At 39.1% G+C, this 240913-nt stretch overlaps 5 protein-coding genes across 7 annotated transcripts; 2 read left to right on the forward strand and 3 right to left on the reverse strand.

Moving 5' to 3' along the window:
• Window positions 1-2981: 2981 nt before the first annotated feature.
• bicc1a (BicC family RNA binding protein 1a) lies at window positions 2982-86531 on the reverse strand. Its single transcript, XM_084735956.1, has 21 exons — window positions 85764-86531; window positions 58562-58608; window positions 47298-47367; window positions 40484-40563; window positions 38286-38444; window positions 35796-35849; window positions 29622-29804; window positions 25996-26247; window positions 24329-24460; window positions 20258-20465; window positions 16682-16843; window positions 16226-16413; window positions 15960-16101; window positions 13318-13471; window positions 12680-12839; window positions 12539-12578; window positions 11779-11933; window positions 11411-11573; window positions 10693-10856; window positions 9186-9285; window positions 2982-6174 (listed from the first exon to the last, which is right to left on the reverse strand). Exons 1-21 carry the CDS (start codon window positions 85954-85956, stop codon window positions 6047-6049), a joined length of 2934 nt encoding a protein of 977 aa, XP_084592082.1. The 5' UTR covers window positions 85957-86531; the 3' UTR covers window positions 2982-6046.
• Window positions 86532-91042: 4511 nt separating this feature from the next.
• LOC146315552 (ubiquitin-conjugating enzyme E2 D4-like) lies at window positions 91043-94787 on the reverse strand. The gene is made up of 7 exons (XM_084735344.1): window positions 94627-94787; window positions 94029-94092; window positions 93838-93869; window positions 92650-92727; window positions 92131-92236; window positions 91531-91624; window positions 91043-91439 (listed from the first exon to the last, which is right to left on the reverse strand). The coding sequence occupies exons 1-7, from the start codon at window positions 94648-94650 to the stop codon at window positions 91394-91396; spliced, it is 444 nt and encodes a 147-aa protein (XP_084591470.1). The 5' UTR covers window positions 94651-94787; the 3' UTR covers window positions 91043-91393.
• A 6252-nt stretch (window positions 94788-101039) lies between these two features.
• On the forward strand, window positions 101040-170543 carry rgs7a (regulator of G protein signaling 7a). 3 transcript variants are annotated; one of them, XM_084736130.1, is made up of 18 exons: window positions 101040-101259; window positions 102268-102386; window positions 140494-140590; window positions 145903-145953; window positions 157400-157506; window positions 159137-159188; window positions 161029-161093; window positions 161457-161533; window positions 162475-162556; window positions 163529-163603; window positions 163747-163845; window positions 164492-164553; window positions 165050-165160; window positions 165292-165417; window positions 167475-167661; window positions 167881-167970; window positions 168907-168943; window positions 170104-170543. In XM_084736130.1, the coding sequence occupies exons 2-17, from the start codon at window positions 102309-102311 to the stop codon at window positions 168925-168927; spliced, it is 1380 nt and encodes a 459-aa protein (XP_084592256.1). In that variant the 5' UTR covers window positions 101040-101259; window positions 102268-102308; the 3' UTR covers window positions 168928-168943; window positions 170104-170543. The 3 variants fall into 3 exon arrangements, with proteins under 3 accessions (XP_084592256.1, XP_084592254.1, XP_084592255.1); XM_084736128.1 differs by having other exon boundaries at window positions 170109-170543; XM_084736129.1 differs by lacking the exon at window positions 101040-101259 and adding an exon at window positions 101329-101446 and having other exon boundaries at window positions 170109-170543.
• Window positions 170544-170686: 143 nt separating this feature from the next.
• Window positions 170687-181721, forward strand: grem2a (gremlin 2, DAN family BMP antagonist a). The gene is made up of 2 exons (XM_084736131.1): window positions 170687-172263; window positions 180745-181721. Exon 2 carries the CDS (start codon window positions 180746-180748, stop codon window positions 181322-181324), a length of 579 nt encoding a protein of 192 aa, XP_084592257.1. The 5' UTR covers window positions 170687-172263; window position 180745; the 3' UTR covers window positions 181325-181721.
• Window positions 181722-183302: 1581 nt separating this feature from the next.
• fmn2a (formin 2a) lies at window positions 183303-237458 on the reverse strand. The gene is made up of 17 exons (XM_084736132.1): window positions 235225-237458; window positions 230386-230549; window positions 224302-224454; window positions 221073-221911; window positions 220389-220530; window positions 214234-214321; window positions 206519-206580; window positions 200152-200243; window positions 199926-200055; window positions 199654-199800; window positions 198315-198374; window positions 197531-197651; window positions 195357-195449; window positions 189281-189332; window positions 186830-186979; window positions 184361-184442; window positions 183303-183524 (listed from the first exon to the last, which is right to left on the reverse strand). Exons 1-17 carry the CDS (start codon window positions 237413-237415, stop codon window positions 183498-183500), a joined length of 4593 nt encoding a protein of 1530 aa, XP_084592258.1. The 5' UTR covers window positions 237416-237458; the 3' UTR covers window positions 183303-183497.
• Between the last annotated feature and the right edge of the window lie 3455 nt (window positions 237459-240913).

The raw sequence follows: 240913 nt of genomic DNA on the forward strand, positions 1-240913 counted from the left end.
CTGCAGTCTTCCCTCTCATGTTTGCTCCATCTGTCAGTCAAAGAAGATCCACATAGAACAGAATGAGGAACAACAAAAACTATATTTATTGACTAGAATAGTTTGTGCAGAATCTTCAGAATATTGACATTAACATGAATAAGAAATTCAAAAAAAGAAGAAAAGGAAATTCAGTATTTAATCAATCATCAGTGAATGTCAGTCCATTAATTTCCATCTTATATTATTTCAGAGTCAGTGGTGGACAGTAGTACATTTACATAAAATACTGTACTTACTTTGTACTTCACTTGAGTTCCATTTTATCCAACTTTATGCTTCCACACAAAATCCCAAAGGCAAATACTGTACTATTTAATCCACAAAGTTGAAAAAAGGCAGATCTATGGTTTTCACAGGACAGTGATGCTACAGACATTTGATGGTCTTATAGACCGTGATGCATTGCTGTAGATCAAACTTGCCAACAGTGGCCTATAAAGCAGTCAAAATGAGCTCAACCTTAAACATCTACAGCAGTGAACAGCAGTAACATTAAAGCAACAATATTAATCCAAAAACATCAGGCATAATAACACAGACAAGGGGACATTTTACTGCAACATGAATACTTTTACTTAAAGTATATTTATCTGATAATATTTCCATACTTTTACTTCAGTTAGATTTTGTGAATGCAGGACTTTTACTTGTAGATAAGTATTTTTACAGTGTGAAATTAGTACTTTTGCATTGGTAAATTATCTAAATGGGAGCAACATCATGTCCATATATTGTCTGGACAGACAGACAGACTGGTCTCCACAGCCTGCTGCACGACAGTGTGCACGCGCGAGCTACAGATTATAAACGCCGTTGCACGTTGGCGCTCATCAAACGTGATATTATAGTTTTATTTCATTCTTACTTCTGTCAGACACAAAGTCACAGAGCAGCCCTGGATGTGTCTGTCAGCAGGACACAGACAGACAGACAGACAGCAGCACGCTTAACATCAGACAGACAGAGGGAGGAGCATCAACTTAACGTTACTATGAATGAATGATATCAAACTTGGAGAGGAGGAAAGACAAGTTTACCTGATTACTGTTCACCCCATTCACTCTCGATATGTTATTTTCTTGTTAGTTCTGCTTCCTCCTCTGATCAAAGTTTGACTCGAGGAAGAGGCGGGGCTCTTGCGTGCCTCGCGGCGCCATACGCAACTTGCGTTGCGTGCGTACCGGGCCTGACCAGCTCTGCCCTTACTGAAATTAAATAGTGCCTTGAAATTAATTTATACTAGTCTTAATTTTACTTGCTTACACTGAGTTCCCAGTCACTTTTACACTAATTAATTATAGTTAATTATTATTATTACACTGTATATTTTTTTATTAAAAAATATGTAATATAAATGTAATATATAAAGTAATCAATATCAGAATTATTTTACTCTAATCCAACATCATTCAGGCACTGAGAGACGTGTTACACAGTCCTGCATGTTAAAAAAGGGTCAAATGTCTCTAGTCTCATGAGTACATTTATTTTGAAGCATGTACATTAAATCCCACAAATAAACCACCAGTAGGATAACTTTTTATTTAGTAATCTCTGAACATGCAATACTCTGTTGCTGAGTAACGACTGTCCATGGTTTACTAGACAGGTGAGTCATTTGAAGAGGCAACACTGCCCCCTTGAGGGTTTCAATAACACTGTCTCTGAAATGCACAGCACAGACTTGAGCAGGAAAACAATGCATTAAACTGAGTGTTTGTTCTTTACAGTCATTAGTCTCATTCTCTCATTTTGTTAAGCTGCTCATATCAAATATTAATATATATAATACTGAATAAAAAAAAATATAATCATGGCTTAATGTAAATAAGTGCACCACAGTGCAGAGTTTGTGGCCGTGACCTCACTCAAACATTATTTTCAAATGTGAACTCTTCACCCAACAATTCGTAATGGAGAAACTGGATTATATGACCTTGATTTTGCCTGAAAAAAAGTGCAAAAATGTCTGAGAATAATTTCCTTCAATGGTCTAGTCGCCTGGTTGACAGGACAGATGGGCAGTAATTTAAGAGCTCCAGACTTGAGACTGAGCTTAAAATGAATTGGTTCTCATGCATTACAGAATACATTGTCTCTGCCAGAGCCTCCATCAGTTCCACCAGATTCATCCTGTTGGATTAAGCAGATCCTGGCTATGTGGATTATGCCTCATGTAGGCATGCACGGCACAGGACTGGGTGGATTCTCAACCTGCAGAGTATAGATGTGTTTTTGATTCCAGCTTTCAAACAGAAAACAAAATAAAGTGAATACAGAGTATGACTAAACAATCACCTCATATTTATAGGTACTAACTTTGTCAGTGGTATTTTTTAGCATATATATATTTAAGAAGTACTGATCTCATAATAACACTCTAAAAATAATGTCTACAGCAATGGCTTCAGTGTATCTCTGCCTTTGTGCAGACATTTTAACACTTTTTGAGTGCTGCTTATCTGCTATCTGGTAGCAGCAAGTTTACAGCATCTTACAGATATTTGAAAAGCCTGGATTTCCTGCTTAGAGCTACTTTAATGTTCCATCCATTCTGAGACTATGGCTGTGTGCCAATACTATTTAGTGTGCCAATACATAGTGCATCAAATGCAGTATGCCAAAAATACCGTGATGTCCTCCTGCATCTGGTCCCACTTTGCAGTATGCTTTTTCTGGCTGCTCTTGCCCATAGCCCTCTGTGATGGATGTATGAAAAAGAGGGTCAGTTCTATGTGCAATGCTATGACAAAGTGATATGTCCCAATTGAATGCAGACTGCATGCAACAGTCCATACTTTGTAAAGGGAGCACAGCAGCTACTAAAAGAAAAAAAAAAAAACAATTTGGAAAACATGGTTAGTAGAATATACTGAAGGTGATGACAGACACTGGTGCTTTTTCAGTCTGTGTGATATGCAGAAATAAAACCAAAGAAATGGGCTTTGTTTGCATACATTTATTACCTTCATAATATCATTTGAATGTTTGAACAAACATTTTATTTGCCTGCTTGACAGTTTCTTCAAAAAGTCCTGTTTATATCTGTACTACAATACAATTAGAATAACAATAGCATCAACCGATGCCACAGTGAACAGAGCTTTGGCAACATGGCAATGTTTATAAATGAAATTCTTCTGTGGAACTTTGTGCAGGATTGTACCTTTCTCACACAAAAACAAATGGTTGTATAAGATGAAAAAGTCGTACAAAAGTTATGTATTACATAATTTCCTTAGTGGTTTACATTTATTATAAATGTACCATTCAGTTGCAGTACAAAGACTCCTTCAAACAAATCCCTTTGGGAACAACAATATGACTAATGCAACAAATCAAAGACATAATTGTGAAACTATTCTATCAAGGGCAAAGACTAGACATGCTGGCAGTAAACATTTTGACTTGATGAGTCCCTTCACTGATCCGTAATAAATCTGCAATAACATGCATCAATATTCTTTAAAACAACATTCACTTGATAAGACAAGAACCTCTTACTATCCTCCGAGCAAACAAATCCAAACAAGGTGAAGGATGAAAACAAATGTCTGCTAGGCAGGAACACGAGTCACAGCACTGGGAGAATCAGTGCTCAACAGTTTCAATGTAGTACCATGATGAGTGGGGGCAAAGCGGCCCCAGGTTTCCTCTCAGGATAAAGAATCCCTTTCTATATTAGCTTTCTCCCTCTTCATCTCTTCTCATAAGACTTCGAAGGAAAAAAAAAATTTACCTGGTTGGCATCGGCAACCATGTCAGAATATTATTTAGTATAGTGTTATTAAGTTGACAACCACATTGAGAATGGCTCAAATCAGATGCGAGGGAAAGTGGTTAAAAGTGAACATAATAAACAAGTCATCTTAAAGGGAATCATTTGGAATTGAAGAGAGGAGACAAATGGTCTTCTCTGTTTGAGATTATGTGAGGACCGCTGTTGTTAAATTTGTCGAAATAAATGTTCAGGCACTGGACAGTGATAATTTCTCAGAAGCGTCCTCTACATACCTTAAGATTTTATACACTACTCTCTCATTTAAACCAAGATAAGACATTCTTCAGTTGTAGCTTTTATACCTATTGAACTGCAAATATAAACACATTTTCCCAGAAAAAAAAAAAAAAAAAAAACTTTACATAGAGGCACTTAATTGCACTTGATACAAAAATGCTCGGGACCTTGGAAGATGGATCGGCTTGCGGGCTAAATCCTCAGATAAATCTTAAGAACATCACACAAGAAAAAACACTTGAGTTATCCAAAGTTAATGAACTGTCGGAAAAGGATGTTTTCCTTTTCCAAAACACATGACCGAACATAACACAGGAGCCCAGAAAAAATACAGGCTCTGAGGATAAACACTGCTGCTGCACGCTTAATCCTGTCACTTCATTAAACACTGCTTAACCAGGTTTTCTGGATATTAGATTGCACAAGTGATACTAGAAAATTCCAAATTTTTATTTGTTTTTATCTTAAATCTCGCAGTCCTTCTGATGACTTTGGTTCCTTATTTGTGTCTCTGGCAGAAATGCTCATGTGAAACCGACTTGGCTGTGAGTATAACTGGTTCTTTGTGTGATGCACCTCCTATCTGGAGCATACGGTCAGACCAAAATATTAGTGTTCTTAACGAAATATTTCCCTGCTGAAAAACTAGTTATGTACATTGGCACTTGTCGCTACAAAAGGCATGGCCTTGCTTTGTTATGAGGCCTTTCTTTGCTCTAAGTGGAACAGCCAGTGAATAGAAAGACAAAAAAGGCACAGAGTACTAGCATAGCAACTCATGGTCTGGATACATGGAGGAGTGCTTTTGTGAGCTTTTAGGCACACACAAGGGGCCACGGGGAGGCCAACACTGACAAATAACAGATGAGACAAAAAGACCATGTGCTATAAACAAACAGAGAAGGAAAACCACAGAAAGATGCCTGGTGACACAATCAGAGAGAGGCCTATAAAGCTGAGCCTCACTGCCTCACGTCTCTGCTGCTGTCTAAATGGCACTGCCATATTACGGCTCCACAGATTAAAGGGCAGAAAATAAAGTAAAAGACACGAATAATCTAATTACAAAATCATAGAAACTCATTCATGAATGTATAAAAAATACATATGTAAACTGATTACCGTTAAACATCCCACCCATTCCCCTAAAATGGTAATAAAACTAAAAAATAAAATCATAATGCATAATGAGTACAAAATATTTGATTTTTTTTGTTTTGTTTAGACGTACACAGACACGCAAACAGACTGTGGTTGGACACAAACACTGACCTCGGAGGAATGTCCACCAATCAAAACACTTAAGGCAGCCAAAGGTCAAAGGCCACAATGATACTTTCCTTTGGTATTTGTGTTTAAGTTGATGAAGTCACCACTTTGGCGTGCTGACATATTTTGCACTTCATTTGGCGGTGCCCTAATCTCACTGGTTAAGTGCTTTACATTTGGTTTGGTACAAAATGCATCTGTGCTTTTAGTCAATAAAAAATGCATAGTTATCATTATTTCAATCTAAGGAATTAGGCTCTCACAGGCAAAAGTCTAGTATTATTAAAGTGCATGTCACTGATACCACAGCATAATACAAATGCAGGTCGTATCAATGTGTAAAATGATTGTACTAATCATTCTGCCTGTTCCCTTGAACAAAAAGTGGACAGAAATACTGGACAGTACCCTTCTTCAGAACCATAACAACAACCTTCATATATAAATGCTCCACAGAGACTCAAAGGCTCTATGTGAACACTGGACCTCATGTATCTGAGACATCCCTTTTTTGTTGGCACTTCAGGTAAAACTATGGCTTTTTTTTTTTAATATATATGTATTTATACTATATGGCAACGACAACATTGTGAACAGTCTTACTTCAGCCGAAGCTGAAAGAGGGTAAACGACCACTGAAACCTGCCGCTGAGGCACATAAAAAGAAATTGGAGGCAGGTCTCCATCATGGACGGTTCTGGGACGGCCTGGAGGGGCCTACCATCGCCCGCTGATGCTGGCCATGTCTGCGTGAAACTGACGAGAGAGGCGGCCGCTCGCTCCCCCTTCCAGGAAGGAGGACCTGATGGGTGGCTCAAATAGCTTCCTCCGGTTTTTGTTTAGTTCTGTAAAACAAGGGTGCCACAAAACATCAGTAACACAAACATGGGTCTCATGCAAGAACCACTTGTATGAACAGAATAGTTTTTAAAGCTACTACAAGGAGTTTTTAAACTGTTTAGGAAACAATCTCAATTTATTACTGATGTCTCTATATAAGCTACATAAGTTAACAAGACCCTCCACAAAAAAACTTATTATTTCTGTATAGTTGTTCTTAATGGCTGCCACCAGGTCAGAGTCATCTTGAAACAGACAAAATGAGTCTGTGTTTTTAAATTTTTCCAGGCAGAGTTACAGTGGCTCCAATGTTAGCCAGTTAAAAAGAAGCAGAAGGAGGTTTATATTTAGATAATCTTATATTTGACATTATGCTTTCTGGTTATAATGGTGGAAAGAACTGCTTTTATCCACGATGGCCTCCAAAAGATGAAAGTTCCTTGTAGCAGCTTTAAGTGGTTTGCACAAGTGATTAAGCAAAACTTGTCACATTCACCGATTTTCTCATGTTTTGAAGAACATCTTTTGATCAAATAAAATGTTTTCTTTTTGTTGTTATTATTGTTTCTTTCCAACACAGATGAGCCTATCGCATAGTGCATGTAAGAACAGGAGAGAGGAAAGGAGAAATGTGACAGAGGTTCCAAAAGTGGTGAGACTTATGAAGAGTAATTTCTCATGAACTTGCACTCAAATGCATGTAGGTGGATCATTTGACAGTCATTTGGAGTTTGGCGTGTTTGCTTAATCTGACGTGGCACACTCCTATGAGCACACCATAGCCCAAGTATGAGAAAGTTAAGATAAGAATGAGAAAATGTTCTCACATGAGGCCTGTGGTTTTTAAAGTTAATGTTTTCCTAGTGTTGATTTGGGAGCTGTAAGTAAATCAAAGTAAAGAAATAAACACAACCCAAGGAGTATGTTAACATTTCTTTTTAGCCTCTGTTCGTCAACAGTGACAAGAAAATTGAATTCAAATCACTACAGAATTGCTCAGATCAACAAAAGCCCTCTTTGTGTCCATCTGGTTTTACACAGCAGTTTGGACAAAATGCTTTCATAAAAATGTCAGAAGCACACTCTGGAATCTCTGAGTTATTCATATGATAGCCGCGTTCTGTTGCTGCCAGCATAAACCTTCATTTGATTCCTGGAGACAGCCAGCTCGCTCTCGTGGCTCTTTTTACTGGCACACTGGCAGGAAGTTAAAACCTGGATTGCCTTGACTGGTGTTCTATCTCTTTATAATGAGTGGCAAAAATACAGGGAGACAGACAGAGGCGTGCATGTTCCTGTTTTGGAGCCCTCGAGTCCGTGTCAGCAAAGATGAAAGTTGACCCGTGCTTGGCTTAGGCGTCAGGCACCAAAACCGGTTCTGGTCTTGGATCCCTCGGCTTCCTTAATAATCAGAGCCCAGCCTCGCCATTTCCCCTTGCTGCTCTCACTGTGAACCCCAGCTCTGCTCTGACGTCTCTGGACCGTTACAGAAAATCCGTGGCAGGAAGCTCCCAGTCCCAACACGAGTATGAATAACAACTCTGGCTATTACAATGTCCAAAATATGACATCAGTAATGAAGTGTGACACCCACAACATTCACATTAGATCCAGTGCAACAACAGGACAGAGTCGACATCAGCATCAGGGAGGCAGCTGGAACAACTGGAGACACACCAGCACTCTCATCTAAGAAGAATGTGTCTTAATCCCATTTACCCCTGCTGCTGCAAATTACTGTAACATGTTTTTTTTGAATCTTTAAATTAGTTACAACAGCAATGTCTTCAACTTCTCTACCAGTCTGCCAATAATGCAGACCACCTATAGCTTTCAAATCCACTGGCTGGCAGTGGAGATGACCTTTGTCAGCTGGAGTGCACTTTCTGCCTCCTGCACAGCTGGGCTCCATTCAGGCTTGTTACAGCGGAAGACAGAATAGGAAACATTAATGAAACAGATCAGCCGGTTTGTGTGAATTGCCTTCAGCAGGAGTGAGCTGGCAGGACGAGCCATATGTGGATATCTCTGTACTGCATCTTCCCTTATGTCAGAGTTTCTGTTATCTGGTAATTACTGTTTTTTTTTAATCCAGTAAAATCTGCTTAAGTCTGACATATTTATCTCTCAATTCAGAGTGTCCGCTGAAAAGAGAGGCCATCGCTGTGATGACAGTGCTCTGTGGTTATGGAGGCTTGAATTTCAGTCACACGCCACTAATTACGTCACTGATTTTGGTGAAAAAAATGTTTTATGGTCTTCCCTTTGATATACCTCTGATGGATAGAAAGATTTACTTATTAGTAAAGTAAGTTGCTGCTAACTGTTGCTAACTGCTGCTAAATGCCTTAAGGTAGCTAGCTATGCTCAGAGCACCAGGTGGGTGTTGGTGTTTACACCACAAGAGCAGCTTTGGATCATGGGGAGAAAGATGATTTCAGGCCTGTGGGAAGGGGAAGCTGACAGGGAACGGCGTCAGTGTTGTGTCAAAACTGAAGCCAGACTCAGCCTCTGCTATGCACATCACGTCAGAGGTGAAGAGATCAAAGTGGACGTTTACAGAGGAAGTTAAAAAGGGAAAAAGAGAAATGACTGTACGAGAGGGCGCCGGGCAAGAGTCAGTGTCGGACTGGCTTTTAGTCGTTGGCGCGAGCTTCATGAAATAAAAGGCTATAAAACAGACGCCAGGCTGCGCTTCATGTGGTGGGCTTGTTAGTAGTATTGTCATCTCGCTAGTTTTTGATCTTAAGTAATGTAATCATAAATTCAGGTGCACAGCTCTCCATATTTACGATAGCAGTGTATGAGTGAACTGCACTAAGAAACTGTAGGTGCTGCCATATCATAATTAATACCAATCCTTCATAATGCTGCTTTAAGCACAATAATTCTGCCTCATGTTTATTTTCTTTGTCAGTTTTGGTTTAGTTTGGAACGCTGACCAGAGAAAGACAGGGGTGACAGCGGCAACATGGAAAACAAAAAGTAATGGAGACATGCTTTTCTTAGTTTGTACCCGAGATAGCGAGCAGCATTTTCCTGCGGGCTCCAAAGGTGGTGATGCCCAGTTCCTTCAGGTCCTGGTCTGTTAGAGTCAGGAATGTCTGGAGGTCAATCTGGAAGCAGCAACAAGTTCATTTAACATTACTATTACCACAGTTTGGCAACTTGCATGAAAAGAAAACAATAACAAGTGGCATCCTTAGTACAAGTTCTGCATTAAAATTGCCAGCCATGATTAAAAACACTTTAAAGAGTTTTTTTTTCCAACAAATATACTGTACACAACATCCTCTGACATGTTAGAAAAGCACAGAGGCAGCAAACAGTGGAAACCCTGCTTCTTTACATTTCATTTAGTTTGTTACTACTTTTATTTGTTGTTACATACACAATATGGAAATTTCATTTAAAGAGGCACCATGATGCAACTTACTACACTGAAGTACACCGTTCACTGAGGAAGAGTAAATATGCCTATAAAATGTACAAATAATAAATTCTGTGGATGTATTTTCCAGACATTTTTAATGCAACTTATAGCTTTAGTTTTATCCATGCTAGTCATAACGTTTTGAGCCAATCATCTTGTAAACATGCTCATTGAGAAAATACAAACATGGGGCTGTTTACCACATATAACATGAAAGAAGGAAAAAAAGTGTTGCACACTCTGGCTCCATAAGGGCCAAGACACCAAATCTAATTAAAAGAAAAATGCATATGGAGCCAGAGTGTGCAATACACTACCACCTACCCTCAAATCTACTTAAGTGAGCATCACCTCACTAAAGTCCCTTGTGTGTGCTGCTTTTCTTTAAATAACAGGTACAGTGTACCAGGATCATCATCCTAGTGTTGTGTGTTAACATGCTAACATTTGCTAAAAGCCAAAGTACAGCTGAGGTTGATGGCAATGCAATTAGTTTTGCAGGTATTTGGTCATAAACTTAAGTGATGACAATAACTAGTAGATGAAAAGTTAAGGTATTACCAAAGTAATTAGAATTTACCACAAAGGGGTCCTCAGAGTTACTGCAGGAAGGCCTCCAAATTATTGTTTGAATGAAGACCCGAAAACACTGCAATATCTGTAGTAGGGGGCTCCTGTTCTGACTATCTATCAGCTAAGGGGGTCCATGGCCTGAAAAAGGGTGCAGACCCTCTGCTTTAGGATGCTTGAATGCCTGAATCACAGTTCATGGCATTTCACTCCGAACAACAAATGTAAACTTCATGGTGGAACAATTAAGGAATGACCAAAGTCGATAGGATTCATTCATTCGCATCAGTCTGGGGACCCTGTATGACTGTACTAAATTTCTTGGAAATTTGTTCAGTAGTTGTTGAGTTTCAGTCTGGAGTGATGTGGTGAGCCAATGGACAGAAACTGTCATCCCTAGAGCCTCGCTGCTTGCATGGCAAAAAAGAGGAATTTTGCTACAATTATGGAAAATGTGAGAGCCTGTCTCCAGTAGTTAAAATCATAACAGCAGAAGAAGTTTGTTCACATTCTGCTCTACCTCTTGTTGCTGGAAGACGTCTGTGTACTTCCCCAAGCCCAGCTTGCTGAACAGCTCAGGCAGATCTGAGCCCTTCAAAGATGAGTTCAGGCTGCAGCCGTTGCTGCCGGTTACTGAAGAGATGCAGTCCATGTAGTTGCTGCTGCTGAGGTAATGCTCCGCAGCTGTCCATCGAAGGGTTTGGACAAAAATGAAAAAAAACAAAACAATAATATAGAAGTAAGCACAATAATTAATTCACATCTGAACTATCATATATGTTAAGTCATACAAAGAGCAATAATTAGCAAAAACTGACTTCACCATTTTTAATTAGTCAACAATTTAGACGTGTATGAAAGTCAGAAAACTTTAATGTGCAACAAATTTCACTTTGAGCAGGCGTTTTCTCTGTGTGTACTTCTACAAGTGTTCTCTTCACTGTCATCATTAACTGTGAGGTGGTTTTTTTTACACTTATTGAACACAAAATGAAATTAAAAATGCAACCTTTTCTCCTTAATCTATCAAGTCATTCTGTGAAATTATTCCACCGTCAGTGCCAAGAATATAATAACATTTGGTTGCTCTTTGCTGAGAAACATCTCTCTGAAAAGTGATTTTCCTGGTAAAGTTTTGCTGTCCTTGATGCTTTCATATTTTAACAAACGCAATGTTTAAAAATTCAGTGAATGTTTGTCCAAGTAGCACAGTTATTACAAAAATATGCTCAACTGACCAGATTTGTTCTGCTTTCTCTTCGGGCTGCTGACAGCAGAGGGAAACTCGGCGTGACTCGGCAGACCATTACCGGTGCCGTTCCTCTCTCGCCAGTTGTCAGAGTCACTGCCGTTCCCGACGCCTTCCCGGCTGCTGGATCGAGACAAGGACAGCGGGGAACCCTGAGAGAGAACACAAAGAAATACAAACAATGCAAACATTTCATGATGAGTTGTGGATGTCCGTTGAGCAGAAACATCTACCATCCATTGTGTATAGTGAGACAAATAAATCTTCCACAATATACACACAATGACAGTAAATGTTTAAGAGGGTGAACATATTTATCAGAGACAAGAACAGACACTGAGGCCTCGTGTGTCTGACCTCGTAGGTGGTACTCATGCTGGGCTTGTATGGAACATGATTGGCTCTCCGCAGCTCCTTGATGGTCTCAGCTGGCATTGACTTTGAGAAGCCCAGACCACTCCAAGTGTTAGTAGGGGTCCGCACCTCAGTCACCACGGGCTTCTTTAGCATAGCTGTGTGAATACAGACATGCAGTGAAGCACACAAAGATAATGACATAATATTTACTGAAACATTGATAACCACTTGTTGTCCATGTTCCTCTTAAGTTAAAGATGAATATGCTTTACTTTTTATGGCAACAGCATGGAAGATTTTACATGTGCAGTATTTTCTACACATTTCAGTATAATTCTTATTGTTGGTATCTTTGGAAACACATGTGAGACATCTGAAAAATCACATGTGCTTTTAAATGCATCACAGCTGTAATGTCTGAAAAAAAACACACGTGCATCCAAATGCAACACTTGTTAAATGTCAAAAAAACATGTCTGGGTTTTAAGTACTTTTGTGTTTGAATAAGTCTTGAATTTGTAATCATGCGTCCGCAAAGATTCAGCTGCAGTTTAAGAGTTGTGACTTTGGTGAAAATTATATCTATATATATGAAACTCTTTCAAAGATACTTTTTCAGGGGACATCTAACTGAACTTACTGGCAGTTGTGACCTTTAGATTATGTGGCAGTCTGTCCTCACACAAGACTAAATTATGGGCTGCATCCAGGCACTACTAATGACAGTGCAGTATTTGACCAAGCAAAAATGTCAACTTACCTTTCGTTGCCAACAGCTTTTTCTGTTCATAGTCAAACGCCTGAAAGCACAGCAGACAATTTTATTCTTTTATTATTTACTACACCAAAAACTGCGTGCTATTTTGTGTGTGTTTTGATATATGTGTGTGGGTGTGTATACCTGCATGTTGGCAAAAGAGGTCTGTGGTGCCAGTCTGATTCTCTCCCTCTCGTTCTGCTGTGCTGCCCTCTCAGCCGCCCGTTCGCTCCCCGGTGCCCTCTTGTCTGCCACAGGACTGTCTGACGAGCTGGACTCAGCATCCGAGAGAAGACAGTCAGAACTGTTGGGAGTACACAGTGATGCAGAACAGTGAGTGAAGACAACTGCACTGCATAAACTTTATCTCTTCATCTCCTCACATCATCACGGAGGCTGTTAATGTTCCCAGCTCATCAGGTTTGACTGCCTCCAAGTTTTTATTATTAAGAAACAGTTGGTTATTATAATAACCATGCTGTCCAGGGTGAGCATGTGTAACAGTCCATATGGCAGCCAATGATTAAATTCTTAAACCTCCTTATGGGACGAAATCTCTCTCACTTTATGTGTCATCATATAGTTTTGTCCAATTCTTAAAAATAAAATCTGTATGTTTGGGTTTGATTCAACTGAATGCAGCTGCATCCCAGTGTTTCATACTATCCATGTGTAAAGGAATGAATCTGCCAAATTGTAACAGCGTGAGCTGTAAAAGATCTCAGAAAGGGTGCTGAACATTAACAAAACAAGCTGTAAATGATCTCTGCATGCACACGTACTGTAGATGGGAGTTCTTGGTGCCCTGCAGGAGCTCCACAGCCTGTCGTTTCCCTGATGACGTCTTACATGAAGCCAGCATCTGTTTCAGCTCGCTCCCGTTGGCTGAGTGAGAGGGACTTCTGGGCATACCCACTTCCACAAATGTGTCAGAGCCTGAAGGAAACAAAGACAAACATATTTTTATTATCTTTTCCATGTCTTTCTAGTTACTTGGTCCAATGTTTAAACCATGTGACTGTACAGAAAACACACAACATTCTGACAATGTAGCTAAAATGCATCATGTTTCATCGCAGTTTTCAATTGCTGCCATGCACAGCTTGTCTGTCAGCGACTGGGTCACTCAGCGTACAGGAGAGTGTGTAAGTTCTGTGGGGTTGTACGAGGTACTTATTCTAGCCACTTAAAAAAGGTCCACTTAAAAAAATCTCAGTAAGTGTACACTATATTTATATTTTCACCACTTTTCTTTATCATCAGACAGCCTTTTCTGATGATAAATCGCTGATAATAAAGCAAAATATCGCTCTCTCAAAACCAACCAAACTCTAGAGTCCAAATCAATAATTTTTCTTCGGAAAACATGGGAGCTGTTGGTCTACCGCTGCCTTGATCTGTTAATTTGTTTGTGTTTTTGTGTGACTTAGGTGCTTTAAAAAGATAGATCAAATTCACCAAAGTTTCACAAAAACACAAACAAACTCATTTTGATTTTGCCAACGGAGTTTGGTTGGTTTTGAGAGAGCAATATTTGTTTGTGCTGAAAGTATTCTAAATATAACGTTTAAACTAATAATGCCGACCGGCATCTACCATAGATAATACTACACTCACCATCGATGAGTACCTCAAACTCCTTTTAAGTGTGACTAGTCTCAGTTGAATCCTGAATTAATTAAAATCACAGCAGCTGTAATTATATACCAGTTTTCCCCTGATACTCCACTGACAGCTTGACAGGAATCTGCTCTGTGTAACAGGATGTGTATAATGTGCATGCGTATAATCAAGAATATCTAGTAAAGCATAAAATAATATGATGTCAGTCAATCTAATGAAGCTTTCTCTGGAGTTTAATGTTTTAACAATCTCCCTGCCCTCCCTCCTTCACGTCGAGTCAGACTGGGCGAGCCAGTCCAAACACATTCTGGGACACAGGAGGAGGTAAGGAGGGAGAGGAAACCTTACTGGGATGCACCACATTGGGGGAGGACCGGCTCAAAAAACAGCCGGGAAAACCGAGACGCGTGAGAGTGAAAGTTTGAGGGGAAAACCGCAAGTGTAAGACACAGAGGAAATAAGGGCCTTTCTGAACCGCAAGGAGACCAGCAGTTAATCTGTCTCCGTTCCAAGACAATAAACGTAGTCAGAGGGAGTATGAAGTTAGGACGATAGTGCCGAGAAATAGGAATAAGTTGATTCGAGGCATTTTCCTCAAAGTGGGTTTAAGGGTTACATAAATCTCGAGAGGAAAAGCTTAAATAGGACATTTATGTTACGTCTGCAAAGCCGAGCCGCCAGCAGAGTCGAAAACGTTAACGGCTCAAAAATTCTGTGTATCCAAGGTTACAATCACACATAAATCATAAGAGTTTAAGTGTGTCTTTAAAAGAACTGACTCACAAGAGGGCAAGGATCCGGCTGTAAGGAGACTTTTACAATTCACTTAAGCCAGTTGAAAGCTCTATTTTAAAAAAACAACATTGACTCAAGATTCCTTAAAAATACATGACCTGGAGGAAATAGCTGAGAATAAAGGATTTATTCTTAAGAGTAGAAATTATTCTAAAGAGAGTTAAATATACTGCCGGTCACTAGGTTAGGTAGACAGGACAGATGATAGACATGTGAGTACTCTGCTCTCCTAATAAGTTGTAAATTTGAACAGGATAGGCTCAATATTTTGGAGGGAAGGTGATTAGCAGATAAGATAGGAAATGCTGGTTCTTGCTCAAGCCTCCGCATGCTTTAGGGCTGAATATAGTCTGAGCAAACTCAAAACAGATGCAGACAGGGTTGTATCAATACTATGCTGGATGTCTGCATACGCTGACATGTTTTACACGTGTTCTTCCGTATGTACAGCCTGCACAATCATAAATTTTCCGGCTGCATATATTCTTTTGCAACATGGGCAGATGACGCAATTTACATCATGCGAACCCTATGTCCCCTATGTGGCCGGACAAAGTAGAATTTGCTGTTCAAGTACAGACAATATCAAAACCCTCCTTTTATGAGAACGGACTGCCTGCTCTGTGGGTTCATGAGATTTTGTGAGTGAGCTCTAGGAAATATCTCTGTGAATATTATCCTCTGTTTCAAGAGCTGAAGTTGGATGGAGCTGTTTGTGGTAGTCTATTTGTCCCCTTCCTCCTCCACTGCGATTGGATGGTTGGGTAAAAAGTAGCAGCGACAAGCACAGCATTTTTACAACAGTAAGTTGAACATTTTTATTCTCTCATCAAACAGAAAGAAAATGACAAACGCTCAACACAATGCGGTCTCTTAGTGCCTGGTCTCATTGTGGGTGTTAGTTAGTGTAAATGTGCAGCCTTTCATTGGAAATAATTCAAAAAATATGCTGGCCTCAGACAAAAAAAAAGCTTTGGTGGACTTAAGAGTTACTTCAGAGGAATACCTTCATCTTGACTGGACTTGCTGGACAGCGGTTCTGATGGATTGTGTCCGCTGGCCTCCTGCACCGAGTCACACGGGGCTGGACTCAAGACAGTTTCTGCAAGTGATGCAGTTGCTATCCTCCCATACACTGAGCCAGGATGCTGTACACACACACACACACAGACACACGCAGAGCAAAATACAAACAATTTAATAGCTGTGGAATTTACTAAACAACAAAGTGAACTCAAAGCGATGCAGCCTACAGCATAAAAACGGTCCAACCTTAACATGTCCGTTGAGAGTGCAGGGGCCCTTGGTGCAGTCAGGAACCCCGTTGGGCTGTTTGTCTATGGGAGCGAGGCCAGGGGGAGGGGAGGGTGTACTCTGTGTATAACCCTGCACGCCCGACAGCAGGATGCTGCTCAGGGTAGCCTGGGTGGCCGGGTGCAGCATCAGCTGAGACGAGAAGCCTGAAAACATGAGCGGTGAAAAAAGTAGCTGTAAGAATTCTGAATTTTTAGTTCAGAAAGAATGTGTACAATGATACTTAAGAACTGCAACTTTCTGTCTGTCTGTATTTCCATAAATCCATTTATTCAAAAATTATGACAGAATTTTTTTTTTTTAATCCTGACAATATTACATTTAATTCAAGTGTTTTCAAGGATTTCCAGCACATGTAAGAATCTCGTACAGTAAATCGTACAGTAAAAAAAAGACACTTGTCAATATGCCAACCTTGGGTACTGGTGAGTGAACTGGGCCACAGGGAGGGGGAAGGTGTGGGGGTGCTGGGGCTCGGGGTCTGCAGGGGGCTCATGGAGGAGTTTAGACTGTTGAGAACCGCATTGGGGGCAGCAGAGTTGGTGAGGGAGTGGGGCGCCGTCGCACCCAGGAAACCTGAGCAGAACAGAGAGGAACGGAGAAAGAGCATTAGACGAACAGATCAGTGGTGGTCCTGTCAAAGCACAGAGCCATTTTTCAAGCTAATCACATGTTACACTGAAGCCTCAGAAAATAATCTTGGTCTTCGAGCTATTTAACTGGAATCCCATCAAACTGTCATCAAGCAGACAGCAAACGAGAGGAAGAATTTCTTAAATTTCGACAAGGTCATGGATGCAAAAAGCACATATCTACTGTGTCCTCATGCCCAATAAAACCATGTTATTGAGAGCACCAACAATGTGGTGCTTGGTGTCTTTACCCAAAGACAGTGTATGAAAACAGAAAGAAGCAGGTCTGTGGCTTTAACAAGGGGCTAGTTTGGCTCCAGGAATAAGGCCACGGATTCTTTTGGCAGACTGGCCTGTAATCTGAGGAAGACAAGCATGTAGCAATTACTAAAGGCCAGGATGTGGCCGTCCACAGCTTCACCCCCGGGCCCCTGGGTTTAAAAGACACAGCAAGAAACCATTTCTACTGTACTGGGACTTCATGGCACACTGTTTTCTTTTGTGACCAATTTTTAAAATTTAATTTTCCCATCTCATTTGGTTAGGACACAAGGACATAAAGTAAAGATTATTTGAAAAAAAAAAAAAAAAAAGAAATTCAGCACCTATATATATCAAAATATACATAAAGGGAAAACATCTACAATTCAACAAAAAATACATTTTGTGTTTAATATATTTTATATAAAATAAATAGATGAACAAGCATATTATGGATATTATTAAAATATTTCCACATTCCTTCTCTTTCAAACATGTGAAGTAAATATCCAAGAAATAAAATGCAGATTTTCCGTGGTTAGCATTTGATGATACAGATAAGACACACAAAACAAACTAACCTTGTAATAGCCTCCAGATAAACTGTGATGGATCTATTGCCAGCATGTGCTTACAGCCATGAGCTGCTTCCTCTCAGCTTATTCCACTATCTGCTTTTTCTACTGCCACTGAAGCATTACTCATGTCCTCATTTCCATGTTTTCAAAGTCTGATATCAAATGAAAGCAAAAAGCAGATAACTTGGGCTAAATATTTATCCCATTATACTACTCTTACTAGAATCAATTAAAAGTCAGCATTGGAAACAAAAAAAAGAAATCCCGACATCTGTTCCAAGCTGAACTCTGTGCCTTCATGTTGAGGTCAGCGCTGCAGAAAAACAAACTCCTACGCGATTCTAACCGTTCATCATCCTATGATTCATAAGCTCACGATTCATTCAAAGTGGCGCAACTAAATTTGTGTTGAGGTTATTTTCTGATGGTTCGCTGATCAAACGATTTCTACATCTTGGCATGAAATTCGGTTCTGCAGACGAACAGCTCCTACTGTAAGGTGTGTACAGAGATGATGGTGCCATGACTCACTGGCTGTGATTTATGTGGATGTTGAGTGGACATTTGTGTCGGATTTTAAAGTCACTCACACTCAGTGGTTCAGTTAACCGGGTGATTAACAGGCTTTGGGGAGATCTGGCTCAGATATAACTTCATTGTGTGTGACTGGTACAGATGTGAATGACAATGATGTATGAGGACATTAATTTCCCCGCAAAGACATTTAATCTCAAATGAATTCTGTGCGAGGCAAAAGAGGGTCGCTTCTTATCTTTTCTCCACAAATTTATCTTTTCATCTTTCATGGAAAAGTAAAAGAATAAAACTAGCACAAGTAGATCTTTGCTAAATATGAGAGCGCACACAGTGTAAATCACATTGACATTTTTGGGAAGAAGAAACTAATATGACTTTAACATGTTAGCAAGGAAAAAACTTGTGATGGATATATTTAAGTGTTATGGACTGTCATGATGTGTACATACATGCTGCCTGTTGTACACTTCACCTTTTATTTTTACACCAAAATTAGTGTGTATGCAAGTTTTTGCAACTGAACTTGCTACAAATAGGCAATTGACCTTTTTCCCATTGCCAGTAGATGAGTTTGCCTTTGTTTTTTCAGGATGTGTGTTGTAAGGCTGACACTCAACTCATGTATGTACAGGAGAGCAGAGGGAAAGACGTTTTTTAAAAGTCTCTGTGTGTTCAGTTCTTAGTACTTTTGTAGTTTTGAACTGAATCACTGTGATAGAGCAGTGTTAAGTTACTGCCAATGAAAATCCAACATTTTTAAATAACTTTTAAATAACAAAACAGGAGACTTTTATTGTGAAGAGTGCATAGGAAATATATTGTTTATCTAAAATTTTACAGATGCTTGAGTAAAGATGAGTGCGCATCAGATAAGTACACACCTTCCAGCAGGTGCAAACTCCACCATCCTGTACTGGCAGGTTGAGTTAAGCCAAGTCAGGCATCACGTGTATGAAAAGAGAGCAGAAGAGTCGCAGTAGTTGTCATCATAGGTGACTGGCATTCATTGCCTCACAGAAGAGGATTGAGAATAGCAGGCCAATCGGACCTGGAGCAGATAAATACCTGTGACTTCTGCACAGTCATTTGACCTGAGACTGAATGCTTACTCTATCCTTTCCATTAAAGACAAAAGATTCTATGTACCACAGTGCCCTACGATTTACAACTACAGTTCCCATACTCATCAGTGATTTGGAAATCTTCTGTAATCTCCGGACTCAGATCTCCAGCAGTCTTCAGCCTCATTCCACCAGGTGGCTTTCTTACCAGGTTCCAAGGGTTTGCACTAAGCTGGTGAAAAAAAAGCCTTCGCCTACTTGGAATAATCTGCAGAGTCTTGTCCCCTTGGAAAATTTTAAAGCCAAGTTAAAAGCCCATGAAACTGAGAAATGCAACTGTTTTATTTGATCTGGATTTAGTCTCCTCTTTGTATGTTTGAAGCTTGCATTTCCTGTCCTTCCCGGTGTGTTTTTTATTTCTATTTAAACAGTAACGGCTGTGCTTTCTTGGCCATAGATATTGTCAGCGTTGCTGCCAGCGGAGCTGCGTTTCTGCTGAATAAAGAAAAAAAACACTGTAATGTTCAAATTTTTCAATCAATTTCAATTTGTCGTTTTTATATTCAGGGGCTCATGATTTACTCGGAGTAGAGTAGAAAAAAAACACCCTTTTTTCCTGCTCCATTCCATGTAATTATCACTGTAGATCATACATCCTTTAATATAACATGAGTCACTGAAATTTGTGAAACTCTTATAGTATATCTTCCCCATTTACATGTATTTATTCAGCTGCCAGTCTTGACTGAACCAAAATGGTGGCGACTTTGACATATTGCAGCATTGAGAGGTCAATGTGGCATCAACATATTACATGTCTTGGCAAGGTCTTTCTGAAAAAAGATATTTAAATCTGTAGGGATTTCCTGGTTAAATAAAGGTTAAATAAAATAAAATACATAGGTTTGACAGTGTAATTACCCAGATTACTCAGCCCCAGGCCAGCTGAGGCCAGGATGTCCAGGCCAACGGGGCAGATGAGGGACGGAGATGGGCCATTCGTGGCAGGATTCAATGCCACAGAGGGCGAGGAGGAGGACGACACCCCGTTGCTCTCCAGACCCAAGAGGAATTTTCGAGCTTCGTACATGTTCACCGCGTTCCTCTCCACGCTCTTGACTATCACAGACTGAGAGATTGAGGGAGAAGGAAGAGATGATGAGAAACCAGAAAAGGCAAAACAGAAGAAGAAAATGAGCAAGAAGCAGAAAACGGAAAAGCAGGGGAGGAGCAAGGAATAGATAGGGTAGGGAATGTTGGCACCAGAGATAGGGAGTGAAAGGGAGGATGAGGGGGAGACAAACAAAGAGGGGAGGAAGGAAGAGGGAATTAAGGGTAGATTAGAAGGATAAACATTGAGGCAGTGTGGGAGAGAGAAGGAGACATGAGAGCAAAGTTTGAGTTTTGCATAACACATCATATTTTGCTTGATAGTGAAGATAAAGCGAAAAGAACATGAGGCAATACTAGTTACTCCATGACTATTATACTATGAGGCATTAAATCAGCAAGAATTATAAACAGGAAAGACTTTAAATCAGTGGCTTCGACATTTTCCACATCACCAGAAACCCTGCCCTTCATAAACATCAAATAAAAATGAACGTGAGCACAAATCATGTCCTGGCTCTGCGTTTTGTTGAGTTCAGCTTTTGAAAAATGGATTCCAATCACGATCACACACACTCTTTTATGGGTCTGCCAAAGTGCCGGGAACACAGAGGCTACGGCGGAGCGTTTGGACGGGCCTTTTGGATTACTGCTGTCACCTCGTTAAAATGTTTAAGTGAAGGGTTCTTAAGAGGATCTGGGCTGGGTCAGTGTTTACACTGGCACCTCCGCACCAGTCCCCACAAGCCTGTCTGGTTTGGGCATCGAGCCCTGGCTCAGGGTGGGATGTGGGCACCTCGAGGAGACAGTCAGGACTGGGCCAAGTGCTGGAATATGATTAGGAATACTATGTGTTGTAGAACAGCAGACCATGTGTGAAATCAGAGGCTGGCTTTGAATAAAACACAGGTGTGCAACTTACTGTAAGAGGCTGCAAATCACAATATGAACATGTTTCATTAATACAGACTCCACTTACCTACAATTTACTGTTTAATGTATAAACCCAATACCAAAAAAGTTGGGACATTGTGTAAAACGTAAATAAAAACAGAATGCAATGATTTGCAAATCTTTTTCAAACTATATTCAATTGAGTATGGTCCAAGATATTTAATGGTCAAAATTATAAACTTGAAAAAAAAGTGTTTTTTTTTAAAATACTCACTAATTCTGAATTAGATCACTGCAACATGTTCAAAAAAGTTGTGCAACACTGCACTGTGTTAAGAAACTGAGCACACTAATTATTCAATTTGTAGAAATTGAAATTTCTTCTCAGTCTTCCTTGATATAAGACTTCAGGTGCTCAGCAGTCCCAGGTTTCTGTTGTCGTATTTTGCATTTCATAGCACACCAAACATTTTCAGTGGGGGACAGGTCAGGACTGCAGGAAGGACAGTCCACTAGTCTAGTCTAGGTTTTTAATGTAGTGCTGCTTGAGGGACTGAAGGTCACAGACATTCAGTGTTGTTTGTGTCAATTGTGTCTTGTGTGCAGAGATTTCTCTGATTGTCTGAATCTTTTAATGATTTTATGGATTGTAAGATGGTGAAATCCTTACATTCCTTGCAGTTTTGTGTTGACAAATGTTCTTTCTATTGTGGACTGTTTGCCCACACAGTCTTTCACAAAGTGGTAAACATTACCCTATTAATGCTTTCCTTTCAATGATGCCCCTTTTATACCCAATAATGATACTGTCACCTGTTACAATTTAACCTGTGTGCCCGCAGAATGTGCCAAACAAGTGTTTCCACAACTTTCCAAGCCTTTTGTTGCCCCTACCCCAACTTTTTCAACATGTTGCAGACATAAAATTCATAATGAGTGAATACTTACAAAAACAAATAAAGTTTATCAATTTCAACATTAGATATTTTGTCTTTGTACAATATTCAATTGAGTAGAAGTTGAGAAGGATTAGCAAATGCCAAATAGTTGCTGGTTCCAGCTTCTCAAATGTACTGCATTCAACTGAATACAAGTTAAAAGGAATTTGCAAATCATTGCATTCTGTTTTTACATCCCACCTTTTTGAACTGGGGTTGTACTTGCACACATGCAAATCAGGCCAGTTGCTTTTTTTAGTTGGAATATCTGAGGCATAATAAAAATATTGAGTGTTCCCGTCTATCAGGTACAACATGCACGGCAGGCTGTGTGCAGAGGAGAGATCAGGCTGTGATTCCCTGCTGCGGCAGATGTCAATGTGCCAAAACTCTTCTCAGTGTTGGTATGGCATGATTCCCCTCGGTGTAAGGTTCCAGTTTCTCTTTTTATATTTCATGAGTAGTGATGAAATGTGACATGGCAATCTATAATTTATTTCAATGTCCTGCTGTGACATTTGACGGAGAGTAATTTTCAATTGGAACAGTGGCTTGTTTGTTTCTTGGTAGATTTTTTCCTTCAGTCTGACACAGCATTTGTACAAGTAAGACAGCAGTTATGTTTTTCTCAGGGTGAAAAGTTAGAGCATGTTTCCTTCCAAACTTTTGTTTTAGTGGAGGTTTAGGTCTATTGGCAGGGCTGATTCATTTCATTAATCTTGTTTATTCAATGTTTTAATACGGTCCCTTTAAAAAGACATTACTTTGCCCCAAAAAGGTGTTAGATCAGTGCATCAGAATCAGTTTTGTCTATACAAATAATTTTTAATGCCACTGAAAATGCTTAGTATGTATGATACTGTGTGCACACTTAATCTGATTAAGAAACCACCTTATAATTAGAGCCCCATTGTAACATATAACAAGACTAACTTGTTGATATAATGTGTTAGAATCCTAATTTGCTAACAGGCACTAAATACTGTATTGCAAAGCTCTATTTCCATAATTATCCAACAATCAGTAAGACGGCTCCAGCTTATTCAAAATGCAGCAGCCAGAGTCCTTACAGGAAAATTTGAACCGATTATTGAAGTACTGAAATCACTTCATTGGCTCCCAGAACAATACAGAATCAACTTCAAAATCCTGCTAAGAGCCTATAAAGCACTTAATGGTTTGGCTCCCCAATGCGGCTTCCCTGTGATTTGTTGACTGATTTAAACCCGATCAGGTCTCTCAGGTGTTCAGGCAGAAGCCTCCTAATGTTTCCCAGACTTAGATCCAAGTCTGGTGAGGTTGCCTGGAGTTACTGTGGTTCTGTTCTCTGAAAGAAGGCGTCTGCTGACTTGAGATCCATCACAACTGTTTACACATTCAAACGCAAAGGCTTATGGTTTATTACTCTGTGTCTGTTTGTGGGAGTGTGTATGTGTGTGTACTTGTATGGAAGTACTTGTGTCTGTTTGTTACGTGTGTGGCTATGGGATTGGGTGGATGTATTGATGTTTGGAGGTTTTTATTGCTGTGTGGTATGTTTGATGTGCCCTGGTTGAATGCTGTATTTTACTTGTGCCTGTATTCTTACATCTACGTTTCATATATTTTCTCATGTTAATGCCTATATGTTTTTATTTTGTCTTTCAATATAAAGCACATTATGTTTATGTGTAATGAATGTAATTGTAAAAAAAGAATATCCTTTGAGAATATCATTTGTTTTGCAGGAATATAGTCGTAAATCAAAGTACTGTAACATTTCTAGTGTGTGGTTTTGTGTGTATCTTCTTGTTGAGATTTGTGTATTTCAGAAGCCCATCTAGAAATGCAGATGGCAAACTATCTTGCGCTATGAATCTAGGTTGGATTGTCAATGTAATTACAATGCATCATAAGGAGAACACGAATATCTGTGCCAAATGTCATGGCAATCCATCAGGATCAAAGTGACGGACTGACTGGCTGATCCCTGGAGCCATACCACTAGCATGGCTTATAAAAATCCCCGAAAAACTTTCCACACTGTGTGGGTGTGAGCCTGGTGTCATACCTTGCTGGGCTGTTTTGGCTTTGGTTTGATGCTGATGAAGACATCCAGCTGCTCCATGAGTGCTGTGATACACTGAGGCTCCACCTCAATGTCCTCTTTAATGTCAAACATTAATACCAGAGGCAAGCAGCCCTGTGGAGCAAACACAAAATAAGAGTTTTCTTATGTCAGCTGCAGATGGATATCTATGAAAGTCTGGCTAGTACAATCTAACATATCTCTGCTCCTATATTACAGGTTATTTCTCAAAACAGTAGTAAATTTTCCTTTATACTATACCATTTGTAGACCTACATGTTAGCCATACCAATAAATACAAGATTCACTGCTGGATTTGTCCCACATAGAGCTTGGGAAATTCCGCCAAGAGCAATCTGTTTTGCATGATCACCACCACAAGCGCCACAGACATCTATATTTTGGGCCGAGTGCTGGACAGCGCTCCTATTGTGAGTGGGTGTAATTAGCAGCAGAGTATAGGGCCAGGCTGGCTCTGACAGGGCCTGAGATTGGAGCTGTAATCTACAGTCTGGCTGGAAGAGGCCAAATCACACAGTAGACTGAGAGCAGGACTCCTCTACCCCCTCCTGCACGTCCACTCTCAGCTTCTATGTTCAGTGCGACTCCCCCACTCCTCTTTATCCTCCTCTCCCATCCCCTGCTTTCTATGACCCCCCCATAAATCAATGTTTCTCACTTTCCCACTCAGACAGACAGTGAGAGGCTCCTTCTTGTGTGTCCAGACCAAGAGAAAGTCATGTTTAGTCACTGCAACATCTTTGGCATTTGCTAAATGTCTTTGGGGCCAAATGGGAGACCGCAGACAAAGAGAAGGCAGCTCTGGCAGAATTACTGCCCCACATTATGGATCTCCAAACACAAAGCCAAAGCTGTTTACGCCTGAGATGTCTCACATGCACCAGCTCAGCAGAAGCATTTAGCCAACAGTAATTAAACAGCCATCACTTTTACACATTTTTGAAACAAACATCTGATTATACTCTTCAGTAATTCAGATAAGGGTAGCCTCAGTGGTCACAGGCAACACAACAAGAATGACCACAGAGCATTTTTAACCAACAGAAATTTTAAATGTGAGGCGCTTCCTCCTGCTCCAAATACTAATGGTAATGTGCCGACCTCTGAATTACAGACAGGGCTGAAATTTAAATCCTCCAAAATCTACTGTGTCTTCAAGCCAAACCAGTACCATTAACACCAATACGGATAATCTGTACACAGACAGGACATTAGGGACTCAAGCCAAGCTGATGCAAATGTGTGTGTCCATCTCACATGCAGGTATGCAGCTATAAATCATGCAGGCTAACCTTGAGCCGGCTAGAGATTGTTGTATAACCGGACATTTCAGCAGCACAAGCAGAGCCAAGCAAACCTCTCCCAAGGCTATTCAAAAACCCCACAGGCAATCATGGTTTACTTCTTAAACCCTGTCTCTAAAGCCACGCATCATTCACACATACCATGATGATGTTAGTAAAACAATGACAGCCATTATAGCTACCACACAGCATGTAAAATCTGTATATGTAAGGAATATATCGCCAATGTCATCTCTCCACTACAAAAACAAAGCATAATAGTTTAAAGAGATTGTTTTCAACCACTGGATGCTAATATACAAAACAAACACATGAGGTACAAACCATGAGGTACTGCCGTGCCAGGCAGACTGATTCAATGGTGCCCTGAATGTAGACTGTGGACTTCTTCTGGGGGCTGTTGGGGTCGGGGAAGTGGATCTGGGCTCCCGTTCTCTGGGTGATGTGCTTGATGTTGCTGCCGTTGCGGCCCTTCATGAAGAGATGGTGCTGGGGTGCGATGTCCAGGTGGGTGGTCACTGAGATGGTGCTTGCCAAGCTTCCAGCCAGGTGCTCCAACAACAGAGCTGTACCCCTCTGAGGAAACAAAGAGGACATGGTATTATCAAAGTTCGTGTCTGAGGCTGATACCACCTAAAATTAGGAAAAAGGTAAAAATAGATTCCGCACACTAGATATTGCTCCAGTGAACATTTATTAACATACAAATGACATTTTGGGTACAATCCCTTTTTCAGCACCTGACATGTCGACGGTGGTATACTAATAAGTGTTCATGGAACTCCATTTTTCCTTTTTTTTGACATGTACTTCTGTAAAGCATTTATCATGTTCAGATGTGCTGGCTTTTGTAAACTAAACTAAACTCTAAAATTACTTGGGCACAGATCTTGCTCTGGAGGACAGAGATCCAATCTCAATGATGACAGCAAGAATGCATTAAAAATACCAGGTGTAAATGCAAAGGCAACGTCAGACAACTTATTATCCAGATACAGATCCCATTTTAACACTAGGTGTAAAAGGGGTGTCAGTATTTTATGACATTTTATTAACACTGCAGCCCTAGATTAAACATAATAATTAACTTTGGTCTTTGTTGTGATTTGATAACCGTTAATATAAAGAAGAATTTCTGCAGTAGCAAGTAAATATTTACTTTGGGGAAGTGGATTTTTAACCCACTCAAAATTGCTTCTAATAAATCTTCTGTCAATTCAATGACTAGACAAACTTTTCCACTTATCTCAGGAGTAATGCCAGCACTGATTTTGCATGAGCAGTGTGCAGTATAATAATTAATGAAATAACAAAATAAAAGTTGCGATCTAATTTTGGATGCAGGTTAACTGTAGAAGACATATGGGTAAAAATTAATATGATGGACAGTTTACTGACTTCTCACAAAAATCTCAAACAGGATAAACTGAATCCTATAAAGACATGATGAAGAGTTAATAAACATAGAACAAAGCTGAAACAATATTTCATTTAGTGCAAAAGCCAGACCACATTATAAACTAATTGGTAAATGAGGAGAGCAGTGGAGCCATGCTGCCCATTTCCAAGTGAAAAAACCAGCGTTTTCTATATAACCAGTGGAAACTATTGTGTTTTCCACTGTATCTGCTGGCCAGTTGAACGCTCTCATTCCTCGATGTCTCTGCTATGCCTCTGCAAGCCATCTCTTGGCCCAGTAAAGTAAGTAATTTCCAGTGTGCAATGGGAATTCACACACTGCGGCCAGCATAACACAACAATCCGCAGCGGTTTTGGCAATCCTCGGAGGTGTTCCAAGGGTCTCACACCACCACATAACATAGCACACATATTCACCCAATCCTCTAGCCTTTATCTGGCACGCTTCCCAATCCCGACTGACCCCTCAGACCTACCACACACTCAGGGGGCCGTGCTTCTGCATACATCCATAGGCACATAGTTACTGTACACAGAACACGGGAATGTGCAGAAATACACACTAGCATGAAATCTAAATTGAAGTGCATAAGCAAGCATGAATAAATACATGCACAGATGCATATATGTCAAATACAGTCAGCTGCAAACTGCAAAACAGCTCCATATTGTTAACAGAGGCTCTATAGTGGGAACAAGAGTTGGTAGAGAGATGATGAGAAAAGCAGAACTAGCCACATCTCAGATGCCAGTATAAGTGCATCTGTGTGTATACATATATATAATATCCTATATCTTTATGCATAAACAATCTGCTGACTTGGAAAAGCAGAAGAAACTCAATTTAAAATAAAAATATACCACAAGAGAGCCTTTTGGGTTACAGTGTCAGGGCAGTGTCTGTCTCTGACCCAGCAGCCATCCAGTTTAAGCAACCAAACATCTCTCAGCACTCTCTTGCCCCTGTGGTGCTCAGAGTAATGAGGCAGTTTATATGGGAGGTAAGTGAGGAACGCTGACATTGTTGGTGGGCTCTGACATGGTGTAGCCCTGGAAACCTTTTCCTGGTCTGTGGCTTACCATGTAGACGGGTGGAGGAGAGTGAAGGTATTAATGCAAATATTGTTACACCGAAATGACTGACAAGGAGTGCTGCACAGGTCAGGGTTCAGTTAGTTATTTAAGCATCTTTCATAGGAAACACACTGGCTGCTGGGAGGGTTGAACCTCTGACCTTCATGACTTGGTCTCCTCATAAGTTCACTCAAATTTTAAGGGAAAACCTAAACTTAATCAGCATTTATATTGTTCAAAATAAAGTTAACAATAATTATTCTGCCAAAGAGGTCATGTTTTTGGTCCAGTTTATTCATTCATTCGTCTGTCACCAGGATTACGGAAAAACTACCTGCCTAATTTTCATGAAACTTGGAAGGTTGTAGCATGACCCAAGGAAGAACGCATTAAATTCTGGAGCAGGTTCAAATCATGTGATGGATAGGCAAATTATTTTTCACTTTCATTACTGTTGTGAGATAGGTCACACAGAATTTGTTGTGCATGCATGCACCCATCATAACTGAGGATGAAACTGTATGAAAATTTCATATCAAGATTATGACTGTGTGACTAAAATTATCATGGTACTTTGAAATGCCATCATGTCCAATGCAATGTCCCACATTGCACGCTAAGCCCTTCAAAGCGCTGTAATCACACACTTTTATAATTAAAATTTTAAATGGTAATACTAATTTTATTATAGTTTATTGCAAACTGGTGATAGTTTCACTCCTAGTCATAATTAATGTGAATGGTGTGCTGCAACTAAACATATAGCAACACTTAACGGTCACCTCAAACATCACTATAGAAACAAATGCAGCAGGTACGTAAGAAAAAAGCAACGTCTAAATTATCCTTACTGTTCCAAGTGGTTGCACTTGTAGATTTGCGTATGATTGAGGACTGAACTACTGGCCTTGGTGGAGGTCTGCAATCTGAGTGCCCTTCCAGTTAATTAAAATTGTTTGTTGTAGCCCTCTTTATAACACGGACTTGGATGTCTCTCTGCTTCCAGCTTAAAGAGAGACTCATTTGAATTCATAAATCAAAGGGTGACTGTCAAAGTGGAGGAGGTCAGCCATTAATTGCAGAGTTGGTTTTTGATCCCAGACTCCTTCAGTCCGTACAGTGTCCTTGACACTTAACACCAAATTGCTCCTGATGGTTCGACAAGTGCCTTTCATGCTGGCTCTGCTGCCATCGGTGTGTGTGTGTGTATGTGTGCGTGGGTGACTAAGAGGCAAACTGTAAATCACTTTGGGTTAAAGTGCTATAAACACAGTGCATGACATGTAAACTGCATTTTATGGTGGTTTTCTCTTTGGAGACAACAAATGGAAAAAATGTTTGATTCAGTTTACACTTATTGTTTTGCACGACTCTACGTTTTGTTGTGCAAATCTTGTGTAAATCATTTCTATGCACCAATCACATTCAAACCGACAAATTAGGAGACCCTTGCTCACCTTGACAGCATTGGCGTTATTCTGTGAACCGCGAACCACGCCAGTAGCCCTGTAGAGGCGAGTTGGGGGCTTGAAAGAGACTGTGAGGTTGTAGGTCTGAGAGATGTGCTGCACGGTGGGGGAGCTGGGGTCAGACTGCATGATGGCAGGAAGCTCGAAGGACAGCACAAGAGGGAGCAGCTCCTGCAATATGGTGGGACAGAAGGAGAGAGAGGAGGGGAAAAAAAAACAGTGAAATGACAGTGAGAGAGTCATCATATCTCTATGAACATGTTGTCATTGACACATCATGATGGCTGCTGAGATACTGCAGTTATGTAAAGTCGGACAGCTTATCATTATGCTGCCACTGCTATGAGAAAACAGAGAAGTAAAACATGTCATACCAGATTTCTCAACACAATCATAACAGGCACAGTATAGCGGCTTGTATCACATTGTGCTCATTCAGGCTGATTAAGACCATTTGGACACCAAGTAAAAACACAGAAGTAACAGGGTGATTTATTTACATAGTGCAGACTTATGTGAACTGACGCACAGACATAACAATCCTTCCTTTAGCAGAAGGTGGCAAAACCAGGAACCTGCCAGTTCAAAGAAATCCCAAAGTTACTCAAAATGAAGTCAGCAGTGCCAGAAATAAGAGAGACACCCTTTGTTACATGGAGTATGCAGCCAGAGTTTACGCTAGCCTTTCGTCAACCACAGTATGACTGACCACATGATCAAACGTTAGACTGACTGCATGAATAGTTTTATCATGTTGAAAATATTATGTGGGTGCTGTGACTGTGAGTTTGCAGTAAACAACGGGAAGAAAAAAAAAACGCCTCTCACTGAAAAACTGTGCTTTGTGTTATCAAACTGTTGCATATCTATCTAAAATACAACCACACTTTTGATGATCTTGGCGAGTCTTGCTCTCTGCAGCTTGTTGTCTGGGTGAATCCATGCCCTGACCAGGCAAACCAGTTCCCAGTGACACGATGACGCACAATTTTAAAATCAATCTACTTTCGTAATCAATTTCACTGACGAATCGCCCCAGCCCCACTCATTACGGGTCCGATACATGGCCAAAATCACTGGATCGTATATAGGCAAAAAAGAGAGAGTACAATCCAATAAGATTTATTAGTATGAACTATCAGCTAAATGCTTCCCTCAACTTTGAACAAAATGCTGTAGAGAGAGAAGTGTCACAAGTAACACAGATGAAAGGTTTTTCAATCCCAAGGCTTGAATAGTGCTGATGATTCAAAACATTTAAATAAAGAGAAGCAGCACTACTGCATAACTGAGTCATGCTGTGGTTTTGTATTTCTTCCTTCATGTAGAATATTTGTTTCACAGTAAGTAATGTAAGGTTAAGCCTGTTATCCTGAAAATACACACTCTGGAGTTGAGGTTGAAGTGACTGCCTGACTTACTGCCTTCCAAACTTAACATATTGCTCAATTTAACTGAATAATTTATTACATTAAATATAAATATATTACATATTTCTTCATTAATGTATGTTTGTGAGTCACTGTTTATTTCAGCTTTGTGTGCAGCATGCAGCAAACTTCAATATCAAAGAGAAAATAATAACATGTAATTCACTTAGATTTTTTAAAAATGTGCCACTTTCATTTTAGATATTTTAAATGGCCTATCTGGCCTATTTCCTACCAACATTTTGGTCGTTTATATCTTCACATGCTGGTCGAGAACACATGACACCAGCAAGAAAATGACATATGTGTGCTACAGTGTTCTGTTGTGGTATTACTTGGGAGATTGATTTAAACATTATGGCTACACAGTTGTTCAAATGATGCTTTAAAAGTCCTGCAAAGCATCAGCGGTCTATGGTTCATTCGCATACATTAATTTCAAGTCACTGAATTCAACCGCAGGAGCAGCAACAGACATCAGCTCTCGTCATTTGTATCGTAGCAGTCAGTCAAACAAAACAGATTCAGACAGGAAGGCTTCGCTTTATGCATACACATACTTATGCATGCATGGGAGGCACACACCCATACAGAGACAAACTGGAGGGAATGTACATACACACACTCACAAAGAAGAGATCTCTCTCTCTCACACACACACACACAGTGTTATCCAAACAGTGACTCTTGGGCAGAGCGCCACTATGGTTTTGGCTGCCAGTGAAGGGCAAGCAGCATGAATTGCTCTGACCAAAGAAATGCAACCCTGATCAGTCCCATATGTGCTTCGCCTTACATTTATATCACGTTTCAGCACTCGCTCTCAGAGGGCTCGAGAAATTTAGGTCAGCACTGAGGGAAATGCAAGAGAGGACAAGCAGAGCAGCGGGAGTCAGGCGCTGAATGAAGAATAGACTGATTTTCATGGTGGAGCTGACCTCAGCTTTTTTTTTTCAAAGAGTCTACCTGGCAGATACGAGTTTCACATGTATTCAATTTGAAGGCGCTGTTAAAGAGCCTCAGTTCTCCTGACGCAAGGGTGAGAGATGAAGAAAAATGAAAATATCTTCGAGGTAAAGCAACTGGCCAGACCTTTCATCACCTGCCCGTCAGCTCCACCTATGAAAGTTCCTTGAAATCCCCCGAGAATCCATCACCTCAACAACCAACTTGTTAGAGACTCAAACAGATCTCCACCCAAGAAGGCCCCAGGAATACAGTAGACCTTAGAAGTCCACTGTGGCATGTCTGAATGTTAAAAGGGACGTTACGGTCATCGCTAACGCAGCTCAGGGAGAAGGCACGACCCGGCCACTTCTGGCTTCAGGAGCGATGGGGGGAGGATGTGGTCTAAAGGCCACCCAGGAACAAACACACAGCATACTGTATACTGTTGTACACTGGCAACCTCAACAAAAAACGTGGAATAAACCCTCCTTCCGCCTGCAATTTACAGTGTAATGCTTTAATATCAGCAGCACAATACTACCTTCAAAAAAAACCCCACTCATTCTCAAGATAGATTTAAAGGAAAAGTTTGTAGGATTTTTTTTTTATTAATTCCTCAGCGAGAGTTAGATCAGAAGATCTATGCCACTCTCATTTCTGTCCATTTAATATGAAATGAACCAGGAGACCGTTATCTTAGTTTAGGAGCAGTTTTACAGGTTAAAACAACATCTTGTCTTTTAAAGTCTCTCATGATGAAAACAGTGCAGATCACTGATTGGTCAGACTAGTGTAGTGTAGGGTACCTGTTTACACAAGTGAGTCAAGTCGAGTCGTACTATGCAGTGGTGCAGGAGCTTTCCACTAGAGCTGCAATGAATAATCGATTAACTGAATATTAATTGACTATTAAATTATTTTGGCATCTATTTTGATGATCGATCACTCTTTGAGTCATTTTCTTAATTAAAAAATGTCCAAATTCTCTGATTCAGCTCCTAAATGTGAATATTTTCTGTTCTTTGTTCTTTAGTCCTCTCTGAGGGTAAACTACTGACTTTGAAAAAATACAAAAACAAAATTAATATCATGATGATGTTACATTTGTTGGGGTCTGTGCCGAACAAACATGTTTTCCTACATCTGTAGAACAAGATTTGTGGGCTAAGACATCTCTTCAGCACTAAAGTACTTCACTATATTCCTATTCTGTCACACATCTTTCCTATATATATGAAAAAATAAAATAAATGTCTGTGTCTCTGATTTGGATACTGCACACATGCCTGCAGGTTAAGTGATGTAACACATAAATAAATTCTGAATTTAATCAGTCATCTGTATATATATACTGTATTGTGTCTGTACTATTAACAAACTACAAGTCTAATTTCATGTCAATAAATGTTCTTGAATCCTTGTTGTGCATGGAAGGACTGTCTTGTGAATATTGAGTGTTTTATGGGACAGCATACAAGGCATCTAGGTATAATGGAATAAGGTGAATATCAATGTCTGGTTCCATTGAAAGAAGCCAAGTTGACTAAGAGGGAAACCTGTCTTTTGATCCACCCTCGTCATCCGCTGACTGTGTGCTTTTTGGAGGCCAGAACAATCTTTGTGGTTCTCTACAGCTTACATTATGAACCCCTTTGTACAACGCTGCTACGGTTAGGTTTGATTCTTTTCTTTTTTTTTTCAGCTGTAGAAAAAAAACAGTAGATGAACTGGGTAGCGGCTTGCTCCTTATGAAAACAACCATTAAGCACGGAGAGGTATGGGAATGCATACATGCTGACATTTGCCAGTAGACACTGCACAAATATCCAGTATGACCTTCTCCATCCTCTCTCTTTCCATCACACACACTTCACTCACTCAGTCATTCTCACATGCACACACAACTTTGTTAGTTTTGAGGAGGAACGTGTTCACCGTAGAAAAGAAAGTTCAGGGATGTAACACTTCACACGAGCACAGAGATCCTCCGCCCACAGAGCTGAAGCTGGAGGTCGGGCTTCCAGTCAAGACTCAGACTGAAAATGTAGGAGAAGCTAGGAAATGGGCTGGAGATGGGTCTGCCAAAGGGGCTGAGGATCATGCTTGTATTTTACAATTGCTCCAGGGAAGTGGTCTGGGAATAGGTTAGGAATTGTGCTTGCGGCTTAGAGGAAGTCCTGAAACTGTGCCTGGAGTGCACAATTACCTACTGTAACCCTGGAGCTCTTCCACTGGTCAAACTAGGTAGGGAACTTGGCCGTCTTAGCGAGGATGTTTTGTTTATTGAGGAAGTAACTGTTAGGAGCCAATGAGTAAACTACAAAGTACTTCACGGAAGCTGGAGGGAGTTTGTTCAGCTGGCTAATGAGTGAGTATGGATGAAGTGGTCCTGACCAAAGGAGGAGCAGGAGATGGGTAGGGATGAGATTCGAGAACAGGAACCATTGAGAACTGGTTGCAAACTGTCCATCGGGATCGTACGCCTCCATGCTAATCAGCTCCTTACATCAATGCTGGCATATTTTTCAGTTGCACATTGCAAAAATTATACGAAACTCAAGCATCTATGCTGCTGGAAAAAAAAATGGGGGAGAGGAAGAAACAATCAAAAGAGTTGATTAGAGATGTATTGATCAACATTATTTCAGTTTCAATCCAATATCAGAATCTGGGCATCTCCGATACTACACCAATACCAGTGTTCTTATTTTCCTTGATATTTATTATTATTCTTATCGTCATCTTTGTGAGTAAAATTACATAAGGCTGAAAATGAAGATGACCCATGATTTCCCATGATGCATTTCTGAGAATTGAAGTTTGCCACTGTATTTTCCAAAATGCAAATGTTATTGCTCATTTCAAATAAAGATGGAAACACCAGCAATATGTCTTATGTTATAATAACAACACATGGAAAGGTTTGGAAGATTTTCTCTCAGACTGAGGAAACCTGAATAAAAATGAGTGCAGTACAAATATTCTCTATTCTCTCTCTTCTCCTTGGGCTACAGCCAGCTTGACTGAAATAAATCAGGAATCAATACGCAGAATCTGTAACAGCACTGGTATCAATAAAATCTTATCAATTCCCATCCCTAGAGAAAGGCACCCTGAGGCTGCAGTCGGAGCGAAATTTACTCACGCCGAGTGGCCAGAGGCAGGAGTGAACAGGAAATAGTGTGGGTAGGGTTGTAAACATAAACTGGAAGAGCTGGCGTGGCTCAACTGCAGTCCACAAATGTGTTAATTATCGTTTTTATCAAACGCTTTCCTGTAATTAATCTGTCACTGCCCTTGCACTCACTATAGCCAAGCAGCATCCCTCCTCTGCTGCTTGCATCATTTTGCCACGCAGTTATAAAACAAAATATGAACAAACAGTACTTCAACTTGAATGAGAGGTTGATCATATCTCCTGTCTAAAAGTGTCTGGATGACAGAGAGCCTCATGATTTCAAGGGTCAAAGTTCAATCTTACTGAACTCTGGCTGCCCTTTAATCCATAAAACTAATCCACACGCCTGTTCACAAGCTCAGCAGGGTCATCAGGGTCATGTGTGCAAAAACTGAGACAGAGGCAGCTATATACTTCGTAAAAATATGGTATGATGAGGCTTTGATTTTTTTTTCACTGTAAAAAGTGGTCAGTACTGAAAACAATTGCAGAACTGTAAGAAATCCAAGCAGACCACAGTCAAAACTACAAACTTGAAAATGTGCAGGGATTGAGTGTTTGGGTGGAGTATCCCTTTAAGACAAATGTGGGTGAGTTCAAACTTACCCTTATTTTTACTCGAGCTGCTTCCACCCCTCCTGGCTGCCCCGCAATGGACACCTGTTCACAATAAAAAAGTAACATGTAAATCAGCTAGCCAGTTCTGACCCAGTCCAAGACAAACAATGGCTCAGATCGTTGCATACAGTTGCACTTCATTTCAATGTTGAAAGCAAAATCTTGAACAAAACATAATGAAAACCGCAGAAGTTTAAAGGCCTCCCCCTAAACTGTAACCGAACCCCTTTTTGTGACATATTTCCAGTTAATGTTTTATATTCTTGAACCACATCATTACAGTTACCACGAGCCTAACATTGTGATTAAAAGAAATGGTCTCCACAATTAAAGTAATTGACCTTTTAGGACAACCACGAACATGAGGGGCCAGATTAAGTTCATTTCCATAGAAATGAAAAAGGTGATAAATGGTCTCATTAGATTTCCCCTTCTCTATTTCCCCTCTTTCATGGGCAACTGCTCACCACTGAGGAGCCAACCAAGGCCTGCTCTGGAGTGTTACCGATCCAGGATAAATAAAAACCTGTTTTTGGGTGCAGAATTCTTAAAAAAGAAACGATTAAGCAAACATAAAGCAGGTCAGTCTGCTACATTCCTGGCCCCTGATTCTTCCACACAAACAAGTACTGTGTTCTGTGCACACATAGCAATTATATCTTTCAAAATGAAAACCATTGTTAAGTCTAATGTTAGCAAACATCTGTCCAGCTGAAGTGTGCTCAAACCAGGAATTCAATCCTCCCAGCTCGAGTGAGACTGAAAGGTAAGGAGCCATTTCTTTGATTTCTACACGCTGATTTGCTAAATTTGCTTATCAACACCACTGCACTTGTTCAAATCCGAAAGGCTCTGCCGCAGTCAGTAAGCTTTTGAAATCAGAAAAAAAGGGCAGCTTAAGAAGTCTCAGGCCTAAAAGGAGTCTCTTGCCACTTATCAGCCTGTACTTGCATCATCAGAGTCAGACTGGAGGGGACTGAACAGTCTGTGAGATACAGTACAGACAAGTTATTAATGGCCTGCACACTGCAGACCTGCACAACGGCTGCACAATTATTGATTTTAGGGTCAAAAGATCTTTAATACACTTTCACATTTAAATAAACAGAGCAATACTGTCACTCCCATGTTGTCCCGCATTCCTATTCCTAATCCTGGTTCACAGCGCATCCGAGTTGATGGTGGACGAGGACGGGGATCCAGCTCCGCGTTCTGCTCCAGACATTTGATTTTTGCTTTGCCCGTTGGCTCGCTGTTGTATATTACTGTACTACTCTGGACTGCAGCAGCAACACCCAGGACATTTTGCACAGGCTGCAGCAGCAGGGTGGCTGGCTTGCTGATACTTTAAGGAGCACTTTATTTGTGTGCAGTAGGAGCGGGTAATACGGCCCTAAAATAATATCACAGTATTTCAGATTATTCTGCAATACCAATATTCTTGACGATATGACAAAATACTGAAAAATATTTTTGCTTTAGAACTCACAATAGCTGAGCTCTCCTCGTGGGATTTCTGTTTCTTTCTTGTTTCTTTTTGATTTTGTCTCTCCCCGCACTCGACCTGGTGCTTCTGCTTGAGGTGGTGACATCTATTTTTTTTTCTCCCCCTTTTGTTGTTACAGATCTCTTGCACTTCTTACATATCACTGCGGTTTATTGAACATTTGATCTTTCATAACCAAACCACATCCACACTACTGAAGTCACCCTCCTTTATTTGATGTAACTGCTCCACTGTAGAGCTGGGAGCAATTTTACTTTTGCTTTCAGCCATTCTTGTTTTCAAGTATTATCACAATATGAATTTCTTTTATCATAAGTGCGCAGCAGTGTTTTCTATAAGCGCAGGATGCATTTTAAATATCAATATCGCTGCAGATTATGTTCATTTAACTGTGGGACGCCAAAATTTGAATTATGCAGTCCTGACTTCGGGTATATCATACCATGCAAAATCCACAGAGATATGGTTGAAATGAAGGAGAAAGAGTACTGAACTCATCAGTACTTTGGTACACAGGTGCACTGCCAGGCACCCGGCAAAAAGAAGTATCTAATGCTTGGCAGTGTGCTCTTCTGAACTCCTCATACTACACTCTAATGATAATTACAGCAGGATCCTACTGCTCCTCCAGAGAGTCCAGACAAAACACACCGGCTTCCTCTGGGTCAGCCAATCAAAACAGCCACCTGGATCAACTCTCTGCAACCTGTTTAGAACCCTAAACCTAAAAACCAAACTACCATTGAAGAAAATAATGCGTAGGGAGGGGAGGGGGTGATGATAGCAAATACTCAAAGGGACAGAATGCAATACACTTATACTGAAAACATAATCATGGTGCAATGTTGTGGTTCAAGAGATTAAAGGAAAATATCTGATGAGACAAACTCTTTGATCAGCCAGCAGTAAACAGCTCGCTCCACCCAACTATGTCAGCATAAATCTGTGTTTACTCCGACTAACAAACAAACCTGGTTGCTTTTCTCTGCCTGGTTGTTCCTGTTGGAGTCTGGGAAATGGATGTGGCAGCCCGTCTCCTCCATCACCCTCTTGATGTTGTTGCCACCTTTGCCAATAACGTGGGAGTGCTCCGTGTGGGAAACGTCCATCTTCAGAGTTACCCTGTTACTCTAATGAGCAGAAAGGAGAGGGTTGAGCTGAAATGATTTATAACACATGCAACACACTCAGTGAGTGGAGTATGGTACTAAGAAACTGTATACGATGTTACATGTATAATTGAAAGGCACTTAAAGGGAAAATTCAGCACTTTTAACATGAATGTCCATCAGCATTAATGGTAAATGTAGTCAACTGAAGGAATAAATTCCTCAGTATGTCTTATATTGACCACGAGTGTTCCTGCTTGTGGAGCCATGCAGTAGTGCCTACAAGTCACACCCGTGTTGTCGAGTTAACGCCTCCCACAGAGATGAAGACATGAAATCCAGCTGAAGTAGCCTGTAGTTCATGCTTTTTTCCTTATTTTCATTTCTTTTTGGTATATTTTTCCTTCTCATTTCAAATTTAAATTTTCTTATTCAACGAATGGCTATGCCAGACAAAAATGAAAATTCAAGGGTATTGCTTAATTATCAATTCATACATTTTGTATCAGTTAAATTCTTAATGGTGATTTATCAATTAATCATTAGCATTAGCATTAGCATTAATCATGTTTCTTTTATCCAACCAACAATTCAAAACCCAAAAACTCTTCATCTGCTATCATAAATGACGAAAAAAAACCCCATCAAATCCTTACATTTAAGGAGCTGGAACCAGGAAGTGTTTGACAATTTTTGAAAAAATTGATTATCCATAGTTGAGGACCATTTTTTTTTTCTATCGACTAACTGTTGCAGCTCCAAATGAAATTCAGCCTTCTCTGTCAATATAACACGAACTGATGAATCAATTGCTTCAATTGACTACATTTACCATCAACATTTATGGGACATCCACATGAAGAGAGACAAATTTTCTATTTAGTAATAAAGATAGAGATGACCAAACAGGGGGGTTTAGCTCAGTTGGCAGAGTGTAAGCCCCATGTATGGAGGCTGTCAGTCCTCTGCAGCGGCCGCTGGTTCGACTCCCGGCCTGTGGCCCTTTGCTGCGTGTCATCCCCTCTCTCTTCACCCCCCTTTCCTGTCTGCTCTTCAGCTATCCTCTCAAATAAAAGCAAGAAAAGCCCCCCCCCCAAAAAAAGAGATGACCAAACACTGATTGCAAGTTGCACTGAGAGAAATACTGTAGCTGTAACCATCTTCCCCAAGTGACTGGGTGGTGGGTTATGAAGCAATCTAGTACAGTACAGTCGATAGTGTGCCTGAGGCATGACAGCGTACCCAATATCACCACAGACAGCTCATTAAACTCACTATGTAACATCATTACTGATCAAATCCAATTTGTCTGTTTTATGGCTGTGAAATTTTAAAGTGTATAAACAAACAAAAAAAGAATTGCACTCTCTGGTTCCCATCCCGCCCTTCTGATTACAAAAGCTCCGTCACTGAAAGACGAGTGCAGCATCTGTCCCCCTTTCCTTCATGTAAATAGTCAGAAGAAGAACTTCCCCAATTTCCCGTTTTAAACACTTTCACATGCTGCACTTATTTAGACATAGAAGAAAACGAGCAACAAAATATGTAGTACATACAAAAAGATAAAATTAATCAAATATTTCTGCTGAATCTGCCAAACTAAAACTGCCTTTTCGTGACAAAACCATATGAAATACTACAAACTGAGCCAATCATGTGTTGCTCCTCTGAGAGTGGCTGTTCAAAGTGCATGGATGATTGCCTGCCCCCAGGGGGTGCTACAGTGCAGTCGCCCAGGTACGTGATTTCTTGTGTTGCCATGGCAATGAAGCCTGCCTTGCGTACACACACACACACACACACACACACACACACACACACACACACACACACACACACACATTGCAATCCACGGCAAAGCTCGGGATGTGAGTATCTGGTGAGATTAGAGCCAAGTTGTACCACGCTGCTGAGCGCAATCTGTCACTTGGACAGCGGGAGAGCGGAGGTGAAACACATTCAGTCCAAGCGAACGCCAGGAAAAGGTGAGAAAGAGATAGAAAGAGACACACACATTCACATGAAGTCCATCCTCGCTGTGATAAAGATGTTTACTGTACCTTTGTGTCGAGGACTGACATAATCCTGTCTTTGGCTTCCCTCACGTTCTCCCTCTTCCCGCACACCTTGATGTGTGGATCTGCAAGGGAGGGAAAGAAAAGATAAACACATTAAAAAGTGGGAGATGAAGAGCATGTGTTTAATGTGTGTGCGAGTGAGTCAGCGCTGATAAAGAGCGGGACACAAGTTAAACCCATTTAATCAAACATGACACAGCAGTCTGCATTTGTCAACAAATTACAGCACGTCAGAAGAACAGCTCTGCAACAGTAATTGCTGCTTTGATATCTGCCGAGTCTCATTTAAGTCGGCAAGCAACCACACCGTGCAGGGAGGGGGGACGGGGAGGGGGGGGGGCGCAGCTCTGTCGAATTATATTCAGTCAATCCATCAGTCAGCAGAGCCCACAGAAACACCAAGAGCTGAGGAGAATTGTTCTGCTGCGATTTAGCCTCAATAGGAGACAGTGATGCTTATCACCTCATTTTCCTGAACCTCATCCTGTCAGTCAGCTGCGGCAAAAACACACAATAACTCATTTATTTTGCATCTTTCTTAAAGACTTTGTTGCACATGATTCAGTGTGTCTACGTGTGCTCTTTATCAGCTGTCACACAGAGAACAAATGCTGTCTCCTCAAGAAATGACTCCATACAAGCTTGAAACACAAACTGTGACATCCTATAATTTTTGTGGGCATACAGAAGACTGCGCAAGTAAAAGTTAAACCGTGCAACCATCCTGAAATCTACTTTCAAATGTTCCAGACTTTAAAACCATTGTCCTGAAGTTCCTTTTTTCATTCTTAAATTGTTGCAGATTAAGCACAATAGATGGTACACAATTACAAACATTTCATCACTGCAATTATTATTTAGACACTTTCATACACTGGACATTACATGGCATGTAAGAGAATAAAGGTATTGAAAATGACAAATATAGTGCAGCTCAGTTACCATGTGTAACTTTTCTGGCACAGATAATGACAAAGCAACCATGAATAACGCTGCCGATTAATATTTTTACAGTGTTTCATTTTCATGACAATTTATACACAAAACCAAATGTCACATACGTCGTTCTTCGCACCACAACATACGGGAAAAACAAATCTCTGTGAGCAGATATCTGCATATGATTACAGAATCTTTATGCATATGGGAATGCATGCGAAAGCTAAATCATCAGATTATAACCGATGGGTTCCAAGATTGAAAAAACAGACTGAGCTGCCCTACTTCTGCTAGCAGCTCAAACAAACAAAAACCATAAGAATCCATATTTTAACATATTTAACTAACATTACATTTCTGCATCATATGATTTAAACATATTATACAGATGTTTTGTGAGTCAAGTTATATTCCAGAGGTGTGTCCTATGTTTGAGATTGACTGGTTCTTGTATAAACAATATACCTACATGAATGACTGAATGAGTGAGCAGTGATTTATGCTTGATCTATGACTGCTGATATGTCACTTTACTGTGTTTTCATAAGTTTCCAGGTGAGAAAGTAACAATTTAGAACCCCAAAATGTGGTCAGTTTTTCAAATAATGAAAATTGCAGGTTTCTGTAATGTCCAAGAATTGTCCCAGACACCATATGTTTGTATTGCAGGTGTTATTTTTATTGTCCCTGGGACAATGGGACATTCTTAATTCTGAGTGCTGGTAAAAGGTCTTTATAGTTTGAGTAAACTGTGCTTCCAGAGAGCTCCTCAACCGCCAAATACTTCAGTTAAAATAACCAAACAGTGCATACCTAAACCATTCAAAGCTAACGCTTGTGTCTGTGCAGCGTTGTGTAAGCCTACATCTGGCTCTGCCGCATGCCGGACCCCTGGAGAACGCATATGTGAAAACACATGAACGCACACACACAAATTCAAAATGTCCACACACATGTACTACACAGCCATGGTCCATCGCCCCTGTGTTAACTGTACTGAGCAGCAGGAAGTCAACTAAACCCCTTCCAGGAATACCCCTCCCCATACACACACACACACACACACACACACACTTACAGCAGATTTACAGTATGGCCTTCAGACAGGGCTCGCTGAATTTACTGTTACAAAGTCGTTGGGACCTCAGCGAACAGATGCATGTTTAGACATTCAAAGAAAAATCCTAAACAGTGCAGAAATGACAACACCAGAGGCTTTCAATGTGGGAGGCGGGCCTCCCCAGGGGAGCTCCAGACAGTTTCAGCAGAGGCTCAGTGAATGAAGACGAAAAAACTACTCAACTAGCTATCAAAAGGATACCACACAGAATAGCCTAGTGTGTGTGTGTGATTTGGTGAAAGAGATTTACTGGTTTCTCACTTTCTCAGAATCCGAAACAGGGATGGCATGATTATCGCCTTCATGATAAAACATGATAAAATTCCTGACGTAACTATTACTGTCTCAAATTTTAAATATAGTTAAACTTGCTTAATTACCACACATGAAAAACTCACAGTAATTACTGTCCAGCATCAACCAAACTTAGCAACAGTCTCTCAGAAGCAGCTGCAACATGCAACGTTTAATGATAAAGCACATATGAGTTTTACATGTTTACATGAGGTATTGTCTTATTGGCTTAAAATGTGTAGTACTGCTAATTGTATTTGTGGTTTCCAATACAATAAATTTAGTGGAATAATTTCAGTGTGTATCAGCACTTTTTCAACATTTACAGCACATTTTAACAACACTGCAATGATACTGTGATGATTTTGGTCACTATGATCATGAAAATGCATGTTGTTTCATCTCTAGTCATAAACTAATAAATATACTAGAACTGCAACCATTATTTGCTTGATAAATTGGCTGCCAATTCTAAAATTAATAATCGATTATTTTGATAATCAGTTAATTAGTTTGAGTCATTTCATATAAAAAATTCTCTGATTTCAGCTTCTCAAAAGTGAATATTTTCTATTTCCTTTACTTTATTACAATAAACTGAATATCTCTGGGTTGTGGACATCTTGGACTTTGGAAAATGCTGAATGACATTTTTCACCATTTGACATATTATAGACCAAACAACTAACTGATTATAGGGCTGTATATTGGCAATATCTCGTAATACAGGGTTTCCAATTCAATATATTGCAATATATTGCGTCAAGGTCAAGTATTACTATTTTTTAATCAAATTTTAGGAAAACTATCATAATCTACAGAACACAGAGATAAAAAGTTTCATTTTTTATGCAATCAGAACATTTAAGATAGACAGTGACGCTGCCATTTAGCATTCAGGGGCTTAAACACAACACAAAATGAGCAAATGCCACAAATCTTTCAATATCACGATACAGTGTTTTTGAGAATCAATACAGTATCATAAAGCATAATATCACAACACTCAAATACATCAATATATTCTTACACCCCTCAATGATTACTGCAGAAAATAATTGCCATACTTCAGAAAGACCTTTTTTATACATTCAGTGTAATCTGAAATTATGTAAAACAGCAGTACTAGGTTATCTTGGCTCAACTGTTGAATATTTATGGATCAATTATTATAACTGTGACCGAGTAAACAAGCAAAACTAAGCAAGTAAACAAAGCTTTTTCCAAGCTTTGTTTGAAGGGAGGCTCACAGTCTCAGACCTAGAGAAAAGGTGGTCAGAACATTTTTTTGTGATGACAAGGGAAGTTCCTGATTTACAGAATGTTTTTGATGATGGAGAACTACGTCACAACATTGACTCACAAAAGCCAAACCAGGAGACTCTCCAGAGAACGCATGAGCTCAGTCATCCTTAGAGAGCAGCAGAACAGCAGAACATGGATTAGCTAGAATGAAGAATTGTTTTTTTTGATGTATCTGAAGGAGGTTCAGCTCTCTGTTTAATGGCCACTGAGAACTACGGGGACCATGGAGTGCCAGTAAACAAGCACTGATCTTGTGTCACAGAGGTCAGACAAGCTCAGCACAGACTACAAGAAGAGATGCTTGATCATATGGGAGAAGAACAACAGCTCTTTGAAGGCTTGAGGGTTGGAACTAAACACGAACCAAGCTGCAGTCAGAGACAGGAAAACAAAGCCAAGGAAAACAAAAGGAAAAAGAGCAGAAAGAGCGGTCAGAGACCCATCGCAGTCACAGCGCTGGTTCCAGGACATTTTCCCATCACACAGCTGTTACTGTGAACAATAGAAATCCCTCCACTTCCTCCTGTGGTACCCACTATGGCCATCAGAGGGAGTAGGGTTCTTCCAGTGTCAAACCTGCACTGCACATCTGGCAAACATTAGCCAGTCTAAACGAGTGTTGCAGTCGTGATGTAGAACACCCCCGCATTTCTGAAATGGAGTGTGCTGTGTGCTCTTTTTTTTTGATGATTGATTGTGGAATAAAAAATGAACACCTTAAGTCTTAATTTGGCACACTCAACACCCAGAAAAGCAAACAAAAAACAAGAGAAGACTTGCAGCTGCAAAACGTGATTTTACACAGTTCCACTTGACAGAGAAGAAACCTTTTGACCCAGAGCTCTGTACTGGCAAAGCTGGAGCATTTTTCCAGCTGAGGACTACACTCAAAAATACCACACAAATGAAGGGAATTAAGTCCTTTTGGCTCTGCATTTCTCATTCAAAACATCTGCGGAAATATTGAAGCAGACAATTGGCAAGTTAAAGCAGTATTAAAATATTTATCACGAAAAAACAAGACAAAAATCTTTAATCAGTTTTAGAAATACAAAACAAAGCGTCTCACAGTATTGAGGATTTTGTCACACATGCCTGAAGTTGCAGAGCTGTCTTGTGTGTGAGTGATACCGCCCCTCACTGTATTAAATCACTAACAGTGGGCTGATGATGGCTTGCCCCGGAGCCTAACAACTGGTCTTATCACACATATGCAGGTGGCTGGGATAGCTAGCTGCAGGTGATGAATGAAATAGAGGAACTGGCATTTTGATGGAGTGTGTCCCTGTATGGGAGGAGGTTACAAACATACAAATCCCCTCACATCTGCCGCTATCCTGCCGAGTGTAACCGATTCCAGACTGCACATGAAAGGCAACGCTGATACAAAATTCCAGGAAAACAAGACAAACTAGCGTTTAAATAGTTATTATTTTAGATCAAGATAACTCAAAATAATCTGCACCAACAAAACAACTATGTCATCAGCTTTTTTAAGGGCAGAGCGAGTGAGTTTTGTGATGGTCATCACCAATCAAAGAGTGATGAGGAATGAAGGGAATGCGGCCCATTGTCTCAAGTAACTGCATGATGGCTTCAGTGCGATTTTAGACCCCCTGCAATTAAAATCACATTTTTAACCGTAACAACATGTGGTGTTTTAATGCGTCACAAAACATATCAGGGGCAAAATAAGCAGTAAACACAATGTCTGAGCATTTTTTGGTTTGAAACTGCAGTGGGCAAGGTTCATTCAGGGACTTTATGAGCCATATGAGAACCATTTTAAGAAGGTATTTGAATTTATTTTGCAAAAACAGTATTGCATCTTTATTCCTTAGCAGAATTTAAACCTGCTGACTCTATAAAGGACCAGTGTGTAGGATTTAGTGGCATCAAGCAGTGAGCTGGACTAATTAATAAATCGAGAAAATAATCCACAGATTAATCAATGATGAAAATAATCATTAGTTGCAGCCCTACTAAAGATCACATTTTATTACCAAGTGTAAATGCATCTTCAATCATCTTTAGCATAATTTAAGCACGTTGACTATTTAAGTATAATATTTTCTTTTACCATATCTTCTATTAACATTTCTTTTTTTCTATTTAGCCATCTTTTATTCTATTTGGCCTTTTCTCTTCCCTTCACTCCCTCCCGTGAGCTCAGGTTCTCAGAACACACCGTCTGTTGCACATGTCTCTTCCCCACAAATGCATTTGCTCATAAGATAACAAACTAAGTGAGAATCCAACATTCTTCCCCTCTGCTCCTCTCAGTTTACGCAACACGGGGGAGAAATCGGACAGGCTACAAATCATGGGTCAGAATTTTAAAAAGACTCACTTCGTACACAGAACATCATTCCCAGGTGGTGTTGGAGGCAAATTTTGTGAATGAACTAATGGATGGCTGTGTGTGAACAGGCTGCCAGGACTTACACTTGATTAAGCATCCAGAGGGAGAAATGTTAAAGATTGTGATGTAACCCCATCAACTATTTTCTGTTACAGAGTGAGCGAGGAAGTTACATAATGTCATTGGATTCCACATCTGGCTTGAAGACGCACATGGGCAACTCCCCCGAGGACAACAAAGTGGGCACGGTGCACCTATGTCTCACCCCCACGCCCCTCAAACCCTGTCTCACCCCCTCCCGGAAGAGCTTTAAATAACCGTGATAATGTTTTATTGGTAACAGAGTGCTGGAGCAACTTGGCCAATAAATGCATGAGCTTCGATAGAAGCAACTCCCACGCCTCCGCCTCCACAGCAAAATCACAAATTCCTCAGTGCAGATGAAGTTGCTCGTTTGTGAAATTCTTCGCTCATGTCTGTCTGCTTCCATATTTCTCATTCAAATGACAAAGGCTCATAATGACTAACCTCTCTTAGGTTGAAGCCAACACGACTATGTTGTTGGAACATTCACACATTTAGTCCCTCTTCAGCCATGAAAACTGAGCATATGGACTTTGATGCATGGCAAGTTAAATATTTTCACAGATTCTGTAGGCTCGTCATTCACCAAACACTCAAGCTGCACAAAGTTAAAGCAATGGAAGCAGTGCTCAGACCCAATATAATAATAATCTGAATATGGGAATAAATAAACAGTGAAAAAAAAGACTAACCTTTTTTGGACTTGGCTCCGATTTTCAGTTTAGACGGCCAGGCTATCTGCGTTTGGGTCTCATCCATGATCTGAAACAGAGTAAAGGAGGGCTGACATCAGCTTATCACAGATACCAGTTTTGGCAGATACTGTGTGTGTTACCATGAAAAAAACAAACCAAACCAAATACAATCTTGATTCTTCAGTCTTGACAATCACGATTTTATAGTTTTGTAGGACCACACTCAGAATATTTTGTGTATAACGTAGTCAGTAGTATGCAGTGGAATTCAGTATTTTGCCCTTACTCTGAAAAACACAATTTCTACTGTTTACATGCATAAGGAAATTAATATTCCATTAATGTTCCCTTTTACCTGCAGTTGTACATACCATACCAATCATATCCAAGGCATACCAAAGAATATCAAAAAACCCATTGATACCCAAGTCTTTCATAAAGTTCAAAAGTAGGTGTGTTTCTTCTTCCAAACAAAAGAGCGGGATTTTCTTTTGTGTATGTATCTCTACTCCAGCCTTGCAAAACACTGAATAGTTGGTTTGTTTACAATGCACAGAGCTGACCATAAACAGGCAAGAGGACGTGTCTTGCCAAATGCCATAAAAACCCCAAATGAGATGCAAATTCTGAATTAGAGTCAGACAACATATGTGTTGGCTGATACTATGCACCTGATATTGGCCAATAACAGCTATATCGGTTTATATCGGTATCATGTAAACATACTCATTGTTACATCAGTTTTCAGCATGTGAGTTGGCAAAAGAATAACAAATTACCAACTAATATACTGTATATTGATCATATTTCATACTTTAAACCAGTAGAATCTAGTATCCATTGAGCTTTAGTTGGAATTATATAGGACCTTTGTGTCTTTCAGTGTATTTTCAGTGCCTTAATGTGGCTTTGGCTTCGCTTGAAGTGAGGACAACTCCCCACTGTTTCTCCTGCAATAACAAACACTCATTTTGCTGATTTTAGAGAACATATGAAACAAGGTGTTAGCGGCCAGCAGTTATGAAAACAAGCCATATGCGAAATAAAGGCAAAAAATATCCTCTTTATAGGTTATGGAGCCCAGAGAAGTGAAAGGAGCTGCGAGTCCAGTTTAAACATGTGTGGTGATACAGGCTTATATGATGTTTCCAGACACTGCTTCATTTCTGCTCAACACCAAAATCCTCCCACCCTGACACCACCAAAAGGATGAAGACAGAAAGAAAAAGAAAAGACACTGAGTACACTTGGCTTTGGTACACGTAAAAAATGCCAACAACAATCTAGGCGAGAGCCCTTTGACAAGTCTAGGCGTCGTAAATCAGGAGCATGTGTATTGTGGAAAAAAGCCAACTGCTGGCACCACCAAAAAAAAAAAAAAAGAGAGTAAGGACCTGGTCAAGATGCTGTCAGAGTTTCAGTCAGGGGAAATCTATTACCCAACCTCCTGCTCCTCTTTTCAGCCACGAGGAAGCTCTCACCTTGCTTGGCTCTCTGGCTACAAACCCACAAACAAACCCCTGGAGAACTGCCTGCCACGACGAGCGGTTGATGTTAGAGGAAAAAAAAACAAGGGGAAAAACTGTCAAACCTTCCAGAAATCGAGAAGCTGACATGCTCTCTCCTAATGGCCCTGTCCTCCATGTGCACTATCTTTGTTTTCACAAAGGTCCTGCAATCTTTTGTTTGTTTTAATACTTTCCCAGAAGATATGAATTTCTCAAAGTTTTGGCCACGTGATCAAGCATCCAAGGACCACTTCAAGGCATTACATGAGCAGCACTTAATGCTCCTCAGTGGTCCAGTGCATTAAGCAATAAGCCACGTATTCTCACTGAAATGGGAGAGAGGGAGCATTAAGAGCCATCGGTGGTCCCAATGAAGATTAGATGTTTGGCTTATTAGCACTGCTATGGCAAATCACGGCCTTCATTATTTTGCAAAACGTTTAATTTATATCTGATATTTTTCCTTGCCAAATAATAAGAACCACAGCCTGTATTCCTGCAGGGAACTGGTGCACAAATCAAAAGGGGAAGTGCTTAAATTCCTCCATATGCTCTTCTGGAAGTAGCGCAGTCTGTTTGGCATGCTCTGCAACAAATTCGGACAGCTTATCCACTGCCAGTCTCACAAACCTATAAAACAGAGGGACAGCTTTGAAAGTCCTGATGTGTGCTTTTCTTTACTCTGCAGCTATACACTCAAGAGTCCATGATGGTTGACTGGAAGTCCTTTCAAGCCTCACTGATTTTCTACAACATCCTATAATCACATATGAAAATGGAGAACCTGGACGAGCAACAGGGTGAGGTGCCTATGGTGCTATTCTGCCTCTAGTACACCAAGATGAGCCAAGTCATGAACTTCAGTAACCTTTATTAACAGGGTTTATGCAGATTTCAACAAGTTAAATTTAAGACTTAGAACTTAAGACTTAAGACTTAGATTTAAGAAATAGAAATTGACATTAAACACTTAATTTTAGGTGAGCCGAATTAAAGAGTAGACCCAAATGTTTTACAATATGTTTTCTGATATATTTATGGATCTGTGTTACGTTAGTTATTTTAAAAGTCGGTCTTAATTTACATGTTTTTTTTAAAGAATTCCTTATCATGATGCTCTTTCCTCTGTAATTAACTTTAGCATCGCTTATTATGCTAACACAGCAGGCACAGAAACTGTGATTTAATTACAAACACAACAGTGAACAAAAATATCTCACATCTGAGCAGCAACTTTTTGTCCGAGCTGAGGGCAGAAATTATATATTCATGGTGGATTTTTACTTGAGTTTTACTTGAGCTTCATTGTTGTTTGGTGTGCCCCGATAAATTCTGACTGGGCTTCACAATTTGCATTAGTGGTTATTGGTTCCATGTTAGGTTCATTTTTGCAGTTGTTACAATGTGATCAATAGAAAATTTTCCAAAAACAGACTTAAAAGCAAAACTGGAGTTAATGCAGCTTTATAAAAGTAACTTTAACTTCATAATCCAATCATATTTAAGATCTGTCAAAATTAATCTATTTATGATATTTAAGACAAAAATCTGATTATTAGATTTTAAACTTAAAACTATTTAAGACTTAAACACTTAAAGGGACAGCTCATCTAAAAATGAAAATTTAGTCAGTATCTACTCACTCATGTTGACTGTTTGAAAACTGGTCACCATTAACTTAAACTGGCATAAGGGTGAGCAGATTATGACTGAATTTTCATTGTTGGGTGAACTATCCCTTTAAGGACCTGTGGAAAACTTCTGTAAGGTCCATTCAATTTATCAAAGCAAAATAAGTTATTTTTAGTTTTTCTACACTGCAAATTCACAGGAGAAAATTAAGAACTCTTCATTTTCTGTTCTTTACCACAACAGAATTGTGCAAACTCATAAAACAGATTGTTGGACGCCAATAAAATCCTTGCAAAACACATTTGTACAACAAGAGTATTTATTGATGTTTTGTTACATTCTTCCCTCTTCCTCTTAAGCTCTTGGCCCGAGTTGCATATCTTTAGGCATTATTCATTATCTTCTAATGACACTCTTGCAGTCATTTCTCCTGCTTGTGGTCCTATCTTAACTCCCAGTTTATACTGAATGAATCACACCACCCAAAGGAATTTTAGAATCATTTTGTATAATGAAAATAAAGGAAAATTCCTTTCTGGTGATGCCACTCAACTATTTTTGTAAAGAATTCTTCTGTGGTATCATCAAAGTGACTACGCTGAAATCAGTTCCAGCTTCAGTATCCAGCGTGCTAATCATTCCCTATTAATGTCCACTTACTAGAAAGCTTCCCATCCGTCTTCTCTGCAATATTATCACAAGTGCTGCAATAACATGATCAGTCTGTTCACTCAGAATGGTTTTACACGCAATGAAAATCAGCCTGAAAAAAAAAAAAAAATCTGATGAGTTCTGTGTTACTGGGTTTTTCATAATAGCCTGAGGCACAGACGACTCTAATCTACAACATGACAACCCCCCTGCTGAGGTCTGGAATATGTGAGAAGGGACAATAAATCACAAATACCCGTTAGCTAAATGCAAAATGTTTCTCCATCCACTGGGGTCACGTGCTCACAACAACAGCTGGATGTATCACAACAACATTAAAGCACACTCAGTTCCCAGTGGTAAGAAATTCCTTCAACTTCTGCCTTGAACTTTCCCATTTTTGTCCACTTCAACAATGACAGATGAGTCTGGATTTTGTCAGGGAGACTTTCAACTTAAAACCACAAGTTAAAGAAATAACTCTGTCGCCACCACTCAGAGGTTGACGAAATTACAGTGGCAATGTGGCAGCAAATGACTGATTGTGACTTCCATTAAAAAAAAGTAACTAAAAGGTGCTAATTTACAACAAAAATGTCTTATTCAGTCCTTTGTGATCAACTACACAGAAGTAGTAGCAGTTATTTTTAAGACCACAGTGAATGAATTTAAGACTCATTTCACACCAACAAAAAAGAAAAAACAAAAACATTTTAAGGCTTAAAATTCAGATTATTGGATTTTAGTCTTTTGAAGTACCCCCTGAAACCCTGTTAATACAATGCAGTGAAGAAACCCCTAGTTAAGTACAGCTTATGATGAAAATGACAAAAGCAACATCATATCAGGAATAACTCCTATTATACTTTCCTAAAATTATCAAACTGTATGGCCTATGCCTCATCAACTTTTCCACTAAAGAGCCTTGTTCAGAGACCTGCTTCCTGTCCAGCATTGCTGTTCTTGGCAGCGTCCCGCAGATGGGACTGATTTCTGACGGACCACACACCATTTTAAAGGGTGGATGGCGTTTATTTTTATGAAGGGGCTAGCAAATACCTTTCAAATGGGTCAAGATATTTGCACAAATTATGTTACCTACACATTTAGGGCACCGCCCTTTTTTCCCTGCCACCCCACCCTCTGTGAGATGAATAAATACATAAATGACTACGGTGCTGATCAGTTTCGTGGCACAACCTTGACACAATGATTGGTTCTTAAGAGGTTTGCAGCTGGTGTGTGCAGACGTGTGCAGAGCTGTACGTGAAATCAAACAGGATATCATTAAGGCGACGTCCTGAGAGAGAGAGAGAGCACATGTGCTCGACACACGTGACCGTGTGTATGTGTCTGTACGTGTGTACGTATAAAAACAGCAGCAATCAACATGGCAGAGGCATGTTTCCTGGCCCGCGCTGCAATGGTGCAGCTGTTGATTCAGCTGGAATGTGTGTGTGTGTGTTTGGAGGGGGACACAGAGGGCTGTTGGGGGTGTAGAGAACAGAGTTAAGAGACTGACTGAGGGAACAGCATGGACTGAACTTTCCCCACGAGACTTGACAGTCATAACTGAGTTCATGTTAACAATCCAAGCGCTAACTCGCAGCTAAAGCCCCATTACACCTCGGGCTAATACTAACATGTGCATGGTTATAAAAGAGTAACACACGTTACAAGGAGGGCAATTTTGCAAAAACATTCTACTGTTGAAATGCATCAAGGCTACCAGGGCTACTAAACTAGTGGACCAAGTTCTCATTTAGTTGCAGAAAACTACATTCAGGAGGTGCACCTTGCCATTTGGCCTGGGGGACTGTTGAAACATTTGAGGGACCGTTGCAACATTTCTCTTCTAACACTGTAGTCATCGGCACGTCAGTTTTATTCCCTCAAGAATGCCTTAAGGGAACTTAGCACAAATGATCACTTGGACTCAAATTTTGGTCGTCAAACGCCAAGGTCACTGTAACTCTATGCGCATTCCACTTTTGACAATGTGATATCTCAAGAACACTCAGAGGAAATTTCTTGGTACAAACGTCCACTTGGACTCAAGGATGACTGCTTGAGGCCTGGTAGCTCAGTTGGTAGAGCATGTGGCCCATGTACTGAGGCTATGAGTCCTCTGCAGCCGCAGTGGGTTGACTTCCACCTGCAGCCCTTTACTGCATGTCATCCCTCGACTCCCTTTACACCTTCCTTGACCTCATTTCAGCTGGCCTATCAAATAAATGCATAAAAATCCCAAAAATGTATGTACAATATATGTACATTTAAAAAAAAAAAGGATGAATTGCTGTTTGGTGGTCATATGGTCAGTGGTCAATGGTGACCTCACCAAAAACATTTTTGAGCAGAACTCAAGGACATGATTACAAAGACGTTACATTCAAATAGTCTTTTTGGGTCGCCTGATTCGCACTCTTTTGAGGACACTCTTCTGGTTTGTTCCAATTCTGAACAACAAGATGTGAGTAGTTTTATTGTGTTGACAAAAATTAAGTTAAAGTGTTCAGCTGGTTGCTCCAGCACATTCAGAATCATTACTACTTTTGTTGTTAATATTTAACAGTCGGCTTGCTTCATGCCCCAAAAATATATATTGAAATAATGAAATTATACCATACCATTTTACCATAAACATATGACCATTAGTCAACTGATGGCTTGTACTAATGACAACCTGTCGACGAGGAAACTTGAGAGCAGCTCTCAAGACTATGCATCATTATAAACTAATTTAAGCTGTTTGACAAACACAAACATTTGTTTTTATGGCACTCATACTGACCCGGTTATTTCAACATTTCACAATTTTCTTGCCAACCAAATATTTCATCCTGACAGCCTTCAGTTTTTCCTATTTGCCCAGTGTCAGCGCAGCGAAACACAAGATGTTCAGTGCTATGAACCAAATAAAATGAATTTTGCCTGGCTGGAGATCTGAGTGCACTGGCACTTATATATCACGCCTGGCATTATTTACAGAGCCACAACTCCAAGGATGGAGAGATGGAAGGGGGATCACAGATGAACTCGCCAGAGGTTCAAAGGCATCTCTCAGCCCGAATCCACTCCAAGCTCTTCTGTGGTACAAACACAGTTATCGGCTCAACCAGCAGAGCTTCTCGGCTTTCTGCTTTCTCCCACTGCTCAACTTCTGCACAGCTCTCCAAACAGCTTTGTGCTCTGTGCCAATGATTTGACACTCCAACAGTTTACAGTCCAAAACTTCCACTGCACAAGAGCTTGCTGAACTGTTCACTGATACACATTTTTGTTAAACAATCAAGCACCTCATTTGCAGAAAAAATCCCTCATTATACTTGACTGATTACAATCACACACTGTTGGTTTAAAGGAGCATCATGCAAGTCCAGAGCATTCAAAAATGAGTATGGCAGTCAAAATGGCAATTTGGAGCCATAACACTAAGCTCAAACAGGTTGCCTGCAGGTTTCAGGGACAATTAACCTACATGAGAGCAAGATATTATAAGCTGTTCAGCTGTTTATAACTGTCAGTTGTCTGTCAATCTAAAACTAAACCTGTTACCCCCCCCCCAAAAAAACCCTGCTGCTCTGAAAATACACACTGTTTTGGAGCTCAGTGATTGCCTGCTAAACGGCATTAACGTATGGCTCAATTTAACTGTTATAAACATTTACTCCATTTAAAAGATTATTGATGATTTCTTACAACTCATAAACAGACACTAACTCATCTGTCAAACATTTGGCATTAATTTTAGTTTTAATAAGCGGGAAAGATGCAAACAAAAACAGATGTTCTGCAGAATTCTCAAGAATTTTAACTTAGCGTGTTTTCTTAATCTTTAATAGCATAATATAATAATTTTATGATTTAGTACAGTACAAATATGACATATTTCTCCTTTCTGAAAGTGCAAAGATGTCGTTAAAACAACAGGAGAAGGGAAGAGGAAAAACGAGGGACGAGCAGGAGGGAAAACGCAGGGCACAGACCAAAACAAAAGACAGAAATGAAAGAGGGACATGTAGCTGGCGGGATTCCCACATGTGAGCAGCGGGGACTCGCACACAGATAATTTCCCAGCTGTGGCACCCTCCTGTGGTCTGCCATCCTCCTTTTACTTTTCATTGACTACGCGAAGAGGGTGGACTGTTTCTGTTTGCTCTCCGTTACGAGATCTCGCTCTGGACTCAAAGGAAGTCCAGCAGACAGTGAGTAAGAGGGTTTGATCAACCACAGCAACCGAGCCCGGGGAGAAAATGCGGGGGCGGGCCGCTTTGTGTTGCTCTCGTCAACGACTGAGTCTCACTGCCGAGGCAACTACGACATCTCATTCCCAAAGCCTTCTAAGTAAAAGTGTGTGTGTCGAAAATGACCATATGCTGCCTTACGCGAGGGAGAGAGCTGTTATGCACGTACTTTATTAGTCTCTCTTAGTGAGTGTGCGTATGTGTGTGTGGTAGATGGGTGTGTTGGACGGGCAGGAAGCAGTCCAACTAAGAGTTTCCATTTTCATCAACTTCAAGGTATTTCACACACCTCATCCATTTTCTTTCAACAATACCGTTCCACAGTCGCACTCAGTGTTTATTTTCCTGACTTTAATTGGGCATGTACAGTGATCACGCTATCAGAGGGAAACTGTACAGAGTTATCCAAATGGAACGTCTACAATAAAAACACGACTCTCGCACTCCTACTTTACTGCTCTTCACCAGCCTGCCAACCAAAACAGCTGCACACTAATTTCTAATCGACAATTTAACCTCTGGTAACCACCGACTCTTTGAACAAGCTGCGACAATATTCAATCCAGAGACTTTAAACACCATGACTGGCAAAGTCAATACACCAACAGCCATACTTTGTCAGAATGGCTTTGCGGAGCGAGTAGACACCTACACTGGATATCCTAAACATTAGACTTATATCCAAACCAGAGGAGGTGGAGACAGGACTACAGTGTATCTTGAGTCCTTGTTAAAATTCCAAGAGGCGAATCTTAAGGCGCCTGGTTTGCATTACTTGGTTTTTGAAAAACTGCTTCAGGGACAGTCAAATTGCCTCTTTCTTTGACATTTAACTCAGCTTCCTAACCTCCAAAACCAAATATGGAAAACAGACAAAAAGAGGAATGCTAAAACAAACCGCTGTCCATCATTTATTTCATTACATCCCATTAACATACTATAGAGGGAGTTTAACATATTCAGGAAACTGGATTTTAAACAAGAATGAGTCCACTCGAGATGCTTAGACAGAACCACATAATTAACGAGATACCTTCATAATAACTGCTGTTAGAATTCAATTAGTGTTAACGGTTTACTTTGTCTTGAAAATGCGATTGTTTTCATTTTCAGTACCATGTGATCAGTGTCTGTTTGACTCCTTCTTGGGTTTCAAACTAAACAAACAGAGCAGATCAAGGTAATCTGTTTGCCAGTTCAGGATCACACTCACTGTCTCAACTAATGATTATGGCTGCTTTCCCTCATAACGATGCTTCACCAACAGAAATGAACTGTGTCAAACTGGCACTCAACTACAGTGCTGGAGGGAATGAGGAGAAATCATGTTTTCTCTATTCAGACTTTCTGGAAGGAGTTAGCAACAATCATCTCAAAAACACAACAATACCTACCTCCTAAAAATCTTGTTGGCAGCAAGTAGAAAGGCTTTTACAAAACGCTGGCTTCAGAAAAATTGTCCAGCTGCCTCTGACTCTTTATCAATATCGTTAAACATTTACACTTTAAAGAACAGATGACCTACTCCACATGACTCCAAAAGGAACGAGAGGGAGAAAACAGTGGGATCAATGGTATGTTCATTTAGCCAATGAGACAGATGTTTCACAACTGCTGTATGTTCAAAGGAGATATTTTCACATCCAACTATCTCAGATGTGTAGAGAAATGTCACTTCAGTCTTAGGACAAGATCACACCAACATTTTGTCACTCTGGACCTTTGAAAACTACTCTTGAGATGGATCCAAAACATTATAACATAAATAAACTGTGGTGCTGAGCAAGAGCATTACAATACATTTGGTCATTTTTATTTGATTTACTGCTCATCCATGACCTCATATTTGTTTGTTTTTTTGTTTCTTATTTACTTTTTGCTTGCTGTCCTTATAATGTGAAAATTATTCAGGAATATAAGGTAAAAAGCAGCGAAATTAACTGTCAGAATTAGGGTTGAACAATACAGCAAAACTTTATCACCAAATTTTTTTCACCTTTTCTGTAAAGTTAAGTTCCAGTTTCTTAAAGGTGAGGATTTGCTGGTTTCTTTGTCATTCATCATAATAAACGTCTTTGGGTTTTGGACTGTTGGTTGGACAAAAGAAGCAATTTAAAGACGCCATTTTGGGCTCTGGGAAGTTTGACATTTTGTAGACTAAACGTTTAATTGTGAAAACATTCAGCAGAATAATAGAATATCAAATATAATAATTGTTTGTTGCAGCCCTCATCCATAGATAAAGAATTTGAAAACCCATCAATAATTGTTAATGAAACTTTTTAAAAAATACACAAAAATAAACAAAAAATTCAATCTTGTTTGTATAAATCCTTGTGGCATGAAAGTTTACACATTTTTACAAAAACATAACACTAGAAATAGTTTTGTTTCTCTAAGGTGATTAGTTGTTCTTGGTACACTGATATATAGTTAGTTACATTGCTCGACAGTCTTTATAATTTGTTTTAATGAGGGACATTTCTATTATGTGGTTTAAGTATTTTATATTGTTCTCATTGCTCAGCCCTGGTCAGGATTAGCTGTAGAAATAAAAGGAAAGTCACAGCGGCATCACTAATGAATGTTCACAAATTATTTCACTGTTAGAGACATGGAGGCTTTAATAGAACAAAAACTAATCTTTGTCATTAAAACTTGTGCGAAAGATGATTAATTAATAGAAAGAACTACTTAAACTCTACAGTAAAACCAGACAGGGTCACACACTTGACTGATCAACAGCCACCAGTGAGCAAGTTGTGATGAAAAAAAAAACAAAAAAAAACACATTCAAGACTGTTTAAGATCACTGATGCGAATCCTTGTTTTATTGCACTTAATGAAGCTTCAGCACATTAAGTAATTAAATCAGTGACAAAGAAAAATCAATGAGGCAGAGTTGGCCGGAGCAGGCCTGCGTTCAACCTCCCTCTCACGTTGAACCAGAGAGATGATCTGGTGTATTATGGTATATTATGTAAGTGAGAAAGGCCCAGTGTTGTGTCAGCTGTGTTACAGGATCAGAGCCCTGGAGTGACTCAACGTCAGTGTTGTTCCCTTGTTTTTGTTTGTTTGGATTCGTAATTACGAGCGACTGGAGGAGCACCTGACATCTGCTCCCTTACCAAGAGAGGAGCGCCGACTCACTGGGCTTGAACACAACCCAAAGACAAAGCAAACACAATCCAAGTGCAGACAACACACACACACACACACTCACCTTCTGAAAGAAATCCTCCCCGCCGTTGACTCTCCCCTCAGAGGCAGCTAGAGTGAGACAGAGAAAAATAAATTCATAAAACCACACAGTGCCACTCAGTTTTATATACACAATGTAACCTTAACACAGCCAAATCACACACAGATTACCCAGTCTCCTCCAAATGTTACGGTATCTTCACTCAGGGCAGTGTTTATGGTGGATCTCCATTTCTTTGGATATTGTGTTTGGCATGGCTACTGATACTGCTCATTTGCAGGAATGGAATAAAATGTTCCAAGTCATTTTCTATAATCCTGGAGATTGGACACAGCTTCCGTGTAACAAATTGATGGATACAGTGAAAATATTTGGGCATTTTACAGTAGCCGTTAATGGAATATTTCATACCACACTTAGGTCAACTGGTGTCCACTTTCACACTTTTGAAAAAAGCCTTTCACAATTTTCAAATTCCTCTGTCAGCATACTGTAGACCAGAGATTCTCAAATAGGGGTTTGGGGACCTCCTGGGGTCCGTGTTCAAATTGAATACCTTTATAGTTTTTTTTTTTTTTTTGTAAATATACACTCATTCTGCATTTGATGCATGCAACACTTTTCAAAAAAAAAGTTGGGACAGGGGCAACAAATTACTGGGACAATTTTGGAATGGACAAAAAAAAAAACCCCACACCTGATTAAAACACTCCATAGGTAAAAAGGTGAACTGATCACAGGTGACAGTTTTCATGCTGTGGGTATTAAAGGTGCATCCTGGAAAGGCTCAGTGGTTCACAATCATGGGGGGGGGTGAGGTTCTCCACTTTGTGAAAACTTGCATGGGAATATAGTCCAACAGTTTAAGAACTATGCTGAAAGGCAAATTTGGGTTTTTGGAGCAACATATGCTGCCATCCAGACAATGTCTTTTTTTTTTTAGAGACGGCTCATTTCAGCAAGACAACACCAAGACACATTCTGCATGTGTTACAACGGCATGGCTTTGCAGTAAAAGAGTTTGCGTCCTAGAGTGGCCTGCCTGCAGTCCAGACTTGTCTCCCATTAAAAAAGTATTGTGCATTATGAAGTGCGAAATATGACAACACAGATCCTGGATAGGGTTTATAGTTAATTGTTTATATTCTAACCCTAACAATTAGGGTTTGGCCGATTCGTTGACGTAATCGTTTACGAAAATACGTCAATTTGCATATCGTGCGTCAACGTGTCACTGTGAACTGCTGTGCCCGGTCATGGCAAAGCTGCAAAGACTCACTGTGATAACTAAAGTGTGGTCATATTTTAGACAGAGATGCAACAGTTTGGCTCTCTTTAACTCCACAAACGGGATATGACTTATTACCACAGGACAGCTGCTCCACACAAGAGCTGGACCTGAAGCACCGAGTGACCCGTCCTTCCTGCAGCAGCAGAAGCAGCAGCATCATCATCTTGTTTACTTTCTGTCAGCACCCAAGCACGATATATGAGGGTTATCAACACATGGATCATGTTTCTGTTAGAAGAAGGCACTTACGATAGATTTTCTAGAAGTTTCTTCATCACCCTCAGTCTCTTCAAAAGTGGTGTCTGCACCGCTGCTGTTAACTTTACACCATGCGTCATCTAACTGTTTTATTTGGCCATTTTGTACTTTCTGTTCACTTTATCAGCCACGTATGAGTGAGAAATGGCTTTAAATGACATTACAGGTTACAGGTGATTTTTCTGCCACCTGAAATCAATTACAAAGTATTTCCTTTGGAGTCACATGCAGGTAAAATGATCAATGGCAGCGTATTTTTTCATCAGTTTGGGCCAGAGATGAAATAACATCATAATCAGTCTAAGTTTTACAACAAAAGACTGACTCAGTTCAGTAAAGGGTTTACAGGGATTAGTTATAAAATGCGTCATAACTCCTCCAGGCTTTTTCTGATCAGACATCTGACATAAAGTCTATTAAATAAGGTGGAAATTAAACTAACTTTAAAATATACCACTATTATTATTATTCTAATGTGTTTTATGTGTCTATTTTTCAGGATGACGATTGAATAACATATTGAAATATTAATGAGATCCTTTTGATATGTATTCAGGGTAAATTATTTTTTTTTATAATTGAATGATAAAAAATAATAGATAAGTCAATAAATTAATCCATAGTTTAGTCATTAAAATAAAATAATCATTAGGTGCAGCCATACTCGCAATATGTAGCTCACAATTACTGTATAAAATTTTTGCTCCATTAAGGATGGAAATTAGCTGTCTCCATTATATTCAAGTCCCTGGTCCCTGACATAGGCTATTATTGTTCTTTGTATGTTTTTTATTAGGCCTATTATTATCATATTTTTATTGTGCATTTAAAATAAGCAGAATCATTACTTTATGTATGCATTAACTGTGAAGCACACTCACTTGATATGCATTTGCTGGGTGTATTATGGGTATTCTGTGTTGACATGGTGCAAATAGTTTGATGCATGTCAGTATATATAAAAAAAACAGACTATGTCAAATTATTCCAAGGGACAAACATGACATCTTGTAAGAAGTTCCTGGCTGAGAAAAAAATTGAGAACCTCTGCTACAGACCTCCGTTCTGGAGGAGTATATTAAAGTATATTAAAGAGCTCCAAAATGAACAGCCCAAAATCACCTGTAAACAAAATAAGCACTTAGGAAAGCCCTGGAGTTTTTAAGAGATTTTCCAGGCAGGTGAAAATGCCAAGAAACTCCCCCAGCTGATACAGTAAAGCTGGATAGAAAGAGGCCAACCACCAAAGTAAGTCAAGCCTGTAGTCGCTCCAACACATCTGCAAGTCCTTCAAACTGTGGCAGCTCTGTTGATGCAAAATACATATCTGCTCTCCAAGGAGAATTCTCATGTTCCTCTGTCATTTGGGAATACCGGGAAGGTTTAATGATGCATTTCAGCCAGCGTTCTTGAGATGGATCTGTTGCTGTCTGTGTAAATCTGGGTCAGGAATAGCAGCACAGTCGATGTGGGTTATACAGTTCAGTCATAAATACTGGCCTCGGTGAACTGACAAGAACTATGTTATGATTAAAAGAAAACCAAAGTCCTGCTGTGTTTAATGACAAAGCTTTTATTTCAGAATGGTTGAATTATATCAAATTTAAAAGTGATTATGGAGTTTAAATTTCCGGATTGAGTGCATTAGTGCTGGTTGATCTTGTTTAGTCAATGCTGAAACGATTAGGCCTAGCTGACTAATCCATCAGTTGAATGACAGGAAACGAATCAGCAACTTTTTTTTGGTAATTCACTGACTGATCTGTTTCTGAAGCAAAAATGCTAAAAAATCTTAAGTTCCAGCTTCACAGTTATAAGACTGCTTTTGTCTTTGTTGTGGATGACAGTAAATTCAAATTGTATGTTTTGAACTGTGAGTAGAGCAAAACAAGCAATTTGAAGACGTCACTTTGAGTTTCAGATCAATGAAATATCAGAATGTATGGAAAATCACAAAGATTAATCAAGAACATAATTAGCAGATTAATCAATAACAACAGTCATTAGTTCATGTGTGCATCAACATGTGGTTAAAAGGAATATTTTTTTGAATTTAGCAAAATAGCAGTTGTTACAATTACAGTTTTTTATATGAATTGTGAACATATCAGACAGTAGCAGTTTATGGGAAAAGGGTGAAGAAGAGAGAGACACAAATCTCCTCATCAGTACTTGTTTTACTAAATGTTAATGTTTTGTCATCCAGACTGAAAATATTTCACTCTGTTAGCAGTGCTGCACATGAATATGCTTAAACAGCGAGTTCATTGAACATGCTCATGTTTTTGGTGAGCAGGGAACCCCGCAATAAATGAACGTGAGCGTTGTTATCCCTCTCACATCTTTAACTGATGTAAAAACTTCTCATCATGCAGATTTTAGGCTACACTGCAGACTGGAGTCTCTGTTACAGTAAGAAATGGACAGATCTGCTCTTCACCTTTATCTTGTTTCCCTCTTCACCTCCTTGCAGTTCTCATGCACAGCAGTCTGTTCCATTTGGAAATCAGAATTTCTGAGTTCCCACTTGAAAATTCCATCAGTTTGTTTTCTGCTGTAGTGCAAAACATTCTCAAATTGTTGTAAATAACTATAGATATAAGTTATAGTGGCCATTCAAATTACTAGTAAATATGTCAATATCCTGCACCACTTCATATGATGTCATTATATAGACTACAGTTTCCCTTAATTACGTATGTGAACTAGTTTATTTTAATCTCTGTGAACTAAACTTTGAGTTAGCTCTTGTGAAGTGTGAACTTGCACAACACTGGCTTTAACTGTAACACATACTGGGGTTATACATTACAGCTACAATGAAATTGTTGAGAACACAATGGGAAAACCTTCATCACAGCTAGCTAACATAGCTTTGTGAAGAACATCTTAAATCATATAAAATCTGTTCCCCCTAAAAATAGGCCGTCAGTGCACACAGTCTTATATTATGATCACCATATGAAAGCTGGGTGTGAAAGGCAGTTATGACTTCCCCCGTCAACACCACATTTAAAAGGCACAAACACAGTGAATGAAAACACAAAACAGTTTCATTTTCAACTAGAAACAACATAATGGCCTTTGGCAATGCAATAATGCCTACATCATGAGCATTTAACAAGTGTTTGTACTTGTGCAGCCTGCCCTGTAAACAAGTGCAGGCCACAGTTTATAAAGACAGAGAGTCTGGTCTGTCTTGGCTCAGCGGGTCAATGTCATATGAAATTTGTGTAAATCAAGCACTCACCACCTCATTACACTGATTGAACCGATGAATTCTGGCTACTTGTTGGCTTATCATTCAAAACAGAAGAATATTAAAAAAGGAATCTGAGAAGGACGTAGATTAGTCTACATTCATAGCTTAACAATTTGGGGTAACAAAAGTTTAACAGCATTTCAGAGTCCGTTTTCAAAAGCGATTACAGAAATGAAAGAAATATTCTAATAACAAACTATAGCCATTTCATCACTCTTATCCTCCATAATCTACCACATATCCTCAAAGTAAACAAGACAATGTCCAAGTCAATACTTCACCCATGAAACAGTCTGCCAATCCATTGAGCTACGAAACATCCAATTATGCCAGCATTTTAATCACGTGACCTGCTTTGGAAACACAGTCGTGAAAAGTCCAACTGTTGTGACTCTAACGGAAGAGTAACACACAGATGGAAAATGCCACAGATGGGGAAATAACAAAGTTGCCAAATCAATGTTGGACACCACTTTAGCTGCTACAAGAGCCTCAGATTTTTGTTTGAAGTTACAGTAATTTAATGAGTGGCTGATTCTCACAGTGATGCATTTGGTCTACAGCCAGACGCCGTGCGTAAATAGTGAGGACAATGCAAATGGCATGCAGCTAGCCGATCCTTTGTCAGTATCTGTGAAGTGCATAAGATAAATAATGAAAAAATGAACAATACATTAACTGACATTGAAAATTATTCTTAGTGTCATTCCTAACCATGTATCTAGCTTATGATAAAACAATACAATATGTGCTGCATTCACACAAAAGCAAATACATTTGGTTCATCTTGATGTTAGAAGTGTTAACATCCAATATTTAGTTCATTGACAGCATTCAGATTTTAAGTAGAATGATGGGAAACAGCTCTGACTGAAGTGCTCAGTTCTTAGGTGGCCTGAAGTTATCCAAGATTATGAAAGACTGTTACTGGTTACTGCAAGCGTTTCCTGTAAGAACTAAGACAAACATAAAAGGAGTGGAGCAACAGACTATTTTTTCCCACTTGTCTACTGAAATATGTGCAGTAGAGCAGGCCAGACGCTCTTATTCTCCTGTGGTGTCTATTCTTTTCTCGTCTAAACAAGTCTCTGTCTGTGGTAAATTAATGAGACCGATATAAAACAGGGTTCATGGTAACCCAATTAAAATGCCACTTACAAACATGTCATTTACATGAGGACAATAATACTGTCCCCAGTAATAAAACTGAACTGAATTCTTTTGATCTTATATGTTTCACTTGAACAATCATTGATTTGTAAACTAACTGGATGTGTAACCGAGGTCTATAATTATTCAGAGAAAACATTAGTTGAAAAGGAAGAAAAAACACTCTGTCATACGGTCTGCCTGATATATGGGGATGCTGTCAGGCAAAGTGACAGATCTGACTGTGTACCTACTGCATCTGTGACGCTCAGTGAGACAGCATGATGATGAGGCCTAGTAATCCTACAACAAACACCACCAACTGGGCCGGCATATGCAGGTAGCATCAGCATGATAACTACATTTTAATACTACTGAATTCAAACTCGTAATGGTATTTGGCTCGAAATTTGACAGCATCTGCCCATGAAAATGACATTATCCACATAAACACTAAATTGCAAAGAAATAGAAGCAATCTCCTCTTCTCTTCCATGCACATACAGAGATGCATTGCAGGATGGTTTTTGCACATTTCCTTTAAGATTTTAATATCAGCGTCTAATAAAGTGGAAATTTGCAAGAGAGACTCATACACACGCATATGTGTCAGTGGTCTGCAGTGTTTCCACGTCACCATTTAGCATCGGCTCAGCTCGCTTGAAACCTCAATGGAGGTGACACAAAATATTTTTCATTAGGGACAGTACTGTGATACCTGGTACTTTTGTCTGTTTAAGTCTAGTTGGATTGAGCTGTACCGTGCAGTGGAAATGCAGCACAATGATGCAAATGTACACAAGCTAGCAGTTGTTATTTTTTCTTTTTACACGTCTATATTATGTATTATTCTCATCAAATGTCAGCTGGGAGGCTCCAGCCACCCAGTGACCCTTCAAGGATAAGTGGTTGCAGACAATAAATGAATGAAGGAATGAATGAAGATGTATATTTTCCACCTAAACAAGTTACCCCCTCCAATACTATTTTGCAAGGGCCGTGTTGTTGCATTCTAGGCTCAGCTCTGCCAAAGACAAATTAGTGTTTTTAATTTCTATAACAATTTTTTCCCCTATTCCAGGATAATGGGTTCAGACAGCCCTTTAGGCAGCGCTGGCACAAAACTAAAATGAAGTGTGCAGCAGTATTAGATTTTCACTTTTAAGTCAAAACTTTGTCTCCTGAATCAAGTCAAAAGGCCTCATTTGACCTCACTGTTTGACTCTGACATCAAGTTTTGAAAATAAATACTTAAGAAAAGTTTGTTTTTTAACCTTGTAACAATCAAAAACAAACACAAACAGTGCAACAGCATTTTTGGCATGTGAGTCCAAGGAGCTGAAATGAATCCGATATGGAAACATGAGTGAAAACATGAGCCATGTGCTGAGAGCAAAACATCCTGTAGGCCCATGTGTGCCGTGTAAACCGGCCGTGGGAGAACCCAGAGCAGAGACAGGAGGGGTACGGCAGGGCATCATATGAGCTCTGGGACATATGGAGGCTGATAGTCTCATCCTACGCGCCACTTAGTCTAAATCTGGACTGTGTTATAGGTTGTGAAGTGGTGGTTCAGCTTTCCAAAAACACGAATGACAAAAGAACTGTCAATTTGCTGTTAGGCAACAGCTATTTGATGCATTTGCAGCTTCCTGGAGACCGTCTTTAGTGTCATTACACTAAGCACTAGCATGGTTCAAGACCTCTGAATAGGAGGTCAAGTGTTGTGTTCATTGATGGCCTTCTCCCTTGTTGGAAAAACAACTGAGCCAGTGAGAGCTTTCTAGGTAGTATTAAGAATGGGGAGGTCTCGTCTTGTGCCAGTGCCAGAAAAATGATGACAAGCATGAATGGGATCACTGCAGCAACACAATGGGCCTCATGCAAGAACATTTTCATACTCTTATCTTAAATTTCTGTTACCGTTTTTGCATGAAGAGCTTGTACAAACATGCTACAGCAGATTTTGCAGACACTCAAGATAACTGTGTAAATGATCCGCCTGTACGTATTTGAGTACATGAACATGAGACTTGTAAATTAGCATAAATAACACCCGAATCAAACCACATATGGCTATGCTTCTTGCCCCATATGTCAGGAAGTGTTCATTCATGAAGATGGCATCAAAGAAGTCCATCAGATTTACATCGTTCAAAATCCTATCCAACAGGATGATGTCAGCATAATTATGAAGTATAATTTATTTTTTGAACTCAAAATGTCTTCAAACTAAATATTGAGTAATTTGTGAAAAACTTTGATTTTGATGACAGCAGACAGCCTGCACATGACTCCTACAATGGGTCTGGGCCACTCGCAAAATGTGCTGGAATCTGAAAGAAAATTCAAAATGCAAGAAATCTGGTGAATGTGACAAGTTCTCCTAAATCACTCGTACACACCACGTAAGAATTCATTTATTTGTACAAGTGGCTCTTGTATGAGGCCCATTGTTTTACTTAATGTGATCGATGTGTGAACGATGTGATCATTGCGGTAAGATCAACTGCATAAACAGACTAATTGTTAAACTTGTGGAGTATGGCTGCATTTGTGAAAAAAGTGGTATAAAGTCTTTTGTGGCTCCAGAGGGAGCTGCACAAAGTCTGACAAACTGAGTTATGTCACTTGAGTCGGAGTCAGTTGGGGCTGTAGACTACAAGTTTGAAAAAAGAAGACAGACATGAGCATAGCAGATCTCTGTAGCCTGCTCCTCATCTGTGTTTGAGGCTAGTGGCTCAAGGCTACATTAGCCATTACTAGCATAACACATCTGAATCCCCAACTGAACTGTTAGGGGTCGAGTTGCATTATAAGTATTGGAGGTCCAAGGTTTTGACAAGAAATAAGGGTAGCTCTTTATAATAACCATCATAAAAAAAAAGCAAATTGATAGTTAAGTAAACATAAGTTAATAGTTATGTCCCTGTTAAATAAATAAATGACAATTATGTTTTCCAATTATTGTAGTATTTATTAGCCATTTACAAACATTACTATTGTTAGACAGACAGACAGTATCTCTGGTTCTGCTTTATTTAAACTTCCCATCATGATTCAGGCAGTGTTATAGGAGTGTAATGCTAAATCTGTAGGTGCTTCTAACAACCAATACCTGCTACACCAACTTCAGTGTAAACAAAATGATGTAAACAAGATAGATAAATCAGTTAGAGCAAAAACACCCTCCTTCCAAACAGAGAACTGCTATCGTGAACATAATGTGACTGAATTGGCGCCTTGGTTTCACCAAATGATTCAATCTGATTATTTGGTTTGAGAAAAGGGGCCATGATGGTGCTGAAGTTATTGTTGCATTCAAGGGCACACAGACTGCTGACTGGCAACTTTCTGAATGCAGGAAACCACAAAATTCAAATATGGTGGTTCACAAATGCACGTTCTTCACAACATTCATGTTTGCTTGTTCTTCTTGAGGAGGTGATTTGCCAACAACTTAAGATTAAAGAAGAAGATCTTTTACATTTGTCTTTGCCCATTTCCCAAAGAATTGACAGGCATTTTACCACAAAAATGCATAGCTCATGCCTCATCGCTTAGATAACCAAGAAACCTATTATTTTCTCTGCCATCTGAAAACCCAAATTTAAAATTACAGGCTTTCCTTAAGACAAAAATCGACTGAAGGGTTGGAGTTGAAGAGCACATCCCTAGTTTAGAGTATATTTTTCAGCATTTAGTAGCTCTGATTTATATCAAACAGTCTTGGTTTTATTTGTTTCTCAAGTGCTAGTGGTCTAACAGTGTTTTGTTGGCCCAGGTTATATGAGGACAATGCAGCGCTCCTCCCTTCAGTCCAGCAGACTGTAAAAGAATCACAGCTGAAAAACGACACAAGACCCCAAAGCACAGATCGCATGTCGCAATCAATTCAGTTCTCTGGTGTTTTTAGAAAACGTGAAGCAAATAATGTGGCACTAATTTAAAGCAGTTATATCTGCTGTCTATTAATTTGACAAAGTAAACACGGTGGTTAAAGTTAATCAGATCCACACCCTCTAATTCTCTCCATATAATTATTTAATGTATCTACTCACTGTCACTGCATGTAAAGAAGCGAGAGGAGCTGCAGCGAACGGCAAAGGGGACTCAACATGAGCAGATGGAACGAGGTCTGGTATCCATTATTTTGTGGAGAGACTAACTTTCTGGGAGATTCCACTGTTTTGACACTGAAGGAATGTAAACAGTGTTGATTTCTGCAGTTATGGCTTCAATCCACACACAACAATCAAGAAAACAATAGACAATAAGCTCTAATAAACCAGATCAAGACATTTTCACATGAATGTTTTATTAGCTAGTTTCAATCCGTCATGATTCAGGTTTAATGGAAGCTGTCGAGCCCCAATTCAACAAAAGTTAGAGATCCACAGATGCACAATCACTCATGATAACCAGAGGACAGATACGTCACAGCGTGGACATTAAGTTTATTTAAGTGATATCTGTCACTCATTAACCATCAAATAATAACCGGGGAGTTTATACACCTGGTTACCCCAGCATTTGTGCTGTGCCAGAATTATCAAGCAGAATCCCTCATGTCAAAGGATTTCTGTGAAGACTGGAGCTTTTTAGATTACAAAAAGCAAAGGGAGCCCCTAAAGGCACCAGCTAAATCTCTAAACTGCAGAGCTGCTTAAACAAAATCCTCCGCACTGGCAATAATCACAAGAGGGCTTAAGGTGAAACTTAGGACATTCACAGAAAAGTCTACGCAAGCATTAAAACCAGAAAAGGTTATACAACTTCCATTTCCCCTGGATAAGATTTCATAAGAAATGACAAATTTAATCTCGGACAGGTTTGACATCTCAGTCCAGCGCCCGCTCACGCGCCTTTACTAAAGTGAGATAGATTAATATTAAAGCCAGACCTACGGGCTCCTCTGGCCGAGACGACAGCAACCAGAATGAAAGAACTACATTTCCCATATTTTATGAAAAGAGCGGGTGAGCATGATGTTTTCACATCAGCTCTCAGGTGTCCCTCCCTCCAGAGTGCTCAGCAGCTCTCAGCTGATTCAACATGGAGCAAATGAGAGGGCCTCAGGGAGCCGTAAAAAAACACAGACACACACGCAATGCGACAAACCGATTGAGTAAGCACTCATGCCTGTGCTGTATTGTACAGATGGCAGACTAAATTCTCTGCAATCAACATGCAATGTCTTTTCATGTTTAGCTTCCAGAGTTTCTGCATAAAGACTGTCTTTAGAGAAAAAAGTGTGTCTATATTAATCTGGGATCTTATTTTGTTCACATTAACACCAGATGGCACAGTCAAAACTTTATCTAATATTGCATGCAGTAACAATGTCTAATATAATAGTGAGAAATTGAATTTGCACTGTAAACTAAACTATATTATTGTACAATGAAACATCAGTGATGGTGTTAACATCGACATTTCTCCATATATTTATTAAAATTAGCATTTCAGGGCTTGAAAATGGCTCAAAACAGTGCTGAGTAGAGCCGACTGTTTGGGACTGCTCTACCTCATGAAATTTACATTATACCTCTCTCCGGTCAGAGTTGTGTGGCCCACCTCTTCCAGCCCCCGCTTGAGTGAGAGTCTGTGAAATGGAACTCGTTTTCAAATACATGCTGATCGAGACTCATCATTCACATGAGTTTACGCTATTTTTTTTTTTTAACCCTCTACTTAGCATTTTTCAAGTTGGGTGCTTTTGACGGCTGCAGAAACTCCACTGGACTGCAACAGATTAGTGTTGTCAAAAATATTACATTTTCAATACATATCAATTCTGAATGTTTGATTGATGATTGATGATGATTTTCATACTATCAATACACCATACTTGCCAGTCTTTCTGATTTTCCAGGGAGACTCCAGATTTTCATTTTCGCAGCATGTGTAAGCCCTCTGACCACAGGTCTATGATTTCCACATGGACAACAATACAGCTACACCAAACAGACTCTCTGGAGTCGAGAATGCACTTTGTAAAATCTGCTACGTCACTTTTCTTTTAGGGACAGTGAAAAAAATAAATGAATGTAAGAAAACATTAATATCAGTTTATGATATTTATGCAAGTTCACACCAGAGGGCGACCTATTCTGTATTCTTTCACGATAATTAAAAGTAAAATTAAAATATTTAACATAAAAATGCTGTTGATGTGTATTTACTTTGTTTCCTGCATTTTATTGACATGACAAGAATGAAAATAACAAAGTCTCTGAAACTCAAACGTTTTAGTTTTGAATCCTCACTATATTTGAGGTCTCAAGGCTGGCAAGTATGCAGTACACCAGTACACTTCCTCACTCTCTCTTTTGTCAGACAGCAACAGAAGAAATGTTGTGAATGAGCTGTGAGGGGGAAGGGTGTGTTTGAGAGCAAGCTGATAGTCAGCATCACCTAAAAGCAATTAAGCAACGAAGGACTGTGTGAATACAGATCAATTGCTGCAAAAAAACAAAACAAAAACGCAATTGCTGTGATATTACACTGAAACCACGTTAACTGTGTGTTCACAGCAATAACGGGAAAGCTAGCTCAGTTATCCAGTTAGCTTAACTATTAGCAAGGCAAATGAAACAAGTCTTTACTGACATGACAGCAGTACAGTGAACACACTTAACATCAACTAGACAGTAGACATCATGAACAACTAAGAGAGGGTGCTACATTAACCTTACAGCTGTAACGCAATTTCTCACCCACTAGAAATGATTTTGGCCAATCTAATGATGACAAATCAAGGATCTCAATCACACTGCAACAATTCTGTAAATCCAGTGTCGCCTTAAAGACATTTGGCTCAAGTATTTGCTTGCAATAACCAGAGATATTAAAACAAAATAGTTACCTCGTGATTGACAAATTTATGCCCCACAGTATCATGAACCTTTATCACCCATCAGTATTTCTCACACACAGACAGAGTAATTTAAATCTAAAAAGGCTGTTTAAAAAGTAAGTAGGTTTAGACTATAAAAGGAGCATTCAGTACAATCAATAGCATTCAGTCAAGTTGTTCAGAGACGGAGGGGGGGCTGTTTTCATCAATCAAGCGTGAGCGCCTGACTTCAAAGACAGGATGCTTCTACAAGTGCATCACCTTGCAGCTGACAGGTAGTTGGCAGTAACAGGGCAGACATCTAAATGAAAATAGACAAAAGCGAACACTTTAGCTTCCCTCAGTGCTGCTTTGGCATATTTTACGCAAGCTGGCATCTAAACAAAAGACCCCAGTGCCTGAGAAAGACTTTAACTGCTTCTCCACGACAACAGCGGTATCTAATCACCAAGTAAGGATTGGGAAAGTATACATAAAGCAGAGCGGGCTGTCTGCTTTATGTGATGCTTCATTTCAACACTGCCAGAGAAGCATCCTGAGCTTTCAACATAAACTTCTTTATCTTTGCTAAAAGAAAACTAGGAGGTTATTTATATTTTGTGACAGACAAATACATCTCCTACAACTGATCATCCTTTTGGGATAAAAAATCTAAACCTAAGTTGTTTCTTAAGATCATCTTCATACTTGCTCTGGTCATTTGAAAAGCAGTCTGTGAATACAGATGTGGTGCCTTGAAGTTTGAGCAGCAGTGCACAATGTTTCATTTTGGCATAATATCTGGTTTAATCACACATATTTTACCTTCCATTTTCTATATAAACAAAAAAATTTAAAGGCTGGGCGATTGACAAAATCAAATATCACAATATTTTTGATCAAATATCTATTGATATAGCAACAATATTGTTGGGATAAGAGAGAGATTGATACATAATTCATAATAATTAATAATGCATTGATAAAATAATAATCCAAGTGGTTAAAGGCATATGATAGAAGAGCTAGAACTGTCTGGTTAGATCAGAAAATTATATCACTCTCGCTTTAATGCAGCTTTAAAACCAGAAAAACACTTATGCCATAAATAACAACACCCACAATCTAAGACAATATTTAGTGTCTAGAGATGCTCAATCACGGCTTTTTTTTTTTGTTTGTTTTTTTGGCCGCCAATCCCAATTTCCAATCATGTCTAAACCATCGGAGCGGATCAAAGCGTCCGATACTGTACTACCTTGCTAAGACAGGAAACAGGTGTGATCAGCTGGAGTGACATGACAGCTGTCTGGGAAAGATGGGGTGAGTCTTTATTAAGTCTCCAGCAAGACAGTCTTAAGATTTTTGTGCATTTTTTGTGCATTTTTTTTAATGGATGTTTAGCTATAAATTTGCTATTTTGTTATTATTTTGACTGAAACATTGACTTCAACAAGTTTGGATAGTGTGTTTTGGATTCATTCTACGTTGATGAGGTGATAACATAAGGCAACATGGGATGAGTAATTTATCTCTCTAGATTATACTTACCATTGTTAGTGGTGTGGTTCACCATTCCTACACTGAATTCAAATTGCGTTCCTTGTGATTCTGCATTAATGTTTTTAATCTTACCTCACTGATACCAATCTCACTGTAAACACTTTCAACTGCGCATTAATCTGAAGGGGATGAGATGATAATTAGTTCTGGCAGACTTCTTTAATAAAACTCTTGTGCTGTATTTCTGACAAAGCAACCGCTCAGCAAGTGTTTGCTGTAGTATTAGTATTAGCCACGGGTGTCATCAAATCAACCAGAACTGAAATCTGAAGGAAGAGAACTCGCTTTGAAAGCACTATCACTTTTCCAGCTTTGGTAAACGACGTTAATACCCACAAAATTGAACACCTGTCATCGCATTTCTCTGCTGAGCAGAAGTCACCCTCTGTACTCAAAAACGGCTCCTATCTCCTCTCAACTCCTGCAGGGTTGCCAAGCAACTGCGCTATCAAATAAATGCAGTAAGTGCCACATGTTGCTTTCCAGCAGACGGAGATGAGAGTCTGGTGGAGAAACTAAACTCGCTGACCCCGAGGTCACGAGGATGAAACATTCTACAAATAATTAGAAATAGCGGAAAACAGTTTATGTCGTAGAATGTCACTACGACTTAAGTGTACATCCATTATGACCTCACATTAACAGCTTTATTTACACACAGTGGGATCATCCAGTTCAAGAAACAAGACATCTAGCATCAAGCTGTTGTTGGTAACATGTTTGGGTTATCATCTCCTCTTTTATCTCCCCTTACGTGAACACTGCCAAGTGATTACACAACGCTGTACATTCCTGGTGCCTGGTATCTACTGTGTTAGATCCCCAACGGAGCATAGGGAGTCAGTCTCACTTAACAGGCTGAGAGTTGCACTGTAAACATTTCACTATACTATTGGGAAATAACTGACATTTCACATCCGCCAGCATTTCAACCAATCTGTGCACGACTTTAGTGAAATTATTTCCTTGATTACTGTACTTTATTATTCAATCTCTGAGTTGTATCTCCACTCATAGTTTATGCATAACAGAATAGCTCTAAGGAAATTAACATAATCCAGTTAAGGTATTTTATGAAATTCCTGTCCTTGGACTAACTGAAACAGTTGCGCCCCCTCCTTTTGTTCAAGTGGAGAATATTCTGGAAGCAGCCAGGACTCGATGAAAAAGGCACTCTTATAAAAATGCTTTCTCTCCAATCAAGGCAAGTGGAGAAAAGGCAGATTGTACTGGATATTGAATGAGGAGAGAGAACAACAAACCAAAACCCGAGGTTCTCCAAAGATAAACACTGAAAGCTCTTGGGGGGAGTGGTTAAGGGCTGGTTAGTGTGCATGCGTGTGTGTTTTTCTGCATTTGTGTGTGTGTGGTGAGTGCGCACGCGTGCAGGATAAGTCAGGGTTGCCCCCCCCAAGAAACATTTCTAAAATAGCAACCGCAAACCAGACAGAATGTAAATCTGCACTTTGAAAAGGGTTGAAGAAAAAGGGCTTTGAGGGACGTAGAAAAACAGGTATTCATTTCAGCCCATTTACAGTTCCAGGAGCAGAGAAATGGGTCACAGCACTCCAGCTCCACTCGGACTGTTGAAATAGGACTCCTGGTTTTATTTTCTTGAGTAATGAATTACAGGTTTTTCCACCGGCTGAAGCTCAATTATATTACAGCTCCTGAAAGCTTCATCATGCCCAGGATGAAGGAATTCAACGCGTAAGCAAAGTCGAATAGAACTGTTTAATTGTATCAGCATGTTTCAGTTGAAATCCGCAGGAAAGAGGAGAAAAGAGGAGAGAGAAAGAAGGTGGCAAGCGACAACTGAGAAAAATTCGGCAGTTAAATCAACTGAACCATTTCAGTCACAAAGGGGCTGTTTCTGATGTGTGTGCGCTTTACATCTTGCTTGGATTATGAATACAAGTGCCACAGGCAGAGAGATTTCTATCAGAGCACATGTCCGTGATATGTGTTGCCAATACTTTGGGCTGCTTGGTGCAGGTATAAGAAATTCTACTTAACATTTAGCGGAAAAAAATTGTTTATCAGTCAATATTTACTGACATAAAAGTATACATTTTATGTTATTTAAAACTCCACATATGGTGCTTTTTAACTTTTAACCTATTAACCTAATAGCTGCTTCTTAAAGGTCCAGTGTGTCAGATTTATGGGGCTCTATTGGCAGAATATGGCAGGAAAGGAATACAATATGTATAAACAGGTTTTCATTAGTGTATAATCAACCAACAATAAGAATTGTTGTGTTTTTGTTACCTTTATATCTGCAGAGGACACAGGTCGTCTTCCACGGCCACCATGTTGAACCACCATGTTTCTACAGTAGCCCAGAATGGACAAACCAAACACTAGCTCTGGAAACAGACTTTTGTATTTTTTGTGAAATTCGCAGCTAGGTGAAGTGCTGCCGGAGGAGACTGGAATGACGGTGTGAGGCCAGCTATTTTCTTTATTGATGACAAAAGATTTACTCACAGTCTCCAGGGACAGAGGCATAGAGAGAATGAGCTCTCATGTGGACTGAACATTTGGTCCTGTGGTCAGTTCTAGCTGACTAATGTATGTAAACTTGCAACTGTAGGAACAGTGGTTAGCCTACACAACCTGAAACGAGCCACAACTTGCATGCACATTAGTGATCTGCAGATGGGCTCTGAGTTCATCCATATGTATGCACAAATCATCCACCCACCACTGACTCAAACATATTACTTTGTCTGATGATCCCTGTAGGCTGTATTACCTTTTAATGACGTCGAGCAGCGTGAGCTTTCCAGGTGATTTGTCTTTATTGATGTCTGTGTGTTGTCCTTACAATTTATTTAATAGTTAGATGCACTGCTTTTAGTTCCGTTTTCATGCACACAGTAATGTCACTGCAGCAAATATTGTGGTAACTTTAAGTTGTAAAACTCAAAACTGTAGTTATAAACTCTCGGAAGTGGAACCTCTCCAGAGGAAACAGAATTAAATAATCAATGAAGCTGCGTTGCTGTTCCTCATGTAGATGTGCAAACAGTGTCTTACTGGTGAGATACACACTATTTCCCATGCACAAGCCATCTGCTATTAATGAGAATGGTAATTTTTATGAACCAGTCAACCTGTTTCACTGATTAAGTGCCCAAGGTTGTAACTGCGATTTGTGCATCACAAGTGCACATGTATGCATGCGTGCATCATAGACAGGAGGATGAGATGGGTTGGTTGCAGTCTGCAATGGAAAGATGCCACTAAATCTACACACTGGCCCTTTAAATGTTTAAACCATGGCGTTTTTTCCCTGTTTCATGCAAAGTTGACATCTTGGAGATAAATGGTTTCAATGGGACAGGAAGAAGCCATATGGCAATTCTTCTCAGTAAAAGATTCTACTCAATCTTTACTGTCTTGTTCTAGTGAGATAAAGAGGACTGGAAAGAATATGTGAAGGGTTATTAAGCATAAACTGCCAGAATAAGCATGGCTAGGATTTTAACTTTAGAATTCCTCGAGTTTAAAATGATGCACCTTTTTAATCCAACACTTCTTTCTCTACATCTCTGTCCTGCCCTTTAATGTAAGCCATGCAGCACCTCTCCTTCTCTACTGCTTTAATTCATTCATCATGGCAGTAGATAAACAGGAACATACAGTGTATATAATCAAGTCAACCTGAGCAATAGGTCATTCCTACACCCTAAAAGTGACAACTGGAGTCTTGCCATTTCACAGGTCAAAGTTCAAGCAGACTGAACTCTGTGTGAGGCCAACAAGGCAGAACCCATTCCCAACAGAAGCGATTGCATCTCTTCTTTTAAATAAATGGGAAGCTTTTTCTCTTGCTGTGACAGTCACAGTGGTAGCTACCCTTCTTGTGGCCTACAAAATAAGAACAGTTGCTGCTTTGGCAGATTCACAACCCGAGCACACTTTCTGAACAAAATCCTGTCAAAATCTGGTTTAAACATCACAAAATCTCCAATTGAGATGACAATCTCATCGGAGGGAATGAACTATTTTCACATGAGAGAAGGATTTTCCTCTCTAGTGCTGGCTCTCTCTATTGTTTTCCACTCTTCACCGCATTTTTTCCAAAGGGTGGTCTCTGTAAGGTTTCTCTCAAAGTTCCCAGCTTCTTCAACTTCACTTTCACTTCAGACTACTCAACGATAATGATATTACAGGACATGCAGTACTGTATGATACATGAAAGTCAGAATTATCTCTACACCGTACCTAATTATCAATTCTGAAGATTACAATGTGTCATCATATACAACTAATTTTGCAGCCCTACAATCATCTTTTTAGCCACAGAATGAAGTACTGCAAGACGCAAAAACACAACTGCTTGTGTTCGGAGTGTTTTTAGGTCAGAAGGTTAGGGTGAGGATTGTGTCGTAGTCTAAGGATAAAGACCAGGGAAAGTCCAGCGACTCCACCATGGATCTGATGGAAGCTGGAACAACAGAGCAGTGTTTGAATGCTCAAGAGGGAGCAATAGAGGGGGAAAACGAGAGTGAGAGAAAGAAGAGAAAGCCTGCAGCACATTCCCCACAAGACACTCACTTCCTGTCTGTGAGTCTTACTCAGCACCCGAGAGGAAGAGGAGGATGAGGCCCTCACACACACTTCCCTCATTATGTGGGTATAGAAGCCAGAGAATTCATTTTTATAAAAAATTAAAGAAACAATACTGAACAATATAATCACATTTTCACTAGAGATCCATTTTCCCTGTAGGAAGTTTTCACTGCTTTCCAAAATAATATTCTAATTTTGTATCCTACAAATTAAGATGTGTGTGACAAACATTTCAATACATATGTTCAGAACGAGCATCAGCATCCACAAAGGATATTAGGAGAGTTAGCTGTATCTATTGTATAATATACTGACATTATTGCTACATATTGAAAATATTTAGTTTTTAAATATAATATCCTAATTGCACTTGTGCCCTGTTGAAGACTCTGATGATAAATATAAAAATCTTTCATTTATTAATTATACTCAGAGTGCCTCAGATCTTTCCAGATTTTGTCATCCTTCACTTTGCACTTTCACCATCAGTAAGCTGGGCAGTCATTGTTTTATTTTCATCTGATTATTGGCCCTAACCTTGAAGAGTACCGATTCCTCTTTATTTTGTTTATGTTTTCAACACTTCTTATTTGACCATGCACTCCTACTTTTTCTTCATACCTGTGAAAACCTCTTTCTCATTGCCATATGCAACAGTTTTTCCATTGAGAGACAAAGCTACCCAATAATAGTCTGCGGTTTAGGAGCAGGAAAACAAATTAGTTCAATGAAGAAAATGATTCACTTAGCCTAATTGTAGGTTGTTGTTGCAGTTACTCAGCAAACATGTTGTTACGATCTGTGCACACACTGGCCCACCAGGAGGCTACACTCGGTCACAAACACCCCCAAATTCTCATAGTCTGAGCAGGGAACACTACAGCCAGAGCTTTTCAAATTGACCCATACACAGCAGAGTGAGTAACGTTGGTGATGCACGCTAAAAAAAAAACAAAAAAAAAACATGGAAAACCTTGTTGCACATGCAGACAATTTGGATAACTGGGGTGGAGAAAATGTTACCTCTTTCCCACACTTACCCATGGTCTCTTAACTCTATAATGGATGCAAAGAAAAGGCACAAATGTTCTCTTACACTGTTCCCTGTGCACATTCAACTATCTTTCATGCTTTCAAGCCTGTGTCAAGGTCTCCAGGCCATTAACTTGGGAGTTCTATTCCAGGGTGCCAACAGTACAACAGTTAAACCCAGATGGCTGTCAGGGTGAGATTTTGTTGTCACTTCACCCTCTATTTACTGATCTAAGCCCAGGAACCCGTGTCTCTGCCAGCGCCAGAGACAGTAAATTTGTAATTGCTGAGCAGTTAACAATTTCCATTTTCTCCTGATGCAAATGGTGCCAGAACAGGGGAGTAAAATACGGCCGATCCAAATAAAGGGCACTTTAAGTGTGTACGCTGGGATTTTGCTTCAGTGCAGAGACATGCTGGTGAGTCACTAACACGTACTTTAATGGGCACTGAGTGCTTCTGGGTCATTTTTATTCCCCAGAATTTATGCAACCCCTGACTGCATGACTCTTCACCAGTCTGAAGTCCCACTCTGACCTATTCTGTGTACCTTCTGAGTACAGCTGTGTTTATTATGAGGGAAAAAAAAATCTAATTTCTGTTTAAATGCTAATAATAATTGCTATTATGCTGCCAGACTTTAGATGCATTGAGGTAAATGCACTTACAGACACATCAGATTTATATATAAAAAAAGAAATAAAATAAAAAACAGTTAAGAATTAAAGGACCAGTGTGTAGGATTTAGTAGCATCTAACGGTGAATGTACAGACTGCAAACACTGCATCTCTCCCTCCCATTCCTAGCATTTAGAAATAATCTGGTGATATGATGTATATGCATCACGATACAGGGCTTAAGATTTAATATACTAACAAGGTCATATAGCACCATATATTTAAAGATTATTTTTTGGGTTTTAACCTTTAAATGACAGGAAAACTTTAGATAGACAGGAAACAGTAGAGAGGGAGGGAGGTAGACACGCAGCAAAAGGCCACAGGCTGGATTCAAATTCAATGCTGCTACTAAGGATCATGGCTCTGTACCAAATGAGCTACTGGGGCACTGATATACTGTTTTTTATTTATTTATTTTTTAATCTAGTTTTATGAAACACACCATATGCATAAAATCACCAAGCAATCAGAACAGTAAAGATAAATAACACTGCAATTTCATGGTCAGGGGCTTAAAAACAACACAAAATGAACCACTGCCATGAATCTTTGCATGTATCACAGAATCGCAATACAATATTTTTAAGAATAAATGCAGTATAACAAAATATAATGTTGCGATTCTCAAATGTAGAAACCTAAGTAGAAACCTGCAACATAGCAGACTCGGTGGAAAAGGGCCACAACCTCTGTAGATATTAACGGCTCTTTCTAAGGTAACAAGAACGCAACAATTCTTATTTTCAGGTGATTATACACCAATGAAAACTCGCTTATGAATATTATATTCCATTTATGACATATCCTGCCAATTAATCCCCATAAATTTTACACACGACCTTTAAATGAAATAAACATGCACATGCAAACTGTAACTTCATAACTATTTCAGACTACAGCTGCATCTAAAGTTTATTTTTAATCAATTAATCTATTCATTATATTTTTATTATTCAATTACGTAACATTTAATTTACCTAAAACACATAGCAAAAACTTGTCTCATTAATGTTTCAATATTTTATTCAATCATAATCCTGTAAAATAGACACATAAAGCACATTAGTATAATGATAGTAGAGGCATATTTTAAAGTTAGTCTAATTTCCACCTTATTTAAAAGACTCCATGTCAGATGCCTGATCAGAAAATACTGGACCTCAAATGAAAGGGAGCTGTGATGCATATTAATTTAATCACTAATCACTGTAAACCCTTCACTGAACTGAAAAATCAGTATTTTGACTTAAAACAAACTAGTTATCACGTGAAGTTAATTCATCACTGGAGTTGCATGCAGGTAAGATGATAGTGTATTTTTGAAGCAGTGTGGGCCAAAGGAAATACTTTTCGTCATTTTTCTGTCAACTGAAATGAAATAGATAGTCTGTAGTGTTATTTTTAGCCATTTCACACTCATATGTGGCTGATAAAGTGAACAGAAAGTACAAAACAGCCGAATAGCACCGTTAAGATGAGTCATGGTGTAAAGTTAAGAGCAGCGGTACAGACACTACTTTTAACACAGGGGTGATGAAGAAACTTCTAGAAAATCTATCTTAAGTGACTTTTACTAACTGAATCATGATCCACGTGTTGATAATCCTCATATATCGTGCTTGGGTGCTGACAGAAAGTAAACAAGACGATGCTGCAGCTGTAGGAAGAGGACAGGTCGCTCGGTGCTTCACTTCCAGCACTCGTGGAGCAGCTCTTGCATCTATGTCTAAAATACTCCCACATTTTAGATGATTGTGGCGAGGCTTGCTCTCTGCAGCTTGTTCTCTGGAAGAATCCTCTGACTGGGCACAGCAGGCCATACTGATGCATTGACACACGATCAGCGTACTTTATGTATTTATGAATTTTGTTATCTGTCATCTACTGTAAGTCCTTGCTTGTGATGTTTTAAAACTAATTTCCTTTGGTGATGTGTCAATGTCCTGAAACCTTTCTGAGGATTGTTATTTGGCTGCCAGGGGGAGAAAACAGGAGCAGAGAGATTTCACAGCAACGTCACAGCTCTGTCACTTGAAATCAATTAAACTATTAGCCAAGAGGTCCAAAGATAAAAGCAAGTCATCTGAAAACACAAGTGTCAGGCTCATTAACCCACATCACACCATAATCCCTCATCTTTACAATTAGCTAGCTTTTTATGTAAACACTTGTCACTACTGAGATGGAAAAGCAGAGGAAACTGATCCATGTATTTAGGTACTGATTGACCAATCACAGACCAGGTAAAATGTAACACCGCATTTGATCAATACAGCCTGGTTGGATACAAATGAAATTGAACTGCAGATTATATTTAATCCATACAAAAACAAACTTTATTTAATCCTGAACATCTTCATGGTCTTTTCTGATAATCCGTTTAAATGAGAGCTTCAATGATTAGTCCATTTCATTAATCAAATGGTTGCACAAGAGAAACTTCATCAGCAATTATTTTGATTATAAACTGTTCCTGAGTCATTTCTTGAGCAAAACTGGCAAATATTTTGTGCTTCCTGCTCCTGTTGAAGAAGGCTAACTCACAGACGTCACCAGTTTTGATTTTTCACTATTTTCCTGAAGCAGTTAATCAATTACCAATAAAATAATTGGAGGACTAATCTATTAATTAACCTGTTAATAAAATAATGGTCAGTTGCATCCTAATTTAAACTGTTCCTTTCCTTAGTAATGTTTATTTGATATATAATTCTTTGTGGAATTAATCAGTTTACAAATTTAGCGGCTCAGAGTTTGTCCATCAGTTTAAAAATAAATAAATAAATAAATAAAAAAACAAAAATAAACCTCAAATTAATGTGTAGTAGGGTTGCAACGGTATGAGATGTTCCTGGAACTATAACCATCTCAGAAAATTGTTTTCACAGTATTATACAATTATTAATATTATCAGTTACAATGACCCATGAAAGGAATGAAAACAGAAGGTTTTTTGGTTGGACGCTCTCTTATAATTTCACAAATTACATCCTGAGAGATATGAAACCATTTTTTAATGGAAGTATGTGTAAAAAGTCCTTTTTTAAATAAAGACTATGCTAGACAAAGTAGAATTTGATACTATAGATGAGCAAATATACTGTGTACCATGAAACCAGCATACTGCTGCAACCCTAACCCTGTTATCCATATATGCATGAAAGTGAATGAAAGTTTAGCCTTCCTGTACAAAACCAAGTGTAGCTCACAGCAGTTTACTTAAAAATTAGCCACTGACATAATAATTCCTAAAACAGGTGGTTGTGAACACGGTTTCCAAAGCAGAGTATTTTAAGAGTTTCCAGTTTATGACCAGTTTATGAAATTTATGTTCGTCTCTGAAATATAATCTATAGTCATAACAGCTTCGATATTTATCAATTCTCGACATATTACCTGGATCTCACAAGAAAGTTCAGCTGATGAGCTGTTATAGTCTGGGAAGTGATCACAGAATGATTTGACCCTGTGGCTCTTTGCCGAGGGTCCAGCACACTTAATTTTCCAGGAAGGGAAGCCAGAGATACCGTCACAGACAATAAAATGCTGAATAAAAATATACTGGAGTTCCCATAAAATTATTCATTATAGTCCAAACTCTGGCCTTCAGAACATGATGTACCGCGTCAAAGTCTACAGCTTATCCAATCAAAACACAGCCAGATGTTACAAAGCTCTGACCCAACTGGATGAGACTAAAAGAGCCTTTTATTAAGACTTAAATTAACACCTGTGGATACAGAGGAAAAGGGAGATGAGAGTCTAGAAACCAATCTAGACTGCAGCTTTCTGTAGTCATTAATGCATCATGTACAAAACCCAGCCATGTAATGGCTGTGTAACGTCTGCTAAGAGATAACCAAGCTCCTATGATGCAACCAGACATTCTGGATTCTTCCTGAAGGCCGGAGGTCAAAGGTTAAAGTGGTTGCACAGTCGAGCAGCCGTTTTTATTCTACAACCCAGCTGCAATGTCAACATGAGCAATGTCAGCCATGATGTCATGATGCAGCAATCGGGAAACAAGATGTTGGCAGAGACTCGAGACTAAACTTACAAACTGTAGAGTCCCAGTAGACTGGACAGATTATACAGAACACGTACAGACGCACAAACACACACATTTAGGTACAGTGCGAGACGTGGTGCCTGGTATGTCCGGGACACTCGGATTTAGGGCCGGCCTCTGGTTAAGTTGTTTTCCTGGAAGAGTTGGGGATGACATGGAGCTTTGAGGAATGTACCGAGCAGCGAGGCAGCAACCAGGATATTCTCGAGGGGAACTACGTGTGTGCGTGCATATGTCTGTATGTGTGTAGCACAGAGGATAAACTTCAAGTCCAGCTGCTCGCTGAGGAATACTCCAAATTTATAATAATAATCCTTTTTTAAACCAGGTAAAAGCCTCATCGAGATTAAAAACCTCTTCTTCAAGAGTGACCTGGCCAAGTTGTTACAGGCGTCAGCCATAGAAAGGTCTGCCTTCTCTCCAATATAATGAAAATACACAGCAATCAGCTTGTGGGGCTTAAAGCGCCAAAAAAATATACTTTAAAAACTCAACAACAGTCTCTCTTTCCAGAAATCATGATCCGTTTATTCAAGATAATCTAGAGATCTGGTTGTGAATAATTTCATGTAGGAATACCGAACTACACCCACCAAGTGTGTCAACGCCTAGGAGGAAGCATGAATCTACTCATGGACAACGGGGTCATGCTCATGGCAGCATGGGATGTAAACATTAATAGTGTCCTCCTTAGTCGAGCGCTGCTGAGCTACATAGCAAGAGCAGTGATGCAGCTGGTAAGTGTAGGTGGAAAGAAAATATTTCTTAAATGAGAGTGAGCAGGTCATGATTTCAGTTTGAGTTTTTCAAACATGTTTTGGTGCTTTTAGCACCACAAGCTGATAGTTCCATTATATTCAAGAGAAGACAGACATTTCTATGGCAGATATCACCGAAACTCGCCAACTCACACAAAAAAAAAATCTAAATGGATAAACAGCACAATAATTAGCACTGTCACAATACCAGAATCTTAAAGTTTGATATAATATTAGTATAAAAATAGATACTCTATACCCTTTTTTGGTAACAAAGAAAAGTAAATAAAGCCCTAGGCACACAGATTTGGATCCCCCCCTTTTTAAATTGACTTTACAGAGAAAGTCACTGAACACTATCTGGCTTTACTCTGCTGCAAGCCATATTTCAGACAGGAAAATAAAGCCTGAAATGACCTGAGGCCTTGAAAGTGCACTTAGATCTCTTCTGTGTCTTAAATAGCTTTTGATACTTTTGATAGTATCAAATGTTATGAGTGCATCGTTTTAAACATGCAGTATTGAAGTATCAATAATTGTGACAACCTATAGAGAAGAGGAAAAATATGCATTTTTGATTTGGGGGTAAACTGTGCCTTTCTTTTAATTACAGTGTGATTATGACTGATATTGTAATCCTGCTTGACTCCTGCTCAGTTCTGCCTTACAGTCCTAGAAATACTGATAAAGAATCCAGCCCACAAATCCAAAGGCTCTAATACTCAACATGCTTGTGTCTTGAAATTTGTGATAAACGACCTCAGCCTTGGAGTTTCCAGGGACCACTCAACAGAGACCGGCCTGCCATGTCTTTATGAGCCTGTCATCACTTGCTTAACTGTTCACTGTCACTTGCACATCATTAGAGGCGAAATCACACAGGAAATTAACAACAAAAACACACAGTGACACCAGACAAGCAGGAAAAGTCAACACGATGCTGCCTTTTTGACAATGGCAGTCATGAAAATGTCACTTTCTAATGAAAACTGTTGCAACTGTACTTGTATACAGCCTCTTTCTAAGAAAACTTATCAACTTTCAGTTCCCTTTTTGTTGAAGTGAGTCGAGGCTTTTGTGTTTCGGAGTGCAGACTATTTCACTGAGAAGAAAGAAAACTGCATGTTCAGGTCAATTTCAGTTTAGTCTAAAAACAAATGCACACCATGGGAGTTTGTGTAGCGACAGCTTGTGGTTACTGCACGTTACTACCTCCTTAAACACAGCAAGACATCATTGATGGTTACCGTCTCATGTCTTTGACCTCTCAACCTTTTGTTCAAACTTTAGTTTCAGGCATACATAAAAGCCTATATGACTGATAATTTATGACTTACAGTTGTCAAACCTTTACATTTCATTTGCTGTTCTTTGTAACGTGGTGGCACTAATTGAAAGCGCAAAGCTAATTGGTTCGACTTAATTGTCTTAATTGGTTGGTTCCGGATCACGAACAGGACACGCGCAGGGTTACTGACAATGCTGACAGCGCGTCCCTAAAAATTTAAAGCTAAATTTAAAGTTTGCCTCCACAAAGTAGTTATTATGCACTTAAAGGTGTTATTTTATGCCTCTAAAATAAACAGAGGGACGTCTGAGGGCTGCAACAGTGTGCAGCTTCTCGGAAACAACAATAGGCCACAATTACATGAGATGAAACGTGGGCAGGAGAGAAGTTGAAAAGGTGAAAATACTTCAATTTACTACTGCACTAACTTGAGTTATCTGTTTTTTTCTTTACCTAATAACATGATTTCCAACTTCTTACGGTCCACCCGAAACCGCTCCTCAGTCCACTCCGGGTCTGGCAGCGGATGGGGCCCGCTTAGATCCTCCTCTGAGCCCGGCAGAGGAGAGTCGGTGCTGCGCTCGCTGTTGGAGCCATGGTCCGACTGCTGCTGTAGGTATCCGCTTGTGTCGCACTGGGCAGCCATTGCGCTGCGCAGCAACTTCTCCAGTGGCCACCGCGTTCAAGTAATACTGGCTGCGGCCAGCGGGGAGGCGGGGTTGGACGGTCCGGCCACGCCCACATCCACTACGTCAACCTCCTCGCTGAGTTTTTATCCACCGTAAAGTTGAGCTGAAGCGCGCTGAACTTCTGTTAACTTTTAATTCCGTCACTTTTCTGTGTTGCGGGAGCTCATTGCAGCGCCATCGAGGCGTTCCTCTGAAGTTTCTTCAAGGCTCGTCGTTTTCCTCGTTTTCCTCCAGCAGGGAGACTTCTAAAAATAGGCAGGAGCACACTTACTCTGAGGCTGTCTGCCGAGTTAACGGGGCGCCGCACAGCACACTGCTGCAAACATACCAACCAACTCCTCAGAAAAGTTTCACGTGTCATCCTGCAAAAAAAAAAGAAAAAAAAAGAAAAAGAAAAAAAAAAAAGAAGCAAGACTCCTCCCAGAAACACTTTTTTGAGCATCTACCTCCCCCTGGCTTCTTGTGAAAATCTCCAAACCTGGGTATTTTTAAGAAATTCAAAGTTTTATCAGCAGGCTTTACTGTCTTGGACAATGTGTTATGTTCACAACTTTTCAGCACACATGGATGTAATTAGGACCAACAGTAAAATCAGTGACAACAATAAGAGTATAAGAGAACTGGACTGATAACCTTTGTTACAGTTTTAAGATAATGGTAATCTTTACAGTGAAGAAAACTTCCAAACAGTTAAACCTTTCACAATAAAATGCGCAGAATTTGCTTTTGTGGTAACAACCATTACCACAGGTATAATTGAGTTACGGTGACTGTTTTTAACTCGTTATGAAATCATCTCAGTTTGATAATCAAGCCTCTATATGACCTACATATGCAAACAAGACCATCAGCAAGAAGAGGCTGTTTCTTATTGGCTGCCGCTGGGTCAGATTCTCCTTGAAATTTTTGAAATGAGCCTGTGTTTACATTTTCCCTGGCAAAGTTACAGTGAGTAGTTTGTTAGGCAGTGAAAAAAGAAGGAAGAGATTTCTCCTTAGGTCATTTTATATTTGACATTATATTTTGTTATTATTAATATAGTGGGAACAAACCACTGCATCGACTGGGGCCTCCGAAATCAACACAATATGAAAGTTCCTTTTAGTAACTTTAAGTAAAAGTACTAATACCACACTATAAATATACTCCACTACAATGATCCACTATCCACTGTAATTTTCTGTTATTTTTCACATTGCGTGACAGTATGGATCCAGGCCTCACCATCAAAATAATGGACTAAAGGCCTGTCAAGTGGCATCCCTGTCACATAATAAAAAAAACACAGTCTACTTAGCTTTGAGAGCTTCATTCATTTTTGTTTTCTGAAATTATTTTCAAATATATCAAAGTCTAGCTGCAGAGCTTCTTTCCAGATATATTCAAAGACTAGACAGTAACACAGTAACTAGGAGAATAGAGAATAGCAACTGTAAAATACCACATCGTAAATCTATATTTGGAGAATCAGCTTGCGCCATTACGGACTGTCAACTCTGGAACACATTACCCGGTGAAATAAATTTGATTCCAGATATAAAAATAACTAAGATTAAGTGCCAGCTGAAAGCAGACCAGAACTGTAGGCTACCCATTTCTTTTGCTAATTCTGCAAAGAAATGCATGTATTGGTGTATGTGTTTTTGTGTACTGTGGAATATGTATTTTCCATATCTGTATATGATGCATGTAGCTATATAGTTTAATCACTCTGCAGCCCTGACATGCTGGTCACTTGCATGCACACTGTCACAACACACACACACCCAGTTCAGACAGTGTGCATGCATACATGAACATGGCTCCAAGCCAAGGATCTACAGTGAAGATTTAGCCTAAAAACATGGTGTAAATGACATCTTTAAAGCCACCTTGGCATGTTGGGGCTTTAGAAGACTTGGATTGCATTATACAAACATACTGTCTACTGGAGGTGTTTTATGTATTTATTTTTTTTGTTGTTTTTTGTGTTTGAAAATTGGTCATCATTCACTTGAGCTGTTTGGCTGATTCTGCAACACTGTTTTTCTGTGAAACTACAGCAGTGTTTTTTGGACTACCAAACTAAACCCCATCTTCAATCAGAATTAGAGTGAGTAGATAATGACTGAATTTTTATTTTTGGGTGAACTACCCCTTTAACCTGTTTACCTCTTCGAATGTTTCTGAGAGATTTTTTTTTAGTGTTCCACAACTATTCCAGTCTTTTGTTGCCCATTGAACAGCTCATCTTTGTACTATATCCAATTGAATTCAAGTCAAAAATGATTTGCAAATGATTACATTCTGTTTTTGTTTATGTCTTACACAATGTCCCGATTTTTTGGAGCTGGTTTTGTTCTTCATATACCTTTGGGTAGTTTAATGAGCAGCAATGCATCATATTCTATGAGATCATCATATGTTTGTAGTTTCACTGTGCTATGAGAACCAGTCAACTTTTCACGGTGTCAAAAACCAGGCCTGTCTGTTTCAGCTTTGTGACAATGCATTTTCCAGCTAATCCAAAAGGGTTGTTTAAATATTTATTGTTTATTTGGCTTAAAAGTAGGGAAATTTCTCAGCCCATAAAAGAACACATAATCCTTCAGTTTATTAGAAACATTCACATTCAAAATCACCAAATCTGGTGATACATGGTTTTCATTGGAAAGGAAGGTTATGGAAACTAAACAGAAAAGTAACTAGTAACTAAAGCTGTCAGAGAAATTTAGTGAGAGTAAATTACAGACTAAGAAGTACAATATTTGCCTCTGACATGTAGTGGAGGAGAAGTATAGAGTTGCATAAACCAGAAATATTACAGAAAATTATAGGGAGCCAAAGTTATTATGAGCTGAACATTATATTACATAGTCAATTTAATACCCCTGGATATGAAGAGAAAGTCACTATAAATGATTGAGCACAAAGGCAGGTTTGACTTGAGAATTTTTATGCCATTTTTTTTTCAGTCAGGCTGGCAGTTTATAATAACACCCCATGCAGCCAATTTATTGGTTTATAGAGGAAACACTACACATCCTGAGAATGGCTAAGGGGAAGCAATACAGGAAAGAGAAACCAAAACAAATGTGGTGCAAGCCTACATTAAGTACAGCAGATTAGAAAGTGGGCCACAATCCAGAGAACCAAGATGCTGGATATGTGCTGCTGAATACAGTAATACAGAACCAAGAGGTATGATAAAGGTCACTGAGCTCAGTAATGTATACAACAGACAGTTTGAAAAAGTCCCTATAGAAATAAAATTCAGGGGTTTTTCTCATGCTGTGGCAAGGAAATGATTAATGACAGTTTCAAGTGATATATGGCCTTGTTAAGTGCCATTTCCCATATGTTAAATCTACATTTTTATGGTTTTATTTTAACTTTTTGTTTAAATGTATAGTTTGAATTCTTGTGATTTGACCTCACAACAGACTCATGTTACAGTTTAACAGCCAGTGGCTATTTATGTCTTTTTAATGCACATGAGGAATGTCATCGGTTGCAGACTAACAACCACTCCCTACTTAAGATGACTTCTCATTGTCACAAACAATTTGCCTGATGAAGGTATAGTGCCAGAATGTTGCAAATGAAATGTTATATTGCTTGTTAGACAGTGTGCTTTTGCAATGTTTTGGACCAAAAAGCAAAGTCCATTTCTTGCTTTGGAGTGAAAACTTCCATCATCTTAGACTAAAGGTGGAGACTACCGTGATTTTAATTGTGAGGAAAAACTGCATTCAGTCATCATATTATTTAAAATGTTTCATTTTAAGTAGCAAGACTGATCATAAATGTTTTTCTTTTGGCGGGTTAGCAGAGTTGAAAGAGTGAGCATTTGTGTAAGAGTAGGCCTCATTAAAGCCAGTAGTCTGGTTAACTCATATCAACATAGCAGTGCAGAAATATTAAAGGGATAGTTTGGATTATTTGATGTGGGGGTGTATGATGTATTTACCAATTGTCAGTGATGTTAGTTAGCACTCCCCCAGTGTGAAGAAGCAGAGAGGAGTCTCTGCAAGGAAGCTAAGCGATGTACAGCTGTGGATGGAGTCAAAACTTATTTTAGCCACTTAACAAGATTGACCTACAAAAATCTACATCAGTTTAAGTTAAGTTTAGAATATTTTTACTGATTTACTTTGCCATCAGGCAACCTTTTCCAAATGGAAACAGCTATATAAGCCAAATAAGCCAAACCAACCAAACACCATGGGCAGAACCAGTCATTTTACCTCACCAGACCTTCATTTGTTTGTTTGTTAGTTTGTATTGTTGTGTGACTTTGATGAATCTGGACTAACCTTTTAAAACACCAAACTCACACAATAACACAAACACAGTTAAAGATGGAGGTAGTGGTAGACCCGTAGAATTACTGATTTTGCCCATGGACTTTGGGCAGAGAGCGATATTTGACTCATATAACTGCCGTTTCCCATCTAAAAAGGCAGTCTGATAGCAAAGTAAAGCAGTGAAAATATTGTAAACATTGCATTCACTTAAAATGACATTGATCTTTTTTTAGGTGGACCTTTATTAAGTGTGTAAACTACGTTTTGCTGCTGACCCTGTCTACAGCAGTACAGCTTACCCTCTGTGCTGTACCTGCTGCTTGTCCAAACTGACCAGCATCCACTGGATAATAGCTGGTGGTTAATAAGTACCTAATAAAACCACACATCAAATAATCCAAACTATCCCTTTAAAATCTGCACACTTGTGTAGTGTACAGCAACTGTGTTGCAATCAGCAGAAGTGATGATAATGGGTTGGTCTAATTTCAATGGACAGAACATCTCTGTTAATTTTCATTCAGCTGCAGGACACTATAATAGCCACTATCCACATGAATAACCATTTACTTAGTGGGCCTGAATTAAATGTAATACAAACATGAATATTAAGTTGTCCAGGAGAGAGACTGTCTTATGTAAAAGGCTTGGGCGGTGAAAAGTAAAGGCTACCACCTAGTGGCCATGTCAATTATGAAATAAGGGGCAAGCTCTGCTTTGTTGGTTATGAAGAAGCAAACATTTTATACCACAGCAAGACAGTTCAGACTTTCAGTTTACTTGTGTGTATTACCAAGAAACAGCTTACAGTTTACTTTCTGATAAATGTTTTAATGCAAAATGATGAAAAATAAATTCAGTATAGTCTTTTACAATCTATTAAAAGAAAAATACAATCAGGCCATCCCACCACAACTAAAAATAATAATAAAAATAAAGCCAGTTTAAAGTAAAAATAAAATAAACAGTAAAAACAGTTAAGTCAAGTAAAGTCCAAGTAGAGAAAGTGCCCCAAGAGAGAAAAAAACACCTCAAGTAGAACCAGTGTGGATGAACAGTTGAAACAGTACTGTCATATTTTGAGGTGCTCAGGAATGTGTAATTGTCTTCACATGGCATGTTTCTCGGTCCATTCCCTGGCTACTCTGTTGTACCTAAAGACAAAAGAGAATCACAACAGGTTTCAGAAGAATACTTGACTGACAAGTTTTTCCACATGCCAAATTCTTTAGCTTTTGTACTCACTTTTGCCGGTCTGTTTTGTAAAGCTTTGCAATATCCGGGACGAGAGGATCATCTGGATTTGGGTCACATAGCAAAGAGCATATGGATAGTAAAACTGACCAAAAAAAAACAAAAGAGAAAAACAAAAATTAGTATTCACACAGGTTTCAACTCTATCAAAAATGACTTTTCAACTTCTTAGCTCATTCTCCATACCAATTTAAATACAAATGGACAAGCTTTGATTTCATGCACCTTCATATCAAAATCCCATTAACTTAGGTCCTTGAAGAGTGTATTTTTAGCTTCTACTTTCATCTCAGATATGATATACCACATTTGCTGCTCCAATTATACAGTACAAACCCTGCAATTTCAAAGGGACAAAAGTACACAGGGTGCGGAGGTTCATTTTTGGATAATCAGCCTTGAAAATCCTGTTAGCCGTGTTCGCTGAGGCTGGAAGTCATTCATTTGGAAGAATCCAGATTTGGTGACAGCACAGTGGATTTGCTATGTTTGATACAATGCAACATACTCATCTTTGGCATTCCCTCCTTATGTTAAATTTACCCTTGAGTATATACTGCACTGTCCAAGCAAAACATAGATGTTAGTTACCTTTGGATATTGTGAGAGCAGGTGACCACTGTGTTCTCAGGATGTCAAGGCAGATGCTGCCGTTGCTGTTGATGTTAGGGTGATAGATTTTTGTTGTAAAGGCAATCTATGAAAAAAACAAAAGCAGTAATAAATACCAATTAAATTGATAGCCAACTATTTTGATAATCAATTAATTGCTTTGTGTATTTTCTTAAGAAAAAAATTCTTCTTCATCCTTTATGACAGTAAAATTAATAACTTTGGATTGTGGACATAACAAGACATTTGAGGATGTTGTTTTGGCCTTTGTCACCATTTTCAAACATTTTGTGAACCAAACAACTAAGCAATTAATCGTGGAAATTAAAGACAGATTAATTGATAATTAAATGAAAATAATTGTTAGTTGCAGCCATATATGTAGTTATTCATTATTGATTAATGTGCTCTATAAAATGTAGGAAAACAGTTAAACATGTCTGTTATAACAAGGTGATGTATTTCTGTGCTAATCAGTCTCTAAAATAAGAATCTTACCTTTGGTGGTTTAAAGGGATAGTCAGTGGGGAAATGAACAGTAAGGAAGAACAGTCCTCCATGATATGGGCTGTCAGCCTGAAATAAAGGGTTAAACGATTCTTAAATTGTGCATATTACTGTGTCCTTATGGGATAAAACTAGGTCATAACTAATACCAGATTTTTAGGGCCAATGTCAATATTAGGGAGTAAATTTTTACAGAATATAATCTACAAAATATAGAATATATACATAAACACATTTGTGCAAAGGTCCCTCAAAAGAAGCTAACACTTTTGACAAAGATATGTAAAAGAGGAAGGATATTTTGCAATTTAAAAATAAATATTATTGCCCAAACTATCAGGGCCCTGAAGCAATAAGTTTTGCCAGTATTTTTAATAATTATAAATAACTATAAAGCATTTTCCGATGGGAAACCAACTTTATATAAGCCAAATATTGATATCTCCAAACCAACCGCACTACATAGGTGAAATCAATAATTTTACTTTGTAGAACACAGAAGTTGCTGTCTACTATTGCCTCGATCTGTTAGTTCGTTTGTGTTTTTGTGTGACTTCAGTGAACCTGAACTGTCCTTTCAAAACGCTGAAGTCACACAACAACACAAAACAAAGTTAAAGATTAAGTTGGTGTAGATCAGCAACCACCATGATCTGCAAGTTGAAATTACTGAGATTCACTGATCTGGAGAGAGCAGTATTAGACTAATATAACAGCCGTTTCTCATATGAAATGAAAATATAAATATGAAAAACACATATAGAGCAAAATACATGTATATAATAAATCTGAAGTAAGAAAAAAGTTGTGATAGGCTAATATTAGGCATTTAATCATCCTTCATTCAGCCAATATATTGGTTGGGCTCTAGATAAAAGGCAGTGATAGAGCAACCATACATTTTGATTGTCATTAATTTTGTTTGTTTAAGATTTCCCTTATTTAAACTAAGACATTTTTGTTGTTGTTTTTGTTGTTGTTGTTGTCTCAGTAATGCCACAGGCTTCAGGAGAAACACTGGGATAGACTGTGCCAGTCAGTGCTGTCCATACAAAATAGAAAGGGCTCTAAAGTCAACATAAAACACCATTGTCTAGAGATCCAGAAGCAGCTTGGTTTAAAAAAAAAAAAGAAAGAAAAAACAAGAAAATCCAGGAAACTAATCCAGAAAAAGCTCACCGGTCCCGTGATGGTAGCTTGCCAGTGAAATACTAAAAGAAACAAAAATAAAGACACTATTAGTGAGAACATTATTTAGTCCCCAAACCACAACAATGAGGTTAGCAAAAATGACAGTGGCAGATTACAGGATTTAAAAAGTACGGAAATGACAGGTTTCTATACATGTCATGAGGTAATCTCTTACTTACAGTCGTCCCCTACAGGACCAGCTGAACATGAAGCTGGTGGGTCCTTCTTTAAGTCAGTTAACTCCTGCACAAATAAACAAACAACAATTGAAGCGATCGACAGTTTCACGAAACTAACTAAATCTACAGTCTAACAAGCTGTCATCTCAATTTACGGTTTAATAACGGTAATAACTTGTAAACTTACGTCAGCAAACGACTACCTCAGATTTCAGGAAATGAAAGTATATTGAAAAGTTGCCAGAAACACACCTTAAAGTGCTTTCACATTGCTCGATTGCTAGGCCAACTTTAGCTGCCAGCGAAGTTAGCACATTTAAGTTTAACAACAGATGCTTATGTAAAGATAAATGGCTTCTGTGTAATGTCATCGTCACTGACACGAACAACTGACTCGCTGGCAATAAAAGCCGTCTTGTCAATCAATTACCCAGCACTAACACGTTTATAAAACCTGATCAACCACGTTAGGTTAGCAAACAAATGCTATGCGATGACTGACGAGCTAACGTAACGTTAGAGCGACACTTCCGTGATCGTTTCATGCCTCTCTGTACATTAAATAAATTACGAAAAGACAATCACTCTCTCCTCTTACCTTCTGTATTCTTTTCATAGCCATGGCAGATCTTTCGGCCGGGGTTAGCGAAGCTACGGTGTTAACTTTGACAGCTGTCAGCTGCAACTACGCTCACTTTCTGCCGACTCGGTGTTATTTGTTTTGACAAACTGACTTTTGTTTCCGCGTTTTTGTTCGACGACGGAGAATAAGCCGATGCATTGTGGGGATTTGAGTTTTCACTCAAGCCACTTAAAGGAACCGTTCTCTGGACTGTATGGGCACTATGCATGCTGATAAAACCACTGAAAAAAAAGCAGAGGTGGAAAGAGTACTGAAAATCTGTGCACAAGAAGAAATAGGGGAGAGTGGGGCATCTTGTCAAAGTTTTTGCTTTCACTTAAATTTTTCGGTACAGGTACATCACGGTCACTCATTTTCTATATTAAATTAAATAATAAATTCTTGAGCACTAATACTTAGATTTTTTAAAATCTTTAATTACTTATTTTATTACTTCACAACAGTGAGTTGCACATGGAGCTGACAGATTATTTAGATAGCTCCCTCTGATGTTGGAAATAAAATCAATGTGACAATTTACTTGTGTGACAACTTTCCCCTCTCTGCCCTATTATTACATTACTGAATTATTAAAGGGGTTTATGTCTTTCCAAAATCTTCAGTCTAAATTACCCACAAGTCCTGCACTGTTTAGTGGTCATGGTCTCCTCTTCAGACCTGCTGCAGTATTGCTTTTTGCAGTATGTCATGGTTTTCATTGGCTTGTTTGCAACTGATAGTCTTATTGGCTACAAAAATGCAGATGAGTGGTTTAAATTGCAGAGTAGAAAATACTCATAAAAATAAAAGTACCCAAAAAATGTCTCAGTTACAGTAATTTAAGTAGCTGCATATGTTGTAGAGCTGCAATGATTAATTGCTTAATTTATTATTAATCAATTATTAAATTAATTACCAACTTGTATGATTATCAGTTAATCACTTTGAGTCATTTTTTTAATTATAAATGTTCAAATTCTCTGATTTCAGCTTCATAAATGTGAACATTTTCTGTTTTCTTACTCTACGACAATAAATAATTGAATATCTTTGTGCTTTGGACAAAACAAGACATTTGAGGATGCCATTTTCTGATATTTTACAGACCAAAACACTAATCTATAAATAATCGATTAACCAAGAAAATAATCGACAGATTAATCGATGATGAAAATAATCATTAGTTGCAGCCCTAATATATTACTTCCACCTCTGACTATTATACTCTGATAGTGCACCTTTAGGGCTACTTCAAATAGCTACAGGAGAATTTCATAGTCTCTCTTTTCCAAATGTGTTCAGTGTAAATGCCTGTCATGTAGTAAACTATCAGAACAAACAGTTTGCTAACATGTATTACATTTTTTTTCTGCAAAACTATTATATTTTCACTATTAAAGTGAGACATTAAGGTGTAGTGGAAAAATTATATGTTGAACTTTGTACTTAGTATGTATGTATGGCCTAGGCTAGCCTGGAATGAGGGAGGCATGTTCACAGGATTGTCTCTCATCCGATGATGGTTTGATAAGGAATAAACTGGTTTCACGCCCTTGACCACACAGCTGCTTTTCCTCTGTGGCACTGATGAGTTCTGTCCTCCCTCAACAGGTGGACAACTTTTGATAGCACTCAGTACACGTATGCACATCCTCAGCCTCCTTTGTCTCTTTGACCTATAAAATGATCTTGCATTCTTGACTCGTTATCAGCCTATTATCATACTCCGTGTATGACTGTACTCTGATCCTTTGCAAAGTATTATTAAAACACCATAAAGACAACTTTGGTCATGTCAGCTCTGTGTCTGTGTCAGTCTTTTTTTTCAGATTTTTCACCACAAAGGGTACATTCGAAAGCTTGAAGTGTGTGGTCTATAGCAATTATTTTCAACCTCAGAACCTTAGAGGACCATCTAGTAGGCTGCTGGGGGCAGTGGTACTGCCAAGTGTTTGTTTTTTCCATGGTGGGGAGGAGGTAAGTTACAAAGCCAATTATTTTTTTTAGTTATTTTTATATCTAAATGTTCTAAAAAAAAAAATCCCTATAAATAAAAACATGGAAAATTCAAATGCAGTGGATCAGTGATGTGGGAGACAACCCTCCGCCAGTGAAAGCACCCACATGTATGGTGAGAAATATGACCCTGAAATCATTAAACTTGGATTCAGTGTTGCCGAGCTGAAAGCACAGTGTGTTGACATCTTGTCACAGTCCAGGCCTTTTTTTTCTCATTTATTTGGGAAGGTTGTCTTCAGAAATGTTTAACTATCAGAAGTGGTCACAAAAGTTTAAGAACCCCTGTTAACCCTGGCCTGGCTGGATGTGGGCTGTCTATGGCCCTCTGTTCATTGCACATTCAGCATTAGAAACAGTTGCATTCTGTTAAATGATTTGCTGTGATGACACTGTTATGACTGATGTCCGACCTTTGAGGAACCTACGGTATTAAAATCAGACACATCTGACAATCATGTAAGCTTCACTAATTACTAATCACTAATTATTAATTAATTCACTAATCACTAATTAGATGATGATATCTTGGTGCTCTGGTGATTAGAGCCATACAAGTAAAAATATTTAATAACTTGCTTGATGTTGCTTTGAGAAAAAGGTTATTGATGGTGAATAATTGCTATAACTGTCCTTGTGTAGTGGAGCATTATGGGAGGTCAGGGTGAGGGATAATAAATGGATGGATGGCATCATCATTAGCACAAAATATTGGTAAATAAAAACAAGGTAATGCAGGTTATATGTTTTGTGGCTTTGCAAAACAGAGATTAAAATAAAATTTAAAAATATAATGAAATAGAAGCTGTACTGAAATAGAATCGAATAACACACATTATAGTATATTGGTTAAAAAGAAATAAAAGTAGTGCAATACAATAATAGTACAATAACATAGTAAGCAACAATAATAGAAGTAGTACAATAATAGTACAGAACAGTAATAAATGAATCTGAATTTAATAAGGGAAATAAAAATGCAACAGCAAAAATCACTCAAAGGCAGAGGATACTAAGGGAGTCTTTAATTTAGATTTGAAAGTGGTTAAAGTTGGGGTGCATTTTGGATAGCAGATTCATTCTGTGTGCAGCACAATAGTTTAATCCAACACAGTGTTTGGTTTTTACTTGAGGCACTTCTAGCTGACTGCTTCCTACAGATTTAAAGGGTCTGCTGGGTTTATATTTTTCAGAGATGTATTTTTGGCCATAAGTGATTTATAAACTAACGGCTGCATTTTAATATCTGTTCTGTAACTAACTAGGAGCAAGTGTGAAGAGGTGAGAATGGTTCTTGCACAAGCATCTTGAAAGTTACTGCAGGGATCCAGCAGTCTGTTGGGAAAAGCAAACAAAGGACCATTATGAAAGCATGAGCGAATTTCCCTTAATCTTCTATGGACTCACTGTAAAAAATCATTCAGGTCAGTGTCTGTCTGTGACTGAGCAGTTGTGGGTTTAACTCAATATCTTAAGCTTACTGAACATGTTTTCTGAAGTACAACTGAATTAAGTTTACTAGAAAAGTTTATTTGTATTGAAACATCACAAAATAACCTAAACTTGACTTTTCAAAGTCAGTCAACTTTAAATTTTAAGGCAGTCCAGACACAAACCAAAAAAAAAAAAAAAAAAAGTGTTTTGCATGTCATAATGATTGGTTAATATGCAAATGTCAACAACAGCCCCTGCCTTGCGTACAACCTGAATCAACTGAAGACTATTTCAGGCAGGGAGCTTTACTGTATTTTCCAGTTTATCTACTGTAGACGTCTTTTATGGTCAGTGGTATCAAAGGCTGCTTAAGTTTCCTGAAGCACAGCCCGACATTTTTGTTGAATCACTAATCAGATTAAAGTAATTTGGTCCTTTTTCAGTGAAGTCTTGTGCCAGAATAAAATATGTTGTAAATACAAAACTGATGTAAATATAAGATATTTCTCAGAGACATTAAGTGACATTGTAAAACTGCCTGACAGTAGTGGCCCTTTTGCAGCACATCCAGTTTTAAAAGTAGCTATAGCACACAAACAGATGTTTATCATAACAGATGATAAAGAAAGAAGGAAAATAATGAAAAGATTAGATTACATATGGACATCACAGTATCTACACAGTATCCCCCAAGGCTGCAACATCTAGTTCTGTTTGGTTTAGTAATCTATTATCTTTACAAAGTGGTTATAAGCCCGTGATAGTTATACATTATTATAAATCTTTTAGACAGAATATTTAAGGCCCATATTGCAGAGAGCTTTAGTCCTGAGAGAGCAAAGGCACAGGAAGACATAAAATAGATAAACACACCGACACATACAGTACATAGGGAGAAGGGGCACATCTGTCATCTTTCATGCCTGGATGGCTGCATACCTCAAAGCCACAGATTGCAGCAAATTAAGAGATTTTCAATTTATTTATATATATATTTATTTATTTATTTATGCAGCACCGGATGCACTGAATCAAAGAAACTCATAGCCAATTGATAACATTTTATTACATTTACAGTGTCTGACACAATTTCATAGATGTGAAATGGTGTCTTATCTTATGCAGCTGAAAAACAGATTTCCAGCTCCTCTGCATGCACATAACTATTTATTTTAATGAAATAAATGCTAACCTGGGATCTTGGGGATTAAAATTCTACTAAGGTCTTGTAAAAAAAAGTAATGCAGCTCTCTGAGCTTGATGTTTATTATGATGAATATTATTTTAGTTCAAACCTAAACCCTGTGAGGTTAGGAAAAGACACAAACTTGATGGTAAAACAGGGCACATGCAAACTATATGGTCATTCAGAAAATGCTAAAATGAAACTAAAATAAATTTAATGTATAGGTACTGCATTGAAAATTTCACTTGAGAGCCTCTAAGTGCTGCATTATCAGCAAGATGTACTGAAAGCGTAAATATAAAATAATCACTATTTAGGCTAAATTGCCTCAGTCAGAGTTGCATTATTATATAATTGGATAATAGCCTGCTGATGCATATACATGTAAGAAACACACAAGTGTTGTGACAGGCTGCAGTGGAGCTGGCTTCACCTATTCTATATATGTACTGTTGTGTAAGAAATTGTGGTGTGAATGCTGTATGTTGATGCTAAACTGCATTGCTGCCTTTAAAAGTAGAACAATACTGATAAGGTTTTTAAAAAGTGTGGCATTTAAACGTTGAATAAAACTCATATTGTATGAATGGTATTGAACATTTTAAAGTTTACAGAGAATTTATGAGTAGAGTTGAAAAGTTTTCCATTTTGAACATTCTGTCCATCCATTTGAATGGACAGTGTTCCTATGCCTATGAAAGGCATGAATCAGAAGATGAATGTAAAAGCTCACTGTTCTATGTTGAAAAATGTGGAAGGAGTAAAAATACCAAAAAATGCAATAGAAGGACAATAACTTTGTATGAAGAAGCACCTGAAGGAGTATGAAGAGGTTAGAAAAGTGGGAAATGATGGTCTGGCAGCTTGGTTGGCAGAGCATTCACCCCATATACTTAAACTGAGTCCTCAGCAGCTGCTGTGGGTTTGATTCCAGCATGCGGCCCTTTGCTGCATATCACCCCCCCTCTCCCCCCTCTTGTTTAGGGTCACCAAAATTGTAGGGTTGACTGGGCACTAAAATAATAGAATAATTATTGGTGTAACTTTCCTCAATTGATTAGGGAAGAATTGGCCCGATTCTGACTGACTGTCTCATCACATTCAACTTCAACAGCAGCACCGTCTGGGATGAGGTACATTAAAGGTCGTGTAAAGCAACAATAAATGTGTGTTCTGCATTTCTCACACTACAGAAACATATGGATGGGTGCTCCCTCTATAGCAGCTTTATGGACATGTAGACATGTTTGAGCCAACAGAGCCGGAGGAAGGTGACAGGGTGATTTGTTTTTTGTTCGGTGTCAGGTTGTTGGAACTGAAGTGAACTGAAATGAAATGCTGTGAAGATCTGGACTGAGAGAGTCACTGAAGTGTGTAACTGATTGTTATGGAGGTTGCGGGTTATTGTTATTTCTAACATAAAAATGTGATAAGAAGGGAAACTCCCTTTCTCTTTACAAATACTTTAAAAGACAGTGTGTCATCTTGTTTCAGAAAATATGTAAAATTCATATTTTGTCCCATCTTGACACTCTGATAAAGATTGCTATTGTTAAAATAAATACACGGCAAGTCTATTCTGTCTCAACTTGGAGTTCAGAACCAGCTTATCACCGTGCCGCATATAGCAGCACATTTTGAGCTGTGAAAAAAAAAAAAATAGTATGTCTCCAAAACGGGTTGTAATTTATTCTTCACATGCGATTGGTCATGGATCGATGCGCGTTCACGGCGCTCCGAGCGAGGTGGCGCGCCCGTGCTTGTGAGCATCGTTTGGGAGCAGAGGAGGAGAGGAGAGACAGAGACAGGGAGCTGTACCACACCAAGTGTCCGCCGAATGTCTGCCTCTTCACGCTGCCAATGAATAATCCTCGCATTCCTATGTCTGCCAGTTGACATACTGAACGCGAAGGACCAGGCTTCCACCTCTGATCGGATTCAGGAGTCCTACGGCGGGCTGCGCGTTTTTTCAGGTGAGCCCCCCCCCCCATCCTCCTCCTTTTTCTCCTCCTCCTCCTCCTCCTCCTCCTCCTCCGGTGACTGATGTCGTTGTGTTTGTCTGTGTATTTACGCGCTATTCGTGATTAAGAAGAGGGACGGCATCGGACGCGGGCGTTTTGCGGTAGCTGTCCAAGGTGCTGAAACGGACAGCGGCGTGCGGTGAGAAAAACACAGTGTGTAGTGGAGCTAGCGTCCGCATGTTACATGACTTCGCTGTTTGCATGCTATAGGCTATTTAGTGTTGCAGACTAAACCTCCCTAAGATGCCGTGTGGGTGTCGTAAGGGGAAGAAAGAATGATGAAGCTGTAACGTGCATGCGATCTCCGTTACATTTGCACAGTCTAGCATGCGCTGACTATGGCTGCTCTACCCGAATGGATGCATCTAAGCTGCATTGTAGAGTAGGCTACCTCCTCCAGGGACGGTGTGTTGTTTTACTGCATTTACCGTTGTCAGGGTCCGGGTCTTTCCTCTCACCTTATCTTGCCATATTTTGCAATTTTCGATGCAGACTGTGTCATGTAGGACGCGAGCATCGCTTGCTGAACCCTCTGATGTCAACAAACAGTAAAATGTTATCACTGTCTTAGGTATCGATTTTTTTGTGCACTGCATCTGAGAATAGAGTGATAGTAGTCCTACATGGTGCCAATCATTGCTTTTCGAGTTGAACTTTTGCCCCCCTGCACTGGGGATTCACGTCGTACCAGCAGCCAAATCTTTTACAAAAACACCCGCCTTACTTCAAAAAATGTCCTTGTCGAGACCTTGTGAAATGTGAGCACATGTAGCCGAACAGGAGCTCTGTTCACATCTGTTCACATCCGCTCACATGTGGAAATGTCAGATATGTTGAAACGTGATCCCCCGGCCACAAGTTATGTAAATTGCTCCCTTCTTGGAAAAAAGGTAAGGGCAAGTCACGTTCAGGCTCCATTGTTCTTGTGATGGACCAAAATATCCATTCTGTCCACAACAGGAGCACCTGACATTTCCTGTGGCAGATTTACTTACTGGATCATGGCACAGACCAACAGCGGTGGGCAGGGAACCAACGGGGTAGCGGATGAGTCCCCCAACATGATAGTGTACAGAAAGGTAAGGCAGCTGCTATTTTTAGTCTGCACGTGTGTGTGTGTGTTTCTGTGTGTGTGTGTGAGCGTGTGTAACTCTCTTGCATCAATTTACTTGACGATGAACTGCAATGGAAATTGCTAATACTAATGGCAAGACAGTGCTGGTGTGCCATGGTTGATTTAGGGGTTGTAATACTACATCAGCTTGATGAGAGCATGGAGAGAACATGACATTTTTTTTTCCCCTCACACAACATGCATGACATGCCAGTTATGCAGTGCATGCTTACACACACGTATTAACGCAAACAGCAGGGCTGCACGAGATGGTAATGAAAAATCATTTGTGATTATTTTTGACAGTTACTGCGATCACAATATGATTAACGGTTATTGGAAACAATCATTTTTGCATCACAAATTTAATTTTCACTGAAAACAAACTATTAAAACAACAATGATGTGACATTTATTGGCGTCTACCAAACAGACATGTTTTCGTCCATCTGGAGAGCAAGATTTGCAGGCCAGGGTATCTCTGCAGCACTACAGTGCTACATTATACTGCTGATTTGACACATTTTTCCTTATTAAAACAGTTGCAGCTTATTAGTATATTGTAGCTGACCATATCGTGATTTCAATTAAATTTCGATTAATAGTGCAGCCCTAACACAAGCATCATGGGACACATTTTCCCAGTTGAACCATCAGCTTTTATTGCTAACATGTTGGAGGATGGATTTTTAACTGACTGACATTAATGGAACTGAACGGAAGCCAAAGGCTTTGTAACCACTGTTCATTATACTGCTGGTGGTATATTTCTTCACGGTTAAATCTGTTTCTACAGTAGAGAGTTGAGAAAGGAAGAGGGGAGTGAAATGGCACACTGCTGAGACACCTTAATCCAGTCCTGCTCCAAACATCAAACAGATTAATGAAATAATAATCTGCAGGGAAGGTAGCATTTGTTTACTTTCAGGCTCGAGGTCCAATTTTAGTTTCTTATATCTACTTTAACACGTCTAGTGTGAAATGTAGATAAATGAGGGAATGTGCACCGCCTTTTGTGTTTTGTCCCTGCATGAAAACAGCCAAATTTAAGAAGAACATAAGCTGTTATAAAAATTGCTTTTGTTACTTTCTGTTCTCTGCTGGTGCTGCTCATAAAATTCAATCACTAATAATTATCCCAGGTATCATTTTTCCATAGTTAAAGGGAAAATTAACCCCTAAATCAAAAATACATATTTTTTCTCTCACCTGTAGTGCTATTTATCTATCTGGATCGTTGAGTTACCAGGGTTTGGAGATTCAGGCAGTAGAATAGTCTGCCTTCTTTCCAGTATAATCAGACTGAATGGCTCTCAGCTTGTGGTGCTCAATGTGCCAAAAATGTATTTGAAAAATTCAACACCAGTGTCTCTTTAGAACTTAGAAATTTAGAACTACTTTCCTTCTTGGTAGATTCTACTGGAAATGCTTTCTTTCTACAAGAAAGATGAATAAAACTGTTCACAACAAGGCCTGTGCATTATATTGAGTAACCAAATCATGGTTTTTGGAAGGAGACACTGGTGTTGAATTTTTCAAATGTTTTTTTTTTTTTTGGTGCTTTGAGCATCACAAGCCATCTAGTTCCACCATATTGGAGAGAAGGCAGACATCTCTGTGGCTGATATCTCCAAAACTAGGCAACTCACACCAGCACAATCTAGACTGATAGATAACACTACAGACCACAGGAAAATGTATGTATTTTTGATTTTGGGGTGAACTGTCCCTTTAAGTGTGGATGGATTCCAGCTCATGTTGTCCTGCAAACGTATTAAACAACTGCAGTTTCACACCAGAGCAACAACAGCTGTATATACATGAGTACAATATCGCCTTATGAGCAATGTAATGTTGTACTTCATTCTTAAATGCACCAATGAAGTGATCATTTTCTCATCTTACTTGTGGATGACTCAAGCGTTGAGTGAATTTCTTCATTTCATTCTCTTCACCCTTCAGCGAACGCTCCCATTCCCATCTGCGACAGCTTCTGCACACCAGGACGAGGATACGCTTAGCATGATATCATAGATTGACGGTATTTTATAGCACTCACAGCGTGTTAGGCAATATTACTGCCAGTGTGGGACAAGATTTGCTTGGAGTGTTGCTTTGCTTGTAGCAGAAAGGAGTGCTGTCTATATCCTAAGTCACAAAATTTTCAGAATCTTTCCAAAGCAAGACAACAGGATCATAAACAGGACTGTTAATAAAATAGGCCAAAACACTGAGAATAATGTAGATAGATGAATGTGATTGGTTTTGTCCTTCCTTGTAGGGTTTATTTGTGGAGTAAACCTCCTATTAAATTTCATTTAACAGTACCAAAATATGCTAAGACATGAAAATATCCATGTAAAACATCCTGTATAAGAGTATGAAATATTGACTTGTGGTCTTGTGAGGCTATTCAGTTACATGTGACGTTTCTTCCGTTCTCCTGCTATTGATCCATGAGTCCTGCCTCTTCAATGGTGCCATGAAGGATTTGTAGAACCAACTATGCAAAGAAGCAAAACATCATCAGCCTCTTTGTTTATTTTGCAGCTTTTCCCTTCAGAAAGAAGGATTAAAGGAGCAATATGTAACAACTGCACATCCCATATTACTACTGCAGCTCAAATAGCGAGTTGGACCTATAGGCAGTGTATCAAATAGGTTGAAATCCTATTTAATATACTGCCTACAAATCAGAATCAGAAAATCTTTATTGTCATTGTAACATGTACAATGAAATTAAAATGCCAAACCAGTCAGTGCATCATTCATAGTCGTATAAAACTATAACGGAGCATGAAAAATATCTAAAATAAATGTTGGAGCGATGTTTGTATGGTTGAAGAGAGTTGTTTTCCCAGCTCCCTTCTCCCCAGGCTCCTCAGAATTTGACAATAACAAGTGATGTTGAGTCCTGCACTATAAGTTGATGAGCTGTTTATAACTGTCAGTTGTCTGTGGATGTAATGCTAAGTCCGTTATCCCAAAAACAAAAATCCACTGCTGCGAAAATATACACTCTGGACTTTGAGTTCAGTTACAGCCTGCCTTAAGGCCTGTCAGCCTCCATCAACATATGTTCAATTTAAATGTTAACATCTCTTCCTACAAGATTATTACTGACCTGCCATAACTCAGAAACAGACACTAACTTTATTGGTGAACATTTGGCATTAATTTTGAACTCTAATTAGCGTGAAGCGGCAAACAGAAAAACAAAGAGGACAATTTGGCTGTAGCATTGTTGTCAGAGAGGCAGGTACTGTATCTCAACTTAGCATGTTTTCTTAATCTCCAATGACATATCATGGTAATTTTAGGATTTATTACAGAAAATATATTACAGATTTCTCCTTTAAATGTTGTGTTTTTTTTACTTCTTCAAAATTAGGAAGCAGGACAGATTTTGGATTTAAGGAGCTGTTTGTTCTCCAGTGTTTGGTCAGCTTAAATATCTTAGTCATGAAGCTTTCATACATCATCCAGTTCTTCACTTCTCAACACTTGACCACACATGGCCGCAGCTTGGCTCTGTACACTGACTGACCTAGATACACTGCAGAATGAAAGAACATGGTGAAGGCAGCAAGGATGAAATCGTGTTTCTGGAGTGGGTTTAACTTAAACTGCAATTTTGAAGAGTGCTGTCTGTAGACATGTGGATACAGCCCGGATGAACAGGTGCCCCAAATGCTTTTCAGATGGAGATGACTTGGCAGAGGTGTTGCAACCCACACTGACTGCGCCACACTAAGGCGAGGTGAATTCTCAAGTGGGAAACATGCTTTCATGTTCAGTGTTGCTGCTCAGACCGCTAGCACATCGATATCGTAAATACACAGTGGAAATGCTAATGCTCATATTTAGCAACCGTCTACGTCTACTTGATAGCTGACAATGTGCTAGTAGTGTATAGTAGTGGAAGGATTATGTAACACGAGCAGAGGGAGTTTTATGGTTGAGGACAGCAGAAAGTGGTTTGATAGTCTTTCCACTGGGAGCAGAACTATATCCTTTCACTCTCTCAGTCTTTCTTTTTCTCAGGCCTGTCCACCCCTCCACTCCTGTCATTAACGTCTAATGAAAATAGATGGCTGAGCTGAGGTGTTGACCTGCCTCCTGTGGAGATGTGCGCAGAGATGTCTGTTTGCCTTAAAGGGATAGTTCGGATTATTTGAAGTGGGGTTGTCTGAGGTACTTATCCATAGTCAGTGTATTATCTGCAGTAGATTGCCATCAGTTTGGAGAAGCAGCACGAGGAGTGCCAGTTTAGGAAGCTTAGCATTGTATCGCTCGGGACATTGTCAGCAGCAATTCGTGTATCAGTTTAAGTGTACGCTTTGCTGTCAAGCAGCCTTTTTTTGTTGGGAAACTGCTTTTTAATAAGCTAAATTTCTCGCTCAACCAGAGTCCATTGGCAAAATCAGTAATTCTACAACTCAGAACACAGGAGTTTCTGGTCTACGTCTATCACTGTCTCAATCTGTTAGCTTATATGATCACGTGACTTTGGTAAATCCAAACTAAATTTTCAAACTCAAGGTCACTCAGTAACACAAACAATAACAGTAAATGATTGCAGCAGCAATAGACCAGCAATGCCTGTGCTCTGTGAGGTGAAATGACTGATTATATCAATGGAATCTGGTTAAGGGAGCAATGTTTGGCTATTTTATATATGTACATATGTATATATGTATATATATTCAGTTTACATTTTTAACATCCCTTTTAATTTTTAAAAATTGTGTTACTTTGGTGTTAGTTTGGATTCACCAAAGTCACATATCACTTAAAGTGATATCGCCTTTTTTAGGTGGTTAATATCCGTGTTGCTGCTGACCCTGTCCACATCAATACATTGCTTAGCTTCCTGCACTGATACTTCTGCTCCTTCTCCAAACTGGAGACGTGCCGACAGCCGTCTACTGTAGGTAATACACTGACTGTGAATAAGTAGCTCATACAACCCCACAAAAATCTGAACTATCCCTTTAAGGATGCACACAGGCACTTTGCTTGAATGCATGTCTAGATGTATTGAAAATGTAGATACGCAAATACACACACAGCATTCTAACAGTTACATGTGCAGAAACACACACACACACACACACGCACACACACACACACACACACAGACAGCTGCTGTTGTGATGAACTGATTTATTGAAGACAGTTGCTGGTGACCCCGAAAATCTAATCACTCACTATATGAATCCAAGGAAGATGCTAATGTGTAATATGTCAGAACTCGTCTGGTTTATCAAGAAACGCCAATAAAATGTTCAGTGGAATGATTCAGTTGATATGCACGGCATGTCTGAGGGTCTAGATCATTATTTAGCATATAAAAGCCTCTGTGATGTTTTGCTGCTCTGACGTTGTTGGGCTTATATCAAGTGTACCAGATTGTACTGTATGTGTGTGTGAGTATGTGTGTTTTCTTTCATTCCTGCTCAGATGTGTGCACCATGAATAATGCTGTGATGCATGTGTGAGCATGTGTGTGTGCTGTATGTAGGGCAAATGTTGCTAAGAGAGAGTCCTGAATTTTTTATGCAAGCCTAAAACAGCTCTGGTGAAGTTCATAGCCAGTCAGCATGAGCAGGAAACATCTTCTCTCATCAGCCAGTGCTTTGCGTATATGTACGCAGCCTTGTGTGTGAGCATGTGTGTGATTGTAATTATGTAAGTGGGAAGAATGAGGAAAGGAAATGCAGTCGTATATGTTGAAATTATTAGATTTAACATTTAGTATTGATAAATATAGTAAAATATTGATGTTTTCTCTACATTCATCCTCAGAAAGTGAGAATCCACATTCTCCCACCTTTACAGCATTGCCTTTTCTCATATCTTTGAGACATTTTTGCTCAGAAATGGCACAGCTTTGTGGCTTTTCTCCATTGCAACTTTTCTGTTGCAGTGGCACAAGGGAAAATGTGAGATATTTTCATGATTGAAAATGTTCTGCTGCTTCTCTAACCACATAAAATTGACTAAGCCTTTCAAACTGTGCAACAAAAAATGTTAATCTCCAGCAGTTATTTGGCTTGAATGTAATAATTTAACGCTCCACAAGTTACAAAATTCCTCTCGCAGCTTTACTTCTCAGAGGATTTTTGCAAAGAGGACAGTTAATGTCACTTGATTACAGAAAATTTTCCAAATAAATTGATTTGCCTTCCTGTAGTCTGTATTTTAGAACTCCATCCAAGATAAAATAAATTGTTATGGCTACAGTCTTTGCAGTAGGTCCATGCTGTAACTACCGGGGTCTGATCTTGCTCTGTAGTGTAGTATCTGACAGCTGAGGCACCAGCCCACTCCTATTTACATCTGAACTGCCGTCGGGCATCCAGTAATTGTTCTTCCAGTATGGCTTCTGTCTCTGTGTAGAGCCATTAATCCTTTACTGTATGTTTATTTTCTGTTCTGGTTCCCACTGAGCACATGCAACATTGTATCACACAGTTATTGTTATCCTCAGTCGATATGGGAGAGCACTGTTTTACATTCTGGTGCTTACATAAATGTCAATACTGTGCATCTTTGAAGTAATTGGTCCCTGGTGAAACTTGGTCTTTTCTGCAGATGACAGTGATCCAGAGTGCACGAGGCTGTGGTTCCTATTGTTGTTGAACATTTCTCCACTTTACTGTATGTAATACAAACAAACTCTGGATATTATAGCTGAACAGTGTCAAGTGATGGAATATACATCCTCGCATAAAGTATAGTTATTGTCACTTTTATGACATGTTCAGGTTGCTCTCAGCCCTTATTACCATAGTGTAGAAAACTTAGCTTGTCCCTGATCAATATATGCTTGAAATTATTATCATTCAACATAATCATGAAACTGATTTAAAAATTCAAGTTATGATAATACCATATTAAAAAACAAAGAAAACTGATGACTTAAAAAAAGTCTTTCATATATAATCAATCTGATGAGTACAGCAAAGTATTTCCTTTTGACTTAAAGGAGAAATATTTCAGACCTTTTCAAAATTGAAAGCTAATATTTTCTTTTTTAATAAAATAAAATAAAAGTAGCCAGCCAGGACCTGAGCATGTACAAAACCGGCCTGAATTATCTTTGGCAATGAATGTTTGGATTTTGTATGTAAAATTGCAAAACTCAAATAATGGAGTAGTCATTTTTGTATTGCGATATCATGATATTTGATGTGCTGTTACATCCCTACTACAGTACATGCCATTGTCATGACTTTGATTACAATTTCATTTGCTGTGTGGAAATATTTTTCAGTGTTAATGTAGCAACTACCAAAGAATCCCCAAAAATAGCTTTTGCATATAGCATATAACAGGACTTAACCTCTGAGAATAATAAGATTGATAAGGCAAAAAGATTGTTAACATTTCTTTACCAGCTTTCCTTCTTATAATGTGAGCATTCTGTCTGTGTTTTCAGCTTCGGGGAACTCTGTCCTTCACACTTTTGAAAAGGGTGTTGATGAAGCACTGTGAGATCTGAACCATTTCCCCTTAGTGCGACTTAGTAATGAAGTAATGAACAAACAGAAATAACAAACAGGGCAAAGGTATTAGTGCGTGCTATTGATTTGTCAATTGATTAAGTGGTTGTGTACAAGAGATCATTTTGCAGGAACAAGACTGTCCCTCTCCTCTGCATCGCTGCAACACAGCAGTAATACAGTGTTGTTAGACAGTGCAGAGCTACAGCCATTATTAATACACTGGGTCTTGCTTTATACTAGTACAAATTCAGCAGAGATCTCATCTGGAAGCTTTTTTCAATCTAGGCTGAATCTGCATCCGTTAAGCCTACCCTATATCACGCTGCCCTGCCATCAATACAATTTACCAACCATCCTACATTGTTCATGAGTCATAAAGCGGAGGGGACTGAATACATTTTCAGCTTTTTCTCAGTTAAGAGCCAGATTGAAGGGTTCTTATACCGCCTGTCTCCCTCAATCTGCAATCAGAAGATCAGGAAGACCGGGAGAAAGAGGGAGAGAGAGGGGTGAGGTGGGATGATCTATAATTGCCAGATCAGAGAGAAATCTTTGTGCGTGAAGTAGGGCTCTTTGTATGTCAGCTTGCCAGCCAGGCGATTTCTCTTCCTGTGTATGAAAACATGCATGTTCTTTCTTGCACACACTGCTGAGGGAAAAGTGTGGGTGTTTGGCAGACACTGCTGGATGGAAAATTGGCATTTATGGCTTTGTGCGTTTCAAACTAATCCATTTTGCCTGTATTTGCTGACATCAATACCTAAACGCCAATTACAGGGGCTGGCATTAGTGACACATGTTATAATCGATAGAAGTGTAGTTCTGGTATCTCTTCATACAACTACTGGGGGCTAAAGTTATCCATCCGGCCATGCTACACCTTGTAACAATACAATAAGTGATATATTCTACAAATACCACAGGTGACTAGAGGCCAATTTGAGATGCATACAGCACAGCTTATGTGAGCAGTTCATTCTTCTCAGTCCTACACAGAGACAAAATAAACAGAAAGAAAGGAACAGATAAGATAGTGGCACTATCAGAGGTAAGTTATGACTGATGTTCCATAACTTAGTCTTTCTTGGGAAATGTAATGCTACTTTGATCTTGTTTTATCAGACAAAACATTAAAACCTGTGAAAAATTCCCAGCTTTGGCGTCTCTCTGTGGTAGTATCACAAAATACTCAAATAAATGACACTACAGCACATAGCAATGTCTGACTGTTCAGCAACAAAACAAACAGACTGAACATATAACATTACCTGCCAAAGTTTAACTATTTTGTTTTTCTTATAAGAAATATATTTATTTGCTTTCTTGTGGGGAATTAAATAAGAGGATCAGCACTGTCATATCTTTTCACTGTTTGTAAGGCTTCCTATTCAATATACATGTTTGTGCAGCTAAATAAATGAGATTAAATGTGTTAATAATGACTTTTTAGAGATGCTAGTAGGTGATTTGTGATTCTTTTTTCCAGTCTTTATGCTAATGTTTGCCTAACTGGTTGGTAACATGATTAATTTTAGGCTGTGCTTACTGAATAATGGTGATAAACATAACAAAATTCAACATTTACATTGAAGACAGGTCACACGAGTTCTCCAGTTTCAAAGTAATACACTTTATTTGGCCATTGAGCTCAAAATGACACACTACTTCCTGCATTGACAGTAAATGCTGCCGCTGGGTGATGTTTTGGGCTGCTCCGTGAAGACAGTGAAAAGATACTTAGGCCTGTCTTGCTCTAAGCTCTCCCCTCAGTGTATGTCTGCCACAGCTGGAGTCTTTAGTCCTGTCTGTTGGGGTTATATAAGGGTCTAAGGAAGCCTGGGCATTAAGATAGAGGCTGACTCAGGCCCCGCTTCTGTCTGGTCATTTAATTCCAGCTCAACATTTAGTGAAAGATTGCAGGAGAACCGCAGCCAGAGTTGTGAATGAATCTTCTGCCATCTCTAGTGTGATGGTCTTAATGAGGACAGAGACGCTCAGTTGGGACGAAAGAGAAAAAGAGAAAATGAGAGAATGTAGAGGGAAACAGACAGGATGATAGTTTTATCTGAATTTCTTTGCCATACTTCTCTGTATTCACCGCGCACTGCGTATGTGTCTGCGCGTCCATCCAAATATCTGTGTGTCCTTGTTCTCTCATTGTTTATATCTCTGCCCCTCCTCTCCTGACCCCCCATCTCTACATACACCATCTGCATCGCAACTGTGTCCATGCAGTCGGTACTTCTAATGCAGTCCCCTGTTGTTTCTGGTGACGGCTCTTTCCTTCCCACACTTCATCTACAAAGTATAAAATCCCGCTTGCCTTCTCGTCTTTATGTCTTGATGTTAGACATCAGGTCTCTGTTTAGTGTGGAATCTGTATCCTGTTTGCTTTGCATTTTTGTAGTTGCATCCCTTAGAAATATCTTCACATTCAGTAGTATTTACCATATAGTAAATGATTCCTTGTTATTTCCAGGCCACTTTCTTCCTGCTATGGCTGAAGTCAGATGAAGTATTTAAGGTCATCTTAAAGGGATAGTTCAGATTATTTGGCATTGGGTTGTATGAGGTACTTATCTATAGTTTATTACTTACAGTAGATGGGTCAGCACACTCAATATCAGTTTAGGGTATGCTATATTTGAAATATTTTCACCGCTTTACTGTGCTGTCAGATAGCCTTTTTCAATGGGAAACTGCTCATATATAAGCCAATTATTGCTCTCTCTCTCAACCAAACTCCATTGGCATAATCAGTCATTTTACCACACAGAACACAGTTGTAGTTGCTGGTCCACCCCTGCCTCCATTAATTAGTTTGTTATTATGTTATTATGTGAATTTGGTGTTTTGAAGATGTAGACCAAAAACTCTCATGGAAACTCCCCAAGGAAAATGTGAGCCTCAGTTGAGCCTTCTTGAACATGTTTTGCTGCTGAACCTGTTCAGAGCAGCACACTGTTTCACTTCGTCGCAGGAACTCCTCTCTGCTTTTCCAAACTGAGGGTGTATTGACCACCATCTACTATAAGTAATACACTGACTACTGATAAGTACCTTGTACAACCCCACTTTAAATATTCTAAACTATGCCTTTAACATTCACTAGTGCATTTTTAAAGTGTAGATACAATTTTTGCTTGTGAAGAACCGTTTTTGATAAATAGACATCAGATCCATTATGTGAAACATGAGCTAGGACACCATCACCTAATTTCTCCTAATTGCAAAAATGAACTTTTTTGAAAATGTCAGTGCTTCTCAACTCTATGATTACAACCACTGAAGCATTCTGCCAAAGATTAATAAATTATTGGCGGGATGGTGTTCTCCAAAACAAGCACTGTATATTTCATAGCAGCCTCAAATCATCGCCAAAGCTAAAATCATATTTGCACGTCAAGAGCCTTCAGAAGTAAATAGAAATAAGAAATCTTGTTATCTTCTCTGCAGAGTATTTCATGCATTACTTCGCTTCTCTGCAGTGTATTTTGGCAGCTCGAAGCAAGATTGTAGTTTTTTCTGCAAAACATCCTTTTACTTTTCTCCGTCTCTCTGTCTCCGTCTCTCTCTGTCTAGACTTATGAAAACATTTCTCTCACTCCCAACACTTTTTCATCCCAGTTTCCCTCTCGCTCTGGTGTTCACACTTTGCCCTCTCCTATTTCTATTCCCCTCCACCCTCCCACTCACATGCCCTCTTTTGTTCACTTTCAGCTCTTTGATGTTTCTCATATACTCGCAATATCGCGCTAACTTTCTCTCTTTGTCTGCCTCACCCTGACACACACGTGCACTCCACTTCTCTTTCTACCCCTCCCTCCTTACCAGCGAAGCATCCATCCACCTCTGTCTCTCCGTCCCCTCCTCTCACATCCCTCGCCTCTCTTTGAAGTCATCAGAGCCCTAGTCAGAGCCCATGCCACTCCAGTCAGCTTTTATCCTCGCATAGAGAAAAAGAGAGAAGAGGAATGTATTTAGACCCTGCTGGAGCACAGTCATCTCTCCTCCTGTGTGAAATGATTCACTCGTGACTCATAGCTTTATTGGGAACTCTCTCTAAACAAACAAGCAGTGTATGTGGCATTTTCCATCCAAATTGACTGGAACTGTAACTGAGAGTGCTGGCCTGATTGTCCCCCTGCAGCTTGGTGCCTCTCTCAACAATGAGGAGTCGGTCTCCCAGAAGCAATCATGTCTCAGTGATTAGCCTGCCATGACTGAGTGCCATCGCGCAAATCCAATACCGCCAAAATAATAAAAGTCAAACAGCAATTGTTCCAAAGGGTACATTTTCATATGTTTGAGACATACATTTTCATTTGCCAAACAGACGGAGACACACCTTTGTCTCAAATCGTGCACTCCTCAACTCATCATTGTGGCACAGACAGACTGACACACACACACACACACACACACACACACACACACACACACACACACACACACACACACACACACACACACACACACACTCTCAGCTTGCAGGTTGCACTGTGTTGAGCAGCTTCCACCTGCAGCCTACTGAGGCTCACAGCTTCATACCATTAGTTCAGCTTAGCAAGCACAGCCATCCACAGTACAGCCGAGTCTATAAACCCCAGGCGCCATCTTGACTCAACCTGCTGCTGCTTCTTTCTCGTCTTGTGCCTTTCACTGCAAAAATGTGGCAAAATAATTTAACACAATGCACACAGCCAAAATAATAGCTTGGTTATGTGTGTATGTGTCCTTGTATCACCTTATAATACCGGTGTTACAGCAAACTACCCTGGTAATGTTCAAATGAGGTAAACTTTAAATTACACCCACAAATGCTACAGTGAAGTTGAGAGTTTTATGTTGCATTTAAATTCAGGCAGGTAAGGAATAATGTTTGATTTAAAATGTCGGATTTAATTAGCATAGCTCACTGGTTATGTAACCCGAGGCAAATGCTAAGCAGCCTATATTATTTCCATATATTTTAATATTTGGAGGTGCACTTAAAAGAATGATGGCAGCCGTAAAATATGAGGAGGTGAATTAGGATCTGGGTGGAGGAACATTGGCCTCATTAAATTAATTCAAAGTCTGTCTTTCTTGTCCAGGCAGCTATGTAAACAAAATGATTAATTGCAGCTATGCCAAAATATAGTTGGCAATGGAAATGTATATTAATATACAATGTTCGTGAAAATAGATGTTGTTATGATAAGAGCTGTTTTTAGCTGCACAGTACAAGCTGCGTAGCTCTATGGATGACACTGTTGGTTGGATCCAGACTGAAATATCTCAAAAACTATTGGCCGGATTGTCATTCAATTTTGAAGAGACATTCATATTCCTTGGAGGATGAATTATTTCTTTAGTGATGCCCCTGACTTTTCTCCTAGTGTCATCTTCAGGTCAAAAAGTTTTATTTCCTCAATACATTTTGGTTTATGACCACATACCTGCAAAACTAATGACATTCTCATCAGCCCCAGCTGTAGTTTATGTTCAATGCTAATTAGCAAATTATAGCACGCTAACTTATTAAACTAAAATGGTAAACATTATACATGCTAGCATGCTGGTGGCAGTATTGAGCTGCTTGATTGGCTTGTAGTCATTGCCTGGTGTTTGCTTGAAGCACATGTGTAGATACTAGCAGCTAGGAGAAGATTAGAAAAGAGTTTGTTGTGGATGAATGGGTCAAACACAAAACCTTTGCCTTGGAGACAGGGGTTTGTGTCCTGTGTGAAGCTAACTGTAATTGTGACTTTTATGACTTCATTTTAAAAATCATCTTCAGTGTTCAGTTGCAGTTTGGTTAGGTTTAGGTACCAAAACTACTTGGTTAGGTTCAAGAAAAGAAAAGACTGGGAATGGGCTTAGGGATGGTATTTTTTCATTCCATTGCAGTATTTTTGGGGGCACTCTAATGCATAAATTTACACACTTTTAAATTAGACACCCAAATAAAATGGAAGACAGTAAATGTAGTGTGCTATATAGTACTCTAAATTGGGACTGATTTGATGACACAGCCCAAATTTTTGTTTAAGTTTACTTTTAAGATAGTGTGACACATGCTCTTTGCAGGCACAATTGCCCAAAATCTAAAATAAAAACACTGTCACACTACTATTTTGGCATTTATTCCATTTTACTGTTTTGTTTTTAGTGTTTTTTGCAGCACTTGGTTTCAACTGTAGTTGATTTTAAATGTGCTCTATAAATACATTTGGATTGGATTGGATTTTAATAATTGTGGTTCTCAGACACGGCTCCTCGTTCTAGTTTCTAATTGAGAGATGACATTCCTGTGGACAATACTGTCTGAACGGTTGTGCTTTCTCCTGCCGTTTGTTTGGTCTCTGCTGTGGTGGCTGGTGGCTGTTCTGTTGGCATCCCCATGACAACCACACCAGCAGTCTGTCAAATGCTATTATCTCAAACACTTCAACAATGTGTCCAGCACACCCTTAGCTAGCAAAGTGACACAAGTGTGTTTATGTGTGTGCATGTGTGTGTCTCAGTATTTCTGTGCTGGTCTGTGCATATGAGTGAGCAAACATTCACACACTTTAAAGAGTGCTGCTCAGTTGTTGCAGTGAAACGACATCTTTCGCTTATAGCTACTTTAACAAAAGGGTAAAAAAAATCATGTACAAAATAATCTGTACTTGATACTATAACTCCACAACATTTCAATACCCTACTTTTATTTGACAGCTATAATTACTGGTAAAGAAAACTTAAATTAATAATCAATTTTCTCTGTTATACACTTGCAGTGTTATACATTAAATAAGAACTCCATCTTGGTCCGCCACAACATTAAAATGCAGCCTACATCAGTACTAAATACAATATTTTTTTCCAAACTCATTTATATCAATCAAGGTAGACTAATTAACAATAACACTTCCTACATAATAAAATACATCTCAACAGCACACAATCTACAGTCTCTTAACAAAAACAGAAAATTATAATTTATGTGAAGGTAGGATTTATTGCAGGACTGTGGTATTCGGAGCTGTTCAGATGTTGTGTCTAAAAACGTGGAAAACAACATGCATATTACTTTCATCTTTTTATCTGAAGGGGATGGGAGGGGCCATGCCATGAGTATTGGATTTCGGTTTTGAGTGCACGCCTTGTGTGTCCCCATTTAAAATAATGAAGGAGCATGTGCAAAAGACACTATATTTGAATGGCCCCTAACACTGCATCAGTTTTAACTGGTTGCACCTAATTAAATGGCAAGCATGTTTATATATACAGTACATATACAATAAAAGATATATATAACACTGTGGACCAAGCTTACTTTTATTATTTAACGAATATCTTAGCCAGACTAGAAAGCCCTCTCTTGTCCTCTCTAGTTGAAAATGCCCATGTTTGTTGCATCACAGCCACCTTTACTGATGGATGTGTCCAGCGGCGTGATCTGTTGCACTGTAATGACACCTAACAGTGATGCCACAGAGTTTTGACCCAGCTGTGGGTACAGTTGCACGTCACTGCATTAGCAGTGTGAGAATTAAAACCACATAAGGTCAGCACAAACAGGAATTTCAGCTGGCTGTTGGTTGCTCTTTAAGCTGCTAATACTAATGTAGCGTTCCTCATGAAGTGTTTTCTGCCTTTTACAGTGTGTATTGTGACTTTTTAAAGGATCAGATTACTCTGTCCAGCACTTATAATTAGAACATACTGTATATCAAATTGTCCATCTCTTCTCTGCTCAGCCTATAAATCAGTGACTGGACAGTGTTAACAGTGTTTCCCATCTCCCAATAAAGGCCCACCATAGATCTCCTCGACATGTATATTGGCAGCATTGCCTCTTCTTTCTTGCTGCCTGTGCTGGACAAAAGATAAAATTTGTTATCTAAGCTTGAACAGAGAGGAAAACAGACAAGGTCAGGTTTAACAATGCATTAGGATATGGTGGGAAGGGTCTCTCATATTCCCTGCAACGGTCTGATTTGATTTGTCGATATTAGCCTCCCTTGCCTGTAATGTCAGCAGAGCCAAAGCCCTTTTTGTAAATGGAAGAGCTGGTAACAGAGCAAGTGAGAGAGGATATGTCAGGGTGAGGATAGATGTATATGATTTGAATCACCAGACTTGGACACTATTTGCTATTAATGAAGCTGTCCTGCATGAATGTTTGAATTGATGCAATAAATTTGTTTCCAGTGGGCTTATTTGCTTCCCTATCCCCTAAATTCTCTAAATTGCTAGGTTGACAACCATGTGACTGGTGTAGCTCTGTACATCCAACTGTAGTAGTGATAAAGTTTTAAAGCACACATGAAACACATGAGACCAGGACTGTAAAGATACCCAACATATGGAGTTGCAAAATCTGGGTGCATCACACACATAAGGAGAAACTTCACAGATTTTCTTCTCTCTGATCTCAAACATACACACACTACAAGATTTGAGGAGAGAGTATGATCTCACGTGATCTCATGAGTTACGTGATCTCACATTATTTCATGGTGAAGCGCACGTAAACAATGGAGACAGATGTGAAACAAGCAGAGGTCAAACAAGTCTGGATGAGAAAATGGTTGGGGAGAAATGGTCACCATGGGCTGTCCATTCTTCAACAGTAGTATGCAAGCTAACGTTAGCCACTGATGTTTACTGTTGCATGGCAGCACCTCTCTTTCACTTCCATACTCACGTAATTATCCAGATTTTAATGTGTAAAAATCAGACATGTTTGAAAACAATCGGGCAATGGGTCTAGAAACAGTTAGTTAGCATGAGATAACTCGTGACTCTTAGCTTCATCTCTGCACCACTAAAATTGAAGACTGATTGATGGGTGGATGCTGTGATCTTATTGGTTTAAATTGCTTTTTTTTTTTGCATATATTGTTATATAGATGTGCAGTATGACTGAAGATGTGATGTTAAATGGTTAAAAGGGCATTTTTAATTCAATCTCAACATTAATACTGCCTGTTGTTAATTTAGTGAAGCACTGTAGCTTTCCATCCGTGTGTCTGAAGCATCAGCATGAGTAGTTTCCACCTGATGACGGTCTGAGTCACTCAACGAGTGACTGTCGTTTTGAAAGGTTCAACAAAGCCTATCGTCCATCATCTTCATTGCTCCGTAGTTCAAGTGTCACTCGCGTTAAACAGTCTGCCCTTATCGGCTTATTGTCTATCCTGACTGTTGTGTCCTCTGAAGTGTGCGTGCGTACGTGTCCTGTCAGATACCCAGTCCTTGTCTTGTCTCTGTTCTGCAGACAGGAGAAGGCAGAAGAATGTCAGCCTGCCAGTATCCAGCTGCTTCTCTCTTATTGGTATTCGGGGCACACAGAGCCGTCCTGAGTGTCTGTTGCACGTGCCAAGGAGGAATGTGGGAAATGAGGGGATGGAGAGAGAGAGGAGGAGGAGATGAGTGAGGCCCCCTCCATCTCATGTTATGTGGACCTAAAAATAGTCAGCATCCTCCCTTCTTTTCTACTCCCAGTGCATCTCTGTTTCCATACGCAGCGTCCCTCCCTGGATCTCCTTGTCTGTTTTCCTCTCATCCTTGTCCTCTCTTCCTCCTTGTCTGTCTGTTTAGGCTAAGTAAACATGCTCTCTGGTGCCCAATGATAAGACTCCTCAAGTGTAATGCCAGACAGTTTGGACACCGCTAACAGGCTCGCCTTGATGAAGGATTAACTATAGGGGTGATTTCATTTAACACTACAGTATTCCCATGGCCAGACTGCATGGTTTAAGCACCAAAAATAAAAAGCATGATTATTAAATGCACGTAAGTACAAATCCCATTAGTGTCAACAACTGCTACTGATTGCAAATCACGAGTAAGTGCTTAAATCACAGTCTTTTATTGTGGTTTTATTGAATTATACGTAATTATCTGTGCGTGACTGATCATCACGCGATAGCATGCTTTTTTTTTTTAAGGGGTGTGTACAAGCGTTAGCAATCAGATAAACTTTTCCACAATACATCTGAAAGTAATGCAGCTTTCTTCTTCCTTTATCTACTAATTTATGATAGCATGCTGTTTGAGTGATGAAATCATGGTAGGTGGGCAGGAGGGATATTGGCTTTCAGTGGATTATGTTCTAGCACATGGCCAACCTTGGCTTAGTCATCGCGCCCACTGCCCGCCCACCAAGAAGATGAGAGTGAGAGAGATAGAGAGTGAGAGTGAGAGAGAGGCCTTGCCCTAGGAACACTATCCCACCAGCAGCCAGGAACACCACATCATAGTAGATTTAGAAGTAGACAGAAAATCAGTGTCTAGCTAAAGGTAGAGACAGAAAAGTGAAGAAGGACCAGGCCCCAGGAGTGCTATTCCAACATGAAACACAAACTGATAATGCAATAGTAAAGAGATTAATATGAACAATAAAGATAACAGCGAAAACAGAAGAAATACAGGACAAATGAGTGTGTGAGTGAGAGTGGGATACGGTGCCTTAGGTCACTTGTATCAGAAAAAGCACAATATTACATTTGTTACTTAACAGCAAATAAAAGTACAAGCAGTTTCATAGTAGATCTTTTCCCACACATAATCAGACTGTCAACACTTCTGTCTCAGTGGTTGCTGCTGCCTAATAACTCTGCTACCACTAATGCTATTACTAGTATACCTACTGCTTACTGTTACTGCAACTGCAACTGCAACAAAAAGGTCACTGATTTCAAAACAGAGAACTACATGTAATTATAAAAAAAACTACAACAACAAGATATAGGAGATTCCATAACTCTGTAAAAGAGAGTGGCTTTTTTTTTTTAATTTCATTTAAAGCAGTAGTGACTAATTTTTTGGCCACCTTGGGCAGTATATTATCTGTAACTGTACAAAACATGTTATCAAACACTTTATTTACATATTCAGCGGATATATAGCATTAAATAACATTTATTTGTTGTGTTTTTTATCCACCTGATGAATGTAAGTCCAATATTCACTCTCGCTGTAAATAGTTGTTGGTCTCTTCCAACTCCTGAGGGAAACATCTGGCTCTTTAGCTGCCTGATATTCCACTATTATACCTTTTCCTTTGGCACTTTCAACTGTACCTGCATGCATTGCATTTTCATTATCAGTTATAAAGCACTGAACTGTGTCCAGTCACGCCTGAAATGGACTATCTTTGGAATGGGACCAAAGCGTGCCTGATCTGCCTTCAAGCGGGTTGCGGTCATATCTTGTCCACTGTGGCCAACCTGTGACGATCCCCCTCCATCCCTCTCAAACAAGCCTGTGCTGTGAGACTCAACTCATATCTGTTCAGGTGACCAGAGAGAAATTAAATGTATAGTTTAACATCTCCATTACAATGCACCAAGTCAAACAGTCAAACCAAGCAGGTACATGTGTCTAGAAAAGGGGCTTATGTTCTCTAGCCAGTTGCTGATTAGTGCAGCTCTAATGTGAATACAAGTATACTGTCAGATAGATGTGATTATTACAGAAGTATAGCACCATCCATCACAGAAAGTCAGAAATTGGAACTGCAGTCTGTTTGTCTTCAGTTGTTAGACACTAAACAAGCCCACTGCTTACAGTTCACAGTGGATTAAGAAACACATGCAAAACAGCACCAGCAATGTTTTACCATTTCTAACAAAGGACCACTGTGTAGGACTTAGTGTCATCTAGCTTGCATATTGCAAACATTTGTCTCATTCTCCTCTTCCAAGTGTATAGAAGAAATTATGGCGAGGAAACTTGTTCAAAACGTGAAAGGTTCTAGAGCCAATGTTTGGGTTGTTTGTTCTAGACCACTGTAGAAACTCTGTGCAACATGGCAGCCTCTGTGGAAGATCCTACTCTCTCTGTAGATATAAACAACTCATTCTGAGATAACAAAAACACAAATATTCTTCTTTTGAGGTTATTATACATGAATAAAAAGACTCCTATAAATATTATATTCCATTGTACCATGTTCTGTCGATAAATCCCTGTAAATCTTACACACTGGACCTTTAAGTATAAAAAAAAGAAGAAAAATCTTCCTTTTCAGAGCTACGGTATTGTTCCAGTATACCATTCAGTATCCTGAAGTGTCTGATGTCATGCTGAAAGGTCTGTTACATCCTGTAAGACTCATCTACAGTGATGGTAAAAATTAAAAGTTAATATTTTGCAATGAAAAAGTCATCACATAGAGCCTCAATTTACACAGTAACATGAGACTATACTACAGTCGTTTGAGAATTGTATGATACGTTAAAATGTGCTGTGGATGCATAAAGCATGAGATGGCAGAAACCTACTGGCTGGCAAATTTGGAACAAGAACTGCATTAACCGCAGCAATGTCAAACGAGGATAAATGCCAGTGTTTTTTTTTTTTTCACGGAGCAGGCATTGCTGGCTGACTACCTCTCATCCATGATTCAATGCTTGTCTCTTTCTCTCTAGTAGAGGGTTGTCCCTCGGGGAGGGAGATGTTGAGGAGTCGGGGGAAATATTGAACATCCTTCTGCAGCCATACGCCAGGGACGATGATTCTCTGGGGATGTGAGGAGGAAGGAGGCCGCGTGTTCTAAAAAGCTGTAGAAGTTGATGAAAATACTGTGAAGGAGGAGGGCACTGTGTGGATGCAAGTATCTGTTGGCAGCCATCTGGAAAGCATTCTAAATGAAATAGTGATAATACCATCTGTCCATCAAAACAGATGACAATGCTGCAACTGCTGCTGCTGCTGTCGTGCACGGGAATGCTTTACCAATGAGTTTTGATTATTACACTTACAGCAAGGGAATGGTGGAGAAGATGATGCACTACTGATCAAGTATGTAGTGGATTACAAAAAGGTTTTTAATGATGTTGGAGATGTAAAGGCAGATAGGATATATACAGAAAAATACCTAGTTAGAGGAGACTGGGCCAACTGTTACATGTTTTACACTTTCCTTTATAACTCAAAGACTGCTTGAAATATACTCGTCATACTATGTATGTGCACTAACTAATAATACAACTGATATATTTTAACTATTAAGGACAAGACTATAAAAAGACTTAACACTGATTAAATAAGTCATATTAACCCACTGTATCTCAGTTGACACTTAGCTGAGCACCGCCCTCCTCAGTAACTGTTGCTACACCTGCCAAAGTTTCCATTCTCGCACTGCATTTATGCAGTTTATGGCGATGACGGTAGCAGATTCAACATTGAAAACTGGGAGTGATTGTAGACACACGAGGTCTGTGATTCCTTAGGGATGTAAACAAAAGCAGCCTCTCATTTCTAGCTTATGACAGTGGATTTTGTTGGGTAAAATAATGACTCAGACAGATTTCATAAGTGTAGCTGTGAGTAACTGCTAACTCCATTTGAGTCGGCTGAAAAGTCTCCAGCTGATGTTTTAATGTTTCCATCTGAGACATTTTAAAACAAGAACCCTGTGTTTATGTGTTCATGTAAAGTTACCTGACAGCTGCATACATGATATAACATTAAGGCTAAAAGACTGAGGCTAAAGCTAGCTAACACTGGTCGAATGGTGAAATACAGCAGGTACATCTTCATGATAGATGACAGAAATACACTCATTAATGTGGGAAAAGAAGTGCAGCGATTTGATTAGTGCAGCAGATTCACTCAGCCAGACTGCGATTGCAGAAGACATTTGGGATGCAAGCTAAACTAACCAGCTTACACCTGAGACAGCGAGCCAAAATGAGACGCATCATTGTTTTCCACTTTGATTCTGCACCAGCCCACATCCTCCTCCTCAAACCCCCTCATAATAAATGCTGATGCAGTAGTATCTAACAAGTTTGGCTGGATTTAAAGTTACTGCAGCTAGTATGCTAGTTTTAGTTAGCCGGAAATGCTAACATTTGCAGCTTATGTTAGAGCAGATGAAGACAGAGTTTGATCCGTTCACCACACATGTGCTCTTGTGTTTGTGTTTTGAGAGACGACAAAAGACATGCCACCGTACAAACTCTTAGTGAAGGCTTAGCGAAGGTTCAATTAAAAGCACACCTCAAAGTAATCACATTATCACAAAATATTACTTAAAATTATTGCATGTTTATTGTGTAATTCTGTTAAGCATTCAAAGCAATATTTCTACTATTAGGCAACAATTCAAGTGATAACTAGAATTTAGTAATTTTATATTTAAATTTTGAAACAAAACACAGAAAAGTATGTCAGCACACACAAACGAGGTGCTTACATTAGACCATGTGGCTTGTGGGCAATTGTAACTCACTGTTGCAGTTGCCCTAGTGTAGCAGTCATGATAAAATCTTGTATGCTAGCTATTAGCATATGCTGTTCATGTTGTTTTCAATAAGCTTGAGATAAAACTGATGTAACTTTAAATTCTAAACTTAAGATGGCAGAAGAAAAATACTGCACATCCAAAATGTAAGTTTCATTCCTCACATCAGTATTTTGGTGAAATGATCCTGCTCCTGTTCCACAGGCAGAGAGCACGTGCAGAGTAAACTCATAAACTTGTTTTTGATCAGAGTAATTGAGTGTGTTACAATTGCCCCCAGTCTCCCCTACTTCAGTTTCTTGGAAAGACAACATTGGGAAGTAAATACAGTATAATCTAGCAAATATAGATAATTATTAGCCTGCCAAAAACATGCAGATTCTCACTTTGCCCAGTGTGGTCTGGCATGGATGAATTAGCTTGAGACAGACATCAAAAAGGCGGTACAACAGACAGTTTTCTCTTTCAGTCGGACATAAACATTAATCTTTCCTACATCTGATTAGACAAAGGCACCATTCACTGGGATGTGATTGGTCTGTGTTTCTGATTTTCAACCTAGATATATACCAACTGTCCACTGACATTAGTGGCAGAGTAAAAGAAGAAGTACATCATACTCACTTTATGTCTTCAGCAGCATGTTTAAGTGATTGTTTGTGAGGTAGGGAGATTCACACGACTGTCTGAGACCTATCATTAAATAATGTTTGTTACATCTGAAACCTTGTAGCAAAAATGGAGCTTAAAAGATGGTGTCTATTAAAAGAAAGCAGCATAAGTACCGCTAATGGTATGAGAGATGAGTTATGGATTTCAGACTAAAGGTGTCAGTGTTCTCAAAATTAACTACCTCATACAATGTGCCATCATACCACATCTGAAGATAACGTGTCTGAAGTGTTTATAGCTTTTCGAATGGCCACACTCAAAGGCCAGGTGTTGTATGGAGGGACGAGATGCACCAAAACATACAAATGCTCACTTTCAGACTGTTGTTTCTTCAATGCATTTTTGATGTTGTGCTCCGTTGCACTCAAAAAAAGGTGACAAGAGGTAATTGCGTGAAAAATGAAAGGAGAGCTTGAAAGAGAAGTTGAAACACTGGATACTTACTCATCTCTGCACACCTGGAAATTTGCTGTGTGAAGTAGGTGTGCTTTGGGGATTGTCAGCTTCAGGAAAGACTTTTAGAAATTGTGAGAGAGGAAGAAGCTCTTTGCTTGAAACATAGCGACACCTTTATGAGTCTGATGATCATCTCTGGCACTTAATTATCAGCCAAGTCTCACACTATTTCTGGTAATAATTTCAGTACATTATATATTACATATGACTGATTTATAATATGTGTTCACTTTACACCTGTCACAGAAGCTTGATATTACTTTCTTCTGCAGATTTGAACAGGCTAAATCTGTGCACTTAAATTAATTTAGGTTCCATTCAATCATTGGACTCTTAATATTTTTTAACTCCATTCTTCACATTTAGCTTTATTTAATGCTGAAAAGCAACATAGAGGAAGTGGACAACACACAAACAACTAGCATATGAGCCTACTGGTTTGCTATAAAAAAGATTCCCTGTTGTTGTTACAAGATACAAGATCAGTTTGTTTATTATTATACAACATGGTTGCATATTGAGTCCCCTCTCTGTTACTCATAAAGACAAGATATAAATTATATTCAGCAGATTGATTGAAGAAATTAAAATTTAAAAAACTGTGAAAAAATTGTGACATGCTTATGAAATGTTTCTCTTATATATGTGCACACAGTCCTGCCAATGGTCTCTCACTTCTCCACTGATCTACAGGTGGTGGCAACACAGCAGAATAAGCTACAATACACCGACAAAGACAGGGAAATAAAGTAAACATGGATAAAATAAAGTGCTGGATTTAAAATAGTGAAATAATCTTGGCAAATGTTTTATGAGGAAATTAATGCATTCAACACATTTTTTCAGACAAGGATGCAAACAGTGTCTTTTGGTGAGTAACACTGAATGTAAACACAACTTTGTTGTTGTTTACAAGAAAACCCCATCATGTGCCTTTGACAGCACAGAACAATCTACATTACTGTTTGATTCATGCAGAATTTATTTAGTTCAGTAATTTAGACTGGGTTGCATCAGCAAAGATTAATTTAATCTAAGATTAGTTTTAATCAGAGTTTAGCAAAACGTGGTTTAAAATGAGTAAATCCAGATTTAAAATTAGGCAGAGCTCTGTGGCACAATTAAAAACTAACCTCCATTTAATAAATCCAAGTTTGTGGATGTAAACCAAAATTAAGTAGAGATGGAGATGCTTGCCTACCCAAATTAAAATAAATAAAGTCTAGTGCTTTCAGGACCTAGTAAGAATAAAAGTGGTGGGAAAAACGCTATTTTTCGGCTACTCTGTATCCCTTAATGATATGTTACAGCATTTGCTAGTTAGCTAAAAAGTTAGTTAGGCTACTTAGCCTATTCATGATGGCTTGGCAGAGATCCTCTAATTTCGTCTTCTTTCAGAAAAACTTAACCAAATTAACAGAGAAATTTGGCAAAATAATAAAAACATTAAAAATGGAGAACAGCACAGCAAGCAAAAAGATGCTGCCTTAAACCTCCTTGGAGATTTAGGGTTGGGGTTTAAAATTTTGGTGTAACAGAATTCTTTTTATCTCAGTTTAAAGTAAAAAACTAAACTGAAGTTTAAAGAGAAGTTCAAATGTAATATTTCTTAATGTTATGCTTGTTTCAAAGTTTGGTGCAACATTATTTAAAGTTAAACCATGATTTAGTTTAAAAATTACTTTTGCTTAATTTATTATTTGTATAATTCTCCTTTCAGAAAAACATAGTGTGTATAAGAACAAAGATACTATACTTAAGCAGCACACAGAAAACAACACAGCAACATGCCACTCAGGTAACCTGAAGTCAATAACACCACACAGAGAATCAAAGATCTTCTTGTTTGCTTGCAAACATCAGTCTCCTTTTCATCCATTAGCAAATCAGACCAAATCAGATCAAGCCATTAAAAGGCTCTCACTCACACCTCGAGGAGCATTTCAAATCTGAGGAGGCATCATGGTTGACAACATCCATTTGTAATCATCCAAATAAACCAAAGTCGGTAGTAGGAGAGCCATCTGTCCTTCACTGTCCATCAGAGCTGGCGTATTATAATACCGCTGCTGCTGCGAGCAAGAGTGTTTCACAGCGGCATCAGGTTTTTCTTATCACAGTCCTCCATTATGGAAATAATGGACAAAGCAGCACCAACTGGTACATTATAAAACACATTAATGATATTAGGTGTGAGAAGGGAGAGGAGGCATTGAGGAGGAATAATTATCATCTAAAAAATTCATAGATCTTTGCAGTTTGTTGGAAAGATGAAGACACGAGCTGCAAATGGCAAAGAAGCCTCCTCAAGTTTCTTCATAGAGAACCTTCTAGGATGAGATGTTATCGCAAACAACATGAAATGAAGAATAAAGACGAGAGAGGGAACAAATGTGCAGAGTGAGAGAACATCCTGAAGTGTGAAACAGTGAAGTGACATCCCCAGAAACAGATGCTTCATTTGACTGATGGCTCAATGGTGCCTGATTGTGTACACAGAGGCAGAAGTGTATTGATGAATGCCACCGAAAACAAGATGTTGCAAGAAAGCCAACCAAACTGCAGATGTTGTTAAATGGTTAATCACTGGTTTGCAGAGTCTGCCTCACAGCATATAGAAATAAAGCTTCAGTTTGGATGAAGTAATTGCCTACACTCCAGGCAGTGCTGTCACCTGGGCATCTGTTCTTCATGTTCTATGAGCCTTGCCTGCTGTGAAACAGACTGTTGTCCGTTCTCCATCTGAGAGCCGCGGCATATGAGAACTGAAGGGTTGGATGAATACATGTAAGCGAGAAAGACAATGCAAATGCAAAATAGGCAGCCACACAAAGTACAAAGAAAGAAACTCAAGACGGGGGTAGAGAAATTCATTTAGCACAGGATGGATTATAAATCAGAGTAGGTCATGTAAGATTAAAGGTGAGCAAAGCAAACAGAGCGTGACCATCTGTTGCCAGGGCTAAGAGAAGACTCTGAGCTTTTCTCTCATTACATATTAAGAGTCTTTTCCACTATACAGCCCTGAATTCTTTATGTTTAACATACTCTAGTCCCTCTGGGTTCTGGTTGAAACAATTATTTTATTGAAAGCAGGGGTGTTTGTAGAGGCGGGGCCTGCGGTGGCCAGTGCCAAATCTGATTGGTCATCCCAGGTGCCACCCCAGTAGCCTATCTGCCCAGTGAGAAGTGGGGCCTCAGTTAGAAAGCAACTGTTTCACAAATATTTTGAATATTCATTTTTTTCTAGCCTGCTTTTAATTTTGTACAAAGTTAATGTCATTTTACATTTTTCATTCATTAACACAGGGTTGTATAATGAAATGTTAGTTGTAGAAGAAAAATCATACACAAAAACTATATTCTGCAAATGGGTGCATAAATAATAAATCATAAAAAATTAAAAATTAAAAAACTATTTTTTATGGTGTAATTTAGCAGTCTCACAGCCTGAGGGAAGAGGAGTAATTTCTGTCTTAAGACTTAAAAAAATAAGTAAGGAAGGAAGATGTATTTTGCATTTATATGGAGCTACTCAGTTGTGTTGTGATTGGTAGACTGTTAATGTTAATGACTGTTAAATAAAAATTCTAAACACAGCAATGTAAAAAACTGCAAGATCCTGCAATGTTAGTTATTAACGTAAATATTAGAAATTATAAATTAATGCTGTTATGATATGTGCATGTAAGTGTGCACATAATTAATGCAACCCTGCATAAGTCAGTGCCCCACCTGGGCCACTATAGTCAAAAACTCCTGACACATCTCTGATCAATAGGGAACTGATACCAACTACTACTGATCCATTCATGGTTCAAGTTATTTTCCTAGCAAAAATAACAAATATTTTTACTTTCTCTGTTAATATGTCAGTGAACATTTTGTAGACCCAGGAACGAGACACAGTCTCATAGACCAAACAACTCAGCGATTAATGGAGAAAGTAATATGATAAAAAATTATATTTTATTATCTTAGAACTATGAACAGACCTAACTTCTCTCTCTTCACTCATAAAGCAGATAGGAACTTAAATCACCCTGAGACAAAGACAGAAATTGGCAACTTAAATATTAAACGTGCAATAATACACTTGCAAGTAAAAATGAAGCAGATACTGGATTAAAAATAATTATGTTGAAAAGTACAATATGTAAGTATTGTTGCTAGTTGTCTCTCTCAAAAGACATGAGTCAGAGTGAGCAGCATGGGATCATGGAAGTTGTTGTCTTCAATCATATGAGGTAATGTACTAAAGTTTTATTTAACTCATGTTTTGTAACACTTGATGTAACTGATGTATCCTGTGTTTTCTTGGCAGTTATAGCAACTAGTGGCTAGTAGGAAACAAACCATTACAGTCCAAAATAATATTGTGGGATTATCCTGACTAAAATATTATTGTGGTGTACCACATACAGGGTATCGTCCAGCTTAGTTACACAACACAAGCAAAGTTAAGAAATTAAAATAGGCCACATATGGTTGCAACAAAAGAAAAGAAACAGGAAACAAAAATGTTTCGATCTTTCTCTTTCTTTCTGTCCTTTAAACCCTGCGCCCCCACCCCTGCGCTACCCCCACAGCCACGATCTTTCTTTCACTCTTATGAATGAGCGATGGCGAGCTGCCAAAGATGTCCTTGTGATAGTGGTCACAGACTGTGTTGCTGTGGTAACTCGGAGACTTAAGATTCATGGCATCTATTCAACAACCTTGTCAGCATGAGCTCAATAACTTCCCCCACCTATCTGCAGGGTAATTTTATTTTGAATGCCCAAGTGGTGCAGTGCTGCACAGGTGCAGGCTCAAGTATCTGACTAACTTTGTTTCTGCTTAGCCGGGAACAACATTTTGCTCATGTTAGTGAACAATAGACAGTTAGTAAAGCTAATATGTTTATTGTTTGATCCGACTCACACACAAAATTGGGTGCCATTTATTGTACAGTATAGGTGCTGTACCTTTTGCTTGTATATGTGACAGGCAACGTGTTTATTCTGGCACAAAACTGTGTGTGCTGATATTTAAGTGGCTGTTCGTACTTGTGTGTTGTCATAGTGCCTAGGTGTTGGATTTCAAGTGCAATGTCTGCAGTGAATATATAAATTAAGGACAGACAGTTGGAACTTAACATGAAGCAGAAAAATGCATTTCCTCCTTGAATTTTGGGTGTTAAAAAATAAAAAATTGATGTAAGACTCTTTAATCCATTAATGTATGACATGGGTGTCATAGAAAGTAATATTGATTTGTTCTCTCTGATGTAAACACTCAATATCTTGCGTATAAAGTATTTACATAATCCACAGAAATATAGGCATAATGTGTCGCTTTTTATTTATCAGTGGTTTTTTTTGTTCAGCTTGAATGTCACATACATCATAATAGCCTATAGATGAAATTGTGCAGTCTGTCAGTGAAACCAGTTGTATTAATTTAAAATTATGCAGAATTATTAAAATGTTTTACTTCAGCAATATTGCTGACTGATTTGTCCGACACCCTATAGTGATATACTGTACATGCGTGCGAGGCATACATCTTATCTACAACGCTGTAATGATGATAATTAGTCTTTTACTTTCCCTGAATATATTTAGAATAATTTCGCTTTAATAATGAAGATTCATATGAAGGCTTTCACTTTGTGTTTTATTATCAAAAGGCTACTTTACATTTCTAAACATGTTATGTTACTGTTGTATTGTATGTGTGTATGTTTAAAAAAAAGGTTTGTGGTGAATATTAAAGCTCCATCATTCGGGTGCAAAGTGCTATTGTCTAACAAAGGCCACAATGTTATGAACACCTCCGGTCAGCATATCTCCTGTGTGTTAGGTAGTAAATGAGGACTTGACCTCTGCATTCCTGAGTGTGGGCTACGGAGAGCGTGCAATTATCATTCACTTGTTTGTGTATGTTTATCGTCTCAATGAGTAGAGAAAAGTCCTTGCGTTGGAGATAAACACTAGTCTCTCCTCAGAGATTTAGAGCTTATATAAGAAGTGATAATCTAATTAAGGCTGCCTGAAAAAGGTGTTTTTGAGTTCATCAAGTGCTGTGAGAGTGAGAGTTCTCCTCATCACCTAAATTTTAGGTCACCGCAGGAGAGGAACAGCATCGCTTAAATATGTCACCTCCGCTCAGGCACAGAAGTTAAAGGCTAGACATGGATGGAACCTTGTCTATTGAAGAGAATAATAAGATGCCAAATTATATTGAATAAAAAGTGCACCAGCTACATGCAGCGGGGCACAAGGGCAGGGAATGTCTTCTAGCATGCAGGGTGGCCTGTAAGGCACTGCATTGTGTTTCGTCCACTGGAGGAGCACCATAGAGGGCACTTACATTTACTTTACATTTACTTACATTTTCTCTACTGGAAGGGCACGCAGGCTACTTAATCATGTTTTCTCCACTGGAAGGATGCCCTGTAAGGCACTTCATCACATTTTCTTAACTGAAAGGGCACCACAGAGGACATGTCATTACATTTTGTCCACCGCGAGAGCACCTTAGGGGGCACTTCATCATATTTTCTCCACTGGAGGGCACTTTATCACATTTCTCTCATAATAAGTAACCATCAAACTGGAAGTGCAATTCTTAGAGAAATTATTAACAGTATGCTTTGTCTGTATTGTTTGCTACTCTATCCCCTAAAGTATGGAATGAAGAACATTGTGTTTTTGGATTTGCTCCATATGCAAATGCACCAGGCTGTCTAGAGGAGATGTGTGAGTCATTTGTGGTAACATAGCACTTCACTATGCTTTAATGCAGCTGTAGTGTAGACCTTTGATTGGTTTTGTTGTCATAATATTGATCCTATTAAAAGTTCCTGACCTTGAATCTGGTGTGCATGTTGTTTTGTTTGCATATAAACCACTGCTGGTTTTTGAGGGCAAACAAAATATGAAATACTGTCTCGCAGCCTCCACCACAGGTTCTGCCTCATCCGTGGAGCCAAGGACTGCAGTTCAGAAGGAAATGAGATCAAGCAACTGCAAAGACTGTTTTATCTAGTCGAGCTGTCATGCTATATAGCCGCAGGTTCTATTCAGGCTGCTCTCGCACCGCCTTAGGCAGCCAGACTTGAGCTCGGAGTCACCTATTTTGATGTTGTGCTTTTTAAAACATAATAATCCCCCACCTCCTGGGTTCATAAGCTTCCATAATATGTGTGTGTGTGTGTGTGTGTGTGTGCATCTCTGAATTCTGTCAGAGTGCATATGCTCTGCTTACAATGTGACTGATTATCACTGTGTGCTCTGTGTGTCATGTAATGATGGGAATATCTGCGCTGTCGCCGTGTGTGTGTGGATGCATGTGTTCCTCTGTGAAGTGTGAGTGCATATTTGTTGCTCTCCTCATGTAGACACACTTGTCCTCAGATAACACTGTCAAGGTAATACCATTCTCCCTGAGAATCTGATGCAGTAACATTCACCCATCACAGCGCACGCAGGCAACGACACCCAGAGACGGGAGGGAGAGGAAGAAGCGAGAGGGGGAGGAGAGGAAGAAGAAAAGGAGAGCTTTTAATTTCCTCAGCAGCACAGTCAGTGAGGTTTCTACATCTGCACAGACAGACAAAAACTGGAGTGAATTCTAGATGAGTTTCCAATTGAATGACAGAACAAGCTGCATTTCATAGTGTACAAAGAAAGACCAAGTGTAGATTTCCTATAGAAATCGTCTCAAAAATCTGGATGACCTCAAATCTTTATTTGAAGGGGTGTGCATAAGATTATCATTACACTGTCATAACTAGGCCATGACACTTGTTACTAACATGAAGGCATCTTAATGAACGACTGTTGTCATTTTAAAGGCATCTTTATGAATGTTTATGACTGTTGTAATTAAGTGTCTTGTGATCAGTTATGTTAATGTTATGTTGCCACGACACAGACATTTTTGTCTTGTTTAATGTCTAGTTGTCATAATGAAGCACATTGCAAACAATGTCAACTTTGCATAAAAAATGACAAAATTGACCAAAAGATGCTGAACAACAATAAAACATTAATTTAAGAGTTCTTTGTATTCATTATAGGTGTCATGACATGGTTATGACAGTGTAATGACTTTGTATGCACACACCTTCGAATGTAGTGTAAGCCAACTAAACAAGTGCCTGCTTCTGAGCTACAGTTTGTTAGTGGGCATCATGTCAAGTTTTTTCTTCATTAGAAATGTGTTCTTCAGTCTCTAATAAACATTCATCTGTCTTCAGGGATTTAAAGTGTTTGTAGGTAATGAAGATATAATTATCGCCGTTTGAAAAATACGGTCATGCTCATCAAGTGCTGTGGATTTCCTTCCATCACTTAAATATAGGTCAGCCCTAGAGACGAATAGCATCATTTGTGAAGGCAGGAAGCTTGTAGGTTGTGCAGCACAATCAACAAAATGAACGCTCACTTCAAATGTCAAGGTCATTGTAGTTTGCAGCAATTTCGAGGCATCTTTCTTCAAGCAGTCTATTCACCTGCCTCAGTCTGCCCACAAAGGTGCCTATTGTTACTCAACCCATAATACACATTGAACTATGAGTAAATGAAAGCTCTCAAACACAGTTCTCAGAAATATCCAGGCAGAATAATGGGTCACACTTAATTTTACAGTACACTAATAAGATGTGATAAGCTGTACTTTGGATCAAAATAGATGAAAACTAGAAATAATATGATCGTTATTAGACAGTAATAGACCCTTTATTAGACTTTAACATGGGAAATTTGGTACATATTACAACAGAACTGTACTGTAAACTAAAGTGAAATTACATACTTCCCTATTTAAAAACAATATATAAGCCAGAGCTACAAAGTGAAGGCCAAAATTATAGAGGTAGAGGAATATTTTATCTATGGGTACACATATTTATTGTTAATACTGTAGGCAAATGTGATTTGATCAAAGCAGGCATTAGTCTTGTCTGCAGATAACAGAGATGTGATTTCACTTGAGTTTACAGTACAGGTGTGCTGTAATGTGTCTCTAGTAACAATCTAATAAAGTGTAATAAGGGTCTCTTAAAGGGTCTAATACTGTCTAATAAAGAATGTATTGTTTGTCTAATTTGATACAAAATGCGGCTTCTCACATCTTATTAGGTACAGTTAAGTGTATAGTAATTAATAACTGTTGTCTAATAAAGAACATTATTTCTAGTTTTTGACTAATTTAATACACATTATGACATGTCTTATTAGTGTACTGCTGTTTTTGTTCACTGACTAATAAAGAACATTTTATTTCTATTTTTTGTCTAATTCAATTCAAAGCACAGCTTGTTGAGTCTTAATAGCATATTGTAAAATAAAGTGTAACTGAATACATATATACAATACATAAATTTTTGACAGTTGTGAGAAACAGGTTGGAAAACATCCCATTTACTTAGTAGACACTTTAAAACACTGAGCCACATGGACATAAGAACAACCTCTTTTCGAGCCTCCTTTCTTTATTGCTGGGGTAACCAATAAAAGTCATGTCCAAATGAGCCATCTAAGGATTTACAGTAAAACTGCTGAAATTTCCTTCTAAAAATGTCCCACCTTCCTGCTGTGCTCAAGATGGAACCTTTCTAATAACTGATCCTTTTATCACCTCGCTTTTCTTAGAAACAGCCCGTCAAATAAGGGACTCATGGTGCACTTAACAACGGCTAAAAAGACATCTAAGAGGCCAGCATTGATTTACAAACCCGGTTTGAAAATGTTTTTTGCTCCAAATGGTGCTTCAGAACATTCTGATTGCACCCTGAGTGTCCTCGGTGATACTCTTTGAAGTGCTCGGAGCCGTGTGCCGAAGCTCAGTGTGTGCTTATATCCGGAGCTTTTGTTAGTCACTTCATATGTACTGAGTCCTGTGCCATCATTATTCAATGATTCACGCTGTGCAGCCAAAACACTCACTCTTATCTGTTAAGAGGCTGCAGAGACGCAGTCAGACAGCTCTGGGTGGGTGGATGGGTGGGGGACGGAGAGAGAGAGACTCTTGCTCTCTTGCGGGAAACGACTTTCCTCTCTCGTCCTCGCAACATGAAGCCAGAGAGCATCCCGACTTCAAGAGCTTTAGATCCTGAATATTCACGCTGGTGGCATTTTACCATGTGTAGGCAGTGAGGGTTTGCAGAGATAGGAGAGAGTGTGTGAAGTATTGATCACTGTTGCTGTTGTCCTTGTTTGCTCTGAGTCTCACGGTGGCGGCTGACTCTCAGAGAAAGACAGTGAGACAGAGATACAGAGAGGGGGTTGGCGTTTTCAGGCACACTTATTCAGCTGGGATGAGCTTAACACAGTTAGGATTAATTCAGAGAGAAATGTTTAAGAACAACAAAAGGAATGATGCATGTGACACATAAAAGGAGACGACATGACTATTTTTGTTTTTCTGTGCGTCAGTTTTAGACACTACAACTTTGCAAGCTTATAATGATTTATGATTATGAGAATGGTTTTTGGTTTGATTTTAAACATTAATCTTAACTTTATATTCTCACCTTCTGTTGTATCTTAAACTAGTGTTGGATGAGAAACACCACAGAAAAATCCTCATCTTATCCTCTGATACTCAAATCATTAAATGACAACATCTGAAGTTCAACAACTTCTTTCATGTTGTAATCAAATATTTCTTTTTTATTTCTTTGAGATGCACTCTGCTTGCTCTTGTGCCAGAATGATCATACATGTAGCAAGAGCAGAACTGCGTGATATAATTGAATATGTTGCTCATAGATCTATGATCCATTTTACATTAGGGATGCACCCATCTCTGAATATGTTATTAAGGAAAGCACAACTAATGTGATGCAAACTGATAATTCTTCTATCCAAATTTTACTCCTTATTATTTGGAAAAAGTCAGCTCAAAGATTACCTCAGCAGGATGAAAAAAAAGTTTGCACCTACCAATCAATCACTGATTTAACAGGATAAAACAAACTATTTATAAAACATCAGAAATGTTTTAGTTTCTGATTTTTCAATATCCCCCATTTAAAGAGGAAGTAGTAATTGGCTTTAGACATAAAAACTGAAGAAAGATGTGAAAAGTACAGTAAGAGGATGTGGAAATATATTATGCCATTATTATTACTTTTATTATTAATCATTATATTATAATTTATTAAATGCCAATATTAGATCATTTTGATGCTTGCAGACACAACGATTGCATTGCCAATGAATATTAGGTTAGAACATACAACATATAAACATGCCTTCCAGTATAAACCATTATCACTTCTTGTCTTCTATCTGAACACAGATACGAAGAAAGATAATTTTGTTGGTTGAACAGATAGAAATACAACTAATGACAGATTACTGTTCACCTCTATTACAAACTGAAAAATGTAGATTTGAAGAACATTTATGCAACCCTTACTTTTTTTTTCTTTTACAAGGAGTCATACTGAGACCAAGGTCTGTATCTACTGTTCTGTTAAAAGACAAAATTAAGTATTGATGTTTGAATGACTTTTGGTTTATTTCAGTTATTTTATGTTGCTGTCAAAATGACTCCAGCTGGTTTCACCATGTAACATAAGTTAGCATTTTGCTATGATGGTTGCCTCTTACAGTAGTTTATTCCTGGGGGTCCCAGGGACCCCGGATGGGGTTGGTATGGTAAAAATTGAATCTATCTTGTGGCTGCAGTGTATTGTTGTCCATTAAAGGCATAGTTGGGATTATTTAATGTGAGATTGTACAAGCTATTTATCTACTGGCAGTGTTTTACCTACTGTAGACGCCAGTGTGGAGAAGAAGGGAGGGACAACAGCATGGAAGCTAAGCAATGTACAGTTGTGGACGGGGTCAGCAACAAACGACCACTTACAAACAGTTCACTTAAAAAAATCTGTATCAGTTTGAGTATTTTCAGTGCTTTACTTTCCTGTCAGGCTTTCTGACTGGAAATGACTGTTCTGGAAGCCAGATATCACTCCCATCAAACCAACCAAACTCCATGGGTGAAATCTGTAATTGTACCTCGCAGAACATGAGAGATGCTCTGTTACTGCTGCCTCAATCTGTCTGTTTGTATTTTTGTGTGACTTAAATGTTTTAAAAAAGATAGTTACGATTCACTGAAGCCACATAATAACAAACTAACAGATCAAGGCAGCAGTAGACCAGCAATGTCTGTGTTCATAACATCAGTTGTGTGCAGAAACAAGACAAATCCATCAACAAACAACAAAATGGAACCAGAAATATAGAAATAATAAAGCAAGAAGCCTTTCTCCACTAATATTTGTGTGAGACATTTACATTGCTTTCAGAACTCTAATTTTACAATAAACATTCTATAGATCTGCCTTATGGAGTACTGGAGAAAATGGTTAAAAGAATAGACTGAAATTATAAAAAAAAAAAGTTTTGTTAGAAACACAAGGAGAAATGAAAATTTAAAAAAAAATCGTTTCTCCTTTTCTGGCCCTTCAACTCTCCTCTAGCAGCACTTTGGTTACAGTATTTGCCTGTGCTCCATCATTGTCAATTAGTCTCTGATCACTAACTGTTTTGGCTCAAGGGTATTTGACAAGCTACAAGCTTTCATTATAACATTCTGCCACAGTACTAGCACATGAACTGCTAAACCCAAGTAGTCACACATTTACATATCAAACTGGATTTTTTTCCCCTTCTCTCCAGTACAGCCACAGAAATTCATTCTCACCCACACGCAACCTTCATTTGTACGAAACAGAATTGGCTGCATTTAAATAGTGTTACCTTTACCCAGATGAGTTCCACTGTTAAGTCGTGTGTGTGTCATAAAAAGACGGAGCGGAGAGAAAATTGAGGGGGATGATCCATGAAGTCAGACCTGTGAGAACAAAATAAGACGTCAGCACAGTGCACAGTCACAGCATACAGACACCACACTTATAAGTTATATGTTAGGTGCAACCAGATTAAATGAACACATTTTAAACCCAAAAGACTACAATGACAACTACTAATACTGATGCTAAATGTCACAAATACTCATTGTAATATTTGATAGTAGACAATATGCTTTGTTTTGTGGACATTTGTGGACAATTGTTGGTTTTTCAGTTTAGAAAACGGACTTGCAGTTTGGGATTTGGCTCCTGATTAGTTCTTCTCTAACTGTATCTCTCCAAAAGAGGTTCCTGTGTTATTCTGAAACAGCCCTTTGCTCTTCAACACTCCCCCACCTGTAATGCAAAGTTCCCCAGGGATCTATCTTTGGCTCCCTGCAGTTTTCACTTTACATGTTGTCTTTGGGGCATATTGTTCTGGAAACAATAACATAAATTTCATGCAAAAGATATTTAGTTAAATATTCTACTTGAATCCAGTGGAAGTGGCAACTTTGTTTCATAACTGCATTGGATGTTTAGTAATGGATATCATGGATCAAGTGAAGTCTATGATGCTTTTATTTCCATCTGCTTTATCACCACTGTCAAATGTGACACCTATAATTTAGGCAAACTTTTTGACTTTTTAAAGATGGAAAATATGTTGTTGAGAAACACAAACAAAATTAAGCCTTTTTTTTTAGACCTGGACACATTTATCAATGGCCTTTTTAGGGCTGCAACTAACTATTATTTTCATTATTGATTAGTCAATCATTTTCTCAATTAATCAGTGAGTTGCTTGGTCTGTAAAATGGTAAAAAAAAAAAAAAAAGGCAAAGGTGATGCCCTCAGTTGTATTGTTTTGTCCACAACCCCAAAATATTCAGTATACTGTCATAAAGGACTAAAGAAACCAGATAATATTCACATTTGAGAAAATGAAATCAAAGAATTTGGACATTTTTTCTTAAAAAATAACTCAAAACAATTAATCAACTGATCGTTGTAGCTCTAATCTTTTTACATCATGATTATAATACTCTCTTTACTGGACTCCAACCAATTTCGACATATTATTGCTGCTCTTCACTGTTAGAATTGATTTTAAGATTTCATTGGAGAAACATTTCATTGAGTAAAAGATTTACAGGGTCAAGCACCCCAGGTAGGGAAGCAGCATGCATTGCTGCCTGCCACTGTAGTAATGAGATGCACAGATGAGCTTTAATAGGGATAATGAGACGATTGCCCAACCATTTCATTTTAAAAGTCAGACATTATAACAAAAAATTCACACTTAAATTAATTAAACCTGAGACCTTATGCCCACGACTACCTGTTTTCAGAATAATCTTTTAGTAATAATTCTATCATTAGCTGGATGTGTTAAAAATTAAAAAAAAAAAAAAAAAAAAACCTTGACAGAACCACTACAACTGAAAAAAAAAACAAAAAAACAAAAAACAAAACAGGGAATTGACCATCTCTTGTGAATACCTCTTAACACAGAAAATCCTTCACAGGTGGAGGGATATAAAACCACACATTTTGCATGTTTGTTAATGGGCGCCTATTTGCCAGGCCGCTGAACTCTGTGTACATAATTTCCATGTGTGTATTTTTACACTGAGGGAGGGGTTTGGGGAGATCGCTTGCCATCTGATCCAGCTGACATATCGGGGCCATGCTCTACTCTCCGCTTTGCTCCCTTCTGTGCGTTCTTGGAAACATGGCTGCCTCGCGTTGCCCTGTCAGGCCCTTGAGACAACTCCCAGTACATTTTGGTCTCAGTGACGTGTGCAAATGTTTGTGTGTTCGCACGTGTGTTTGTGTCTATTCGCCCTCGGTGCACAGCTTTTGCCTCAGATTTGCAACTCAGTCGACGCTGAACACAGAACATTGGTGTCTGAAATGTCATTTGTGTGATGTTATAAATTTTTCTGCTCTGCTCTGTTTGGATGTCTGGCTGTTTTGGGACACAAATATACTGTGATGGATAATGACAAGAAACTTCATTGCTAGGCTTCAAGAATTCAATAGTTGCTGCAGAATTCAATAAATGCAGCTTACTGGCGGTTTTTATGTGACAAATGACACAAATGAGAGAGAGATTTGTCAAAGGAGTGGCAGAAATCTGACAGCGGTGATTGTTAGTCGCTAACTGCCTTGCCTTATTCTCTGTCCCCTGGAGACACGGCTGAACCACACAGGAACCTGTTTGTATCCGTTTACCTCTTTCTGTCTTGCTCACGCACGGCCTCCACTTGTTAAGGCAAGTTCATGAAAAAGTACTCACTCTCTCCCTCCTCTTCTCTCCCACTGTCCCTGTGTTGTCCAGATGGAGGAAGTAATAGCACGCATGCAGGATGAGAAAAATGGCATCCCTATCCGAACAGTGAAAAGTTTTCTAACCAAGATCCCCAGTGTTTTTTCAGGTAAGGCTTTTACACGCTCTGCTCTCTCCTCTGCTCTCCTCTCCTCCACTTGGCTCCCACCCACTAAGTACCCAACCGGTACTCTGTTCTTGCCAAACAAAACACAAAAAGTATTTAGAGAGTTGTCCGATTTGCATTTCACACCGGCAGTGCCAGAATGTCAAGAGGATCATATTGAATTTTTAAACTGTGCAGCTTAATAGATAAGAATCCACACTGGAGTTAAAACACAACATTCAGGAGTGAAGTCATCATCACTGTCATCATTATTGCCCACAAAGATAGAAAATAAACAATGCCTTAAGTACTGTAATATATACATACAGTATTAATCTTGCACTGTTAGAGTATCAAATTAAAAGCTTATTTCAGATAATAGGTTCTGGCTTCTCATTCTAAACAGTGACTTAACAATCTATGAGAAGAGTGAGATAAAAAAATAAATGGGAATCAGATCTTGAAAGCAATTATAATGATGTTGAATGGTTTAATATCCTACAAATGTCCTAGACCGTATTAATCTCAACTAAACATAGACAAATACAGTTTAATATCTTTAATAGCACCTATTATACTCCACATAGACAGCTTAGAATATACTGCCTCTACGGACTGCCAGAGATGCAAAACCTGTGATGGAGATTTACTTTATATGCTGATCTGGAACGATTTTAGAGGTACGTCATTAGAGTAACTTCAGATATTATAAAAAAAAACAAATTTCCATTTGACCCCAGTTCCTGGATCTTGGGAGGCATGCAAAGATTTAATGTGAACTATAATTACGATTACTTCATATTACTTGTGGGCACAGCTGAGAAAAAGTGCATTCTACAAAATTGGAATTTAGAATTTCCTTATTCAGGCATTGGTTAAATGAATTAACATCTTACAGTATACGTTAAAAGATCTTGTATAATGTGAGGATATGAAAAAGAGACTGCTCTTTTCTGGCCTTACTACCATCATTACACCCACTTGGCTAATGAATTAGAATGAAAATTGACCCCCCTGACATCCCATTGTCTATTTAATGTTGATATATATATTTTATAGGACCCCATACCTTACTTGATTTAGTTTTATTTATTTCTATTTCCCCATTGTGAATGAGGGAGACATTTCTACCATAACAGGGCAGTGGGTGGGTGGTGAGAGGAGTACTAAAGTTAGAGCTTAATCTGTTTAACGGCTATAGATCAAATCAATTTCAAAATCCTGGTAAAATGCAATTCTCGGATTTTCCCATGAGTGCTTTTGCTTTGTGCATTTGTGCATTTGCTTGTTGCAACGAGTGACATGTCCAAGCTCTTTTGACATGGGTGGCTAAGATTGGGCACAGATTCCCAAAAAGTTGGCAGCGAGCACCAACAAATGAAGACCAGACACAGATAAATAACAAAATTTAGCTTCAGTGACGTTAGTGAAACAAAGACAAATGCTTTGGGCATATAAAGGGCAGCTGATGCACAGTTCTTTTCTTGTTTTCTTTCTTTTTGATGTCAGTCACTACACAGTGTTTGTGTGTTTTTGCCTGGTCTTGTCTTTAACAACAGTGGGAAGTTGTATTGCTTAATGATTTTACATCTGGCCTAGCAACATCAGACCAGATCCATCTCTGATCTGTCTTTTTGTCAGATATCAGTACAACTAGCAAACAAGTACACTAGCTACATCTGTAGGAACATGATAGAATTGGAGCAAATGGCTTGTATTTGTAGCTACCTGCCCTGTACAATATGTCTTTCCCTCATATGCCAAAAACTACATCATAATCATTAGCATTACAATATACACTGGGCAAACTACTTCATTAGGGGCAAAAGTTGTGTCAGTGTGCAATGTTACCAAGTGGAGCAGGACTTTTTGATTCTTTTCTCCAACAGTGTAATGTTCAGCCTTCATGCTATCCCTCCAGAACAATTCTCCTCTGGGTTCTGGCAGAGTTGTAAGTCTGTAACAAGGACACAGTCCCTCTGAAGCTCCCCTCTGTGAACATTGCCACTTGTGTTCACTGGAGCACTTGACCAAGCTGTAAGCACAACAGTCAGGGATGCAAGGTTGCTGCAGTGTCTTTGTCCTCTGCACCACTCAGTCCCTTAAAGTTTAATAAAATACATTGATTTCTTTACCTGCCTGTTTATTCACTTGATACAGTAACTGGTTCTCAAATGATTATAGACCATTTTCACAGTAGTCATTTTGACATGAAATGCAAATGTAAACGCAGGTGTCCTGCTCCTTCTGGGACCTCAGTCAACTTTTTCCTTTTCTGTTTCCTGTACTTAGATATACTATGGCTTAGGCTAATTCATGCTGAAAACAAAACCAAATTTTGAAGATGGCTAAAAGTAGTTGCTAGGGTATCTGTAAAGGCATCATATAGCTTTATCTACCTAAAGCTAGATAATAGCAGTAAAATGCATGATAACTATTGAACAAATCTACACCAATCATTAGCTAGCTAGCTTGCTAGTGTTTTGCATTGGAAAAATTCAAGTTAACTATTTAGCTATTCTATACTAATCTTTAGCTAGCTAGTTTAGTGGTGGGGATCTCTCAGCACTTCAAGATTCAGTTCAATTCAGAGCACCATGATACAATTATAAAACGATTATCGATGGTTCTTGATGCATCAAAATTTTAAGCTTTTAAACCAGGGGCAGTGCCAGTCGGACTATATCCATCTGTGGTTGCTCATATTCAGCCAACCTCATCAAAAGCCAAGAAGCAGTGTAGTTTAAAACATAAACATGACAACATGAGATGTAAACATGAGCAACTCTTCCTGGGTTCCATATCTGATAGATAATGTTAGCCAAAGCTAGCTAACTAGGTAATCTGTACCAATCGTTTGCTAGCTAGTTAGCTATCTTAGCTAACTTAAGATGTAACTATAACAGCAACATCTTTTAACCATGTTAAAAATTTGGCTTTCTTTTCAACATACATGAGCCTAGCACATTGTATACAGAAGTACAGGGAACTGGAAAGGACAAAGTTGGCCAAGATTTCACTAGGTACTGAGATTACTTTACTGTTACTGGAGCTCAGAGCAAAAAGTCGGGACTTGGGAAGGGTCAATATAGCCTCCTTTCCAGGTCAAACAGAGTCAGGCTGCTGATTTGTGCATATCCGCTCCATAAACATATAATAAAACTAGACAGGGCATTGCTGTTCAGCCTTGCCGCTAGTTATTTCCAGTAGCCACTTGTGATATTGCAGCGAAAAAGCATTTTCCCCCATAAGCTACTATTATAAAAGACATCTGTAAAACTGTTTACAGGACACCTTGAACTACAAACAAGGTCAGTTATGACTCTTTCTATTGTGAATTTTTGATCCATGGGGTCAAGAAAACTTTTTAGGCTTATGTGCCAGGTGAGTAACTCTCTTTGAACTGAATGGGCGGCATCTAAACATTCCCTGTCTAGTTCAGTATTATATATCGCTGGTTGGCTCACTGGGAAGACTCTGCTAAAGTAAATGGAATGGGACCTTAATTAGTACCATTGCTAACACCTGTGTTTTTCCCCCTACAGCATGAGTGTAGAGTACGTGTCTTTGTCTGTGTCTTTGTGCGTGTGTTGTTACACTGTGTTTTTGTGGTATTTTGTGTTAGGTGTCCTTGTGTGTTCACTGAACAACAGAACTATAGCTTAGAAACAACACTGCTGCTCTCTCAGTTTGTTTTCTAGTAATGCTCATTATACAAAGGTCAGTGAACATTCACAGATTTTGCATGTACCATTTACAGTGTATTCTAACATTTCACATAATTTCCTCATATTTTTAGTTCTCCTTTAATTCTCCTTTGCAGACTGATAACTTAACTGTTTTTGCTATCTCTTCTTTGCATTATCTTGGTCTTCAACTCATATTTTTGACAACTATTATTTTTACAACTTCTAAATAGTATAGTTCAGTCCTCAAATTTTTTTCTCATACATAGTTTCTGTTTAATATGGTCAAGTATTCATTTTCAGCTGTGCAGGTTGCTCTTTGCTGTATCCGGTTACTATTTGCTGCAGCAATTATCCAATATTTGTCATCACTAGGATCATTAATTATTGATGTTACCGCTTATCACCCTGTTTATATTAATGTTGCATTCTGATGCTTGCGCCTGCACACATATATAGATACACACACCTACACACAAACATATGCACAGCCCGATCTATGGGCATGATATTAATCAATTTGGAGAACAGCCTTGTTAGAGGATTACCTTACACATCTCATTTAAGCTCTCTCTTAGAAAGTGGGTCAACTTTGATAGTGTGAAAATGGGGTTGTATTAATGATGTTAATCCATGGAAAATCTCATCTGGTTAAGGGGGCACTAGAAAGCAAAGGGGGTGCAAAGGAAGAGAAATGGAGGGACACAATGCAGACAGACAGAAAAATAGCTTGATGGACAGAGAGACTGCCACAGGGACTGACTTTCTCACTGCATGAATTCCCTCATGTCTGCATTTCACACCTTTTTTCTGCCTTCTGTGGCTCTCATCTCCTCAACACACCTTCACCTGTCAGCATGACAGGCCGTAATAATAGCTTGGAAAATATATATTTAGCCAAAGTGGCAAAGTCACATGTTGTGGTGGGGTGTGAAAATGCCCAGGGGGCAGAAGATGCTGTTATGTTTCTCTGAGATGTGAAAATGATTCAGTTGCATTCTCAGAGAAGATGAATTGCAAAATGGAATCCACCATAAAAAAGTTTGATGTCCATCCTAGAAAGATGGAACAAGTGATATACAAGTCATCTCTAGACCTGCACTCAGTATAGTTTTTTTGATTGCATCGTCTATTTTCAAACTGATACATGTTTCGTGTCTTCCTTTGTCTTCTGCATTTCCACTTGTCTTTGAGACTTGGCCTGCTTGTATCTTTGCTTTTATTTGTGACAGCTGGAAAAGTCCAATGCGATGCATCAACTTGTTAAATGAAGCAATTCCAACTGCAATGTCTGTGCTGTGACTGAGTCAGACAAATTGTGTTGTTACTGTACACAATGGATGCTTCATTATGCCATTGTACCTCTCTGGTCATTTATATTAATGGACTACAGCTTGGAGAGGGTGTCAGAAAAGAAAATTTGGTAATGGATGGCCTATTACCCACCCACATGGTGCAAGGCGAGAGGAATTGGTATGCACTGTGATGATGAGGGGAGGTGGATAGGGTTAAGAGTGTCATTGTTTTCCCTTTCATTTGCATCTATATGCAAAAAGGTGTTTGAGCAGCACACTGTGAATATATTAGACATGGCAGTGATTCATATTTATGTGCTTTCTCTCATTTCAGGTTCTGATATTGTACAGTGGATGATCAAGAATCTGGACATTGAAGATCAAGGTAAAAGAACTGATCGATATTGATCTTTGATAGAGTTTTTCAAAAGGGACAGACATGAGGCACAAGGCTTTTGTAAGAAACCAAGGGAAGCCAGTTAGTGTAGTGTGGTTGATGATTTGGCACCTTTAACAACACAGTCAGCAGTTGAAGTTGTAGCAGTGGATATGACACAGATCATGGAGGAAACTAAAGTACTCTAAAACACTTGCACGATTGCAACAATTTGCGTCAAAAACTGGAGCCTACTCCTTGTCTGAGTCATAACTCTGTCAGATTTGGACACACAGACACGATTCAAATATTTTTAGATAAAGTGTTAGACTTTCTGAGGATATCATCATCTTCAAATGTCTATTACAAAGAAGCCAATGTCAGTATATAAAGATGGACGACATGTCTCCACTTCCTCCCACGTACAAAAATGAAGCCAAATATCCAGGATATGAGCACTGCCATTTTGTGCTGGTGATGTCATTTGGAGCCAGAATCTGTGCAGTAGTGGTCAAGGTTGGATCCACGTTTTTCAAGTTTGCACCCACATAGCTGGTTGACTCAGTTATGGCAGAAAACTTTGTTTTTTATATCAGCAAATAACTATTAAAATTATAAAACACTTGAACAAGAACTACCTAAAATGACAGAAACATCTTTGGGAAAAATTTATTTGACGTGTACTTTGATTTTTTAGGTTGGCCCAGTTGTTTTTAATTAATATTTAAAGGGTGGATTTATGACCTCTACTGCAGCCTTTAAATTTAGTTTAATTTCATAGTTAGTTTAATTAGGGGTGGGAATCCATTATGATTCAGAGAGATACAATTCAATGATAAAACGAGTCTCAATGCACCTTGATGCATCAAAATTTTAAACTTTTAAGCCATGGGTTACCTGCTGGATTGTATTTATATTTTACTTGCACTATATAATTTCAAGTTTGTTGGTGGTTATTAGGGCAAAATAAGAGAAGTGCTGATCAGATATTGTTCAGTTGTTACAGTTTATATACTTTCATTATTCTGCACAAGGAAAAGTTAACAACTATAGTCCTTTGTGGAATCATATGTACCATTAACTTACTGCATGAAAAGACCACAGTTGTGCATTTTTCTTTGATCTGTCTTTTCATGTCCTTGAGCTACAGCAGACACTGCAATTCTTCTTCTTCTTGCTTTTTTCTTTCTCATTACTCCTATTTTATTCCACTGTGATAAAGTAGAACTAGATGGTCCGGGGGGAGCTGTCAGATCATTAGTTGAGCCACTCGTTGCACATAAAATGACTCAAAAGTTGGCAGATTGAACTGTGATAAATACAAAAAGTTCAAACAGGTTGTATGTTTGCATTAAAGATGGTGATAGTGAAGTACAGCTAACAACGTCAGTAGCCATCTTTTCTGAGTTTTGGGTGGATGTGTGTGTTGTAGGTGTGTGTTTGCTTGGAAATTGAAATGGTTGGTGTGTGTGGGGGTGCATTCCAGTGTTTGTCTGCCCTTGTGTGCGCCTCAGTAATTGTGCAGCCAGTTCATAGTTGTGATACTTAGCTGACTCATCAACTCACAATTCCTTTGTGTTTTGTTTCATTTGTATGCAAGGATCAGCTTGTCTTTTTCTATGTTTGCCAGTTGTGTGCGTCAGGTTTTTATGCACTTGTGTGTGAGGGGGAGGTGCTGACTTTGTATAGAGCATATTTATGTGTATGTGTGTGTGATTTTAAGGGCATTAGGAAGCAGTAAGATCATCAGTTAGATCACATCTCTGCAATGTTTCAGATGAATTGAACTTCCTCAAGTGAACAGACTGTTCCTGCACTTGTGTTGTCTCTTTTTTTTTGTTTTGCCTTTCATTTACATGGAGAAACTTGTAAAACATAGTTTAAGACATTAGAAATGATTCTTTTGTCGATGCTGCCTCAAACAGCAGCATTGTGATTAATAATGTATCTGTAACACAGCACCTCTGATATGCCAGAAAAGGAGAAAATCCTGTCAAATCACGTCTGCTTAATGTGCTAAACTGGGCTACGAATCCTTATTTTTGCTGCTGTGTTACTGGTGTCTGGCAGTAACACATATGTCATTCCCTCAGGCAAATTTACATTTTTATTGTGACATAATGTGTCACCTTCAATAATGAAAATGCTACATATCAGTGCTCTTGATTAAAATAATCAAAAACTGCAATTTTCTAAAATGAAGAGTCTGAAAACATGTGTCAACAGACAGATGTTGCATGTCCTTCAAGACAGTTTTTTCATTGGTATACTTTTTTTTTTGCAAACAGACACAAAAAAACATGCTGTCAATTGCCCTGCAGCGGTGAACAGAGTGCGACTTCAGCACAGAACAACTCCTGGAGGGCCTGACAAACACAGCAAAGTGAAATGCAATTAATTTGGCTCACAGCACGATAGCAGCATGTTTATTATGTAAAGGCAGATGAGCTTATATCAAAGTTGACTGGGGATTTAGATTTTTTTCTTTTTTGCTAAATAAATGCCACAGATAATATACTGACGCACTCCAGATGAACTCATTATCATCCTATTTTGCCGTCTCTGTAGTCTCCAATCTTATTTTCATTCAATGCTGTGTTTGATTAGCTGAAGCAAAGTTCTTCTCAAAAGTTTTAGTTGTCTTTTGGGACATTTTAGCAGAAGGTTTTGCATGTATAACTCCTTGCCATAATGCTGTCATTACAATTCAGACCATTACACATCATTAACATTCATCATTTCTCTAAAGCCAGTTGGTTTGTCTGGCATGAGAACTATTGGAATTAGCTGCTTACCACATTTGAGGTAGACAGCTCAGGGACTGGAGACTTTAAGAAGATAAATGTGAATAAGGAGCCACAGGTTGAGCCACATCTACAACTTTAAAATAAACTGCTTGGTGCAGATGCTGCATATATACTTGAATTATACATTGCAGCATTTCAGTTATGCACCAGAAAGTCTAGAGCTGCAACGACTGATGAAATCATTATTAAATGAGTCACTGTAACAATCATGATTTTGATAACCGATTAATCTAACTCTAATTTAAGTCATTTTTAGGAGAAAAAAAGTCAAAACCCCCTGATTCTAGCTTCTTAAAATGAATATTTTCTCTTTTCTTTACTTCTCATTCTTTACTTCTTACATTAAACTGAATATCTTTGGGTTGTGGACGTGAGAAACATTGATAGATATTTTTCACCATTTTCTGACATTTCATAGACCACACAACTAACTGATTAATCCTGAAAATAATCGACAATGAAAAAAAAAGTTAATTGCACCCTTAAAAATAAGCATATGGCTTTTCTTAACATCTTAAACCACTTTGAATTGGAACCCATGTGACTTACTCTTTTCAGTGATGTCCAGTGAGTATCTGTGATCCATTGCAGTTGAATGTCCATAAATCCACTTAGAAATAATCCAAAAAGGCACTTTTTTTAATTCCAGATCTTGTCTCATTATCATCAAATACAGATCCTTTCAGCAATTACAAAAGCAATCCAGTTGTTTGCTGTCTTTAGATCCATGGTTAAAAAGCAAACAGGAACAGCTAGCAGCTAATTCAGCACTGTCCATGACTGTCCATGACTGTCCATGGCTGTCCATAGTGCAGATTCACCTAAATAAGACTTAAAAAAATCAGCAGGGCTCAGATTAGCCCAAAGCTAACTGTCTGAGTCCATCCCAACATTAACTTCCTGTTTACATCATGCAAAGCATGATGGGAGTCCTGGTGGGAGCCAGAGGAATTGCACTTCTGTATTTTTCATAGTTTTTATTTCTATTTTTATTACATTTTTTGTTTTCAGTGTAGTATCAGTTAGTTTACAGAGTGGATTTACTTTCATTTTTGTAACATTAATTGTTTAAAATGTTATCTTTTAGTTTTTATTTCTTTCAGTTTTTGTTTTAATTGTTTTAGTACAATATGGGGGTATTTGTCAGGGGTAAGCTTCCTCATGCTTGTTGTGTTGACAAATGTGACCAACAAAGACTAAAACAAAAGGTATTTTCTGTATTTATTTATTTATTTATTTATTTATTTTTATTTATTTTTTTTTACTAAATAAATCACCTCAAGTTTTATTTACTCTTAATTAACAACAATAATCTTGGTGGAAACATCTCAAAATGTCTTCATCCTACAAGAAAAAGAAAAACAACAGAATTGACAATTTTTTTTTTTTACTTTACATGATCAATATACTGTTTGGCATTTCTGCCGCAGCTAAGACAGGAGGCTCCAGCATCAATCTGCAACTTTTCTGACCTCTGACCCGTCTAAACGTTACCCCCTGCAGTGATATAAATAACATTATCTTACTGCAAAAATTGATTCTGTGACACTGTGAAGCTCTTATACATCAGGACTGTCTGTGAAATGTAGATCAAATACTCAGAATATCACACAAATATAGCAGTAATGTTGATAAAACAATGCTAATAATTCAAAATGAATATTTAACATTGTTTATGTGTTTTTTATTGTCAAATTTAAAAAGATCCACATTAGTGTAAATGAAACCTAATAACATCATTGTATATATTAGCTGCAAATTGTTGACAGATTTCAACTATTCAGATCATTATTAGTCACATATCACAGTTCCTGGGTAAATGAGCTTGTGAGACAGAAAGGTTAGAAACACAGTATGTTCTGTGTGCATGTGTGAACATCTGTGCATGTGTGTGTGTGTGTGTGTGTGTGTGTGTGTGTGTGTGTGTGTGTGTGTGTGTGTGTGTATGACTGCAAATGAGAAAAAGTGGATGAACTGAGCCAAACTGCACATAAGATACGAAGATATCCCTTGTTCTTTTTACAAAATTGAAAGCACTCCCACAGCATCAGGTAAATTTTCTGAGGGTGATAAAATCTCTCCCTCTCAGGAGAATGTTTTGTTTGACCGACATGTTTTTAGCAAAGAGCCACGGTCATTACCTGTGTGTGTGTTTGTGTCTGTGTGTGTGTGTTCTGTGTAAGCATGAGCAGAAATGACAGACAAATGGACTTTTCATATCATTATAGCTAAAAAAAACTATGCATTGTTATTTTTTTAAAGGATATTTTTTGGGCTTTTTTGCCTTTATTGATAGTGACAGCTGAAGATATGACAGGAAAGGGGGGTGAAGAGAGAGGGGATGACATGCAGCAAATGAGCCGCAGGCAGGATTCGAACCAGCGGCCGCTGCAGAGGACTAACAGCCTCAATACATGGTGTGCATGCACTACTGACTGAGCTATAGGGGCACCCAAAAACTATGCATTGTTACTATTTTAATTTTGCAAATGTCATCACAGTTGAAAAAAAAAAAAGAAAGCAGTTTATCATAACGCCCAAAATACATCCAGACATAAACATTAACAATAGTAGTTTAATATATAATCATTTTGATCCCTGTGGGGGGAACTGGGTTGTCAAACAGCAACAATCAAAAAAAAATCTCACACGATTAAACAACGCTAGATAAATAAAAATTAATCAAATCCACCCATCCACAACAGGGCATCAACAGAAAACTGTCAGCCAGTCAGTCAAGCTGTCTGTGAGTGTGTGTTATTAAGGGTGTGAATTGCATATTAAAGAGCACCTAATCTGATCAGTGGAACACCAGGGAACAGTAAGATGATCTCAGAGGGAGGACATGTGGCTCATCAGAACAGCATGGAGTGGGTGCATGCTGCTGTGTATAATGGTCCTGGTTTTCTCCTCCAACCTTCTTTAAACCTCCTCCTCATCAGACTCGAGAGTCACTCTTGAAGTGGGGCACTTTAGACGCTCTTTTGCCATCTCCTGAGATCACCCCTCTGCACACTGGCATACAAATATGTAAAAGCTTGCTGCTTCCTTGAAAAGGAAAGAGTGGATTTATGAAATTATGGCAGTATTCCTTCACCATGGTACTTACATGATTTCACTATCCCCTCCTTCGTAACTGATTGAAACCAGTGAAACAAGTACTCACATTCTTTACTTAAAAAATATAAGTGCCACTACACCAACTGAAAAAATACTCCATTTAAAGTAAAACTTCTGCAGTTCTTCAAAATCATATTTAATAAAAGCACAGATGTATTACCTGCACAATTTACTTTAAGTAGCAAAAGTAAAAGTACTTATTCTGCAGAAAAGTGTCCCACTGATATCCTATAATATATGAGATTAACCTGTTAATTAGGATGGATTCATACAAACAGTAAGTAGCATTTTGCATTTTGATTGGGAGCTTGTTTTAACAATACTGTATATGAAGTTACAGGAGGAAATTTAGTCCAGTTATTCCCAAACTTGGGGTTGGGCCCCATTATAAAGGATAAGTGTGCAGGATTCAGTGATATTAAGCAGTGAAATGGCAGTTTGCAACCAAGTGTGGAGGAGAAACTATGGTGGCCACAAAACTTGCCTAAAACTCAAAAGGCTGTATCAAGAGTTAGGATTGAAATAACCCAGCACAAAGTAGTATCAGAACTTCTCCAGTCAAATCATACCTGCTTTTAATCCTTTTTTGTACCAAGATCTAGACAAGAAGACTATTTGTATGGTTTTTCTCACAGCTAATTACCGCAAGCCTTCTTTATTAAGGACCTTTGGAAAAAAGTATTGAACATAGTACTATATTTGTATCTGTATCACTTTAAGGGTTCAGTGTTCAGTTTGTCCATTCTGGGCTACAGTAGAAACATGATGGTGCACCATGGCAGACTCAATGGAAGAGGACCATTATTTATTTATTCATTTATTTTAATGTTTTTATATCATTCTTTAGCTTGCCAGTAGCGTTCCTTGTATATTCAAATTCAAACATTAAAATTTTGTCCAAAGCATGTATGTTTTGAAAGTTATTTTCCCAGGCTTTCCTAAAAACATTTTCCCACATGACCTGATGTAGGCCTCTGCATGATGATGCTAATACATAATAAAATCCCTGGGAGGGGAGGGGAAGGCATCAGTGCGCTAACGTCACTGCTTTTTGCTAACAGCTTTGTGTTTTTCCATTTTAAAAACCTGGAAATGAATGCAGATGAAGTCACCCGTGAAGGGTCACAAGACAGGTCTGAGGGGTTGGGAGATGATTGATGTGGTAGAAAACAAACAAACAAACAAAAAACTTTATGAACTTAAATTTATATTGATATTTTGGACTTTTGTGAATATTTGCTTTTTATGTGAACATTGAATCATTTCACTTCTTTTTGCTGTAATCAATTATTTAAATGAAACAATCTAAGTATTTTAGATAGGATAATCATTCTCTTTTCTTTTTTAAAGAAAAGAGCTTTTCTGCCTCAGCAAAGGGCTACAGGCTGGACTTGAACCAGGGCCACTGCAGAGAACTGATAGCCTCAGTACACGGGCCACACGTTCTACCAAGTGAGCTACCAGGGTACCCTGGGAAATCATTTTTTGGTGGACCAACTCATCTGAAACATGAAAATGAACTCCATCCAGACACTTTTTTTTGTGTTTTGGAGTCCCAAGCCAAAAAATGAAAATGAAAGCAATGGTTAACAATTTAAGAGTATACAGTATGTTGTTTTGCTTTTCATGTAAAATCTGAATTTTCAAAACAACAAGAAACAAACAATTACAAGTGAAATACAGTGGAGTAAACATATACTAGTCAAGTAAAGTACCTCAGAATTACACCACTATACTGAGTAAATGTCTTTAGTTAATTTCCACTACTGATTAAAAGACTCTTCATCACCTCATCATCTCCAGACACTGTATACAGTGTAGTGCAAACAGCTACAATCAAAATATAACCACAGTACAGAATCTCTCTGCTTGTCTTTAGATAAAACTCAGCTGGAAGAATACTTCCACACTCCACTTGGCAGGGCTCCAATCTGCTGGGTTTTTGGCACAGAGCTGGTAATATGATGAAATCAAAGGGTGTTTTCCCCCCGGACTCTCAGGCTGGCCTTTCTTGACAACTTGACTAATTCCAGTCCAAGGTTTAGTCAGCTATAAAGCTTATAGAAAAGCCTGCGATATGTTAAATGAAAGCCAGAAGCTCCCTTGTTACCAGGAATTGATCTTTAGAGACTCTTACTAGAAAAGCAACAACAAAACAATCTTGGTTGATCTTATATCCATCCCATGGTAAAACCCTCTTTCACATCAGTCTGCTTTTGCATTTTCAGATTTGTTCTTTTGTGGCCATCACGCAATATCTTTTCTATACACTTAGAGAAATGAAATTTTCATACTGGAAATTAGCATATGCTGATCAGCTTTATCAAATTTTATGCATCTGCCTTTTAACTTTCGCTGGATGATTTCCTAAAATTGAAATGAGAGAAATTACAGGCCATGCACGCAAACACAGTATCAGGGAAAGAAACTGCTGTAACAATTATTGTGTGTAGGGATTAAAAGCAATCACTTTTACTTCAGTAAAAGCAGAGAGACTGAGAAAACCATCACAAAAGCAGACACTCATCCCTGTGTTTGAAGAATAGGTGACATCGAGCTCCAACTGCACCGTCCTAGATGTCATTTTTCATACTTTGCTGACTTTACTTTCATCTGACATTCATCCCGTCTGAGGTAACAATCCAGAAAATGACATTTTTGAATGCATAATAAGTAGAAACAGAGTGAATTTTTTCCTATAAATGTCTTTCTTCTTGAATTCCTTGGTAGACAGATCCAGATGACGTTTGTGTGCGACAATATTGTAAGAAATGGGACAGTGGATAAGGAAGGAGTGGTGTGTTTATAAGTAAACAGGTTTAAATAACTTATGAGTCATAATTTATTAATAAATGGATCCTAGCCACACACACATGCGCGCATACACATAAGCATCCTGACCTCTCAAAGCTGTGACAGTCACCTCAGTGGTAAAGGAAAAGCCAATCTATATTTATCTCATACACACACACACACACCCGGTGTGTGTGGATGTGTGTGTGTGTCAGTGAGCGAGAGAACAGATTTGTGCATATTTTATGCATGCATACGGTAATCTCCTGTTCTAGCATTCATAGCTCTGCTTATTTAGACGAAGTCAAGCATTGCAGCCTTTGTATCTGTTAGCTTATTAGCGTTTTAAGATCACAGTTTACTGCTCGCCTCCCCTGGGCTTTACACAACACACTCAATAAATGATCAGATTACATGGCACAAAGTGACAATGACACTGCTGTATAAAACAACATGTAAAGTAACTGCTGCCTATACTGGTTACAATATTGGTCAAAAACAAGTCTTACTTAGTGTCTTAGAAATATAATTTAAGAATACAAACATGATTACAGGTATACTTTTACTGTTTTGCCTCAATTTAAAGTATATTTTAAGCATACTGGCTAAACTGGCTAGCATACTGTAAAATGTAAACAGGCTCATTTAACTTGATTTCACAGAATCCGAACTGGTGGCAGGCATTAAAAATAACCATACAGAAGTAGTCGATCGATGGTTTTGTTAACTCATATGGGTCATACTGAGTTATCAGTGATAAATTGTTTGATAACCAGTTAAAACACCTTATAGTGGCTTTAATATATGTATGTTTGACCAGGGAATGACAGAAAAGTGGAAGCACTGACATAGAATTGTTAGCACTTTAGATGAAACATGAAGAGCTAATAGATGCCGACACCATGAAGGGGTTACAGGTTGAGAACAGCAGGGAATCACTGGTGGCAGACGAGACGCACAGTTGATGATGATTACGTGTTTTCATTATCTGATGGTTTTAAATCAGGGACAGTCAACCATGTGCTGCGGAGCACCAGAGGGAAGCAGGTTTTTCTCTCCAACCAAGCACAACACCAGGTGATTTGACTGATGAGTTCCGCCTCTCCGGCTGAAGGTGGGCTAATCAGCGAGACCTCCTGCTGTGCTGTTTGGTCGGAAAGGAGACCTGCCTATCCCTCTGTCAACGCGGCGTCGGAGTCTATTAGAGCAACAGCTCCTAATTCAGGTCGTGGTGTTCACTATGGCCATTTTGTCAAGGATGAATTTATACCCAGGGATGAAAGGTTAATAAAGTTAATTAGCAAGTGGTACAAAATAAAGAAAGAAAAAAAAAAGAAAAAAGAAAAACAGCATGACGGCTCAGGATCTGTGATGAGGAACCATTGATTGCAGGATAATCAGAGAATCTTTATTTAATGAAAAAGCAAAATTCTAAAGGTTTATCTTTTCATGCCGCAAAGTGAAGAAAGAGTGTTTATAAAAAGGATGAATTAGAATTTATATTAAGGAAGCATTTTGGTCTGACATTTTGGAAAATATGCTTATTCATTTTCTGGTGAGAGTTTTCTGTTTAAATACAGTAGAACAGCCAACAGGTGGTTAGTTTAGCTTCAAATAGACCATCATATCCCCATAATCCATAGAAAAGCTCAAGTGTAAAAACGATAATTCACTATTTTATGGTGGTTATGTGTTAATTATTGTGGCTATTTCTTGGCCACAACACGTACCTTCCCGGTTGTTTCAGCTTATTGCCTGTCAGTTGCTCAGAGCCAATAAATATTCAGAATAAAACCTCCTGTAAAATGTCAGATTGTTGTTTTTTCATTCAGTTTTTGTACAGATCAAACATAAGAGATATAATGAGCTGCTTGATGGTAGTCATATTTAGTTATCATTCGTCAGTGCAAAGAGGGAACTATTTTCCCATTTCAAGTCATTGTTCTAATCTAAGCTAAGCTAACTGGCTTACATTTGGGCTGTCTATTCTTGCGAGATGAAAGTTACACAATGCAAGTCACACGACAAATGCAACATTACGTATCCTAATTATTACCCTTGTAATACTTTTGGTTTCACATGGGACACAAACCCTGGTCTCCTTGGTCAAAGTACTGTGTTTGTTTGAGCTGTCCAATTATTGCTTTAAACCTTAAAATTATTAGAAAAGCAACATACTGTATTTTCTTTTAGGGCCTGAGATTTAAATTTATGTTTTAGTTTCTTTTAAAGTTTTGTTTTAAAAAGAGATTTTTAGAATAATTGCATTGCATTCTACTTATTCTACCTTTAAATCTAATCATTTAGTGGCCATGAGATATTTGTAAACTTTGTATTCTCTAATGAATGAAGCTATATAGTCCTACTGCACATATACCGGTATATACCAACACTGTTACTGAATTTCAAATTAAAGATTTATAATTTTTCAGTTCCCACTACATCTCACTCTTTTTGAATAACACATTCTTGGAACAGCACAGGATATCCACATAAGATCTGCACAACAGCTGGCAGTGGTGTTGAATTAAACATGTGAAAGATTTGTGAAACTTTCTCAGCTGCTCTCTGTTTGGGAACAAAACCCTCCTGCCCACAGCCATTTCATTTAACACTCTCTCAGAACATGTGTGAATGTTTTATATGCTTGAAAAGCTAAAGCTGTATGTTCCAGTGTACAATATTATTGAGCACACCAAGTTATAATTGGACTTTCTCCCTGTGTTTTCTCCTAGTGGAGGCTCTTCACTTAGGAACTCTGATGGCTGCACATGGTTACTTCTTCCCCATCTCAGACCACGTCCTCACGCTCAAAGATGATGGCACTTTCTATAGGTTTCAGGTAAGATATAATATATAATAATAGTGATTCTCTGATTTTAACTGTGTCTCTATCTCTATTAGTCTCCAGATATAAATCTTTTAAAAAAAAAACCTAAGATGAAGAAACACTCAAAAGACCTTAATTGTAGGCTCAAGGACTCTCAGTTGATTAAAAAAAAAAAAAAAAAAGAATTCATTTGTAGATTGTATTTTTTTTTTTATTAGAAATACACAGAGCTCATTATCTGTATCTGTTCAACCAACAAAATGATCTGTCTCCGTATCTGTATTTACATAGAAGTCTGGAAGTGGGCGTGGTTAACACCAGAAAGCAAATCGGAATAATGTTTCTCACCTAATATTCATTGGCAATGCAATTGTTGTGCCTTCAAAGCATCAAGTTGATTTAATATTGGCATATAATTAACTGTGAAATATATTTGCACATCCTTGCTATACTTTGTATATTTAACTATACTAAGTTGTTTTAACTGGGGGACATTAAGCAATAAGAAACTTAAAAAAAAGTTTTATAAATCTAAAGATCCTGTTTTGCAGTGCCATTGGACACTCTTTATAGCAGAAATATAAAAAATATCCTTCAGTTTAAGGGAATAGTCTTAAATTCCTAAGATGCTGCATTCATGTTTCTTGATAGCTTAATGTTATTCACAGTTTTAGAATATTATACATACATACATACATGTATATTAATATATTATAATAATACTATACTATTAAAAATAGATAATTGTGTAAAACTGTCCTTAAATACAAGTATAGAGTAGTACTCTTAAGCTTGCATTTTGGAAATGTTCTTTTCCTGAATAATAACAAGCTTAATAACAAGCAACTTTGAATAGAAGAATTATCTGTTTCACTTTCATTGTTATTTGTGCTTTTGTGAAGAACATATTTGGATTCAGGTGCATCCCTAAACCAGAAAAAAAAAATACATTTAGTAGGTTTAACATATACGTAGTGTCATTTTTATATAGAACATTAGAAGTTCCCTCAGTTCTCTCATCACTTTACAAGTGACAAATTTCTAACTCTAATAGCTGCACTCATGAGAATTTTTGAGTCTATAAATAGGGGGCCAGGCCAGGATAAACACTGAGAAACCTTTGCCTCTATGTGATATACTGGAGTCAAACTGGTGCTTAGGGGTTGTTTTGCCCCATAATTATTACACGTTCATGAAAAAACCAGTGCTTTGAATGTCAATACAGGGATTGACAGTTTTAGTGATTTTTCAGTAAGCTCCCCCATGTGCGCTGTACAGAACTCACCAAAATAAATCAATGCCTGAGGCTGTTTGTGTTAGTAGCAGGCTCCACTTTGCTCTTTACGTGTAATCGGTTTTCATGTGAAGCCGGTCCATACAGTGCTGCCTGAGGAGGGTCAAGATTCATGCTGGTTTCTGCTCTCAGCTCTCGTTGAAAGGAGCTTATGTGCTTTAGACATTATGCCAAGCCCATTATACAACAAAATGTTTTATTGTGACAGATGCAGGGCTGGGACTGCGTGCCCACCTCGCATGACAGGGCACCCTTTGATTTAAAACACACGATGTGGTTAGCTGTGTGCTGTCAAAAAATGTGAGGTTTCTTTTAGTTTTGTTTCCTAATGACCTGTTTCCCCCCCAGACTCCATACTTTTGGCCATCAAACTGCTGGGAACCAGAAAACACAGACTATGGTGAGAGACCTGTTATAGTCTAACTCTGTATGTACTGAAGAGGCTAATGATGCAGACTGTTTGTGTAGTGCATAAAATATATTTGTCCAGATGATGTGTTATTACTTCTGATGTTACAAAAAGCTGAAAAGATAAAACACAAATGCAACTGCAGCATCTGGATGGTTAATTAACACCTAAAATGGAGTTCTATTCGACTATTTACACCCGACCCCCTTTATAATAGCTATAAATAGCAACAAATTTGTTGCAAACAAACAACTGCATTTGGTGAATGGGTTAAGCACAGGACTCTCCCATTGGAGAGTAGAGTTTGAGTGCTAACTACATTTTTTAGTTTTCGGTTGCAGTTTGGTTAGGATTAGGCATCAAAAGTACTTGTTTAGGTTGAGGAAAAGATGGTTTATCGCTGCCATGCAGGTGTAAATAACCACAATGCTAGTTACACCCTGGGTGCAAATACGGGCACCTGGGTGCTTGTTTCTTCCATGCTAGCCTATATACACCCCAGGTGCAAATAGCATTGTTGACTAAGGACACCTGTATGCTTGTTGCCATCCTGAATGTAAATAGCCACAGTAGTTATTCCACCATATGTGTAAATAGCCACAATGACTGCCCTCCCCCCACATGCAAATAGCCACATTGGCTGTTCTAACCCAGCTGCAAATAGCATTGCTGGCTATGGGCACCTGGATGCTCCCTGCCATGCTAGGCTATATACACCCCAGATGCAAATTGCATTGTTGTCTATAGACACATGGTTGCTTGCTGCTATCCTGAGTATAAATAGCCACACTGGCTATTGTACCGCATGTGCAAATAGCAGCATTACCTAGTCCACCCCAGGTGCAAATAGTGTTGTTGGCTATGGACACTTGGGTGCTTGCTGCCATGCAAGGCTATATACACCCAATTGCAAATAGTATTGCTTACAGACACCTGGGTGCTTGCTGCCATCCCAGGTGTAAATAGCCACATTGGCTGTTGCACTGTGGGTGCAAATAGCATCTGCCAACATAAAATCCCATTTTGTTTTAGATGCTTGGCCCTCAGTTACAGTCAGTTATGGTGCAGTGGGCATGCAATAACTCTGTGCTTCTTATCTTATTTCTGTTTATTTATATATTCGGTGTATTCCAGCCTCAGTCGGTTTTGTCTACCTCAGCCATCCTCTCTGACTGATACAGGCTGATTACAGTCAAGAAAACCAGGGATGTGTTTGTGTGCAAGCACCTGTTGTGCACATTCAGCTGAACATTTTAATGGATGAGCTTTTCATTGTTTACAGCAGAGCGGAGTAGAGATAAACATTTCATAATGCTAAAAATGGTGCAGGTGAATAGCTGCAGCTTTCCAGGTCTTTCATTTGTTGTTTGAATTGTAGGAGAGAAGAAGGGCTAATGCTTGCCATGGGAATCATCCACTGAGTCTTAGGGGAAGTTAGAGTGTCTCCGATGTAGCAACTGATTCACGTGAATGATGCCCCGTAATGAAAACAGTCTAATGGCATAATGAAGCCTCTACATAATGGTCAGTTAACAAAGGGGATGAAGGGATGATGATAGTACAGGAAGACATCAAAAGTCATGCACACACACACACCCACACACACACAAGCACACGCTGTAACAGACGCTCAGACACCATGCGCAGTCAATGACCTTTGTGATTTGCAGGCCAGTTTAAATGTGCAGTTGAGAGGATTAAATGAGTAAACGCAGGGCCACTTAAGGCTGTTAAAACCAAGCTGAGATCCTGTTCCCCCTCTATTACCAATCTCTCTGTGCTCTCTCTCTCTCTCTCTCTCTCTCTCTCGCTCTCTCTCGCTCTCTCTCAGCTGTTTACCTCTGCAAAAGAACAATGCAAAATAAAGCGCGTCTGGAGCTTGCAGACTATGAAGCGGTAAGTGAAAGAGGTCTTTTAGTGTCAGCACCCCCCTCTTTATATATCTGTTCTGCTGCTGTTTTGGCAGGCTTTATCTTTTGCCTTTTTGTTCCTACTGAAACTGAGAACATTTGTTCGTGTGTGTGTGTGTGTGCGTGTGTGTGTCACTAGACCATTTGTAACTTTCCTTTCACCAAAGCTATTAAATGAATCACCGGGTTAGTTATACTTTGGTTGTTTTCTTTTGTACGTGAGCCGGGATCATTAAAGATGGCATCCAGCCATGCACTGTACACACCATATGCAGTAAATATATTCAGCACAGATCCCTTAAAAGTCTTTTTTTTAAAACCATTTTTTTGTTCTTTATTTCACTTGCAGGAGAGCTTAGCAAGGCTACAGAGAGCTTTCGCCAGGAAATGGGAGTTCATTTTTATGCAAGCAGAAGCACAAGCGAAGTAGGTTTCTATAAGAACCACACACGCATTGAGCTCATGAGTGAGTCCTCTTACACCCTCATTATGACATGATTCAACTTAGGGGTGGGCAATATGACCTCAAATGTATATCACAGTTTCTTTTTGTTGTTATTGGGTTTTTTTTGTTTCTTTTTTGAGTGATGGTATTATATCATGATATTACAATTAAAATTAGCCATACTGCACTTAATGCAGTAAATATGATTCTACCTCTTTTCACTCAATTGCTCCGTGTAAGAGAATATCTCTTATGAAAGAAAAGATTATTAAAAAACAGATGTGTTTATTGGCTCCAAATAGGAATGAAAATGAGGAACAAGCCTACATGTGTTTTTAGAGGAGCAGAGTGCCCAATAATGTAGGTTAATTAGTAAATGTAATGTGATTCATTCTCAGAGTTATACATGGACTGGATTAGACATCTCAACAGCATTTATTTGGCAGAAAACCTAAAGTATGAATACAATAGTCAATGTCTTAGTCATGTCCATCAGTATATTTACATACGGCAGCAATAGACACACACACCGGCGCAGATCACATAGCAGAGGGGGCGTAAGTGGAACAACAAAACCAGCTGAGCTTGCATCACATCCACACACCTATATGACAGAATAGGTAGATTGTCACTTACTCTTAAAACAACTTATATTAAAGTTCATGTAATATATCATGGTAATAAAGGTATTGCAAAATCTGTGTTGTGGCAGAACATGCCATTGGTGAAAGTGATGAAACTGGTATACTGCCCACCCCTAATTAAACATAGTGGTTTACTTCAACCTCCCTATTATCATTATTATTATTATTGCCAGCACAGAACTTCACAGATGAACTGCACCTTAAACATGTGATGGAGTCAATGGATCATACATGTGTTGGAATAAGATACAGCTCTGAACTCCTTTTTCCCCCCTCAGAGTGGACAAGAAAAGAGACAAAATTGAGAGGAAAATTCTCGACAGTCAGGAAAGAGCATTCTGGGACGTGCACAGACCAGTGGTGAGTGAAATTACTGATGTTGTCTTCATTATCACCTTTGCCGTTATCGATATCATTGCTGACATTATCAACGGCATCTTAATTGTCACTGCAAAAGTTGAAAAATTGAAAAAATAATTTCACGCTGACCACACACACAGATTCCGAAGAATAATTACACACTGTAGATATGGTAAATCATTTACGCTCTCTGGATGATTTCAGTCTGTTCCATTTCACTGGCAGCCAGGATGCATCAAGCTCTGTGACAAGAAAGTAATGCTGAAAATGTTGCCCTTGATATGTCATATGTCATATATGAGCCATATATTCCTGATTCCTGTGATGTGTGAGTGGTGAAAACAGATGAACACAATTTAAATCCCTTGTTGTGTATTCCTCTGCAACGCAAATGAAATGCCACATCAATAACTGTCACAACACATCAGCTTCACCGCTGCTCTTTACCTTGTTCATAAACACTTGCTTAGCATTAGCATTTAGTTTCCCCCTGAGGTTATAAGGTCTCCTCTGCTGTATTTCTCTGAAAGCCACTGCTCCATGCTTAATTGGAAAATAAGTTCAATTTATGCGTCCTTGGAGCAACATAATCAATATTAATTCAAATTTCACAGTGACGCCGTCAAGCTACTTAGCTTTGTTCTTCTGGAAGAGACCTAGATTAGACCACTTGTTCAATCAGCCAGAATTTGCACACTAAGACCCTGATTTCCCGCTGGTTTACTTGTTTTGCTAGAATTGGCACATTCCATGTTTAATTAAGCAGCACCTGACACATTGTCCTGGAGACTGCTCAAAATCACTTCACACCCCAGTTACACATATTGGATTTGATTAACTGAAACTCATATAATGGTGGCGAAATTGCACATCTGTCCTAGAGGGCAAGGCGTAAACAGCTAAAGTCGTAAAATTTTAATTTAAGCTGACTTAACTCATGATTTTCTGATTTCCTCGTCTCTCTTCTGACAGCCTGGATGTGTGAACACAACGGAAGTCGACATAAAGAAGTCCTCCAGAATGAAAAACCCCCACAAAACCAGAAAGGTACAGTTTGCGTCCCACTGACACACCGTTCTTTTAATGTCAGGCCTGGTTAACACACACATAAATAGACAGGCTTGTTGTTCCTCACTGTGCTTGTCTATTACTATTTTTATTTTTATGTTGTTTATTTTTTGGTGTCTCAGTCTGTGTATGGGCTGCAGAATGATATCCGCACCCACAGCCCAACTCACACCCCTGCCCCAGAGGCCAAGCAGCCCACAGAAGAAGAACTGCAGGAACAGGTTAGATCTGCTACTATTAAAGCTAAGGTCCTAAACATCTGAAGTCAATACTACCACTCAAATACAATTAATTTGAATAAAATTATATGTATTTACAAACCCCAATAAAGGTGGGATGCTGTGTAATCTGTAAATAAAAACAGAATGCAGTTATTTGCATTTACTTTTCAACTTGTATTCAATTAAACTGTACAAAGACCAGATATTTAATGTTCAAACCGATAACGTTTTTGTAAATATACACTCACTCTGAATTTTATGCCTGAAACACATTTCAAAAAAGGAGGAGGAGGAGGAGGAGCAACAAAAGACTGCAAATGTTGTGGAATGTTCAAAGATCACCTGTTTGGAACATTTCACAGGTTAACTGGTAAAAGGTGATAAATTAGTACCATGATGGAGTAGTAAAGGGGTATCCTCCTAAGGCTTAGTCACAACAAAAGTAAAGATGGGGTGAGGTTCACCACACTACATGGGAAAATAGCCCATCAGCTGCAGCATGCAAGTTAATACTCAAAAGTACATATAAAAATTCAAATAATAAATTCTATCATGTATTTGGTATGCAGATATTCTTGCAGACCAACACTTTCTTGTGAATTCTGTGAGACTGATGTATGCTAATTGTTCCCTGCTATGGTTTCAGATCACCTTTTGGCAATTGCAATTAGACAGGCATCGACTGAAAATGTCCAAAGTGGCGGAGAGGTGAGCAATGTTCTTTGTGCCTTTATTCAGTTTAGTCATCGATCTGTTTATTGAGCCTTTAAACGGCCTAACGCGGTGTGTGGAATTAAGAGCTCCAATGACCTTGAGGAGTGATTGGGCTCAGACAATGCCTTCAGTAAGCGTCAGCACTGACGAAACCAGATACTGGGTGACACACAAAGTGTCGATTTGTCATTTCCTCCACTGAAAATAGGTGCATTCAGTAAAGGGTTCCCTTTCTTTCTGTCCAAACACAGGGTCAGTCCCTCTCATCAGGGTCTACCATTATTTCATTTTGAAGTATTTGCTCTCAAGAGGATTTCACTTCCCCTTTGACCAGTTACAGCTTACAAAACAACTCATTCATAATCACTCACAGAAAAGTATAGAGCTTAAAACCGGATGTGATGACTAGATTATAATATGTGTCATATTTCCAGCAGTAATAGATTAAATTGAATAGATTGTAATTCCTATGCTCTGTTCTGCTCTCTAGTTTGCTGGGCTACACAGAGCAGTACGTTGAATACGACCCCTTCCTCACGCCTCCAGATCCATCCAACCCCTGGATCTCAGATGACACCACACTCTGGGAGCTTGAAGCCAGGTGGATACATGAGAAGAGCAACATAGATATTTTGATGGATGTATTGACCATTGTCATATTTTTATGGTTTAGAGTATTTTGTTGCACACTTACTTCAGAGATATGTTGCATTTCCGTGTGTCCTCCTCCAGTAAGGAGCCTGGCCAGCAGAGGGTAAAGAGGTGGGCTTTTGGCATCGATGAGGTTCTCAAAGACCCTGTGGGAAGAGAGCAGTTCCTCAAGTTTCTGGAGTCTGAATTCAGCTCAGAGAATCTCAGGTACATGATGAAATTCACAAAAGAATGGTACTGCCTTTAATTCATTTCTTAGAAGTTTAACCTAACCTTACATATGATGGTATGAGACTACATAAATATGATGTATATTCACATGCATTCACTTACACCCCCCCCCCCACACACACAAAAAAAATAAATAAATAAATAAATAAATTATATCATCATCAATCTATAACTTCAATATAAGCCACATTTACACCTAAAGTAACAGGAACTTTTCACCCCAGGAGCTACTTTTCAAGAAACTAAAAAGCTCTGTCTACGTTCACTCTGCAATATAAATACTTACAAAAATTAGGCAAATTAGTCCACTGATGTATGAAAAAGTGACAGCTTGCAGCTATACATTTTTTAAAAATGATGGCTGAAATCAAATCAGAAATGTTCAGTGCTACAAAGTACTACTCCCAAGCAGAGACTTTTTTTGGGGATAAAATAATGTCCTCAGAACTTAATTTAGACCCTAGAGTTCCTCCAAATGTTCCTAGTACCTGTTGAAAGTTCAGGTAGTGGAAATGCAGCTGTAGTAATAATATACAAAGTAAGTAAAAATACAGAGGTTGACCACAAACTGGTGATAAACAAATGAATAAGGAGGGAACAGACACAGGACTAAATACACGGGGAGGCTGATGATGGACAGGTGAAAACAATCAGAAATCAAAAGGGCGGGAAAACAAAGACAGGAAGTAAAGCCAGAAACAAGAGGGAAGACAACTACAAAATAAAACAGGAAATACTAACAAAAAAACCCAAGCAATGACAAGAAACGTACTTATAGAAATTACTATGTACTACTACCTGCCAAACAGTATAGCAGATAAGATAGCAGGATATAGTTCTGTGTTTTGATTTGGATCACGGACTGTGCCTTTAACCGTAACTGCTACATGCCTAATCCCAACCCTCACAGCTGCCTAAACCTCTGTAAATTGTACCCTCAACCACAAACTGAGTCTTAAGCCGAAAATAAATGGTTAATTTTCATGGGACCAGCTTTTTTTTCCTTTTTGTTCCCACATGGGTTCCCCCACAATGTGACTGTGTGAACAGATAATTTCAGCCACAACGTGATTAATACAAGCACACACACATACACACACACACACACACACACACACACACACACTGCACATGTGAGAGACTGTGGAGGATTTAACTCACACTTTGCTGACTCACACTCACAGAAACATAAAGTATATTCATACAGTCACTGCAGGACTCCCACAATATACCCATATGTTATACTGGACAAACTGAACAGCAGTTTTCTGATGATAAGAGACGTGATCGATAATATCTCACTGAACAGATAAAGAGTGTTGCTATTGGAGGACTTTTTAAAATTAAACTCATAGTGCTTTAACTGTCCACTATTTCAAATCTAATATAAAAGGAAGGTATAACTTTTTTTGTTGTACTTATTGCTACATAATTCTCACCATGTAGTTTTTCTCCTCTGTGGTGATGACAAGATGATGGATCACATTCCTTGATGTAATATGTGTAAAATGGAAAGGGGTGCTATTAAAATGAGTTACTGAATTATTATTGGGGGTTATATTCTTAAACAACTTTATTAGCCGCAGAGGTTATCGTCTTTCATTTTAAACCCCAGTGCAAAATATCCTTCAAAAATCTGCCAGAGAAACCCTGAGCTGGGCTGAAATACACAGTGTTTTGAAGAAAAAAGTAATTTCAGCACTTCTCTGACTTTAAAAATGATTTACCAGTCATGGATTGTACATTTAAATTCTGCATGTGAGTACAAATTCAAGATACTTGTGCTTTTCTTGAGTATTTCCTATTTGTGCAAATCTAAACTAAATTACTCCACTACATCTGTGGGAAATACTGTGCTTTTTACTCCCCCTCATTTGTCTGACAGCTTTAGTAACTAGTTACTTTATGTGTGCTACTACCTTTCCTGCACTGTGCTTACATTTTTTCATTAACTGCACATTAGATATATATCATTTCTGCTATATTTCACACAAAACTGTAGACTGCACTGCACTCTACTCTTTGGTCTGTAGGTTCTGGCTAGCGGTACAGGAACTAAAGAAGCGCCCCATCAGAGAAGTTCCAACTCGGGTTCAGGAGATCTGGCAGGAGTTTCTGGCCCCCGGAGCGCCCAGCGCCATCAATGTTGACTCCAAGAGCTACGACAAAACCACCCAGAATGTCAAAGATCCCGGACGTTATGCCTTTGAGGATGCACAGGTGCAGATGATACGAACACATAAAATCACATCCATGACTGAATTCTGTAGCGGTTCATGTACAATTTTTCACTGTGATCTGAAACTGCATAGTGTAGCTGCAATATCATCACTCCTGGCAATTTATGAATCACAGCTTTGTTTTGGTGGTAAATATAATATTGCATTTTATAATTTCTTTTTAATCCATTTATCTTCGCATTATGTGCTTCAACAACAGGAACACATCTACAAGTTGATGAAGAGTGATTCATACAGCCGATTCATCCGTTCCAGTGCCTACCAGGAGTTATTACAGGCCAAGAAGAAGGTAAAAAACAACATGACAAAGTATTGATTAAGATATTAGTTTCAAAATCAGATGAGATGCAGAGAAGTACATGTAGATGCTTACCACGTTTGTTGCACCAACTCTTCAGTCTCAGTGATGCTGAAACCTGCCTTCTTAGCACCCACAGTCACACTTCCTCAAAGTCTGTTAAATCACACTTTAAGCCCGTTCCCAGTAATCCCGTCACATACAAAACAAGTGTGGAAATTTAGTTTAGCTCTTGCACTCACCTGTAGTGACATATATTCTGATAAAGGGGCAGGGTTTAGATAATTCTGCTCACCAAATAAATCCAGATATTTTTTACCTCTTAGGGGCAGAAAATCCTGGTAGATTTAGAACAACAAGAACATCCCAATGGTTTTGGCACTCCTTTAAATGAAATGCAGTCATTTGTGTTATTAACAAAAATATAGTACGATGCATGTTCAAATATATGTCTCCTAGAAAAAACATACTCTTATCTGAAATTCCTGAATACAGTGTATATGGTACAGGTCAAACCAAAGAACATATGAAAACAAAATGGCTCCCGCATATCAGCAACCCCAATGAGGTGCAGAGAGAGTGAATACAACGTATTAATGGAGTCTGCTTCAGGTGTGGATGATGGAGTAGCTGATCAGGACTGCTGTCAGGCTTGTAGAAACCATTATGAATAGCAGAGACACAGAGGCTGTCATAACATGATGAAAAATTCTGAATTATACACATGTTTATGTGCTTAAAGCCTGCTTTGTCTCACGCCGCCCACACTTTCTCTGCTCGTCATCCTGCCAGATGATTTTGGTATTATAGCTCAGGTTTTTTGATGAAATATAACATGAATGTGGTAGAAGTCTTTCTCTATTCTAAATTCACCACATGTTTATAATTCATACACAGCCCCTAATATTCCTGTTTTCATCCCCACAGAAAAGTAAGAACTTGTTCTGAAGGCCCTTGCTTCCAGGTAATGTCCATTACAAAATGATACATACTGTACATGGTTATTTGGTTGTTGTATTGTGTTACTGTATTATTACTTATCTATATTGTGTTTGTGCCTACTCTCTTAGATATTTTTGGATTTTATATATATTATAAATAACATTACATTTACATTCAGCTCAGTCCTTAAGTTTGCGTAGTGCCTGCAATATTTAATGTGCAATTCCACCACTGTGACGCCATATTCACACTGTGGCCATTTTCTTAAGGTTGAATATTGTACTGCTGTATTGTATGGTGCAAGTCGCATAAATGTAGAAAATGTAGAAAGTTAATGGATAGTGGAAATCTGGAGGGACATTGTACCATATGTCAAGTTAAAACAACATAATAACATTAGCATTCAACCAATTCCTGGCTAACATTACCATTTGGTAGGGTTACACAATATGACGGGAAAGGCTTAAATTTATTATGAAATATTGACACACATCTCAAACACATTTATTTAACACTAAGCCTGGAAGTAAAGCACGCTGAATGTCATCAAGGTTGCAACTTAGGTTAACGTCAGTGTTGACTGTCTTGCTGTCTCCTCACCCAACCTCAGAAATGTTCTGGTTAAATTAGTAGAGTTATGTCACATTATGTACACTGGAACACAAATTTCTGTGTTGTATTCTTATGTATTACAGGCGTTATAAGTATGATAAGCAGCACATTAATCCCTTTCACTTCAAAAGTTTACGCAGCAATTGTAGAAATACACTTTTTTGTTTTTCTAAAACTTAAAAATATCTAAAGAAGAAAAGTAAATTATCTCAACAAAATATTGTTAGTTTGTAAAAGAGATGAAATTGAAAGTTCCCTTGAAATTTTGAGTTTTCTCAACTTTGGTTCTACAGTGACTGTCTCTCCAGATTATCATTATCCATAGTCTTTTGCTGATCAATCAGGAAGCAGTGAAATTCTAACAATCGGTCAGATTCCCAGTGTTTATGATTTGCAAACTGGTTCACAACAATACAACATTTGTGACGTCAGAGGAAAATGGCCACGGAATACGGTGAATGGCTGCTCATACTGTTATTAAACCAGAAAATGAATGTCTTTCTCATTCCCACTTACTTAATTACCTCATTCTCTTTTCCACCTATTCTGTCTTCCTGTCTCTTCTCCCAGCGCAGTGGAAAACACTAGCATCCAAGAGGCTGACCAGTCGTGTGCCATCATGCTAAAATCAATGCCATCTCTCTCTCTTGGACATGGAGAGGGGGGACCATCTCATCTCTTCGTCATCATTGTCTGTCCATCCGCTCTTGGCTCAGCCGGGCGATGAGCCGGGCCGTCTGTTCGTCTGTTGTCCACCGGATGTTGCATGTCCATGGAGAGGACGTTCCTTCTTCTCTCTCCTCTCTTACAGTACCTGATATATTTCCAGTATTCTCAGAAAGGAGGCACTGCTGGACTTGTTGTGTGTTGGACACAAGTGACAGACTGGCGAGATGAAAAATGTCAAATCCGGTGCTCCGGTTCTTTCCATTGTAAACTGCTGGATCGGAGCCCCCTCTCTCACTTCCAGCTGAAACAAATGATGTCAGAGAGAAAAAAAAGAAAAAACACATAGAAAAAAAATATATAAAATGACAACTTAAACTGATAAATCTAACCAGTGTCATCGCTTTACATGATCTGAGGTCACAGATACTTTGTCACGCTATGGGAAGTGTTGTGCAGAATGAATATACAATACATATATATACATATATATATTATGATTATTATGATTATTTATTGTGCATTTATTTTGCTTTGCATTATATTATTTCACTACAATAATTAGCACATATGGTTTTCATTGCACTTGTAAAGTCACATTCAGAATTACAAAAATGCTGTCTCCTGTCTTATGTAAAACATAATTCTTTGTTATTCTCTCCTGCATTTATTTTTATACCATATTTAAAGACACTTTTACTTACTTGTATTATTAAAGTTGGCCCTCTATCTGTTACTACAGCCTGGGGTGGGATTTTTTTTTTTTTACTTTTCCAACACACAAAGTGCTATTTTAACAATGAAGACTTAGTGTAGCGACCACTCAGCAGGGTTAAAAGAATCCAAGAACAGTGCTTGAACAATGCAGTTTTCATTTCCACCACTAGATGGTGCTAACTTATTTCCTACAGCAGGGAACTGCCTCCCATCAACAAGCAGTTCCTCCTCAACGCAGATCAACAACATGCACCATGGTACACTGCAGACAAATGAACTTCTGTCATGCAAAAGTGTCATCATCCTCTGCTCCGTCCGCTGAAGGGGTTATTGTTCAGACTGTACCCGTCTGAGGTTTTGCAGGGTCTGTTGATGTTTCAGCTCTTTGATGGCAGAAGTGACAGTCAGTGTTTTCAGTCTCTGTGCCCAGTGGTCAGCTTAGAAAAAACCACAAAACAGACAAACATTATTGTCTCAGTTGTATCAAGGAATGTGAATTCAAAGAGTCCTGTTAGTGTGTCTGCATACAGTACATGAGTTGATTTATGGAGCGGAGATCAGACGTAGTAATGTGATGTGGTCACAGTACCAATGAGAGAGCAAAATTTCGGGATTTTTTTTGCTGGAGGACATTGTTTCTTCACAGTTTTTGTCCTTTATTGTCTATGGTTGCAAAATGTTATCCACCTCTGGAAAATGTAAATGTCAAACACACAGAGAAAAAAATTTACGATGGGAAAAGGAAGACAGAGGAAGAGCTGTCATTTTGATTTGAGGTTTGATATATCATGAGTGAGTGGGCAGTACAAAAAAGATATCAAAGAAAAATATCAGTAGGCAGACAGGGACAGCCTTAAAAACGAAAGAAGTGAAGCTTGGTTTGATTCACACAATGACCAGGGCCAATAGGATAAACCCTCCCAGTCTTGAGGAGGGACGGGGGTGGTGGTGGGGATTCAAACTAAGGCAGGCTTTACAGTGAGTCAAACATTCTCAAAGACAGACTACAGACAGTCTCTGCAGCACTAAGATATGGGCTTACTGTGCAACCTGGAGCTTCTCTCTGAAACCTGAAAACAAAAAGACTAAGAAGAGAAAGTTAGACTGAGAGAGAAAGGAAGACAGAGATACAACTTGTCCAGGAAGATGGAAAACTGACTCTGTCCGAGACTTTGAATCTTCAGCGGAGGGAAGAAAAGAGGAGCAAGGACAAGCCTGAGGATACTACAGATTATGTTGCCATGGAAACCAAAACCTGGAAGCGGACGCAAGGACCACTGAAGGTGGACAACTTCCCTTGATTGCATCCTCGACTCATTACTGTCCCGCTGTGCATTGTGGTGAGAGGTATATAAACCAAACTTTATGCTTCACTGCAGTAATACTTGATTTACGAGTCCTTTGACCAGCTTTACTTTAAAGTATTTTTTAACATGTCATCTACCATAATGAATAATATACAATAATTCCAAATGAATTCCATTTCATTCAAGAGAGCTCTTGATGCAACATGATACACGTGGCCATATAAATTACCCCACCTCATCAGCATAATTTTCATTTTACAATACAATGACAGATTGCTTGTAGATGGACATTATTTGCAGCATATATGATTAGAGGGTAAGTGATTATATGTGATGTACCTATTGGATTTACTGAAAAAAGTGTAGATAAGAGAGTGCTGGCTCGACAAATCCCACGTGAATGCTTTGAAAAAGTGGGCAGTAAGACCGACTGTGATAGTGAGACGGAGTGACTCAGTGAGTCTCTGAATGACTAAGCGCAGAACCATGTAATTCGACCAGCGGTAGTTGTACAGCTATTGAGTATTTCTGCCAGCAGGGAGGGTTTGATTCCCACTGGGGCCACCCATAGTAAAAAATACGCCTTCAAGGTACTGTAAGGTGTTCAGGATAAAAGTGTCAACTAAATTACTATAATTAGTGGCTGGAGGTTCCAGGGAATTAGTGCTGTGAGTGAGAGAATTAGTGAGTGATGACAGTATTTTGTACAGTGCATCTCAGTGAGATTAAGAGTCAGTTGAGTTTTTCCAATGAATATGAAAAAGACAGAATGACAGATAATGGTGTTAATGTACGTGGTGAACCTGTATTCTGTGTGTACAAAATAATCTCTATTCTTGTCCTCTCTGCTCATGCGTGCAGGTGTACACTATAAAAATCATACAGGGATTTGGTGGAGTCAACTAATCCTTTCTCATTAACTAAAAATACATATACAAGCTTCACTTATTCAAGTTAATTCAACTTAAAATTTGAAAGATTTATTCTCATAAAACTTCAGAAATGATAAACATGAGTTCTTCTACCTTTAAGTCTTTTGACTTGAAATGATGAGTTGAATGAATGTACTGTACAGAGTTCAATCAACTCATTTAATTTAGTTTCTAAAGAAAAATGATCTTCCTATCATGTATTATTTGAGAGGAAACAGTCTATAGTTTTAAGATAACTGATACAATGAAAATGTGCTGTGTGTCGCTAATATACTTTAAAAATAAGTGATGGTCACTTATGTGAAAGCATTCCTTTAGAATTATTACAAAACTTCCTCAAATTGTATTTTCAAATTCAGTCCACTTAAAATTTTAAGGCAGTCTGAGCACTGACTTTTTCAAGTTAAAACAAGTAGTTTTTCTTTTTTTTTTCTTTCTTTTTTTTACAGTGTATGTCCTTATGTATGAGTCTGTTCACTTTTGTATCATTGATGCATTGGTGTGTAGTCATGTGTATATTGACGTGTATCCATGTTGGTGTGTGAACATGTGTGTGTGTGTGTGTGTGAGTTCCTGCAGTGTGCGTGCAGTAAATGTTAGGGAGTTTGCCTTCTGATCCTTCTTACAGCTCTGGTGACCGCACCACCTTGTACAGTCCGCTCTGATGTCAAAGAGGATTTAGCACATGGACACATTACAGTTTCTTTAGCAACAGAAAACACTTCATTGTAAGCCTTTAAAGATAGTAAAACTGGTGTTTGATGGAAGCCTCAACAACATTCTTAACACGTGAAGTTAACACATGAACAGGTACTAAGAAAACACTGAGAAAAGAGGATTAAAATGGCAGAGTAATGCTGCATTTTGGCCAGTTGTGGCAAATTTTTCTGTTAAACTTTTTTTTTTTAAACCAAAAGAACATTCACCATGCTTGAGAGGAAATTATGGCTTAAAAATCCATTTTTAAACACCTTGACACACAGAGGCCACATTGTAAAAAAACAAAAAACAAAACATACACTGATTTGCTGAAATCAACTACTTTTCTCATTAATTTAACATAAGCATACACATTTGATTTGTTCAAACTAATTAAATTTAACATTTCTAGTATTTATTTCTAGGACACTTTTCAAAACGTATAAGTATGGGTTCTTCTAACTTGAAGTCTTTTGACTCAATGAGTTGAATAAATGTTCTGTATAGAATTCAATCAACTCATCAAATTAAGTTTCTACAGAAACGTGATCAGCATATCAGCAGACCTCCCAGCATGTATTTTTTGAGAGGTGGGACCTTTTCTTTTTCTTGGTTCGAAACTTAAAACAAAAAAATGTAAAAAGAAATCAAATTGGTTTGTAATGAGTTGTTGTTTCAACATAATATCTTAAGCTCACTGACCACACTTTCTCTAGTACAACTGAATTAGTAGCTAGAAAAGTTCATTTGTTTTGAATAATTACAAAACTACTTCAACATGTCTTTTCAGATTCAGTCAACTTTTAAGACAGTCTAGACACTATTTTTTTTTATAGTAAAGCAAGTAGTTTATATTTACAGTGAAGCTGGTGCACCATTCATTGCAAACTAGAGTTGACATATATATCAGTCTGCTGAAATTATGGGCTAATATTGACCTAATACAGTTATATGAGCCTATTTGGTATCTGTGTATATGTTGTCCAATATGAGGTATGAAAACTTTTTTGACAGAACATAATGCAGATTGTTTTGTCAAAGTACCCTCATGTGTCTATACCAGACATTGTCAGAATCCCTCTTTTTACATGTGGTGAACGTTGTGACGCTCTTGCAGTTTGGGTAAGTTTAAACAACAAAACTAAATCAATGCAATTATTGGCCAGTATATTGATACCAGAATTTCACAATCATTTTTAGTGGTCATTGTAAAGTTTCAAAAGACACCAAATATATTTAAGATAGTGCTGAAGAATATTTCTATTTGATGGAACGGTAAAGCATTAAAAAACACGAGTCAGGTGTCTTGGGCTCGGGTAGTTCACTTGTAAAAATGATATAGCTTCGATAAAGATCTGCAACAAGCTGCTACAAAATATAAATGTAATACTGTCAGACAGTATGAACTAAGGCCATTCTAGCGACTTTCAAGTAAGGGGAAATCTGCATGTTAAGGGATTAAACAAACTGTAAGTGCAAATGGAAGGTGGTGTTAATCACTGCAGCTAAGTAGCACCACCATGATGTGAAATGAGAAACGCCGCACTATCATAGCATCTCTAATTGCCCCTCATCCTCCACTAAAGCACTTAATGTCATTGAGGCGAAGAAGTTGACTTACATTCTTGCCAGCACTTAGCTTGGAAAGCATTATATATGGGCTGCTAGTCATTATCAAGATGGATTGTGGTGACAAATGGCTGCCCAAAGTGCCTAAAGCAGCCTCCTGGCAATGTTGGCATTAGATGCATTTACACAGAAAAGCCCCCAAAAGGACTCCCCCCCCCCCCCCCCCCCCCACCTCCCTCCTGCCCCCCTCACCCAACTGTTAATGAGCCAACAGCCCGGCGTAGTTTGGGAAAATAGAATCCGCAAATGCAGATAATGACATGGTTCCTCTTTGTGTAATAGGCTCCAAGTGAAAACATTTCATTTACCTCTCTTTCCCTCTCTCTTTATATCCTGTGTATGTGTGTTTCAGTCTCTGTGTGTGTGTGTGTGTGTGTGTGTGTGTGTGTGTGTGTGGTCATGTATGTGTGTGTGTGTGCATGTGTGATTGAGGTTTGAGCTGCACGGTGAATTAAATGCAGTTCTACTGTAATTAACTGCACTTACCAGTCTGTGTGTGAGACTTTCTGACGCACCAATAATTGAGGCATCAGGTTTTGTTTGTTTTAACCTGCCTTTGAAGACACGCTGGGAAGATGTTTCACATGGTTTAGTGGAGGCACATCTGTGTGTACAAATTTGAAAGCCTCCTTGAAAGGATCCTTGCTTCTTCTTTTCAATTATTTCACAACTCAATATCAGAAATATTAAAATATTTAGCAGCGAGACAGGATTTCCATGGCTAATTATGTTTTTCATTTCATTTTGAGATTAGAAAAAAATAAAAAAAACAAGACCCATTGTTATCCAGACAGAAAACATTACCATGGTATTATAATGCTGCTCTGAAAAACAAAACATAACAAGTTCCCACTGATGATAATAGTTGTTTTCAAAAAGGCTTGTGTCTTGCTCAGCAGTCTCTCTGGTATTTGTAATTTCATTAGAGGTCTGAATTTTGGAACCAAGGTCTGCCACAGTTCAGTGAAGCATGTCCCCCAAGTATTTGCGGTTCTTGTAAAACATAAAGCTGTGTTTGTGGACAATATTAGTGTTTAGCAGACAGAGAGGGTCCGGTTCAGTTCTGTCTCAGCATTAACACACGAAACCACAGTCTCCTTCCTTCCGTCTCCGGGACTCTGTGATGATTAGTGCCATGCGTCTAGGAGAGACAGACAGATAGAGCGACAGGGAGAGACAGACAGACAGAGTGACAGACAGATATGGACGGGGAGGGGGGCATACTGTGCATGAAGTGCTGTTGGCTTTGGTTCCCAGTACAATCACAGGAATAAGGGTTCCAGAAGGGTTCTTCCTGAAGGGCTGATGTTCTACACAGAATGGTTTGCTTCTGAGGAACCCTTTTTTGAAGAAAGGGTTCATCAAGGGTTCTTGTGAGACTAAGGGTTCTACTAAGAACCATTTTCATCCAAATAAACCTTTTGGAGGAAAGAATTCTTCAAGGGTTGTTGAGATTATTTTGTCAAGGCCTCCTTGTACCATAATATAAGTGTTCTCCCAAGGTGGTTTCTCCATTAAACCTTTGGAATATAAAAGGGTTCTCCAGAGAACCTACTGTGTAGGCCCTAGATAAAACCATGGGAATACAAAAAGGTCCACTGTATAAAGTCCTGAATATGTTGTTGATAAAACCCTTGGAATATAAAACGTTATTGGTAAAACGCTCTGGGAAGGTTCTGACTAGGACCCACAGAGAAGGTTATGGGTGGAACCATTGCACCATGGAAGGGTTCTCTGTAGAACCTCTCATAGCGGGTTGTAGGCAAAATCCTTCACAGATGGTTCTAGATGTAACCCTGGGTGGGTGGATTCTAGTTAGTACCCTTAGATGGTGGTAAAGCTCTGGACAGAACCCCCAGAGAGGGCTCTATGGAACATTACACCATAAAAAGGTTCTCTGTAAACCTCTTCCATCAAGGGCTTTTATATCATAATATAAAATGATTCTTGGTAGTACCCACTAGATGTGTTCTTGATAAAACTATTGGAATATAAAGGTTTTCAGTCGAGTCGCCTGAGTGTGTCCTTGATAAAACCCTTGGAATATAAAGCTGTTATTGGTGGAACCCCTTGGGTGGGTTCTTGTTTGGACCCTTAGACAGTGGAGAGTTTCTGGATGGAACCCCAAGAGAGGGTTCTGTGTGGACCCATGCCATGATAGAGGTAGAACTTCTTATAGGTGATTCTTGGTGAAACCCCTTTACAGATTCTAGGTATAACCCTGTATATTGGCCTCTAGGTAGAACTCTCTAAGAGTTCCAAGTGGAACCTTCATAAAAGTTTCTACCAGGAACCAGAAAAGGTTCTTTTATGGAACCCTTTATGGTTTTAATTAGCATCTTTATTTGTAAAAGTGTAGGTCATCTGTCTCAAGCCCCTTTCCTTCTATCTCCTCTCTCAAACCACTAACCGATCCCCTATCCACCCCAGCGCTCCCTCCAAAGCCCCTGAATCCTTCCCCAAGACCGCAATTTGTCCTGCAGCAGAGATTGATGAGGATAGCTTTGCAGGGCCGGCACTATCATACTTAGGCTGAGTTTGGGAGTGGAGAGGGAGCACGGCTGCTGACTGTATAGACCATCTGTCACGCCCTATGTACACAGTCAGTCAGGTCATCCCTCACTTGTCCCTGGGGCTTTGCAGACTGTAGCTCAATGGAGTCAAAGGGTGCCTCTTTGAGCAACGGAGAGCTGGAGAACGGTGGAAACAGAGAACAAGAGGCTGCACACAGATGCAGGGTCTGTTCCTCTGACCAGGCGTTCATACATTTAAATACACAGTCAGCAGGAATGAGACAGAGCAGCTAAAGACAAATGAGATGGTGTCATACATGGAAGGTAGATCACGGGAAGATGGAGCAGGGTCATGACTCCCTGATGCAGTAGGTGGTGGAAGGACCCAGCGGGAGTCTTTGGTTTAGTTATTCTAACCTTACGATGGGTGTGTGTGGGCGTGTGTGCTGGCTTGTGCATGTGGATGCTAAAATGTGTCTACAGAAGAAGCAGATGCAGTTTCCATCCAGATTTGAGGAGTTATATTTGGAAAGAATATAAATAAATAAATAAAAATTGAAAATGAAAATTGATTTCAAAATGCATGTGTGTTCACAAAAATCTGAAATACTTTCTCCATGGTTGATCTCTTCACGGTAAAAACAAACACTTTATTTTAACTTAAAAAAGTTAGTGTCGACCCAATTGTGTAGTTGACCCAATTTGAAAAGAGTTGAAGGAATTTTGTAATGATGATGATGGGTCTCAGGAGAGTTTTAACTCTCAAACTATGCATGCTGGGAAGTCTGCTAGTATGCTGATTGGAAACTCAAAAGACTTCAAGTTCAAAGAACTTGTATTTATGAGTTCTGAGGTGTTCTGAAAGTAAATAAATTTTAAGTTGCATTAACCTAAACCAATAAAACTTCTAAAAGATTTTGACTTGCCCCTGTACAGTATGTTTTGTTTATTACTGGATTTCAAATAGCAACAAGGATTAAAGTGAACTGCCATGTTTAATCTAAGGCTGCAACATCTATAAAATATCGGTGAAGAATCCTAGTTTTTAAAAGTCCAAGGTCTAAGGTGATGTCTTTAAAATGTCTCATTTTGTCAGTCAAAAATCCAAAGATATTCAGTTTGAAAGGATAATAAAAGAAAACTTTAGAAAGGCTAATAAAGTTTCAAAACACTTGGGAAATTACTTTAACAATTAATTAATAACAAAATAGTTTAATGGTTTAACTCTGTTTTTTTGCCACTTGCCCAGTCAGTTGCCAGATTTTGTGACATGACATTTTACTATCCCTGGGCAAGCGAGCAATCCTTATTGTGAAAGAAAACAAAAAAAAAATTGCAGAAGAAAGTGTCTTCTGCGTCCAGCTCCACCATCTCTCCTGATGCCACATCAAAAAAGTCTTGGTTAGAATTCATACGACATCTTCACTCGATGGACAAACAGCTGCTGTCTAGCTTACGGCAAGTGCTGCCGGGATAGTGATATACAGACTTGAGCGCTCGTGCAGCTCGGACACAGTTGCCATGACCTTGGGGTCAAGGGCAGAAAAAAAAAGGAGGCAAAAAACAGAGTGGATTATGATAAAGTAATTTGTTCCATGTCAGAGTGAGTTGCAGGTCCAGGAAAGGAAGAAAGGGAACATAAAAATTTGCACAGCAAAGAAGAGTCTGTGAATAGGAGCAGCCAATGGCCTTGAGGCAGTTTGGTTCTCTGTCAGAATTTCTGACTTGATGTCATGCAACGCTTGTCAAGAGCAACATCTGCTGAAAAGATGCTTGAGTGATGGTCAAAAATGTGCTGGCGCAAATGCTGACAGCATGCACACGGACGGATACTCCATCCTGAGGAGCAGAGAAATTATTCCTCTTGATCATAGTAACTTTCTGATGCTAGCATGATACAGAAGGGTTATTATGGACACTGTGGGTCATTCTCAGTTCACTTTGCTCCATAGTATATCACCAAAGAGTAGAAGAGTGGACTCCCAAAGGGTACTGTAGAGTTCCCCAACTCTTCCCCTAATAACATGCAGATGGGCCTCTCTAATGCCTGTTTACATATCTGCGGCATAGTTCATGACTAAAGTAAGCAAAGCCCTAAATATTTTACCCGGCGACGGGACCAATAAAATCAACTTCCCCTTCTCGTTATGGGTGTTTAAGTGTATCCTTTGATGGCAGGACTTTGTTTATTTTCAGAAGAGTTGCGTAGCCGAGAGGAAAGCAAATAGAAGTAATGACACAGAGATGCTGACAAATGGAGGCCCTGGTGATGGATTCATTTCCTCAATGATGCCTGGAAGGCTGGAGACTGTGAAGGTGGTTCAACACGAATGCACATTCACACAACTGCAAACATGATTGGCAATATTAATATAATGTTCACAAATATATGACTGTCATGCCTCATCACATACTGCCTGAATCAGTATTATACCAGCTCCAGTATTAATATTTTTTACAGGTAGAAACAGTAGGGTTTGTCCAAGCCATTCATAAACAACCCAGAAAGATAGCTGATCGTTGTGTCTCATTCCCAGGATGTCAAATACTGACCTTTTAGGTTGTTAAGCATCTTGGGAAGATGTTGCATATTTTGTCTTTAAAGTTTCAAGTGTATTTCCTTTATATAACACTCTAAAATGAAACTTTGAGGATCTTAAGATTGTGTTCATGAGACAACAGATGTTTTATTCTTCAGAAACCACATCTGTGTAGAAATGTAACGCACTGTAATGCGTCTCTTTGCAGAATGCTGTGGAGAATAACGATCCCAGTCATCCTGGCTGGGGTGCTCTGCATCACTGCGGAGACCAAAAAGCCCCGACCCCAGGGATCCATCCCATCCCCACACAAGACCAAAGGGAACCTGTCCTCAGAGCGTCACCACCGGCTACTGCAGCAGAAACCAGAGGTGCTATCCTCCAGCCGGGAAGCCTTGGTGGTCACAGAGCGCCGCTACCTCCGCAGAGACTGGTGCAAGACCCAACCCCTCCGTCAGACAATCAGCGAGGAGGGCTGCCGCAGCCGCACTGTGGTCAACCGTTTTTGCTATGGCCAGTGTAACTCCTTCTACATTCCTCGCCATATGGGCCCCAGCTCGGGTCAAGGCCAGAATCGAGGCCAAGCCTCAGGCTCTGGAAGGAAAAGCCACAACAAGGCCCAGGAGCCATTCCAGTCCTGCTCCTTCTGCAGGCCACACCGCATCACACAGCTCACAGTGCAGCTGGACTGCCCAGACCTACAGCCCCCTTTCAGACACCGCAAGGTGCAGAGAGTCAAACAGTGTCGATGCATGTCTGTAGAGGTAGGTGGTCATGGAAAACTGTGAAGATGGACTTAAAAGATCTCAAAATGAAATGGCATCATATGAACATTGCCAAAGGCAGAAATGGACAATCTTTGCCAAACAAGGACTGGCTTCAAGTTGAACTATTCTGCATCATGTTGTACAAATAATGACTTGTCCCACAATAAAACAACATGAAACATGGAACTGATATTAAACAAAGGCTCAACATTGATTTAATGAGAGACTAGCAGCCATGTTGGCAAGCTGATGCTGTTGAAAAGAGACCGATTCAAGTGGCTGTGCCAGAGACACTAATGATGAAGCAGCCAGTGTTCAATATTAAAGACGTTTTTCCTCGCTGTTATTCCAAACAGTTCATATCTACCTGGCTATTTGTCCCTAGCTTCCTTTGTGAGAAAGGAGTTAAAGTGTCTCAGAATTTCACATTACGCTGCTGTTAATTCAGTGTCTTAAATAAAACTGTTGAAAAAGTGTGACCCCTTTAAAAAGTTTCTGTAATATGACATGTTTTCTGCAGGTGGATCTACAGCAAATTAACAGCTGGCCAGCCATCTTTTTACATGTAGGAGATGTTGATGGTGTTTTACAAACATTATATCTGTCATCCTGTCACCCTTTCTTTAAAGGTCCAGTGTGTGTTTTGGTTACCTTAGAACAAGCCATTTATGTCTACAGAGGTTGCGGGCACTCTTCCACAGAGGTAGCCATGTTTGCCACACCATGCTTTTGCAGTAGCCCAGAAGAAACAGTTCTGAAGGACTGAAGAATGAGTTCTGTGGCCATCGTAGGTTTTCCTACACTTAGAAGTGAAGAATGAGAAGTGGTGTTTGCAATCTACAAGCTCACTGCTAGGTGCCACTAAATACTACACACTGGTCCTTTAATGTCCATGATGTTCCAAATAACACACAAGTCAATGTCAAGGAAAAGATTTCAGGAAACAACGATGCAGCAATGACCAGTGGCATCCACCTGCTTGGATGCAATCCTGGCTGTATGTCCATTTGTCACAAATATACTAGCCAGTAGGAAAAAACATACTGCAGCATGTGTAATAGAGGTGCAATGCAATATATACAGTATATATATTTTATGTATTTGTGTATGTATGTATGTGAAAAGTATATTAAATCTATTTCATATAAAACAACAGCGGTGTTTAGAGTGCATGTAGTTCTGTATCACTTCATATCACAGTAGGATAAATGATAGATTACAATCAGCAACAGCAGAATAAAAAATTTATGTAATTTCTTTTATTCAATAAATATATTTTTTCATGGTTAAGGGTATTCAATCAAAACATATTGTTGGTATTGCACATTAACGTCACATCACATGATCCTATTGCTCCGGTTACATATGGGAGTTCACACACTCGCACGTAGTAGGAAAGGCAAAACTAACTGCATAGGATTCAATATGGCTGAATAAAACAATAGTAGGTCGTATCAGATCACTTAGGTATGCTTGGCCTTTGTGGGTGAAAAAACATATGAAATCACAATAGAGAAGTGCTGTATGTAAACCATATATGTATAACTATACGTAGGTTCTGAGACACATGATGAAACTATTAAGAAAAGTAAACATGTCATGTTTCAGCCTAACTGTTTTTTTTTTTCTTCTTTACATGTAACATTTAATTACAAATGATATGTCTTAGAAATAAGCTCTGGTCTGCAGCACTCACTTGATGTCTCCACTGTGTGATAAGGCACTTTATGTATAAAAATGTTACAAAATTCTGTGCTTTTCACCACTAAAGAGGATATAAAGAGGAAGTGTTCATGCCTTCCTGGTAAACTATGCTTGGGAATTGCACTAAATAACAAAAATAGGCTACATATGGCTCATAAAACAGCTTGGATATAGTGTTGCTACACATTTTCTGGCAAATGACTCAAGTGTATTAAATCATCTCAGCTTAAGGATGTCTTCTGGTAGCAATATTTCATTTAATTATACGAGTGCTATCAAAGGGTGGCTGAGAATGTCATTTTTCATTTAACTTTTAAACAATATAATACCAACTTTGAACCAACTCACAATAAACAACAGGTCTAAATCAATTGAAAAACAAATACTGGAAGCAAATAAATGTTGTAAAAATGACTGATGAGTCATTGTCAGATTGTTCAAACAGTGCTTGTGCAATAGGCTTGGTGATGATAATTTTCCATTCTCTGCTTCAGATCTTCTGACCCAGCTTTGCTTTCTGTGGAATAAAAAATGGGTCTGAGTTACTTACAGCTGGCAGTGCTGGCATTCATCTTGATATGTTACTGTAGGAGCCAGGAGTGTTGTTTCTTCAACATCCTGAGACGTTTTTGTAAGGAACAGAGCTTTAAAGGAGAAATATGTAAGACCATAGTATTCAGAATGAGTACCGCAGTCTAAATATAGTTGGAGCCATACACAGTTTCTTAAATTGGTTGCATCCCTATTTATTCTAGAATTGCCCCCTCCTCCCCAGACCTGAAGCTCAGACAGGTTGCCTGCAGGCTTCAGGGGCACTGAACCTACATGAGTGCAAGACGAGCGCAACATTATACTTCGACACTAACAAGTAACGAGTCCCACACTGTACGTTGATCATCTGCTCATTTGTCTGTCAATGTAAAGCTAAGCCTGTTACCCCGAAAAAAAAAAAAAAAAAGCTCTGAAAACACACACTCTGGAGTTGGCATTTATTAACTGCCTGCCAAACTCTGTTAACATATTGTTCAATTTAACTGTTAAAAACATCTACTCCTAAAAGATTATTAATGATTTCTTACAGCTCGTGAACAGACACTTACTCACTCTGCATCAATTTAACTTAATAATAAACTTGATACAGACAAACAAAAACAGACGTTCTATACCTCAATGGAAATTTCAGAGGAGAACATGTTGGCTGTATTTTGTTTTTTTCAGAGAGGCCAGCATGTTTGCTTAATCTCTGATGGTCATTTCAGGATTTCGTACAATAAATATATTACATATTTCTCCTTTAACAAATAAAAGCACTGATGAGATCGTGCAGTGATGGTGATAAGTGTAAAGACATACTATTCCAGTTGCATGTTTGGGTTTCACATTGTAGGAAGCCTTCTCTCTGGCCTGTTTGAAGCACTCTTCAGCCATTTTGACCCTGAAAAAAGACCAGCGATTTCCAGCAGTCATTCTTTGGAAACACACTCATTCACACTGTTGAAATTCACTATTTCACCATGAAAAAAGAAAGACAAAAATTCCAGCTTGGACCATCCAGACTATGGTCTTGTGGTATTTGGACACAATGATCTCGGTTTGTCAAAACGCCAGTCCTCCTACTTTGAAATGACTCACTCTAGTTTACTACTGCATGAAGAGAGCCAGCAGTGTCACTACTCATTAGTGCTTTAAAAAGACAAATGATCAGCATGTTGGCACTGATTGAGTTACACAATTTATACCAACAGACATGCATCTCGCCTCTACTCATTACATGGGTATTGTGTGTGCCAGTGCTGCCTGTTTGCATGTCCATACAACACAGCTGAGGATTAAAGCAACATTATGTAACTCTTCTACCTTAAAATAAAAGCTTCAAAATAATTTTGAACGCCTGTTCTTGCTCTATGTAACTTTGGGGATTGGGCAGTGACAAGTGCATTAAGCTTTACGGCACTAATACAGTTTTTACAAAATCAGTACATGTATGCTGGATTTTAAATGTGGCTAAACCTGCTAACAACAGCCAGTTGACTCCTTTCCCACTGGCAGTAGATGAGTTTGCTATTGTGTTTTTTTCTGATGTGCACTGGAAAGCCTCATGTCTGTGTAGGAAAGCAGAGAGAAGCAGAGAAAGGAGTTTTTAAAAGCCTCTGTGTCCTCATCTCTTAGCAGCTTCTAACTGAATCTCTGTGGTTTAAAGTTTAGTTGCTTTCCTGCGTTGCTGTTTGTACATTCAGGTATCTGCTTCGTTTTACTGTTTAATGTTTGCGCTCAGCTGTATGAGTTTCATGTTAAATTACTGCTGAATTAAAAACAACATTTAATGTTTTTGCTGCCTTATGATAAAAGCAGTTTGATAACAAAATAACTGGTGACTTTTATTGTGAAGAATTTATAGGAAATTAAACATCCACCGTTATACAGCCACTCCACTCAAGACAAGTGAGTATGAGTTACATGCACACCTTTAAGCGGGTGCAGATTCTGCCATGTTAGGCTGAGGCACCGAGTCAAGACAAGGGGGCCCATGTGTAATTTATTAATTATAAGATCATAATAAATGCACCTCTATAGCTGTCCCTATCTACAACAGCAATGTATACGTAAAATGCACTCAAACTGGGGACTAAGACAAGAGTCTTAGTCAGCCATGTTTAGTTGCAAAAAAAACTTTTTCTGTTTGTAACACTGCTAACTGTCCTGTAGCTGTCATTAGCTAATTAGCTCAGTTAGGGGTTCTGTTGGAGACCGTCTCCGCGACCAATGGAGGCCAGTTTGACGACCACAAATAAATAACATTACCAAGGTGATGTACAATGACTCTGGCCAGGACTCTGACTCCAGGGACAATGAAGACACAGGTATTTTTGGCAGGGACAGGAGGCATCATGCATTTGAGGAGTTTATTAGCAAGTTAATTTCTAAGTACGCATCACCCACTGGGTTTATAAATCTGCAGTTATTTGTATTGGTGAAATTATTTATTCCCGTGGTTTGAACAACCAGACTTGTGTGATGTTCAGTCTCCTTGCTGGTTGTTATTGCATTAGTATTAGTAGCCATAAAAATATATATTTAAATATTTCTAAAATATAAAAAACATGTGATAACTAGTCCACTAATAAAATCTTTAGTTGGGCCCTAAATATACCAAATCTTACATAATGTTGTTTTAATATCTATAGTTCCACTGGAGTATAAAAGGAAAACCAGCAGAAAGAGAAATGGGATGATTGCCGCTGGCAGGGGGCAAAGAGTTAATGCTTTCAAATTTGTTTTTATTCTTTCCTACTGAACAAGCAAAGCTTGTGACATTTTGCGTCTTTTACAAATACATATCACAATTCAATCTTCATTTGGCATAATGGACCAATTTGCTTTTTGTTGACATATGCAACAGTATCTGTATATTCATCAAACCACTGGAAGCTAACTGGATGCTGCATGTGTTCTTTTCATTACTGGGGTGAAGACAAGGATTTGGGTCATTTAACCTCTTTTTCCTTCATGAATTTGAATGAATCTGATAGGATCTTCAGTGAACACGAGATGTACTGCAAGTTATTAATGGTGCAGGAACATACGCTTGGGGAAACTTCTAAATGTAGGAACGTCGGTGTATCTGTAATGACATTTTAAAGGTCGGAGAGTGGTGTACCCTTCCCAAAAGACACAAAAAAAGAATGATGAAAAGATCCTGATATCTCTGCAGGATTTGGTTTAAGGACAATGGGTTCAAGTATCCTGTCAGAAGACAGTGTCTGCATCAAGTATAATATCACATTTTGAAACAGGAAACCTGTCTTCCCATCATACTCTCACCTTTCCTGTAACATCAGCTTATTCTGCTTCTTCCACTGGTCTTTGAAATCAGTGGAAAACTCATGCCAAATGGAGAAGAAAGTGTTGGGAGAGACCTCTTTCTCGCCTGCCTTTGGTTTAACTGAGAAGGACACACTCAACTCCAAGAAGCTGAGGACAGAGAACAAAAACATTACTTCAAGACCAAACTATTACAACATGAGATTACAGAAACCTACACCAAGTGTTGTGAAACATGGCCAGGCTCAGAAAATGTGCAAAATATGAAAGTTAATCTTGGAATAATATGCTTTTTCAGAGATTTAATAGTAGAGCAACCAAAAAAAACCACAAACCAATGATGACTGTGCATTTCAGAAAAGAAACAGTGAACACAAAATGGAATTACTGCCACTAAAGCAGCATAGTCATTCTGTTTCTCTGATGGATTAACATTAGAAATGCTGGAATTCCATAACTACTAGAACTGCCATTAGCAGCCAGTTTGACCATTTGAATGCCATTTGAATTCTTGAATATAAATGATAAATGCCCAATTAAGAGATTAAAGCATTCATTCTGTTGGGATCTTTTAAAACATTAAGTAACACCAATGTAATATGTATTTATCAATATGCATCCCACTCCATATGGTAAACCATAATGACTGCATACATTCATGGCAGTATTTTTCTGTAGTAATAACCATCAGAGATACCATTCAAAAATGTATCTAGATTTATTTATCTAGAATTACTTGTAACAAGATTAGAAATCATTTTATTTTAACATTTATAACAAATTTATTCCTAAAACCAATACTGAAAATAATCATTGCCCATGCGAAAAGCCTGAAAAAGAGCTAATCAAAAACATAAATCAGAGTAGTAGAACCATGCAACAGAAACTAATAATATAAAAGTATGATAATGAAATAATACAACAATATTTCAAGCAGGTGAGTCAATGGATTTTGGTTTGCTACATCTTCTCTTCTTTTTTTTTGTGAAAAATGAAACAAAAAGCTTTATTTTCATGCTTTTTTTAAGCTTCATGCTTTATGCAGTATAACCACATGGCCAGTATAGGTAAAATTCTCGCGTTTTCTTTGCCTTTTGTAAAAATACACACATTTGTGTGTGTGAACACACATACATATACATGTATGTATACAAGCAGTGAATTTATTGCAATTATTGCACAGTCAAAATGACAGTCGTGGGTGTTTTAGTGTTAACTTCCAGGACTACACGCACATACAAAAAGATGTCAAACAAAGACACAAAGACAGATCTAGTAAAAGCAAAGCATGTATATTGCATGAGGATGAGACATGCTAAAGTGTTAAATGTGGTGGCCATTTGCAGTGGATCAATACAGTGGACAGGTTGGGGTCTCTTTGTTTGGAGTGTGCTATAGGAACACATTCCTAGCCAGCAGTAACAGAAGCCTGGAGCCAAGGCTGTCTACTCTCGCTCCGCTTAGATAAACAACGCAGACACCGCACAGGGGGCCTCCCGTCTACTGAAGGCCTGGCATGATGGCCTGCACCTTCCATGTAACTGAAGGAACCAGGAGTCCTAAATATTGACCAAGCAGCAAGATTATGTTTCTTCACCACAGTGAGAACGTATCACTTCAAACTGTATTGGAATGCATTGTCCTGTGATGCCTTTTACTTCACAACTGGGACCACTGTTTTAACGCTTGAGAAAAAAACAGGTGAAATGAAACAGAAATATTTTTCTGGGGTCTTAAAAAAACTTTGTAAGTCTGAAATACTATCTTATCTCAGTTTAGGATGACACTTAGGATTTCTGGTATTACAGATCCATGTTTATTATATATGAATTAGGAAAAAATAGATCATATTTTAGGATATGAAAAAGAAACTGAAGAATAACCTAAGTTAGGATGGCATAAACCCTGTCCTAAATTTAAAATTAAATCATTAAATTACAATTTAATATTATCTACCTAGACGATTCATTTTGAATTTCTTAGATTTGAATCAAATCTTTATCCTAGGATGATACTGGGAAGAAAACACCCCAAAAGCTGGGGTTTCCTCTAATCCAGTTACATAATGCCCGTTTTTTGTCATCCATTATAGCAAACAGCTGTTGTCAAGAACATGGGCAAACTCATAAGCATTCTAAGCACATATACAGGCATGACAGGATGAGTGCAGACTGAAGAATTAAGCTTACAGTTCTAATTAAGCACTACAGCAGAACATTGCTTGCCTTTGATGCTGGTGCCCCTTTCTGCCTCTACAAACTGGGGTTGTACCACTGCCATATACCGTTGCTAATACATTGACTATTGAAAAGTACCTCAAACAGCCCCACTTCAAATAATTTGAACTATCCCTTTAAGCTAAGACAGGACAAGCAGTTAGGATCTTTTCAGTAATGAGGCCCCAGGTGAAGAAGCTCTAGGAAAATGCTGAAAGATAAAGAAAGCTCTTACATCTTCTGAGTGTCTGCCAGCTGCTTCTCTTGTGTTTCCAGTTCAGTTTTGGCTGTAAAGGAGAGTATAAGTAAATACAGGATTAGATTAGGATTAGGACAGATACAGACTTTCCTGTGACATCAGAAAATAAATCTTTCACCCATGATTCAACTTGTATATTAGGAGGATTCCACATGTCACCATTACTTAAATCAACAGTCCTCTTCAAGGTCAGTGCTGTGCCACCAGGTTATTAAGTGTTGGATTGTCCGCCGTTGCACAACTGACAAATGAGCACAGCAGATCGCAAGACAAGTGCTTCTTTGTGCAGAATGGAGACAGATGACTGTGTGCGTGTATGTGTGTAAGAGAGGTGTGAGAGCAAAAGAGAGGCAGGAAGACGGTAAGAAAACCAGGAGAGTTGGACACCATGGTACACATTAGGAGATATTTCCAGCAGGCCACAACATTTATCTCGGTGGGCCATCGGGATCATTTTGACTGCGTTATAAATTATGATATAAGAGAACAGCAGTGAAATGTGACAGCCTCTGTCAGAGAAATGCCGCAGGTTACTACTTATCAAATTTCAGATCCAAGAGCTGATTTTTGAGGCCATTTTCAACTATAACAGAGTAGTAGTAGAGTCAATCCAGCTGTATATTTTTTTTTTCTGGTCTTCATCTTTACTGTGCTGGTGTGCGACAAAAGGTTACACATTAAATTCTCCCAAGACAGCTTCTCCATCCCCTCAAGGCCAATTATCTATAAGCTGCTGCTGCTGCCATAAACTGTCAAATGAGCAGAAATAACCTATGGCCTCCTCATGGCTTTCTGAGACAGATATGACAGTAGATGGGACAGACAATCTTTTCTGGCACAAATGTGTGTTCTGCTCTTATCCCGGGAATATCTGGTTGCTAACGTGTAATTGAAGCCAGAGCCACATCTACAGTAAAGATCTGAGACAAATCCGTTGAGACCAGCGCTATGCTTTATCATTCACAGTGCTAAATCACTCTGTAGCTCACGATTATGTCTCTCCCTGTTGACTGCTCATCAATAAACGATGACAAATTGATGAATACTATGAACGGGGACTGCTAGAAGCGTCTTCATATCAGCACTGTGGTTTGTTCTTTGAGAAAAGATGATGCTCATTATTTACTATAACACCAAGATGGAAGATTCTGCTATGCGTGAAGTTAAATTTTAGCCTGGGAACCAGAAAAATCAGCAGGCTTAAGTTTTATTTGTTCTGGCAGATATGTCTGTATGATGTAGATCATAAACCCTTCAATAGAACATGATTCATTGAAATTGGTTGAGAAATGCAAACTTTATATATATATTTTATCCAGAAAAATGGCAGCTTGCCTGTTTACATGTATTTATTCACAAGCCAGGCCCAGTCCAATATAGTGGCAACATTGATGAAAACAGCAATTTATCACCTGAGTCCTTAACGGTATGTACATACAAAAGCTAACAGCAGATACCTTTTGTTTTGGAGTGATTTAGCCATTTTCCACACATGCAAATGTTCCATCAAAACAAGTCCTGCAAGTAGCTGCAACCTGGGCTTAATGCTGCTCTTGATAACTGTGACTGGCTTAGAGAAACACAAAGAAGCCAGAGTGTTTTTTTCCCCTGTAGCAGAATATAATGTGTCAAGCTGAACCCTTCTCCAAGCAATGCGCCATCTATGTATATATCACATGTATGTCACATTTTCATTGCTCTGATTTGTTTGATTTGTTATGTCTATCCAATCGCTTTCAGAGCCATTTTGGTCTGGGCCCATTGAAAAAATCGAAAATGAACTGAGAGTGGTGATGCCAGGCAAGTAAAGTTTCATTAAATAATGAATATCAATTAAAATAGATAAACTCTGACTTTCCCCTGATGTGGAATAATTATGACTAATGACTGTGTTCTTATCTACTTATATTATTGTGGTGATATGAAGATAATATAAAATTTGTGGGGGAAGATTACTAAACAGATGAACACTGTATTTACAATAAAATTAAAAAAAAACATTTCTAGGAATATTATTTAAAGATGTCAGTTTTGATATCACATCATGTGGTTTAACATGATAAAGATCAACATCTCAATTTAATACAAGATTTTACCATAAAATTGTAGTTTGATGTTGATTTCAACCATATTGGCCCACATGATGTGACATCCAAACCAAACAGTGGAGTTGTAGCTGGTAGAAAAGGAAGGGAGGAGGGAGAGTTTGACATCAGTCTTACTAATCTTCATGTCCATCAGAAACAGATTATCACATGGCCGGTGCTCTCTCGCTAGTCACAGTGACTCCATCAAAGGCCTGCATGCATGAGAATTTGTGAAGCGAGTGGGGAAAATCGAGCTAGACCAAACAGCCGAGCTCCAACAAGTCCGCTCCCACTGTTATTCTGTGGTTAGTTTCATGGTCAGAAAATAAACAAAAGCGGTTTAAACTGTGGAGCCAGAAACAGTTTAACCCCAGGCTTTTTAGAAATTACAGAAATAACAAAAATAAGACATTTGGCTGTTGTTCCTTTTTTCACCGCCGCAGTGGAGGAACCCCAAGAATCCCGTCTGGAGCCTTCTGAGTCACATGTCCATGTTACGGTGCTTACATTCTGCTCTCAGAGGAAAAACCTCGTCATTTGCATCAAAGAGAGAGCTCCCATATTTCTCTCAAACACACAGAGAGAAAGGAAAAGCGAGGGGGAGAGGTGGAAATGGGAGAGATGCTTTCATCTGCAGACTTCCTTTAAAATGGACAGTGAGCATTACCACGGAAGAACATATGCTATATATTATACTCTCATCTGAATACAAAAGCAGTTGGAAGAGAGGCCTGTGAGCCGGGTCCTTCAGAAAGATTGGTCACAGTCAACTGAATGTAGTCGGGGTCAAAGCCAATGCTACATATAGAATGACATTTGGCTTGTTATGTTAAAACAAGCATAACAAACTAAGTCTTACACCTTTGAAGTGGACCATGATACACCAATATTGTTGTACTGTAGATGTCAGATTATGTGGAAAAAAGCATGACTGTATGACATCTGGTGGACATGACGGACAAACACGACTACATTTTCAGTGGATTTAATCGTAACAATATCTAGAACAAAAATGTTGCAGCAGCTGTTAGCCTTTAGAACTTAATGTCTGTCTTTAGCTTGCTCTTGTGGCAAATTTTTAGCCATGCTTGTGGCATAGAACTAGGAATGACAATGTTAGCCTGATGGTCCAGACTGAAATATCTCAGCAACTGCTGGATGGATTGCCATGAAATTTAGGACAGATATCCACGGTTCCCAGAGGATGAATCCTCATGACTTCAGTGATCACTTGATTTTTCATCTAGCGTCTTCAGCAGGTCCAACTATTATATTGGATTGCCATGAAAATTTCTTCAAACATTTATTTTCCCCTAAGGGTGAATATTGGTAATCTACTGACTTCATCCATCATCATTTTAAATATCTAATTTCTATCTAATTTTAGACTTTGATTGAAATACTTGAAAGCTAACATTCCCATCATCCTCAGCTGTTCCATGTACTAAGTGCTAATTAGCAAATGTTATCATGCCAACAACTTAAACTAAGATGCTAAACATGGTAAACAATATATCTGCTAAACATCAGCAAAACAAACAAAAGAGTGGGGGAGTGTCACTGGAATTAGCACCACAACTGGAGCTGGGTACATGAGCAAATGAACCAGGGTCAGCAGCTGACCACGGCCAGACCAGGAAAGAACACAACCTCCAAGACCAACAGAGCCCAGTTTGACAAGAGGGTATACAGAAGAACATATGCTAAATATATTATACTCTCATTTGAATACAAAAGCAGTCTCCAGCACTCTCACTTCAGGGACGATGAAGGCAGGGTGGTTGGGAGAGGCGTGATATGGGACAGGGGCGAGTTTGTATCAAGTCAATTTGGAAGTTATTTATTCCTGTGTTTTGAACAGCAAGACTTGTGTGATGTCATACTGTTACCCCTGTCATTAATAAGTGGCCTGCTCATAATTACAGTTTTGTTTTTACGCATTTCTGTTGTGTAGCATGATGTTAACAGTGTAATATTAGATAAAAGGTAATGACATATAAATGCACAATGATTAGTCAACTAATGGCCTGAACTAACGACTAATAATTGACAAGTAAAATCTTTGGTCTGGGGCAGTCCCTGAAAACACAACTATGCATACAGCTTCATAGAGCAACTAGCACGGTTGTAGACTTAGACATGTTAGAATAAAACAGCAATGAAAGAGGAAGCACTCATCATTTCCAGTCAATTCATCATCATTGTTGTAACAGCCCTCTTTGTAAACACAACACTGCTGAGGTTTATGTGATGCCCTAATAGGAGTGAAGGAAAGATAGAAACTGTGAAGAGGTCAAAGACGTAACAAGGTGTTTTTAATCTCTGTCATTCCTCTGACAGAAAAAGAAAGAAACCTTGTTAGCAGAACGGAGCAGCAGACACAGTGGAAAACTGAAGAAAGACAGGAAGTGAAGAAAAATCTTTAACACCAGGAAAAAAGGATAAATATATGACAAAAACATCACATGATGACGTCAAAAGTACTAAATGAAAGGGATCAGGTGCCGAACAAATCAGTCTTATTCCAGCCTCACAGGCATCCACTGCTGTTCTCTGCAGTCAATTTAACAAGCTGCAAGACAAGTTCACCTTCGGCCATCCTGAATCTTCCTTTGAGGCAGAGCAAGACATACTGTTTCAGAAAGGTAGAGATCCAAGATAAAAGAGCCAGCTACCAAGTGCAGTCATAATCTGTCAGAGCAGATAGGAACAGTTGAAACAATAGCTGTGAGTTATTCAATACACCCTGGAGTAAACACATGTCCCTATGGTAACGACACTCAGTGAACCCGCGTGTGCGTACTGAAGACGTAGAGGATTTAAATCATTCTGATTGATGAGCTGCTTCACATACTCTCACACCACACATGCATTTTAACTTCTTTTTTCCTGACGGTAACACAAATGATCAAATCATTTTAAAAATTTTAAATTTTTTTCATTTTAAATTTTCGTTTAAACAGACTGACCATCACCTGTTTCATCATATTTAAAACATAAGACTGGCTATATTCTACATTTTTCTTACAGATTTATATTTCTTATATTCTTTTCAATTAATCTCACGAGAAGACCAAAACTAACATGCATTAGTCAGATTATACTTTGGACATTTCTTGCCTGAGGTGCTTAGCCTCAAGTCAATAGTTCCCACTGAACACAGTCTTTAAAAAAAAAAGGGTTGCAAACATAAACTTTGATATATATATATATATATACACATATATACATATATATACATATTTGATTGGTTGGTCAATATGCTCTTGTCGAATCAAATTCTCATTGGTCGGAGAGTCAGTGGTGTTACTTTAATAAGGAGAGACGTGCTTCTCAATCCATTACTGTTGACATATGCAGACTTGATGCATTTTATTTTTGAGTGAGGCTATTAACTGAACTTATTGGCTTTAAACTAACTGCCAAAAAAGAATTGGTCAAACTGCAGGAACTCATTTGCTTGGCAACACTAACTTTGATTAGCTACCGGGCAGAGTGACTCAGTGTACTGTGACAGATTTTGGTTAATCTAGAGATAACATGCAGTCTTCCCCCTCCAACCAATTGCTTGGTTGAAGAGTTGTTAGAATTTCAGTAAACAAAGATTTTCTTTGGTTGACTACAGCCCTGCTAATAGGAGTAAACAGTCTAAATAGTGGGGATTCTTTTCAGTAGTGAATTTGTATTTATACGAGCTTACAGTCTGTAAAATACAGTCCAGTGCCCACGTTCAATGTAATGAAGGAACATGTCACCCAGTGCAAAAGGGTGGCTAACTGGTATGTTTTCAACTGATTCTGGACAGCAATGGAGGCCCTGTGGCACAGAGCAATAAGACTTTGGCTTCACAGATAAAACTTGTTGACAAGAAGAAAAAGGCAGAATATCACCAGACTTATCCTTCATTGAGACGGATGAAAGCCTTATCAAACATCATTTTCAACTGATTTGGAAAACAGTCTCACCTTGGTTAAGAAATGTGTCCATCTTGTCCTTAAAGGGTTGCAGGTTCTCTTCAGAAGACAATTTGCAAACTTTCTCCGTCTCAGCTGAGCATGCTGAAACAACAAGAGATGATCATGATGAGAGGGGAAACAGTCTTTCAGAGCACTGATATCTTATCCAGTTGTAATGACCAACTCTCTGGTGGATTTCACCCGGGTTGAGTTTGCTTTGATAAATCTCTGCTGAATTTCTGCTGAATAAGTGTCAGCAAAGACATAATGACCCATAATGACTAACAAGGCACCCCCAGGAATGAGGAAGGCCTGCACTGCGATCCCACGAGAACCTTATCGTCACGCTCTATCTGCAACCCTAACGGATATGCAAACACAGCTCAAGGCCTTAGAGGTGCAGAGGCCATGAGACGCTGAAGGGAACAGGGAGGTCGGTACTGGGCAAGTGGTAATTCATAGACCATATGGTGCTTGAACCAAAAAAGGTACACAGCAAGCTCTCTCCACTGTGTTGCTTGCTGATGTCCTTCGGGCCAGCCAAGGCCATTGCGGCGCCGCCTACCTATCGGAACCCCCCTCTGGGAACTGTCATCGAAGCCCACGTCTGCTAGAGCGCTCAGCTGGCTCTGCTAGGTAATGAAGAGGTCTGCAGGTATAGCATGTGATGATGTATTTATGTACGGTCAGCATGTGCCACTGCCACTGAGGTCGAGGCAGACGCAAGTCCATTTCCCTTGTGAGCAACTCCATCTTTATGAATTGCAAATAATGAACAGCCTAAAGAATCATTATGGCAGAGGAAAAACAATATTTGGCAACTCGGATGAGGCACCTGATTGGTTTAGCAGCAAAGTTACATAAAACATGATAGAGAACAGACCAGGTTTGGGGAATTGTCGACCATTCTGCAAGCACACAAACTCACAAGTACATACTCACACGTGTGCACACATATGTTTGCACAAAAATACACAGTCGTTTTTTTTTTTCACCACCTGTAGGCACTTGAGTCCTTGGAAAGTGTTCTGAGTGCTGAGTGACTTGAGACAGAGTAATGAAAGGGAGTATTTCCCAACTGCCTCGTTCATTAGGACGTTCTGCACTCAACCAATCAGTTCGGCATGTCAAGCATAATCCAATTTCCACAGTTTTCCTGAGGTCTTGATATGCAATAACATAACACATTCATTCTTGTATGTTATTCTTTTTATTTTTTATATGCCTCTTTTATATGTTTACTTTTATATAGTGCACAGTGTATGTTTGTTATGTGTTTAACACCAAAATTAAACAAATGAAATTCCAGAACCAAACAAATATATTGGTCAGATGACACTGCTCCTTAATGACCTCTATTACATATGCATCTTTGTCACAAGTGTTTGGTGAGCACATCAGAGAGATCATTGCAATATCTATATAGTGAAAATAGTGTCAGTCATCAATCATTCTAATATTAATGCATTTTTTATGGAAAGTTGTGTAATAGATAAACAACTGAACAACTGGCTGACAAATGAGTGAAAAGATAAATGAATTACAGAGTCAGAGTCCACAATAAACCAAATCAGTCCATGCATTAATCATTGAGGGCAAAGTGATCACACACAACATGCACAGATGGAGACTTGCATGAATATTCTGACATTTTCTTCACAACAGTCTCATCGTTGTGTGTTGCACGTTTGTGTCTTGCAGGGTGAAGCGATTCAGAGCTTGAGGAGAAACGTCTTCTTCCAGTTCAGTGAATAGCTGATGAACCTTTGATAGTGTGCACAGGTAGTGGAAGTTGCCTGACCTTGCCTTCTTACATTTTGATCTCTATTTCATGAGGACAGTAAAGGCACACCAGGTCCAACAGGAGTCTACATCTGACAAGTCACATCTGCTTCTGGTTAGCTCGTCTGTATGACAAACAGATGCTATCTCTCTGTTGACCCGCCTCTACGATCCACACATGACCATAGCTGGTCAGGTTTGGAAAATTACTTTCCATCGTACTAGGAGATACGTGCATGGATTAATATGGGATTTATTGCTACATACATTTCCATGCAATAATATTTTAAACATGATATGACACCTGCCATAATTCGTTGAACAGTCCAGAGTTTACTACCTGATAAGCTTGTTGTAAATATGCAGTTTAAAGGTTTTGGAGTGTAGATTGACGATCATACCATTGAGGTCTTTCCTCAGCTTGCGCAGATCTCTTTGAAAGTCCTCAAACTTCATCTGAGAGGCCTGGAAGAGGTCTTGGGGCTCAGGCAGAGGGTAGACACACGTCTCTCTGCCAGCATCCTGGTAAAGCACAACACACATTCATGCACAAAAAACACACACACACACCAATGTCAAAGTCAATCTTCTTCAAATGGGAGAGGGCCTCTCTAGTATATACTGTACACACTAGGCAAGATTGAAATAAATGTCTTCAGAGACCTACAAGTACTTATCAGCAGTCCAAACATCTCAGAGGAGATATGGCTGAAACTACAGCAGATAACGACCATTAAAGCGTGGTGCAGAAAATACACTGCAGTTCTCTCTGTCAGAGTTACTACAAGGCCATTATGAGTGCTAGAGCCATGTCATGCAGGTTGATTTTGGCAAGCGGCACTCTACTGAGTTCATCTCATCTGGAGAACCTAATTATTTACACTAGCGCTCCTTTGGATGCTGTGCCAATGAACAGACTGCAGGTTTGAATGAACCCAGACCAAAGCGGAGCAAGAGCGGGACATGAAGAGTGAAAGACAGAAGGAGAATTATAAGAGAGAGCCAGAGGAGGAGAGAGATTTGTTTCTGCCGTAAATGAGGAAAGAAAAAATAAATAATTTGATAAAGGATAAGCCATGGTATCCTCTGGCAAGAGAGGAGATGAAAAGAGAGCTCTGGAAGGATTTCTAAGCAAATCAGACTAAAACAGAAAAGTGATTCAAATAAACAGGAACCAAAACATACCTCATCAAAGTGCCTTAGATAGTAAGCAACAATGTAGGACAAAAGACTCTGGGAGTTATCCTGAAAGAAAGAAAAAAGATCCAAATAAATAAACCAAATTCCCTTTATTTATTAATTTAATCATTTCGGAGCAGGACGTTTTAATTTGTGCGAGGCAAACATGAATAGAGACAGCGGTCATAGAAGTTGGGGATAAATCACGGCATTGGAAGAGCAATACAACAAAACACAACTGTGCTGGGCTGGCTGTCATAACTCAGAGTTGGTGGAAAGTTTGATGTTCTTTATGGATACCTTACTCGGTCCACCACCACAAAAACACAAACCACTGTGTCCTTATATGGCAGTGCCAAGGGCACACTGAGCCCGTTGTGATATTGAATAAGAACAGTAAACAGAATGGCCTCTCCTCTAAATCTGCACAGCTAGTCCTCATGTTTGGCAGCAATAAAGGTCCCTTTCAACTCCTGGACTCGGCCATAGATGGGACAACTGTAACTATGTCAACATTTAGAGTTACCATTTTCCCACACTACCTATTTTCTAGCACAATGTGAATTACAGAATAAAGCTGTGTCTCTGTCAGAGCACATGAACTATATAGGTTTGTCTTTTTTTAAGGGCTATCCTTATCTAAGAATTTTTTTCAGTTGAATCAAATTTTGGTTCTTCAATACGAATATTTGACTATTCTTCCCCTTTTTTTATCAGTTCAGTGTGCAACTCTAAATTCCTATATGAGCCTACATGAATGTTTTACCAGCAGGGCTCAGGTTTTAATATAATTTTTCTTCATTATCTGTGATGTGAAAACATCAGATTTCCACACAGTCAGAGAAAGTAAAAGTTTTCCTGCTCACAGTTTCGGTATAAAATCCCAGCGTACAGTGGAGCATCTCTGTTGTTGTTTCTGTTGAGTTTAAATGAAGCTGACAGTAACAGTTTTGCTGAGAGTGTCTGATGAGTATGGCGAGAGAAATTAAACAGCTTGCTCTTTAAAAAGTGATCTGCTCCATGATGTTGTCAAATACTATAACAAGTGCCTGTCAGTGGCAAAAACGAGCAAGCGTTACCTGCTGTGCATGCTATGCGACCCGTTTCTGTCTCTCTCCTCTGCTTACACTTAGTTTTGTCTTTTGTGGTGACTCTGTAAGGTTTACAGCCTGCCATGCAACTTTTTTTTACCAACCACTCGTTTCACCCCGATCACAACAGATGATTCAAATCTTCAGTCTTTTTAATAGAGATAGTCTATTTGCTTGTGTATAACACCTAACTGAGCGTCTGCTCTTGTAGTGTGAGTGATGTTTGCTTTTACTCTTGTAGCACACAGACTCACACTGCTCTTAACGTCCTTTAGTTTTGGCAGAATGTCCAAGGTGAAGCCGTCGGCCTGCCCTCGAGACCGATTACCTCCGTTCATGAAGTTGCCAAAAGCCAGAACCAGGCCAAGCACCTGCAATACACACTGCCCACTCTGGAGAGTCTGTTACACACACACACACACAAGCACGCACACGCACCCCCCCCACACACAAATGACATAAAGATATAGAGGTTAAATTGTGTGACAGGAAACAAATTAAAATGAGAAGAAGGCCGGTGGCTCACCTTGCATACTCTCTGAAGGATTTCGACTTTGCGGAGGATTGAGGTGATGCATTCATGGAATGTCGACTGAAACAGGATGCAGAACACTCGTTCAGAGAAGTTGGGGATTTGGGATAACTGGAATAGAAACCTGATGAAGGCACAAAATCAGTCACCATGACACCACTGTTTAATGACACAGCTCTTATGTACTAAATTTGGTTCAGAAGGTTGGTTTGGCTCTTACTGTTCAGGCTTGTCCAGTGGCTTGGCATCTTCCTTGTCTTTGGACGATTTAATGTGCTTGTTTATGCCGTCCATCTCATCAGATTGAGCTCTCTGACGAATGAAAATGAATTTGGAAATTTACTGCATTTATGGGCAAGTAACATCTAAATAGTACCTAGAGTGCAGGATACCATAAATATGTATAAATATGTATGAATACTGTCATGAATAACAAGTCTCAAGTGGTGAAGGATTTTGTTTTTACTCAAATCAAAACCTTAACTACGCGTAAGACCAAAACACAGTTGTAAAATATATGCAAAGTCTGGCATCAAGGGCTCAATTTGATCCATTCCTGATGTTTCCTTGATCAAACACATTGGCATTAAACTGGAATTCTGCTTCTCTGGGCTGCTTGTAAGCCAACATACATGTGACACATGTGTGTCCTTGATACGTATATGGTCTGAGGGTATAAAGTATGTGTCCATTATGTACCCACTACTAGCATTGTCATGTTTAGCAAACCACAAAATAAAAATGCAAATGAAACAAAAATCAATTTCACCCTGGTGAAAAACCACTATGTCCGTGAAACAAACATGAAAGAATTTGGATATATCAATGTAAATGGACTGGAAAATGACAAGATGAAGTAGCTTGAAGAAGAATAAATTCTCCTATGCTTTTCTGTAATCACAGTACTATGCTGAAATATATGCCCAAAGGCCAAAACAAAAAAACACAGGAAAAAGCTTCCTGATAGGATGTCAATCAGTAAGCTTGCTTGGATGCATTGTTAAGATTTGGGAGGTGTGCACACCGGCTCTTCTGCAAACCTCTGTTGCCCACAACACCCTTCTTTGTGTCATCAGTGAAGACATTTACTTCCATAGAAGCATAATTCCATCTTTACAATACTTTATAAATTGAGTTTACTAAATGTTTCTTTTATCATTAGGACATCTGAGTCACTAGTCTCACACAAAGCAGATCAAGCACTCAAGTCCCAAGTCCTGAATCAAGTCCCAAGCTCTAAACTTTTAGTTTTGAGTCATAAAGTCATAATGCCCTCTTCACCAAATCTAATGCCTTGTTGACACCCATGTACTTGGCCCTACAAAGCGATTAGGACTTTAGACTTTACCAGGTGCACCTGAATGCTCCAGGAAGTCCCCGTGCCTGTGTGTATTTGTGTGTCACACTCTGACAAACAGCAGAGGAGAGAAACAGCATAGTTTATTATCGGACTATTTTGGTTTACCTGCCAGTGCAGTGAATAGCCTTCCAAAATTTACTCACCACAGGTGATAATTTTGGATCCCATTAGCTGATTCAGGGAATGAAATGATTCATGGATTCACACTTTTTAAACAAAATACTTATTAATAGTTGGGTTAGGGAGAAAATATTCAGTGCTCTGTTTCTAAGTCATAAAGCTCAAGTCCAGGTGAGTTTAATCTAAAGTCATTAAATTTGTGACTTGCAGTCAAAGTTATGTGCTTCGAGTCCACACCTCTTATAGTTAATATAGATAAACCTTAATTTTCTTCTAATGAAGATCCTGTGATATGATCAATAGCACCAGAAACTCATTAAATAAGGTGATGACGTTTTGTCAGTTAGTGTCAAGTTCAAGGATCAAACTTGAACCTAACCTTTTAAGCCAGCATGAACAAGAAGACCTTAAAGTAAAACTTTAACTTTGAATATGTACAATTTCATGAAAACTGGCAAACTCCATCTGTTGATGAAGATCATGCCATGTGATCAAGAGCTCCAAAGCAGTGACTAAGTGGAATTTGAGGTGGGTTTGTTTTGTCAGCTTGGTTCTCTATTACATTTTGTAGACAAACTGTAGCTGAAGCAGAAAAGAATTCTTAAATTGTGCCATTTTGTACTTAAACTCAACCTTATGCCACTCTGTACAGTGTACGTTTGATAAATGTTAAAGAGTTGCCTTTAGCCAGACTACATTCCTGACCATTATCCTGCTGTCAGGCTCTGAACCACATTTTTATACAAGGTGGTATGAAAAAGCAGGCCAGAAATGCCCCTTCGTTTCACAAGAGGCAAAGACAATAGATGTTAATGTGTCTGACGCAGTTGGGCAAAACAATAAAACCATCCCCAGGAAGAGAATGTAAACTTTCTCTCAGTCCCTCCAGAGTCCATAGACCCCCAAAGAGTCTCAGCAGTCTGGTCTGTCTGTTTCTCTCCATCTTTCTCTCTGGGGTTTGGCCTCGGCATGGATCCGTGGAAAACATCAAACACCAGCATCAAACGCACTGAGGGCCCGATTAGTATTCTACACACCGCTGCCTTCTGTCGACGAGGGCAAGCTCTCCTTCGCCTTCTCTCGAGATGTTTTCAAGTGTAAATATATTTAATACAAAGCAGATCCTTTTCAAAGGGCAGCAGCGGAGCCCAGCAGTGTTTGGTGTAATTGGGGACAAGTAGGCATTAGCGTGTGATCTTTGAATTGCTAGGGCATGTTGCAGTGGTTGTTAGCATGAGAAATACAGTCCCATGTGGAATATCAAATGCAAAGGAGAGTAGGATGATATTTTGTGATGCCAGAATCCTAGCGGTAGCCAAGTGGTATTCATTAGCCAGGTTTCTAGTACATGGCTAAACAGAACCAGCCAGAGCTTAATCACTATTTATGTCACTCAATTTTCAATGGAACAACATTTATGAGATTATTTGTACATGCGAGCTGCCAAAGAATAGTGTCCAAATGACAAATTGCATCGTGTAATAAACACGTCAAATGTATTTAGACATCACAAGGCCTCAAAGAGAGCACTATGAGGTGATTATTTGTAGTGTAAAAGTTTGTAGGAGGGACTGTGGCTCTGACTGACCTCCATGACATTTAGCTACTGTCAGCTGAAAGGAGTCTGAACTTCAGACAACCAGTCTGGGCCCAGATTATGGCTTGTGATATTAGAGGGGAGGGAGCGGTGTCCCACTATCACTGTGACCTCTTTAATGGCGGTGGCTTATTGTTCAAAGAACAGGAGTGGCTATAATCCGCAGCGCATAGACTGAGCGACTCTGTCCCTGCCTGTGTGTCAGTGTGTTTCTGTCTGCGTGCATTGCAGTACAGTGTGTGCACATGTGTGGGTCAACATGTTTGTTTGCAAGCATGTTTGTGTGTGAGAGAGAAAAAGAGAGTGAGTGTGTGATCTCGCTCCTAGCACAGTGAGTGAGGGTGTAACCATTAGAAGCCCCTCGCATTCCTCAAGACAGGCTGACTGTGCTGCCAACTGTGGTTTAGGGGGCTGGAGACCCACAGACAGGATGGAGTCTCGCAATACAAAAGAGAAACAATTTGGCTCCTCGACTCAATAACATAGCCTCAGGCCATACGGGGGAGAAGGAGAGCGAGGGAGAGAGGGAGAGGGCTTCAAGTCTCGGGGTGAGTGGAGAGGTTAGAAGACTTTTGATCTTCAGTTATGACACATTGGTTCATAACTACAGCTTGTCTCGAGCCTCAGTCTCATTCCCATGATCAACATTATTAATATGCCTCTGGCAGCCAAAGGTCCAGGCCTCTCCTGTGTAGTTGTGCCAAAAAGCAATTCACAGGAATTTCACAGCATCTTAAAACTGTATTACAGTTGAAATGTGGAAAACATGCCCGTTTTCATGTTCCATTATTTACTGACCTGACTTCGAACGGGTCCTGAACCGTTTCCACTGGGCGAGGGAGGTTTACTATCAGTGAAGGTTGATGAATATGGATTTACTGTATACAAGGAGCCCTTCATAGCCAAAATGGAGACATATTGGAAAGTAGTGATGACAGCTCTGTAACTCTTTTTATGCTAATATTATACGATACAATGCGGTCATTTCACTTGGCAAAGCTTAGTGTAGACTCTTTTTTATGCCTCTACCCCAGCGACCACTATAGCTGGAGGCTTTATGTTTTTGGGTTGTCTGTCCATCTGTCTGTCCCATTCTTGTGAATGCAACATCTCAAGAAAACCTTGACAGAATTTCTTCGAACTTGGCAGTCCACTTGGGCCCAAGGATGAATGGATTAAATCTTGGGTCAAAGGTCAAAGTCACTGTGAGCTCATGTTCATCCCATGCTCATGAACAAAATTTCTCAGGAGTGTCTTGATGAATTTCTACAAACTTGGCCCGAAGGATGAACAAAATTTGGAGGTCAAAGATCAAAGTCACTGTGACTTCACAATACATGTTTTTGACCAGAACACAAGAACATATAGACTTATTATGACAAAATTTCACACAAATGTGAGATAGGATAAAACTAGCAAACACTACAGACTACTGATTGTTCAGAGGAGTGTTGTGTTTTTGAGTATGTAGCTTTAGCAGCCATGAGAGAGAGCGAGTGGCAGACTGACACAGTGACAGTGAAGGAAAGGATGAGCAGTCAAGTTGTTCGGGTTGGCAGTAAATGTACAGTTTAGATTGGAGTTTGTCAGTAAATAAAGGCTGCAGCTTGTCAAGACCGAAACAAAACTGCTGAGTGTGTGTTGTTGAGTGCTATCTGCAGAGGAACAGAAATGAGCTTAGCTGTTTTACACAAGTTTTACATAAATGCTGTCAAAATGCCATATACCTCTGTAAAATGTTAGAAAAGTATGATGGTATGAAAAGTAAATACTGCCCAAACCAAAGCGATAACCTCATTATACATATGAGTCTGAATGGACATAGATGTAAACTGCAACCTGACTTGTTGATGGAGGTATACAATTACAAGGTGGTAATTCTATTGTTTGTTTTATTTAAACCACATATTCAAGAAGAGCTATGTAATACAAATGCAAGAGTTTCTCAACTATCATTTGCTTTGCACATGGGCATTACAAAAGTGAAGTCAATCACATCCAGGGTGAAGAAAACATGTTTACTATGTGAAAGTGCTGGTTCCCGTCCAGGCCAGCAGACAGACCTACACAAGACTGGGACTCTGTCGCCAAACAGCACACATACCAGTACAGTTTGTGGCTCGCCTGTTTGTTTTGGTATCTAACGCACACTTCCTTTAGTTCACCCTCCCAAGTGCAACATGGAATTAAGAGCTCCACATATTTCACAGCGGAGTAACGTCTCTGACTGATGGTACAGAAAATGTTACTTTATGTAGGGGAGACCAGGAGGTGTTGTAACACCCTGGGATAGTTGTAAGATTGTCAATTTCACAAATCAGAAAGTTGTGGTGATGTCATCAATATTGTACACTCCTATTTGCTTTTTCACAGGAGAGGTGGCAAGTCCTTGTGGACAACGTTGTGAATTTTACAACCAAGAAACTGATTTTCAGGTAAGAAAGTAACATTTTTTGATCAAAATAAATTTCTGCATTGCAGTCATTGTATTGTAGAGACGGGGTTTGGTTTACATAACCTAAACTAGCAGTTTCTCTAGTTTGATTTGATGTTTTGCAGTCTGCTACTGTCAAGCCCACATGATAAGACTGTTAGCTACAGTATGTAGCCTGTCTCATTTTTACATCTATCCCAGGAGCAGGGTAGGTCGTAACAATGGAACTCTTTGTATTTGATGTTAACTCACATAATCTGTGATTGTAGTAGACATCTAACTGATTTTTATTTGTAGTAGACGAATATGGGTACTATGTATCAAAGTTTTAAAGACCGAATAATCACTGAGTTACTGATGCTAAAACCAAAAAGTGTTACTACCATCCCCAGTCTCCCCTAATAGACAAACCAATTCAATTTAAAAGTGGGAAAAATCCCACCTACACTGTGTTTAAAACTCAGCTTTTATTAATCTGTGAAAGGTATCTTTTGATGGATAGCAACTGGTGTTTTGTGGTTTACCCTCAGAGAAGTGCCAAATAAAACAACACTAACAGCTGATGAATGACCTTTCTTGCCATTTTGTTGATATCACGGCTTGTTGAGTCCTCTTAGGTTTCATTCTATAATAAAATAATTGCCTGTTATTCATATATGGCATGAAATGACTAACAATAAATCATTCCATTTGTCACAAGCAAACTGCAAAATAATACTTTAACTGCAAACCACAGAGGAAAAGGAAAAAAAAGGTTTTCCCAGACTGAACGCTGCAGTCAAGATCAGCCCAAGCTGTCAGTGGTGTTACTTTGTATAATTATACTGGGTTTGTTGCTCAACACCGTGTATTTATATGATTCTGCATTGGCAGGAAAGTGCAGAAATGTATTTCAGTTTGGGATATTGTCTTTTCATGGTCTATTGATTTTACTGAAACCACTGTCCACATGAGCCTCGGTAATCCTTCCTTCAAAGTCAAAAAATTGGCAAAGTTAAAAAATGTTTGTTGCTGTTGTAACCATAAAAGACATACCTCCAATTCCAAGTAGAGTTACAAAATGTTGTAATACTCACATTTTCATAAAGGGCATGCAGAGTCTCCAGATCAACGACAGTGTTGTCCATATTTAGGACGGCTGCGGATGGAAGGAGGAGAAGGAGAGGATGATATGGTTAATGTGAATGTTAACACTAAAGCCTGTCATGACATTCCCTTGCTACCTTTGAGTAACACCATTAACAAGTCAGAAATCAAACCAGCACAAACAGGCCTCCACTTTCAGACTCTCCAGGCATTTAACATTTTTCTTTGGCTGAAATAACGATCACAAACTTTGGCAGTCTGAGTTTTTTTCTTTGCTGGAGCTGAAGGTGGCATGAAACAAGGACAAAACTTCTCCCTGCACAGCCCACATAAAGCGTCATGTGCCGTATGCTGTGAGTTACATAGATATCAGCTCTCATCATGATAGCATAGCAGGGGCCACAAACTAAAACATAAATACGGAGGTCTTAGAAATCTGTCAAAGGTACAAAGATCTGTGTTTGAACTCCTGTGTTTGAATTCCTGGTGTCGCCTTTTTGTCTCGGCGCGAGGACCTGGCGCCCGTGAGCATTAATCCTTTGAAAGTAAATGTTTAAAGACAAACAGAGCCCGGGGGTCTGCGGTGTTGAGGCTGAGGTGTTGCTGTATGCACAATCACCCAGTGAAGCACTCGACACCTACATATGTATTTCAACGTGCTGTGGGTGTCCAAATTACTCACATTGTTTTGATCTGCTGATTTGCTGTTGAGGTACAGTGGGGGGAGGGTGGTGTCAGAAGGGATAAAGGGACTTTGAGTAATGGATTCAATGCACAACGTTCACTTTGCATTACATCTTATGCTTGGACACTGTATAAGAGTGCACTTCTTTTAAACTTTCCACCAACACAACCTTAAGTTAAAGGCACAGTTCACCCTGTCAAAATCAAGAACAGATAATTTTCCTCTGGCCTGTAGTTCCATTTATCCGTCTAGATTATTTTGGTGCGAGTTGTCGAGTTCTGGAGATATAGAGATATCCAGCCCATTCTTATTCTCAGCTCATCACATACTGACAATTTGTCACCTTGTCACCCTCAGTGGCAACGCATCGGGCTTTTTAAGCGTATCAGTGTAAACCTATCTGTGGCTGCATATGATGCCCCAGGCTTATGAAATACTATAAAGAGGGAGAATGCCCACACATGGAGGAGGTGTGGTACAGTAAATGGATGGCTCAAACAAAGAGCTTTCACCCATAAGTGTGGTGTTCCTGTCCAACATGAGACCGAAATATTATTAAAAATTGTAAGGTATAACATACATGCATTACTTCGTCACTTTCATGTTGCAAGTTGCTCAGTGACGTCACGTGATGTCTCTAACGTAGTTATTGTAATCCTGAACATGGTCTTATCCTGAACTTTTTCTGCCCACACCTAACCAAACTGCAACCGTTTCTCAGCATTAATTACATGTTAAAAAGGCTTTCTGGCAGCATGAGTTACAGTATGTGACAAGTTGGGATGAGAACATGTTGAGAATTCTGCTTTCTCTCAAATATAATGGGAATAGATGGCATCATCTTGTGGTCTTTAAAGCCGTAAACAATACATTTATCAAACCAAACAGCAGTGCCTCTTTGCAAAAGTCATGACCTGGTTACTCAAGATAGTCCACAGACCTTTGTTATGAGCAGTTTCATGTAGGAACTACTGTCTTTCTGCAGAACAATGTAACACAACTACTTTCTTTCTACTGGAAAGAAAAATAGCTCCTACATAAGTCAGCAGCTTGCACCAAAACAATCTAGATGGATAAAAAGTAGGGTTGGTACCGCTTAAAAAATATTGATACCAGTACCAGTACTCTGAAAGTGATACCAATACCAACAGAGAGCAGAGAGATAGCTTTTTTGTAGGTTCTTCTTCATGAAGAATGCTTGTGGTGATTGGTAGCAAGCCAAAACCAAATAAAAAGTTTTTTTTTTCTAGATCTGAGTACCAAAAGATTTGATTGCTAGTATCATTTGACTGGAGACGCTTTTATACTACTTGGTACTGGGATATTTCAATTTATACCTTAAGGTATTGAGTACCAATACCCGGCCTGACTAAATAGCACTACAGGTAAGAGGAAAATATGTATTTTAGATTTTGGAGTGAACTGTCCCTTTCAGACACAAGAATGACAAAGTTCAAGAGAAAAACAAAATAATCGAAAGTACAAGCATTTGGAAAAAAAAACGCTGAGTGACTGCTGTTCTGCTCCAGTCAGTTCTGTCTCATGTTTTTAGCTTTGATATAGCTTTATCTCACTTTATGTTACATAAATTACTTTATGTAATCCTGCAGACTTTTTAATCTTCTCATTCTTGTGCCATAAGGGCAAATCCAGTCCTTCGTTCCAAGTTCTTTGCTGTCACTCTCTAACCTCTTCACACTCTCTCCTCTTACGAAGCCACCACAGAAATAACTTCCTCGTCTCTGACTCTCCCCTTTTCTGTTTCTCGCACTTCTCTTGTAACCATTTGGTTTTCATTACTATCTGAACCAGAGTCTGGCTTTCTGGTTTGATTGGAGACGGGTTTTAAAAGACGTGGGAGAAAACCGTATCATCGCTCTGACACAGACCTCTTATGACCAAAAGCCAGACCCATCTGCCTGGGTCTACCCTGACTACCACATTCAACCCCAGCGTGGCGCCGGCAACCACCATCTAATACTGTGACTGGCGCTCCAGAGCCTCACAGGAAGCAGACACCGCATGGAAGTGTCCTATGAAACATGCAGAGTGTCGGCCAAGTCTGACAACAAACAACAACAGCTGTGAGGAAAAGAAAAATGTGTTGACTTCTCACTGAGCAACACGAACGTCATAAAACAGACACCATCTAAATCAATGATTCAGAGGTTGTTTTTCTTTAAGTGAGAGGTATCCAAGTGATGAGGGCTTTGCTAGTCACAGCCTTCATCACGGAATGAAGAGGAAATGAAACAATGATTCACTACACCAAAAGGGACAATTACAAGATTTGCCGAATTAATCTTTTGCTTTTGTAAACAAACTGTCCTTCAATTCTTTAATCATCTTAAATCTCTAACAGCACATGAGATCAGTTCAGGCATAGGGAAACAATAGCATTACTAATGATAAGTCTTGCTGGGGTTTGTTCTTTATAATAAAATAATGAGTAATAAGGATATGATTATTCACGCCTAATAATCATTAAATTGAATGCATGACTAAGTAATTAAAAAACACTTTCATGGGTTATTTTGTTTGTGCAAGGGAGTAGGCATGTCACAGTTACGGGAACAAGTACAACCACAGTTCCAGAAAAGTTGGGACATTGGGTAGAATGTAAATAAAAGCAGAATGCAATGACTTTCTAATCCTATTTGACCTACAAAGACAAGATATTTAATGCTCAATTAAATTAACTTTATTGTTTTTTGTTAATATGCAGTCATTCTGAATTCCAAAAGATGTAGTCCTGGGGCACATTTACTACTCTGATATATCACTTTTTCTTTTAACAACACACAGTAAGTGTTTGGAAACCGAGGACACTAACGGTTGAAGTTTCTAAAAAGAAAATCATTCCCATTCTTGTTTAATATACAACTTCAGTTGCTGAGCATTTCATTGTTGTATTTTTTGCTTCATAATGCATCACACATTTTCAGTGGGAGACAGGTCTGAACTGCAGGCAGGCCAGTGTAGTACCCAACCTCTTGTACCACAAAGCCAAACTGTTGTAAGAAATGCAGAATGTGTCATGGCGCTGTCTAGTTGAAGTAAGCAGGGGTGTCTTGGAAAAAGACGTTGTCTGCATGGCAGCATATGTTGCTCCAAAATCTGTACGTACCTTTCAGCATTAAAAGGGGCCTTCACAGATGTGACAGTTAGCCATGATGCCACGAGCACTAATACACCCAATCACAGATGTTGGATTTTGAAGTTAGTGCTGGTAACAATCTGGATCATCCTTCTCTTTAGCACAGATGTCACAATGGTCTCAGGCACTCATGGTTTTCACTCTTGCACCTACATGCAGAGATTTCTCCTGATTCTCTGAATTTTTTATATTAATTATATTCTTTATGTATGTTGTGCTTTATTTTACAGTACACTAATAACGCAGCAAGCCATACTTTGCATCATAGCACAAAAACAATAATTAATATTATGCTCTTTATTAGGCTGTATGACACTCATTATTAGACCCTTATACAAAAGTTATTATTTGCCACAGTTAGACCCTTAGAGGCCAATAGGAACACATTATAAAAGAAGTGTGCTGTAAACTAAAGTGAAATCATATATCTGCCACTTCCCCCTTAAAAACCAAGAACAAGATCTACCAGAAAGATCTTGTCTGTGGGTGACTGCACAGACTTACTGTAATACTGTAGGCCAGGGGTCAGCAAGCTTCACTCTCAAAGGACCCATTTTCGGACAAAAGAAGTCTTTCTGGAACCAAAACAATTAAATTCTCTCTAAACTTTTCTTGTTTGGGATTTGGTAGCCATAACTAGCCCAGGGAGACTTAAGACGAGCCACCAGAAGCAAAATTTTTAGATAAAGGTGTGGAGCTGTTGACGCAGGCTATGATGCAAATTTCATCTGATGAAATATTAAACTTTATTTTACAATTGGAGAAATAAATAAAGGCCCTTTAGGCCTACAAAATAATAAATGAAAATGAAAAAAAAAATTGTTAGTAAATTTTTCTCAAAGCCATTGGAAGCCACTGGAAAATGGCTAAAGATTTGCAGGTTGCAGACCCCTGATGTAGGCAGATAATGTGATTTGATTTGATTTGATTTCAAATAAGTATTCATTGGTCTTGGTTACTCTGCCAATTATATGGGCCCATCCAAAGAAGGTGTGTCTCAAGTCACAGATATGTGCTTTCACTTTAGATAACACCAAAGGTCTGTTGTAATGTGTTCCTAATTACCCTCTAATAATGTCCAATAAGGGAAAATAAAGGGTCTAATAAAAAACATTATTTCTAATAATGTCTAATTTGATACAAGTACAGCTTGTAACATCTTATTAGTGGAAATAAAGTGTGACCGAGGCATCTTCTCTCTGATCTTACTCTCCATGATATACTGAAGTTTCCAATCAGTGCTAATTATGTACTATGGTAAAAACTGTCCTAACATAGGAGATGAATGACAGTGCTGATGAGAGTGGCCCTCGCTTGCCCTTCCACTCTGACCTGAGATGGATGCACCAAAGACTGACATGAAGGCCAGAAACATAGAAGAGGGGAAATTCAGTCCAGGAGATGCAGAGTAACAGTTTATTGCTACAAGTGTACAATATGTACCAGTGATGGTTGCTGTGGTACACATTTATTCTAATGTAACCTACTCAGTTGCCATGCATGTTGAGATAAAGATTTGAAGCTGTAATAAAGGCTCTGCTGTCGGAGGACTGAATAGGACGTGGAGACGAGGAGGAGTGTTTAGACACATGGATGAGCGAAGACTGGAGAGCAATCAGAGAGTAACTAAAACAGGAAAACAGTCTGTTCCCATCAACATCTCCTGAATGACTTCACTTTAACAAAGCCGTTTAGACAAGATGGTGACAAGTCATCAGAGAAAGACAGAGAGCGGCGGAAGAACAAGATGTGGATGTTAGATGGGGAGAGATTATGCAAAATGAGAGCAAAGAAAAACAGACGGGAAGAGAGCAACAAAGGAAAAACATTTCAGATATGCCTTGACAAAAGCTAACTACTAGGGGGGAGGCTGAAACTTTGGCAATGACCTCAGCCAATATTCAATCTTACTCACGTCTCAGTAGAGAACAACATGTATTCTATGAACTGAGATAGCAGCACTCCAAAAACAAAGTAAACAATCTCAGTACTACGGCCACTTTTTTAATTTTGTAGGGAGAAATTGTTCCAAAAGATGTTATAGAGTGCAAGAGAGGGATCTGATATCAGTGTTCAGAGTTTGTTATGTTTCTTAATGAAAAGTGTCTAGTATTTATTGTCAGTTGCTGCCTCCCCTACAGAGCTGGTGATGGCTGCTTATTCAAACAAAAAGAGGAAGAATCCACCTTTGTCTGTTTACTTAAACATGTTAGCACAAAAAATACAATGGAGAGCCCTTCTCCCAGTTCATAGGCAGGTGTGACTTATCAAACCACCCAATTCACTCAAAGGAACGCTCAGATGAAAGTGCATCTGTCTTGCATTTGATGCGAAATCTGATGTTGGTAATGGTGAAAGTTTATACTGCAGCACTGGATGTAAGTTTACTTGATACACATACCCTGAAACTAACAATATAGTTACATGAGAAAAAGACATGGTGAAACTACAAGGAAGTGATGTGCCTGGCAACACTGTGTAACTTTGATTAGCACCCATTTAAGTGAACAGGTAGAGTGCACTGTGGGTAATTTAGTTAATCTAGAGGTAAGTTTTTTTTTTTTCCAGACCAATTGATTGGTTAGACAGTGAGTAGAAGCTGACCAAGATTTTATTTTCCTGACTACAGCCCTACTGTTTTGAACTAAATGCTTACATCACCATGCTAACATACTCACAGTGACTGTGCAGAAATGCTGTCAGCTTAACTCAGTTAATCAGTCAGTGTGACGCTGCTGTATGTAAATTGACTTGGTTGACATTAATGTAAAGGCATAGCTTTGTGTAAAAAAGAAATGGTCAAACTGCAGGAATTCATGTGCTTGTCAGCATTGTGTAACTTTGATTAGCACCATTTCAGCTACCAGGTCACTCAGTGTAGCTGACATAATCGGGATACAAAATAAGGTAACTGACTAATTAAAAATGAGAATTACTTAGCAAGATTACAATTTTAAAATACATGCTATGTGATGATGTACTGCACACATGGTGCACACATTATATCTCACATTATTTTGTCTTTTAACCAGAAAGAGGAACAACATCAGTGACAGTTCTGCCTTTAGCTTTGAAAATCAAAATATTCTGGGACTGTGGGTGGGATGGTGTGCGTGTAAAAACTACTTTAAGTACATTTACATGCGTGTAATTACTGCTGTTAATCTACATGTGCATTTGCCCATAACCCAGGAAGGAATAACCAGACAAACAATAAATCTAACAATCATAAAACATTACATCAGGCTAAACAATTTCACCATTGTGGGCACTGAGGTGATTCCAAAAGTAACTAAAAGTAATCAAGTTACATTGCTTTAATATTGTGATACTAGGATGAGGTTACTGATTACATTTATTTAGGTTAATGATTCCATTTTTACATTAAAACTTAATAAGTTACTACAATTTTAAAGTCACCCTCCAAATCCTGGAGATAATGTACAGTTTTTTCCCCACAGACCAATAAGTTGTTTGCAGTGTGAGTAGAGAGTGATTGTTTGGTTGACTACAGCCTTAAAACAATACTCCTGAGTTTAGCCATTTAGTATACAACAGGTGTGCCTTTCTGTTGTAGAAAATACAGATAATTTGAGTCAAAAGAGCATTATGTAAAGTAAGGCATTATTCACTGATAAATCTACTGTACTTACAGATCTATGTACCATATTTCCCCTTCCACAATGACTAATCCAGCATGCACTTCCAATATAACCTGCATAATGTGGTAACATGCAGGTCAAAACAACAACACTTTCTACAGACACATTCACACATTGTGTTATTTTACTGTACCCTGCGTCACATTTTCTCAAACATCTGTAGGAAGATGAGTTCATATAGGACAAGATAATAACACTCACCATTCTGGATGTCTTTCATATCAAGATGAATGCTGGACATGAGAATACCCACAGCCTGCGAACGCTTGTTGCTCAAGAGCTTCACCACCTGAGAATTGATGAGACAAAGAGATGTGAGCTGTAGAGTTTTACAAGGCCAAGGAGAACAGGGATATTAATACTCCAAATAGCATGACATAAACACACACAGACATACACATGCAGACATTTAATAATGACTGGAACAAAAGACAGGAACATCACTCTCCTTTGTCTGTTTACATCTGTGGGAGGAAAACTTAATACTATTCAACCGCAAACATTAGCAAAATTATAATGCTGTCTAGTTGAATTATGATGATTAACAATTTCTCCTTTTCCCCCAAATTTCCACATCCATCATCTTTCAGTCATGCAAATAAAACCTTTTAGAAAACAAGAGACTGATTAAACATACAGAGGATCTCTGTGGTTTTGTTTATATTACATTTTAGAAAATTGCACAAAGCAAAGAGAGGACTACAATAACTTCTAGTCAAAACCATTGTGTCCCAGGATCGTATCTGATCCAATATTAACAAACGTTGGTCGACTTCTCCAACAGCCAGGAGTTGAATATCAAGCCTATGTTGTTGTTATGCATGAAAAACTGCATCCAAGGGGGCCATTATGAACCGCAGCTCGCCTGAGTAAGCAGAAGTGTGCACCGGGTAGCAAAGTGGTGAAGGGACAGGACAGGAAACCCGTCGCCTACTGTGATCCAGACAGAACGCTTCCATCTAAACCAGATCACACAAACCACAGGCCTCTCAAACACACAGGAAGTTATATCACCAGGCCCCAACTGTCTCCGTTTTCCCAGCTCGACCACAGCTTCAGGGGACAGGCCATTTGAGATATGATGCCAAACGGCTTCCACAGTGAGCCTGTGATAGCAAGTGTAGGGTAGCCGCTTCATGGCAGTAAAAAAAAATACATCATTCGTCATGTTTTATCAGCTGACCCCAACTCTCCCAAACGAACAAACACGTTCAACTTACACAAAACAGAGTTCAGCGGTGTAGTAACCATAGCCGGGTTGCCTGATATTACAGAGGATCATTTTACCACTTCTTATATAAATGTAAAATGAAAATTCCCTTGCAGTGTATCAGTAGTATCCTTTCATAATGAAACACAGCTGGATCCATGAAGCACTATAATTACTGAAATTATTTTCGTGATGAACATATTCAGGACAACAAAACAGCCCCGAAAATTTCATCTAATATGCTGTCTTTCAACAGTTTTATGAGATCCATGTGTTTAAGTTTTTGGTTTAAAGAAATCCTTTTAGTCACATTAACTATATGTTGATCCATTTATCATTTCGGGGTTGGCCAATATGGACTTTTATCAGTTCAGTACAGCTCTGGTTCACATGTAAGGAACAACTCCCTAAGGTATAAGTTCACTCAAAATGAGAAAAGGAGACCTGAAAATTAAATGGCGCACAAGTTTTGAGCTGAACAAAAAGTGATTATTAATTGTAATCTGATCTCTTTGTCATTAAACATTGGGATCAAGCACCAAGTTCAACTAAACCCACTAATAAGAATTATCCTGACCGAAAGGATGCTCATCCTGACAGTTTGACAGTCTGAACTGAGCAGGACCTGCAGAATCCATGTATTTATCATAAACTGATGTCTGTGACCCACAGGTGTCTGAAAAGCCATTATGAAGTTGTTAAGGTGAGGCCACACTGGCTGCATGTTCCTGTGTGTAACGGCTACCTTACTGGACTGCTGCAGCTTGCAGACCTGTGGTGTCCACACAGACAACATTTCTGCTGTGGCACTGCTCATGCCAGCTCTGTCTTTCTACATTAAGTCAGCAGCAGAGCTCTGAAGAGAAAAGTGTTGTCACCAGAAAGCAGTGTGATTTTTTTTTCTCCATCCTTCAGTGGGAGGGGGAGGGTAGGGAGAAAGAGAGGGCGGGATAAAGGGAAAAAGAGAGTGCACTGGAAAAATACTGCCCTGCACCCATTTTTTTCATATCTGTGACATATTCTTCAGATATAGACATTGAAACTAAACTAAAAGGTGTCATGTTGCTAGTTTGATGTTGATATGACATCAATAGATCACTTTCACTGTGTATTTTTGCTGAGTGAGTGTGCAATGAGTGTGCACCTACTTTAATTTGATTAATCATTATAGTAATTTTTTCAAGTACAATTGCAAAACAGCAACAAGTTAGGATTTGTAGCTTTTTTAGTCTTTGGTGATCGCAAAATAACATACACAACATACATAACATTGATGAATTGAGAAACTAATCACTGCATTAAGTTGTAAAATAAATAAATAAAAGTAATCAGTTGCAGCCTTCCAGTTATTTATATTCTTCCCTAACCTGCTTATAAGAAACCGTCATTCATGTGTGATCGAAAACTTTAAGCTGTGAGGAGCTTAGGACTTAAGCTGCACATTAGCATTCATTTGATCAGAAGTGAAAACACACTTTGCATCTCAAAAATCAAACACTACTCAAAATACTGCTGGATGAACCCCAAGTGCCAAGAAAGAAAAGCCCCAAAATCTTCCATCTTGAACAAATGCAAGTCATGTAATTTAGCACCATAATTCTACAACTATATTCCAACTATACATGAAAAAGGCAGTAAAACAGCTCCTCTTTTAAACCTCTCTGCAGACAGACAGGTCAACACATGACACTGGGTGTCAGTGGCAGTATTTCTTCACATCGGTAACTGATGTCAGCCGAGGCCTTTAAACTTGCCGGGTGCTGACGTCAAAGCTGCTCTCTAGTGGTAGTTCTAGAGAAGATGCTTGTCCCCTCTCATCAGCAGAACAGTTGAATTCACAACACCCTGGGGGATGGGAATAGCTGCAAGTAGTAGGAGATGGGATTAATCGTTTTGAGGCCTGGGGCCGCTCCTCATGAGCTGAAAATGTCAAAGGTTGGCTTCAAATTGAGGTCACTCACAGTTCTACGTACTGCATTTATTTATTCTTCTGATATTGACTTCAGCATCATGCAGTGATGACCGAAGGAATTTAACCCACATCCACTTCAATTAGTCTCTTGTCTCAATTTAGCAATACAACCACAACATGAGCAACTTCATGATGTGGTGGCAGACTTATTCGGAGTCCCATCAATCAGAACATCACAGCAAAGAAAGTCTGTTTCAATAGAGAAGAACACACTCGTTCTGATAGTTCCCCGTCTCCCTGCCCTGTGTCGTCTCCTATATCTAGACCAGCAGGTGCAGTGCTGCTCTGTGCAGAAGTGAATTCCCCCATTGCGTCTCTCAGGTGTGGAAGAATTCATCTGACAGCTACTGAAGTGTCAGCATGCTTGATGACTACGGTGACTATTTTTGAAGTGTGTTTGAAAAGGAATTCCAGTATGAGGAGTGTAGTTTTCTCGTGAAGGGCAAACTTGCTTAGCTTATCTACTGTTTCCCACTGCTGTTTGACTTGTGCTCTGTTGGATCACAACTGCAAGGTGAGTTTTTCCTCTCCTATCCTATACATATGGGGCTTTAACTTCAAAGTTACTTTGTGATGTGTGCGTACTCCTCATAAAACTTAAAAGAAGCTCATGCTTGTGGTTGATGTACAGGCACATGCTTCATTTTTTTTTTTATACAGGACTCTCTGGACTCCTCACAGCACTTATTCCACAGCACTGAGCAGTGAAGGCATACTATACAGGATTTCCTTTAAAAATAAAAGGATACACATATAAATAATATAAAAATAATCCCCCTAAATCATCACTTAAAAGCAACTGTCTATATATGCAGAGATCTTGTCCTCTGCCTGTAATTAATGGGATAGTTCGATGTATGTATGAGGTACTGATTCATAGCCGGCGCATTAACTAGTCAGTGGCCCACTCAGTTTGGAGAAGGAGAGAGGGGCCCCAGCACAGAAGCATTTTAGCCACATAAAAAAGGTCCAATATCCATTTAAATGTGTGCTGTATAATAATCGCTGCCTTCAGACAGTATTTCTGACAGAAAACTGCTGTTATAAAAGCAAAAATATTACTCTCTCCAAACCTACCAGACTCCTTTGGCAAAAACTGTAACCTCACAGAACACGGGTGCCTCGATCAATTAGTTGTTTTAGTTATTGTGTGACTCTGAACTAACCCTTTAAAATCATGATAAAGTCGTACAATGACACAAACAAACTAACCAATCATGGCTGCAGCAGACCAGCTTCTCCTGTGTTCTGGGAGGTAAAATTAAAGAGAAAAAGAGCTGGAGGCCAACAAAATAAAGACCAACATTGCTCCATTGGACAATAAAGTGCGATGAAAGGTCCATCAGCTGCTCCACACCCGGCATGGAAGTTTTGACAGAAGTTATGTAATGTGGCTTTAGAAACCACTCAAGTAGACCTACATTATTATTATTTTCATTATGTTAAGGCTAGAGAGTTCAAGCATCGTTCACTAGTCAAACTTTCATTCAACTGGAACTTTTTTTGGAGAAGGCTTTATATTTTGGCGTTAATTCATCACTTCCCATAAACTTAAAAGATTTCCCCCCAATGTCAGTGCCTGAGAGCAACATTTCATCTCAGCAAAAACTTCTGGATGATTCCACTGGGTCTCAATTAGAAGAGTGAAACTTTCTTCCCCGGTGCAACATTATTTGTGATTTAGACACACAATTTAAGAAAATAGTACTTCAACATAAACATGTTGACTAGAGCAGCTTTAGACTGTGAATCAAATGTTTGACTTGCAGATTGATGGAGTGACATAAAGGGCATTTGGGGAGGCAAACAGTCTGACTATTAAACAAAGTCGTACAAAAAGCACAATGGGAGGAACCACATCACGAAATACAGCTCCCAGGCTTCTCCCTCCCTCCCTTTTTTCCTCCACTCTCTCCCCTCTCCCTCTCTGAACAGTCATCACCGTCGTGAGGTTTCCTCACCGCACGCGAGACGTTGGCTCGGTGCCACTGGATGGTCACGGGGGAGTCGGGTGGGAGCCAGAGCTCACACCACATAATAACTGTCTGGCTGTAGCAGTTCCTCCTGTCACTCAAAGCAACCCGGCGCGCAGAGAAATGGAAAGGGACGGGGCACCAGAGGAGTGAGAGTGACGATGGGAAAAGCCCTGAAGAGTGCCTTATTTGGCAACCCAGGGCGACATACGCACAGATTTTCATATATAAACAAATCAGCACAGATGTACAAACCCCGATTCCAAAAAAATAAATTAGGATGCTGTGTCAAACAAAAATAAAAGCATAATGAAATGGTCTGCATACTTTTTGACCTACATTCAATTGAATACAGAACAAAGATATTAATTTTCAACAGATTACCTTTATTGTTTTTTCTAAATATACACTCATCCTGAGTTTGATGCCTACAACACGCTCCAGAAGAGTTTGGACCGGGACATGTTTACTACTGCGTTACATCACCTTTTCTTTTAACAACACTCAGACAGGTCTGGACTGCAGGCGGGCCAGTCTAGTACCCGAGCTCGTTTACTATGAAGCTGTTGTAACACATGCAGAATGTAGCTTGGTATTGTTTTGGCTCAAATAAGCAGGGACGTCTCTGAGTACATATTGTCTGTATATCTTGCTCCAAAACCTTCCCTTGTCTTCACTTGCAATTGTAAATGCTCTGATGAAATGATTTGTGTTGCTGAGCACTTATAGTAATATCCTGAATACAATCATGTTGGTTTTCAATGCAGTGCCGCCTGAGGGGTCAAAGGTCATAGGCATTCAATGTTGCTTTTTGTTGCTTTTCATTCCCTATCATGTTAACAATCAAACTGTTCACCTGTTTACGAGCTTTTTTGTTTTTTTAACATTCCACAACTTTCCCAGTCTTTCCTAACTGCTCATGTCCCAACTTTTCTGAATCATGTTGCAGGAAACAAATTCAGAATTAAAGTATATTTACAAATAACAATTAAGTTTATCAGTTTGAGCATTAAATGTCTTGCCTTTATACTGTATTCAATTGAATAAAAGTCAAAAAGGATTTGCAAGTCATTGCATTCTGTATTTATTAACATTGTGTACAGCATCCCAACTATTTTGGAATTGGGGTTTGTAGTATAATGTATATATACTGTATATTATAGATTGATAAAGAGGCACAGAATCATAAAACATACTATACCTGTTTTGCTTTTGACTTGCTGATTGTGTCTGAAAGTGGCTTTTTCTTCTCCTTTACAGCACTTTTGGAGAATAGTTCCACAAAGTCTTCAAAGTCTACAGTCGGTTCCTCGATTTTCTCCCAGACCAATGACTCAATGGATCTAAAGATAGGAGGAGGGGGAATTATTTACAGTGCAAGCAGACAAGTTTTAATCTGCCATGCATTGTTTGAAAAAGAACCTCAAAGTCCACTTTATAGTATAACTCCTGTTCTTGTTTCACCACAAAAGGCATTTTTGACATTTCTAGATCGTCTTCTGCTGTTTTACGAGTACCCATTTGTCATCTTTTGCAGAGTGAAAAGTTATACACTTGTCAAACCAGTCAGCCAAGAAATTACATTTAGAATTCATTATCAAGTTCCTCACTTGCATGTAAATCAAGTAGTCTATTTCTAGACGCGTACTCAGCTACAATTTTCCAAGCCTTATTAAGGAAAGGAAACGTGGTTCAAGTCAATTCACTGCTGACCACAATGCCTGGACTGCATCACTTTCATTTTCCACAAGGTTAGCATCTCCATTGCCGTCACAGCGCGTGGTCGATCTTTATCTTAAGTGGACAAGCTTCCTCTCAATTCTCTACTGTTCAGAGAATACCTTTGTGCAAATGATCCACATCTATCTTCACTTTATATCCTTACTTTTTAGCATGCAGCTGGATGCGTGTCCAGTAGAGGGGCTTCATTGGCTTGGGGGGCTCGATCACAGCCTTGGCAGGGGCAGCTTCCTGGACCATCATGGAGGGCATGGGGCCTGGTGGTGGTGGAGGCCCAAAGCCTGGGGGTGGAGGAGGAGGAGGGGGACCCATTCCTGGCGGAGGGGGTGGTGGAGGAGGGCCCATGCCCGGCGGTGGAGGAGGTGGGGGTGGAGGTCCGAAACCGGGCGGGGGAGGAGGTGGTGGCGGTCCAAAACCTGGTGGTGGAGGGGGAGGGGGAGGCGGTGGTGGACAAGGTCCAAGCCCAGGTAGAGGTGGTGGTGGAGGAGGAGCTACACCTCCTGGTAAAGGTGGAGGTGGTGGTGGTGGAGGTGGGGGCATACCTCCAGAGACTGGAGGCGGTGGGGGCGGTGGGGGTGGTGGAGGCGGGGGAGTCGGATGGGCGCTGCTCTGTTGCCTCTGCTGGCACGTGTTGCAGACAAAGCTTTCAGTAGTTTTGGGGATGGAGGATGAAACAGAGGGCGACATGCTGCCTGATCCTCCGTTGAAAGGCACGTCAAACTTAATGCTCTCCTCCACAGGCGAGGTCTGGACAGACACCTCCTGGCTCATCTTCCCCAGTCTTCCTCCTCTCATCTGTGAGGCCTTGTGGTGAGCAGTGCCCACAGTTCCCACATTATCCCAGCTGCCCTTTGCCAAGGAGGCCTGCTGGCCCTGCAACACAGCGATCTTAATCCGCAGGTCATCAATGGTCCTCTCCAGCTGAGGGATGAGACAGCTTTCATCCTCTGAGGACGACTGACCTGACTTCAACCTGCTTTCTGTCTGTCAACAAACACACACACACACACAAAAATTTCAAATAACATGCAACTGCAATTAAGGTTTGCAAATACAAACTGTAGAAAATCCAACCCATGAGTTTGTGTTTCATGCTTTTCCTATAAACCCCAATTCCAAAAAAGTTGGAACACTGTGTAAAAGGTAAATAAAAACATAATACGATGATTTGCCAATCCCTTTCTTTCTATATTCAGTTGAATAAAGTACAAAGACAAAATATTCTGCACATACAAGTTAAGACTCTACCATGCAAAGCAAAATTCAACATTATCCACGAACGCTGGTTACTTCTGTAGACCCGAGCTCATCTGCCATGAGTGGAAAAGCCTGCTGTGGTCTGAAGTGTCCACATTTCAAATTGTTTTTGGAAATCATGGATGTTGTGTCCTCTGGGCTAAGGAGGAAAAGGACTGCCAGATTGATACCATGGCAAAGTTCAAAAGCCAGCATCTGCAATGATATGGGGGTGTGGGGGTGTGTTAGTGCCCATGGCATCATGGGTTACTTGCACATGTGTGGAGGTTCCATTAATGCTGAAAGGTACATACAGGTTTTGAAGCAACATATGCTGCCATCCAGGCAACGTCTTTTTCAGCAAGACACATTCTGCAAGTGTTACAGCAGAGAAAACAAGAAAACAAAAGCAAACAAATAAACAAACAAAAAACCCATCAGAGTGGCTTAGAGGTAAAAGAGTTCAAGTGCTAGGCTGGCCGGCCTGCAGTCCAGACCTGTCTCCCATTGAAAATGTGTGGTGCATTATGAAGCACAAAACACAACAACAGAGACCGCAGACTGTGGAGCATCTGAAGAAGTATATAAGCAAAAAAAGGAAAAGAATTTCATTTTTAAAACTTGAGCAGTTGGTGTCCTCAGTTTGCAAATGCTTACCTCAGTAAGCATTTTTCAGCATGATGTTAAAATAAAAGGTGATGTAACACACTTTTTTGTATTGTACTGTATTCGATTTAATATAGTATGTCAAAAAGGATTTGAAAATAATTGCATTATGTTTTTATTTATGTTTTGCACAGTCCAACCTTCTTTAGAACTGGGGTTTGTACATGAAACGTTTTAAAGCAGGTTGTTGAGCCTATCTTGAAAAGCAGACATAAAATTTGCTGCTAAATCTTGGGACATGTTATCATTCAATAAATTATGCACTATGAACAGCAAAACACCCACAACTGAGGGAGCTTAGTGACAGAGCTATGCGCTAAAGAAGGGTCAAAAAAGTCCATTATGTCTAGACTCCATCAGACCTCTGGCTCCAGACTGGTTAGAGCAGGGATGAGGGGATACCGAGAGATTTGACCCCAGAGACAGTGAGTCTCGTTGGGCCTCACATGGGGAGGGTCTGTGTCTGCTAGTACAACATTCCCCAGTTGTGGTCACATCATTGAATCTTAAGGAGAATGTTCCGTCAGTATGACTTTCCTAATTTATTAACTCCTCTAGGAAACAGGGAGGTTCACTGTGATCATGTAGCAAGTCTTTCAGGACAAGCCTGACCTCTGGTGGACGAAGAACAATTCACAGCTGATGAGTTTATCCACAGCAACTTGGGAGAGATGAGACTACGTCATCAAAATTTTACAGGTCAGACAGGTCATGTTGTTTCAGATTTCAAATCAAGATCAAATATGCATCTAATAAAAACCTTAAACACAAACTATGCAGGATTTTCTCCAAACTCATGGACTCGTCAGGCCACGGCACACTTTTCCACTCTCCATCAGTCATTATAGATGAGCATGGGCCCAGAGAAGTCAGCAACATTTCTGGATAATGCTGATATATTGCTTTTGCTCTGCATGGTAGATTCTGTGGATGCAGCGCCAAACTGTGTTTATGACAGAGGTTTTCCAAAAAGTTCCTGAGCCCATGTAATATTCCTTATACATTTAAGTGGATTTTCAATGTAGTGCTGCCAGAGAGGTGCTGCTTTGCTCCTTACTTGCAGAGATTTCTCCAGATTCTCTGAATCTATCAATGATATGTAGTGTAGATGTGAAATCCCTCAATTCCGTGCAGTATTGTGTTAAGAAATGTTGTTCAACTGTTGTAATATTTGCCAACACAGTTTTGTACTTTGCATTTGCATTTGCATGTTTTCATTTGTGTACAGTTACAATGAAAAAGAAGTACACACAAATACTCACACAAAAATAAATAGAACAAAACAAAACCCAATAAAAATATTTTCTCATCTATTATACTGTATTTATGTAACAGGTTTACAAGAGGGAAGATGCTCTCTGATGGTAGTGGTACAACAAAGCTCTATGAATCAAATCAAGCATTATGGAGAGAGCATGAATAGTGCAAACACAGTGTAAAATATTTATAGATGAAGACAGGATGTAACCAACCTGAGAGTGAAGAGCTCCTGGTGTCTTGGCTGATGACTGATGCAGAGGAGATCTCAAGCTCTGTTCCCTGCCTGTGGTTCGCCCCCCATAGAGTTCCCACAGGTGAGAAGACACCGGCAGGCCTACAGAGACCCAGGAGTACAGCTGTTCCTCCTGCACACAGTTTAGAAAACAAGCAAATGAATAGATCAGGCGTTTGTGCCTGAAACCACTTGGTCCACCAAGGACTACTGTATATGGCATACAATGTGAACATATGTTAGGATGCACAATGATTAAAGGTTAATAACATCCACCAGGGATGTGAGTCAAGTGGTTGCTCTTTCTGCAAGCTTCAAGCATGGAGACACTTGGGAACAATAAGCAGCAGTAGAAGCATAAAGTTTTTTTTTCACCTTTTCCACAGCCAATGTAGGGATCAGTCTGAAAAATACTGAGACAGTAAAAGCTTATTCTTAACCAACAGTTTATTCTTTATTGTCCCAAATCATCGTATCATTTGCACAAGTCAAAGTTATAATAACAATGACTAATACTTTGTGGGCTGAGCTGGACTTCTTGCTTTCAAAATTAACCGTCCTCCTGTATTTATTTTTTCAACAAAACCTCCCCTGTTCATCATGAAACATGATGTCTCCACTTGACATTACTAAATGATCTGTGGGTACTGCTGGACCTCATTTATTCAGGGCTGAGCATCAATGGTAAGAGATAACTTAGCCTAAGAACACATTAAAATAATTGTTGCTGCATTCCTTCTCCCTCCTCCTTCTTTCTTCAAATGGTCCACTTCATAACCACTCAGACATTTGTATGCAATATCGCCCTCAAGATGCCTTGAAATGCAACCAAAGAGCTTCTTTGGCAGCGAGTTTCTTAAAGAGATAGTTAGGATTTTTTTGATACATAGCTTAGCTTCCTACACCAGTATTCCTGCTGCTTCTCCAAACCAGGGGTGTGCCAACCGCCGTCTACTGTGTGTACTACTCCGATGATGCATAAGTACTCCATACAACCCTGCTTCAAAAAACCTGAAGTATCCCTTTAATGTTCCTGTTACATGAAAAAAGGTGCCTGCAAAATCTCATCTGTTGTTAGATTGTGTCTCTGTGGCCAGGAAAATGAAGCTAGAACGGCTTGTTAGTGTTGTGGCAATATGCACAGAGATTAATCCTTCTAATGTACAGTAACAAACGTTTCTCAAATATTAGGTCCTTAATCACTCCAAACAAGCATTTAATTATAATCTGAGAATCAGTGCATTTGTATTCATATTAATTTACAGTACTCATTTTAAAGACTCAAAAGACAATACTGGACACTACAACAGACACCCACAAACATTTTAAGGCTCATTCAGAAGACCAAAAAGTGCCAAGGCGAACGTGTTAAATCTAAACATTGCTGCCACTTTAGCTAAAAGTGCAGAGATCAAGTTGTACCTAAAATGTTACGAATTTTCTTTATTTTTCCTAAATACTAAGGTGCTTTCCCTGGTGTGATTTCTCAGGAAACTGGCATAAAGAGCTTAAACACAAAATTTGGTACTTTCCATGTGGATGTCCAGTTAGTATTAATGGCAAATGTAGTCAACTGAAGCAATAAATTCCTCAGTGCGTGCTTATTGAATACGAAAGCTGAGATCTCCTGCTCATTGCCTTGCCAGGCCGTGCCTGGATGCATCGCTGTGTATCACCACCCTAGCCAACAGCCATTACTGTTACAACTCAGCTTTCTCAATAAATACAGTACCCACTGAGGAATTTGTTGCATCAATTGACTACATTTACCATCAACACTGACTGGAGTGACAAAAAACAAGCTAACACACCACAGTGTAAAGCAAATAATTATCAAGTTTGATCACATTAAATCTGCTAATATGCGTAAAGTCATGTATGCATGCATCATGTGTGAGCATAAATGTCTCAATTTTTTGTCCTGACAGAACATTTCTCTAAGTACAAAACACATTAACTGCATTATGGTAACATGATGTACAGCCGGAAACATATACACACAGTACAAAGCATGCCAGACTGATGTAAGCCCATGCCACTCATTAGTATTTATCCACACAGTAATGTTTTATCAAGTGTAAAAAGAGATGAGACTTGATTTATACAGAGATATTACATACTCATCCTCTTCAAACACCCATTTTTGGGCTGAATGAAGCTGATGGAGTATTTAATTTCTGGCAGTATGCAGAACAAGAAACAAACTACTCACACATTTGTTCAGTGCTTGAATAAACACCGGTGAAATTAGATACAAGGCCATATTTAGGTAGCACAGTGGAGGACAAATAGGAGATGAGATATAAGGATAGAAATAACAGAATGGGGAGATGGAGAAAGATGAAAGCAATGTAGGAAGTGATTAATTTCAAGATGGAATTTAACTGTAAAAGGAAAATGAATATAAAAGAGATATTAAATGGGGCTTAAATTTAAAAGCTGCAGAAACAGACTGATTATTTATTTTAAGAGACAAATTAGCTGTAAGATACAAAGCAATAACAATGAGATCTGAATTCTCAATAGCAACAGCAAAGGTTGTTCTTGGTCAAGCTGAATAATGCAGGGCTCCAGGCCAAGCCCTGACTGAAGTAGGCAGAGAGTGGGGATAAAAAAGAAACACAAAAACACGGGGGGGGCAGGAGTCCAATCCCATCCAATCCTGACAGGGTGAGCTTTTTGCTGTGGAAGAGCAGCCTGAGCCCAGGGCACGTGGAGTTGTTACATAACATGGTCAGCAGATGGTCTACGCAAGCACAGATGTGTGTGTGCATGTGTATTTGTGTGTGTGACAGAGTGTCAGAGGGACTGCCATTAATCCAGCCATGCGAAAAAAATGCCTGAACATGTATGGGTGTCTCAGGCTGTCCTTTTGTATATTTGAGTGCACATGTGGCAGAGCTGTTCAGAAAAAGAACACGCTCTGGATTTGTGGCCTACTGTGAGTGCACACTACACGAGCAAAATAAGATGTGATTGTATTTATGTGAAAGCTTTAGAGCATGCATGTTCTGGTGAGTAATCTTGCTTCTGACTGTTTTTAGATATGCATATTTACCTTTATGATATGAGCATGTACAGTGTGTGCCCATGCGTGTGTGGGGGAGGTGCATCTTGCAGCTGGAGACCAACACTAATCAGTTTACATTCTTTGATATTCAACAGACAAAATAACAAATTCAAGAGTCTATCGTCATGCTAGCACATGGTAGCAGTTGGCCCTCTGGGCTTTCTGCTAGAAAGCATTAACCCTTTCCCTAACCTTAACCTTTCTGGCAGAAAGGCCTAAAGGTAAACTTCTCCCATGAGCCTGGGCTTAAACATGGCAGTGAGCTAAATATGAACTTGAGCATGCCAACATGGTCTCAATGACAATGCTAACTGGTTAATCTTTAGTAGGTCATATAAGGTGACCAGATTTCTGAAATGAAAATAGGGAACAGTTCCAGATTGGTAGTAAATAGAACATTAAAGCATCTACTGTTGTTATCTATGACATAAAAAGAGGGATAATTCCAGTTTTGTGTATTTTAACCATGGTAACTGTTGTACTATCATAAACTATGGTGCAGACTGATGAAATTGGGTAATAACTTAGTAACTTTGGAAATCGTGTCGGAAACATCAAAGTTCGAAGTACCACGGTGAGTGAAACTATGGTAAACTGTGGAGCACTTAATAAAGAAAATAGTCAAACTACAATGATTCTCCTCCTCTTTTCTTCACTTGTCTTCCTTCTCTTTACCTTTCCACTTGACTTTTCTGCACTCTCCTCGCTGCACCAAGTTTAGTTTTTTTCTCTCACTCTCTCCTCCTTCCTCTTCAATATTTAATAAATAGCAAACTATTAGATAAAATACTCTCGTTTACATATTCATATTGCTTGCTTTTGTATTTCAAACACATTGTTTAGCATAAGTTGGCAGGCTCTGCAACCACATCTTCACCTTCTCTTCTCTATCTCCTTCATTCTTCCTACTATCCAGTCTCCCCCCGTCCCTCCACTCTAATTGATTTGAAAAGATGTTTGCAGTGATGTTGTGGATTCACTTGACACTTGACACTGACACACTTCTGGTCAAGTCTTCAAACAACAGCATTCTCTTAAACTAACATGAGAAATTAGAATAGAAGAAGAATGATATCAAGCTGCTATAGAGAGCAGCCCCCTCTGCTGGTCAAAACAAGCACAACATGATTGTGTCTTCAAACTGTATTCTTGGTTGCTCGCATTTCACTTAGAAGTACGTTTTTAAATGCACAGTTAAAAACAGGAACATTTCCAAGGACAGCTCTAGTCAGAACGTGAACTAGTCACCTTAAAATATTTACAATTATATTGCCTGTTAGTATGCAAACAACTGCTAACAATTTTGCAGGTATCTGGTCAAAAACCAAAGTACTGGGCAAATTAATATTTTGACCTGATGATAGTGCTAGATGAGACATCAAAGGGATCACCGATGTGATTAAAATTCATCCTCTGGAGAGCATGTCATAATCAGGCTCGGCGCGAGAGAAATTGTCAGGGAATCACAAAAGTCAGTAGGCTAAAGCAGCTGAGGACAACAAATAACTATGCAAAAAAAATTAAGTCATTGGGATTCATCCTCTGGACACAATAAATGTCTGTAGAAAACATTATGGAAATCCATCCAATGATCATTAAGGTATTTCACTAAAAAAAAAAAAAAGTCAACCTCATGGTAATGTTAGGGCAGGGATGGGAAATTATTTCTCATGAGAAACTGATTAGGCTACCATGGACCAGACACAAATGATATAAGGTCCTCATAATAGCCAAATCCATACTGGAATGATCAGGGGTGGTCCATATAGGACACTTCTACTGTTGGTTATTTTTTCTGAATTACCGTATGATGAACTGTGGGCTAATATTTTGTTTTTTTCAGCGATGTCCAAAACTTGATATTTTACAGTATACCACACATGCCGAATGCAGGTTGCAACGATAGCAGCAGCAAAAGTAGTATGAGTAAGTAACAATGAACAACATGGATGGCCATATGAAATTCTTTAAGTGGGACGCATTTTTCCCAGATCTCCACTAGAGGAAAGGTTAGAGGATAACCAAAGTCAGTTATCTTTATAATATGTTATGCAATGCAATGGTTACTGAAATATTTCAGTCTGTATTGGAACGACTGACAGCGACTGTTGCAGCCACACACATTCACACATAATTTATATAAAAGAGGATTAAATATACACCCATATATTGAGATAGAGTAGTTCTGACAAACATATGGCAACAATATATTTGTACATATTTTTTCCAAAGTCATATGTGCTTAACAGAAGCCTACAGTATACCAACATGAAGGTCAGTTGAATGGATCTCAGCCACAGGACGAGCTTGACAGAAATGACTCTGACAGTGTCTGTGGTGAACTGTGTCTGGATGTGATGCACATGAGATTAGGTCTGAGTAAAGCATTACTGGAATGGAGAATTAAAGATTCATGAAATCAACTTTCACATGGTCAGCCTGTCTACATGCTCCACTGCTCTTCATTTAATAAAACGTCTCTGGGATGAATCACAGGAATACAGAAATAAATATAGAAACAACTGTTGAAAAAGCTTTGCATGACTCTATAAACTTTACATAAGCTGGTGACTGTAAATCACTTCGTGATACATTCTTCGAGTGTTTTCATCTGACAAACATACCAGCCCATGTTATACTATCCTCAGGCAATGAATCGTTATGAAAAGGTAATGTGAGAAATGTAAATCACTTTTCCTCAGGCCCTCACTAACAAGGTGCATCACAGCTTGGGAAGATTAATCAAAACTGCAGCGATGGCACTGCAGTTATCACTTCTTTAAAGTGTGAAATTTTGACCTTTACACTGTGTTTTTAACACTCAAATAAAACCCCTTGGGATAAAAATCAATGCTGTTTGAGAATACCACCGACCCACTCCTAAAATTTGACAGTCTGTTCAGCAAAAGCCATTCTAGCTTTGGGCCAAGCTGATGCGAGGCAGCTCATATCATTTTTGTAAAACAAGTGTGGCAGTGAAGCCAAAGGTCTTACATTAAAGACTGCTGAGACGGTGCTGTCACCATGGAGCTCTGCGGTGCCATCGCTGAAGGGCTGCAACAGACCTTGTGCCAGCATTCGGTGACACAATTCTTTCGCCTCCTCTTCTGTGGACCCATCACAAGGATGAATACACAGCCGGTCCAACAGAGTGCGACCTGAGGACAGAAGAGAAGTAGAGAAATAAATCCGGATTATATATGACTTATTTTTGTGAGCCAAAGTGCTCAAGAAGACACCTTGTGTTATTCTGACCAAAGAGTTGAAAAGTGATGTCTCAGTTTCAGATGTGATAATTAAACACCTACACATGCAAACTCTGTTCACACCATTTTACATGTGGGTGACAAGAGAGATGGTGTTAATTGCGCAGTGCAAAAAAATGAACAAATGCTCAAAGAAATTCAAGATACAAGTTACAAGTACATCTAATAATATCTCATTCTAAAAACTCAGTTTTTAGACCATTAAAAACTAAAAAGTGTATTTTGGGTGTCAGGAAGAGAGATAAGTCATAGTTTCTGCTTGTGGTTTGATTACTGGGCTTGTTAATTCTGCATTTGAATTTATTAAGTTGAAAAATACGGTAGCTTTTCTCTGTCTTGCTAATCAGACACAGAATAAAAACTTCTTGAGCCTGAGTTGTAAGTAATATTATAGACTTAATCTCAAAAAGGTTTAGATTCCAGATGAGGAAGAATCCTGTTTCTTGTTGACAGCAGGAGCAGAGGTAATTATTAAGGGTTGGAAAAATACTGAAAATGTGACATCAACAGAGGATGAGGAGCCTAAAAGAAAATGTGCAGTCACTTGTTAATGTTGTTTGACTAGCTCAATATGTTTTTTTTTTTTTTACCATGTGATTCAGAGGACAGCAAATGAATTAAAGTCCTGTGACTCCTGGTCCTGTGGACATTGATTTGAGTACACTGGATCAAAGTTTGACAAACACTAATGTAGAGAAATGCTGGAAATTGATTTTGCGCAGTGCAATCTGTGACATATTTTATATGGACAGGCACAGCCTTTAAGACACAGATCAATTTATAGTTATTACAAGGAAGTTTCATATTTTGTTTATTTTGGAGGCCCCCATGCAATTGTTTCCAATACAACAAACACAAAATATAAAATAAAGTTAAAAAACAAATAAGTAAAATAAAAATCCTCTTTGCTTCTTTTTAACTAGCTAATGCACTACTCACTGTAACTTTGCATTTGAAACAGACTCATTTCATCTGATTTCAAGGAGACTCCAACCCAGTGGTGCACATTAACGACTGTGCAGAAATCCCCTATCCTCTCAAAGAAGGTCTCATTAACTTATGTAGGTCATTTAGAGGCATCAAAAAAAAAACTGAGACCATTTCATAACCGGTGAAATCCTCCTTGAGAAGTTTTAACTATGCATTTCATTGGATTCAAATATAAAGTCAAATCAGTTCATGTTCAAGCATGTAAATCCAGAATTTGCCTTATCAATCTCATGAAACATGTTGTCAGTTGTTTGACAGTTAAATCAGCTTTTTCTTCTTCTTTCATTCTTTGCTCTCAGTGTTCCCACTCCCTTCCAAGGTCTGGAAAATTTGCTTAACTGAACGGTGTCACATGCAGTGCTGAATTACTGACTGAGTGGTAAAATAAGAACAGTGTTTGTAAAAACAAGATGAAATGCCACACAGGCCACATGTCAGTGTAAATGGGATTTTTAGACACAGCAAACCTTCACTGTTTGGCTACAGTAAATTCACCTGACGAAATGGGAATGGATCTAATATCATGTCTTATTTTTGTCATGCAGAAAAACTGTCACTTGGGTTTAGCATCAACAAGTGTGCACTGTGCGTGCGTGTGTGTGTTTTTGTCTGGAATCAGAGGATGGCGTCGCCCTGGGTCAGTGGCAGCACTGTCATTCGGTCGTCTGATTTATGAGCACAGGCGCAGACAGTGGAGAGCAGCTGAGCTCTTGAACAGCAGCACAACAGAAAGGAGGACAGCGTGGCATTGTTCTATTAGAAGGAGCCATTTGTTGTGAAGACACTTCTCAATAAAGAACCTCCACTGTTTCATCATAGTTTTCATGAGCTATTGTACTTTTAAAACTTTTAGTATTCCCACTGTGATCATTTCTATAATGTGCTAATTTGTAAGTCATTAGAATTTAAATCACTCTGCAATTACCATAATCACTTCACAATACCATTACATAACGACCTAATCTCGAATGCGGACGGGCCTTGGAGCCAAACAAGTACAAGTCACATATGGCCCATTGGGGGTTCCCAACAATGAAAATAAATTATGAAAAAAATAAATTATTTTAAAAGAAGGAGTCTTTTCCTCAGATTGATCAGGGAAAGTCTGCTTCTGTGAGAGCAGAGGAGTCAGTATAATGAATAGTGATCTTCTATATTTTTCCCACACAAAAGATCAAAGTCAACAATACATGTGATCCTACACTGATGTAGTTTATTTCTGTGTAAGAAAAAAAAACACAATGAATCACACTGTTGTACTGAGTGACATGTTCCTACATTAGGGCTGCTAAATTAAATCATTATTGAATTATTAAGTTTTTGTAAAAAAAAAAAAATCAAAATTCCCTGATTTCAGCTTCTCAAATATGAATATGAATATTTCTGGTTTCTTTAGTCCCCTATATGACAGTAAACTGAATAACTGTGTGCTGTGGACAAAAGACATTTGAGGACGTGTGAGGCAGCTGGATTCATGAGATCAAAAAAATCACGCAAGAATCCAACTTGTCAGTCTTCAACCTGTACGTTTCTGTCTGCATCAAAAGTGGTGCAACCAATCAGCATCACAGGAGGGGCTACTGGCAGCTATGGGCGTGGTTTTAGGTGTTACAACAACAAGAAACATCAACCTGACTGGGTGAAGTTAACCCACGTTAAACGTGATTGACAGATGGTTCATCCAATCACCTTCCAAATTTTTTTTTTTTTTTAAAGTGCCTGCCCTCTTCCAAGCAGCTTCCCAGACAGTTCTGTGTAACAAACCATCTGCTGTGACAGGTTACTGAGAAACAGCAATCAACATTTTTCAAAATTTTCTGAAATTTTATGGACTATTAAATTAATTGAGGAAAATGATTGACAGATTAATTGATAATGAAAATAGTCATTAGTTGCAGGCCTATACTTATTTGTATTTACCTTCCCACAAACAAAATCAGTGGCTGAAAATAGTTTGCAACAAATATACCATTTATTCCTGGCCTGGAGCTGCATTTCACAGACATGCTGGGATTGTCGGAAAGGACTGACAGAGTAACTAACATATTAACATAACTTATTTTGGTCTTTTTATGAAATTTATTGACAATAAGAAAATTATATAACATGACTGCAGGCTTATTCTTTTTGTCTGATCTATATGTAAATTCACACAAAATGCTTAACAACATAACAAGCTTTAGCTAACAGTATTAAAATGCAAATTTAGTTCCATATTGTGGGGCTATGACGTAAACCTGCCAGATGTGTTCAGTTAAGAAGACTATTACATTCTTAATCCTTTCCTCTCTGCCTCTTCATTCATTACTTCCTCAGAGGCAGACCTGGTTCCTCTCCATTCATATTTTCCTATATCCCTGTGTCATCCAGCTGGTTCATTTAATTTAACAACTTAGCCCTTCCTGGTTCACACCATCCAATCAAGAAGTCCCAAATTCACCTCTTTCTCACTTACCAAAAAAGGAATAAGAAATAAAAAGCTATCACTAATCACTGCGGTCTTTATTAACCAAATCTACGCGCTACTACTGTCATCACAATGCCATCTACAATCTGTCAAATGATGGCCAAGATGTGGGGTTATGTTACTAATGGATTACGGGGTTAGAAATCTCATCTATTTCATCAGAGGCACAACTGTTTCATCAGAGGTACAGCACACAAGCACATCACAGATATTTGTACAGATATTTGTGACAAAAAAAGAAGTATAAAAGTAAAAATTTGCCCTCTGAAGGACATTTCTACCTACTCTTTCTGTGCAGAAAGCTAATTGATCCTCACCTTTTCTCTGCAGGCGATTCTCCCTCACCAGCAGAGTGTTTGACTTATATGTCTTGTTACTTCTGTCGTGTGTCATATCCACTGACAAATACACCACGAAATGGTCTTTTCTACGCATTATTGTCCCAACTATTTAGGTTGAAATCAGTCGCAATGTTCGAAAGGCGACACACATTGATGAAAAATAAAATTGATCACCTATTCCTGTCAAATGCATTAACAATAAGTGAGTAATTAAGTAACCAGCCTGCTCTGCAAGGAGTAGACAGTACCGATATTTGTGTCTGTATTTGTATTTCATTATTTCCCATCTCTGAGTTTCATTAACAGCACTTCATATCTGTCTCACTGAGCTTTATGTAGGGCCTGGCACTAAACTTCGATAGTTCATAGTATAAAAAATTGAGATTCAATCCCAAATTTCGATACCTGAGGAGTTTTCACATTTATTTGTACTTTTTATATAGTCCAATTCTGTGCAGATATTCCATCAGGTTCTTCATTTTAGTCAAGTTATTCATATTGAGTAAAATGTTAGAGTGAATAGTTTCTCCAGCTACTCCCAGATATTTAAGCAGCTTCTTCCTTTCAAACAGTAATTGTATCATAATGTGTAATGTCATTTTCTTTTTGTTAAAATTGATTTTTATAAAATCTGTATTGAAAAAAGTAGCATTCAGGAACCAGTATTGAAGCCAAGGTATTGGTACTGATACCACCAATTCTTGAACGATATCCAGTCCTAGCTTTATGTGTGGCAACAGTTCAGTTATCTGTGTTATATGTGACTCACCAGAGAAGACATCCAGGTAGGGGACCGTTGTAATGGCTGCCTGCCGGGCATAATGTGCTCTCCTGGAGCCCAGAGTCCAGTAAGTCCCGGCTGTGTGACTCCTCTCTGGTGTATCATGCTCTGGGTATCTGGCCCCTCCACCTTGCCTTCTTCCCAGCTCCTCCAACTCAGGAGACCAGTCTGCAGACACACTGATGGGCCCAGCGATGGAGCTGGACCTCTGCTTGTGCCTCTTAAACCCCTTCGCCCCGCTGGATTCTGCTGCAGCAGCGATGGCATCTGTTTTCCTGGGCACATTGGGGCTGGTGATGGGGGAGCCGACTGGAGAGGTGAGCTGCCTGGTGGTGGTCTTAACATAGGAGGGGTGGACTGGAGGGTAGAGTTTGACAGTGGAGGGGGAGCTAGAGGAAGGCCGTCTCGGCTGATGGGGGTCTGCTGTTAGCTGACTGATAGACAAGCTACTCTTCCGCCTTTTCAGAGACAGGAAGTCCCGTCTTCCTGTATCCTCTTCCCCCTCCCTCTCCATGGACAGGTCCATGCTGCTCGCACTCCTGTGAGACCCCATCGGCACTGCCCCTGCCACCACAGGATCCAAGCGGACACATGGCACACATGTGTATTTGCTCTGTACAGCCTGATTATCTTGACCTGGGCTCTCCAGCTCATCCTGAGGCTCCTCGGCACTCTCGTATGAGGTGGTGGTGGTTGTAGTGTCAGGGAAGCTATATGTGCTGTTAGTCTTTGGGAAAAGGCTGCCACTGCTTCTCTCCGTGTCTTGGGCTGACGACGCTGGACCACTCTCACTCAAAGACCCTGGACCAGAGGAATGTCTAGATATGGGAATGTCACGGCTTTCATTCTCCAATTTCTCACACTCTATGCTTATTTCTTGAGATTCACTAGCAACAGAGGGGGAGAAAACTTCCTTATCCAGACTAAACAGCTGGAGAGATATCACCTCCCCAGGGGTTTTGTTCAACACTTCAGATAACTGACCTGCCACCTCTTCCAGTGCCTTGTCGCTGGCTACACACTGGTCTCTAATGGCCTGCTGGATGTCAGAGAGCAAGTCCTCATTTTCAGCTGCTGCTGAGTGATAACTGTAGAGGTCAGCGTCCGACCCTGAGCTTGTCTTCCGGCCAATCTCATCCACCATGGATTGGTGACTGTCTGCGGGCAAGCGGCTTAGATCCCCCTCAACATCTGATAGCATGCCCATCTCATCAGCTGACAGGCTTGCCTCTGCACCGGGCTTTAGCCCTTCTTTCTTCGCTGACCTCCCATCTTCCAGTATGTCATCCTTGGACAACCCTTTCGCCTTTGATAAACTCTTCCTGATCTTCATGCTGGAAAATACAGAACCCTTTGACTCAGACTTAGATTTCTTCTTACCGTTTTGTTCTCCTCCTCCTCCTCCTCCTCCTTTACTCTTATTGTGGGACTTTTTAGATTTTTTCTCCACTTCCCGCTCATCAGCATCACCCTCGCAGGACACATCCCCTGCTGTTCCACCACTTCCTCCTCCTCCTCCTCCTCCTTTCTTCTGCTTCGCTTCCTGGTTCCCCATGTTCCTGAGCAGGCGGACACCCTTAGCTAACAGGCCATGCTGCTGGGGTCGAGGCTGGGCATGCTGGGCTGCTTCTGCTGCTGCTGGTGCTGGTCCTCTGTTGGTCAGAGCCCTCTTAGCGCTGTCTAATCCCTGCTGTCTGGCCACCACAGTTAAAGGCAGCTGTGAGGATGATGCTGCCTCCCCCAGTGCCACTGATGCTGATGATGAAAGGAGGAGGAGACTGGCACTGACAGCCGCGGGCTCCACTCCCCTCCCCTGCACAGCCTCTCTGACTCTCTGATCCTTCCTCTCTTTTTGCCCCTCCTCTCCATCCCCATCTGCTCCTGCACGCTCAGCTGTCTTGCATAACGGGCTGCTGGTGGAGCGAGCAAGGCGCTGATGCTCCGGAGTGCGCTGCCCCTGTTCATTTTCGACTGACTCTGGGACAAATTGCTTTGGAGGCTGCTGCTGATGTTCTAAAATGCTTTGTTGTTGCTGCTGGTGTTGTTGATTAAGGACTGAGTTCTGTTGTTTACGGAGGAGGTTGGTAACGCTGCTCTTCCTCCTGCCTTTGAAAGTGGTAGTGAAGAAACTCTCTTTCAGAAAGGGCACTTGAGTCTCCACTGTCTTAATAGTCTGCATCCTGAGCACAGAGGCTTCATCCAGAGGAGACACGATGTAGACAGGCTGAAGTAAAGGGAGAAAAACAAGCTGAACTCACAGTGATTCAGTAAATAAGATTTAAGCTGAGCTTCACAATAGCAGAGAGACAATCTGCGCTTAGTTGAGTCATGAGGTAAAGGTGAACATAAGGGCAAGCTGATATCTTATGTCTCTTGATGCTGTGCAGTGTCTGCATGCTTTGTATATACTGATCATATGTGTTCACCCATCCCTTCAAATTCTTTTGCTATGATTTCCACTGTATGTTCTTGACAAAGATATCTGGTCAGATTGAGATGCATGTGACACTACTGGTGACAGCAAGAGAAACTAAGTGAATTTACCATCATTAATTACACTGCACAGAGATATTAAAATGTAGAGCTGAAATGACTTTAGTTGGCTAAAGTCAATTAATTGATCAACCAATATACATAAAAATTACATTACATGAAGAATACAAATACAGAAACAATAAGAAACAATATTCAATAATTTGTTAGTGATTGCAGTTTTCTTAAATGTAAATGTTTGCTCTTATTTTTCATCTTCTGTGATGGTAAACAGAGTATCTTTGGGATTTGGACAACTGATGGTATTTGAGAACTTGTAACTGCTAAAAATTTTATAGATTAAATCAATATTTGATTAATTGGGAAATAATGAGTAGACTAATCCAACTATATAATTACATAGGAACATAAATAGGAGAAATTACCATTATTAATTAAATGCAGGCATATATAAACATGTAGAGCTGAAATGATTATTTGATTAACCAATATGCACAAAATTACACTGCAGAAGTAGCACAGCCACAGAAACAACTTTCAACTTTCATTTGCCACTTTGCCACAGTTCTTAACTGTAAATATTTACTAGCTTCCTTTGTCTTCTATGATAGCAAACTGAATAACTTTGGGTGCTGATGAGTTGTGGGAAATTGTGATGGACATTGTTCACTATTTTTGATGAGTGAAAATAAAATCAAGAAAATAATTGGCAGACTGATTTATATTCAAAATAATCAGGGTCAGCCCTGATATATCTATACAACGAATAATTAAAATCAGATTGTGTCAAGTCAGTCTCATCTCAGAATAGAAGTGGAGAAGTTTGTTTAAAAAATTATGAATTGTTATTCATTAACAAAATATTCTCAGGCGATACATATTGTGCCTACACTTGAAGATACAGTACCGTATTATTATTATCATTATTATTATAAAACATTAACTTAGATATCTCTTAAAGCTTTTTGTTAGGGCATGCCTGAGGACTGATTAATCCTAATGGGTGTGGTACACACAAAGTTCAGTCTTTTAAAACTAATTCTGAAGACTGTCTTTTTACTTTAAGAGTCAAAAGTATGTGGTTTGAAGAAATAACCTAAATGAAGAGAATGAAACTAATTACTCACAAATAAATAAATAAATGCCATACACATTGTGAAAATCAAAATCTAATTAAAAGAAAAATATTTACCGACTTAGCAGCTCATACATTCATTAAAGTTTGCGTTTGTCCAAATATTTGAATGGTTGTTAAAAGTTTCTTCTTCGGAGCTCTGAGGCACTTCAGGACATGTTGGTCTGTCCATGAGTCAAATCTGTTTGTAAGTCAAATAAATATAATGTATGGTAATCTAGAAACTGTGGATAAGCCTCTTAGTTAAATATCTTTAAACTTATATGATGAAGGACAGCGTACTTGCCTGACCGGAGGATTCTCCACAGTTGATCAGCACTGACTGAAGAAAACAACACAAATGGGTGTTTGTCTTCGCCTATGAGCCGCTCCTTAGCCATGGGTCACATGAAGTTGGTATTTTCCTCATCACATGCCTGGTTTCCTTGGACATCTCCCATTAGCACTGTCTGACACTCCCCCTGCTAACTTCATCAGGACTCATCATGGGAACATACAGTCACAGACAACCCTTGCATTTATTCAGTTCTTGGTTAAAATTAAGAGACACTCAGTGCTCATGTGGTACTGTGTCAGACAGTGACATCAAAACCTCTGCCTCTTTTTATTTTCACATCATTCTTTTCTACCTCTGGTTTGGTGGACCCTGGTGCCACTTTTAAACCAACCTTTCAATCAGGAGACGAGCTTCAGCTGTGTCCTCCTGCTCCCCTCCTCTCTCCTCCTACAGGTGCTTCTGCCCAGGTGACACCCCCTGTATTTAAGACACCTGGAGATGAAACTCCCTCTCTCCCAGATGAAGCAGCAACTTGATTATTTTGTTTTTATTTCTTTTTTAGGATGATGATCTCGCTTGTTTTTTTAGTTTAAACACTGTTTTTGATAGTTTAGCTTCTTCAGCACATTGCATGGCTGGTCCAGACTCCTCCATCCTTTTGTTATTTGTGGCCAGGCTTCCTGACTACCACAGTTACAGTTAATTCAAGAAAATCTAAAAACGATTACATTTTCTACTTTTGGTCTTTCACTTTTAAGTCCATCCTGCCAATAACGAAATGAGTTTCAGGTTTGTCCTCCCAACATGCTGGTACCCGACATGTCAGTGTCTCTAATTTCTAATTTAATTTGCTTAAGAGAGTGGATATAACATCATTCAAATACAAAAATAACATTACCATAGTATCAAAGGAATACTACAAACTGCAAGAATATAGCAATTTTTAAAAAGCAGGTAGATAAGTGAAACTATCACCATCTCAAAGGCAGCATGTGAGAATTTAATATTTGACTAAAAAAATATCAAGACTTAATGTCAGTAGCAAATAAACCGAACACAAAACTTTGTTTTGTTTTTCACAAGTGGCATGTAAAAATAAAAGCAATGTGCAGAGGCCTTATCTGATAGAGAGAGACGGAGCAGCAACCTCTCACAACATATTATATTCAATATTTTGGCAGCAGTTTTAGCATGGCTAATGTTAACTCTGTTAGCCTCCCCCTCTGCACTTTAGCTAGTAGTTCTTGAGGTGGAGGACACAAGTCTCTCTTTAATGAGCACTGACGGGCAAATTTCTCAGGATGTAATTTACTTTTTACATTGTAATTTACAAATGTAATTGTGAATTACATTACATTAATACTTGTATTACAATATTACTTTTCTACCTTGTTGGTGGCCTTGTGGCGTCTTAACGTTAAACATCTGATCCAGTGAGCTGTTAACACTTTGTTGTTATCTGTCCAGATGTTGGCTTTGGTGGAAACGAGGTCTCTGAGTGTGGCTTTCAAATTAGATTCCATCACCACATACTGTCTCTTCAATTCAAAATAATGACAGTTCCTTCACGTGTGGACAGTCTGCCTCTCTCCTTCTCCTTCATCCTCAATCCTTCCCTTAGATTTTTGGCTAACAGCTGACGTGACCTGTCCCGACCTGCAGCATGTGCACGTCATAGGACAGCCTACCCAGAACAAACATTAACTCAGTAACTCACAGTTACTTGAAATAGTAACTATAATATAATTATTGTTTTAGAAATTTTTGTTTGT

The sequence above is a fragment of the Lutjanus erythropterus genome, chromosome 14 (genome assembly GCF_056507025.1).
Source record: "Lutjanus erythropterus isolate fLutEry1 chromosome 14, fLutEry1.hap2, whole genome shotgun sequence".
NCBI lineage: Eukaryota > Metazoa > Chordata > Actinopteri > Lutjaniformes > Lutjanidae > Lutjanus > Lutjanus erythropterus.

Bases quoted from the DNA above. Each gene is read 5' to 3' on its own strand.
- bicc1a (XM_084735956.1), bottom strand. From the start codon at position 85,956: ATGGCTGCCCAGTGCGACACAAGCGGATACCTACAGCAGCAGTCGGAC. The intron at 11,934-12,538 runs GTAAGTTGACAT...GTATTCACACAG, and splicing joins AAAGCTGTTGGCAACGAAAG to CTATGCTAAAGAAGCCCGTG. The intron at 6,175-9,185 runs GTACAAACTAAG...CTTGTTTTACAG, and splicing joins AATGCTGCTCGCTATCTCGG to AACTAAACAAAAACCGGAGG.
- LOC146315552 (XM_084735344.1), bottom strand. From the start codon at position 94,650: ATGGCTATGAAAAGAATACAGAAG. The intron at 93,870-94,028 runs GTAAGTAAGAGA...TGTTTCTTTTAG, and splicing joins TGGTCCTGTAGGGGACGACT to TATTTCACTGGCAAGCTACC. The intron at 91,440-91,530 runs GTGAGTACAAAA...TTTTGTCTTTAG, and splicing joins TACAAAACAGACCGGCAAAA to GTACAACAGAGTAGCCAGGG.
- rgs7a (XM_084736130.1), top strand. From the start codon at position 102,309: ATGGCACAGACCAACAGCGGTGGGCAGGGAACCAACGGGGTAGCGGAT. The intron at 161,534-162,474 runs GTAGGTTTCTAT...TTCCCCCCTCAG, and splicing joins CAAGCAGAAGCACAAGCGAA to AGTGGACAAGAAAAGAGACA. The intron at 164,554-165,049 runs GTGAGCAATGTT...TCTGCTCTCTAG, and splicing joins ATGTCCAAAGTGGCGGAGAG to TTTGCTGGGCTACACAGAGC.
- grem2a (XM_084736131.1), top strand. From the start codon at position 180,746: ATGCTGTGGAGAATAACGATCCCAGTCATCCTGGCTGGGGTGCTCTGC.
- fmn2a (XM_084736132.1), bottom strand. From the start codon at position 237,415: ATGCAGACTATTAAGACAGTGGAGACTCAAGTGCCCTTTCTGAAAGAG. The intron at 224,455-230,385 runs GTAAGACCTTTG...AACTGTGTGCAG, and splicing joins CCGTCTCAGCAGTCTTTAAT to GAGGAACAGCTGTACTCCTG. The intron at 195,450-197,530 runs GTATGATCGTCA...TTGTTGTTTCAG, and splicing joins GCTGAGGAAAGACCTCAATG to CATGCTCAGCTGAGACGGAG.